The sequence below is a fragment of the Castor canadensis genome, chromosome 14, assembly GCF_047511655.1.
Source record: "Castor canadensis chromosome 14, mCasCan1.hap1v2, whole genome shotgun sequence".
NCBI lineage: Eukaryota > Metazoa > Chordata > Mammalia > Rodentia > Castoridae > Castor > Castor canadensis.
In genome coordinates, this window is record NC_133399.1 from 50,873,185 (window position 1) to 51,153,987 (window position 280,803).

Sequence of the window (280,803 nt, forward strand, 5' to 3'; positions counted from 1 at the left end):
TGGATACACAGAGACAAAGAATGAAGAGGAGGAAGGGAAAAAAAAGGGAGAACTCAAGAATTCAAATTTCAAAACAAAATTTCAGGCTCAAAGACAGCATGAAATATCTGCTATGGAAACTGAATCACAATATGATTTTGTTTGGAAAGGAATCATACCAATTTATTTATAGATATTACTGATAATTATGAAGTTAATTCATTGCATAATCTAAACTTTTGCTGATTTTAACACCTACATGAAATTTAGAAAGTAATCAAATGAGTAATAAGTTCATTTAATATCTTTATCACAAATTGCAATCAAGCACATCTTTTCTCATTGGAACTGAATGAAAATTGTCCCCCAAATTCACTGGAAGAGAAAATTTTTACTCTACGTAACACATCCCTTTGTGGGCACAAATATTATTCTGAATAAATATTTGAATAATATTCTGATAGACTTTACTGAAATTAAAACCTCTGAGAAGACAGGATTGCCTCCTCAATGGATTGATGAGGTCAATTATCTTTATGCACATAGTTCTACATTATAGTGCCTCTTACACTACCCTCCATCCTTCAAGCCCCCTCACCTCTCTCTGTCTCTCTCTCTCTCTCCAAGCAGGTTCCAAATATATTTCTGATGGAAGGTTAAAATTACTATTTCTGATGGATGGTTGAAATTACTATTTTCTTTTCTTAGGAACTTTAACATCTCAGTCATTCCAATGAACAGGAAAATATATTCATCAATGAAAACCATCTAGGCATTAAGAAGTTCAAAAACATCATAGATGTTTTAAGTAAAATTTAGACACCTCATGGTATATGAAAATTCATATTCTCTCTTATTGTATGTTATCGTGTTCATTCTCAAACCACCATGCACATAAGTGCTACTATTCTCCTTTTATATTGAGGAATGAAAATTTTAATTAAATTAGAAAATATGAACAAGTTCTCACAATAATGAGGAACACCAGCTATGTTACATGTTATACATTTGATTCATATAAGTTCATCAAAAATATAATGATTTCAGTGGAATGATCACTGCCCTTATGCTGCACAGTTTAAAAAATGACAAGTTGTGTAATTTTCAAAAAAATGTATGAATTTCATAATTATGGAATCTCTTTAAATACAATATTAAATGTAATAAAACTAGCACAAGAACTTGAATTTAAAGGGGAACTTTGTTAGATGATGGAAATCTTAATATGCTTGTTTATAGTAGCCCTTTGATGATATATTTGTTTACTAAAACATATTGTGTTCTATAAAAACACACCATTAACAAAGTATAACTGGAAAAAGCAGAGAACACTTGTATTTAGTAAACAAGCTTAAGGATTCAAAAAAATGCACCTTATAGAATTTTGCAAACTTTTTTTCACTATCTGTGCATTCCATGAGTGAAATTAAATATTTGGCTCTGAGGAAAAACTCAGAGCAAAAATTTCAGAGAGGAAGAAGATAGCTGGTGACCAAAAATAAATTAAACAGCTCTTGATGCAATTATCTCATTCCAACCTCATCAAAGCATCAGAAGTGGGACTGTCCCTTTCTGTCTTCCACACACCCCTCACACTGACCAAGAAAACACTTTAAACATTTTGTGAGTTAATCCTTACTTATCCATATGATAATCCTTCCCTATATCATGAGTATACCTTTTTAGAAGGAAGCCGATAAACTAAAGATAGTTTGCCTCCAGATACCTTCTAGTGGTCACACTGAAGATGATAGTCAGGTCAAACTGCCAACTGTCACACTGTGCTCAGAGGACTAATATTAGTAGTGTTTGATCCCTTGGGTTTAAGAGTATAATCATCCCAGAATAGGCAGTCTAATATTTCAATTACGTGAAGCCTGATAAGCAATTTTATAACTGTCTTAATTTATATAACTATCTTAATTAGAAAGATTCCAAATACTTAGAAGGTCTAAGCGATCATGATAGTTATTTGAGAATATTAAGTGGAAAATGCCATATGAAACCAAAAAAGGGGAACTTGTATTAACCATTTTAGACTAACATTTTTAAAGTTCATTAACTAACTCTTTCTCAAAGTTATACTATAGTGTCATGTTTCACATCCTACTAATCTCATGATCCTGTTTCACTAAAAAATGTTTAGATTATTGTCAAGATTATTGACACTAAGTTATTTTTAGTCTTTTTAAAATTTACATGCATAGTTCATGTTGTAGTACATTTCTAAGTCTCAGTTCCTCTAGACATTTCTAATGGCATATTTTCAGTTCTTTTCTTTTTGAATCTTGTTGAGTTTTGATGCTTGCATGTTCAGAGTCTGTATTTTTAATTTCACATTGAAGATGACTAATTAACTTCCACCTAGGGAGGAAAGGTGGGATTATCCTTGAGTTGGACAGACTCTGTGGTAGCTACCATGCCCCCTCCTTATGGTCACGCCCTATGTGATCTGTCTCCTTGAGTATGGGTGGCAACTCATCCCTGATTGGGTCTGTGGCTTGTCCAGACTGAACTCAGCCCTGTAGACTGCACAAGGACCTGTAGCAGCCTCTGGGCCCATCCATGACACTGGGAGGGGAAGTGTGTGTTGTTTAGCATTGCTGGTTCCGGGTCACTGCTTACTCAGCAGCAGCTAATGCAGCTAACTAGTGACTGAGGACAGGCTAAAGGCCACTACAGCTTCTCTCAGGGATAGGCACATGCCATCTCCACCATGCATGTGGGAAGCCAGTGTGGGAAGCTGACGTCCTACAGAGTTCATGTTTCTCCTTAGGTTTGTCTGACCCTAAAGCCAAGACTCTACCCTCAGTTCCTGCCACTTTGCCAGCTAGCAGAGCTGAGAAGGGACAGGCTTTGGAAGTTTCCACTGGCCTCACAGTGAGGCCATAGACCTCTCTCCTTCTCAGACCCACAGCATCCTCTAGGGATAAGAAGCCACAGCATACCTGGTGGGTACAGGTTCCAGGCTGCCCGCCCCAAGGCCCACTGCCTTACTGTCCCTTTTTTTTTTGGTACTGGGGCTTGAACTGAGGGCCTACACCTTGCGTCACTCCACCAGCCCTTTTTTGTGATGGGTTTCTTGGAGCTAGTGTCTCACAAACTATTTCCCCAGGCTGGTTTCGAACCTCCTGAGTAGTTAGGATTACAGGTGTGAACCACTGGCACCAGGCTTGTCCCTTCTTCCTGATTCCACCCAAATGAGCAGTTAGGACCACAGTCCACACCACAAAGGGCTCAAAGACCCCTCAAATTTGTCCCTCCCATTGTCTCCAGAACCAGGACATTTTACATTCAAAGGGATGGAGAGATGGTTGTCCCATCTCCACACTTCCCCCATAAATTCACCCAAGTCTAAAGCTAGCAGACCTGGCTAGTGACAGCAGGGACATAAACCACCCCTTTGCCTGTTCCCTCTGAATCTACTCTTTGGCACTTGTCTAATTAAACTTTCTGCTTCCTTTTTTTTCTCCCTGAGTGTTGGAGGAGGGAGTTGGAATCTTTATCTCTTGAGACTGTGCTGCCAGGACATTTTTTTAATTGTATTATTTTTGCCATGCTGGGTATGGACCCAGGACCTTGGGCATGCCAGGCAACTACTCACCACTGAGCTGTACCCAGCTCCTTTCCTTCACAAAGCAAACAAGGAAGAGATTTGGTCAGAACAGAATCATACTTAACCCATTCAGGCTTCTCACCCACCAGCTGTGCTCAACCTTTTTCTAGATATTTTTGCCCCTAACTTCCCACCCTCCTTGAAACTGATTCATTTTTTGGCAGTACTGGGATTTGAACTTGGACCTTAGGCTTGCTAGGTTGGCGCTCTACCACTTAATCCACTCTTCCAGCCCTTTTTTGTGTTGGATATTTTTGATATGGGTCTTACCTGGGCTGGCTTCGAACTGTGATCCTCCTGATCTTTGCCTCCCAAGTACCTAGGATTATAGGCATGAGCCAGAGTTGCCTGGCTCCCATCTTGAAATTTAAATGACATCTGCACACTGTATGAATCTATACTTGAGAAGCCAATGGGCTATCTCAGATTCCCTGGGGACAAGGTCCCTCTTGGCAATGGCAGGGGACATTTCCCACCCCCAGGTCCTCCTGTGGGGAAAACATAAGTGACAGTTGGCAGCTTGGGATACCAAAATGACAGTTTATTCTGACATTTGTACTGGGGCTGGGAGGACAGCTTCTTAGGGGGCAAGATGGAGCGAGGGTGTTGGAGATGGGGACTTCCCCACATCCACATTCTCTCTGGGTGGGGTGTGTGGGCTGCTGGAGCATCAGTGTGACAGGAACAGTGGCTGTAGGTTCTGGCTATGGACTTGCAGGTAGGAGATACATTCGGTCAAGTCACGCCTGGCTTCCTGAGTCCCCCAAGGGCTAGCCTGCAAAACCTCCCAGGAGTCCAGCGCCCAAACTGATGGCTTCTGGAAGGACTTTCTGAGCTCTTTCAGAGCTTCAGGGTCAGGCAGTAACATTGTATTAATTGCACTTGTTTGGTTGTGAGCCTCCCAAATTCCCGGAAGTCTGGGACAGTGTAAGGGTCAGGAGTCAAAGGCTTCTGACAATTTGGTGAGGGGCTGGTGGCAGGGTTTCCTTTGGTCACGCCCCGTCACACCCTCTGAGGGTCCAGAGAGACATGTTCTTGGAGTCTGGTCCTATGGCCTTGTGGGAACTGCACACAAAAGGCTTCTAGAAAGTTCACAGTTACATGAAGAAAGGCAATGCCTGGCAGCTGGAGGCAGTTCTCAGAGACTCCACAGAAGGGGGTGGTGCATACAAGGGAACTCATTCCTGGGCTGTGGTGATGAAAAGGATGCTGTTTGAGAAGGTGGGGTCACTATTTACTGGCTAAAAACATGTTTAAAAGCACCTCAAGATGGCTGTAAATGAGACTATGAAAAAAGATCTTTTATAATATTCAAAGGTGCCTTAGGATATGGCCCAGCACCAGAAGACCCACCCTGGGTGCAGATGAGGGGCATGGGGCCCAGAAGCCCTAGACAGAGAAAATGAAATGTTATGAAGATGCTGAAGGAAGGGAAGTAGATTGAGGTGGGGGGGTGACATGGCCTAGTCGTACCTCTTTGGAAAACAAACACTGAGTGGTGGCTGCCAGCAGAGACACAGATGCTCTAAGGCAAGCACAGGCCAAGCTGGTGCCACTTCCCCTCCCAGGCAGGGTTGAGGTGAGCAGAGCTGGTTGCAGGGGCCAAGGCCATGGATGCAAAGGCAGAGGTGGGGATGGGAGGAGGGTGGAGGCAGAAATCAGAGGGGCTACCAGGGTGGAGCTTCCTCACTTCCTACAGGTGATTTGGTTCACAGACACAGTGGTTTCCCTTCACTGAGAGTACAGAGCACTGCAGAATTCAAGTTTAGCCTCCCTGCTGACAGCCGAGGAGCTGGGACTCAAGGAAGTGGTGAGGATCCTTGGCTGTTGATCCAAGGAGGAAGGAATCCACAGTCCCCACTGGGCTCCTGAGGGCTGCACAGTGGCACTCCGGGGATACTCAGCTAGAGGTCTCAAAGATGTCTCCAGCCAGTCTCTGAGGTCAGGGCACCCTGGGTTCTTAGTGGCACATCCGTGCAGTCATTTCCTTCTGTTAAGAGCAAACAGTATATCAGAAATCGACAGATACAGAGGTAACATGGTTAACACACAGAGAAGCAGGGGCATTCAGAGCAGGAGCCATGGCTTTGCTGAATGCCAACTGAAAAGAAGCTGGACAACAGCCAGAGCAGCAGATGGCCAGAACTTGTGTTTTCCTTTCTGGAGGCCAAATTTGGCCTTTGTCTAGACCAACGGATCTGCCCTGTCATCCAAGTCACCAGGCCACTAATGAGTAGGCCGTGTGCCAATAAAACTTTATTTTCAGGACTGGGGATGTAGCTCAGGGGTAGAGCACTTGCCTAGCATGCACCAGGTCCTGGGTTCAACCCCAGCACTGCAGGAAAAAAAAAAAAAGAATTTATCTACAAAAACAGGTCATCAGTTCATGGCTGTGGCTTCTGACTGGCCTTATATAGCCAACTGACCCCACCTCCCATCCACCCAGCTCTACTAGGGCCAGGCCTGGGGTGTCTGGTCCAGAGGGAGACCCCACAGCTCCATAGTCTGAGCCCTGAGCACAGATGTTCTGACCTCCCAGTGAGGGCAACAGTGGCTGGCAAGCACTAGGACAGTAGCCCCCTCTTGCCCTCTGACCTTTCTAGGCCTGGACCCAGCAGGGCCTGCTTAGACCTGGGAATAGTCTAAGAACCCTGTGCGGGCAACTCAGAAAGGTTGATGTCCTTCACTTGCACTAGGCAGCCACACTGAAGCCTCCTGGAGCTGGACTAAGTCATGTCCATGCGACAGGTGAGGGGCTCCAGTTCTGCTAAGGCCCATCCTCAGGCCTAGTGTGCCAAATCCTGGGACAGGAAGTAAACTTGTGGGTTCCAGGGGCTGGGGATGGGGTGGGTGACTTCTTAAGGAGACAGAGCTTTCTTTCGGGATCATGGAATGTGGAATGTACTGGAACTAGACAGAGGTTGTGGCTGCACAACATTGTCAATGTACTAAATGGAAATGAGTTGTATCCTCAAAAATGGCTGAACTATATGAATTTTACTTCAATTAAAAACAGAAATTGGCCTGGGAATGTGACTCAAGTAGTAGAGCACTTGCCCAGAAAGCTTGAAGCTTGGGTTTAAACCCCAGAACTGCAAAAAATAAACTAAACTAAAATAGTTAACACTCAAAATGTGAATTACTTTTAAAAAACAATACAAAACAGAAAAATCAGCCCTCAGTGTCTGGTCAGACAGCAAGGGGGCAGGGTGGTGGTAGGCATCTGGTCACAAAGTGCTAGTGTAAGGAGCAGAAATGGCCCCATGGGAACAGGGCCCTTTGAGAACTTTCTGCCCACCCTACCCACTGGTCCTTGTCATTGCATGGGGGCTTCAACTAAAGACACACTGATAGGTGCAGTGGTTCATGGCTATAATCCTAGCTTCTCAGGAGACAGAGATCAGGAGGATCACAGTTTGAAGCCAGCCTGAGCAAAAAGTTCCTAAAAGCCCGTCTCAACCAATGGCTGGGTGTGGTTGTGTACACCTGTTGTCCCAGTTATATGGAAAGCACAAATAGGAGAATCAGATTCAGGCAGGCCTGGGAATAAAGTGAGACCTTATCTCAAAAAGAGAGACCCTATGCCAAAAATAACCAATGCAAAAAGGGCTTGGGAGCCTCACTTAAGTAGTAGAGCACCACTAGCAAGTGTGAGGCCCTGAGTTCAAAGGCAAGTACTGCCAAAAAAAAAAAGAGACGCAATTTGCTATTCTTGCTCTGCTTTTGTGTGTTGTTGACAGACAGCATCTTAGCCAGTCTCCCAAAAAAGATCAGAAAAACAAAAACTGAGAATGGTCCAGAGAGCAGACATCCACAGGCTGGGCAGTGGCACAGATGTCACCTCTCCCTCAGTCACCAGGGCTGAGTGCCCCTTAGACTTGTCCACTCATCCCTGTTGTAAGTGACCCTTAGTGAGAATGCAGGCTGGTGCCCCACCGACCCAGGGGAGCAGGCATCATGGAGGGTACCTGCAACCTGCAGCCCATACCCCACAGCTTACCAGTGGCTCCAGCTCCTTGGTGTCAATGAGGTTGAACTCTGTGACAAAGTAGTAGAAGTGCTTATAGCAGGTGTTCACATGGGCCTCTGAGCCCATCTGCGCAATGCGGTCGAAGTGGTGGATGTAGACATGCACGAAGACACGGAAGAGCCTTGACAGGATCTTCCTCACAGCCTGTAGGAAGTTCTTAGGGAATGGTGTGCCTGGATGGTGGAGAAAGGGACCAAGAGAAGGGGGCTGTTCAATCTGAGTCTGCCTGAGATCCTAGCTCTGGCCCAAGCAGGCCCACCCCTGAGACCATGCTCCTTATTTGAACCACAGATGTGTATACTAATGAGGCTCAGAGGTTAAGCTCACATGAGGTCACACAGCTGACATCCTGGTGACCAGGATGTTTCCTCCTGAAGTCAAGTGTCAACTCCCATGCAGAAGGTACTTGGTCTGTCTCAAGCAAAGAGCTCATTTCTTTGGGACAAGGGCAGTAGCCTGTGACCACTCCTAGCCTCTGGTCTTCTTGCCCCTCTTCCTCTTTTGCAGAGTCCTCAGGTAGCTCCCTCCCTCAAAACCTTGGCCACTACCTACCCAGCCACCACTTCCTATCCTCCCTGTCTCAGGGGACTATAAAACCTCCTGTGGCATGGATCACAGGATGTGAATGTATGAGTTAAGTATCTCTCCCCAGGTCTCATGCTATCTGTGGGGTCACTCAATCCAGCCAGTGTCACCCAGTGCCCACTGTGGACAGTGGTGAACAGACAGATATAACTAACTGCAGAGACAGCCACAGGTGTCCAGGTCACATCTTCTAGAAGATGAGAAACACCTGCGGCTGGACAGCATCATGCTTCTTGAGCCTTGGGATCACTAAATAAGGCTCAAAGATATCACCATCTTAATTTCCAGAGTATGTGGACATGTCACTTCCTATGGCAAAAAGGACCCTGCAGTTGTGATCAGGCTAAGGACCCTGAGCTGGGGATCATCCTGGTTCATCTGGGCCAACGGTCACCATGGCGTCCTCATGAGAGAGAAGAAGGGGCCATGAGCCAAGGGATGTGGGACCTCCCTGGAGGTCCTCCAGGAGGGACAAACCCTGCCCCACTAGACCGTAGCTCAGGGATGACAGTTCCTAACCCCAGAACTGTGAGGGGTTTTTTTGTGTGTGTGGGTGGAACTGGGATTTGAACTCAGGGCTTCACACCTGCAAAGGCTGAGCCACACCTCCAGTATACTTTGCTCTGATTATTTCAGATGGCGTTCTACAAACTATTTGTTCAGGCTGGCTCCAAACCATAATCCTCCCAATCTCAGCCTCCTGAGTAGCTCCAATTACAGGCATGAGCCACTGGCACCCAGCTAGAACTGTGAGGTTTTGAGGCACCAGTCTGAGTCACTTTGCCACAGCCCAGTGCAGACTTACAGAGGGTCTTCTTTGAAGCCCATGGTCTAAGCCTTACTCTCAGCTTTACCCCAGGGAATGGGGAGGTGCAGCAAGAGTAGGTCTGTCTTTCCCCTATAGATCAGAGAGGAACCTGGTACTACTGGGGGTGTCTGGTGAGGATGGGATACCCACGGTAGAAAAGGAGGCCAAGCCAGGTGCAGTGGCACAGACTGTAATCCCAGTACATGGAAAGCTGAGGTAGGAAGGTCACATATTTGAGGCCAGCCCTATCTCAAAATACCCCCACCGCCCCCACCCAAAAAAAAAGAGGCTGAGCTGCCTCCTTTTCTTGAAAGCTCTGTTCATGGCCATGTTGAGCTGGGCAAGGCTCATGGGGGTGAGAGGATAAGGGGGCAAGGAGGTGGGGGTGGTAAAGCCTCCTTTAATTGTAGGGGAGAAATTCAAGGAGCCGATACTGACAGGCAGGCTGTGGGCTGCCTCTAGGGCCACAGCAAGGCAGGACCTGGGGTATTTTGCACCTCTTGTCCTAAGCATGAAGAATGTTGGGTTTATTTTCCTAACGTCCAGCTCTGGCTCACCCCTTCTCTATTTTTGCCATTGCACAGAAGGCTGAGGTCACAACCATCTGAAGGCCTCCATCAGGTCCAGGACTTTCTGCTCAACACCCTGTTGTACACTACCACCACCCTTAACTTGTTTGTGTGCTAGACTTTTCTCAGGCAGTTGCCTGCATAGAAAGTCTTCTCTCCCACCTCCTAGAGCCCAATGTCCCTTGGAAGCTGGTCCAAGGAGGTCTGGGAATGTGAGCTCATGCATGTAGATGACCCTGGGATAAGTGCTATGAACTACAGAACAGGTGGAGGATCTGGATTGGCTGTGTTCCACCTAAAACCTAAACCAGGAATGTTCTGAAACTGAGAGAAGTTGAAAGTTGCCCAACTGTGTGAGTATAAGACAAACCACTGGATTATAGTACGCATTTTTTTTTTTTTTTGGTGGTACTGGAGTTTGAACTCAGGGCCTCACACTTGCTAGGCAGGTACTCTACCACTTGAGCCACTCAGCCAACCCTGTTTTGTGTTGGTTTTTTTGAGACAGGGTCACATGAACTATTTGCCTGGGCTGGCTTCAAACCATGATCTCTGCCTTCTGAGTAGCCAGGATTACAGGCATGAGCCACCAGTGCCCAACTGGACTGTACACTTTCACATGGTGAACAAGGCTGGGATTGACTCAGTGGCAGAGTGCTTGTCTGGCATGCCTGAGACTCTGGACTCCATCCCCTGCAACTCCAAAAAGAAAAAAAAAGGATGAATTCTAAGATAAATGAAATATATCTGAATAAAATTATTTCTTAGAAAAAAACTGGAAGTAGAGTTGAACCTGACTCAGCTGAATCCTTTCTGCCATCTGCTGGAGCCCCCTGGGTCACTGGTAGCCATGCATGAGCACCACCAGCAGCCCCAGGGTGTGAGGGGGAACCCAAAGCCCAGACTGCCAGCCTTGCTGTGGTGCCTATCCTTCCCTACTCACCGACATTGGTAGGGAAGATGTCCTCATTGTTGATCTGCACCTCGATCCAGTCCATGAGCAGGTCCATGTACCGGGGTGCAGACAGTGCTGTGGGCTTCCGGAACCGCTGCTCATCCTGCCAGCGGTACTCGTACTTGGGTCCCCCAGACATGATGGGGCAGGACTGCTCAGTGCAGCCGTCACTGATGGTGCCGTAGATGAGGTTGACACGATTGAAGAAGTCCACCACATGCACGGCCACCCAGTCATTGAGCTCCTCACCTGGGGGCAGCTGCACGGCCAGTCTCAGGTCCAGCCCTGCGTTCAGTGATGCCTGTGCCTTCTTGTGCAGCTCAAAGCGCTGTGTCCCCGGCTCGAACTTGCGCTTGGGCCGGAATGTCTTGTCCTTGTTGAAGACTTGCTTTAGGAATGGGTTGGACATCTTGTTGGCGCCTGCTGTCCAAGACACTTCGAGGGGAGAGCCAGGCAGGATGAAGGCCTATGTCGTGGGTCACCCCAGGGGCCTCAGAAAATGTGCCAAGCTCCACACAATCTCCTGGGATCTGAAACATACAGAGGGGGCATTTAGAACCTGCATGAGGTTAGGGACTTTCCTAGAAGTTGGTTCTGGAAGCACAGGGCATGTTTCCCAGGACTTTCGGGGTAAGTAGCTCCACCAAAAAGGGTTAATTCCCCAGGACAAGTGATCACATGGCATAGCCAGATAGCCTCAGAACCCACAACTCTAAGAGCCATGGCCCCAGATACCCAGAGCAGCCTTGGCCTCTCCACTGGCTGGACTTGCTGTTCCCAGCTTCTCCCTGTGAGAATGTGGGAGAGGATGTTGAGATCCCCATGGTGGCCAGGTGATGGTAGTGGGCTGACAGTGGCTTCCATGAGGAGATACACATATCTGGTTCCCTGGAACCTCTGGACATGACTATCTATGAAGAGAAGGTCTTCACAGATGTGAGAAAGTTCAGGACTGTAAGATGAGGTCATCCTGGTGATCCTAAATCCAATAACAAGCATCTTCCTTTTTTTTTTTTTTGAGAGGGTGCCTCAGTTCACTTGCTATCCAGGTGGTCTATCAGTTGAGCCACATCGCCAGTCCTTCTTTGCTTTAGTTATTTTTATTTTATTGTTTTACTATTTAGTTGGTTTTTTTTTTTTTTTTTTGGATAGGGTCTTGCATTTTTGCTTGGAGCTGGCCTCAGACTATGATCCTCCTATCTGTGCCTCCAGGATTTCAGGCATACACCACCATGCCCAGGTGATTGGTTGAGATGGGGTCCTGGTAGTTTTTTGCCCAGGTTGGCTTCAGACTACGATTTCCCCAGTCTCACCTCCTATTTAGCTGGTATCACAAGCATGAGCCACTGTGTCTGGCCTTACCAGCACACTTGTAAGCTACAGAAGAGAAACAGACACAGAGAAGACAACCACTAAGACACTAGAGCAATATGACTGCAATGCAGGGAATACCAAGGATTGCTGACCACCTCTAGATGCTATGAGAGGCCTGGGACAGATTCTCCCTCCCTGCCTCAGCAGGAGCCAGCTTGCCCACACATTGACCTTGGGCTTCCAGACCCCAGAACTAAGTGAAAATAAAGTCTTGCTATCTCTGTGTTCTGCTCTAGATGACTTTCCAAATAGCCAGTCACTGAATGAGGACCTGTCCTACTCTGGTGTGACCTTACTTTAATTCATCTTCAAAGATGGTACTTCCAAATACAGTTATGTTGCGAGGTCCCATGTGGACCTGAATTTGGGGGACACTGTCTACCCTAGCACAACTCTAAACAAAGAAACCTCAGGGAGCTTGTCCAAGTCTTATTCAAGTCTGAGTGGTGACCTATCGGATGCCTTCTAGCAGCACTGGGATAGGCTACTGATCGTGGGTGCTCATCAGTCACCTGTCCCCATAGGCCCATGTTCAAGACCAGACCTGCAGAAGCAATTAACATACTTGGTATAAATTTTGGAGAATCTGAATAAAATTGCCTGTGTTTCATTAAAAAAAAAAAAAAAAAAAAAAGGACCAGAGCTGCCACCTCTTCTCCTCTTGAGCCTGGAGTGGGGAGCAGGAGTAACTGACTGTATCCTGAGGAGGGTGGATGGAACCCCTCCCACACAGCACCATGAGCCTACTGCACACACACAACACAACCCTGTGTAACGGGCATCCTTCTGTCACTCACTGCTGGACATTAGCCCTTGTCTTCCACCTACAGGTCAGAGGGGGCCTGATTCCATCCTGCTCTGTGGGACACGCCTACCTGAAAAGGTGGACTTGGTTGTGCCACTGGGGCCCTGGTGAAGGGCCATGAAACATGACTCCTGGGAGCTGTGAAGCAGAAGCAGCAGAAAGGGAAGGCACAGAGGTGACGAGAGCGAGGCTGCCTGGACCCGCCCAAGGGCTCAGTATTGCTGACCTAGGCCCCAGATACATATCCTGCTCATAATAAATACCCACTTTCAATATCATATATTTCACCCCCAGCACTTGGCTTCTTTTTTTCTGTTTAACTAAGTAGTTGGAGTCAGTTTTTTCATGAGTGACTAACTGGTCTTGTCTTGAGGCCAAGACCTGGCATGGCAGCAGCACCACAACCAGTGCTAAGATAATACTTATCTCCCTCAACTCTGGGGGCAGAGTCCCACATGGGCCAGCCCATCCCTCCTGCAGTCTCCAGGGAGAATCTGTTTTCCACCTCCCCCAGCTTCTAAAGGCCCCACATCCCTTGGCTCAGGATTCTAGTTTCTTGCCACGTCTCCCTGCAGGGACTCTGCTCAACCCCACAGTGGACAGTATGGCCACCACCAGGATCTGGCCCAAATGTTCAGTGCTGAGAGGCAGATCCTGCATTTGACTAGAAGGAAGTCACATTAGAATTTTGACATGGGGGACCATCCTGGATCATCCAGGTCCTACAGGGTCCTCATAAGAGGGAGGAGGAGGGTCAGAGGCAGAGAGAGGCTGGGAGATGCTGCACTGCTAGCTCTGAAAAGAAAGGAAGGGTGACAGTATAGTGGCAAACACCTGTAATCCCAGGAGGCACTCAGAAGGCAGAAGAGGGAGGATCACAAATTTGAGGTCAGCCTGGGCTACATAGTGAAAAAAAAAGTTGTCAGCTGGGTGTAGTGGCTTATGCTTGCAATCCTAGCTACATAGGAGGCAGAAATTGAATAGATTGTGGTTCAAGTGCAGCCCAGCCAAAAAGTCTTCGAGACTCCATCTTAACCAATGGTTGAGCATGGTGGTTCACACCTGTCATTCCAGCTATGTGGAGAAGTACAAATAGGACTGTGGTCTAGGCTGACCTGGGCATAAAGTGAAACCCTATCTCAAAAATAACCAATGCCAAAAGGGCTAGGGGTGTAGCTCAAGTGGTAGAGTGCCTTGCCTAGAAAACACATGGCCCTGAGTCCAACCCCCAGTACCACCACCACCACCAAAAAAAAAAAAAAAAGGGGGTAGAGGAATAGAATCCCCATCTGACCCACAGCTCCAAATAAGGGTCTACCACACAAAGACTTAGATGTCTGTGTCCACAGTATGCGGTTCACAGCAGCCAAAAGGTGGGGACAGCCCAAGTGTCTGAGTAGACATGCACAGTGTGGTCATCCACACCGGAGCATTACTCAGCCATGAATAGGAGGCTCTGACACATGCTGTAACATGGAGGGATCTTGAAGACATTATGCTCAGTGTGAACCAGACACAAAAGGCCCCACAACATATAACTCCATTGATAAGAAACATCCAGATTAGATGAATCCAGAGACAGCAAGTGGACTCGTGAGTGCCAGAGACTGGGGTGTCTACTTATGGGATGGGGCTTCCTTTTGGGTGATGGAATATTCTAGAATTAAATAGAGGTACTATTTGCACAACTCTGAGAGTACACTTACTGCTGCCTTGTATACCTTAAGTAAGTGAACCACAGGGCGCATGAATTATAACCTCAGACAAGCCATGACAGCAACTGGCCTGGCCCCTGCTCCATGAACCCTGAGAGAACTACAGATGGCTGCTCTGGGAAGACATGTAGGCTGCCTCCAGCTTTTCTTACTGTGACACAAAATACAACCATGAAAAAGGGTGCAGGTGATGACTCATTCTAGACAGACCCAGTTGAGGACCACCAGGGATACTGCTCCAAGCAGCCAGCAGCCTCTCAAGACACAGCCCTCCCCACTGTCTGTGGTGACCAGAGTCTCCATTTCCTCAGAGACTCCAGGGCCATCTCAGCACTTCCTGACACCTGACTCACACCTAACTAACTGCTCCAAGTTTCACGTTATCCTGGAAGAAAACATTATCTCCATTTTCAAATGGTTCAACTGAGGCCCAGAGTGTTTTCTGCTGGGCACTGTGAACACCAGGTCAGGTCGTTCTCTGGGGTGAGTGGTTAGGGCACAATAGGGTACTAAGCAGCATCCATCCACTCTATGCCAGGAGTTCTCCAGTCATGACAGCCATGCATGTCCTCAGACATTGTCCAGAGTCCCCTGGGCACAGCATCACCAGGTGAGCCCTGTGATGCTTCTGGCTGGGTCAGATTGGCTTCTGGCTGGGTCAGAAGCCAATGGTTCTTTTTTGCCAGCACTTTATGCCACATGGCTGGTGGATAACAGGGCAACTGCAGACCATGGATTTCAGGGCTAGAGGTGCCACATGCCTCCCTGGCATGCCGACTCCCAGAGATTCTGACATCCATGTCTTATCTCTTAATATAGTGACACACCTCCCCCCATGGCCAGGTCACACTCCACTGGGTCCCTTCTTTGCCCACACAGAGCCATAGCTACCCTCTAGCTCTGGGTCAGGGTGGCCAAGCCTTCCTGGTCTTGCTGGTAGGTACCACACCCATGGCTCTCTTCTGTAGAGACGAGGCTCAAGTTGCCCCAGGAAACGCCCCACAGAAAGGCCCCACACCTGCCACCCTGGTCTGACATGGGTCAGACCCTAGATCCTAGGGACTGAGTAGTCAAGGGCCCACGCCCACATGATCCTTTGCCTGTGACTGCCAACTGCCCAACACCTTGCACCTGTCCAGGTGATCCACTCTGCTACCAAAGCTGCTGTCAGGTTGTCGGCCAGGTGGCCCCCATACACAGTCATCTCAATGTCTGCATGCTCACCCCAGCAAGACAAGCATCAGCCTCATTTCACCAAAGAGAAAGCGAGGCAGGGTGGCTCTCCTCCCAACTAGTAGGGACAGAGCTGGCCTGGGCCAGGCCCACCTGAGGCCTCCTGCCTTAGGTTCCTAATTTGCCTCCTGGTTCCTCATTATTGTGCACAGACTTTCCAACACTAATGAAACCATAGTCCAGAAAAAAGCCCAACCCGCCATTGACTATGGCGGTGGCCCTCTGTTTGCTTCAGGGACTTTCCAGGGACAGTTCTAGGGATTTCCTTCAACAATGTCACCTAAGTAGGGTAGGGAGGAGAGGCCCAGAGTTCAGGCAGGAGGGAGCCCACCACAGGGGCACAGAGGGTGTTTCAGGGCCTCCATGGCCTTTTGGTGGCACCATCACAGCCTCCTGCCTTGGGAGGAGACATCTTCTTAGGCCTGGTCTCAGAGTCTCAGGGACCAACCAGACTACTAAAGATGTAGGCTCATCTTTTTTTTTTTTGCAGTACTGGGATTTGAACTCAGGGCCTACACCTTGAACCACTCCACCAGCCCTTTTTTTTGTGTTAGGTATTTTCAAGATAGGGTCTCGAGAACTATTTGCCCAGGCTGGCTTTGAACCAGATGCTCCTGGTCTCTGCCTCCTGAGTAGCTAGGGTTACAGACGTGAGCCACCAGCGCCCAGCTTGGGCCCATCTTTCTTTACAAAAACTTTATGCCTGTCTACCACACTCCCATAAGGATTGTTCAAAGAAACAGGGCAGCAAAAGGGGTAAAGACCACATTCAGACTCTTCTCAGAAAATGGAAGAATTTTTTTTTTAAGTAGAAGTAATTCTTTTCTAGAAGAAAAACTCTGCCTGAATGGGCAGAGTTCCATCAAAAGCCAACAGTTGGTTCAGTGATAAAATGCTTGCTTAGCATATATGAGGCCCTGGGTTTGATCTCCAGCACAAAAAAAAAAAAAGCCAATGGTTTTGTCCAAAACAAACATGCCTTCTACCGCCAAGAGGTGACCAAGGGAAGAAGCTTCCCCCCCCCCCCCCCGACAGACTGCCACAGGACATCAAGCTGGGCCTGAGTGATGGCCTCCCCGCCACTGCTCCCAAGTCCCAGTCACCGTTTCTAGGGTCCTTGCTCTCTGGTCCTTAGTATACTTCCAACAGCTTCTCAGAACCTCTTGGCTCTCCTGGTCTTCCCTACACAACAGATGAGATATTAGTGACACCTGGAAACTTCTAAAAGGATGAAAGATAAGATGACAAAGTCCCCTACCCTGAAATATGCACTCTTTCTTCTAATTTTTTCCGAAAACAAAAAACACAGCACAGTTCCTCTAAGCAACCGTCATGACTCCTCCCTGACCAAGGTGTGGCACACAGCTCAAAAACCCACAGTCACTCACTTCCTTCCGGAGGCTTCCACATCCTGCCACCACTGTGGGGAACAGGCTTCGGGCCCAAGCTCAGAGATTGTCTCCATGTTCTTGATCAGTGTTGATCAGTGTGCAACACTGGCCCCCAGCCTGCCAGTCCTAATATTTGGTAGGAAGATGCTGGAAGCCTGGAACGTGCCCTGTGAACAAAGGCAGCACTCCAGAGCCACCTTCACATTGAAATGCTATTACTGCTGGGTGTCTGTGGCTCACACCTGTAATCCTAGCTACTTGGGAGGCTAAGATTGGGAGGATTACCACTCAAGGCCTGCCCACGCAAACAGATTGAGAGACCTATCTTCAAAATAACCAGAGAAAAATAAACTAGTCATGTGACTCAAATGGTAGCATGTCTGCTTTGCAAGTGAGAAGCCCTGAGTTCAAACCCCAATCCCACAGAATAAATTAAATGCTAATCCTGGGGCTGGGGATGTGGCTCAGTGGTAAGCACCAGCTTAGCTTGCCTGAGGTCCTGGGTTTATCTCCAGCACTGCAAACAAACAAACAAAAAAACAAAAAGAGGCACTGACACAATGCCTCAGTTCCTTGCCTCCTGTTGCTTCTTCAGCTCACCGACAGTATTTTTTAATGAGTCATGAATAATACCTGACAGGGACCACACTTCTGGCCCAGGGCACCTGGCAGATGCTCTTTCTCCTTCCTACTCAATGCAGGCCAACCCTGTTGGTTTGTCTGTCAGGGAATCTAATCCAGTCTCCAGTGAGACAGGCGGATGAAAACTAGGACAATTCTTTTCTTTCTTTCTTTCTTTTTTTTTTTTGCAGTACTGGGGTTGAACTCAGAGCCTTCATCTTGAGCCACTCCACCACACCTTTTTTGTGATGAGTTTTATAGAGATAGGGACTTGGGAACTATTTGCCTGGGCTGGCTTCAAACTGCGATCCTCCTGATTTCTGCCTTCTGTGTAGATAGGATTAGAGTCATGTCAGAATTCTTAACTCTTGCTTTTTGGTTGCTGCACCTAACACATGACATTGAGCACTTCCTGTAGGGCAGGTACTGCCCCATTCTTTAGGTCAGGAAGCTGAGGTTGGCTACCTTCCTAAGAGCAGACAAAGGTCTGAGATCAGGCCTGAGTCTCAATCTTTAGATTCCAAATATGGTACATTTCCCACTAGACCAGGCTCACCCTGGACACTGCAGGGTACAGGTACTGAGCACCCCCAGTTGTGACAGCCATAGTATCCCTAGATGTTGCTCAGGTCCACTGGGGGTGGGGGGTGCGGGGGCAGGATGTGTTCAGATTAGAGCCTCTGCAATAGATCAGCAACCCTCTTCTGCTATACAAGTGATTCCTCTGCAGGGTTTCTGGGGGCTCCCAACCTGGCCCCTGGCCTGAGAGACTCAGTCCTGGGCACTGCCAGCAAGACTCATACTGTCTTGATTTTCAGAGGCACATGGAACCTTCTTCCCCACATGGCTATCCCTGCTCGGCATACTCTTTGTCCCCAGGGGGTTGGTGACCCTGTCTTGCATACCCCTGGCCACTTCCTTCTCTTTTAGTCCCACCTGGTGGCTCAGAAAGTGGCGTGGGTGGGGTCAGAGCCAAGACTACTTGTGTCCCCTACTCCCAACACATCCACATGGAGCAGTGGCTATTTGGTCCCTCCCTTACCCTGGGGACATGTGTGGCTGTCATGACTGAGGATGCTCCTGGCACAGAGTGGGTGGAGGCCAGAGATGTCTCAGCAACCTGCAGGAACCAGGAAACCCCCACAGAGAATGATAGGCCCAGTGTACACAGTGCTAAGGAGAGCCACTGTCCAGAGCTTCCATAGGAAGTAGAAGACAGTTCCTTCTTCTCCTCTCCTGGCAATACTTGGTGGATGAACAGGACATTAAATGCGACAATGAGAAAAAAAAAAAAAAGTACTATATTATAACGTTCTTAACAAAAAACCCAAAGGCTCTGCATCAAAATTATGATCAGCTGGGCATGTTCAGGTACACATCTGTCATCCCAGCCCTCAGGAAGATGGGGCAGAGGATTGAGCGTTCCAGGCCAGCCTGGGCTACACAGGGAGACCATGTCTCAAAATATAACAAAAACAAACAACAAACAAAAATCAAGATCTTAGAGGAAATCAACTGTAGCTTATGGGAGAGCAACCCTTAGAATACAGAGCCCAGTACAAGTAGACCATGGAGTGCTTCCCTCAAAAACTTTCCTGTACCCAAGGCCAGAAACAAGGAATCCCTGGCCCCCAGGGCACATCTAGTGTCCTACATGAAAAGATAAGTTGCAAATAGTGTGGTTAAAAAATAAGCCAGGTTCCAGTGACTCATGCCTATAATTCTAGCTACTCAGGAGGCGGAGATCTAGAGGATGGCAGTTTGAGGCTAGCCTGGGAAAAAAGTTTGTGAGACCCCCATTTTAACCAATGCCTGGGTGCAGTGGCATGTACCTGTCATCCCAGCTACATCAGAAGCACAAATATGAGGATCATGGTTCAAGCCAGCCTGAACCATGTCAAAAATAACCAGTGCAGCTGGGCGTTAGTGGCTCTCACCTGTGATCCTAGCTACTCAGGAGGCAGCGATCAGGAGGATCACAGTTCTAAGCCAGTCCAGACAAATAGTTCTTGAGACCCTAACTCAAAAAAAAACATCACAAAAAAGAGCTGGTGGAATGACTCAAGGTGAAGGCCCTGAGTTTAAACCCTAGTACCACAAAAAAAAAAAAAAAAAAAAGACAAAAAAAACACATTTGGGGGCATGCCTCATGTGGTAGAGTGCCTGCCTAGCAAGCACAAGACCCTAAGTTCAAACCCTTGTACCACCAAAAAATGAAAAACCAAACAAACAAAGGCCAGGTGTGTTGGCATGTACCTGTAATCCCAGTGCTCAGGAGGCTTAAGCCAGTGCTCGAGATCTAGGCCAGTCTGAGCTACACAATTAGAGCCCGTCTAAAAAAAACAAAGTAAAAGCAAAAAAGAATTCAGTACATTCAAGAAAAAAAGAAGGAAGAAGTGTGGCTCTCCCTGGAAGCAAGGTGATGACAGGTGAGATTCCTGTCCTATGGTATAAGTGTTTGTCATCTGAGGGGTCTTTATAATAATGTACCTTTAGGCTTTCAGGTCTAAGCACAAACAGAAAAAGAAGTCACTCAGAGATAATCAAAAGATAAAGGGGGATGGCTGGTGGTGGCTCACATCTGTAATCCTAGCTACTTGGGAGGCTGAGATAGGGAGGATCATTTGGACAAATAGTTTAAGAGACCCCACCAACAAACTGACCAGACTGGAGGTGTGGCTCAAGTGGTAGAGTGCCTACTTTGCAAGTGCAAAGTCCTGAGTTCAAACTCCAGTCCCACAAAAAAAAAGGAAAAGGACTAGGGTGCGGCTCAGTGGGGAGCAGTTGCCTAGCATATGGGAGGCCCTACGTTACATTCCCAGCACTGCATTACACACACACACACACACACACACACACAGGAAGTCTTGAGAAAAAGGAAGGCATCCTCTTTGGGACTGGAGCTGCCTTCTGCCCAGAATCTGATTTCTGAAGTGGGATTTGCCTTTCCTCGTTAAAGCATTTAAACCCCAGAATTCCAGGAAATCAGAAGCCTCACCCATTAGCCAGGAAATGCTAAAAACTTTCCACAGTACAACCCACACTCGGCTGACTGGCTGGCAGGCAGGCAGAGGGGAATTCTGCAGCCTCCCCTTGCAGAGGTGCTTCCATGGGCCACTGGCTCCTGACATACAATAAGCAGTGGACTTTTCAGAGAATGTAGGGCCTATGTGGTTTTTATATGTGACACATACACCTGATGACACTTGATGAAAATCTGAGAGGTTCAACAAGTTCAGGAACTGAAACAGCACTTTTGAAAACCTCCCAAGAGATGAAAATAACACTGTCTCTTGGGTTCCACCCCAACCACTGAAAAAAAAAACCTATAAAAAAGTCCTTGTAGCTGGGCATAGTAGCATTGGCCTGTAATCCCAAGGCACTTGTAAAGATAGAGTTCCAGGCCTGCCTGGAACTGACCTGGGAGACTTTGTCTCAAAAAAAGCCAAAATAAGCCAACTGCAGGTGGCTCATGTCTAATCCTGGCAACACAGAGATAGAGATCAGGAGGACTGTGGTTCAAAGCCAGCCCAGGGAAACAGTTTGAGAGACCCTATCTTGAAAATACCCAACACAAAAAAGGGCTGGTGGAGTGGCTTAAGTGGCAAAGCGCCTGCCTAGCAAGTGTGAGGTCCTGAGTTCAAACCCCAGTACTGCCAAAGAAAAGAACAAAGAAATGGAAGATATCAAAACAGCCCCTTCCCACAGTGAAGCCCAGGTAAAAGGTTCTGAGCTATGGAAAGACCCACAGGAGCCCTTGCAACCCATCACACAGGTAAAGTGCCCAATCTGAACAAGGCACACTCGTGATTCCAACTACCTGGCATTCTGTAAGAGGCAAAACTATGGGGGCAGTAAAAGTCAGCAGCTGTCAGGAGGATGAGTAAGAAAAGCATACTGTGTGGTACTATAATGGTGGATGCATGTCACTGTACATTTGTCCAAACCCAAGTATGTCCAACCCCCCAAGTAAGAACACAGAGCCAAATGACAACAGTTGTAACTAAGCTGCTTTTAGAACCAATCATGTGCTTCTCTGAACTACAGCCCACAAAGGTCTCCAGTGAGCAATGAGAAACTGTAAGGATGCTTTGGCCATCAAGGACCTTCCTCGATGCACCACTGCTCCACACTGTAAGGCTTTTAATACATATCACCTGTGGACTCGTGATGATGTGACAATGGAGGTTCCGCTGAGGTGAACACACCTACTTGGTATGGGATGTTGGAGGAGGCGTCTATGGGAACTCTGTGCCTGTCATTCAATTTTATTGTGAACCTATGCTAGGGAAGGTAGTGTCCACCTGTAGTCCCAGCTACTCAGGAAGCTGAGGCAGGAGGATCACTGGAGCCCAGAAGTTCAGGACAAGCCTGGGCTTTAAAGAGAGTTTGTCTCTTTGAAAAATAATAACTAGCCAGGCACCAGTGGCTCACACTTATAATCCTATCTACTTAGGAGGCTGAGATCAGAATGCAGTTGAGGACAGCCTGGGCAAAGAGTTCCAGAGCAAAATAGACTGGAGATGTAGCTCAAGTGATACAGCATCAGTTTTGCAAGTGTGAAGCCCTAAATTTGAACCCCAAGTTTGCCCCCCCCAAAAAAAATAATAAGTAGGTTTGGGGATGTAGCTCAACGGTAGAATGCTTGCATAGTATGTAAGAGGTCCTAGATTCCAACCCCAGCACCACAAAAAAGATGTATACCCACAAAAGTAGAAAATGGGCACCAGTGGCTCACATCTGTAATGCTAGCTACTCAGGAGACAGAGATCAGGAGCATCTCGTTTCAAAGCCAGCTCAGGCGAATAGTGAAAAAATCCTTCACATAAAAGGTTGGCAGAGTGTCTCAAGATCTAGGCCCTGAGTTTGAACCCCAGTACTGAAAAAAAAAGTAGAAAATGAAGAACCCCATGAAAGAAGGGGTTCAACAAATATTTACTTAAAGAATTAACGCCATGGCAGGCTCAAGATGTATGACAGCCAAATATATAACTCTAAATTTTCTAGTAAACTACATTAAAAAAATACAGATGAAATGATTACATCATAATATACCTATTTATAAATTGGATATATCCTAAGTCAAAAATTCATGTAATTGCTTGGGCATGGTGGCACACACCTGTATACTACTCGGGAGTTAGAGATAGGACTGAGGTTCAAGCCCACCCTGGGCAAAGTAAATGTGAGACCCTATCTGAAAAATAAACTAAAAACAAAAAGGGCTGGGTATGGCTCAAGTGGTAAGCACTTGCCTAGAAAGTGTGAGGCCACAAGTTCAAATCTCAATACCGAAAAAAAAAACCCAAAAAAAATGCATGTTACTCACACAACCTGCCAAACATCACAGTTGAGCCACATGGCATACTGCAGAGCATTGGTGGTTCCCCTTGTGACTACAGGGCTGACTGGGAGCCTCATCACCCTGCTGCCATCTAGGATAACAAGATGATACCAGTCCTGGAGATATCAAAATTCCAAACTCAAAGTACACTTTCTAGTAAATGTATACAGCTTTCACATCATCATAAATTCAAAGTTGGGGCTTTCTGCATCCTATTTAATCCAACTGAGCTAACATTATTGTAATATCCAATACATAAAGTATCAAAGTGACATTGTGTAGTCTCTGAGATCTGGTGTGCATATACTCAGAACACATTCCAACTTGGAATGGCCACGTTCAAGGCCTCCACAGCCATATGTAGCTCTGGCTGCTGAACTGGTCACTCAGCTCTAGAGAGTTAAAAGAAAGATTGCCCAGGAATGGGCATGGTTTGAGGTGGGACCTGATTCAGGAAAGGTAGACATCAGGGAGCCCTGCAACAGGGATATGCTAGATTTTTACATTCTTCGTTCTCATTCTATACTAAATAAATTTCTTCAATGAGTTCTAACAACAGATTCTGGAAAGGTGGGTTAAGAACCTGGCTTCCAAGCTGGGCATGGTAGCTCAAGCTTGTCATCCTAGCTACACTGGAGGCTGAGATAAGGAGGATCATGGTTCCAGGACAGCCTGGGGGAAAAAAATTCAGGAGACCTCATCTCTATGGAAAAAGCTACAGGAGCCCCATCATCTCTACTATAGCAAGAAGCCTAAAATAAGAGGACTGTAGTCTAGGCTGGCCCATGCAAAAAGCAAGACCTTATCTCAAAAATAACCAATAACTCTACTACTTGCTGGTGGTCAAATAGTAGAGCACCTGCCTAGCAAGCAAGAAACCCTGAGTTCAAACCATCGGTGGCCACAGCGGTGTAGGCGTTGGGGTAGAGGAAGAACCTGTTAGAAGTGTTCAGAGCTTTGACTCTGAGCACCTCTCTTGCCTGGGCCTCCTGCATCACTCTCTGCAGCCACTCCTGCCTCCTGAGGTCTTCAGCTGTCACCTTCCCAAATCTCCTTCACTTCTAAAACAACCAAATAATCCAACAACTAAGCATCAGGTTTTCCCTCCACTGAAGAAAGACCTGAGCCAGGCTCTGGTGGCTCATACTATAATCCTAGATACTCAGGAGGCAGAGATCAGGAGGATAGCAGTTCAAAGCCAACCCAGGCAAACAGTTCTCAACACCCTATCTCAAAAGAACCCCTCACAAAAAAAAGGGCTGGTGGAGCTGGGCGCCAGTGGCTCACGCCTATAATCCTAGCTATTCAGGAGACTGAGATTAGGAGGATTGTGGTTCGAAGCCAGCCAGGGCAAATAACTCTGCAAGACCCTATCTTGAGAAAACCTTCATAAAAAAGGGCTGGTGGAGTGGCTCAAGGTGTAGGCCCTGAATTGAAGCTCCAGTACCGCAAAGAAAAGAAGGGGGGAGGGGGTTTATGGAGTGGCTCAAGGTGTAGTTCAAACCCCAGTACTGAAAAAAAAAAACAAAGAGCTGGCCTGCAAAGGAAGTGACCTCTGCGTCCAGCAGAAGAGCAAACTGAGTCTCATGTTCCAGACCAAGAACACAACTAGCAGAGTAACATGACTGTCCTTAAGCCATCACAAGGGTGGGGGTGGAGAGGTAGATTAGGGAGGCCTGAAAATGGGCCTCTGCAAGTTTGTGAAGCCCCAGGAAGAAGGAGCTGACTAGGTCTGAGGCTGGTTAGGCACTGCTCATCCCCTTGCCTAAAAGAGGTAAATACCAAACCAGAAAATACAAAGAAATGCATGTGTGCATACCTCACAATTTATCCACCCTCTCCTTTGCAATTTGGGTATTTTATGACAGTTAAACCAGTACATAAATAGGGGGCAGAGGAGGAAGAAGTTGTATGTACAAAGAATGGAAACCTTACCCCTAAGTAGTTTCTGCTTTGTGACCCTGTTTTCTAATCTCCCCCCACACTCCCTTTTCAATGGCTTTTATAAGAATGTGGTTCTTTGGGCCGGCATGCCAGAGTGTGGTAAAGCACCTGCCTACCACACAAAAGGTCATCTCCAGCACCAAACGTGGTCCTTTAAAACAAATTCACAAATTCAAGGACAAATAAGTACCTTATTTTTTTTTTTTTTTTTGGTGATACTGGGGTTTGAACTCAGGGCCTCACGCTGGCTAAGCAGGCATTCTATCACGTCAGCCACGCCCACATCCCAAGGAAGGACTTTTTTAGGTTATGTATTTATTTTAGTGGTGGTGGTACTGGGGTTTGAGCTCAGGGCTTCACACTTGCTAGGCAGGCGTTCTACCGTTTGAGCCACACATCCAGCCCCATGAAAGGACTTTTAAAGTCTTGGATGTAGTGGTTTGAGCAAATGTCACCCCTACACCTGCTCAGTGACTCGGGGTCCAGAGCAACAAGGTTTAGCCCCTGAGTGGGTTTGGGGGAGGGGAGAGGGCTGGAGGCCCTGGGGGATTTTACCCCAAATCGGGAAGCTGGTACTCTTTAGTGCTGAGTGACGGGGAAAGGGCCAGTGTCCAAAGGACAGCTCAGAACCACAGTTTGACTCAGCACCCGTCTGGACACCATCCCCACCGGTCTTCGCCTTCCCAAGGATCCGGCCTTCCCAAGGATCCGACCTTCCCGCCGCCCGCCTTCTCCCTCCGAATACTCAGCTTCCCCGCCACCTACTTTGGTCCCTCCTGACAGATCAGTAATCTTGCCTCACGACCGCTGCCTGCCTTCATCCTTCCCAGGACTCACCTATTCGCCTCACGCCCTGCGGCTCACCAGCACTCGCGGATCACAGCTCGCCTGTCTCCCGCCACCCTTTTTTCCCTATCTGCGGAAGGACACGCCCGCGGAGGAACACACTAAAAGCCATGCCCCTACCGCACCCGCGGGCCGGACCTACTTTCCTTAAATAACCGGGTCCCGGATAGAGGCTTACGTCAGAACTCCGGAGAGCCCCGGATGGAGGCACAGGTCCGAAACTAGAGCCAGGCCTTGCTACCGTTGCATAGCAACCAGGACTGGTCGCTGCAACCATTGGCTGGTACCAGCGAGGGCTGTGGGCGGAGCTGGTAGTGCTTGGGGCGCGGGGCGGAGCTTCAACAGGGGTTAGCCCACAAAGTACAGATGGAGTTGGCCGTTGGCACCACTGGGGAGCTGGGGGGGCGGGGCCAAGGTGAAGTGGCGTCTTCTTATTGAATGACGTCTAGTAGGCGGGTGCTGGAGGCGGAACTGGCACAGCCAATTGCCTGTTGAGACCAGGGGCAGGTCCTGATGAAAGGGATAGAGAGAGAAGGTGCTGTGAAGGGACCGAGCGCGCGCGGTTGGTTGGTGTGGGCCGAGGGGGCGTGGCGCGGGCGGCGCCGTTGGTTGGTGCGCGGCTGGATGGCGTGGCGCCGGCGGGCCATGGCCCTCCTGCTGTTCCTGAGTATGACCGCGGCGCTGGCCCGCGGCTGCCTGCACTGCAACGGCAATTTCTCAGAGAAGTTCTCCTTCTACCGCCACCACGTAAATCTTAAGTCCTGGTGGGTGGGTGACATCCCCGTGTCTGGGGCGCTGCTCACCGACTGGAGTCTGGACACGATGAAGGAACTGCACTTGGCCATTCCCGCGGAGATCAGTGAGCGTGGATCCCAGCCCCGGGTAGGCTGGACATCCAACGAACCCACCCCCCTAACCCGGCCGGGCCGCTCACCTGCCTCCTCTCCCTCCTCCCACCCGCAGCCCGGGAGAAGCTGGACCAAGTGGCGCGAATAGTGTATCATAGGATGGACCAGCTGTACCAAGGGAAGATGTACTTCCCGGGTAAGGAGGGGGAAACTGAGGCAGAGCCCGCTCATACCATCCACCGCCTAAGCCTGACCTCCTTGTTTTACCTCCCCGACAAGGGTATTTTCCCAATGAACTGCGAGCCATCTTCCGGGAGCAAGTGCATCTCATCCAAAATGCCATCATCGAAAGTAAGCAGAGAGCCAGGCGTAGCGGTGCATGTCTGTAATCCCAGCATTCAGGAATTGGAGGCAGGAAGATCTCTAGGTCGAGGCCAGCCTGGGCTACATAGTGAGACCCTGTCTTAAATAAATAAAAACAGATGTGGGCTCAGGAGGGCTCCATGCACAGAGCCTCAGACTCTCCAGGGCTGGGGGCCCAGAACTGGCAGACGCTAGGGGAACAGGGGAAATGGGACAGCTTCCCAAGAGGGGCTGTTTTCATCCCATGTTCATTAGCATATCCATTGAAGGATAAATGCCACTATCCCCTAACAAGTCCCAAACTAGTCCTTTAGAGGTGCTGGAAACCTTGCAGCCATTCTCCTTTGAGGATTGCTTTGTCCCACCCTGGGGGCCACCTCAGGGACCCCTTCCCTCTGGGTCATGGACATACACATTCATAAAGCCAGGTGTGCCTGTGAGGCTGGGTCTGGTTAGAACACACTGTCCTGTCCCCCCACAGGTCGCATTGATTGTCAGCATCACTGCGGTAAGTAAGCCTGGGTGCAGGCTGAGAGGTGCAAGCAGCAGGGGTCTGGGCTGGAAGGCTCAGGGAGCCCATGGCCGACTCTCATGTATTGCAGGCATCTTCCAGTACGAGACCATCTCCTGCAACAATTGCACGGACTCACACGTCATCTGCTTTGGCTACAACTGCGAGTAGGACTCAGCTACAGCCCCCACCTGTGGGAAGGACCCCACTGGCTGTGGGGTCCTGGGATCATCACCTGGGTAGGGTTGGGTCTGGGGCTTGGAGCCTTTCACCTTCAAGCCCTGTGTTTCCACAGGTCATCGGAGCAGTGGGAGTCAGCTGTTCGAGGCCTTCTGAGTTACTTGTGAGTTGGAGTCTTTGATTGCCAGCAGGCTCACTGCCTGGGCTCAGGGAGGGGACACCAATCAAGGCTACTCAATCCGCTCACTCCAGACCTGCTCTCTTTGTAGACATAATTGGCACAAGTAAGTCTTCCCACCTCAAATGCAACACCAATTTTGTCAGAGCAGTGTGCATGCGTGAGTATGTTCTGGAGGAGGGAGTATACAGGGGGTGGCTCTCGGGGCCTACAGAGGGGCCACCAGGAGGGACGGCCTTGCCTTCTCTGAGCTTTCAAAGGACACAGCCCAACCCTTTCCTCCCTTAAGAGTCTTTGAGCTCACCTGGAGGAAGGGGGACAGATCATCTTGGCTGTAGGGTCCCTGTAGAACCTGGTGGCAAAGTTGCACTTAGTGGAGCTAAGGGCCACAGGCACAGCCTCGGCCCCAGAACAGGAGGTCTAACTAGAGCCCCATTCTGTCTTTCAGACAGGACACCAGCATGAGGTAAGGACTGGCCTTCTGCAGGGGAGGTGCAGGGAAGGGAGAGGGAATGAAGAACTGGTGCTATGGTGTCCTCTGGGTCTGTGTGTGTGTGGGGGGAGGGGGGATATTGGATAGGGCCGGCACTGCAAGCAGGGCTCTGCACCTGGATGTGCTGGACACCTACTGTGCAGCCACACTCATGTGGTTTTCCTCTTCATCGTCTCATCTGGGACATGCAGAATCACCCCAGCCTTGTGAGTGACCCTGGGAAGGAGGCTACAGGGAAGCAGGTGACCTCTGGGGGAGGGGGTGCCCTAAAACCAGAAATCCCCAACCAGTGGCTGTTTGCCACAGGCTCCATCCCTCCCCCCATGCCCTATTGCAGGAGGGAGGCTCTATCTGCCACTTTCTTGGGGACACAGACAGAATCTCAGCCAGTCACAGGCTGAGTAGAGTCCCAGGGCCCCCAGCAGAAACCATAGGAGAGGGAGGCAGGGGAGCAGGTAAGAAAGGACTGAGGGCACCATGTCCCCATAGCCTGACATCATCAAGCTTCACCTGTTTGGAGTTGGCCAACCTAACACTGGAAAATGTTACTGAGTGCCTGACCCAGCACTGACAGTGGTTGCTTTGCCCCAGGCCACAATGGAGCCAGGACTCAGCTGGACTGTCCTGGACTGTTCCTCTGGAGTAGGCTTGCTGCTGCCTCGGGTTTCCCTCTCCATCCCTCAGGTTTCCCCCTCCATCCCTTGGGTTTCTCCCTCCATTCTCCATGGAACCCAAAGTGTGCTGGGGTGGGTGGGGGGAGGGAGACGGATTTGCATACACAGAGCATTGGTCCATGGTCAGGGCCGCAGAGCTGTTTGAAGGGACCATTAAAGACTCTTGTCATTTCTCACTGGAGACCAGTTCTTGGGCAGGAGAAAGGAGCTGGGGGACTTCTGGGGAGGTCTAAAGGCCCCCACCTGAGCATAGTGGGTGGGTCCCAGCCAGCAGATGTATCTGGGCATTCATGAGCAGGTTCCTGGGAAGAAAATAGTGTTTTTTCAATCACACAGAATAAGCCTGCAGATGAGTGAAAGCCAGGCCAGTTTTTTTTTTTTCCTTCATATTCCTTGTATGTATCAAAACTCATATTGTACAATGAGTTCTGGGTTGGAAAAGATAACTTACTTTTATTTTTTGGTGGCACTGGGGTTTGAACTAAGGGCCTCCTGCTTGCCAAGCAGGCACTCTACCACTTGAGTTACTCTGCTAGCCATTTTTTGGGTGTTTTGTGTGTTTGTTTTGCAGTACTGGGATTTGAATTCAGGGCCTACACCTTGAGCCACTCTACCAGCCCTTTTTTGTGATGGGTCTTTTTGAGAGTCTCCTAAAACTAATTTGCCTGGGGCTGGCTTTGAACATGGTTCCTCCTGATCTCTGCCTCCTGAATAGCTAGGATTAAAGGCCACGCCCAGAAAGTGCATTTATATTTTTTTGGTGGAACTGGGATTTGAACTCAAGACTTTGCACTTGCAACGCAGGCACTCTACCACTTCAACCACACTCACAGGACACACACTCAGTCCTATGTTGAATATTTTTGAGATAGGGTCTCGAGCTATTTGTTCAGGCTGGCTTCAACCCTCAATCATCTTGATCTCTTCCTCCTGTGTAGTCAGGATTACAGGCGTGAGCCACCAGTGCCCAGGCAGGATTTATTTTTTGCATCTGTCTATAAGTCTTTGTCCACAAGTTAAACAAAAACACAAGTGCTAGTCAAGACAGCTTTAATGCACTTTGGGGACTCAGACCAGAGAAGCCCAGAAACTGTGCATGATGAGTGGAGCTGATGTGGAGGGAGACCAGGGACTGAGGAAACACATGCACGCACACACACCACTGGTCCCACTCCTTACTTTGGGGTAGTTCCTTGCCCTCCCCGAACTGCAGTCATGTTCAATCATGTTCATTATGATTTCTGGCCTCCATGTTCATTAATGTTCTTGCACCTGAGAGCTCATTGGAGCATCTGTAGGTCAGTTAGAGTGGACATCTTAATGTGCAGCAGTGTGTGGCTGGTTCCTAAGGAGAGCCTTCTTCCAAACAAGACTCAGACATCACAGGCACACCTATGGGCTGAGCACAATCATAGGTGCTCAAAATCTTGTTGGGAGCTGGCCTTGTCCTTAGGGGCTTGTCGGGCCACATACCTTGTTGAGTTGTTCCTGAAGCCTCTTGGGTCTTAGCCAAAGGCTGGTATGAATGTTTAGGGAAAAGAGGCTGCAGGGTAGCATTTTGGGACAGTTGCAGGGTGGGTTAGCCTCAAGCCAGGGCTGGGGTCTCAGGTGAGTGTTTTGCTCTCCCAATCTGGTCAGTTTGATTGCCATACATGCGCATATTACTTGTTCCTTGTTCCTTGTCTACTCAGTGGCAGTAAGGCCAGCAGAGGTATGGCACGTTACTAGAGGTGAGGCTGGTCACTGTCCTGTGGTCTTTTCCGGCTGTAGATCCCACTCCCCCATCATAGCTCCACAGTGGGTTCTTCAGGCCAGAATGGGTTATGGTGCCCACTGGTGGGGTCTAGGGTTTCCTTACCTGCTACCACCCAAGCCCCAAGAGTCCAGATGGTGTGTTTGGAACCACAGTCACCTCCTGAAATGTTAGCTAGTCTCAAAGTACCTTGGGACCCTGTACTGGGTGCTGACCCCGGCCAAGGGCACACAGGCACTGGCAGGACAGGTGCCATTGGAATGTCTGTTTTGCAAACTTTATTGGATCATCTTAACACAAAATCATTACAGCAGCGTGATATGTCTCTCTCTTCTTTATATGGGAATGTCGACAGCAAAGTTATGTAACATCATACAATTTCAAAGTTGTAGAATCACAGCACGAGATTCTGTAATAGATTACACTACATGCTACAGTGACAGTTTTCATCAAAGGAGTTAAAACGTCATGGAGGACTGTCACCTAAGGAAGGTACGGCAAACATCCAGGCTGCTGGCTGTGCAGAGTAGTCCACTGGGGTCCCAGCACGTTGTCCACTGCTGCTTTACCCAGGAAGCGGCCCAAGGGCAGTCTGGTCAGCTGGGCAGGCAGTGAGGGCACCCAGGACACATGTCCTCTACACCAAACCCCACCCACATCCTTCAGACAGCTGTGGCTACAGGGATAGGCCTCGTGGTATGTAGTGACAACAGAGGGTCGAAGAATTGCACAACTCTACAGCTCACCCCTAACAGAGCCCAACAAAACATAAAAGGAAACAAGGGATCATCCCTGCTATCAGTGATTCTGTGCATGGCTCGGCCTGTGGCTGGGGATTCAGGGGTCCAGCTACCAGCCCACCAGCCCACAGATAGTGAACATGACCACATGACTGTGTTTCTCTTTGTGAGTTCTGGGGAGAGAAGCTCTGTGATGGCCAGATGGTTCACTTTTTCACAGATGCCACTGGTTAAGATGTTTAGGGACAAAAGCAAAAGCCAGTAGGCTCCCCCAGAGGCAGTGTGGAGCACAGGAGACCAGGGCTATGTCAGCCCTACCTTGTCTGCCCATCACCCATCACCCTGGTGCCACCAGGCGCTGACCCAGGGTCCTGCCACCTCCCGGGTGGCCTCTGTGACACATTGAAGAAGTCATCCCTCAGCACAGATAAGCAGAGCCGAATTGCTCCTTGCTGGTCAAGGGGACTAGAATCTTGCCAAATCTAGCATCTTGCCAAAGAAATGCAAAGAGTCAAAATAAAAAGGATAATAAAATAAATCAACACAAGACCTTGGAAGTCACACAGTGGACACTGGAGTTAAATTAATGCTCAGGTGTAGAACAGTACACAACAAAGGAGAGGTGAGATGTCAGATCTGGTGTCCATTGACCAGGTGTCCTCCATAGGCTGGGCTCTGGGTGGTGCTCAGCACTGAGCCAGTGTAGCCTTCATCTCCTCCAACAGGCTGCTCAGCAGTGTTGCATCACTGCACTTTCCATCCACTGACACCGAGCTCTCGCCCTGAGGGGAAAGCCATATGCAAGTCACACTGGGCACTGCATGGATCTGGGGCCTCATGTACCCTGGGTGAGTGCTCTGCCACTGACCCTGCCCTGTACTGGACATTTTTTTTTTTTTTTGGTGGTGGTACTAGGGTTTTGAACTCAGGGCCTCAAGCTTGCTAGGCAGGTGCTCTACAACTTGAGCCACTCCACCAGCCCTGTTTTGTGTTGGGTATTTTCAAGATAGGGTCTAAAGAACTATTTGCCCAGGCTGGCTTTGAACCGTGATCCTCCTGATCTCTGCCTCCTAAGTAGCTAGGATTACAGTCATAAGCCATTGGCACTCGACTGAACTTTCAATTTGGCAAAACACTTCCTTTTGTATTGGTGCTTTGATAAGTGAGATGGGCGAGACAGTTAAGAGGAACATGGAGCATTTATGTGAGGTCACCATGGAGCCAACAGTGGCAGGCAGCCTAGAAATGAAAGCCAGAGTTCAGGGAGCCCCAAGGTGGCAGCAAGTGTACCCTTTCTTTCCTCCTGCCCTGGCCTCAGGTATAAGTGCCATTGTCTATGTGGGGAGGGGAGGTGAAACAGGGAAGTTAATATCCCTTCTCTCAGGCCAGGGGAGAATCTCAGGGAGGAAGGCCCAGACAGGGAGGCACCAGGGCAAACTGACCCAAAGGAACCTGCAGCTACCCGGCAGGGTGGCAGGGCTGTGCTGCATGCTCACCTTCTTCACCAGGAGGCAAACATGGTGGCCCTGGATGGAGCGGCTATACATGGAGGCACAGGAGTCCACTCGCTCCACAACTGTGACAGAACAATGGGTAAGGCCCACCTCTCTTCACAGAGCCCTCCCTGGAACTGCCTCAGCCATAGTTCCAAGGGGCCAAGAAGAGCAAGGGGTAGGGCCCAGGTCAAAATACACACACACACACACACACAGACACACACACACAACAGCTGCAGGGCCCTCCCTGGAACTGCCTCAGCCATAGTTCCAAGGGGCCAAGAAGAGCAAGGGGTAGGGCCCAGGTCAAAATACACACACACACACACACACACACACACACACACCAGCTGCAGGCCAAACCACAAGGGACGCCCTGGGCTGCTGTAGGCTGACTGAGGAAAACCATGTAAGTGTGTAAATGCTGCACAGGGAAGCAGCCATATCACACACCCTTACCTGAAAAATGGTGATGAAAACAGATCTTTGCCAGAAGGTTGTGGAAGGACACACTAATGCCATCAACTTTGATGGAGCTCATGCTTAGGTCCCCAGATTCCAGCAATTTGGCGAAGGCATCACTGTGGGAAGGACACAGGGCAGGGAGGATGATGACAGCTATGCAAACAGTTCCCAGGATGCCTATGGTGGGGGTCTGTCCTTAGTGTGTCTGGGGTCTAAGAGGTCTCTAAGGGTGACATGTTACGGCTGAGCTGTGTCTTCCTAGAGACCCATATGCTGCATGCTGATCCTGCAACCTCAGGGTGTGACTATATGCACAGGCAGGGCTTTTAGAGATCATCAGGGTGGGCCCATCCTAGTAAGACCTGAACAAGACCAGACATGCATCTTAATCTAAAAACAATGAATGTAAAAGGGGGACTGCTGGGCTGAGAGGAACTAGCAGGAGAGAGGAAAGGGAAAGAGAGTGATAGGAGGATGAACATGATCAAAGTAAATTATGTATGAAACAGCATAATGAAACTCAGTAAAACTGTAAAAGGGATAGGGGTGGAGGAGGGGGAACAAAAAAGAACAACAGAGAGGGTGAATTTGATCAAAGTACATTATTATATGCATGTATGAAAATACCACAGTGAAACCCTTTTGTACAATTAACATATGCTAATAAAGGTTTAAAAAAATCAAAAAGGCACACAGACATGTAACTGGTGGCACATGCCTATAATCCCAGTATTAAGGAAGAAAGCAGGAGACACGAAGATTGTGAACTGGGCTCAAGTGGTACAGCACTTGCCTAGCAAGCATGAGGGCCTGAGTTCAAGCCCCAGTACTGCCAAAAAAACAAATAAACAAAAACCAAACAAACACAAAAAAAAAAGATCTGCCAGGTGCCGGTGGCTCATTCCTATAATCCTAGCTACTCAGGAGGCAAAGATCAGGAGGATTGAAGTTCAAAGCCAGTCTAGACAAACAGTTTTCAAGACCCTATCTCAAAAAAAAAAAAAAACTCTTCGCAAAAAAGGGGTTTTTGGAATGGCTCAAGGTATAGGCCCTGAGTTCAAACCTGCCAAAAAAAAAAAAAAAAAAAAAAAGCTCACTGGCTCATATCTGTAATCCCAGCTACACAGCAGGCCATACACAGGAGTATCGAGTATTGAGGTTTAGGCTGGCTCTGGGCAAAAATGCCAGCTACCTAAAAAATAAGTACAGCAGTATATAGGCTAGGAGCATAGCTTAAGTGGTAAAGCACCTGCCTAGCAAGTGTGAAGGCTTGAGTTGAAAGCCCAGTACCACCAAAAAAAAGACAACATACTGAGAGGAAGAAGTCACCATCTGCAAGCCAAGAAGGGTACTTCAGGAGGAGTCAGCCCTGTGACACCTTGACCTTGACTCCAGCCTCCAGGACTGGGGGAGGACATGAGTCCAGACTTGAGGTCGCCAGTCTGTGGTGCCTGTAACAGCGACCCTAGCAGACTGAGTAGTGCCTGCCACATAGGAGGATCAAGGAACTTCCCAGAATACCTGGGCCCCAAGGATGCACCTGTAACATGGTGTGGTGATCAGGTATGAGCTGCAGCTGAAGAGCAGCCTGAAGTCCAGCTTCTCATGAGTGGCCCCATCATTGTCCTGTGTGGAGGAAAGGTGGCAGTTGAATGGGGAGTTACCCCAGTATAGGGCTCCCCAAAGTGCTCACTTCTTCTGGGCCCAACACCCACTGGGACAGGGTGAAGGAGGTTATGGAGCTGTCAAGAGTTTGGGGTACTGTCACTCTGCAGGACTCAGCAGTGTCAACAGAAGTGTCAAGGAGGTAGGGTTCAGAGTGTGTACCTTGGCGATGAATGATAGTGTGCCCTTGAGCTTCTGGGCCATTACGATGTTCTGAATGGTGAACACAAACTGGGCTTCATTGGAGACTCCTGGCAGGGATGAAAAACAGCAGCCTAAGACCCAGTGGGGGCTGAACTAGGGTTTCCAGGGTTTGTCCAAGTGGTGGTTCTATGGTATCCTATGGCATTTGTGAAGCTGGGGAGTATTACGGATACTGGGACAGGTAAGGGGCTATTGGTGCCCCAAACCTATCTTGTCTCCATTTCATAGGAGACAGGCTCAGTTACCAGGCAAGGAAAGCCCAGGTGCCTCATCCTGACCTGGAGGGCTCCATCATGACATGCTCAAGGTCACAGTATTCCTCTGAGAGCCAGGAGACTCCAGACACTTGGAGGCCTTGGAGTCTGCAGTCTCCATAGGCACCAAGAAGTCTGGGTTGGAGTCCACTTCTTCAGGGACAGAGGGGAAGAGGGGAGCAAGCAACAGGAGCTGGCTCCTCCCAAGAACCACTGGCCTCCCCCAATCGCTCACAGTACCCAGGACAAGCCCTAAATGGAGCTCACCTGGAGGCAACTGGAAAGGCACAGGAACACCGTCATGGACAGAGGAGCCCTCTGGCCGGGCCATCTTGGTGTTGAGAGAGTCCAGAACATTGAGCTCCATGTTCTTCAGGAAGCTGCTGCTCTGGTTCTCCAGGATGACTGACACGGTGACCTGGCTGTCCTTCTGTAGGCTGGCCTGGATATCGTATGTCTGCATAAAGCAAGGCCAGGGTGAAGGGCAGTGTATGCACTCTAGGGACTGATCAAGAGTATGAGTTCATTGCCAGGACCAAGGACAACTGCTCCTATACTGACTAAAAGTGATACTTGTTCCACAGATGTGGAAAAGCAGTGAGGAAGGTTCTCTGCCTATCCCATCCAGGAACGCACCTGTGTGGAGGTCTGTCTGCAGCCCCAACCTTTGTGGGGTTTCTTTTGGCCACAATGGGGTTTGAACCCAGGATTCTGCACATGCTAAGCAAGCACTGTACTGCTAAGCTACATCCACAGCCCTTGATTTTGTTTTGGTTTTTTTTTTCTGTTTTATTAAGACAGGGTCTTGCTCTGTAGCCTAGCCTGTCCTAGAACTTGTGATCTTCCTGCCTCTGCCTTCCTACCTCCCCAGTGTTGGGATGACAAGTCTGCTCCATCATGCCCAACTTTCCTGTCTTTTGTGTTAACACACAATGCTGATCTTCAGGCGGCTGGCTGTCTGCACTGTCACACAGTCAAAAGCACAGCTGGGGTGGGTTGCTGCAGCCCTTCAAGGTTTCCCTACATCCCTTTGCTTCAACAGAGAAGGGCACTACCCCTGCAGTAGCACCCCCACCACTCACCATCTTAATGTACGAATTCTCAGCAAGGAGGCAGTAGCTGGACATTGGCTAGGATAAAGGAGAGAAAGATCAGCTGTGGGTGACAAGGACCCTAAAGCTGTGGTGCTGCCCAATGATCAAGTGTGACATAGCACCAGGCCCTCATTGTGCTAAAGTCGAACTCCTGGCTCCCAGGCCTACGCAGTCTACACCACAAGGTCTGCCCTTATCAAGTCCCTGGGGCCCACCACCTGCCTACTAGAGGACAAGCTTCCAGAATCCACTCAGTTCTCTCCCCACATCGAACTGAAGCCATACATGTAGTCACCCTGGAGAAGGATGGTGGCAAAAATCACCCTCACCGGGATAGGTTCCTCTTCAGCTGCACCGTTCTCCACTGGCTCCATGGTCCCTGTCTCTTCCTGTTCAGTCTGCTTGTGTTTGGATTTCTTATCTTTGGACCTCTCCTCCTTCTCCTTCTTGTGTTTCTTCTTCTTATGCCTGGAGTATTTCTGCAAAAAAGAAGAGTTGGACTCAGTTCCCAAACTTCTCCAGTGAGTGATACCTGGCATTCCTTCTCTCCCCTCATGTCACATGGGAGGGGGTCATATGGACTAATGTGTCAAGTTAAGGGATTCAGGTGGGACAGCAAGATCAGACAAGGCCAGGCCTGCTTGAGGGCAAGGACCCAGGAACTCACAGCTCAATGGGGTGAACCAGCAAGAATGTCACAGGTAGGCTGGGGGTGTGACTCAAGTGGTAGAGTACCTGCCTAGTGAATACAAGAATACAAAGCCCCGTGTTCAAACCCCAATTCCAACAACAACAAAAGAATGCCATAGGCATGGAGTTCAACAACTCTGCTAGGCCTATACCCTAGAGAAAAGAAAACCCACATCCACACAGAAGCAAGTGCACATCCACAGCAGCACTATGCACAAGGACCAAAAGTGCGAACACCCTAAATATCCACAGATAGAGGGAATGGACACAGAGGAATGGTCCGTCCATATTGGAGCATCACTAAGCCATGAACAGAAGCGTGCTTTAATATACACTACAATGTGGAGGGATCTTGAAGACATCACGCTTGGTGAGAGAACCAGACACAATAGGCCCCACAGTAGGTGATTCCACTGATGGGAAATAGGCAAATCTAGAGATAGGAAGTAGACTTATGGATGCCAGGAGCTGGGAGGGAATGGGGTGACTGCTCATGGGGATGGAACTAGACAATGGTGATGGCTGCACAACTCTGCATTTAAAATGCTAAATTACATACTTTAAAAGGCTAAACCTTAAAGACTGTAAACTATATCTCAATTACTAAAATACAAAAAATACACCTGGTAACAACAGTTAAAAAAGACCCTTGAGATCTTGAGGGTGTGGCTGGGCTGCACTTGTCTGTGGGATTCAGGCACAGTCCTGAAGTATTCCTGCATGGGTGGGGACTGGCCCACATGGCCATAGATTGCAGGGTGATCTCACACCTACCCCAGATGGCCTGACCACCCACCCACAATACCTTACCCTCTCCTGGTCATGCTCCATGTTGTCTTCCTCATCCTCTGGCTCCTTCTTCTTGGGTCCATCATTCTCATCCTTCTGGGCAGTGACAGTGTGCACAGTGAGCTCTTCCTGCAGGGAGCCAGGAGGGTCGGGGGTTTGAAGGGATCCCAGGCTACTGGTGAGGGTGTTCCAGGAAAGGAGAAAGGGGCCTTTGGGTGGCCCCCTCCAATTGTCCCATCTAAGGGAGTAGGCACACCCTCCAAGTGACACAGAACCTGCAGACAGTGGCCCTAGATGAATGCTGGGTCCCACAGGTGGAGAGGTGCAAACCATGAAGGACCCCACGCACTAAGCTCCATCCGTTAATACTGTATCTGTGGCCCTAGCACCATAGGCCAGCAGGAGCAACGTCCCTCTACCCACTCCTGCAGGCAGTGCCAGGCAACGACTCTGAGGATGTGTAAGGGCCACCAGGTGCTTACCTTGGACAGCATAGGGATGGGGACAGCAGCAGATGGTGGGGTAGTGGACAGCCAGAAATCTAAGTCCTCACCCTGCAGCCACAGGAAGGCAACTTTCAGCAAAAGCAAAGAAGGGCCCCACAGGGGAGGGAGCTGGTCTCTTCTTGTCCCTCACTGTCCCACTGGGCCCACGACTAACTGCTCTGTAGCCTCTGAACCAAAAAGTGGTGACAATGTCCAGCCCTGACTACTGTGTTAACAGGACATCTACAGGTCCACATTTGGATGTGTGCCACTTACAATGGCCAAAATGCTGGCGACAGCTGACAGGCTAAGCAGCAGCCTAGTCAGACACCACATGACTGAAGGGCTCATTTGGATATGGACAGGTCGATGTGGAGTTAGGTTATGCATTTCTTTTAAAACCATTTATGAGGGGCTGGGATGTAGCTCGGTGGTACAGCGCTTGCCTAGCATTCGCGAGGCCCTGGGTTCGATCCCAGCACCAAAAAAGAAAAAAAGACAAAAACCATTTATGAGCTTTGGTGTAGCTCAGTGGTGAGTGCTTGCCTAGTCCATGTAAAGGTCCTAGGTTCCACCCCCAGCACTAAAAAACAAAAGGCTGTGTACAGTGGTGCTGTCTGTAATCCTTGCACTCAGGAGGCTGAGAGACAGGAGGATCCTGAATTTGAGGCCACCCTGTGATATACAGCAAGTTCCAGGCCAGTCTGGGCTACAGAACATGACCCTGTTTTAAAACAAAAACAAAATCCCCCCTGGGGCACCAGTGACTCACACCTGTAATCCTAGCTTCTCAGAAGGCAGAGATCAGGAAACTTGAGGTTCAAGGCCAGCCTGGGCAAATAGTTCAGACCCTATCTCAAAAAACCCAATGCAAAAAAGGGCTGCCAGAGTGGCTCAAGTGACAGAGCACTTACCTAGCAAGTGTGAAGCCCTGAGTTCAAACCCCAGTACTGCCAGAAACAAAGCACAACACAACAAAAAACAACAACCATTTCTTTTCATGGAAAAATCTTTAGGTGAACAGCAAGGAAAGTGCCCTGGAGCTCCCTGTAGGGAGGGCTTCTTCACCTTGGGCAGGCCAACAGGCCCTTCCCCGGCCCTATGGCTGCCTTGGGCTGGGTAGGTTTTCAAAAACAGAGACTACTGAGGTTCTCTCTTTTTTTTCTTTTTTTGTGGTGCTGGGGAATCAAACCCAGGGCCTTGCACATTAACAAGGCAAGTGTTCTACCACTGAGCCATAATCCCAGCCCTCAGGGCCTAAACCTTGAGACACTCCACCAACCCTTTTTCGTGTTAGGTATTTTTAAGATAGGATCTTGCGAACTATTTGCCCAGGCTGGCTTCAAACTGCACTTCTGATCTTTGCCTCCGGAGTAGGTAGGATTACATGCATGAGCCACCAGCACCTTGTCACTAAGGCTCCCTTTTTCATCATTACTTCCTGCCCCGCTACCCCATCTGTGGGATCCTAGGATATGGTTGGGGCCTGTATTGGGTCTCCACTCTGTCTACAGCCTAACAGGGAGCTCCCTGTTAACTCCTTCAGTCCTCAGCTACCCAAAACCTCAGGACAGAAGGATGAGGTCTGTGTCCTGGGTACAGCGAACCTTCTTCTTGTCTTTTTTCTTCTCTTTCTCTCTCTCTTTCTCTTTGTGCTTCTTCTCTTTCTTCTTGGGTTTCTTGCTCTTCTTTTCTACCACAGGAACATCATCTTTCTCGGGGGACTTTGAGGTCTCCACATTTCTGTGTTTCTGGATGGGTAGCTTCTCACTGTCAGCTAAAGGCCTTGGGAGGGGAGGGGAGAACCAGAAGTCACTAGGCAGAACTGTGGCCTGCCCTCATGGTTGGCTGACTTTGTGCATTAAGGCGCCAGCCCCCTACGCATGGCCTAAGGTCTGTGTTAGGCTCTGAAGGGTCCCTGCCAGTCTCCTCCTTGATGTCTATGAAGGCCATGTGCTCCTCACCCCTGGTCTGGGGACTCCCCAGTACTATCGGAACAAAGGCCTCGGAGCCCTTGCTGAGGGTTCTGGCACGAAGGACACTGCCTACCCGTCATGCCTGAGCACAGCCCCAAGCCCAGCAAACAGACCGTCACCCTACCCTCACCAACCACTTACTTATCCAGGTCAATGTCCAGGGCTCTGTAGGGATCATTGGGGTCTTTGTCATCCTCATCACTGGGAAGAGCATTCTGAGGGAACAGAGGAACTCAGGGTCCAGTTAACTAGTAGAGTCTCCCATCCCTTTCTGACAAATGACACAACTACATGTGTGTAAGGTCCACACCACATGGCCAGATGTCAAGGGCAAGCAGTGCTCTGGCTCAGCCAAGGAAAACATTTAGTATCATACACCAGGGCTGCCAGGCCACAGACAAGGGGAACACATGTCTATGTTCAGCCCATAAAATGGGGCTACTGGTCTTGTGGGGCAGGTGAACAGGAAGATGTCTGCTCACAGTGAATCAGCCCCCTACTTCCTGCTTTCTGTGGGCTGCAAGACAGGGCTGCCCCATGGCAGCTCCTTAGCCAAGGAAAATGGTGGTAGGGAGAGGCTCAAATGCACGTGCCAAGTCCACCAATGGGGATGCAAACAAGTCCATTTCCACCAGGACCTGCAGTCCTCAAAACATGACCCCTCCAAACCAGGTGGGTGGGGCTAACCTCAGGCATCTCCTCTGTTACGATGTCCACCTGCTGGGCAGGGGCTATGTCCTCATCACTCTCAGTGGGCAGCGAGCTGTGACGGCGGTGCTTGCCCTTCTTCTCCTTCTCCTTCTTCCTCCTCTTCTTCTTGTCCTTCTCCAGCCTCTGCCGGTGCCTGCGCTCCTCCTCTAGCTTCACATACTGATCCGACATGGGCATCCCTGTGAGGCAATACGAATCAGCCCTTCTGCAGAGGGAGCTGACCTCGTGGACAGTCCCAGAACCTGTAGGGGCTGAGCAGAGAGGACAAAGAGAAGGCCATGGCCCACATGACGCATGCCGCCTAAAGCTAACTGGTACTTGCCTGGAACTTTCAGAGGGACTGTGAGGTCGATCTGCACCACAGGAATATGCTCCACACCCGGTGTGTCTTGGTACCGCTGGAAAAGCAATTCCAGGGTGTTATGGTGCCCAAGGGGGCCGTGTGCACATGGGAGCTGAGCCTCAGGGATGTAGCTGTCATAAACATGAGCACAGCCCTCAAAGTCCTGGGTGTGAGAGTCCTGCCAGACACCTGGTGACCACATGGAGTCCAGGACCACAGCTCATCTCTATGCTGTGTGTTTAGTAGAAATGGAGAAACTATCATTTGAGTGAAATATCACGGGTCTGTTGTAAAGGGACAAGCAAAACTGTTTTCATCTCATTTTCTTTATTTCATTTTTTATTTATTTATTTATTTATTTATTTATGGATGGATGGATGGATGGATGGCAATACTGGAGTTTGAACTTGGGGCCTACACTTTGAGCCACTCCACCAGCCCTTTTTTATGATATGTTTTTTCAAGATAGGGTCTCATAAACTATTTGCGCGGGCTGGCTCTGAACTGCGATGCTCCTGATCTCTGCCTCCTAAGTAGCTAGGATTATAGGCAGGAGCCACCAGCGCCCAGCAAACAAACTGCCATTTTTTGGGGTTTTTTTGTGGGGGTTGAACTCAGAGCCTCACACTTGTTAGGCACTCGCTCTTACTGCTTCAGTCACTCCGCCAGCCCAGCCATTGTCTTTTAAATTGGAAAACAGGCTTAACCCCAGAGCAAGGCACCCTCACACCCCTCAGGGTGGCAAGACTCATCCTCATAGTTCACCATAGTTATATATGACCCCTGGCTCCATTCTGGGATCTGCCCATGAGGGCTGAAACCTGGGGGAGGTAAGAGGGAAGGCGCTGAACGGCCAGGGAACCTGCCTGTGTAAAGCCAGCACCAACTGAACAGCTAGGTGGACAATACTCCTGAAGGCAAAGGGTGCCTCTCCTAGATCAAGATCTAGAACATTCCATTGGTGGGGGAAGACCCTGTGAGCTCTCATCCCAGCTAGAGGAGCTGGCCCTGCACTGTCTTTCAGACTGCACCTGAGTGTGGCACAGGGAGGCACACACCTTCTGGCTCCTCTCAGCAGTGTCTGAGGCCCTGTGGCCCCTCCACTGAGTGGAGCCTATGGCTCTCCCTCAGAGGGGCAGAGCTTCCAGGATGGCCAGTGTGCTGCCAGGGATGGGGAGGCTGTGTGGTACAGGTCCAAGGATATGCAGGAACATCTCACCTTCTGAGGGGATGGAGAACTCTTGATGTAGAAGGGATTGTTGGCTTGCTCCTGCTTCCGGGCCTCTCGACGCTGCAGGGATAGATCTGGACATGAATATGTAGGAAACACGACAGGACTCCCAGGTGCTAGGCCACCTCCAATAGTTTTATTGTTATGCTTTTACTAACAAGGAAACCAAGGTCCAGGTGGGGAAAAGTAGGTACTGAGGGAAAGAAGTTCAAGGGGTCAGGAGGTAGCGTCCACTTCCATCTTAAAAAGGGCTCAGAAGCTGGGCTCTGGTGGCTCACACATATAATCCTAGCTACTCAGGAGGCAGAGATCAGAATCATGGTTCAAAGTTAGCCCAAGCTACATGGGGTAGGAGATGGGGGGGCAGACAGTGGGATTTGGGCTCATCTTTGTACCACTTTTGGCTGTCTAGATGTCACTTTTGACTAAAATGACTCGCAGCAGCTATACTCAGGCTGAGCTAAGGGCATCTTCTGACTCCTGTGTTTGATGCTCCACCTGACCATTAAATGTCCATTCAGCTGTCCTGAATTACCCCTAATGTAACAGAGTTATCCTGTGGGGTTGGCTGTTGGGAGCCTGTATCCCACCACAGGGAACTGCCTTGGATGGCCAGGTGAGGGGGAGGAAAGCATGGCTACAGAGCAGTCGCACTCACCCGGGCCAGTTCCTCCTCATCCACCTCAGGCTGCCTGTGCCGGACTTGCTTCTGCTCCTCATCATGGAAAATGGCCTTGGGCTTCTCGTCCTCAGACTCACTGTCTGAGGGGGGCTCATTGATCCAGGCGTCCAGATCCAGACTGTACCAGACAGGGAGGTCACATGGTAGCCTGGCCTCACTATCATGACCACAGATGTCTGCTCTGAGTGGGGATGCTACTATCCCCTTAGAGAAGAGGACATGGAAATATGCGAAGGCTGGCAGCCAGTGAAGCCACAGCAGGGTCAGGTGCAGCCCAAGGACCCTGAAGTCTGGTGCTGTGGCTGTACTCTGGGGACCCACAGAAGTGCCCTCCCAGGTCTGGGGCACTAAGTGGGGGCAGGCCTTGTGAGGCTCCATGAGAACTAGCAAGTGCCTAAGAAAGGGCCAGCAGTCCATGGGGCTGTCCCAGATCCTTCCTGGCTGACGGCAGCCCACATCCCTCCCCCCACAACTCTCCTCCTGGCACTGGGGATGGCGGCAGCCAGCGGAAGCCACATATCTGTGCTCCTAGCTTCACATGTCCTCACCCTTCAGGGACTGGGACCTTCTTCTGGGCCTTGGGAGCCACTGGGTTCAACTCCCCGGCAAAGAGAGCGCTTACTTCCTCTGCCACAGGCACACCCTTGGCCTGCAGCTTCTGGACATGTTTGACCAACTGCAAGATGCAGGACGCCTGGGGGGACAAGTGATCATAGATGAGTACTCACTCTGAGGTCACCTGACCACCCTAGGGGACTCAGGCTCTAGGTCTCTGGAGCTGTGATGTCTGGATCACTCCCTGTGAGAGCCCACAGACCCAGCCATGTCCATGACTGTCTCTAATAGAGGAAAGTAGAGGGACAAGTCCACAGAGGTTGATAGGACAGAACTTAACTCCTTAAGTGCAAATGCCCATACTGGGTCTGCACCAAGACAGCAGAGCCACCTCTGGACCACTTAGCAAGCTCTCTGCCAACTCAGACTCAGTAGGAATAAAGCAGGACTTGGCAGCCCTGGCTCCCTTGGAGCACAGTGACCACATGTAGCTGAGTCTGCATAAACACCTTTGATATACCTCTAGACTTGGCCACACAACTGACCTCTTTCCTGGAGGCACCAGGGGACAGGTTCACTTAGCCCATGTCACCCACAGGAGAAGCCACAGCCACTGGGCCCTGACACCCAGGCAGCCACCCCTTATCCTTGCCCACCTGCTATATATAGTACATGACAGACTGGCTGGCCTGTGGCAGAAAGGAGGAACCCCCACTTCACCCTACAAACACTTTGGTCACAACCAACACTGCCTCTCAGGCCCATTGATCCCTGAATCCCAATGATGGACCCCAATCCCCATTTGGGGCATAGTTGGAACACAAGAATTTCACCAACTCACTTCGAATATCTAGATTATTTGAGTGACAACTCCCAAACTTAAGACAAATTCACATTTTTCAATGGGGCCTAATGATCTAAGTCTGTCCCAGCCAATGGTTATCACCTGTCCCTTGTGGCCAGTTTGCCAGTTCCTTGTGCGTTCCAAGAGAACTTAAGGTTCCCTATAAACTGGCTGCTACAGAGACCTGGAGGGTGGCCAAGGGCTCTTCCAAAGTGAGACACTGTGAACCCACAGCCAGCCTTACCCGCTCCTGCACCTCGAGGTCCGCGCTCTGCACAAACTGGGGCAGCCGCTCCACCATGAGCTGGGTGACCTCCTGAGCTGCCTCCGCCTCGGCTGCCTGTTCCTGCTGCTGCAGGATGGATGCATACAGCTTGACCACATTTTGCACGTACACAGCCTGGATGTGGCCAGGCAGTGTGGTGACTTTAGGCCGCAGCATGGCCTCGAGGGTTTGGTGGGGCTCCTGCAGGTGCCTAGGGGACAGGGATCACATGAGGCTCCTACCCACAGCTCCTTGAAAGGAATAGGGAAAGGGTGGCCCAGAGCTCCTCACCCAAGGGGCAACCTTGGGAAGCTCCCATCACCTAAGCAGACACTGGGGCTGAGGTAGGACTAGGGGACCAGAAACCATAAACGGCACGTAATAGGACATGGCTGAAGAAACCAGAGCAACATTGTGACACTCAATAGCAACCAAGAGGAAAAGAAGTACAAGAAAACCTGTGGACAAGGGAACCTGGGGAAAGACCTAGAGAACACATAAGGCAGAGGACATGTCTGGCCCAGCTGGCTGCCATCTGATTTGTTCTTTGATTAAACTTCTCCCCATAAGACATTAGCAGAAACACATATCTGAGGCTGAGGCTGGACCCTTCTGGGTTCCAGAAGTGTAGTCTGGACAGGGCAGACACTCAGTTGCCATGGGAACAGGGGAAGGGTGGTCAGGTGCAGCAGGGACAGGACAAAGGGATAGGGGCACAGCCCCTAGCTGCCCACTGGGCCTGGCCTGGGAAAGGGAGATGAGAAGCAAACCGTATCACCTCACAGGAGAAACCAGGAATCTAGGTTTTTGTGTGACGACAACTTCTGAGTTTAAGACATAACAACAAATCCACTTTTCAGTGACGTTCAATGATCCGTGCCTGCCCTAGCCAATGGCTATCATCTATCCTCTAGGGAAAGTTTGCCCAAGACTGTTGCATTCTAAAAGAAGTTAATGAACCCAAAGATGGCAGGGGTAGTACTGTCAGGATCACATGGCCCACATACCTGTGCCTACCTAGAACCTGGTCTGAGATTCTGGGCCCACAGTAGGGCCTGGCAGTAGGCAGGACGTTATCAAGCCACCTCCCAGCCCATCCCAATGCCAAGTGGAACCCCACTTTGAGGGGCCATCCTAGGGCTGAGTAGGGACAGGTCTCATTGTCATACGCTTTCAAGTGAGGCTGGGGTTCACGGAGGGGATGCAACTCACCCAGCTGCATAGAGTCAGCTCCATGAAGGGGGTGTGAAACAGATGGTCACTGGGGCAGGTGGTTGCCCAGGAAGCAAGAGTGCTTCAGACCATGGGGTGGGTCTGCCGGCACGTCCCTGCGTCCCCCTCTCAACCCTGGCATGCCAGGCTGCTACCATAGGGCTCCATGCCACTCACTCCGAGAACTCCCCACAGATCCAGGCAGCTGCATAGAGCACCTCGCAGATCCCGTTCCGCTGTGTGCTGCTAGTTACCAGGTGGGCACTGTCAAGTAGTGCAGACATCTGGGACACAGCAAACCTGCGAATGGCCTTCACTCGGATGGCCACATCTAGCATCTGGGCAGCAATAAGGTGGCCGTGACGGGTGCCCTCCAACCGCGTCAACTCCACTAGGATGCTAATATACCTGTGGGTGGGAAGCCCGTGAGAGGTGCAAACATGCACAGTGATGCAGGCCCAGACCACCCTTGGCAAAGTCTAGTGAGGGACGGACCACTCAAAGTTGGTGATGTACTGGTAGTTGGACTGGCTACAGATGTCGATGATCTTGGTGAGCAGCTCATCACGGTAGGTGGTGCCCTCAGCCTTGTCTACATGTGTCATGAGCTTCTTCACGATCTCCATCAAGTTCTTCTTGGATACCTATGGTGGCACCAGCATCAAGCACTGTTAATCAAGTCCATGTAGAGAGGAGACATTCCCACCAGGGTGGAAGCCACAGGAGGAACCTCACCTGCGTGCAGATGTGCCTTTAAGACCCTGCCCTCTATCCTGGGTCCACAGGCCCTTGGTAACCAGCTGGCCAGAGGCAAGCACCCCCTAACCCTGCCCAGGAGGGGCTCGCAAGATCCACACACTCCACAAGGCTCCAGCACCAAGACCTCACACTTGGCCCCTACTGAGTAAAGCCAGCACACACACCATGCCATAAAGCAGATCGAGGGCTCGCAGCCGAATGGACTCGTCCTTGTCGTCCAAGCACTGTAGGATGAGGTCCTTGTGTGACTGTACAGACTTGGGGTGGGTCTTCAGGATCTTGGACATGGCCAGGAGCCCCAGATACTTCACTGTGGGAAGACCGAGGAGCCATCAGCCTGAGAGAGTGAAGGGTGCTGGTGCGTGGGCATGCCACACAGTGTGATTTGGGGTCACCACTCTAGCTACTGCCTGGCTCTGAAAGCCTGGGTGCAGATGGGAGGGGTCTCTTGGCTGGTGCTCACTGAAGATGATGGATACCTCTTTAAGGCTCCACCCTAGGAGCCAGGGTAAAGGATGAACACCCCAACCTCTGGAGGGCACAATCCATGTATGGATTCTGGAAGGTGTAGAGGGAAAAGCAGGTCTCTGGGCAGGACAGGGAAAGAACCTCCCATAATGATGTCTGTGATGACGCCTCCTAAAACCCCCATGTCCCACCCTTCTTTTAATCACTGTTTCCCCAACTGTGAGATGCCTGCTAACTCTTCCCACCTGGCAAGCACAGGTAAACAAATATGTGCCCCTTGAGAAGCCCACAGCTCAGTGTGGGGTCTCATGTCTCTGGCCCATGGAGAAGAGAGGGCCGCAGAGCCAGAGGCACTGGGGCAAACAGCATCTAAACCAAGAGCTCGTAAATAATGGCTCTGAGCCAGTGGCCTGAAGCCTGGTTCTGTGATGAGGTTTCACCTCACAGGGCCTTGTGGATTGACTGTGGATCAGCGACGTGGGCTGTGGAGCCCGTGATCCCCGAAACAGGAAACATGCTTTCTCTAGGCCATTATGGGAAAAGTTTGCCAACTCTGACTCCAAGCAGAAAGAAAATGACTCTTGCCAGACAGATGCCACCAAGCTAGAATTCTCAACAGAACAGCCCCCAAAGAGAAGGCACAAAGATATAGCATCTGTTTCCCTAAAAACCACCAGAGATGCACGTACTAGTCATCTGATTGAAACGAGACCCTTGGCAGTAGCCTTGGCGTAGCTCTACCCACCTGCCAGCATCTTTCTCTAAACTTTTATCGCCACCCCCATGTCTCCTTGAACCAGGCCCCCTTGCTCCATGGGTGACAGCCTGTGGCTCAGCCCATGAAGCCACCTGAAAACCTTGCGGCTGGGACATAGTAAGGGCAGCCCACCATGTGCAAAAGAGATGGGAGGGGTGTAGAATTTGTTCCTGAAGCTAGCATTGGTCTGTTTGCATGAAGTCTGTGCAGAGGACACCCGGCATCCACAACACTACTGTCCCCTTTCTTCTGATGCTCCAGAGCTCAAACTCCACAAAGGTGTGTGAGAGGGAAACAGAGGCAAGAGCACAGAGAGCCGGAAGTTGACTTACAGTTCTGATCGGAGTCTTCTATCAGTATCCTCAGCTTCTGAACACAGAGCTGAGAAGAGGAAAATCACCTGGTCACAGCTTCCAAAAGCAGGGGTAAACTTGGCTGACATTGGGTCTGTCCCCACCCTGCCCTGGGGCCCAGGAGCAGCCCTATCCAGGGAAGGATAGCACTGGGGCCATGTGTCTGAGGACAGAGAGGTGGGCAACTGGGGACCTCACAAAAGGGACCAGGATGTGCCAGTGAGGACAGGCCAGAGCAGAACTGTGTGGCCTGGAAGCACAGAGTCTACACAAGCCTTCGTTACATGCAGGCTGTGCTCAGGACTCTGAATGGGGCAGGTGGAGATGCACTGGCTTAGCAGTGCATCTGGGGAGAGCTGGGACTCAGGGACTTCCTTTACACAACAGCTGTACAGTTAAATTTGGACATAACCTACAGCCTCTAGGTTGAATAGAGAGCCCCTGCAGCCAGCGCTCCACAGTGGAGGAGGTACTACATAAGGGCCATAGGCAACAGGATCAGCAACAGGGGCAAGCTGATCAGGACCCATGTGGTGTATTTGCTCCTCAGTGCCTCTGTATTCCCCACACATGCAGAAAAGCTGAGCTAGGCCCAGGCACAAGCCCCGTACAGGACAGCATATGAAGGTGGGGGTGGGGGACAAAGAGTAGGGTTAGAGATGCCCACAGGCATGGTGGGCCTGGAGGAAGGAGAAGGCCCAGACAGAGCACCTGACCTGGCTCAAGGAGAAGCATAGCTGACCCCACCTGGAAGTCCCACAGGACTGCCCACCCTACCACCTGCTCCATGCAGGTCATGGTTGTTCCCCAGGACGCACCTGGATGCTGGCGCTGTGGTTAGGCATGCCGGAGGACAGCGAGATGAGCACTAGAACAGATGGCCCCAGGTCAGCCACCAGAGCTAGACTGCCATCGTGACACGTACACACACTGGCATCTGCCCCAATCAGACTGGGGAGGGCTTGGCCCGACTGGTGTCTGAGCAACACAGAACCATCTCACAGGTTCAGAAAGCGGCTGCCAGGATGGTCCTGGGATGGCTAGGGACCTGGCCTAGGAACCCTCTCCTGGCAGGAGGTGTTCCTGGGTCGGGTCTAAACTGCTGGTACAAACAATACAGTTATGCTCAGCCCCCATCCTTCTCTGGAATCTAGGATCTTGGCCAAGCAGAGGGATCCACGTGCCTCCCACCACCATCAAACCTCAGATACTAGGTTTCTGTGAACTCCTTAACACTCCCTGCATTAGGTGGTTGCTGGTAACGAAGTGTGTCCTGCATGACTCCCAGGGAGAAGATTCTGAAAGCCCTGCCTAGCCTCCCCAGTTCTCCCCCAACCCCTGGTCCTATGTTCCTTTTTACGAAGGCTGGCTCTGCTATATCCTGTTGCTGTAAACCACAGCCACAAAGACAGCTGTATGTTGAGTCCTGGGGCTCTCTCAGGAGATTCCTGTGGCTGGGCTGGTCTTGGGACCCCACCTTGATGTCTGCCTCCTACTGCCCTCAGCCTAGTCCCAGGGAGTGAGAAAGCCCAAATTCAATCACTCAGGCCAAAGGCTGAGAGGACTGATCACAGCCCAAAGTGTGTCAAGGCCAAACATTTAAGTATGTAGGGGCAAAATGACACAAGGTCTCAGAATATGCTTTACTTAGAAAAACTAATTCTGTAGGAGGGGACTGAAGGAGGCCTAGAGCAGTGGTGTGCTGACCACTGGCAAAGAAGGGTGTTGGGTAGCTGGGCTCTGTCCCCAGGTGGATGGTAAACCTCTCACATTTGCAAAGGGACCCTAGGATGGTGCGGGACAACAGGTGTGTCAGAGACATGCACCCAGCCTAACAGCACCTGAGGGTCCTCCTGCTAATACAGCTGCTCTCCCAGCAGGGGCTGCAGTCTGTGGAGCCTCACCTGCAATCACGGTGTTCACACACTCGTAGAGAAGGGACATGGCAGACGTGCTAGAGAGGAAGGGAAGCAGTGTGAGGACCCAGACTCAGCTCAGCAGTCATGTCAGACACAACAAGGATGCTGTGCGGGAGGCTCCAGGGAGATAGCACTATTGCTACCCCTCAAAAGCCCAGTCACATAGCAATGGTCACTACAGCTAGCCTTCTGGAGGAGAGAACATGAGAGATCCTCCAGACTGCTGTGATTCCTCCCCACCTCATGGCCTAGCTCACAGGGCTGGGATCCCAGCCTCTCCCAAAGTCCTGCTGACAGGCTCCTGACTAATGTCTTCCATCCCATCAACACCGCCTGCCCAGCCTTGCTCTCTCACTATCTGTCTGAGGGCCAAGGCATGCCATTTTAATAACCAAAGACGGATGTATTGAATGGCTCCTGGACCCTGTTCCCCAACCTTTCCACTTTGCAGTGCTCAAAAGAAGCCCTCAACTTTCTCAACATCTCTAGCAGCCCAGAACCCCACAACCCTATCAGAGAGAGCAGGAGGCCTGCTGGACATGGCCAGTACAGAAGGCATGGAGTCCTGGCTCCAAAGCCACCAACAGGGAGTTGAGGTGAGCACAGTAGCTCTGCCTTTGGTCAATGACCAGGACGGACCCCAGGAAGGGCTGGTGAGGAATGGTTTGGCAGTGAAGTCTGCCTCACTCTGATAATTCTTATGGGGTGAGAATCTACTAAATCCCAATAGAAGAAGGGGAGGGTCTACCAGCAATGACTCAGTGCCGTGGCCTCAGAATCCCAGGGTTGCCTGACAATACTCTCTGGGACTGCAGCCATTCAACAAACTCAACAACTGTTCAAAACCAGACACACCTGACACAGCTTCCTCCAACTCTTTTACTAAATGCCCAATGACTATGACAGTTGCCAGTTGTCCCCTGTCTGCTGTTCTTCCAGAAGGTGAATTTAAGGGGACAGAGCCCTGGCCCCGGGGTGCCACTCAAGTTAATGAGGCTTGCCTTCTCCTTCAATGAGTCTGGCTAAGCAACATGGCAAGATTCCCAAGGATGAAATGGAATGGAGACTGAAGAGCCACCTGCCCAGAGGCAGCTGGGCAGGGGCCAAGGAGTGGCCTACCTGTGGATCAGGTTGGTGAGAGGCTCAATCAGCTTCTTGCCTAGCCTTGGCTCCAGAGGGGTCAGGGCACCAAACTGTGGGGACAAGAAAGTAAGGGCTTGGGGGGTGGCTCAAGTAGTATAGCACCTTCCTAGCAAGCGTGTGGTGAGGCCCTGAGTTCAAACAATAGCACCGCAAAAAAAAAAAAGAGGGGCCGTGGTCATTGCTAGCTGCAGGAACAGCATGGGTAGGACTGCAGAAACAAGCCCCAAGCACACAGGCCATCCCAGAACAGCACTTGCCAGTTTGATGATCTTGATGAGGACCCAGTTGTTGGTGGAGGACGTCATCAGTTTAAAGAAGAGCGGGGCCAGGGACAGGTAGTTCTTGGGGTTGCGTCTGGCCAATTCACAGATAACGTTGACAGCTGCTGACTGGACCCCTAAGGATCAAACGGGGGCATCCAGGGCTAGAGGTGTGACTCAAGTGGTAGGGCACCTGCTTTGTAAACATTAAACTCTAAGTTCAAACACCTGTCCCACAAAAAAAGTGGGGAGAAGAGGGCATCTACATCAATGGGACAGGTGTCCACACCAACAAGGGGCAGGGCATCTTCCCTAACTATAGGACATCTTCATTAACAGGGGGCATCCTGTGGGCAGGACTGGCAGAGACCTGAGGACACATTGGTGGTTGTCACCATGCATATAGCCATAAGCTACAGTGAGGTAAGTATAGGTTGTGGCATACAACACCCAGGTCTTGGTTTCCAAATATCATTCACCAACAAAGAAACCAGGGCTGCTAGAAGAAACAATGAATTGTGGGGAAAGTAAGGCAAACCTGGCACTTCACAGTGCCTGACAGTAAGGTGGTGCTCAAAAATAAGGGGAAGTATTAGATGGGCCTAGGAACCCACACAATGGGTGCATGGCAATGGATGCACAGTGATGATTAGGCCCCACAGAATGAAACAGGTATGTACAAGTCCCTGAATACAAACAAATGAGAATAAACAAGGAAAGGTGAAGGGAGCTGCTCCTTTATTGGTCCTGGTTTGGGATGGAGGCTGGACCCAAGTGGTAGTGTGCTTGCCTAGCAAGTGTTAGACTCTGAGTTAAACCCCCAGTATTACCAAAATCAACAACAAAAAAAGAACAGGAGACAGGAGCAGGTCACAGAAATACACCACTGGTACACCCAGAGTCCCAGTTAGATCACAGGAGAATCTTCAGACACTAAAGTAACAAGAAAAGCAAACTTATAGTCTTAAAGTGTCACCTACAAGATACAGTTGTCCCTCAGCATCCATGAAAGACTAGTTCCAAGATGCCCATGGATAACAAAATCCACAGATGCACAACTCCCTCATATCTAGTATTTGCATAGAAGCTAAGCACACTGTCTGGTAGACTTTTTTTTTTTTGGCAGTAGGTTATTTTTGAGATACTGTCTCACTTTATGTCAGAGCTGGCATGGACCTCCTATTTGTACTTCTTGGCATAGCTGGGACAACAGATATGTGCCATCATGTCCAAATGACTTTATTTATTTATTTATTTATTTTTGAGATCAGGTCTCACTGTGTAACCCAGGGTGGTCTGGAACTCACCATTCTTCTGCCTCAGCCACCTGAGCACTGGGATTACAAGCATAAGCCACCACACCTGGCTCTCCAATACATTCCAAATCACTTCTAGATGATGTATAATACATAATACAATATACATAGTAGGTAAGTAGCTATTATATTGCACTGTAGAGAGAATAATGACAGGAAAAAAGCCTGCATATGTTTAGGACAAACAACAAACATAATTTCTATTTTTTTCCTTCCTTTTGGGTTTTTGAGACATGGTCTGGTTATATAGTCCAGACTGGCCTGGAACTCACACTTCCTGCCTCAGCCTCTTGGGTACTGAGATCACAGGTGTGTACCAGCATGGCGGGTTCAGAATTTTTTTTCAATTATTTTTTGATTCAAGGTTATTTGAGTCTGTAGATCAGATATGGAACTCAAGAAAATATGGAACCCAAGAAAATGGAGGGCTGTCTGTACTCATAAGTTATGAGAAGATGAGCAAGTTGACAGTGGAGAACCCTGACAGGTACCACTTGAACCAAGTGGCCAAGGTTAATGTTATCAGCATAAGATACAAAGATACCAGTGATCCCCTGATGCGGCCCCAAAGATCATCTGCAGAATTTCTGCCAGAAGTTCAACTGAATCATAAGAACAGGACACACCCAACGAAGCACAGTCCACAAAAACTCTTTAGGAGTCAGATTCTAGAAGACAAAGACTAAGGAACTCAGATCAAAAAGGTTTAAGTGCTCAGCAAGGAAACACCCCGAGGCCAGCACAAGGAGGGCAGGAAACAGCAGTGTGATGTGGTGTGATAAAGAATGAACCATTTGGCCTTTCAGTCCTGGCTGCCAGGAGCTTCTAAAACTGCTGGGGCTAGGGCCTGAAGCCTCTAGCACTCCAAGGAAGCCACAGGTTGGGAAGAAGGTTCAACCACTTGGCCAATGAATAGCCACTCATCATACCTGTCCTGTCCAGGGAAGACTTGGAAGAGTTCTGCACCCCAAGGCACAGGGGCTTCCTGGCTGCTGAACAGACCTGTCAGGGTGGTGAAGGTCCCAGCTCCAATGAGAGCTCTGCATTCAGGCCCATCTAGCCCTCGAGTCCCTCTGACTGCTCCTGAGCTGCACCTTCCCAATAAACCCTCAGCTCAGGTAGAATGCTTCTGAGTTTTAGACGCTGTTCTCATAAATGAGACAGCCTAATGGGGTTGTCAGAATCCCACCAGTTTCCAGCCAAAAAATCTAAGGTGGGCTGGTGTAGGATGGGGGCACTTGGGCCTGGGTCCTTTTGCTATGAGCATATGTGCAAACTCTAGGAATACTTCGTTGCCTTTTTTTTTTTTTTTTTTGTGGTGCTGGGATTTCAACTCAGAGCTATGTGCTTGCTAGGCAGGCCCTCTCTACTATTTAAGTCTTTTTGCTTTAGCTACTTTTTTAATAGGGCCTTATGTTTATGTCTGGGGGATGTCAGGCATGTGCCACTGCTTCTATCTTTTCACTGGTTGAGATGGGGTTTAGCTTTTTACCTGGATTGGCCTTGAACCATGATACTCCCCATCTCTATCTTCTGAACAGCTAGGATTATAGGCATGAGCCATTGTGCATGCCCGGCTAGCATTAGCCTTTTTAAAAATGGCTAATTAGAACCGGGCACTAGTGGCTTATGCCTGTAATTCTAGCAACCAGGAAGCAGAAATCAGGAGCATCATGGTTTGAAGCCAGCCCTGGGCAAATAGTTTGGGAGACCCTATCTTGAAAAAAACCCAACACAAAAAAGGGCTGGTTGAGTGGCTCAGGGTGTGACCCTGAGTTCAAACCCCAATACCACAAAAAAAAAAAAAAAAAAAAAGCTAGTTAGGTTTTCTACAGAAAAATTAGATTTAACATTGCTTATATTGCCTACATTTTCAGTGGATGATCCAGTTATTTCAAATAGGCCATGCAGAGATAATAAAAATTAACTATTTTTCAGATGCTTCCATCAATTACCAGGGAAGGGGTAGAGTTATGTGGCTAAAGTGATGGCAAGCACAAGGCCCTGAGGTCAAGCCCCCCATAAGTCAATACAAACATGGAAGGAAGGAAGGAAGGGAGGGAGGATAGACAGATATAGAAGAAAGAGGGGGCCATGCAGGGAGTGGATTCAGGAGTGGACTTAGCATATTCCCAGTGCGATTATACGGTTAAATGGCAGTACTGCTTATTAGCCTTTTTTCCTTTTGAAGTTTTCATGGCTTATGTTTATTTACTGCTCCAGACCTATTGAGAGTACTTGCTTGTGACAGTCTCAAACATCTAAATAAAAAACAAAAGTGTCTGGTAAAATAAAAGTATTTCTCTTTTGGTGATTTGAGGGGCAACATGAAGTTAGGTGTCAAACCACCATGCCAGCCTGGTTTTGTGAGAAGAGCACGTCACTAAGTTTATCAGGACATTCTATTTTCACAGGCTCCCAAGAAGGCACTGGATACTTTTAAACACACATCCAGTAGGGTGGATAACATACACAGCAAAATTCCTACGCTGTCTCTAATTAACCTGAAGGAAACTGGTATGTGCGGAGGCTTTAGCCAGATAACAAAGAGTAGAGCCATCTATTCCAACTGGTACTGCTTAAAGTCAAAGTCAGTTTTTCACTCCTGCTCTTCACCTAGAAGGGAACTGCATGTGTCCTCAAAGCCAGAAGTACTGCACCAGCGCTTTAACCTGGAGTCTTGCATTAGGGCTGGGACTCCCTATACTCAGAAGGGCTGGAGGTGGAGAGTAAGGGGGTCCTTTCAGAGGACTCAGTGTACAGTTGCTTGGCTCTGTGTTTCTGTACCACAGTAAGACACAGCATCATTGTCACACGAGCGTGTGGCAGAGAAAGATGTTCACCTCATGGTGGTCAGGAAGCAGTGACAAGGGAAGAATTCTCTATAATAGTTTTTCAATAATTCTGCAAATCTGACATTTTAAAATGAATGTTAGAACTTTTTTTGGGGGGGTGGGGGGGAGTAGTATTGAGCTTTTAACTCTGGTCTTCCCATTTGCTAGGCAGGAGCTCTATCCCTTGAGCCATGTCCCTCAGTCCTTTTTTGCTTTAGTTATTTTTCAGACAGGGTCTTGAGTTTATGCCTGGAAGGGTCTCAAACCTATATACTCCTACTACAGTTCCTGTGTGACTGCTATTACAGATACATACCACCGTGCCTGGATTGTTGGCTGAGATAGGACCTCACTGGCTTTTTTCTGATCCTCTGATCTCTGCCTCCTGAGTAGATGTGATAACAGGTGTGAGCCACTGCATCTAGCCATTTTTTTGATTTCTAGTGGTCTTGAAGTTTTAAACTTAAGAGCCTCAAACTTGCTAGGCATGTACTCTACCACTTGAGCCACACCCTGGCCCTGAAAAGTAGACCTTTTTAAAAACTTAATTACTTAAAAAAAAAAAATAGGCTGGCACACTGGCTTAAGCGTTAAGAGTGCCTGCCTAGAAAGAATGAAGCTGAGTTCAAACTCCAGTGCTTTAAAAAAAAAGAAAAACCTGAAGGGAAAACACAACGCAGGGAAGCCAAAGATTCTCACAAGTGGAAGGAGGGCCTCCCAAAGGTATCACATGCAGCTCTCTGGGAAAGGGGACAGGATTTGGATTTGGTTGCTGGTGGTGTAAGCACAAACAAATTCTTCAGGATGCATTTGGAAATGCATCTTTTAGGTCCATGCACTTTGAAACCTTTCCCACTATGAAAACCACTGTACAGTCTTTGTGACCAAAGAGGAAGTTCTAGGGGCATGGCAGCTTCCATCAAGCTGGAGGGCCCTGGAGCTTGGCACTGACTCTGCCCTCTGCTGTAATGACAGGGGCATAAGTGCACAGGTACTCCGAGAAAAGAGCAGGACTGGTGCCACCTTACTTGTACAGTGCTGTTTTAGCTTGTGGTACTGGGGATGGACTCAGGGCCTGACAAATGCCAGGCAAGTGCTCCCCACTGATCTGCACACCAGCTCACTGTGCAGAGCAATGGCACACAATGCAGACAGCCCCACTGTGGTCTCTGGCCTCATCTACTCCTCTGGAGGCAGGAAAGAAATGAAGACTCCACAGGCTGCCAGCCATCAACCAGGGAAAAGGGGGTGAGTAGGCATAAGGCTGAGCCTCCTTCTCTAACTGTGCCCAGTACTCTGGGGAGAAGTTCACTTGACCTGCATCATCGCTTGGGGCTGGGTGTTCTCTCCTAACCCAGGACCTAGGGAGTTTGGCCGGCCAGTGTGCCTTGTACAGGCCTATGCCAGTCTGTGCCCAGTGCTATAACATATAGCTCAGGCATAGACACCGTTTAAACAAAAGCTAATTTCTATGGTGGCTTCTTGTCATCTCAGGCTGCCTTAGAAACCATTCTGAAGGCAGGCTTAGCTTTCTCAAGCCAGCAGGGCTAAGTCAACCTGAGTCCATTTCTAGCTCTTACATCTTCCCAGTTCCTGGTCCATCCAGACCTCTTCCTTATACACCACTTCCTGATAACACTTCCCTTTTTTGTGCGATAGCTGGCTGCAGGCTGTCTGGCTCCCACTAACCTCCCCCATGTGGACTGTACAGATGTGCCAGTGTCCCTCTGTATCAGGGTGCCCATAACTTACTTTAACCCACCAGCCCCCGCCTTGGACACCTGTGTGGGCAATGCCTTGGACCAGGCAAGGCCGTGCTTTCCTCCACACACTCCCTGACTGCTGTGTGGGACCTCCAGGAGTACTATGAACCCAAAATCTGTGAGTGATACAAGGGATACTTCTGTGATTCTCCTAATCACTGGAAGGGTGCTACCCACCCTAACATCCTAAATTACAACTGCAATGAAATAAAATGTTAAAATGGCACCCTTCTGGGCTGGTGGGATGCCACAAGCGGTAAAGCATACCTGTCAAACACTGAGTTCAAACCCTAGTACCACAAAAAAAGAAAAAAAGTGCCCTCAGGTGCCACACTGCAAATGCTCTCAAGGATTCCATATGGAATTCAAGATCCACACTGTCCCTGTATTGCACCACCACATGGCTGGGGTGGGAAGATGCTGAGGTACTGCTGTTCTTGCCATGAGTTGGCTATGCTGGACCATCCTGCCCATCCAGGCCAAGGAGCAGCCTGATGCTGCCCACAGGTTATGCAGAGCCTCATCTCATTCCATTTACTACAGCTGATGGCTGTTACAGGTGCAGACAGCCCATCACCAGCATTCCATAGGGACTTCATGTGGGCCTCCAGATCCAGTGTCCCACCCCTCCCTGACAACACCCCTTGCATTGTCCCTACAGTGGCTGGCTAAGCCCCTCCCCCCCTTCTAGTCTCTATCCACCAACCGGGGTCAGGGTCCTCCAACTTCTCCTTCAGCCGGGGGAAAGCGGGACGTAGCGACTCAGGGTACTTAAGGAAGACCTTATACATGATGAGCACAGCCTTCTTCCTGATGTATGGCTTCGTGTGTGACATCTGCAGAGAGAACGGAATGTCAGCACAGGTATGCACAGCTCTCCATGATGCTCAACTCAAACCTTACCCTTACCCTCGACCTCTTCACACCTGCCCTGGGTTCACCTCCTCATGCCTGACCTTGGTTCACCTTCTCACATCAGCCCTGGTTCACCTCCTCTACTTGGATGAAACCTTGCCCCCAGCAACTCCCACTCCTGGTCCTGGCCACAGCTATGTAGTCTTCTGCATTGCCCACTAGCCCCAGGATCACAGACCAGCATTCTGGGCTGATTGAACCCTGCCTGCCTTTGTCACGGCCAGTCTCCAAGGGCCAAGACCCTTTCTCTCTTGCCTTCCTGCCTCAGTAGTGCTGGGGACCCCAGAGAGAGGGATAGAGGCCCCAGTGAAAAATCATGCAGGGAATGCTGGTCTGGCTGGAGCACAGCCAGTAGCCATGTGTGGCCCAGAGCGCTTCAGGCTGTCTAGCCTGTCCCTCAAGTAGAACATGGCATGTTCAAGGCCCCCTCACTTGGACCTCCACCAGGACAGTCTTTGCAGGGCCCATCCGCAGTGGGTGCTCCCTCACCTGTCAGGCCCCAGGGAGCTTCCCCCTCCCACTGCTCTGCCCTGACAGAGTTGCCCACCCACTGTGGCCAGGGCTGACTTTCACTGCAGGCCATCTATACCCCTTCTAGAGTAGTTGTGTGCTCCCAACTACTCTAGTGTAGAGGGGTCAATGTGTATCTGGAAAGGCCCGATGGATGATGTTTCTAGCACTGCAGGCCCAAAGGTCCCTGTCATGATCATGAGGCTCTGCTCTTGAATATCTCAAGTGGCCACCAACAAGTAGAAGAATGGGTGTGGCCAGCAGCCAAGGGGCCATGATTTACAACAGATGCCAGCTACATCAATCCTGGGGCTAGCATATGTTGGGCCACTAGTGCCCGTGAACTTCAAGACCACTGGCCAAGATCCAAATACCCCTGTAGTTAAGAGGCTGAGCATACACGGACAGGTTCGCAATGAAGAAATGCAGCACCTTCCCACAATGTTAATGTGAAAAAGAAAAAAATGCAGGTCCCAGATGACCTGAGCACAAAGCGGACATCAAGGAAGGTGCCCCTGCTGAGAAGACCTGACATTTAGAACATCACTTGGGACACCTCTGAGATGAGGGCCAGCTTGGAGCACTTGTCTTCAAGATGGACTTAGCAGTCATGAGAAGACAAACCATGGTATGAGAGATAGAGGAAAGATGGGGCCACACTGAAGTTGGCTGGCTGCTAAGAACTAATACCACTATCTACATCATAAAAAGAAAACAAGTGTCCCCAGCCAGGCTAGATCCACCTGGAATGCCACCCCTTCCTCCTGCCAGCAGGACAAAGGTGAACTCAGAAATGCATGAACAAAGTGGTCTGAGGGCAGGACCCCCAGGAGTGACAGGAACTAGGTTCCCGTCTCACCCAGGCCACGCACCAGCAGCCTCGCTCGCCTGTTTCCGCCAGTCACGCTTCCTCGGTGTGACGCCTTAACCCAGGTTCCTGGTGCCCGTCCACGGAGCAAAGGTGAAGGGGTGGTGGGCCCGCTGGCAAACTCACCAGTGTCATGATGTCATTTGCCAGGTCTCTGGCGAGATCTGGGGTGACAAAACAGGACAGACCAGTCAGTGCAACGCCAGTGTCGTACTGGCTGGGGCTGCTCAGGTCCTGCAAGAGGAGAGGAAAAGGGTTAGTAGCAATGCCCTAGGGTTGTGTCTCCACTATGCAATAGGCAGCAGCTCCCTGCTGCTGCAATTCACAACACTTCCATGCTGTCACTAAGAGGTCAGGTGGAGTAGAGATCTAAAAGCTCCACATGAAAGCCACCAAGTCTCTGGGCTTCTCAGGCACAGAGACTCAAGAGTTCTGAGTAAGGGCTACTCGGCTCCTAAAACAGCCCCATGTCCCAGGAAGTAATCAGGGCTGCACTATGATCAGCCCTACTAATGGTAAAAGGCAAGCAGGAGACCTACAGGACAGGAACTGGGGACTCTGCTTCCACCCAGGGCCTCTTTCCCCTCCAATAACCAGGAACAAGTCCTTTGCATCCCTCTCAGAGCCCCCAGAAGCTTTGTCTGAGGCTAAATTCATCTTTCAAGTGAACAGGAAAAATGAGCTTGATCCCCAGCTGTTACTAATACCAGGCCCATGAGCTCTTCTCCATTGAAGACACTCCCTGTGTGTACCACATGCTGTGTGATCCTAGATGGACTTTCTGAAGAAACTATATTCTGTAAATGTGCCAGGATGTATTGAGAGAATCCATGATAAGAAACACAAAAGTGAAGGCCTTAGGGATCCTGCACCCATGGGCTAAGGAACAGCATCAGAAGCCATGTACACCCTTCAACCCCTGAATAGTACAACTCATACTGCAGCATCATATAACCAAAGAGCCACAGAAGAGCAGCAGAGACAAGAGGGTGCTGTCACAAACCTTCAAGAAAGCAAGGCCAGAGCTAGTGGAGTAAAGCACCTGAATAGCAAGCATGAGGCCCTGAAAAAGAAAAAAAAAAAATTCCAGTCCCACAGAAAAAGAAAAAAAAAAATCCTTGCTGGGTGCACATGGCTCATATCTGTAATCCTAGCTACTTGAGATCAGGAGGATCACAGTTTAAAGCCAACCCTGGGCAAATCCCAAGACAGTATGTCAAAAATACTTAACACAAAAAAGGGCTGGCAGAGTGGCTCAGGTGGTAGACCACTTGCTTAGCAAGCATGAAGCCTTGAGTTCAAATTCCAGTACTGTCAAAAAAGAAAAGGTGGCTCACACCTGTAATTCTAGCTACTCAGGAGTCAGAGATCAGGAGAACTGCAGTTCAAAGCCAGCCCAGGCAAATAATTCGTGAGACCCTATCTCAAAAAACCCTATCACAAAAAATTGGGCTAGTGGAGTGGATCAAGGTGAAGGCCCTGAGTTCAAACCCTAGTACCACATGAAAAAAAAAAAAAAAAGAAAAAGAAAAAGGAAAAAGTCCCAGGTTTGTTTAAGTTGGCACAGGGGCCAGTCATGGTGGTGCATGCCTACAATCCCAGCACTCAGAAGGTAGAGAGACAGAATGAATGGGAATTTGAGGCCAACGTGGGCTATAGAGTGAGTTATGTAGTGTGTTACAATTGCAAGACCTCATTGCAAAACTCTAAAAAATCTAAATTGCAAAAATCTAAAAATCTAAACTGCAAAAATCTAAAAAATGAAATAAATAAAACAGAGGAACTACAAATATGTGGTTTGCATGCTTGTGGTGACAGTCCAAGTTGTATAGACACCACCCCTGACTGTAGCAAGACAGCAACAGGCAAAGGTATGATGGTGAATCTCTACATCTTTTTATGATGGAGCTGACACCGTGTGTTCTGTGAGAAAGGAAGGCTGGAGAGGTCCAGAGTACTTAAGACCTAACTAACAGCCTCGGCACACATCCTGGTCAGGATGATGGCCTGGGTCTACAATGAAGTGCACACAGATAGGGAGGAAAGGACATGCTGGGTATGCCCAGGGCAGGGAGGCAAGTAGGAGTGGCTGCCCGAAGCCCTACACCTCTTTTTTCCTGCTGTCCCTCCCCTTCCCAACTAGCAAATCACTCCCTCCTCCTCTCAGAAGTCCCCAACCCCCCAGGTCCCTCCTCCACTCAGAAGGCCCTGTCCCATCTAGGCCCTCCTGTTGGGCAGCTGACCCTGCAGCCCAGAGACACCACGCATTATCACATGCAGTCCTGGCAGGACACAGCCCCACAGCCTCACCCTGATCCCTAGGTGAACCCAAGGCCGATATGGTTCTTCCTGTGCTGGGCATCAGCAATGCGCACCTGCCTTGTGGTGTGCCCTTGGAGCCCCCAGCCCAGGTCACCAGGCCACCCTGTGGAAGTAACAGCACCTCACAGAGGCCCAGCCTTGTCTCCACTATTGTGAGCAAAGGACTGCAGCCTCTGGCCAACCATCAGAGGCTAGAAAAGGGCCAACCACTCACTGAAACGGTGGGCCTCCAATGCTTCAACACCCCATGACTACACACTCCATCATAAGGCAGGAAGGAAAAGATGTTCAAAGTATTGATCTGAAGAGGAAATGTTTTTCCTATGGTCTCAAAGACCATTTCAAAAGAAAATAAATATATGCACCTGAAACCAGGGGCAGAAAGCAGCCACAGGAGGGAGGGAAAGGAGCCCCAGCAGAGCAGGTGCTGTTGCAAGAAGGAAACAGGAAAGAGGGCGACTGTGAAACCAGCCCCCAGTGTGGACATCGGAACAAGAAAGAGATGAGAAAGGGAGGACCTTGTGGCCAGCCCTGAGTGTGGACACCTGGATAAGGAGGAGATAGGGAAAGAGGCGGATGGTGAGCTAGTCTCCAGTTTAGACACCAGGATAAGAAGGAGACTAGAGGGCTGAGATGTAGCTCAGTAATAGAGCACTTGTCTAGCATGAAGCCCTGGGTTTGAGCCACAGCACCAAAAAAGAAATGACAAAAAAAAAAAAAAAGAGAGACTAGAAAGAGCAGGACCATGAAGACAGCCTCCAGTGTGAACACCAGGACAAGGAGATAGGAAAGGCAGGGATCAGCCCTTAGTGTGGATACCAGGATAAGGAGACTGCAGGTTGGGTACCAGAGGCTCACACCTATAATCCTATCTACTTGGGGTCGCTATCAGGAGGATCATGGTTTGAAGCCAGTCTGGGCAAATAGTTTACAAGACCCTATCTGAAAAATACCCAACACACACACACACACACACACACACACACACACACACACACACACACACACAGACACACACACACACACGGCTGGAGGAGTTGTTTAAGTTGTAGAACACACACACACACACACACACACACACAGACACACACACACACACGGCTGGAGGAGTTGTTTAAGTTGTAGATCACACACACACACACACACGGCTGGAGGAGTTGTTTAAGTTGTAGAACACACACACACGGCTGGAGGAGTTGTTAAGTTGTAGAACACACACACACACACACACACACACGGCTGGAGGAGTTGTTTAAGTTGTAGATCACCTGTCTAGCAAGCATGAGGTTCTGAGTCCAAACCCCAGTATTGCCTTAAAAAAAGGAGACTGGAAAGGGCAGGGCTGTTAGCCCAGTGTGGACACCTGGAGCAGCCCCTACAAGCTCTCCAGCACCAAGCAGAGGAAATGAGGAAAAGGGGAGGCCATCAACAAGACTCCATGCTCATAAACCCACTGGAGCATGGAAGCTCAAGCCGTCTAAGGCCACATCTTCATGTCTGCTAAGAAGACAACAACCACGTGGAAGCCACATCAGCTTGCTAAAGAAACCACAGGTAAGTGTCTATGGACCCCAGGGTCATGGGCTCTTGGTTTTTCTATTTGTCACATGAGAATGAGAACAAGGACAGCCTAAGCCGGGCACCAGTGGCTCATGCCTATAATTCTAGCTACTCAGGAGGCAGAGATCAGGAGGATCACAGTTCAGAGCCTGTGCAAATAGTTCGTGAGACCCTATCTCAAAAAACCCTTCATAAAAAGGGGCTGGTGGAGTGGCTCAAGGTGTAGGCCCTGAGTTAAGGTCCCAGTACCACAAAAAAGAAGGCTAGCCCAGGAGACAAGGGAGACAAAATACCCCAGGGGAGCAGGGTTGTAGGACACCTACCTTGCGGATCTGGTTTGTCGTCAGCATGATGACGTCGGTGCCTTCGTGAAAGCACTGGGAGGCCGCAAGGTAACCAACTCGCTGTGGAGCCAACAGATGCCACATTAGATGGTTCTGGCCCAGTGCTTCCTGGGCAACACCAGGCAGACCAACTGGCAATGCCCTACAACCCAGGATCTAGGGCAACAGCAGCAGAAACTCCTGCCAAGTTGAGGGTTAGAGGCACAGGGCTCTCTTAAGGGTGGCTCACACCACAGGATCCAGGTCCTACCACTCTGCCCATTCAGTCCCCTGTACTTGAGGATCTAACGTAGGAAGGCCTGAGGCTGGATCATGGGATGACTGACACTTCTGTCTGCCAGGCTACAGTGGATCCCACAGCCACATTCACAACTGCAAACAAGGTTTAGACACCTGTGCATAGGCGGCTACTCCAGTTTTGATGAACATAGTATTTCATTTCTCCATCAACAGTGACTGGTGTTGGGCTGGCAGAGTGGCTCAAGTGGTTAAGGGCACTGGCCTAGCAATAAGCATGAGGCCCTGAGTTCAAGACCCAGTACCACCAAAAACAAAAAGAGTGACTAGTGTAGGGAGGGAAGTTGGATTTGATGAGTGCTCATTGCATGCATGATGCATGGAACTAAATCTCACTGATCCCCATTAACAAGTACAAGTAATATACATTAATTTAGGAAAAAAAAAAGTGAGCCATATCCCAGTGGCTCATGCCAGTAATCCTAACTATTTGAGGCAGAAATTAGGAGGATCGTGGTTCAAAGCCAGCCCAGGCAAATAGTTTGAAAGACCCTGTCTCAAAAAATAACCAACACAAAAAAGGGCTGGCAGTGTAGCACAAGTGGTAGAGTGCCTACCTAGCAAGACTGAGGCCCTGAGTTCAAACCCCAGTACCGCCAAGGGAAAAAAAAAAGTGACCAGTATGCACAAATCGTATCATTTGATTTGTCTATCAAATGATCTAACCATGGTAATGACCTACAAGATGGAGATCAGGGCCCTCAAGACAGAAACTACTAGTCATCTCAGTCACCTAGACCAGGTGTGCAGTCCAATCAAACATTAACAACAGCTACTGTCCCATGGATGGAACACAATGGAATGCTTTCACATTGATCTATGAAGTCCTGGAAAACAGGTGTGCTGGACCATCTGCATGAAAGGTTATTTTTAAAAATATTTATTGTTGTGAGACATGCTTATGTCACACTATCAAAATGAAAACGAGCTGGGCACCAGTGGCTTACGCCTGTAATTCTAGCTACTCAGGAGGTGGAGATGAGGAGGATCACGGTTGGAAGCCAGCCCAGGCAATCAGTTCCCAAGACTCAAAAAACCCCATCACAAAAAAAATGGGCTGGTGGAGTGGCTCAAGGTGTAGGCCCAGTACTGCAAAAAGAAAAAAAAAAAAAGCAAGAGCTGGGGATATGGCTCAAGTGGTAGAACTCACACCTAGAAGTGCAAGGTCCTGAGTTCAAACTCCAGTACTGTCAAATAAAAAACCCAAAACAAAACAAAAGTCCAAGCCAGGCACATGCCTATAATCCCATCTACTAAGTAAGGAGGCTGAGGAAGGAAGAGCCAAAAGTTCAAGGCCAGCCTGAGCAACTGAGACCTTGACTCAAAATACAATTAAAAAAGAGCTGAGGATGCATCTCGGTGGTAGAGAGCACTTGCCTAGTATGTGTTTGGCCCTGCATTCCATCCCCAGCACTACAGAAAGGAAGAGAGGGAGAGAGGAAAAGAGGAGGGAAGGAGGGAGGAAGTGAGGAAGGAAATAATGTCCAAAACTGCTTACAATAGGATCACTATAGTGCAAAGAAAAAACGCTCAGAAAATGTTTATGATACAAAAGGAGGGGTGACAAGGGATGACCTTTGGGCAAATTGATTTTCTTTTTTTTCCAAGAGTTACCAACTAAGCCTGGCCCAGTGGTATATACCTGCAATTCCAGCACCCAAGAGACTGTGGCAGGAGGAGCACAAGTTCAAGGCCAGCCTGAGCTTCCCTGTCTCAAAAAAAAAAAAAAAAAGAAAAAGGGGGGGTCTGGGTATAGCAGCTCATTCCTATAATCCCAGCTACTCAGCAAGGGAGACAGGGAAGATTGTGGTTGGAGGCCAGTATGGGCAAAAAGTTAACAAGATCCCATCTCAATCAATAAGCTCAGTGTGATGGCATGGGCTTGTCATCGTAACCTTGGAGGAGGCACAGGTAGAGAATTATAATTTGAGGCCAGCCCAGGCAACGATGCCCATTTCAAGCAATAAAAAGTTGGACATGGTAGCATTTGTCTGTCATCCCAACTATCCAGGAAAAGCATAAATAGGAGGAGAATAGTCCAGGCTGGCCTGGGCATGAAAAAGCGAGACCCTATTCAGAAAAATAATGAAAGCAAAAAGGGCTAGGAATGTGCCTCAAGTGATACAATGCCAGCCTAGCAAGTACAAGGCCCTGAGGTCAAACCCCAGTACAGACAAAAGTTACAAATTTATTTAAATATTCATATTTAGTCCTACAAACGCAACAATTCATTTACACAAAATTGAAAGAAAAATATTATGTAAGTACTACTAAACAAATTGACAAAAATGATAGAGGTGATTTTTTTTTTTGGCAGTACTTGGAATCTAAACTCAGAGCCTTATGCCCTTACCACTTCAGCTATGCCCCCTTGTTTTTTTTTTTTGGGGGGGGAGCAGTACTGGAGTTTGAACTCAGGATCTCATGCTTACTAGGCAGGTTCTCTACCACTTGAGCCACCCCGCCAGCATTGTTTTTAGAAATAGGGTCTCACTATGCAAAACTGGCCTCAAACTCAAGCTCCTCCTGTCTCTGCCTCCCAAGTACTGGATTACATCATGCACTACTGGGCTTGAACTGATGTTTGAGTAGAGAACATCTCGAAACACCAGAGTAAGTTGTTCATGCTTTTTTTGTTATTTTCTTTTATAAATCAAGATTGCTGTAATGAATATTGAGATAAAAAAGGGGTTTGTTTGTTTTTGACGCTGGGGGAACCCTGGACCTTGCATATGCTAGGCAAGTGCTCTATCACTGAGCCATACCCCAGCTTAAGAAATGTAATTTATCTTGGACATAAGCTTACCCTCTAGGAAGCAGTGAGAAGGATAGGATTCAAGATGGCTAGTATTATGCACCCCCTGGGAAGCCGGATGATACTGTATCACAGCGCCCTGGCCATCAGCAGTCACAGTGGACTGACACTGCTTGGAAGGGTGGGCCACACACCACCCCTTGCACAGTGGGGCCTCTGTCTGTAGGATAGACCCTCAGGAATGCTCAGTGTGGGAGGATCCCCACCTCCCCCAGGGACTTACATTCCCCTCCACCCCTTCATAGTTCCCAGTTCTCACCTTGAATGTGAACTTGGAGGCGCTCATCACCTCAATGATGTTGAAGGCAGCCCAGCTGATGTCGTACCCTAGCATTTGTAACTGTTAAGAAGGGAGGCATGGTGATGTTTACCCACAAGCCAAAACGAGACAACATGGAACATTCGCTCCAAGCACAGCGAAGACAAACTCCATTCACAGTCTTAACACACAACCCAAGGGCACGTTATTTCTTCTGACCAATGCCTCTAACAGGGCTAGGGTATGGTTCAATGGTAAGTGATTGCCTAGCATATACAAGGCCCCAAGTTCATCACCAGCATTGCAAAAGAAAAAAGATTGACATTTAAAATTTAAAATTTACAGTGATAGGTTTATCAAAAACACTAAAAGGCGATAAATGTCTCCAACTGTAGAAAATGGTGTTTACGGTTTAAAATTCTCCCATTACGCTGGGTGCAGTAGCATATGCCTGCATCTCAGCATTCAGCTCAAACAACAAAATCAAAAAAAAAAAAAAAAAAAAAAAAAAAGAAAAGAAAAAGCAAAAACTGAATAAAATTCTCTCAGCAATGCTGGCAAACAGCTCCCAGGACACACCCCTCACCTCTCTACCTCTGAGGAGGAGTCAGGCCCAAAAGAGTGGGGCACCTGTCCCCATCTCACCATTTGACCTGCAAGTTGACCTACCACTGCAACCAGACAGGGAGCCCAGCCTGGTTCAGAGCCTGAGCTCCACTCACCAAGCTCCCAGCCCATCCTGAATGGGAGCAGAACAGCCCACACCAGCCATGTGACAATGGGGCATGACTGTAGTTAACCCTGTGCAGTGTGTGGCAGCAGTGAAGGTTTGACACCATTATGTAAGCAGGGTAGAACACACAAGAAGCCTGGCAACATCAGGGGTACAGGCCAAGGGCACAGCAAAGGTACTGCCCCACAGAGCAACTGGGGAAGTACTTACATATGTCAGCTTGCAGACTGCATTTGCCTTCACTGCAATGTTGTCTTGCTTCAACTCTTGCTTGATCTCATCAATGCACTGAGAAATGTATTTTGCCTAAAAGAGAGAATAAATTTTAAAGAAACATAAATTACAAATATCTAATAGTTAAAAGTAACCATTTCAAGCCAGGTGTAGCAGACATGCCTGTAAACCCAGGACTGGGTAAACTGAGACTGAGACTCCAAGTTTGAGGTTAGTCTGGGCTACATAGTGATACCTTGCCTCAAAAAAAATACCAAAAAATAGCTGGCAGAATGACTCAAGTGGCAAAGTGCTTGCCTAGCAAGCATGAGGCCCTGAATTCAAACCCCAGTATCACCAAAAAAAAAAAAAAAAGTCTGCAGACCTTTAGAGTGGTGGAATGGCTCAAGTGGTGGTAGAACACCTGCCTAGCAAGCCTAGCAAGCATGCAGCCCTGAGTTCAAGCCCCAATACCACCAAAATAAATAAATAATCAAAAAATAAAAAATACCCACTTCAGAACACCAAACACAAAAGGCTCCAGTGTGTGACTCCATTCATTGAAAACATCAAGAACAGGAGAATCCAGAGACAGAAAGTAGATTTGTGGGTGCCAGGGGCTGGAGTGACTGCTTACGGGGATGCAGTTTGTTTTAGGGTGACGAAATGTTCTGGACCTAGACAGTGGTGACGGTTACACAATGTTCCACCAAATGTACAGACACCACATTAGACTGATGCACTCTGCAGTGGACCAACGACATCAGGCTTTTTCCCACTGTTTGGCCAGTGTGACTGGAGTTACCAAGCAACTCTGTGCAGTTTCCAAGCAGCTCGCACCCTCAGTTCTCTGGCCTCCTCAATGCTAATTCAGCACTTCTACTACATACCACTCAAGACAATTTGACCTGAACAGGACAGATGACAAGGACCAGGATGATGACAGACATACCCTTCTAGAAGTAGAGATGTAGCTATGTAGGCCCCACCCATGGAGAACCTGAAGCTCCCCATTAGGGGAGGAGTGGTTACCATAGGGTATGGAGTGACTCCATCAACAGCACTGTGAGGGTACCACACCAAGCCTCCAAATGCAAAGTTCTGCATAAAAAGTGATGATCCCACTCTGTTGTCTAACAATGGGACACAGGACCTAGAGGTATAACCCATGTCCTGCCATCCTTGACATCAGGGTTCACTCTCCTCCCACTGCACCATCCAGAGAGCTGCTACCTCTCCAAGGCCAGGCCAGCACACACAGACACTGGGCTCTAGTCCCACATCCCTAGACAGCTGACTTCATTCACTCCAGGGCTATTCTCTGAAGGTCATGATTGTCCTGCATCCCAGAACCACAACACAACCCAGCCTAAGACCTTGGCTGGCACAAGGGGAAAGGAGCCATGACTGCTCAATGCCCTCTTGGACACAGAATATTCTGCTGAGTATTTTATGACTGAGATTCAGCACAATGGAACAAGCATCATGGTGTCCTTATTACATGCTTCCAGTTATTCAGTCCCACTAAAGCCATCTTCCATTCCTGCATCGAGAAGCACCACGTTGTCAATGATTTAAAAGGGAAAGAACACAAGGACAGTCCTATGTTTGGTGGCTGGGAGTGTCACAGGGTAAACCTTGGTGGAAACAGGCTGGTAGCCCTCCAAGGGTGAAACAGCACTCCCACCCCAGCAGCAATTCCATGCCCAGGTGTGTGCTTAATGTACTGAGCACAGGTGTTCAAGCCAAACCTAACATGCAAACATGCACTGTGACCTGGGACTCCCTCTGAGCTTTCAGGAGGGCCCAACAGATCCCATTTCTAGTAATGTCACTTGAAATATCCAGAAAACAACTTACAGTGAAAATAAGGAATGCGGTAACAGGGTGATGGTATTGTATTTCCACACAGCACTGTTAACAGAAAAGTAGAAAAACTACTTGAAATACAAAACAGGAAAACAACCTACAATCAAGAAAAAAAAGGACTCCAGAGGCAGAGATTGGAAGGATCACCTAGACTCTACCTCAACAAACAAGTTGAGCATGGTGGTACACAACTGTGATCCCAGCTACATGGGAGGTATAGAAAGGAAGATGGCAATCTGAGGGCAGATGTGGCAAAAAGTGAGAGACCCTACCTGAAAAATAACTGAAGTAAAAGGGCCAGAGACATGGCTCAAATGGTAGAGCACCTGTCTAGCAAGTGAAAGGCCAGAGTTCAAACCTTAATACCAAGTGGGGGGGTGGGGAGTCATGCTCTTGAGGAGCAAAAGGAAAGTATGGGATATGAGGGCAATCTGGCTGCGACATCTGTCACTCCACTGATCACCAGGGTTAGTTCAGCTGATCTGGCTGGCTAGGAAGGTGTCCCTTTCCTCCCTCACCACTCCACATGCGTTCCTTCAAAAGCTGCACGCTCAAACAGGAAGGAAGACCATCATCCCCAACAGAGGAGGACTGTTTTTGGTCAAGAGTATACGAGTAGCTATGCTCCCCTGATAGAACCTCCAAACAAGCTCTCAAGGAAAGTATTCACACAATGAACAAAAAGACAGGAAACCTCAGCAGAGGTAAAGCAGCTAAACAGAATTTCAGAACTGAGAATGATTTGATGTAAAAAAATTTTCACTGAGCTGGTTATGATGGGGCATGCATGTAATCCCAGCCCTCGAAAGGCTGAAGCAATAGGATCTTAAAGTTTGAGGCCAGCCTGGGCTACAGAAATGAGACCTCATCTCGCTGGTGGTGTGGCTCAAGCACCTGCCTAGCAAGTGTGAAGCCCTGAGTTCAAACCCCAGTGCCTCCAAAAATAAAAGTTGTAAATATGTACCACTAAAGTCCCAATGAAAGAATGAAATAGGAAAATATTTTTAAAATAGTAACTGAAAACTTCCCAGATTTGGTGAAAGACAAATATTTATAGGTTCAAGAAGCTGAGCAACCCTCAAACAGGATAGATACAATGAAAAGCCCACTTGGATACAGCAGAGCTAGACTGCTAAAAATAGAGAAATTTTTTTTCTCTTTTTTTGGTGTAGTGGGACTGGAGCTTCAACTCAGGGTATCACACTTACTAGGTAAGTGGTCTACTGCCTGAGCCATGCCACCAGCCCTATAGACAAAAATTTAAAATCAGCCAAAGTAAAATAATAGCCAGGCACTGGTGGCTCAGGTCTGTAATTCTAGCTACTTGGGAGGCTGAAATCAAGAGGACTGAAGTTCAAGACCAGCCTGGGCAAAGAGTTCTAGAGATGCCATATCTAAAATAAATAACCAGAACAAAGTAGACTGGAGGTGTGCCTCAAGTGGTAGAGTGTCTGCTTTGGAAGCATAAAGCCCTAAGTTTAAACCCCAGTCCTACCAAAAAAAAAAAAAAAAAAAAAAGACAGGGGAGGAAGGAAGTAAAGGGTGTAGGAGAGTGAATATGGTGGAAATATGATGTACTCATGTTTGAAGATTAAACTGATGAAACTACTCCAGGAATGTGGGAAGGAAAGATAAAGGAGAATGATGGAGGGGTGAATTCAACTATGACATATTGTGAGAACTTTTGTAAATATAACAATATACTCCTAGTACAACAATAATAAAAAAGAAAGAAAGAAAGAAAAATGTCGTATTACATATAGAGAAGCAAGGGCTTGAGTGACTGTCAACTTGTCAGCAGTACCACTGGAGGCCAGGAGATAGAGGACATATTAAAAAGCCAAAACTGAGCCCAGAACATAACCAGAGAAAATGTTCTTTAGGGATGAAGGCAAAATCAAGAGCTCCATGACACCAACACTCTGCACTAACAAACATCACCCACAGGGAAGCAGCTGGTTGTGCAGGGAGACATCAAAGCCTGCCTATAAGCAGTATGGAATTGAGAGGCCAAGGGCAGGAAAGAGAAGGGAGAGTTAGAAAATAATGACAAAGCCACGCATGATATCCCAGCTACTTGGGAGGGGAAGACAGGAGGTTTGCAGTTGCAGGCCAGCCAGACATAAAGTTAGGAGATCCTAAACTATGAGCACCTGCTTAGAAAGTCTGAACCCCTGAGTTCAAACCCCAGAACCACTAAAGGGTGGTGGGGGGTGAACCCAAAAAAAACCCTATAATCCTAGCTACTCAAGAGGCAGAGATCAGGAACCTCAATCAAGGTTCAAAGCCACCCTAGACAAATAGTTCTCAAGACCCTATCTTGAAACAAACAAAAAAAAATACCCTTCATAAAAAAGGGCTGGTGGGGTGGCTTAAAGTGTAGACCTTGAGTTCAAACCCCAGTACCCTCCTCAAAAAAAAAAAAAACTTAATCAAAAAGAGATGGAGGGCTGGGGTGTGGCTCAAGTTGTAGAGCACTTGCCTACCAAATTCAAGAACCTGGGTTCCACCCATGGCACCAATGAAAAAAAAATTTTCATACTCACTTCAAATGTTTAAATACTTGTGTCAGAGTTACATGAAGTTAAAATAAAAAACATGGCAAGAGGGTGACAATATTAGTTTTTCTTTCCATACAGCATTATTAACAGAAAAATAAAAGAGTTATCCCCTTTCATTAAAAAAAAAAAGTACTTGGGCTGGTGGATTGGCTCAAGTGGTAAGGTCTAGCAAGCATGAAGCCCTGAGTTCTAACCCTAGTGCTGCCAAAAGAAAAAAGAAAAAAATTATTTCATACATGATCTAGACCCAAAAGATTAGTTACCCTCCATATCCTTGGGTTCCCATCCACATATGTGGAAAAAAATAGTGCATTTGTACTGCACATGCGCAGGCTTTTTTTGGTCATTATTCATTAAATGATACAGTGTATCTACTGTTTCCACAAGATTGACACTGCACAAGATGTTATGAATTACTGAGGGATGATTTAAAATCTATGAGAGGTTCTAGAGATACAGTTCAGAGGCAGAGTGCTTGCATAGCAAGCATGAGGCCCCGGGTTCCATCCCTGTACCAAACACACAAAACAAGGCAAGGTCTATGGAAATATATGCCTAGGCGCTGAGCAACTACTACAATGTTATGTGAGGGACTTGAGCATTCTCAGGCTTTGGTCTCCCCAGGAGTCCTGGAACCTAGAGACAACTGTATACCAAAAACATTAACTAGAAATATTTTGAGGTATAAAGTGTAAATGCTACACATTGACACTTAAAAAAGTTAAAGCTGCAGCCTTCCATGTCTTGCACATCTCAGCAGAATTCACACTTCTGCACAGTGGCAAGGAAGCACTGTCACAGGTCTCAGTGTCTGTCTAACTGGTGTGGAACTGCATTTGGAACATAGGACATTCACTGCCTTTACTCAAGAACTCCTCAGGGCTATAAGGAAATGGCCTTTCCAAACCTGGTTGTGCATCGAAATTCCCTCAGGATGTCCCCAGCCAAATCCAATCTAGTCAGAATCTTCAGGATAAGAGCAGAGAATCTGTTTTCACCGGGGCTGGGCAGAGAGGTTCAGGGTAGTTCACTTCTGTCTGTGAACATGTGGGCTTGAAAGGCCCCTTCAGTCTAAAGTGGAAGCTGGAGGTGACTCCCTGTGCCGGATGGCACAGATAGGAGACCAATGATCAGGAATCACACCCTAGCCTCCAGGCCTCCAGACTGGGTGCTGCCCGACATCAGCTCTCTCAACCACATGTGGCCATTAGAAGCGGCTCTGGGGACAAAAGACAAGGAAGGGATGGCAAGGTGTCACCTGCAAGGTAACTACTTGAGGCTAGGAGAACACCTTTCTGTCTCTGCCCACCATAGGCTAGGCAAGGCAGGGGGTCCTCAGACCTGGTCAGAGATTAGCTGAGGGATACAATGGGCATAGTAAGGTGGCCTCACAGACAACCTAGCACAGAGCAGCCTGCCCCAACCTTCCACCAGTGTGCACCACCACCACCACCCCCTGCCCGTCAACAGAGCCACCAGCTGATTCCAGAGCTCAAAGCAGTGATTTGCCACGGGGTAAATCTGTCCCCAGGGCACTAGGGAATGTCTGGGAACATTTGTGGCTGTCACTACTGGGGGTGCTCTTGACTGGAGTGGGTGGAGGCCAGGGATGCTGCTCAGTACCCTGTAGTACCCAGGATGTCCCACCTTAGAGAATAACCAGGCCCGGTATCCACAGTGCCTAGGGGGAGACCCTGATTTAGGAGATGGAATGATATTAAAAGAAAGGTCTAGTGGGGGGGAGAGGGTGAGGGCAGGGAGCAGAAATACCCAAACAATGTATGCACATGTGAATAAATGAATTAAAAAAATTTAATATAAAAAGAAAAAGAAAGAAAGGGCTAAGCGTTCAGTGGTGAGTGCTTGCCTCGTATGGTCATGGCCCTGGGTCCCATCATCATCACCACAAAAAGAAAAAACAAAGAAGCCAGGTGTGAGTGTGCATGCTTGTCATCCCAGCACACAGGAGCTTAAGTTTTGTCTCAAAAAGACAAAAAACTAGCCAGGCGCCAGTAGCTCATGCCTGTAATCCTAGCTACTCAGGAGGCAGAGATCAGGAGAATCATGGTTTGAAGCCAGCCCAGGCAAATAATTATCGAGACCATACCTCGAAAAACCCTTCACAAAAATAGGGCTGGTGGAATGGCTCAAGTTGAAGGCCCTGAGTTCAATCCCCAGTACTGCAAAAAAAACAAAAAGAAAAAAACTAACAAAAAAGAAAACACAGCTCAAACTTGATTTTTATTCTTTTCAGAAGCTGTGAAAAGAACTTTACAAAAATAACAGCCAGTGTGTACTGAATGCTCGATTGTACTGGATAAGCTGAGGGCTCTCCATCATTGCCCCATGGTGGTACCCCTCACAGACCGAGGTTCACACACCAGAGTATTGGGATGGACCACAGGAAATGGAGCAGAGCACTGCATGTTCACATTTCACTCTTAATCCTAGCTCTCACCCACTTCAAAACAGCATTCTACACTAAGTCAATTCATTCATTCATTCACTCACTGGCAGTACTAGGTTTGAACGCAGAGCTCCTGCTTGTTAGGCAAGCATTTTGCCACCTGAGCCACACTCTCACTCCTTTTTTGCTTTAGCTATTTTCCAGATAATGTCTCAAGTTTTTGCTTCAAGTAACTGGATTACAGGCATGTGGCACCTTACCCAGCTTGTTGACTGAGATAATTGGTCTTGCTAACTTTTTGCCCAGGCTAACTTTGAATGGTGATCCTCCCAATCTCTACCTCCCAAGCAGGGATAATAGACATGTCCCACCACACCTGGCTCATACAAACTTCATTTTAATAAAAAGAACATTCAGGGCTGGGGTGTTACTCAGTGGTGAGCACTTGCCTAGCATGTGCAAGGCCCAGCAGCTCAACCAAAAGAAAGAAAATGAATATTCAGAACATCAGTTAAACAGAGTAGAAGTTCTTGAATGTAAATGAAAATACTGTCACACTAAGTTAAGGCTAGAAAAAGCTAACAATCCAGAAATGCCATCCTGTTAATGTGATGACAACCCCCAAAGGTTGTGTGCACACTTGCCCATTTACAGTTCTATTCACTCACATCAGGCATCCTCCTCAGTCACCCAAGGGCAGGACAGACCTCAGTCCTGACAGACACTAGACAAAGATGACATGTGTGAGCCCATAATGAGATTTTCACTATCATTTCACAAATATTCCAGAGTCCTACACATGCCAGGAGACGCACCAGCAATCAAGCATGAAGGGGAGTGGAGACAAGGCAGACCTGGGCAAAGGCCAAGTGTGCAAAAGGCCCAGAGGCTGCCAGAGGAGGCAGCAGGTAGAGTAAATTAGAGGGCAGCAGTGAGGCAAGAGCTTGGAGTGCTACCGTGGCATGGTGCAAGAGGTGTATCACAAGAGGCCAGACTAGAAGAGGGGTCAGGGGCTGAGCTTTCTGGAGCCTGAGTCCTGCGGAGGTGGCTGGGACCCAAGCAGGGGTTCTAAGAGTGAGCACAGCCTGGGAAGCTGCAGTTAGGACACCCTGTGAGAGGATGGTACCTGAACAAACACCACAACAGGAACACGGGATAATCAGGAAGAACACTACAGACTTAGCAAGGGGAATGGTGGGAGGGAGCAAGGCCACAGTGGAGGGAAGACAGGGGTGGGAGGATAAGGAGAATCTGCCTGGGCATGCTAAGTGTGAGGTGCCTTGCAACCCCTAGGGAATGTGCAGGAGACAGACTGGCAGGTCTGGAGCTCCAGTTCTGAGCTAGAGCTAAGAATCAGGGAGCCAGGCCAGGCTCAGTGGTTCACACCTGTCATTCTAACACTCAGGAGGCTAAGGCAGGAGGATGGCAAATTCAAGGCCAGCCTGGGCTACATACTGAGACCCTGTCTCAAAACATCAAAACTAGCCAGGCATTGGTAGTCCATGCCTGTAATCCCAGCTACTCAGGAGGCAGAATCACAGTTTGAGGCCAGGCCCAGACAAGTAGTTCACAAGACCCTATCTTGAACATACCCAACACAAAAAAGGGCTGGCAGAGTGGCTCAAGTGGTTAAGAGTGCCTATCTACCAAGCATGAGTCCCCAATTCAAACACCGTGCTGCACCCCCCCTCATAAAAAATCAAAACTAAAGAATGAGAGAGCCAGACCAGAAGAAGGGGAAAGCCAGAGGAGCCCATGGGGAACAGAACACCATTAATCAGAGACAAAGAAAAGGGGACACCTCACCAGAGGACCACAAGGAGGAACAGAGCTGGTGCCAGCATCAGAGTTATAGGTCCACCTCAGAAACCCCTGGCTATGTATGGCCTATCACACTAAAACGTGGCCAGTCAGATATACCAAGATATGGGTGAAAGCTGAACACATGCCAGGTCCTGTAGACTTAGCATGAGAGTAAGAAATATAAAACAGTTCCTTTATAATTGTCATGCTGGTAACATGTGAAATGGCAAGATCTGGGTTAGATCAAATATACTTTTATAATTAACTGTGCCTTATGTCTTTTTTTTTTTTTTTCCTTAAGACAAGTTCTCACTATGTTACCCTGGGTGGCCTCAAACTCTCCATCCTTACACCTCAGCCTTCCGAGTGCTAGGATTATAATCGTGTGCCACATCTTCTGTAGATTTAAACTGCTCACATGGCTGGTGCTATTTCTACGGGACAACACTGTTTGTGGGCATCGGTAGCACTGAGTGCCAGAGAGTACCTATAGCCAGCAGGGTCACACACATTTCTGTCCCCTCAAGCTGGACCTGGGAATGCTGGCATCATCAGTTCATTTTGCAGGGATGGGGGTGGCCCACTTGGGACCACATGGACAAAGGTTTTCCCTTTCTCTGCCAGCAGTTCCCAGGACAGAGACCTATCCTTCTTGTCAAGATGGGTCTTCATGCTGTGTATTCAGACATACCCCTTTAAGGAAGGAACACACAGATAAGGAAGAGGCAGCAGAGAAGTGGGAGGGAGGGAGGGGACCAGCAAGTTGGTTCCAGGTCTGGGTGTCTAAAGTCCTGGATCTCCAGGTGAGTCTGTCCACAAAAGCAAGGCCTGGGGAGGATGCCACAGAGAAACTCAGAAGACTTTAAGTGGCCTCAAGGAGCACAACACATGTATATGGAAGAGCCCAAATGCTTGAAGGGATGTACTTGTGGGGGGGCAGCAACCTGAGTGTAATCAGGGCTGTGCATGAGGCAGTCCTAACACAGGACAGAACAGGGTCTGGCAATCGGTGTGGCTCAGGTTCTGGGGATGTGGGGGAACATCGCTAGTGGCATGTAATGGAACACAGAAGGTAGGATAGGGCTATGAGGGGAGGATGGGGACTGCAAGGTCAGGGGCTGGTACATGTACAACAGATTCCCAGACACAGCAGCTGGAAACAGCAGATTCCTGTCCTCACAGTGTAGGGGTCAAAAATGCCTCACTGGGCTAAAGTCCAGATGGGGCAAGGCTGGCTCCTCTTGGAGGCCCCAGGATTTGCATCTGCCTATTCCAACATCCAGAGGCCCCTCATCCCTCAGCTCACTGCCCCTTCTCCCTTTTCAGAGCCAGCAGCATAGCGTCTCCTAATCTCTCTCTAGCTCTGTGAGGACTCTATGGTAACACTGAGGCCCAGATGATCAAAGATGATCACCAGCTCAGGGTTCTTAGTTTGATCCTCCCCTCTGCCTTGTGAGGCAATATATTCACAAGTTCCAGGATTAGCACATGGACATCTCTGGGGGCCAGTATTCAGTTGACCACAGTGAGGTCACCCTCAGGGGCCCCCATGTCACACAGGGCCTGGGGAAGACCAAGACCATGAAGCAGGAAGCAGCAGCTCCCATGGTTGCAGCAGAGAAGTCAAGAGATGACAAAGTGCTAGTCCCAATCCAGGGCCCTGAGCAGCATCTGCCCAGCAGTTGGGTGGGCAAAAAGAGGCACATTTTCAAGGAGGCTCCAGTCTTAGCCCAATCAAGCAAGCTGAGGAAAGAAAAGAGGACCCAAAGAGGGCTTCAACTCCTGTGGTCCCAGCTACTCAGGAGGCTGAGGCAGGAGAACTGCCTAAGTCCAGGAGTTTGAGATCAGCTGGGGCAATACAGCAAGACTCCATTTCAAAAGAAAAAAGGGAGTAAATGTGCTAGGGAGGGAGCAAATGAGGGCAAGAAGAGGGGCTTAGCCAGATATGGGGTATAAGCAAGGGGAATGATGGAAGGGAGCAGGGCTCTGTTCCCATTTCACTGAGCCACAGTGGCGGGAAGACAGAGGAGTAGGAGGGCAGGGAGGGACTGCCTGGGCATGCTAAGTGTGAGGTATCCTGAAACTCCCAGGGAATGTGCAGGAGACAGATTGGCAGATCTGGAGCTCTTAGTTCTGAGCTGGAGCTAAGAATGACGGAGCCAGGTCAAGCTCAGTGGTGCACACCTGTCATCCAGCACTCAGGAGACTGAGGCAGAGGATCAAAAGTTCAAGCTCATTCTGGCTACATACTGAGACCCTGTTTCAAAAAAAAAAAGAGGAAGACAGGCCCATCACCCTGAGGCCCAGGCCCACCTTAAGGCCATAGCTGTGGTAGCAGCTGGGCATTCCAAGCCCTGGGTAATGGTCACTCCCAGACTTCTGGGGAGCTGGGCCAGTAAATGTGCCAAGTAAAAGCTCAATCCAAAGCCCCCCATAGCACAACCTGTGAGGGACTGGACATTTAGGCATTTGGCATTTGGCATTTGGCATTTAGGCATTTGGCGCTAAAGTCACTGGCTAGTCCAGCAAAGCCAAGGGAACCCACACCCAAAGAGGAAACAGATCAAAACAGATCAAATTGGAGGCTCTCCCCAGGGCCCTCAGTTAACTAAGACCAAGAACATCATACAACATGGTGGCTACTCAATCACACTGCCTTTAGATGGGCTTTTTAAAGTGTCCACTACACCTTCTCTGTACAATTTGGTATGTAAAAATCTATCATTAAAGTACACATTTTGGAGGAAAGCATGCTGCTATGGGTAAAGAATACTACCAGAGGTGTCCATTCAGGTGAAGTGGATGGCAGGGAATAGCTATGAAAGTCTACAGAAAAGCTTTTTGGTTTTGGTTTTTGCAGTGCAGTGGCTTGAACTCAGGGACTCATGCTTGCTAGGCAGGCACTCTACCAGCGAGAAGCTGCTTCTTAAAGGGGAGGAAGGGCTGGGTGACAGTGGCTCACACCTTTAATCCTAGTGTAGGGAGAGCAATGACAGAGGTGACTCTATTTGGGGAAGCTGAGATCAGAAGGAACACAGTTTGAGGCCAGCCTGGCCAAATAGTTCAATAGACCCCATCTCCAAGCCAGGCACTGGTGATGTAATACTAGCTACTCAGTAGGCAGAGATCAGGAAGATCATTTATCTCAAAAAAAAAAAAACACAAAAAAGGGCTGATGGAGTGCCTTACGGTATAGGCCAACTTCAAATGCCAGTACTGCAAAACAAACAACAACAACAAAAAAAACAAATGAGGGAAGACCGCTGGTTGTGGTGGTGTATGACTGTCATCCCAGCACTCTGGAGGCTAGAGCAGGAGGACTGCAAGTTTGAGGTCAGCCTGGATTACACAGCAAGTTCAGGGCCAACCTGAGCTAGTCAGATCCTATCTCAAAAACAAAACAAAAAACAATGAAAAGGGGTGGAAAAGGGCAAAACAGTTACTATACAGTGACTGTTTGCTGGCCAGTCAGTCCAGCCCCTAACAGCAGCTGCAGATGCATCTGGAGTTGGCAGTGAGCACCTGAGCAATATCCTCAAGACCATAAAGATGGTCTTCTGAGAGGGAAACAGGGGTCCACATGGAAACCTGGGACTTCAAGAGTTTTCTGCACCAGGCTGGGCCTGCACTACTTAAAAGCACACCCACCACCAATATCCCCATTTGACGCCTCACATCAATTCCAAATGAAGAAACAAGGCTGGGGAGAGGGGCAAAGGAATAAGGGGAGCAATGACAGAGGTGACTCCATTTTGGATGAGAGAGGCACTTTAAAAGCAGGCATCTAAAGGGCATGGGAAACAACAGGTTTCTCAGAGAAATAACAAATCCCTTAGCAAAATAACAGAATGCAGCTGCACAATGTGGGTAGTGGGCCCCAAGACCAGGAAGAGCTCATCCCACCTTGGAATGCTCAGTTTGATCAGGAGAAAGACAGGTGACTGAGTTCAGTGAGAAGCCAACCAATCACAAACATAGTTTCAAGGTAGAATAGTTTGACCTAAGCCACTATTCCCTATATCATTCCTAGACTTCAGCTACGCTACAGCTGAGCTCTTTAACTGAGTCCCATCCGTCAGGATACATTGCTATTCTTTCAATAAACTTTGTGTTTGCTTCACACTTAACTCCTGGTCTGTAGTCCTCAATCATCGACTGCCAAGACAAGAACTAGGGATCAACAATCCAGTTTCAAAGGGAAGACCAAAAAGAACCAGGTTCCCAGTAATGGCAGGCACACACCCCATCAAAAACAGGCACCCATGCTGGACATGATGTTGGGTGTTGCACCCCTGCACTGATCCCAGCATTTGGGAGGCTGAGACAGAAGAATCTCAAGTTCCAGGTCAGCCTGGGCTACACAGTGACTTCCCATCTCAAAAAAAAAAAACAAAAAGGGGGCTGATGGAGTAGCTCAAGCAGTAAGAGTGCCTTGCCTAGCAAGCATGAGGACCTGAGTTCTGAGTTCAAACCCCAGTACCACACACACACACACACACACACACACAAAAGCAGGCTGTTGAGCAAAAGGAAAGTATGCTTACAATGAACAAAAAGATAGGAGACCTCAACAGAGAGGTAAAGCAGTCAAACAGAATTTCAGAATTGAGAAAGATTTGAGGCTCTGAGTTCAAACCCCAGTGCTGCCAAAGTAAAACAAACAAAAGTCAGGCGCTGGTGAATCATGCCTGTAATCCCAGCTACTCAGGAGACGGAAATCAGGAGGACCACAGTTGGACGCCAGCCTGGGCAAATAGTTCCGAGAGACCCTATCTCGGGGGAAAAAAAAAAATTCACAAAAAAGAGCTGGTGGAGTGGCTCAAGATATAGGCCCTGAGCTCAAACCCCAGTATGGGGGGGGTGGGGGTGGAACCTGTGCTCAAACCCCAGAACCCCAGCAAAATCCACTAAAACAAAAATCTTAGGCACCATGACTAGAGTGTTCTCATGCCAGTTGAATGGTGTGATGCGAGGAGAGCCAAGAGACCCTCCCAGGGCAGAAAAGGTCGCAAGGGTGCAAATCCCATTTCAAATTAGGCTAGGCACACAAAACACAGGTCAATTAGCTACTCTTTCAACTCCAAAGGAAACAGGGTGACACCCTGCTTAGTTACACAGTTACCCAAACAGCCAGGGCTGAGGGAATGCATACCAAGGAGCAGCCAGCAAGAAGCAAAGGCAGATGCAGAAGAAGGAAAAACAACACCATGGTCAAAAGTCATAGACTTCTGAAAAGCGTAACAATCTGACAAGAATTCAGGTTCCCACTAGAGAACCGCAGAGGGCACCCTGGGTGAACTCCCACCTTCCCAGCCCCTCCCACTGCCCCCCTACAGTGAGCAGGACCAGCAAGAACCTGGCACTGGCAGAGCATCAGACAACAGCCCTGCTTTAGGTCAGCCTTCTGTCCAGGAGGAAGACTTTTTACTGCTTCCACAGCCTAAATGTCCTAAACGGACATCCTTCAATGCAGCCAAAGACTGCGAGGCCACTGTCTGTTTTTCCTTAATCTAGGTCACAGGTTGGGGGAAGGGACTGGAGAGGAAGGAAGAAAGGAAATGAAGCCTACAGTTAACAATTTTACTTCTGGAAAACGTTTCTAGCCCTGGCTTTCGGTTCCTGCTTAAAGTTGGCTTCCCCATTCCAAGACCTTCCCTGGCCTCTTCCTTCAGCCTAGGCTAAAACCACTGGCAGCCCTACCTTCCTGGGAGTTCCCGCCCAGAAACAAAGCCGAGAACCCATGGGATTTCCAATCAGGCCCTAGAAAGCGTCCTAGACGTCTCTCCAGAGGGGACAAGCGGATCCTGCCTTATCTGCCAAGGAGGGACTCCACGAGGAGTCCAGAGTCCTGGGCGCATCAGATCACCTCAGCTCTTCAACCTCTGATCCAGAAACGCACTCAGGTGGAAGGTTGCTGCTCTGGCCCCTGAGAGGTCTCTATGGGGAGGTGGGGAGAGGGGGCGGGCCAGAAGCTCGTTCTCAGCGATTAAACTCAGGCTCCGGGAATGGCAAACAAGCGGCAGGGCCCGGGACACCGCCTTTTGGACAGCGCTTCCTCCAGGTGATTGGACAACCACAGCTCTGAGATAGACTCAGGTTGGGAGAGGAAAAGCATGTGCAAGGCCGCAGCCCCTGAGCACGCGGGGCCCGATCCCACAGCTGGCCCTCGGGGGCGCCTCAGGGGCGGGATGGAGGCCAGGACCCAGACAGTGACCGGCCAGGCAGCCCCGCTCAGCGCCGGCTCACCTCGTCCTCTTTGTGGTTGCGGATACCGCGGACTAGATCCTGTAGGTTCTTGTCAAACATGCGGTCGATGCTCCCCTTTACCATCTTGAGGGCCATCACGGCGGCCCACGGGCTCTGGCCCCTGGAAGACCGCGGTCGGGCGCTGCACGGGGCACCAGAGATCGGATCTGCAGCCGGCGGACCGCAATGCTGCCAACCGCCGCGGATGCCCAGGCCACAGCGGCAGCGGGGTCTAGGGGCGGCAGCTGCGACGACCCGCTGGACAAGGGCCCGCACTCAGGCTCCCGGCCGCTCGCAAATGGCGGACAAGATGGCGGCAGGTCAGCTGACGGCGGCCGCCGGGTCCCAGCCGTCCCGCCCCCGGAAGCCCCGCTTCCCCATAAGCCCTGCCCCTCCAACTCGGTTTCCTTGACTACAGCAATGGGCCAATGTCAATGCGTACACCGCCCTTTTCTGTAGCTCGGTCCCACCCCTTCCCGCTCAAGCTCTGCATTCTGATTGGTGAGAAGGCTCCAGAGCTCCACCTTCTTCCTAGGTCTGGGTTCTAACCACTCGTTCTGTGTTCTAACCACGCCCCTGAGGAATACCAGACCTACCCGCCCCTCCACTCAGTAACAGGTATGGGCTTTCTCTGGTGTGGGCGGAGCCGTGGGGAGGGCGTGGCTCCCACGTGGCGCTTCCCCAGCAAGTTCCTGGAGAAGAATTCAACTTCGCCTTTTCTGCATCTAAATAATGACGCTGAGTCTGGCGCCTGGGGCTCCCGCTTGTAATCCTAGTTACTTGGGAGTTTGAGATGAGGAAGATCCAGGTTCCAGGCCAGCCTGGGCAAACGGTTAGTGAGAGCCCACCTCCAAAATAACTGGAGGTGTGGTTCATGCTTGCTGCTTTGCAAGCAAGAAGCCCTGAGTTCAAACTACAGTCCTGCCCAGCGCTGGTGGCTCACGCCTTGAAATCCTACCTACTCAGGAGGCAGAGATCAGGAGCATCGCTGATCGAAGCCAGCCCCAACAAATATTCATGACACCCTATTTGAGAAAACCCTATACAAAATAGGGCTGGCGGAGTGCCTGCCTAGCAAGCGTGAGTTCAAATCCAAGGGGTACCCAAAAAAAAAAAAAAAAAAAGATACTTTAAAATAGTCCCACCAAAAAATATGATGCTGGGGTGGAGGGTGTGGCTCAAGTGGTAGAATGCCTGCCTAGCAAGAGGGAGACCCTGAGTTCAAACAGTACCACCACCAAAAAAAAAAAAGACTGCCTGAGACCCTCCAAACCTTTGCTAAGGTGAACCAATCCTACGTTCCTTTCAACCTCAAAATTCCTACTTTTTTTAGCAGTACTGGTGTTGCAGGAAGAATGTCAAACCAGCGAGAACAAGACTCAAACCCAGGTGGTTGGAGAAAAGGAAGATTTATTATGCTAGTGGGCCAGCACCTGGATCTCTCCAAAAATGGCACTGGCCCTATAGCTCAGGGCTGCAGGGTTTTTACGCCTTAGAATTTGGAAACAAGCAAGCAGGAAGGACAAAAGCAGACCTGGCAGTTAGCCTCTCTCTGGGAGGTTACAACATATCATTCTAGCACAAGGTTACAACTTATCACATTAGCACAAGGTTACAGCATACCACACTAGCACATCTGTGAAACCAGGCCCAGCCAGGGGAGGAACCACATTTGTGAAACCCCGGCCTGACCGGGGTAGGGAGTTTGCCTTCAGATCTTTCCCCTGAGTTTCTTTATCAGTGGGAGTTTAAGCTCTGAGCCTCACTCTTGCTAGGCAGACTCTCTACCACTTGAATCATTCTACTAGTCTGCCAGTCTCACAAAATCCTGTGATAGAAATAGGACAGGACCTGGCGCTGGTGGCTCATGCCTCTAATCCTAGCTACTTGGGAAGCTGAGATGGGGAGGATCACTGTTGGAGGCTAGCCGGAACACCCTATCTCCAAAAAAATTACCAGAGCAGGGGCTGGCAGTGTATCTCAAGTGGTAGATAGCCTGCCTAGCAAGCATGAGGCCCTGAATTCAAACCCCCACCAAAAAAAAAAAAAAGAACAAGAAGCAGGACAGGAACTAACAAGCCCCAGACTAAGAATTGAAGCCATTCAATTGTGTGCCAGATACAGGAAAAGCATTGGACACCGAGAATGTGACAGACCCGGCCCTACCAGAGTAGAAAAGCACACAAACTGGGATAAAATAGATGCAATACATAAAAATATCCGACAAGAAACTTATCTCTAGAATACAGTTAAATGAACAAAACAAAGCAGAATAAGACAAAATTTCCAGGCAGGGAGTGTAGCTCAGTAGTAAAGTATCTTAGCACGTAAGACCTTGGGTTCCATCCCTGATACACACACACAAAATACAAAAACCATCAGAATGGATTTCTGTTTTGTTTTGAAGACTGGGGTTTGAGTTCAGGGCTTTGTGCTTGCAAAAGCAGGTGCACTATGGCTCTGAGCCACACTTCCAGTCCAAGAATGGCTTTAAAACAAACAAAAAAGGCAGTTTCAACTATATATTGTCCATTTTATTATTTTCTCTTTTTTGGGGGTCAAGACTAAGGTTTGACCTGAGGTCTTCACACTTGCAAGCAAGTGCTCTACTGCTGAGCCACACCTCCAGTCCATTTTGCCCTGGTTATTTTGAAGATGGGGTCTCTCAAACTATTTGCCTGGGTTGATCTTCTGGTTGTCCACTTTAAATGTAAAAACAAAATAGGCATGGGGATATAGCTCAGTGGTAGAATGCTTGCTTAGTAAGGCCCTGGATTTGATCCCCAGCACCAAAACAGACCAAAAAAAAAGAAAAAAAAAAAGCTGGGTGCAGTGACAGGCTCCTTTAATCCTCAAGAGGTTGAAGCAGAAGAATGGAAGGATTGCTTGATCCCAGGAGTTTGGGTCCAATGTTGGGGCCGGCATTGAACAACATGGTGAGGCTACTTTTCTATTCTTTTTTTTTTTTTTTTTGATACTGGAGTTTTGAACTCAGGGTCTACACCTTGAGTACACCCAGCCCCTTTTGTGATGATTTTTTTTGAGATAGGGTCTCATGAACTATTTACCCAGGCTGGCTTTGAACTTCGATCCTCCTGATGTCTGCCTCCTGAGAAGCTAGGATTACAGGTGTGAACCCCTGCCTCAGATTCTTTAGTAACTGGGATTACAGACAAGAGCCACCAGCCCTGGCCAGACCCTATCTCTTTAAAAAAAATTTAAGCAGGCCCAGCATGGTAGCTCACAACTGTAATCCCAGGATTCAGGAGGCTGAGGCAAGAGGATCATGAGTTCAAGGGCAGCCTGGGCTACATAGGGAGATCCTGTCTAAAAAAAAAAAAATTGAAGTAGCACATGGTGGCTCATGCCTGCAATCCCACCATTTGGGCAGAAAGACCTGGAGGTCAAGGCCAACATGGGCTACATAGCAAGACCCACTCTCAAAGACAAAAAAAATTTAAAAGGGTCAAGGGATGCAGGAATGTAGCTCAATGGTGGAATTCATGTTGGTATGCATAGGCCCTGGGTGTGATTGGAAGCCTGGGTAGAGGGTGAAGATATCTTTATGCAATGGTTTGTAAAGTGGGTGGAGCTCCAGAGGTCACTGACCAAAGGGAGTACAGAGCCCTATAGTGTTTACAAAGTTCTGTTAGCTTCCTGATTTTTAACAGTCGGGATAGAACAGGACCTTGAGCATGCTGAGTGGATACTACAGTCGGGATAGAACAGGACCTTGAGCATGCTGAGTGGATACTTCACCACTGAGCACATTCTGGTTTTCTGTTTTAAACAGCTGTATTATTGTTCTTTTTTTTTTGTTTTGTTTTTCAGTACTGGGGTTTGAACTCAGGGCCTACACATTGAGCCACTCCACCAGCCCTTTTTTTGTGATCGGTGTTTTTCAAAATAGGGTCTTGGGAACTATTTGCCCAGGCTGGCTTCAAACCGAGATCCTCCTGTTCTCTGTCTCCTAAGTAGGATTACAGATGTGAGTCACAGAGCACCTGGCTGTATTATTGTTTTCCTAGTTACCTATCCATGGAGAAAGACATTGTTCTCAGTGCTTTCCCCTTACAAGCTGCTCCACGGAGTGGGAGTTAAGAGCCAAGTGGCAAGGTTCATTCTTGGCAGAAGGGACAGGAAGAATGAAGGCCAGGAGGAGAAGAGTATTGAGGCAGACTAAAGTAAGGAACATTTGGAACTCATAGAAAAAGAAATTACATCTTAGAATAACCGTGCTTTGGCTCAGGAACAACCCTCACCTGGCTGGGAACTCCCCATTCCCCTCCCCAATCATTAATTATTGGGTGGGAATCTCCTTGTTTTCCCCTTCCGATAGGTTATCGTAGGCTTTCTTTTTTCTTCTTTTCTTTTATTGTTTTTACATTTACTTACATGTGTATACATTGTTTGTGCCACCTCCCTCCCATCATAGGTTTTAACAGCACCTGAAGTGCAGAAACATAGTCTCTTGGGTTATGGCTTCCACCTGAGCCTCACCAAGCTTCCCTTTGTATTTCCCTTCCCTAACTTTTAATAAACTCCATTTATACCCATGTGTCCTGCCATGGATTCTTACCAGTGGCATACAAAGAATTTGGAAGCCTTCTGATCACAGACTGCACCAGAGCCATTAACAGTATCATACAGTGATACAGTGTGTGGAAAGGAGGGCCAAGAATGAGTCCTGAGAGGACTGCACAAGGATTCCGGGAGCCAGGTACCAGTGGCTCATGCCTGTACTCCTAGCTATTTGGGAGACTGAGATCAGTAGGATCAAGGTTCATGGCCAGCCCCAGAAAATAGTTCTCAAGACCTCCATCTCCAAAACAACCAAAGCAAAATAGGCTGGAAGTATGGCATAAGCGGTAGAGTGCCTTTTTTTTTTTTTTTGTGGGACTGGGAAAGTTAGAACTCAGAGCTTGGAGCTTGCAAAGCAAGCACTCTACCGCTAGAGCCACACTTCCGGCCCATTTTGCTCTGGTTGTTTTGGAGATGGGGGGGGGGGCGGCATGTGTCTTTTGAACCATTTGCCATGGTTGATCTCAAACCACAATCCTCCTAATGTCAGCTACACCTGTAGCTAGAATTACAGGTGTGAGCTACCAGCACTCAGCTAGAGTGCCTGCTTTGCAAACGTAAAGCCCTCAGTTCAAATCCCAGTCCCACCACAAGAAAAAAAAAACAAAAACACTTTGGGGTCCTGCTGAGGACAGGGCTACACTCTGAGTGGGTGTACACATGCAATAGTGAGTAGGAGCTCAGGTGAGTGAATAATTACTTCCCAACCCTGCAGTCTATAAACAGTCACTGTCCAATATGAAAGTCACCAGCCATGGTGGCTCCTGAGCATTTGAAATACGGCCAATGCTACTGCGTAAGTGAATCTGAACTTTTATTTAAAATTGACTATGGCATTGCAGAAAATGTAAGGTTTGTTAAGGATGTGAAGAAATTTGGAACCCTTGTGTCCTGCTGGTAGAGATGCAGTATGTTCCAACTGCTATAGAAAACAGTCTGGAAGTTCCTCAAAATGTTAAACAGAGTTGGGTGTAGTGTAATCCCAGCACTTGAGAGAGAGGCTGAGGCAAGAGGATCACAAATTCCAGGCCAGCCTGGGCTACATAATGAGGTCATCAAAAAAAAAAAAAAAAAAGAGAGAGAGAGAGAGAGCCCTGGAGCCAGGCACTGGTTAGCTCACGCCTGTAATCCCAGTGAGCAAGTAGCAGTCTAGGCAGTTAGCTAAAGTAAGACAGTATAGCTAGAAGTTTCCCCTAGAAACCTCCATTTTGACCTCCCTGTGATCTTAAAGGGTGAAAATAAGGAAAAGCAAGATAGACCAGAATGAGGATACTACAGGGATTAGAACATGACCAATCAGGATATTGCAGGCACAGTCAACCAGAATGCTGCTTTCTGCACACTTAATTAGCATAGAGATTGAGCAACACTGTGGAAAAAATGGATAAAAACCTCAGATCATGTCACTTTTCTGGCACCCTCTCTTGGGACCCCTCACAACTTTCTGGGAGCTACCTTTTTTTTTTTAACTTTTTATTTTATTTTATTATTCATATGTGCATACAAGGCTTGGGTCATTTCTCCCCCCGCCCCCATTTATTTAACTTATTTTTTTGTGGTACTGGGGTCTGAACTCAGGGCCTACACCTTGACCCACTCCATCAGCCCTTTTGTGTGTGTGTGTGTGTGTGTGTGATGGGTTGTTTTTTTTTTTTTTCTGAGATGGGGGTCTCCTGAACTATTTGCTATCTCTGCCTCCTGAGTAGCTAGGTTTACAGGCATGAGCCACAGTGCCCTGCTCTTGTTTACTTTTCTATCTCAATAAACTTTACTCACTCTCCTTGTCCATGAGACAAGAGCCCAGAACATTGATTTACCCTCTGGCTAAACACCTAAGCCGGCAAGGTTGAGTGGAGGCTTTTGGTCCTATATTCCTGTAACACCAGCTACTCAGGAGGCAGAGATCAGGAGGATCAAATGCTTGGGAGACCCTATCTCAAAAATACTCAACACAAAAAAGGGCTGATGGAGTGGCTCAAGTGGTAGAATACCCGCCTAGCAAGCGTGACACCCTGAGTTCAAACCCCAGTACTACCAAAGTAAGTAAGTTAAATTAATTTTTTAAAAAGAGAAAAAAAAGAGACCTGGTAGCTACTGAGGCTTTGTTGAACAGCATGGATCTAGAGGTCCATTCAACAGGTGGGGGGTGGGGAGTGGGTATGGGATCAAAAGGACCTTGGCCAGAAGGACCTTGATTGTGTCCCCAACTCTGTCTGATGGTCCCAGGCACATTGTCACTGGAGCCCCTACTTTCTCATCTGTATAGAGGGAACTAAGAATTATTCTCCAAGTCTTAACTGTGGGTGATTCTGTCCCCAAGGGATTCTGGGAGATATGTGGGGACATTGTGGCTATTGTGACTGGGGGAGCTCCTGGCATGGAGTTAGTAGAGGCTGCTCAGCACCCTGCTACCCAGCTGAGAACAATTCAGGCCTGTGTGCACCATGCCCAGGGGAAGAACCTGCTCTAGAGGATCCAGCTCAGCTATAACAACAGTAAGCAGATAGGACCCTGTGGGGACAGAAGTGAGGTTGGGGAAGTCACAAAGGGGCACAAGGACACCTTCCAGTGTGACAAACACACTGTCTTCACTGTACTGATGGTTTCATACAGGTATACAAACATGTCAGTTGGGACACTGGTGGCTCACACCTATAATCTAGCTACTTGGGAGACTCAGATCAGATCATGAGGATCAGGACCAGCCTGAGCAAATAGTTCTTGAGATTTCCCCCATCTCCAAAGTAACCAGAGCAGTGGAATGGGGAGGGGTTTGTGGGGGGATGTGGGAATGGGGGTAAATCTAACCAATGTACAATTTAAGGTTATTTGGATTTGTCACAGTGAATACCCCCCTGTACAACAAATATTTTAATTTAAAAAAAAGTAACCAGAGCAAATGGACTAAAGGTGTGGCTCAAGTGGTGGAGTGACTGCTTTGCAAGCACAGAGCCCTAAGATCAAACTACAGTCCCATCAAAAAACAAAGAAAGAAAACGATCAAGTTGTACAGTTGAATATGTGCATTTTATTGTATGTTGTTTGTACCTCAATAAACCTGTTTTTAAATAAAATTAATTACCCATTATACTCTGTCCTCTTCCCTATTGAAATTTTAAAATCTGGTTATCTGCTGGTTATAGCAAGCATGAGGCATGAGGCCCTGAGTTTAAACCTCAGTTATGTGAAGAAAAAAAAACTGATTATCTTTTTTTTTTTTTCGGTTGGTACTCAAGGCCTTCACCTTGAGCCACTCCACCAGCCCTATTTTTTTTTGTTTTGTTTTGTTTTGTGAAGGGTTTTTCAAGATAACCGGTGCCCGGTACTGGCTATCTTTATTTTTTATTTTATTTATTTTTGTGGTTACAGGCATGAGCCACCCGTGCCCAGCTAATAGACTGAATTTTTACCTAATTGTTTCATTTACTATTGGTCTCTTACCAACTCCTCTCACCTGAACATCAACTCTATGAGAGGAATTTTCATCTATGTGAATAGGTGTTTAAGAAATGTTTAAGTTAATGAAGACTTAATGAGAGGAATTTTCGTCTGTGTGAATAGGTGTTTAAGAAATGCTTAAGTTAATGAAGACTAGATCAGGGGCCAATGGCTAATGCCTGTAATCCTAGCTACTCAGTAGGCAGAGATCAGGAGGATTGTGGTTCAAAGCCAGCCTTAGCAAATAGTTCGTAAGACCCTACCTCAAAAAAATCCTTCCACCAAAAAGGGCTGGTGGAGTAGCTCATGCTGTAGGCCCTGAGCTCAAGCCCCAGTACCACAAAATAAATAAATAAATTAATTAATTAATTAAATAATGAAGACTAAAGAACTGTTGACAGTAGGTGATTGGTTGCCTGCAATCCTTGGAGTGGCCAGCAGGGAGCAGTGCTAGCCAGGCTCAGAGAGCAGGCAGCTCCTCTCCTTTGAATATCTTGGCAGGGAGGCCTGACCTGCAAGACTTGGCCTGAAGTTCAGACATTTGTTATTTATACCTGAATCAGTTTCCTCATTCAAAAATGACCCAACCATTCATCCAGCCACCCACCTACATACCATCCAACATCCATCCACCTATCCATCAATTTATCCATCTACCCACGCATCCAAACATACCATCCATCCTCTATCCATGCACCAATCCACCCACCCACCACCCACCTATCTGTCCACCCACGCATCCACCCATCTGTCCACATATCCATTCACTTATCCATCTATCCATCCATCCATCCACAAGATGAAGATGTGGCTCAAGTTGGTAGAGCACCTGCCTAGCAAGTCAGAGGCCCTGACTTCAATCTCTAATACCATCAAAAATAAAATAAATGGGGATGGGAGGTAGCCCAAAATATGTATACACATGTAAGTAAATGTAAAAATGATAAAATTTAAAAGATATCTTTCACCCACTCACCCAGGCACCCCATCCATCCACCCATGCACCCACCCATGCGTTCATCCATCCATCAACTCACACTCTATACATCCAACCATTCATCTATTCATCCATCTTTTCGTCCACCCACATTCATCCATCCAGTCATTCAACAACATACTGAGTATCTGTGTATGCCAACTTTGTCAATAAACTGAGATAAAGGACTAAGTCACAGCTAGGAGAAGGTTTGGGAAAAGTAGTCTAAGCAAACATCAGAAGAAAGCAAAGAGTTAGATGAAGCTCATCATGTTGAGGAACAGACAGGAGGCTGACAGGATCGGAAGAGGAGGGTGAGCTTGGTAGGTTTAGTAGAGGTCTGATCAGCCATCACTTTAGAGGAGCATTCATTGAGTGACTACTCCCATGTATATTCAAAATGTTCTATTTTGATCCTTCTGACAATGGATGAAGGTCAACTCCATTTGCCCTTGACAGAAGAGGCTCACAGAAGTGAAGTTCATTAACCAGTTTCCGACAGAGTTCAGATTTGAACCCGTATGTCAAAATTTCCTACTTCTCCAGTGTTTGCTTTGGCAGCATATACACTAAAATTGGAACAATACAGAGAATATTAGCCTGCACAAGAATGATTTGTAAATTTGTGAAGCATTCCATATTTTAAAAAAAGAAAAAGAAAAAAAAAGCCTAAACTTTTCTACTTCTCCAAACCACCTCTGAACCCAACTCTGTCACCATGAACAGATTCTCTCACTGTACTGAGCTTTACTGGACAACTGAATTGCACAGTTTTGGAGCCCTCCAGGTCAAGGTGGTAAGCACCTGGTATATTAGTCAGCAAGAGTTGTAATAATGCTGTGTAACAAACAGTAAACCAAAGTTCAGTAGCTTAAACTGTGGTCATTACCAAGCGTGGTGGCTCACATCTGTAATCCTCGGTATTTGGGAGGTTGAGACCAGGAGAACTGAGATTTGAGGTGAGCCTAGGCAAATAGTCCTTGAGACTCCATCTCCAAAATAACCAAAGCAAAATGGACTGAAGGTGTGGCTCAAGTGGTAGAGCACCTGCTTTACAAACATGAAACCTTGAGTTCAATTCCCCTCCACACCAGTCCTACCAAAAATCTCCAACTTTAGATTTCTCCAGGCACATTCCATGCAGGATGAGTCCCTGCATGTTTAACAACTGAATCTTGGGTGGGGTGCTTCCTTTTCACGATCTTCTTGCCTCCTCTTTCCAAGTGCTGGGAGGATTGTGAATTTGAGGACAACCTGGGCTACATAACAAGACCATGTCTTGGTCTGGCAGAGTAGCTCAAGTGGTAGAGTGCCTGCCTAGCAAGTGTGTGACCCTGAGTTCAAACCTCTGTACCACAAAAAAAAAAAAAAAAAACCCTGTTTCTGCCAAACATGGTGGCAACAAACCTGTAATCACAAAACTAAGGAGGCTGAGGCAGGAGGATGGCAAGTTCCAGGCCATCCTGGTCTATGTAAGGAGACCCTGTCTCAAAAAGAGGGGCCGGAGCCAGGCACCTGTGACTCATGCCTGCAATCCTTGCTACTGAGTAGGTAGAGATCAGGGGGATTGCAGTTCAAAGCCACCCTGGGAAAATTTTCCTTGAGATCCTATCTCAAAAAACCCTTCACAAAAATAGGGCTGGAGGAGCGGCTTAAGGTGAAGGCCCTGAGTTCAGCCCCAGTACTACAAAAAAAAAAAAAAAAAAAAAGGGCCAGGCACTGGTGGCTCACACCTGTAATTCTAGCTACTCAGGAGCAGAGATCAGGAGGATTGTGGTTCAAAGTCAGCCCAGGCAAATAGTTCTCGAGACTCTATCTCGAAAAAACCCAACATGCAAAAAAAGGGTTGGTGGAGTGGCTTGAGGTGTAGGCCCTGAGATCAAATCCCAGTACCACAAACAACCTCACCACCAAAAACCCAAAAAAACCCCAACAACCAAAGAGGTTCTGTTTTTATGAATGGAATTAGTGTCCTTACAAAAGAGGCTTGATGCTGGGGGTGTAGCTCAGTGGTAGAGCACAGGCTTAGCATTTTGCAAGGCCCTGGGTCCCATTCCTGGCATAAAAAAAGTTCACATGAGCCTCCTTGCCCCTTCTACCCTGTGAGGACTCAGAAAGAAGACACTACCATCTTCAAAGCAGAGAACAGGCCCTCACCAGGCACCCAAAATTGTTTTTTTGTTTTTGTGCTACAAGGGATTGAAATCAGGGCCTCAGGCATACTAGGCAACAGATATGGAATCTTGCTGATGCAAGACTTCCCAGCCTCCAGAACAGTGGTCAATGCATTTCTGATGTTTGTAACTTACCCAATGTGAAGTATTTTTTTTATTGCACCTGACCAGACTGAGATGCTCCCATGTTTCATACACCTCCCATTTTACAGATTTTAAAAAGCCATCCCAGTAACCCCAGTACTAAAAAAAAAACCCAAGTTAGTTTCAATGGCTTACCTGAGTCTCAAGCAGGTGGTCAGTTGTGGAACTGAGTTTAGAATTTAGGAATCTAATTGCAGAATTTGTGAGGCAGCTGGAGTTAGTGGCTCATGCCTGTAATACTAGCTACTTTGGAGGCTGAGATGGATAAGGAGGACTGAGGTTCAAGGCTAGCCTGGGCAAATAGTTTGTGAGAACTCCCTCTCCAAAATAACCATAGCAAAATGGAGTGGAGGTGTGGCTCATGTGGTAGATTGCCTGCTTTGCAAGCACAAAGTCCTAAATTCAAATCCCAGTCCCACCAAAAAAAAAAAAAAAAGACTCAGTCTTGGTTGGGTGTGGTTACTACCTTTGTAATTCTGGGGGACTAAGGCAGGAGTTTCATGCCAGCGTGGGATACACAGTGGGATCCTGTCTTAATCCCCTACCACCAAAAAAAAGAACCTAGTCATCTCTAAGCAAAACAAAGAGGAGATATTTTTGGGTATGCTATACTGCTGTTCTAAACAAATTCCTGGAGTCTGAGGTTGCAGCCTCTGCTTCACCTTTTCATCTGGATTGCCTCTCCACTACACAGGATCTGCACTCTTGTCCTTCTCAGGGCAGCTTGGAGCTCTCCGAGGTGCTGAAATGTCCTCAACAGCCCCGTTGGCCCAGGGTTTGGGCCTCTGGGATTCTACTCCTCCTGTAATTATAATCCCTCCTGCTAATTATACCCCAGGCCTCCTTAGCCTCAGATTTGGGGTTAGTGTTAAATTCTAGGACAACCCTAGAGCTTGGAGCTTTCCTAGGATCTCTAAATATTTTCAAAGGTGAGAAGTGCAGCAAAGAGGGCTCTGGTGGAGGGAGAGTCTCCTTTCACTGACTCATCTCAGGAATAATGCAAGGAGATCCATGGGTAACCTCAAGTTGTAGCCTCCTGGAATAATCTGGCCAACCAGACTTTATTACTTTTTTCTTTTTTTGAGGCAGGCTGTCACTACTGTAACTATTGTAGCCCAGGGTGGCCTTGAACTCATAATCCTCCTGCCTCAGCCTACCAAGTGCTGGTGTTATAGTAGACCCATACAGTCTCTGATCAGAAGAATTTGAAGTTTTTTGTTTGTTTTTTGGTGGCACTGGGATTTGAACTCAGGGCCTCCCACTTGCTAAGCAGATGCTTTTACCATTGAGTCACTCTGTCAGCCCATTGCCAAATTCTTTGTGTTCCACGTGGAAGCATGTAGGCAGGACATATAGGTGTAGTAAGGGAAGTAATAGAATTTATTAAAGATTAAGGAAAGAAATTACAAAAGGCCATAGTGGGGTCAGATGGAAGCTGGAAGCAGAGAGAACTTCTTCCTCTTTCCAGGTGCTTTTATATTTATTTATTTATATTTTTGCAGTACTGGAGTTTGAACTCAGGGCCTACACCTTGAGCCACTCCACCAGATTTTTCTTTTTTGTGATGAGTTTTTTTGAGATAGGGTCTCCTGAACTGTTTGCTGGGGGTGGCTTTGAACCGCAATCCTCCTGATCTCTGCCTCCTGAGTATCGAGGATTACAGACTTGAACTACAGCCCTCATATTGTAAGAGGTGCTCAAATTGTTTTTGCTGAAAACCATGGATGGACTCCTTATTCAGGTTCATGAAATTAACTTAAAGCAGAAGAAAAGCATGGCATGTCTCCTTCATTTTGTATCTATCTTTGTCCTAAGCCATTCTCTTTGCAGTCACCTTACCTTGGATTCCAGGAATGATTGGTAACATCTTTATAACAAGGGACTGAAACTAACCCCAATGTAAAACCTCCTCATGATGGGCGGTCTGCGGTCTGCCTGACTTTAGATAACTTCAGAACCTCTCCCAGAATAAGGACTGAGATTATGACTAACCAGACCACACCTGGTTCTTTGGTTTACTTGAACCTATAGCTCATGTCTATACTCTGAAGATGGCTGAAAGTGAGCTGAGTGCTTACTCTGCCTCTTCCCACGTTATATCCTGAACGTGTAATAAATCTTTCTCTACCTTCACCATGCCTCTTTATTTGGCTTATAATGGTGTGGCCAGATCTGGCACATGGAATCCCAAGAGTTTGGGCCTTGGGCCCAAAACTCTGGTTTTAACATGATAATTTTGTTTAGCTTTTTGAGGGACTCTTACTACTTTCCACAGCACCATTTTACAACCCCACCGCTCCAGAACCATCTTCATTTTATTCTTTTCATCCGAAAGAGAAAACTATTTTACTTGAGGTTTAACATATGCAAGGACACTAATCTCAAGTGCACAGCTTGATGAATATTTATCTACAGTGGTGTTTTGCTGAACAGGGAAAATATTCAACCCTCAACCACTGAGCTGAGGAAACCAACAGAGTAGGCCTAGGAGGTAGGAAGGTTCTGAGGCTGTGAGCTGAGCCCAAGGGAACAGCTTAGAGGGCTGGAGGGAGGAGTCCCAGGGGTCCTGGGCTCAAGGTCAGGAGTTGGCTTGACCATCCCTCCTCTAGCAAATGTGGTGGGGGTGCATTTGGGAGGGGTCAGGAACTACTATGCTGTCTGTGATCTACTCCCTGGTTGATGGCCACCATACAGGGTCTGACGGATTGTAGAGGTCTCTCTGCAGAGAACAGGGGGAGAGGGAGTCATGGGGGCAGAGAAGGAGAGAGAAAGTGAGCAAGAGAAAGACAGAGAAAGAGGACAGGGAAGGGGAAGGAGGGAGAGTTGGAGGGGAATGGAGAGAGACAGAAAAGGAGGGAGTAAGAAAGAAAAGGAAGCCAGGCTTCCTCCCCTTCTTTACTCCATCAAAAGATAAACAAGCCAGGCTCAAGCCTGTAATCCTAGCTAGTCAGGAGGCAGAGATCAGAAGGATCATGGTTCGATGCCAGACTGGGCAAATAGTTTGTGAGACTGTATCTCGAACACCTTTTACAAAAAAAAAAATGGGGTAGGGGGGACTGGTGGAGTGGCTCAAGGTGTAGGCCCTGAGTTCAAACCCCATTAATGAAAAAAAAAAAAAAGACAAGGAAGAGGAAGAGAGAGAAAAGGAGAGAGAAAGAGATGGAGTGGGGAGAAAGAGTGGAGGACAGAGAGATTGAGAGAGAGAAAGAGAGAGAGAGAATGAGTTAGTTTCCTGGGACACTAGCTCTGGCTAAGTCTGTTAGGAATGAAAGCTTAAAATAGCCCCAGAGCTGAGTGAGGGTGGCTCGTGCCTATTAATTCTAGCTTCTTAGGAGGCAGAGATCAGGAGGATCCAGGTTCGAAGTCAGCCTGGGCAAATAGTTGAAGAGATCCTATCTTGAAAATACCCAATACAAAAAGGGGTTGACAAAGTGACTCAGTGGTGGAGCACCTGCCTAGCAACCATGAGGCCCTGAGTTCAAACTCCAGTTCTGACAAAAAAGCCCCAGCATTTCCTGCTATTTGCCAGGTGCACTGGCTCCTAACCAGGTGTGGGAGGGAACAAAAGGTATGTATGGTTAAACAGTTCAGTCATAGGTGTGGTCTGGTTGGTCATCATCTCAATCCTTGTTATGAGAGATGTTCTGGAGTTGTTATCTGGAGCCAAGCAGTTGGTCCATCCAAAGGAGGGTCTACTGTTGGGGGGAGTTTCAGTCCCTTGTCATGAAGATGTTATCCACCATTCCTGTTCTTCCTTGATTCCAAGGTGATTGCAAGGCAACTGTAGAGAGAATGGCAGGAGGATATCCCTGTGATATGTGTCTTCTGGCATGTACATGGTTTTCACCCATTTTCTCTTTTTATCATGATTTACCCCTCCCAGTTTAAGTTCCCGTATTAGTTGCCCCTCCCCCATTATCCATGGGCTGATACTCAAGCAAGCAGCAAGGGTTAAATGCCTTACCTTGAAAACGGACCACTACTGATTTTATTTCCAACACTGGAGACTGAGGATCACTGTATAGAGTGAATAATTTTGACTGCTAGGTAGACAGGCTGCAGACTTTCTCTTCCTCTCCTTGTTCCCTTAGCAAGATGTGGATTTTTTTTTTTTTTTTTCAGTACTGGGGCTTAAACTCAGTGCCTATGCCTTGAGCCACTCCACCAGCTCTTTTTTGTAATGAGTTTTTTCGAGATAGGGTCTCAAGAACTGTTTGTCCGGGCTGGCTTCGAACCATAATCTCCTTGATCTCTGCTTCCTGAGTAGCTAGGATTACAGTTGTGAACCACTAGCACCTGGCAAAATCCGATTTTATTTATTTATTTTTGGCAGTACTGGAGTTTGAACTCAGGACTTCACGCTTACTAGGCAGGTGCTCTACCACTGGAGCCACTCCAACAGCCCTGTGGATGCCTTCTTGTCCCCCCAGTGAACTGTGGGCTCCCTATCCTTTCCTCCAAAGAACTGTGAATCTCCTACTTGTTTCCCCACTGGCTTTGCACTTGGGTCGCCTTTCAGAATTCAGTCACCACCAGGCTGTGAGCTAGTCAGGTGGGGAACTATGCAATAACAGATGTGGAGGACTGAGTCTACTTTGTGGTTTAAAATAGGCTCCCTTGCAGCAGGAGGATGAAGTCAGGGCTCCTGGCTGAGAGCAAGCTCTACTGTTACAGTTCTACCAGGGCCCAAATCTCAGCCTCCTCACCTGTCACCTGTGCCACCTTGGGCCAGTCGATGCACATATCTGATCCTCAGACACTCCAGCTATGAAGAGCTTCCTGGGAAGTTGTGACATGGAAGTGAAAAAACAAATTATTTTTGAGACAAAGTCTCCCTACATAGCCCAAGCTAGCCTTGAACTCTGAATCTTCTATCTCCTGAGTGTTAGGATTATAGATGTGCACCACTATGCCCGTGGAAGTGAGATATTAAAAGTACAAACCCTTGGCTTCCCAGCTATTATGCAGGGCTCCAGAAATAGAACCAAGTGTGCAAATAGATTTATTTTAAGGAACTGACTCATGCGATTATATGGGCTGCAAGTCCAAAATCAGCAGGGCAGACTGGCAGCCTGGGAACCCAGGAAAGAGTCCACTGTGACAGCTCAAGTTCAAAGACAGTGTGGAGGCAGAATTCCCTCTTTCCTGGGAACCTTATTTTGTTTTTTGTTTTTTTGTTTTTTTGGTGTTACTGGAGGGGTTTGAACTCAGGGCTTTGTGCTTGCTGGCAGGCATTCTACCACTTGAGTCACTCCACCAGCCCTCTTTTGTGTTGGGTATTTTCTCTTTTTTAGATGGCACTGGTGTGTGAACTCAGGCCCTAGGCTTGCTAAGCAGATGCTCTTACTGCTTGAGTCATTATGCCAGCCCCTTTTTTGTGATGAGTTTCCTTGTGAACTCTTTGCCAGAGGGCTGGCTTCAAACCCAGATCCTCCAGATCTCTGCCTCCTGAGTAGCTAGGATTGTAGGCGTGAGCTACTTGCGCCTGGCTTATTTCGTTCTCTTAGGACCTTCAACTGATTGGATGAAGCCTGTTAACAAAAATTGAAAACCAACATGGCTATGGTGGCCATGCCTGTAAACCCAGCACTAGAGTTCAAGGCCAGCCTGGGATGCATAAGGAGACTTTGTCTCAAAAAACCAACAGCTAGGAATGTAGTTCAGTGGTAGAGCACTTGACTAGCGTGTGCAAAGGCACTAGATAGGGGAGTGGTGAAAACCAGATTAGACTTTCTTCAGGCTCACTGACTGATAAGGGTCACTGCAATGGGACTTTGCATTCTGAATAATACAAGGAAAAGTGGGAATTTATAGCCAAGGAGCAAGGAGGTGGGGGCAGGATGTGTGTGTGTTGGGGGCGGTGTTTAGAAAATTACTAAGAAGAAATAGCAAAAGTATGGTAGATTTTGGCTACACTGATCTAACAGGATTCCTGTTAAAGGCAGACCAGGTGATCAGACAGCTCCTAGGGGTAAGCAAGATAAGGAATTTGATTAAGGGCATGATGGTCACACCTATAAACATAGCATGTGAGAATAAGGCCAGAGGATCTGGAGTTCCAGGCCAGCTTGGACTACTTAAGAGTGTCTCAAACCAAAGCAAAGCAAAAAACAAAAGTTAAAGGAAAAAAAGGCAAAAAACAAAAATTCAAATTAGCCAAGTGCGGGTGGCTCACACCTATAATCCTAGCTACTCAGGAGGCAGCAATGAGGAGGATTGAGATTTGAAGCCAGCCTGAGCAAATAGTTCTCGAGACCCTATCTTGAAAAAACCCATCACAAAAAAGGACTGGTGGAGTGGCTCAAGGTGCAGGCCCTGAGTTCAAACACCAGTACTGACAAAAAAAAAAAAAAAAGATCTAGGAAAAGCCTGCCTAAAGTTTGATAAACAGGGTTGGGATGTGGCTCAGTGATGCAAGGCCCTGGGGTTCAATTCCCACTACCACAAAAAAAAAAATGAACAAAGCTGGATAGGTCATCTCAAAGTTACTTTCCTTGTAAGACAACTATAGAAAAATAACTGATGGATTAAACCTGTTTATCACAGTTAACTTTTTTTCTGTAAAGATTAAGAAGGTAACTTCATTTTCACTCCATTATTACTCAGATTGACACTAGCATGTGAGGAAAATTTGACTGATATCTTTCTTTTCTGATTTCTGGGAAGATCGGTTGCCTTGTTTTTTGTCTCGTTTTTTTTCTCTATTTTTCCTTTTTTTTTTTCCAGTGCTGGGGACTGAACTCAGGGCCTTGCACTTGCCAGGCAAGCACTCTTCCACTGAGCTAAATCCCCAACCCCTTCCAGGAAGATCAGAAAACAATTTAGTTTTGGTTTGGTGACCTGGAACTTTAGAGCAAGTGACTCCATCTTGATTTTTAGTCTGGTCTGTAGGGGATCACGGCAGGCACCTAGCCCAAAACTATGACCTTCTGTGATTTTTGACAGCTCAACTGTTTTAAAGGCCAATGATTTAAAGTGATACTGGGGCTTGAACGTATTTGGTAGGCAGGGAGTCTACCACTTGAGCTAGTCTTTTTTTTTTTTTTGCAGTATTGGGGTTTGAACTTAGGGCCTACACTTTGAGCCACTGCACCAGCCCTTTTTTGTGAAGGCGTTTTTAAAGATAGGGTCTCTTGAACTTTTTGCCCAGGCTGGCTTCAAACTTTGATCCTCCTGATCTCTACCTCCTGAGTAGCTAGGATTACAGGCATGTGCCAGCAGAGCCCAGTGAGCCACCCTGATTGGTATTGGGTATTTTTGAGATAGGTTCTCTCAAACTATTTCCCCGGGCTGGTTTTGAACCAGCGCTGGCTGATTTAAATGTTAATTTCACTAAGAATACCTCCTTGAAGATGGGCACTGGTGGCTCACACCTGTAATCCTAGTTACACGGGAGGCTGAGATTGGAAGGATCAGTGTTTAAGGCCAGCCCAGACTAATAGTAGGGGAGACACCATCTCCAAAATAACCACAGCAAAATGGACTGGAGGCAGGGTCAAGCAGTAGTGACAGCTTTGCAAGCACAAAGGTCTGAGTTCAAACCCCAGTCTCATTAAAAAAAAAAAAAAAAAGAGAGAATATCTTTTGGAGGCTAGAAGGAGAGCAGCCTTGATCTTGACATCTAGACTAATGCTTCTTTAAAACTTGGCACATGACCTAGTTTTGAGATGCAATACAAAATCAACCACCCCCTGGGGGTACATTTATGAAACTTTATCTTTTCCCAGGACCATTATCATGATTGTTCCTTTTCTTCTTGTTTTTTTTTGGTAGTTTTAACTGAGGGCCTCACACTTGCTAGGCAAGCACTTTACCACTTGAGCTACTCCACCAGACCCGTTTAGTTAAGGGTTTTTTCCAAATAGGGTCTCAAGAACTATTTGCCAGGGGCTGGCTTCGAACCGCGATCTCCCTGATCTCTGACTCCTGAGCAGTCATTATTACAGGTGTGAGTCATCGGCGCCTGGCATGACTATTCGTTTTTAAATGGAAGGAAACTGGGGCTGGGAGTGTGGTTCAGTGGTAGAGGGGAAAGAGGCCCTGCGTTCCATCCCTAGAACTACAAAATAAGCAAATAAATAAAATGGAAATCTCTTTGTGGTCAGGGCATTTCATTTCATTCACAGGGCCAATATGTCCAGCAGCAAAGTGCATACAGCAAGAAAGCAAACGTCGGCATTCGAACTCGTCACTCACCTGGGCCCACACGCCCCGGTCGCCCTTGCCCCGCCTGCAGGGTTTCCCGGGATCCCGGTTTCTGGCTGGCTGGGCCGTGCGAGGGGGTGCGAGGGCGTGCGAGGGCGTGAGAGGGCAGTCCAGGACGTGTGCGGGCACGCGCCCGCTTGAATGCGTGCGTGCGTGTGTACGTACTAGGCGGCCGAGTCCACGGGGGCGTGGCATCTGAGGGGTGGTGCACGCGGCCCGGCGGGCGGGGCTATGGCCACGCACCGCCTCCTTGCGCCGGGACCCCCCCGCGCCCGCGCGGCGAGTGGTTCCGCCCGGCCTCTGGCTCATTGTGCTCGCCTCACGCCGACCCAAGATGGCGGCGGAGCTGGAGGCCTCGGGCCTGTGACCACAAAGAGGGAGCCGGGGGCCGGACGGGAGCGCGGCGGCGGCGGTGGCCGAGGCCTAGGCCGAGCCCCCTCCCCTCAGCCCCCCCCGCCCCTCCCTCCGCCCGCCTCCTCCGCCCGCCCTCCAGCCGGCGGCCCCGCCCCTCCCCCAACCGTCGGACTAGCATGGTGCGGCGTCCGCGCGCGCTGACATGGGGGAGAAGCTGGAGCTGAGGCTCAAGTCGCCCGTGGGGGCCGAGCCCGCCGTCTACCCGTGGCCGCTGCCAGTCTACGTGAGTGCTGCCCTAGGGCCCCCAGTGGCGCGAAGGACATGGGAGTCGCGGTTGGGAATCCGGCCGTTCCCGGCCCGTGCCCGGTGGTTGCCGTTGCCTCCGGTGCACTGGCAGCCGGGCGGGCGGGCGCATGCCCTGGTATTACCTTGGAACCCGCGGCTTGTTCGCCAGGGTGTCCCCGACGTTGTCAGCCTGCGTCTTGTGTCTGCTTCTGAGGGCATCCTATCCCGTTCCCTCCCCCATTCCCCGTCCCACTGGGTGCTTTTCAGTTAGGAATTTCTATCTGGTTTTGGTGGGCAGGGCTGGAGTTGACCCCAGGAAGTCGGGAATTTTTTTCCCCTCTTGGACGATGACAGAGCGAATGGAAGTGTACAAAGGCGTCTCTGCTGGGGGTTCAGAAGTCCAGCGGTCCCCGGACTTAGCGTCCTCTTCCGTGGGGATGATCTGTGCTTATTTTGGGTGGAAATGAAAGCCGGCAGTTTCCGGGATGCCTTTGGGCTGCTACTGTGGCTGGAGTCAGGCTGCAGGGGACTTACTGAAGGTCTGCGCTCTGGGGCTCTCTCGGGCCTGAGTCTGGCATGTTGTCAGTTTATGTTTCGAAATGAGGTCCTGGTGCGCTGGAGGTGTGCTCTGGCTTTTCCTGTTGGGCAGCTCTGTGATTTGTGATGGAAAACCCACCACTAGCCACCCCCTCAAAACTCGAACCCTTCTCCCTGTTCAGCACTCATTTTATTAGGACGGAGAGATTTCAGTTTTAATTTTTGTTTCTTTCTCTTCTCGTTGACATACGGCATAGTTCACCCTTTTTTACTTTTCTGTGAGTTTTGACAAGTGTGCCAGGTCTTATAATAACCGTCACCGTCAGGGCGAAGAACATTTCCAGCCATCCGCAGACTCCCTCCCACTGCCCTTCTGTCACCCATCTCCCGCCTCTGGCAACCTCACTCTGTTACTAATTTTGCCTTTTCCAGAAAGTCAGATGAATGAATCAACCGTGTGTAGCCCTTTGCCATAATGTGTCAGAGGTTCACCCGTGTTGTTCTTCTACTTGTAGTTTTTGTTTTTGCTGAGCAAAAGCTGCTTGATTGATTCATTCACTTGCTGGTCACAGGATTCAGGGCTTTTTCCGGTTTTTCGTGATTAGAATTAAGCTGTATAGACATTTGAGGTCAAGTTTATGTGAGCTGAAGTCCTCTCTTCATTCCAGAGACCCTCAGGAGGGGGTCTTTTGGATCTGTGCCAAGTGGATGCTCATTGGTCCGCATCTTCCAGTATGGAAGGAGTTAAGTTGTTGCCTCTGCCCTTTTCTCCAGGGACTAAGATGAAAGTTCACCCAGTGACAGTGGCTAGGTCCCCGCCCTGTGCAAAAGAAGGCGGGCACTGTCTTTCCAGTGGTTGGCGGGAATGACCGCCACTGCACCAGTACCTTCTGCTCACTGGCTGGGACCTCACCTGGCAGGGGCTCGAAGTGCTGGTCTCAGCAACACTCCTGATGTTTGCAGGGCCTGTCCACCTGTGGTTGTCATCCAAGGGTAGGATGGAAGGCATAGAAATTCTCCTGGAGCATCGATGGGGTATAGCAGCTTTGTACAGCTCTGCAGCATCCTCTTCTAGTTCCGGTGGAGGGATTCTGCTTTTACTCAAGGAATGAGGGGCAGAACCTCGTAAGAGTCCATGTCTGTGGCAGTCCCACGGTCATGGGATGAAAGAAATGAACTGCTCAGAAGCTCGAGTTTTCCGGGACTTGAGCACTCCTGTGAGTACGTGTTTGAGATGCTGGAGTGCATTTCTTCACAATGGTTCTGAAAGCACCTAAGACCAGAAGATTATAAGATAGCATTCCTAGTCTCTAAACCTTCTAAAACAAAGGGTTAGCAGAGACAGCGTGCTGAGTGTGCTGGGTAGGTCAGGTCCTAGAAGGCAGGGGGTGGGGGTTTCTTGGAGGAGGGGGGACTCTTCAGGAGAAAGTAGAAACAGCCACAGTTGTCCCCTCTCGGAAATGTCCAGCTTTGGGACTGGGTTTGCATAGCTGACAAATGCCAGGGGCAGCTTCAGTTTCTTGCATTGATTTAGGGTTCTGGATGATCTCTTACCATGTTTCTTGTTACCTGGAACAGCCAACAGTGGCATTTCCAGTGTGGGTTGGCCCTTCTCTGGTGGAAAGGGTGCTCGTGTCCTTTGTGGTTGCTTGCCTGGTAGGCAGTTTGGGAGAAGAACCTAAGAGGACTGTGGGGTGGTTTTCCCCTTGGTGACTCACAAAGCTGTGGGCCATGGTGAAGTCAGCTTCTCTCTGGCCAAGTATCCCCTCTGATGAGTGCAATGGAGCCTGCTGGGGCTGGTGAGTGAGTCGTGGTGAGGGGCGGAGTGAGCCATCTCCAGCATGACTCAGAAGTATTTACTGAAGCTGACCTAGGAGGATGAGTGTCCTGCTTAATCCATGCTCACTGGGGCGTGGGTGGTTGGGAGGCAGATTAACCTTTAGACTGCCTATGTGGGTGGAGGATTTACTCTAAGTGAAGGGTTAATAGACAAAGACTGGAGTTATGTATTTGGCATCAGGAAACAGTAGCTTTCCTGTTCTGTTCTCTCAAATTCAGATTCATGCTGAATCAGATGGGTAACTTATAAGTGGGAGGCCAGGAACTGAGGAAGATGCAGGAGAGGTGGTGGGTGAGGCTGCAGAGAAGAAACTCCTCCCCCCCCCCCACACCTCTCCCTGAAACTTATTTTTCAAGTTAAACTTTTTATTGTTTATTTATTTATTTTGATGGTTACTGGAGTTTGAACTTAGGGCCTATGCAAATGCTCTACTACTTGAGTCACACCCTCAGCATTTTTCTGCTTTGCTGTTTTTTCATATAGGGTCTTTTTGCCTAGGGCCAGCCTAGGTCCCAGACCCTCCTACCTATGGCCTCCTGAATAGCGGGGATGACAGGTGTGCATTGTCACGCCTGGCTTATTGGTTGAGACGGGGTCTTCATCTGTTTTTTTCTTTTGGGGGAAGGATGGTACCGGGGCTCTTGAACTCAGGGTCTCACACTTGCTAGGCAGGTGCTCTACCACTTGAGCCACTCCGCCAGCACTATTTTTGTCTTTTTTTTTTTTTTCTGTACTGGTGTTTGAACTCAGGGTCTTACTTGAGCCACTCCACCAGCCCTTTTTTGTGATGGGAGATAGGGTCTAGAACTATTTGTCTGGACTGGCTTCAAACCGTGATCCTCCTGATCTCTGCCTCTTGAGTAGCTAGGATTACAGGCGTGAGCCACTGGTGCCTAGCTGAGATGGGGTCTTGTTAACTTTTGCCTGGGCTGTCCTCAAATCAGGATCCCTCCCTCCTGAGTATCTAGGATTATAAACCAGCAAGCTCAGTCTTTATTTATTTATTTATTTATTTATTTATTTTGGTGGGACTGGGGTTTGAACTCAGGGCTTTGCACTTGCAAAGCAGGTATTCTACTGCTTGAACCATACTTCCAGTCCATTTTGCTCTGGTTATTTTGGAGATGGGGTCTCATGAACTATTTGCCTAGACTGGCCCAGAACCTGAGCTCAGCCTCCCAAGTTGCTAGAATTACAGACGTGAGCCATTGATGCCCACCCTGTTTAATTTAATTTAATATGATTTTATTTTGGGGTAATTGTAGATTCACACAAATACAGTTGTAAGAAGTAGAGAAATCTAGTGTTCTCCTTGCTTTCACAAAACTCAGTTGCAGGTGAGTGAGGAAGGTATCTCATCCATAGGACCTCTTGTGGAATATGCTATGTAGTGCTCCCCCACACACACACCTAGACCCCCCTGCCCCAGGATAGTATCAGTTTCACCTCTTGCCTCTGGAAAGGTTAACTCAATTGTTCTTATGGAGGGTTTGGCCCCCAGGGGACACTTGGTGAGCGGTGTCACGGAAGGGGTAAAGCCCAGGGATGTTGTTTGACACCTTGCAAGGCACAGGGTAGCCCCACTGCAGAGTATGACCAGAGACTTAGAAAGATACTGTGCATCATTGCCCTAATTTCAATAATACAGACAGGCTGCTCATATTCTTGAGTTTGGATGGATGTTCTATTCATTGGACCCTATTCTTATTTCCTGGCGTTCTTAAAGGATAAGATTTGACAGACCTTGACATAGGGTGCTTACTCTCTGTGGGTGTTGGGGCTGAAGTGAAGAATGCACAATGTCCTCCCCTCAGAGATACTGCAGTGCCCCCTCCTTTTTTTTTTTTTTTTTTACGGTCCTGGGATCTGAACTCAGGGCCTTGTGCTTTCTAGGCAGGCACTCTACTGCTTGAGCCACACCTTCAGCCCTTCTTTTTTAATTTAATTTTTTGGTGGTACTGGGATTTGAACTCAGGGCTTCACTCCTGCAAAGTAGGCTCTCGCTTGAGCCGTGCCTCAAATAAGTCTTTTTTGTTTGTTTGTTTATTGTTTGGTGGGACTGGGGTTTGAACTAAAGGCCAGGGACTGCTGTACCCCTTGTGTGGAATGGTGTCTACCTCTTTATAGACCACTTTGGCTCCATCCTCAGCCTCTGAGTTCTCTGCAGGGTGCCTGCCTCTGGTTTTCTCCCTTCCCTCCTCCAGCTAGAATTAGGGACTTGGGATCCATGTGGCCCCTTCCTTTTTCCCAGTTACTGGGGTCATTGATTCTTACAGCAATCACTTGCTGAAGTCCCCAACATAGGATTGCACCAAGGCCTTGCCTCTCCTAGCTTTGGGGTTTTCCTAGTCAGACAGCTCTGTGGCTCAGAGGTGGGATCTGGGGTGGCTGTGGATCTGGTGTGCAGTGTCTTCAGCTTTGGTTTGGTCCTTCAAAGGTCATAGTTGGTGCTGAGTGGGGAGGTGGCCAGAGCCAGCCCTCCTTCCTGGTGACTAACGTCTTGAGTGTGTTTCTCACGTGTGTGATAGATAAATCACAGATGTGAGGAAGTCTTCTATTTATTAATTTATTTTTGGTGGTCCTGGGATTTGAACTGAGGCATTCACACTTGCTAGGCAGACACTCTACTGCTTGAACCACATCCCCAGCTAGCCGTTTTTTTGTGTTGGGGTTTTTTTTTTTTTTTTTGTACTGGGGTTTGCACTCAGGGCCTATACCTTGAGCCACTCCACCAGCCCTTTTTTATGATGGGTTTTTTTCGAGATAGGGTCTCTTGAACTGTTTCACCCAGGGTGGCTTTGAACCGCAATCCTCCTGATCTCTGCCTCCTGAGTAGCTAGGATTACAGGCATGAGCCACCAGTGCCTGATTTATGTTGACTATTTTTGAGATAGGGTCTTGCTTTGGGATGACAGGAACAAGCCACTGTGCCTAGCCATTGGTTGAAATGGGTTCTTAGGACCTTGGGATCTCTGTGTTCTGAGTATCTAAGATTTTAGACTTAAACCACTCTGCCCTGCCAGGGTCTTGTTACTTTTGCGCAGGCTGACCACAAACTCATGATCCTGCCTCTACCTTGTCAGTAGCTGGAATTGCATACATTAACCACCACCTTGTAAATTAAATTTTACTGTAGGGGATTGGGGGAACGTCTCAGGTGGTAGAGCACCTGCCTAGCTGGTGTGAGGCCCTGAGTTCAAACCTCCAGTACCACCAGAAATTTTAAAAAAGTTTAAAACAAAGGGTTAAATTTTATCATAGGTATGTATGCTTAAGAAAAACATAGTATAACATAGGGATTGCGGTAATGCCTGGCATCCACTGGGGGTCTTAGAAAGTATCCCCTGTGGATAAGGGTGGGGGGAGGTGGGCAACTATATGATTTAAGGCAGGAATGATTGCATTTGTGTAGAAAAGTTTTGGTGACCCACCAGAGCAAGGAGTTGGGAAAGAGAAGCCTGATGTTCTCATTGCCCAGCATTCTGCTTGGACAGATTTTTGTTTTTGCTGGTACTGGGAGTTGAACTCAGGGCCCTTTTGCTTACTTAGGCAAGCACTCTATGTCACTTGAGCCATACCCCGAGCTCCTTTTGTTTTAGTTATTTTTGGGGGGACAGAGTCTTGTAAGCCCGAGGTAGTCTGAACCACTATCCTCATGTTTATACCTCCTGCATAGTTAGGAGGCACATGCCACTGTGTCCAGTTATTGGTGGAGATGGGGGTCTAGTGAACTTTTTGCCCTTGCTGGCCTTCTACCATAATGTTGCCAATCCCTGCCTCCTGAGTGGCTAGGATTATAGGCTTGAGCTGCTGTGCCCACCTGTGTTAGACACTTCTAAGACCTTTTCAGATGTACTCTCCTTTGTAGTCTAGTGCCTGCTAGGCAGACACCATTCCCCTTGCTGTAAAGCTGTGAGAATTGGTTTGGATTGAGAGTAATCAGTGTTACAGTGGGTTTTTGAACTTCCCAGTTATGAGCCAGTCAGTTGTATTCAAATGGCCTGGGGCAGCCTTGCTGTATGATGTGGGCCCTTGGTTAGGTTGGGCTGGGCTGTACTGTTCTGCCCTGGGAGCAGCAGGTAGCTCTAGCCTTCTGAGTCCTCAATCTCCAATGTGAGTCAGGCTGCTCATGCATCCCAAGTGCTCAGAAGTACAATGGGAAAGTGGTAGGTGATGTTGAGACAGGGCTAGTTCATGACAGGCAGGTTTGACCTACTCCCTGCTGGGGGATTATGGAGTGGGGAAACCAGATGTTCACCTGCAGAAAGTCCCTTGGCATTAGAGCACATGTACGTGTGTGTGTGTGTGTGTGTGTGTGTGTGTGTGTGTGTGTGTTCCCTAGCAGCCACATTCATTAGATAAAGGAAAAGGTGAAGTGGTGTTTAATGATCGTTTACTCAGCACATCTAAAATATGTCATCTTTGTATACGGACTGTGTGAAAATTGTTAACAAGACACTCTGCATCTGGAGCCTTAGGGCATGTGGGGGACACTCAGTGCCCATCTCAGTTGCATTTTTTTTTTTTGTGGCATTGGGGTTTGAACTCAGGACCTCAGGCTTGCTAGGCAGGCATTCTATCTACCACTTGAGCCATTCCATTAGCCCTGTTTTGGGTTGGGTATTTTTGGGATAGGGTCTCTCAAACTGTCCAAGGCTAACTTTGAACTGTGATCCGCCAGATCTCTGCCATCTGAGTAGCTAGGATTATAGGCTTCAACCACCAGCACCTGGCATAGGCTGCATTTTTATTTTATTTTGAATATGTTACTTTTATTTATTTATTTATTTATTAATTATTGTGCTGGGTTACATTGTGGTATTTATGAAAGTTCTTGGAATATATCAAGTACATGATACTTGAATACACCCAGTATTTTGAGTGTTCTCTGTCACATGTGGCCTGTAGCTGCACATTGGACAGCACAGGACCACATCGGGAATTCCATAGCCACTTGGTGTGGCACAGTGAGATGACTGGGACTTTGGAGGCATAGAATGGGTACAGCTTTGCTGGAGCCTGGTGAGGGTGGTGTGGGGAGTTCAGTCATAGTGGGTGAACCTAGGCTGATGGAGAGTAATTATAGAGATGAGTGTTGTTTTCCATAGTGTCTGGAAAAATGAGTGAACTGAAGACGCCTAACTGGTTCCTGTCTAGGATTCTGGGCTCTGAGAAATCCAGATATTGTATGTGTGAGAGAGCATGTGTTGGGGATTGCCTCATGTGTGCTAGGCAAGCACTCTACCACTTTAGCCACACCCCCAGTCCTATGTGTACCTCTTGACAGGAGTAGGCATGGTTTCCTTCACTGCATGTCCTCTGCTGTTAGTGGTGGAAACCCAAGTTGTGTGTGTTCTTTGGAGGGTGTGTGGTGAGTGTGAAGGGCACACAGCTGCTCTACAGTCTTTAGGTAGGACTGGCACCCCCTGACCCCACAGGTCCTCCTAGGGAGGTGAAGAACTTGAGGCATCTGCTCCTCCTTTTCCTCGTGCTTTTTTTTTTTTTTTAATCTGTTTTCTTCTTTTTCTTTTTAATCAGTGTATGGTCCATGTGTACAGTGATGTGTGAATGGTGGCCATGTGCCTGCTCTCTGTGGTGACATGGCTTGGTCTTTGGTGAGGGCAGAGGCAAGAGGACTTGGTTTTAGGCATGGTGTGTGTTGGACTTCGGCAGCCAGGCATGTGTGCTGGCTGCTGCTTGAGATGGGTGTCTCCCATTTCACATGTGGGGCTGATGAAGCCCATTGGGACTCAGTGACTTACCTACTACAGAACTTATAACCAGGTCATGGCTCCAGCCCCTGGGGAAGGAATAGGATCAGCGGCCCTGTGGGGTCCAGGGAGGCAGCCAGTGCTTGCTGTAGTTGTCTGGAGTTCTTACTGGGGGCTGGGCTAGTGGGTCTGTATCAGTAAGAAATGAAAAGAGGTGGGATGTTTTGCCAACGGGGATCCACTTGGGAAGAAGGGGCTGCCTGCTCTGGTTTGTCTCATCACCCACTTCACTGCCTCTTTCTTTTTTCAGGACAAACATCATGATGCCGCTCATGAAATCATTGAGACCATCCGGTGAGTCCTGGGGTGGCATGGGGCAACTGTGGGCAGGGTGTCTGTGGAGTGAGTGGTAACTCAGTTCCTTCTGGTGTTCCCTCTCCCAGGGGCCTCATCATAGTGGCAGTGAGCCCCCAGGATAGGTGGTTAGGGCACAGATGCCAACTGGGTTCTGTAGGTTGGTATATGGCGATAGACATGTCTTATACATGCAGCTGCTGCCTTTGTGATGCATTTGTCTCTGTCCTTTCACGGTCTACTCTAAACAAGGGTCTATAGCCCTTGTTAGTTACGATACAGGATTTCACTCATACTTCCCTTGGAACAGGGATGGAACCCCTAGCTAGTGGATCTCAGTGGTGTCTACTCTTCCTCCACATGGTTTTCTTCTCTTCTCATTAACCTCCACCCTTTGGATTTTCTGCTGATTAGCCCTGGCCCTAGGGGCCTTCTGTGTGCTTGTCTGTGTGTGCAGAGATAAGCAGGTGACTTGAGTGAGGACAAGGAGAAGGGCTATTGCCACTTGTTTGTAGGGAGTACTAAGGTCTTTAATGGTGGCCTTTGTCCCACCATATTTTCTGCCACTGCAGAATGCTGGGATGGCCCTGGCTACATCTACTGTGAAGCAGCACCTGTGTCTCTCTGCCCTGGTGGCTTACTGTGTGAGCCTTGCCCCTGAGGTTTCCCAAAAGTGACCTAGATTAATTGAAGACTCCAGAAGGGTCAGGTGGCCTTAGCTGAAACAACTCTTCTACAGGAGGGGTAGGAGGCTGCAGGAGATCCTAGACAGAGGGAAATGCCTGTTAGGAAGAATGAATGCCCCCCACCCAGGCAGAGATTAATATGAGGTGTGGTCCAAGTGGTAGAGTGTCTAGCCAGGGCAAAGCCAAAAAAACATGAGACTGGAGCCTCAGAGACAAGTCCCTGCACATTCCTGTCTTCTCTTCTGTCAGAAAAGGTAGGCGATTCCAGGCTGGGTAGATCACAATTATATTCATTCTTTCTGGTGAGTCCGTTATGACAGATAAGAGAATTCCAGAGAGGGGCCCTCCCTGTGATAGGGGGAAAATCAGACAAGGTTAGAACAACCTTGATGTTCAGTCTGGCCTGAAGCCTTTCAGGGAGTGGGTCAGAGCCCCAACCTTCTTTAACATCTGTCTCACGCTATACAGCTGTGACATTAGGTAAATCAACTGAACTTGGGCAAACTTTGTATGTGAGTCCAGTGTTCTGGATCCATTGTTTTCATTGGATTCCCAAAATGTTGCCACAGAGTGGGAGCCCAGCTGAGGGTGTAGCCAGGGGCCCCTGAAACCCACTTGCTGTCCAGACACTATATGTCTTCCCTTGGCCTCACCAATGTCACAGCAAGGTTCTCCAAGCTGGACTTTTCTGGACCCTTTTCTCTTTTCTTTTCCTCAGGACGGTTTTTCACTGTGTAGCAGTTACCAATCCCCCTTCACATGACAGGCACCCCAGAATGCAATGGCCTCAGTCTTAGAGTAGGCTTCTTGTCCTGTTTTGGCCATTCTAGGTTCTCTGCCTCCTCTTTTAGTTTTAGAAAGGCCCATGGGTGTCTCATGGTTTCCGAAGCACTGCTTAGTAGAGGGGCCTATTGAACAATCTGTCTTCTATTTCATGGACACAGAGTATCTCTGTTTTCCCCATTTCTTTATGTTGTCCTTAGTTTTCCTCAGCATTGTTTTATGGCTTTCAGTGTCAGTCTTTTTTTTTTTTTTTTTCTGGTTGGGAGAGGATCAAATAGCAGTATTGGAGTTTGAACTGGCCTACACCTTTAGCTACTTCACCAGATTTTTTTGTAAAGGGATTTTTCGAAATAGGGTCCCTAGAACTATTTGCCTGGGGCTGGCTTTGAACCATGATCCTCCTGATCTCTGTCCCTGAGTAGATAGGATTACAGGCCCGAGCAGCTAGCACCCGGCAATAGTGATCATTGTTGATCTGCTTCTATTTCAGATGGGTCTGTGAGGAAATCCCAGACCTCAAGCTGGCCATGGAAAACTATGTCCTGATTGACTATGATACCAAAAGGTAAGAGGACCTTGCCCTGCTCCTTCCCCACTAAGGACAGGCTATGAGCTGTTACAGGAACACAGCCTAGTACCAGTTCTTAGATGACCCATGTTCCTGTGAAGTTCCCCTGTAGTGTAGCCCATGCCTTTCTAGTTATTTTGGTAGAAAGCATTTATCAAGGATTGGCAGGGCTGTCAGGGTGAGGACTTGATTAGAGACACCAGCTTGCAGAAACATGATGTGTATAATTACCCTGAGGGAGCAGGGGCACTTTTTATAGCAGGGAGATCCTGCCAGAAGTCAGCCTGTGTTCTGCCCAGAGCAGTTACCATCAGGTTGGCTTTAGGCTCTGTGTACCTTGGCTGGGCATTGTCAGTAGCCAGGGCCACTTTCTTCCAGCATGTTCCTCTCCGGAAAGTGGGTGGAATGCCTACCTGGAATCTATCCAGGCTGGTGTCTGCTCAGCTTTGGGAAGCCTGAAATAGAGTGGTCTGTCCAGGTCTGCAGTTAGGTGGCCACTCTCTGCAGAGCCTGGGCCCCTAGTATGTAGCACCCACTGGGATTTGCCTGATTTCCAATGCCATCGTTCCATGCGGAAGGACTTAAGCTGGTCAGCAGCATCAGCCACAATGACTCTGGTCCTGTCCCCTGGCTTCAGCCCCTCCATCCCATAATACCTGGTGTCTAAAGACAAAGAGATGGAGTTGTTTTCATTCCTGTCTGAGCAGTGGGCCTGAGGTCAAGTGGCTTGTAGGTCCATTGGTAATGGCCTGGTGCTATAGCCCTCTGGAAAGACGTAGGGCCAGCTTTGGGTTCTTCTGGATAAAGTTGGTTCCCAGAGCCCTGGAATCACTCACGTTTACTGGTTTATTATGAAGGTGTGGTAAAGGGTGCAGATCAGCAGCCAGATGGCCAGTTGTCAAGGATAAGACCTGGAAGGGTCAGGTGCAGGGGCTTCTGTCTCCATGGAGGTAGGATGCACCAGCCTTCTGGCATCCTGTTGAGCTCACAACCTAGAAGTTCTCTGAATCTTACACTTTTGGGATTTGTTTTCTGACTGTGCTGGGGATAAATGCAGGGCCTGGTGCATACTAGATAAGCACTCAGCACTGAGCTGCACCAGCCCTTACTTTAGAGATTTTATGGAGGCTTCATCCTAATAACTCAATCTCCAGTCCCATCCCTCCTAGGATGGAGCTGCAGGGGGCTTGGTTTCTCATCATGCATTGGGCTTTCTACTGCCATCTGAGAGCCAAAAAGTTTTCTCATTTTAGAACATAAGATGCTCCTATCACTCAGGACCTCTGCAAGTACTAGGAGCTCCATCTGAGCAGAGATGAGATGTGTGTTTCTTTTTATCTGACAACATCACAACCCCTGAGGTGGGAGCAGAGATGAGACATGTGTTTCTTATTATCTGACAACATCAGATAAACTCAGGTGGGTGGATAGCAGTGTCGGCTTTGTCCCCTTTTGTGTTAACCACCGGGTCAGGTGAACTGCCCCTTCATTTGTGCACTGATATGCCTGGCCCCAAAAGCAAGTATTTAAAGATGCTTTATTCACAACAGGCTGACATAAGAGTGTTTGATGTGCTTCCTCCTTGTGTTGGATCTGCTTAAAAGAGACTGGAAGGATGTCAGAGTGGGGAAAAGGGATCTGGGCCGGTCTCATGTCTACCTGAGGAACCATGGAACCTCATGGTCAGGCATGTAGTGGGAGGTACTTGTTTTCTCCTCATGTCTCAGAAACACTGGCAACACAAGATAACTGGCAGGGCGAGCCTTGGAAGTGGGTCTGAGGGATAGAGTCTTGTTCAGGTATTTGTATGTCTTTCCTGGCAAAAGTTTCTTCTGGGTCTCCAGTGGATTCCAGTTCTCGAGGTTAAAGGCTTCATTTAGAAGTTGGAGTATAAGAAAATAAAAATGTAAAATAGTGTCCTTTCATTTCTACACTAAGAACTACATAAGAAAATAACCCAGAGACGTTGGGTCTGTCACTTTATATTTTGCACATTGGGAGGGTAGACAAGCCTGTCACAGAGGTACACCTGGGTTTGTTTGCACAGCCTGAGGACATCACTTGGCTGTGTTGGTTTTGGTACACAGCTGAGCACATGACAAGGACTCTTACTCTGGAGCCTTAGGCCATTTTGTGTCTCAGTGACACCAGCGCATAGAGAACAGGCCTTGACTCTCAGATGTCCAGTTTTGAACTGTGCAGTTGGCAGCCTTTGAAGTTGTTGGATTTGTGTGTACTACAGTCACTGGGTCTTTGTTAGACCTCATCAGGCTTTGGGGATGTTATGTCATTTGTGTTCTTGGATTCTCTTGTTCTTTTTGTTTGGTTGCTGGTCTTATTTTGGGCAGTTGGAGTTGAAACCCAGGGCTTTGCCCATGCTAGGATCCCTCAAGCTTTCCTCCTACCTCCAGCCTCCTGAGTAGCCAGGACTACAGGTGTATGCTATCATGTGCTACTGTGTCCTGCTTCTGTGGCTGTTTCACTTGTTCTTGCTGTTCAGGGAGGCCAGGTTCCTGTCCCATGGACTACTGGTTTGAGATTAATTTTCTGCTAGTGGAGAAAGGTGTAAAACATGCTCAGACACAGAACCAATGCCAGGGTCACCCAGGGTGAGACTGGGAGCAATATAGGAGGAGCATGGGAACTGAAGGATGTTGGGTGCTCACCCATACCCCTGGGGGAAAAAACAGCCTGCCTCTGTGGAAGTGTGTGCAGGTAGTGTAGGAGAAAGCCCCAGAGTTTTTTCCCTTCTACAGGCACACTATAGACATTTGGGGCCATCCCAGGCACCGCCTGGTGTGGAGTAGTACCCCTGGCCCTGGAAATCCTGCCTTTGCTGCTTGGCAACAACACCTCTTGCTACTAAAACGGCACATTGTTGGGTCCTCTGCGGAGAGCTGCTCAGGGCTGACCTGAGCTCTACCCTCCAAGAACTGTGTATTTAAAACTTCATGTGCATCTGATCAGAGGCTGAAGATAACACCTGGAAGAAAGTTATCTGCTTGGGAGACTCTAGTCTCTAATATAGACTCCTGGCAGCTTTCTAAGTTTTTTTTTTGGGGGGGGTACTGGGGGTTGAACTCAGGACCTTGTTAAGTAGGTGCTCAACCACTTGAGCCACTCTTCCCAGCCTTCCCCCACCCCCACCTTTTTTTTTGCTTTAGTTATTTTTCAGGTAGAGTTTCCCATTCCTAACTGGGGCCAGCCTCAGACTGTGATCCTCCTACGTATGCCTCCCAAGTAGCTGGGATGACAGCCACCATACCTGGCTTGTTTGCAAAGACAGGGTCTTGAGCTACAATCCTCCCAATCTCTGCCTTCCAAGCAGCTGAGATTATAGGCATGTGCTACTGTGTCTGGCCAGCTGGCTTTCTGATTTCTAACATACACTGCTTACATGATTGATTGGTCAGAAACTTTTTTTTTTTTTTTGGGGGGACTGGGGTTTGAACTCAGGGTTTTGTACTTGCAAAGTAATTGCTGTACCACTTGAGCCACACCTCCAGTTCATTTTTCTCTGGTTATTCTGGAGATAGGGTCTCACAAACTATTTGCTCAGCTGTTCAAGAATTTCGATCCTCCTGATGTCATTCTCACAAATAACTAGGATTATAAACATGAGACACCAGCACCTGACTCGGTCAGAAACTTTAAAGGTTTTCTTAGAGCAATGCTAACATAAAAGGGAGGTGCTGCTCTCCTGCAGGTGGGCTGTCCACTTCTGGCAGCTGCCCCATACTGTGTCCCAGAGCCTTTAAAGGGAGGCCTTTAGGGGGATGGTGACTCTCCCTAGTCAAGGAAAGAAGACCCTCTGAGACACCACAGAGGCCCAAAATGAGCTGTCTGTCACCTTCCAAATAAGTGCTGAGTGAGGGCCTGGCTCTAGTCCCTTTCGGTCTTTCTTATGACTTGCTGTAACTTGATGCTTGTTGCTCACAGCTTGACCTTGGGTTTGACCTGTGGCCTCAAACCTTTCCCAACTGCCCTTGAGGCACAGTCTTGTAGCCAGAGACTTCCTGGGTCCTGACCCCTCCCTGGTCAAGTTCGGTCCCCAGTGGTTTCTAGGGACTGCTGAGACCTGCATGTCTTTGAGGCCAGCTGTGTTCTGAGCCCTGTGATAGCACCCTTCCTTCCTTTTCCAGCTTCGAAAGCATGCAGCGGCTGTGTGACAAGTACAACCGGGCCATCGACAGCATCCACCAGCTGGTAGGTGGCTTGCCACCCACATGCCCGCCCCTCCCCTTTGCACTGAATATTCAAGGTGCTGGCTTCTGGACCCTCTAAACCAATTGGATGCTGGGGTTTCTGCTGGCCAGTGGGTGGTAGTGGGGGAGGGTGTTAATGTGACTGAGTTAGAAGTAGGGAGTTAGGCAGCAATAATTAGGACTGAGCTAACCATAGAGGGTTATCATGTCCACATGCACCTTTGCATTCAGTGCCTGCTTCCCCCTGCCCTATATCTGACCCACAACATGTATTCTTCATCTAGGCTGACTCCAGCCTGGTCTACCTGCTAATGCCTTGTGAGACCTCATCTCACCCCACCTGATAAAGCAAACTAGCTGGGAACACAGTGGCAGAGGGCATGCTACGTCCTGTGTCCAAGAATGTTCTACTTTCTAGAAAGTGCTGAGGTCCTTGGTGTGGGGGCCATCGTGAGGGATGCTTAGTGGCAGGAGAGTTCCCTTAGAGGATGTCACCAGTGGGGAAGACTAGGGTGGTACAGTATGGCCCTGAGGATCCCTTCTAAGCCAGGCATTGTCGAGATCTTGTGGCTGACTGCCCGCATAGTGTGTGCACCTCTGTGGAGTGCTCAGATGATAGCTGACCTGCATAGGTGTTGACCACCCCATCACCACCATTGGAGAAGATAGTGGAGTCTGCTGAATGTGTTAGGGGCCTTGACATGGATCCTGGTGCTGAATCTGGTCTTTGAGAGTTGGGTTCAGCCTCCCTGATGCCTTGGTTCTGAGGGTCCTAGTGCCTTTGTTTCTGGGGCACCTCTAGCTCCCCTCATGCAGCAGTGGCCTGGCCGTTCACCTGTTCTGGCCTGCACTGGGAGACTCCAAGCAGCTGTCACACCCCTGTCCCAGTGCTGGAGGTGGCTGAAGTTTCAGTGCTATGAGTCCAAGGGAACAGCCTTTCTAGGCAGCCTTGGGCTGTGAAAGGTGGTGAGAAGAGCTGTGCACACCCTGCATATGAGGAATCAGGGCATGTCCTCACAGTGATGCCACAGGGCCAGAACCTGAGTCCTGGAGTTCTGGATAGTCAAACAAGGGTTTGGTCCATGTGTCTTCTAGAGGCTTTGCAGGGGCCCCTATATGCTACAGGCCACAGGGACTGGCTCTAGGGCTTGGCAGTAGTGTTGGGACGCAACTGGCTCTTGCATGGCTCCTAGCTAGGTTCTCCTTCCTAATGGAGGTTGGTTAAAGAGGGCTTTTCTGAGGGCAGAGAGCCCAAGTGAATGAGGCCAGCACTGTCCTGTGAAGAGGAATGTTGTGGGCCCAGGGCAAGGTGTTCCTACATGGGCCTTTTGTTGGCAGTGAGGCCTGTGGCAGTTAGGGACTCTGGAGAATCAGTCCGTGTGGTGGATATATGCTGGATGAGCAGAGGTGCTGGGTGGGGAAACTGACAATAAGTAATAAGGGCTTAGCTAGCTGGCAAGGAAGGGAAGGCAGAGAATGGGGCCTGCATCCACCTTTTCTACCTACAGATGTGAGAAAAGTTGGGTGTGCTCACATAGGTGTGTGTATATACACATGCATATGTACTTTTTTTGCGGTGCTAGGGATGGAGTCTAGGACCTTGCACATGCTAAGCAAGGACTCACCACTGAACCACACACTGACACCACTTTTTAAAAAATTAACTTATTTGTCAGTACTGAGTTTGAATTCAGGGCCCCTGCTTGCCAGGCAGGCACTCTTACCACTTGAGCCATGCCCCCAGCCCTCCATTTTTTTTTTTCTTTTTGTGGGATAGGGATTTGAACTTAGGGCTTCATGTTTGCAATGCCGGTGCTCTACCACCTAAAACACACCTCTATTCCATTTTTCTCTGTTATTTTGGAGATGGGGGTCTTGTGAACTATTAGTTCAGACTGGCCTTGAGCCTCAATTCTTCTGATTGCAGCCTTTCAAGTAACTAGGATTACAGGCGTGAGCCACCTGTGCCTGGACATTGTTTTTTCATTTGGAAAAAGTAATCAGGTCTGGGGTGGGTGCTGCTTGTTGCTGTGACATGTCCGTGCTGCCTGTGTCCCCAGTGGAAGGGCACCACCCAGCCCATGAAGCTGAACACGCGGCCGTCCAATGGGCTCCTGCGGCACATCCTGCAGCAGGTCTACAACCACTCAGTGACCGACCCTGAGAAGCTCAACAACTATGAGCCCTTCTCCCCCGAGGTATATGGGGAGACCTCCTTCGACCTGGTAGCCCAGATGATTGATGAGATCAAGATGACTGAGGATGACCTGTTTGTGGACCTGGGCAGTGGTGAGTGCTGGGTGATATGGCCTGAGAGTTGACCTTGGTGTTCTGAGTGTACTCCAGGCCTGCGTGTGTCTTGGAGTGGGGATGATGAGAGAATGATACTGACTGTGGTCAGAGCTTGGGCCAGGCTCCTGGCCCACACCACTGCTCTGTGCCAGAGGTCCTCCACTGAGACCCAGGGTCTCATTCCTAGCTCCCCAGCCTCTTTGGCTTCTTTCACTCCTTTGCCCAGTGACCAGTAGGCCATTGATTTCTGGAACTCCCCTGCCAGAATGGAGCTTCCAAAGTCAGGGGAGTTTAGCTGTCTGCATCATGGCTGTTGTTAGCACTTGTGGGCCTCATCTGTGCACAAGGTCAACAAGTGACTGAGTCAGGTTCATTCATCCCTATTGGACCACCAATCCCAGTAACCCAACTGACTATTCAGTCTCTGCCTGTCTCTCTCTCTCTCTTTTTTTTCTTTTTTTTTTTGCAGTACTGGGACTTTGAAGTCAGGTCTACACCTTGAGCCACTCCACTAGTCCTTTTTTTGTGATGGGTTTTTTCAATATAGGGTCTCTTGAACTTCTTGCCTGGGCTGGCTTTGAACCAAGAACTTCTCATTTCTGCCTCCTGAGTAGTTAGGATTACAGGCGTGAGCCACCAGTGCCTGGCTTTTTTTTTTTTTTTTTGATGGAACTGGGGGTTTGAACTTGATTTTGCACTTGCAAAGCAGGCACTCTACTGCTTCAGCCACAACTCAGTCCATTTTGCTCTGGTTATTTTGGAGATGGGGTCTTACAAACTATTTGTCCAGCTGGCCTTAAACTGCTGTCCTCCTGTTCTCAGCCTTCCAAGTAGCTAGGATTACAGGTGTGAGCCACTCGCTCCCAGCTCAGTCTCTGCCTCTTGTTGTGTAGTCACAGAGCAGGGAAAGGCCTACCTTATTTCTTCTAGCCCTGTATATTTTTTTCTTTTGGTGGTACTGGGGGTTTGGACTCGGAATTTTTGGCTTGTTAGGCAAGCACCCTAGTGCCTGAGCTTCACCTCCTGCCCTACTCCAGTGCTTTCATAAGGTGCTAATTCCATTCCTAAGGGCAGAGCCCTCAAGGTTCAGTCACCTTCCAAAATGTCCTTCCCCCCTGCCTCCCTCTTAGCACTATGGCCTTGGAGTTAAGTTTGCACAGAAAATCTACAGGGGATGGCATCTTTCAAATCTCCTGAAGGGCTTGTGCTTTTTAGATAAAGGCCTGCGTTCTCCTCTGTGGTTCTAAACAGCTTGCCTCTTGTTATTTGATTATGTGGTATTCAGCACAGAAAGGTGACCCAGGGCACATTGCTGATCTACCATATGAGGAGAGGCAGGTGCAGAGTCCCCCATGCTTATAATGCCTCAAATTTCACGACCCAGAAGTGTTTGCAAACCCAGTTATTATTTATACTTAGGCCATCAGTGGTGCTGGCCCTGCGTGGGGTTTGGGAGATGTTTTCTTCTGCTTTAGGGGATCGGACCTCAGCCCGGTCACATTGCCCGTTCCCTGGGTATTTTCAGACCTCATCAGCCACCCCATGCAGAGCCTCAGCAGATTGCTTCTGGGTCCAGTGTGCTATTGTGGGTGATGGCATGAAGTAGAGATGGTGACTTCATGGTGGGGGCCCTGGTTGGGTTTGACTTGTGTGAGGTGTCCTAAGTGACCTCAGAGAGCAGTGTGTCTTTGAGGAATCAGTCCTGTGGCCTACACTCATTGACATCAGTAGACATTGTCATGACATTAGGCTTCTTACTCAGGTATGGCCTCTACTGGGTGGTGCTCTTAGGCTGCTGAATCTCTGCTGAATGCTGCATGAGTCTCTGATTCATCTATCTCTGATTGAAGGTGTGGGGCAGGTTGTCCTCCAGGTTGCTGCGGCCACCAACTGCAAACATCACTATGGAGTGGAGAAAGCGGACATCCCAGCCAAGTACGCGGAGGTAAGTGGTTCTGTAGCCAGCTTGGTGTTTTTTGTTTTTGGTGTGCATGTATGCATGCGTGCTTGCTTGTGTGCGTGCGTGTGTGTGTGTGTGTGTGTGTGCGTGTGTGTGTGTCAGAGGCAGGGGCCTCATTGAAATCAGACACATGGCACCTCACCCTGCATCCTGCTGCATCTGGTCTTCCCTGCCTAGGAGGCATTCTTTCAGATCCCAAGAGTTTTAGCTGAATCACTGGTGCACATGAGTTTGTAACACTTAGCGCATATCATCTGAGACCTTGCCACGTGCAGGGAGGCTCTGGTGAGACCTCTGTGCAAGGTTCCACTGTTGTGGGACAGAGCTTTCCATGTGCTCCTGGGAGGAGATGACTTCATCCCTGCTGGCAGGAGGTCAGTGTTGACTTCTGCTGAGCCTTGTATGCCTGGTACATACTCTAACATGGGCTCTCCCTTTTTCCTCCCTTGCTGGGTAACTCCTGTCCCAGCCTCTGCCTCAGGTGGGTTAACAGGTTGTGGGGGGTAAGAATGTCCAAGTGGTGTGTCTGCCCTACAAAAACACATATAGAGTTTTATGTTCTGCTTGACTCTGGCTGCTGAAGGGTTGGAACCCTCCTGTGGGCGACATCCCATTCAGGGGCTGCTTCTCGGCTTGGGTGTGTCATGGGTGGACACTGGCCTCCCAACCTGTGTAATTCTGCCTGAGCATGTTGGGGGCCCCTGCTGTGCCTTCCTAGCAGCCCCAGGTATCTGACTGGCTGTGTGCTTTTCTTTTTCTCCAGACCATGGATCGAGAGTTCAGGAAGTGGATGAAATGGTATGGAAAAAAGCATGCAGAATACACAGTGAGTGCCATCGCTCCATGCCCGCGGCTATGGTCTCAGCGCAGCCCCTTGTGCCCTCCTGTTCTGCCCCCATCCCTTTCTTGCCTTGGGTGACAAGGCATCTCCCATGTGTTCTTATGATGTCCTGGGACCATGAGCTGGCTGCAGAACCTCTTGCAGGAGCTTGGCCTTTCCCAGCCTCTCTGGCATGGGGTTTTGTGTCCTTCAGGCAGTGTGGTGACTGTGAACCTTGGCAGGTGATTGACTTGTGCATCAGTGGAGCAGAGGCCTCCCAGCACTGATTCATGGCCCTGGAAGCCTTTGCTCCTTCCCTTCTAGTCCTTGTGTCTTGGGGCATCTTGTGAGCAGTGTGCAGCACTCTGGTGTGTCATTGGTAGAGGAGACAAACATGGGCTATGTCACTTCCTTATGCTTGGCTGCCCAAGGTTGGCTGCAGTTCAGGGCACCCTCTGAGGTTGCCCCTTGAGTAAGTGCATGGCCTTTGGGTGCGTGGAAGTGTGAGAGGTCTACCAAGTAGACATCAAGTGATAGGATCATCTGATTTTTCATCTATAACCTGTCTGTTGGTTGTGTTTCTTGGTACTGGGACTGACCCAGGGCCTCCCATATGCCAGATGAGCATTTGCTGCTGAGCCTTACTCAGCCTCTCCTATTGATGTGGCAGGGGAAGATTATTGAGCCAACTGAGGGCTCTTCATCGGTGAGGCATTTCTGCCCTGTATGTTGGTCTGTTGTCATCCTTTCTCACAGTATCTGTCTGCTTTTGGTGTTGTGCAGCCTCTAGTGCTGAATTAGGAAACTCCTTTTTATGCTCTGCCCTATTGTGGTGGGGTGGTGGGTCCAGCCTGCTTGCCTCTTTTAGAATCCTACTTCTCAGAGAGGCCTGGATCCAGGGTCTCTTATTCCTCCCATGTCCAAGGATCTCTTTGGCATTTTTGTAGGACTGGTAAGGCAGAAAGCCCACTTGACTTCTGTTTTTAGGACTCTTTTTTCCTGCTCAGGAAAAGTTCCCAGATGGGTCCAGGTTCCCAAGACTCCATGACTCCCTAAAACATTTGTTGCTAAGGTTAAAAATACTTTATGCTTTTGGTGGGAGGGCTGGGCAGTTTCAAGCACATGGCTACAAGTTCTCATCCACATGTTTCCCTGGAAGGACCCCACTCAATCCCGAGTGGCTTCCTAGACTTCTTCCTAGGAGGCTGAGCTGGACTGTCCCTTCTAGACATCCCAGTTGGAGGAGGAAAATGGGAGGACCTGGTTGATTTCCCCTTCTGTTAAGTGACACGACTGAAAATTGTGTTGTAGTGTGTGGCCCATTGTCCTTGTCTGGATCTCATAGGAATTCAGTGTGCTCAGCTGGTGGTTGTCATGCTGATGGCTACTGACTTCTGGCTGGGACCAGAGTTTGGGAGAAAGGATTCACTTTCTCAAGGCCTTGGTGATAGTCATAAATGACCTGGGAGCATGGACAGCAGGCATCTGTGCTGGCTTCTGCCTCCAGCGTCCACTCTTGCTTCCTGTAGTGCCCTTGGTGATAGCCAGCCTTCTCTAGCAGGGCACAGTCTGTCTGTGCTTTATTTTGGTGTGAACTTGTATCCTGATATTTGAACATGCCTTTGAGCAGCTTTGTGACTTTGATGTGGCGTCCTGATTGTCAAGGTACAAGTCCTGCTTTCCTTTACTCTAGAAACACAGTGGAGAAAAGCCAAGAGGAGCCTAAAAATAGCCCAGTGTACTTTTCCAGGCCCAGAGCTACATCTCCGGCTGGGGATGTCCTTCCTCTGCTGCAGCTGCTTGGCGCTTATGCTGCTGTCAGCCAGCACCAGGCCTGCTGACCTGCTCCCTCCTGTGGCCTTACCTGAGTCTGACTCCCAGGCTGCTCTTCCCCAGCCTACTCATCCATCTCAGTCACAGTTCCTCTTCCCTACCTCCACTCCTGCCTGTCCTCCAGAGCCTTGGAACCAGCTTTGGAGCAAGAATTGGTTTAGGCTCATTTCTGTGCTGTTAGTTAGTGCTACTTGATGGGCTTACACTTGGTGAATGTTATGCATCAGAGTATGCCAGACCCACCAACACCCTGGGTGGCTGTGGCCTCATAATGCTGTGAGGCCCTGTCTTTGCAGAGGTGCCTTAGTTCTGTATTAAGATGTGTAGCATAGTCCTGCTGGAGTGGCTGCTGTGACCTGTTGAGGCGTTCTTCATTAAGGTGGGTGGACAGGGCTGCTTCTGAAGGCCTTAGCATCTCATCCTTCATGCTTTGGCCTCCCTGGCTATCCGGTGTGGTTGAAAGACAACAGCTTTGGCAGTTCCTTAGAGCTGTGCCTGTGTTGCTTTATCAGATGCTTGGCATGTCATCAGAATGTCTGCGCCATATAGTCCGTGTGTGGCCATAGCCTTCCGTCAGGACATCATCTCATCCTGTCATGATAATGTTTCCAGTTCTCTCTGACCTACCTTAGTCTCCCCATTGGAGGATGTGTTTGCTTCATGGAGACCAGACCTTCCACGCAGAGATGGTGGCTCCAGCGCTGCTGTCTGAGCTGTTAAGCTGTCCAAGCTTTGTCCTGCTACTGGCTGTAGATCTTTGTGTTAATAGTGACATGCAGTGGCCTCAAAGCTGTATGGAACAGTATACTTCCGGTCATCAAGAATCATGCCTGCCAGATGTTCCTGCCTCCCTGCTTTCCCCTTCTGATCTTTTTGTTGTTATTGTTTCTTTTCTTTCTTCTTCTTCTTTTTTTTTTTTTTTATTCACATGTGCATACAATGTTTGGGTCAATTCTCCCCCCTTCCCCCACCCCCTCCCTTACCCCCCTTCCCAGTGCCCCCTCCCTCTCCCCCCACCCCCTCGATACCCGGCAGAAACTATTTTGCCCTTATCTCTAATTTTGTTGAAGAGAGAGTATAAGCAATAATAGGAAGGACCAAGGGTTTTTGCTAGTTGAGATAAGGAAAGCTATACAGGGAGTTGACTCCCATTGATTTCCTGTGCATGTGTGTTACCTTCTAGGTTAATTCTTCTTGATCTAACCTTTTCACTAGTTTCTGGTCCCCTTCTTCTATTGGCCTTAGTTGCTTTAAAGTATCTGCTTTAGTTTCTCTGCATTGAGGGCAGCAAATGCTATCTAGTTTTTTAGGTGACTTACCTATCCTCACCCCTCCCTTGTGTGCTCTCGCTTTTATCATGTGCTCAAAGTCCAATCCCCTTGTTGTGTTTGCCCTTGATCTAATGTCCACATATGAGGGAGAACATACGGTTTTTGGTCTTTTGGACCAGGCTAACCTCACTCAGATTGATGTTCTCCAATTCCATCCATTTACCAGTGAATTTTAACTTTTCGTTCTTCTTCATGGCTGCATAAAATTCCATTGTGTATACATACCACATTTTCTTAATCCGTTCGTCAGTGGTGGGGCATCTTGGCTGTTTCCATAACTTGGCTATTTTGAATAGTGCCGCAATAAACATGGGTGTGCAGGTGCCTCTGGAGTAACCAGTGTCACAGTCTTTTGGGTATATCCCCAAGAGTGATATTGCTGGACCAAATGCTAGATCAATGTTTAGCTTTTTAAGTAGCCTCCAGATTTTTTTCCAGAGTGGTTGTACTAGTTTACATTCCCACCAGCAGTGTAAGAAGGTTGGTTCCCGCCCCCCCCATCCTCGCCAACACCTGTTGTTAGTAATGTTGCAAATGATGGCTATTCTAAGGGGGGTGAGGTGGAATCTTAGTGTGGTTTTAATTTGCATTTCCCTTATTGCTAGAGATGGTGAGCATTTTTTCATGAGTTTTTGGGCCATTTGAATTTCTTCTTTTGAGAAAGTTCTGTTTAGTTCACTTGCCCATTTCTTTATTGGTTCATTAATTTTCAGAGAATTTAGTTTTTTAAGTTCCCTATATATTCTGGTTACCAGTCCTTTGTCTGATGTGTAGCTGGCAAATATGTTCTCCCACTCTGTGGGTGTTCTCTTCAGTTTAGAGACCATTTCTTTTGTTGAGCAGAAGCTTTTTAGTTTTATGAAGTCCCATTTATCTATGCTATCTCTTAGTTGCTGTGCTGCTGGGGTTCCACTGAGAAAGTTCTTACCTATACCTACTAATTCCAGAGTATTTCCTACTCTTTCCTGTATGAACTTTAGAGTTTGTGGTCTGATATTAAGATCCTTGATCCATTTTGAGTTAATATTGGTATAGGGTGATATACATGGATCTCGTTTCAGTTTTTTGCAGATTGCTAACCAGTTTTCCCAGCAGTTTTTGTTGAAGAGACTGTCTTTTTCTCCATCGTATATTTTTAGCACCTTTGTCAAAGACAAGTTGGTTGTAGTTCTGTGGCTTCATATCTGGGTCCTCTATTCTGTTCCACTGGTCTTCATGTCTGTTTTTGTGCCAGTACCATGCTGATTTTATTGTTATTGCTTTGTAATATAGTTTGAAGTCGGATATAGTGATACCTCCAGCGTTGTTCTTTTGACTGAGTATTGCCTTGGCTATTCGTGGCCTCTTGTGTTTCCATATAAATTTAATGGTAGATTTTTCAATCACTTTGATGAATGTCATTGGAATTTTGATGGGAATTGCATTAAACATGTAGATTACTTTTGGGAGTATAGACATTTTTACTGTTTTGATTCTACCAATCCATGAGCATGGGAGATCTCTCCACTTTCTATAGTCTTCCTCAATCTCTTTCTTCAGAAATTTATAGTTTTCCTTGTAGAAGTCGTTCAAATCCTTCGTTAGGTTTACACCTAGGTATTTGATTTTTTTTGAGGCTATTGTAAATGGAATTGTTTTCATATATTCTTTCTCAGTTTCTGCATTATTAGTGTATAGAAATGCTAGTGATTTTCTATGTCGATTTTATATCCTCCTACCTTGCTATAGCTATTGATGGTGTCTAGGAGCTTTTGAGTAGAGTTTTTTGAGTCTTTAAGGTATAGGATCATGTCATCTGCAAATAGGGATATTTTGACAGTTTCTTTACCTATTTGTATTCCTTTTATTCCTTCTTCTTGCCTAATTGCTCTGGCTAGGAATTTCAGTACTATGTTGAATAGGAGTGGAGATAGTGGGCATCCTTGTCTAGTTCCTAATTTTAGAGGGAATGGTTTCAGTTTTACTCCATTAAGTATAATGCTGGCTGTAGGTTTGTCATATATAGCTTTTATAATGTTGAGGTACTTTCCTTGTATTCCTAGTTTTCTTAAAGCTTTTATCATGAAATGGTGTTGGATTTTATCAGAGGCTTTTTCTGCATCTATTGAGATGATCAAGTGGTGTTTCTCTTTGCTTCTGTTAATGTGGTTTATTACGTTTATTGATTTTCATATGTTGAACCACCCCTGCATTCCTGGGATGAAGCCTACTTGGTTGTGGTGAATGATCCTCTGATGTGTTGTTAAATTCAGTTTGCCATTATTTTATTGAGGATTTTTGCATCAGTGTTCATTAAGGAGATTGGCCTATAGTTCTCCTTTTTGGAGATGTCTTTCCCTGGTTTTGGGATAAGTGTAATACTGGCTTCATGAAATGTGTTAGGCAATTTTCCTTCCCTTTCTGTTTCGTGCAACAGTTTAAGGAGGGTTGGTGTCAGTTCTTCTTCAAAGATCTGATAGAATTTAGCAGAGAATCCATCAGGTCCTGGACTTTTCTTTTTGGGGAGTCTCAATTGCTGCTTCAATTTCATTTTGTGTTATAGATCTATTCAGGTGATTCATATACTCTTGGTTCAGTTTTGGATGATCATATGTATCTAGAAATCTGTCCATTTCTGTAAGATTTTTCAAATTTATTTGAATATATGTTCTCAAAGTAGTCTCTGATGATTTCCTGGACTTCCATGGTGTTTGTTGTTATCTCCCCTTTTGCATTCCTGATTCTACTAATTTGGATTTTTTCTCTCCTCACTTTAGTCAGGTTTGCCAGGGGACTGTTGATCTTGTTTATTTTTCCAAAGAACCAACTTTTTGTTTTATTAATTCTTTGTATGGTTTTTTTGGTTTCTATTTCATTTATTTCAGCTCTGTTTTTATTATTTCTCTCCTATTTGTTTTGGGATTTGCTTGTTCTTGTTTTTCTAGGAGTTTGAGATGTATCATTAGGTCATTGATTTGGGATCTTTCAGTCTTTTAAATATATGCACTCATGGCTATAAACTTTCTTCTCAGGACTGCCTTTGCTGTGTCCCATAGGTTCTGGTACGTTGTGTTTTCATTTTCATTGACTTCCAGGAACTCATTTCCTCTTTTATTTCATCAGTGACCCAGTGTTCATTAAGCAATGAGTTATTCAGTTTTCCAGCTGTTTGTATGTTTTTTGTCTTTATTTTTTGTTGTTGAGTTCTAGTTTTATTGCATTGTGATCAGATAGAATGCATGGTGTTATTTCTATTTTCTTGTATTTGCTGAGGTTTGCTTTGTGCCCTGGGATATGGTCTATTTTGGAGACGCTTCCATGGACTGCTGAGAAGAATGTATATTGTGTAGAAGTTGGATGAAATGTTCTGTAGACATCATGTAGGTCCATTTGATCTATTGTATATTTTAGATCTAGGATTTCTTTATTGATTTTTTGTTTGGATGACCTATCTATTGATGATAATGGGGTGTTAAAGTCTCCCACAACTACTGTGTTGGAGTTAATACATGCTTTTAGGTCCTTCATGGTATGTTTGATGAAATTGAGTGCGTTGGCACTGTGTGCATGTAGGTTGATAATTGTTATTTCCTTTAGGTCTATTTCCCCTTTTATTAGTATGGAATGTCCTTCTTTATCTTGTTTGATCAATGTAGGTTTGAAGTCTACTTTGTCAGAGATAAGTATTGCTACTCCCGCCTGTTTTCGCAGGCCATTGGCTTGGTAATATTTTTCCAGCCTTTTCATCCTAAGCCTATGCTTATTTCTGTCAGTGAGATGGGCCTCCTGTAAGCAAAATTGTTGGATCTTCCTTTTTAATCCATTTCGTCAACCAGTGCCTTTTGAAGGGGAATTCAGTCCATTAGCATTAAGTGTTAGTACTGATAGGTGTGTGGTGATTCCTGTCATTTAGTTGTCTTAGTTGTTTGAAGGTTTGATTGTGTGTATCTAAGTTGAGGTTACGCTCTACTTTCTTGCTTTTTCTTTTCCTGTAGTTTGGTGCTGCCTGCCCTTTCATGGTTATATTGGGTTTTACTTTCTGTGTGCAGAATCCCTTGAAGAATTCTTTTGTAGTGGTGGCTTTGTGGTCACATAGTGTTTTAGTTTCTGGTTATTATGAAAGACTTTTATTGCTCCATCTATTTGGAATGATAGTTTTGCTGGGTAGAGTATCCTGGGGTTAACGTTATTTTCATTCAGTCCCCGGAAGATCTTACTCCAAGCTCTTCCTGCTTTTAATGTTTCTGTTGAGAAGTCTGCTGTGATTTTGATGCGTTTACCTTTGTATGTTATTTGTTTTTTCTCTCTTACAGCCTTCAATATTCTTTCTCTAGTTTCTGTACCTGTTGTTTTAGTGATAATATGCCATGGGGTAGTTCTATTTTGATCTGGTCTGTTTGGTGTTCTGGAGGCCTCTTGCCTCTATATGGGAATAGATTTCTCTAGATTTGGGAAATTTTCTGTAATTATTTTGTTGAATATATTGCACATTCCCTTTGCTTGCCCCTCTTGTCCTTCTTCGATGCCCATGATTCTCAGGTTTGGTCTTTTGATGGAGTCAGTGAGTTCTTGCATTTTCTTTTCACAGGTCTTGAGTTGTTTAACTAATAGTTCTTCGGTTTTTCCTTTAATTACCATTTCATGTTTGAGTTCTGAAATTCTGTCTTCTGTTTGTTCTATTCTGCTGGATTGGCCTTCCATTTTGTTTTGCAGTTCTATTTTGTTCTTTTTTCTGAGGTTTTCCATATACTGAGTTCCTTCCTCTTTAATGTTGTCTATTTTTGTCCTGAGTTCATTTATCTCTTTATTAATTGTGTTCTTTGTTTCACTTTGGTGTTTATACAGTGTTTCTATGGTTTCTTTTATTTCTTGTGCTTTCTCAAATTCTCTATTTTTGTTTTCTTGGAATTTCTTGAGTGTCTCCTGTACATTTTGGTTGACCATATCCAGTATCATCTCTATAAAATTCTCATTAGTTACCTGTAGTATTTCTTCTTTTATATTGTTCTTGTGTGCTTCTTTGGGTTCTTTGACATAGTTTGTCTTCATTTTGTTGGAGTCTGGATCTGATTATCTGTTTTCTTCATTTCCCTCTGGTTCCTGTACTAATTTTTTGCTGTGGGGAAACTGGTTTCCTTGTTTTTTCTGTCTTCCCATCATTGCCCTTGGTGTTGTTATTGTCCCTGTACTGTGTGCAATTAAGTATTTTCTAGCTTGTAATAATACCAATGGTGATATTTAGAATGGAAGGGTGAGAGGAGATGGAAAGCAAAGAAGTTAAAGAAAAAGGGAAAAACAAGTAAACAAGTAGGAAAAAAACAAAAACAAACAACAAAAAAAGTTTCAAAGATATAAACAGGGAGAGATAGCATACTAATCAACAGTAAGCTGAACAGGCATTAGAGAGACAGAGAGAGGATTGAAAATAAAAAATAAAATAAATAAGTAAATAAATGAAAAAAAATCTCCAAGTTCAAATGCAATAAAGTTTCAGTCTTAATAATTTTGTTGTTCGTCTCTCAGCCTCCAATCCTGGAGATGGTGTCTCAGAAGTAGTTCTGTCCTTGTCTCATCAAAGGGGAAAAAACTAAAAAAAAAATAAAACAACACAAAACAAAAAAAACACCACAAAGTGTCCCACGTTCAAATGCAATACAGTTTCAGTAAGTTTTTCAGCATGCAGGTGTACTTCGGTTGTTGTCTCATCAAAGGTTGGGAGAAAAAAAAAGAATCTGGAGACAATTCTGTGAATGGTTATCTGAGGCTGTGGCCTTCCTGCCGACTGCTGTCAGCCTGCTGTTGCTGGAGGCTTTATTTATGCAGATCTCAGGAGTGAGCTTAACACTCACCTTAGTCCCTCAGGCTTTGTTTACTTAGAGTTCTCCTGGGCCCTACAGCCACTGCTACAAGGTTTCCCCTTTCCAAGCACACTGGGGGAGGTGACACTGCACCAGCTTTCTCAGGCTTGTGTATTTATTTATAGTTCACATGGAAAGTGGGTCTTCCCCCCTCCTGTGGAGTTTTCCTCCCACCGCCACTTTTACAAGCTTTCCCGCTCCTGATTGTTGGGCATGTGCCACCGCTCCTGCCTTCTCCAGCCAGCTTGTTGTGAGGGAGCTCCCCTTCTTTTTTTTTTTTTTTTTTGAGGGGGGTGTTTACTTAGGGCCTCACGCTTGCTGGGCAGGCACTCTACCACTTGAGCCACTCTGCCAGCTCTCTTTTGAGCTGGGTATTTTTCGAGATAGGGTCTTGTGAACTGTTAGCCTGGGCTGGCTTTGAACCATGATCCTCTTAATCACTGCCTTCTGAGTAGTTTAGAATTACAGGCATGAGCCACTGGTGCCTGTATGTTTTTTTTTTCTGTTTTTTCTCCTCTTTTCTGCATTGGCAAGGCTCAGTTATGTTGGGGCCAGTCCTGCGATCCCACCCTGGAGCTTGACAGCTAGGTACATCCTTCCATCTACTGTAAGTTCAAGAGTACTTGGTTCTAGACACAGAGACAGCTTTAACCTTCCATTCAGGGACACAACTAGCCTCTTAGACAGCCATGGCCTGCCACTCAGTATGGAACCAGTCTTTCAGAGAGCCACAGCCAGTCACTCAAGAAGGCCACTCTGTACCTGTAGGTGGCCAAGAAGGCCAATTCTGCTTATATGGAGCAGGTTGCAAAAAGGCAGGGCTCTGTGCTTGCAGTGGTGCTGCTGGAAGGTGGACGTCATCCCCTGCATGGTGAACTTCAAAAGAGTGAGGCTGTGTCAAGAGGCGCTTAAACTCACCCATGTTGGGGTCCGAAGACAACTTGGGTACGGTGGTTCCTTACATAGACCCCAGAACTAAGCATGTGGCTGTCCTAGCTGCGGTTTACAGCAACAGGACACAGAACAGTCACCTATGGGAAAGGTGTAGCGAGGTTCTGGGGAGGCCAGGCAGGGTTCAAGAATCTTTTTCCTAGGAGTCACACAGAATGTGCTTTGTCCTTAACAAAGAATTGTGACGTGTGGAATGCTGCCACCAGGAGCTCACAGAGACTTTGTGCCTGGGGTCTTGGGGGGAACATGTGGCCCTTCTGTCTGGCACGTGCCAACATCTAGACTCTGGAAGAAAGCAAGGGCTGAATGTAGACTGTATTACCTGTACCAGTAGTTTAGATGCAGAAGCCTCTTCTGCCAGGGAGGATGGGACCCCCCCCACCCCCACCCCAGGCTAGATCTCCAAATGTATGGAGGGCCAGCGTGGTAGCCATCTCAGCTTGTGGCCTCAGGTTTGCAAGCAGCTCTGTGCTGCTTTGCACTGTCTAGGACTTTGGACTTCAGGCACCTCCCTGCACCTGACTGGCAAGATTGCCAGAGTGAGGGAGACTCAAAAGGTTGCTCACATATGGAGAGGAGACTCCAATCCCAGGTTTGGGACCTCAGTGTGAACCAGTCAGGATGGCTGCCTTCCCTCCTCCACATCACATTATGTTTGGTATGCCGATAGCTTCTCTGTGCTCATAGCAAGACCTAGGGCGTCCTGGCCAGGGTGGATGGTCTTCTCAGAGCCCACAGCAGCGTGTCCACAGGACCTTTTCTGCTCAGGGCCTTCCTGGCCTGAGAAAGACATCTAGGCCTGTGGGCTCTTTGGGAATAGGGGTGACCTGGTTACATTGTAACACATAGGGAGTCTGATATGGGTCTCTGCTGAGGCTCAGCTGGCACTGGTACCCATAAATCCACTTCCTGCTCTGGATTTGCCTATTTTGGATGTTTCTTATCTATGAAGCCATATGCTATGGGGCCTTTGTGTCTCCTTCTCTCATTGAGCATTAATTATGTCTACAAGGTCCCTTCACATTGTTGATTCACGTGGATTAGTGAATCTGATCTATGTGTATCAGCCTTTCCGTGGCTGAGTGACGGATGTCCCAGCATGCAGAGACCAGCCTTCAAAAGTGGAGGGAAGATGCTTATTGTGTAGCCCTGACTGCAGGGACTCCCCAGGGATCTGGGCCATGGGCACTCAGGGACAGTTGTGCAGCAAATGGGCACTGCACTGCCCCTGCTGCATGGAGGCAGTCTTGGCATCTCTATGCTGTCACTGTGGGCAGTGGTGGAGAGAAGACAGTCGACTCTGTGGCTTCTCAGACACATGGGCATGTCTCACACCTGGGCTTGGTCTGCACACAACCTGTACCATCCTGTTTTCCTGAGAAGACAGGTTATAACACAGAGGAAATGACCTGACCAAGGGCTTTATAGGCCACATCTCCGAGTACCATGCTGGTGACCTCTGTCCCTGGGGTGATGGGGCTCTGTGGTAGAGCTTTTGCAAAAAAAAAAAGTACATGGTCGTAGTATAATGGCTTTCAAGTACGTTTTTCAGTGTGGTCATAGTACTTCCCACTGAACTTGCTCTGTCTTCCTTCCTTCTGTCTTTCTTGGGGTAGACACTGACTCCAAGCCATGTGCACAGGTTCTGCTTCCTGGTGTCTTGCCTAGTCTTCACTCGTTGCTCCAATTGGCCCACTAACTTGCAGTTGTTGGCTGGCCAAGTCTCGATATTCTCCCGAGTTCTTCCCACCTCAGCAACTCTGGTCATTTCATATTTCCTTCACAGCAGTTGGGCGGCAATAGGGTTGCAGAACCTGATTGAGACGTGAGGGAGTAAATGTGTTCTGTGTTCATGTTCTCTTCCTCAGCTGGAACGAGGTGATTTCCTCTCAGAAGAGTGGAGAGAACGGATTGCCAACACGAGGTACGGCTGGGCCTGGGCTGTGGTGCTGATGACAAGGGGGCATTTCAAGAGTCCTTGAGGACCAAGGCAGCTCATCTTGTGCTAGCTGTCCAGGTCTTGGTGACTGTCACTCTTTGCATGGGGACTGCTACCTCTCTGATATTGATCAGCTCTTTTTCCCAGCTTTCCTACACTAGTCCCCAAATGGGGTGGACTGGCCCTGGAACCCTGGCCCCATGTGCAAGTACCCTGTGAGCTTGTCCTTGGCTGTCCTTGTTGGGTTCTTGTCAGATGGTACTTGTGGTACTTTATTGCTGAGCCTTAAACTTCACCACCTGTATGTTTTCTGTTCAGGGAATTGTGTCCACCTATAACAATCACTCCCTGTGGTCTTTGCAGTGGGCTGCCCTGCTCAAAGCCCTTCAGCTTCCTCTTGTACTTGTCTGGTCCTTTCTGACTGATCCCCTTACCTGCCATGAGTTGCCAGTGAATGTTTTTAGATGTCTTGATTTTAAAACTATCAAGACTCACAAAGGGCCCACTTCTGTGAAAACCAGCTCACGGTTTTCTGGCATATTCCAAAGGGGAGATACTGACTTCTGCCTGTGTTTCTCCCCTCCCCCACCATGGAGTTCTACTGCTTTTACTCCTCTGCATTCTTGGTGGGTGGGCAGCATGTGGACAGCACCTGGTGGTGGCTGCTGTCCATGCTGGGACTCTACAGGCGCATGGTTTTACTCAACTGGAACATTGTTTTGCAGTGTTATATTTGTGAATAACTTTGCCTTTGGTCCTGAGGTGGATCACCAGCTGAAGGAGCGATTTGCAAACATGAAGGAAGGTAACGCACCCCTTTCCACTCTGGGCTTTGTCACAGGCCTCAGAAGTGCCAGAGGCCCGTTTTAGGCTGTGACCAAGGTCCCTGATAAAGCTGCTCATGTTATGTTCGAAAGCCGAGCCCAGTTCCTTTCAACAGTGTAGTGCAAACCTGCTGCCTGTAGTTCCAGGCCTCAGTGCCTGAACTGATACCTATGGCTACCCACCCCTCCCTGCCCCCCCCACAAGCATCCAGGTGGCACTTCTGTGGGGCTTCACTTCAGTCATCCTTGTTCTCTAGGGAACACATGGACAGATTAGGGTCTTCCTTAGTGGGATTGTGACACTTTCCCAGACCCCCAGCATCACAGAAGCCCCCAGCTTGCCTGACTTGCAGGATGCAGCTGTGATATTACTAATGTGAGGGTGATGCTCAGTGTCTGCTGCTGTCCACCTGTAGCTCCTGGGGACTTGACTGTGAGGTGTGGGACAGAGCTAGTCAAAAGCATCTGTGTTTCCAAATGAGGCAATGGGAGCACACAAGAGTGGGAGTACCGCCCTTCTGAGGTTCTAGTGAAGGCTTGCAGCAACGCCATTGAGTTCTAAGGCTGATCTGAATGGCTTGTATGCCACTTGCTGCTGACCTCAGTTCTAAGATGGCTCCATCTGCTTGCTGTTGCCTCAGCGTTAGGGAGGCCCCAAGCCAGGCTTCTGTCCACATTATTGTCAAAATGTCAGGCAGACAGAATAGGTGGAAGGCTGACCTAGTGTAAAAACAGAATCTCCAGCTGCTGGTCACAGGTGGTGTTTGAAACATGAGCTCAGGGTATGGGTGTCTGTGTGTGTGTACATGGATGCACTAGATCCGGTGTGTGTGTGCTGCGAGTGTGATGGTGTGATGGAGAGTTGTTCCTTTACACCTTTAGGTGCTGTAGATACTACAGTGTGCTCCTGTGTGGCCCTCAAGTACATCCTGAAGATCAGGTTTGCCTCTGTTGGATGCTGCTCTCACCTTTTAGAGAGGGTTATATATAGTATATTTTCTAGTTGTCTTATGGTTGTTTTTCCTAACTTTCCAGCTGTCATTTGAGTGGCTTTTGGGTGGTAGCTGCCATGGTGACTTTTTGTCTCATATCTCCTCAGTGCTGGGGTTGGAACCCAGAGCCTCCCACATGTTAGGCAAGCCTCTACCACTGAGCCACATTGTAGCCCACCTCCATCTTATTTTAATTGTGTCTGAGAGTTGGGCCCCAGAGCCTTCAGGGTTATCCAGCATCTTAGATTGTCTCTTCATGTTGCTTTAACCTGTTGTTCTATCTTCACCTTGTTTCTTAGAGGCCAGGCTCAAGTGACGTGGTAAGGCAGGACAGCCAGAGCCCTCTGTGGTAATAGGTTCTCTGCCACCTGGCCTGGTAGTGCTCTCAGAGCCTTCACTCACCTTGGCAGACCCACTAGGGTCTGTGAGCACACAGAGTAGTGCAGAAGGGTATTCACTGGTGACTGTGGCTGCCTTACACCCATGGGTGTTGTGTGGAGAATGGCATCCTGCCCATACCCCTTCCTAAGTATACCTTCTACTTGTAGACTTCTACATGCTTAGTGTACTCAGCTGTTCCTGTCCCAGCTCTTTGGGAAGTTCAGACAATGCTAGATGTGCCCTTTTGCCTGCCAGGCTCACTGCATGACTTCTTACTGTCACCTGTTTGTCTTTGAGGATTGCTCCTTTCCTGGCACACCAGGGACTCAAACTGATCTTGTGCTGGACCAGCATAGTAGTGCTCCTGCTGGGGGATAGGACTTAGAAAGCAAAGCCAGGCTGGCTTTGAGGGGGTGAGAGCCCAGGTATGCATGTAAATGTGGATATGAGTATAAGCAGTTGTGTGTGGATATGTGCATTTGAATGAACTCAGTTTGAATTTTTTTTCACTTATTCATAGGTGCATACATTGTTTGAGCCATTTCTCCCCCCGTCCCCTGCCCCCTGCCCCCTTCTTCTTTCCCCCCACCCCCCTTGCTTCCAGGCAGAACCTGTTCTGCCCCCTTTTCCAATTTTGTTGAAGAGAAGACATAAACAATAATAAGAAAAACATAGCGTTTTTGCTAGTTTGAGATAAGGATAGTTATGCAGAGAGATTCCTAGCATTGCTTCTATGCACATGTGTATTACTACCCAAATTGATTCAACTCTACCAGACCTCTTCACTACTTCCCAGTCACCCTCCCATTGTGACCTCTGTCGTTTTAAGGTTACTGTATTAGCTCCTCTGCAGTGGGCATGTCAAACACTTTCAAGTTCAGTTTGAATTTTTTAATTCATATGTCACTATTTTCATCTTCTCTGATTTTATTTGGTTTTCTTTTTTTCTTAAAGGTAAAAAATTATGTTCACAAAAGCATTTGTGCGCTTACCTACAATGTTTTCACCACAGCATGCATAACTTCATAATCACAGTAAATCTAGTAAGCTTCAGGGTTTCTCTGTAATTCTTTTTACCCTTAGAATTTATCACAGTAACAGTGTGGAGTAATAATATATAGTCAGTTTAAGAGTTACTGGAGCCAACCAAAGTGGCTCATAAATGTAATCCCACCTACTCAAGAAGTGGAGATTGGGGAGATTAAGGTTCAAAGCCAGCTTGGACAAAAAATTAGTGAGACTCCCATCTCAGTTAGCAAGCTGGCCATGGTGGTGCACCCCTGTCATCATAGCTACTCGGAAGGCATAGGCAAGAGGATTGCTATCTGAGGCTAACCCTAGGCAAAAAACAAAGACCCTATCTGGAAAATAACTAAAGCAAAAAAAGAGTTACTGGAAAGAATTAGTTTTTTTTGTATGACTGTTGCTAGTTTGAATTTGCAGTTAGGTTTTATTTGTGTGTGTATATGTGTCTATATGTACTTGCAGTTAGATTTTATTTGTGTGGTTTGGGGGGAGGTTGCTGTTTTTACCCCTTGACAAGTTTTTGGTTATTTGGTGGGACTGGGGTTTGAACCCTCCATCCCTGTTTTTACCCCTTGGATCTTAGTTCTTTAACACGTGAAAATGTTCACATAGTGTATGGGGAGGGTGCCCTAGTTTATCCCCTGCTGACCACATCCCCAGCCCCAAGGCCGATGCTTTTCCCCATGTAACAATGAATCCTGGGAACCATGGTGATTGCAGCAGTCTTGTTCCCTTTTGGCCATGTCTTCCTCCACCCTGTGGTGGTCCTGGGTCCCTCTGTGTCTGCTTTCACTGGTGTCCAGGGTGTCAACTATGGTACAGGGTCATGTTACTGCTGTCCATGGAGGTTGCTCTGAAAAGGTCTTTCTTCTGCCCAGAGTTATAGGGTCAGAGGGCAGTGTCAGTGGGATTTAATGAATACTGGAGAGAGTGTTGTACAGCCATCTTGTAAGAAGGACTTAACCTTGGCAGGCATTGCATGGTTTTCTTTACTTGTAAGAAAATGGACAGGCCTCTGTTTTTATTGCTCAGAGTGCTTACTTCTTCTATAGGTTTCCCCTGTACTTTTCAAGCTTCACATTTTTTCAGGTGTGTTTATGTACATGGATTTATTTTCCCCACTAATGGCAGTAATGAGTTTTCATATTTCAGGTGGCAGAATCGTGTCCTCAAAACCCTTTGCACCTCTGAACTTCAGAATAAACAGCAGAAACTTGAGTGGTAAGAAATTCTTGTGTCATTCCGTTTATTGATGGGGTAATTTTAAGCTGCTAATGTGTATCAGAACAGGGGCTCCTCTTGGCACTATGGGCAGTGAGCCAGTTCTTTGTGGTGGCTTCCTGGACACTACAGGGTTGTAGAGCTGTACTTTTTCCTCCACCAGCTCTATGCTAGGAGCACCCCAGTTGTGACAGCCACAGATACTAGATATCATCCAGGCAGAATCACCCCAGATGAGACCTGAAGCTTCAAGAGGAGGTGATAGAGAATCACTGTTGGGATGGACTGACTGCCTTAGGGTCTCCTGTGGGCTACTTGCTCAGGGCTCTGTGCTGGGTGCTCAGTTTGGCTCAGCTTAGGAGGTACATGTTTCATTAGGTGCTGTCTGTTTTCAGAGCCATCATTTAAGTTGTTTCCAAGTTGTTCTACAGGACCCTGTGATCCTACTTAGTTGGGTTCACTGTCTTGTTCTTGACAGACCCAAGGTGACCAGGGATATAGGTCAGGTGCACTTCCTGCAGCTGCCCCCAGTCTCCCTACTCTGGCAGTTGGGTCAGGCTTGGAGACCTTGTTGGCCACACTCATTGTGGTGGATAGAGACAAGTTGGACGAAGACAGCTGTCACTCAGAGTTCTGCCCCCTCCGCAGCTGCAGGGCCTTTGAAATGAAATGCACATGCGCTTCCTGTAGGGTTGGTCCACATGCAACCCTGACCTGTCACTCCTCCCTTGCAGATATTGGCACCATTATGCGTGTGGTGGAGCTGTCACCCCTGAAAGGCTCCGTATCATGGACAGGAAAGCCAGTCTCCTACTACTTGCACACCATTGACCGTACCATAGTGAGTATGGAGTGCTGTGCCATCCCACCTTTTCCCACCTGCCTTTCCCCTACAGCTGCTGTTGTGATTCTCCCTCAGAACAGCCCTTCCTTCAAGTGCCCCCTTGCCAGTCCTCAGAAGGACTGGGAGCATGTCACAGGCTGGTGAGCGGTGGGGGGAGTGGTTAGGGAGGTGGGTGGCATTTATGGTTCTCATGCCCCTGTGCAGGCACATATATATGTATTTGTGTGTGTGTGTTATTGCAGCTTGAACTCAGGGCCTGCATCTTGAGCCATTCCACCAGTCCTTTTTTTGTGATGGGTTTTTTCGAGATAGGGTCTCAAACTATTTGCCTGGGCTGGCTTCAAACAGTGATCTTCCTGATCTGTGCCTCCTGAGTAGCTAGGATTACAGGAGTGAGCCACTGGCACCAGGCTGGCACATAGTTTCTTGAATAAGAAGGGATGATGATAAGTTTGGCTTTGTTATCCAGAGGCCTCCAGTGTCTGAGGAGGCCCATTCTTTGCCTTCGCCACCCCTTCCCAACTTATTCTGCCAGAATCTGGGGCTACCAGGTGGGGCTTTCCATACTGAAGCACCTCAGGCTAGGATGTGACCTGCCTACCTCCTTCCCCCTAGTGTTTTACTCTCCCTCCCTGCCTTGGACCTTCCCATATGTGGGCATTTGGCCCTGTTTTTTGCCTGTGCTGGTCAGCTCTGGGCTAGTAGGAGTAGGATGCACCAGCAGTTCTACTTGTGTATCCAAGTCATTTCCATCTGGTAGTCATCTGTATCTAGTTAGAGACTCAGTTTGGATCCTTCTGGGGGAGCATTGTAAATTGGCCTCAACTACCACAGGCAGATGTGCCCCTGCCCCTCCTGCAGGTGACAAAAGGAAGTCTGTCACCTCAGCTGCTCGCAGCATTGTGGACATGTGGGCTACTTTTTGGATCAGCCCCTGAACTAGAAACCCACGGTGAGCCCGTTTTTCCCAGAGGGAAAGTGCTCAATGGTAATAGAAGAGGCAGAACAGTACCTGGCCACAACTGGACTCTGCTTAGAGTTACGTCCCACTCGGGATTGCACTCTCAGGACCTGGTGGTGAGATCGTGTCCCTTTGTGGGTCCAGCCTCTGCTTACATGCTAAGCAGGTGCTCTCCCACTTGAATTATGCCCCCAGCCTTTTGCATTTTTTCCCCCTTGGCGGCACTGGGGTTTGAACTCACACTTGCTAGGCAGGAGCTCTTACTGAGCCACTCCATCAGCCCCTGTATTTTGTTTTTGAGGCAGGGTCTTGCTAACTTTTCTTGGGCTGGCCTCAAACTGTTTTTCTTTGTTTCTTTTTTTAGGGTGGCATTGGGGTTTTGAACTCAGGGCTTTGAGTTTGCAAAGCTGGCACTGTACCACTTGAGCCAAACCTCCAGCCTCAAACTCTTGATCTTCTCCCTCTGTCTCCTGAGTAGCTGGGATTAAAGGTGTGAGCCATCACACCCGGCTCAGACCTCATTTCTAATAAGTTATTTCTTTTTTGTTTTTTTTAGCTTGAAAACTATTTTTCTAGTCTGAAAAATCCAAAACTCAGGGTAAGTTTGTGTTTCTGTTTCCTTGACTTAGTAATGCATACGTGCTGAATCACAGAGGCTGCATTGAGGAGTGGTGGTCTGAGTGACCTACTCCACTGGGCTCAGCAGGGCTTTCCTACCTCCCGTGCTGCCCTCCATGCCCCTGTCTGTGCTTGACCTTGTCTCTGGTGGGTTTGGGAGGATGTACTTCCTTTTAGGACTAGTCTGGGGGCAGGTGGGGTGAGTTGAGTTAAAAGCCTTTGTGATGCTGTGGTGAGTTTGCTAAGGTTCCAGGAGTGACCTGCTGTCTCCTTTGTCACCCCATGTGACTTACTTGGGCCACGTGCTGACCATCCAGGCAGTGCCTGTGCCCCTACCGTCCCCATGGAGGAGAGAGGCAGAAGTGCTGATGGCTCTGGTCTACTTGCTCCCTGAAATCCTTGGAGGCCAGGTGCATTCTGCTCTGTGGCACTTCCAGCTTAATCAACTACCACCAAAGCTGTGCACACACACAGCCTGTGACCTTCCTTTCTCAAGTCTCAGGAGGTCAGCATTTGTAGAGGCTCCACCCTCCTTCATTTCATGGATCGACAGCATGGGGTGGCTTAGCTCCAACCTGGCCCTCCAGGGACCCTGTCCTTCCTGCCATACCCAGGGGGAGTGTGTCTTAAGGAGAGTGGGAAATGTCCCATGCTGACTGGCATGGTCCAGAATTTCTGTCACTGCATGGTTCCCAGTAACTCTGAGTTGAGAAAGCCAACTCTTGTGTGCAGAGTAGCTGCATATGGGGCCCGGGCATCTCACCAGCAACAGAAAGACTGCTGGCCTTTTCCTTGCCTTGAGAGTCTTTTTCTTGGTCTCAATTATATTTGGATTGATTTAATTTCTTCTCATGGTTCACAGATGGGAGGTGCCTGGTTTTCTCTTGGACCTGGGGTGTCTGTGTATGTGCAGCTGTGAATGTCCCCTCAGAGGGAGTCACACACACACAGCTGTGGGCAGCTCCCTGTGCCTCAATTTCCTCATCTGTCCTGTGGGCAGAGCTGGGACTGCCAGCACCTCTCCAGACTCTCATCCAACTCTTCTTCGCAGGAAGAACAGGAGGCAGCTCGGCGCCGGCAGCAGCGAGAGAACAAGAGTAATGCAACCACCCCTACCAAGGTCCCTGAGAGCAAGGTGACTGGCCCTGCTGAGACCCCCATGGTAAGGTGCCGTGCATTGCACATGGTCAGCACCCAAAGGTGCTGAGAGTGGCTGTTCCCATCTTTGGAGTGCCCGTCTCCATCCTTGTTGTCAGCCATGCTTCATTCCTGTCATGCCCTTCCTCTGTCCTTCAGGATTCTGGTGCTGAGGAAGAAAAAGCAGCGGTGACCACCATCAAAAAGCCATCTCCCTCCAAAACCCGGAAGAAGAAGTTGAACAAAAAAGGGAGGAAGATGGCTGGCAGGAAGCGTGGGCGGCCCAAGAAAATGAGCACTGCAAACCCTGAGCGTAAGCCCAAGAAGAACCAAACTGCACTGGATCTCTTGCATGCCCAGACTTCATCCCAGACAGCGTCCCCCTCACCCCAAGGTGAGCAACCATTTCCAGTTCCAGAGGTCCCTGGAGCTCCACCCTGTGGGGTCCCAGCACACTCATCTCTAGAGGCTATAGCATATATGGTGTGAGTCAGTATGTTCCCTGCCCCTGATGAGTGTGATGGGGGTCTCACTGGCATGGGGGCTTCATCATTTCTTTGCCAGGAGTGGCTTATCATAAAAAGCTGAGCAAAGCTCAATGCCAGTGTCTCACACCTGTAATCCTAGGTACTTGGGAGACTGAGTACCTAAGGTGGATCGTGGTTCAAGGTCAGCCCAGTCATATAGTTCTAGAGACCCCCATCTCCACAATAACCAAAGCAAAATGGAATGGAGATGTGGCTCAAGCATTAATGTGCCTGCTTTGTGAGTGCAAAACCCTGAGTTTTGTGAGCCCCAGTCTCACAAAAAGAAAAAGCTGGAGCAGAGACAGTGCTGCTCAAACAGTCATCTGGAGTCAGATGCCAGAGTCTGAAGGAGTGGGGGTCAATTCCGCTGAGATGTGGTGTGCAGTGGGTTCTCTGCACCTCAGGAATCATATTGAGGGGAAAGTGCATAAGACAGCTGTGGCTTGTAGGTGCAAAGTTGGTGGCTGACACTGCTCTTTCTTGCAGATGCATACAGGTCACCTCACAGCCCATGCTACCAGCTACCTCCAAGTGCACAGTGGCACTCCCCCTCCCCACTGCTGGTGGCATCCACCCCACCTGCACTACAGAAGCTGCTAGGTGAGCTATGCTACACCCTGGAGAGGCCTTGCTGGGTGGTGGCCTTGACCTGCAGTGGTCCCAGGATGAGTCCTGACTTCCAGAGGTCACAGCTCCAACCTCACAGCTCGGAGTGTGGGGGCATGGAGCTGCTGGATTGACAGGGGTTTTAGGCCCACTGGAAGGATCATGGGCCCCTGTGAGCAACTGAGGCCAACTTTCATCTCAGGGGACCCTGGGCCATGTCTAAGGACATGTGGCTGTCACGACAGGCCACCAAGGTATTCCAAGTGAATGCTGTGTGCAAACCAAGCTCCCATTTGCTCCTGTCCTCTGCCAAAGGCTATACCTGCGTCAGAGCCATGCTCTTCCATAGCCACCTTCCTTGTCTCTCCAGAGTCCTTCAAGATCCAATACCTGCAGTTCCTGGCCTACACGAAGACCCCACAGTATAAGGCCAACCTGCAGCAGCTATTGGACCAGGAGAAGGTGCATGCAGTTTCAAGCCCCACAGCTTCTGCCATCCTGCTAGGGGAGGGTTTCAGCTTTTGCCCGCCCCCTGTTGGTTCCACCTCTGTGAAGGTGTTCCCCATGGGGTCTGAGCACAGACCTTGGGAGGAGGCCTGGTTGTGCTTATCCTATCACCCCTACATGGGCCCTCCTTACTGGGCCCTGAGCTCACCTGCCACCGGTCCTGCCTACAGGAGAGGAACGCGCAGTTGCTGGGCACAGCACAGCAGCTCTTTGGTCACTGCCAGGCCCAGAAGGAAGAGATCCAGAGACTCTTCCAGCAGAAACTGGATGAGGTAGTACCTGGAGGCCGTGCCACTGCTCTTGAATCCCTGTTCCAGCCAGAGATCTGATCTGGGATTTGGTGGGGTTGGACTAGGTCAAGGGACTGTTTTCCTCCTAAGGCTCTCTTGCTAGTGTCCACCTGATAGAATGGTTTAGAATCTAGGAAGTAGGTTTGGCCTGCTGGCTAACTCAGAGGCTGGGTCCTGGTGCAGGGCTGCAGGGTGCCATCCTCTTTGGCTCTTTCCTCTTTCCAGTGGCCCCTAGCAGGTCCCAGCCCTTCCAGTGTTCTCAGGGAAGTGAGAGGTCCCTTCCCCCACCATCCATTCCCTTACCCCGTTTCCTCCTGTGGCTGTGGGGAGTTGGCCTGGGCACTTACCTACTTTTCCTCTGTATCCCCAGCTTGGGGTAAAGGCGCTGACCTACAATGACCTGATCCAGGCCCAGAAGGAGATCTCTGCTCACAACCAGCAGCTGCGGGAACAGTCGGAGCAGTTGGAAAGGGACAACCGTGAGCTCCGCAGCCAGAGTCTGCAGCTGGTGCGTTAGTGTGCACTGTGCATACATTAGGGCAGCATATTCCAGAGCATTCCAGGATGTGCAGTTTTGGTCCTAAACTGAGTAGAGGAGTGAGTTTCTTTCGGGTGTTGGGCCAGGAGTCCAGTTGACTCTGTTCCCTGGGCAGTTGTGTAGGCCCCAAATATAGAGGCATCCAGAGGGTTCCTGCTGCAGGCCAGGATATTTTCTGAGGATTGCATTTCCATGGCCTCTCATCTATAGTAGGAGGTCCTAGGGCCTCCCCAGATCCTGCCCTTTGTTTGCTCTGGTCTGTCCATTGAGCCCTGTTACCTCATAGGGTGTGCCAGAGTGCATTCTGGAGTGGGCACCTCCAGGCCCTGGACTTGGACCCACTCCTCCACCCACTCCTGGACCCCAAGAAGTTAATCATTAGGATCAGATGACAGTGGCTCACACCTGTAATTCTAGCTACTCAGGAGGCAGAGATCAGGAGGCTCGTGGTTCAAAGCCAGCCCTAGACAAAATAGTTCACGAGACCCTATCTTGGAAAAAAAAAATCCATCACAAAAAGACTGGTGGAGTGGCTCAAGCTGTAAGAGCACCTACGTAGCATGCGTGAAGCTCCGTGTTCAAACCCTAGTGCCTCCCCCCGAAAAAAAAGTAAGGCTAAGTGCCCCCTTTGTGGCCTCCTCACCTGAGGGACCCACCCAGTTAAGAAGCAACAGAGTTCTGTGCTGGTCATACAGCCTTCTTCACCTTGTTCCAAGTAAGGGTAGTGATGCTGCAAGCCACAGCTCTAGGAGGAACACTGGCTTCTGGTACAGGCATTCCAGACACAGGCTATGCAGCTGTGAGGCTGAACTGGCTCACAAGCACCCTACCCAGAGAGCACAGCCTCCCGGTCCTCTGTGTTGTCAAGCATCCAGGGGAAGCTGGCCTGCTGAACTTGTTGCCAAACTCCTGTCCCTGTGTCTTTAGCTCAGAGCCCGGTGCGAGGAGCTGAAGCTGGACTGGGCAACACTGTCCCTGGAGAACCTGCGGAAGGAGAAGCAGGCCCTTAGGAGCCAGATTTCAGAGAAGCAGCGACACTGCCTGGAGCTACAGGTGAAGCTTGGGGTCTGATGGGTGTCCATTTGGGCGCTGTCATAGTCATCACCTATACCCTATCTTCCCACTTTGGAATCCATGAGAATGGGTGGCATGAATGGGGGGGTGGTGTGCCAGGGTTGCAGGCCTTGCCTTCTCTACTTGGTTCCTGTGGTCTGCGGAATGGCACCATGGAAGTCTCTGGGTTGTTCTCACCCCATGGGTAGCCTGGTCACCTCAGGTTTCCTAGGTGCCTTCCAGAAATAAGCTTGTGAAATGGTCAGTGGCAGGATTTGCTAACTCAGGAAGCAGCTGTACCTTCTTTCTTACTGCAGTACTGTGGCTTGAACTCAGGGCCTACACATTGAGCCACTCCACCAGCCCTTTTTTGTGATGGGTTTTTTCAAGATAGGGTCTCATGAACTATTTGCCTGCGGCTGGCTTTGAACTGTGATCCTCCTGATCTCTGCCTCCTGAATAGCTAGGATTATAGGCGTGAGCCACCAGTGCCCGGCTCAGCTTGTACTTTCTGATGGTGAGACCTGCTCACTGGATCAGACAGATAGAAAAAGGAGGGAAAGGCCAGGTGTGATACCGCATGCCTGTAATCCCAGCACTGGGGAAGCTGATGAGTTCAAGGCCAGCTACAAAGCAAGACTCTATCTCAAAAAAAAAAAAAAAAAGTATAAAAAAATAGAGAAATTTGGTTGCCCTTCTTATCAAACCAAGCCTGTTAACACAGATTTGGCCTGAAAGCAATCTTCCCACCCAAGTACTAATCAGGCCTGATTAGATGAGATTGTGCCAAAAGTCTTCAAAACGGAATATATTTAGTTTCTGACCCTTCTTATACTAAACTTTTTCTATGTGGTAAATGATACTTGTTCATAGAATCTCCCAGAGAGGGCAACCCACATTGAAAATTTCTCCCATCTCACCACCCAGAAGGAACTGATGCATTGGAGTATGGCAGATCCTTCACCAGTGTCTCCTTGCTTTAGCAGAAGCAAGTGCCTTCCTGTTAGTTCTTGGAGGAATGGGTTTTCCTGTCAAGGAATACACTTCACTAGACCACCCTTGATACTCGTGACATTTCATCTGTATGCCCTGTTTTATCTGACCCATCAGCTGCTTGGGCTTTTTCATCCTGAAGTGATGGGTGTTCTGGCATCTCCTTTGCGCCTTCATCTCAGGGTCCCTTCTGATTCTTTGTGGATGGCTCTGGGCTTACCTGGTGTACCTCAGGATGAGTGTGGCCTCTCTCCCCTGGCTCAGTGGTCTGATCTGCCTCCTGCCCCACAGATCAGCATTGTGGAGCTGGAGAAAAGTCAGCGGCAGCAGGAGCTTCTGCAGCTAAAGTCCTGCGTGCCACCCGATGACACACTATCCATGCACCTGCGTGGAAAGGGTGCCCTGGGCCGTGAGCTGGAGGCCGATGCTGGCAGGCTGCACCTAGAGCTGGACTGCGCTAAGTTCTCTCTGCCTCATTTCAACAGTATGAGCCCAGAGCTCTCCATGAATGGCCATGCTGCTGGCTATGAGCTCTGCAGTGCACTGAGCCGGCCCTCATCAAAGCAGAACACTCCCCAGTACTTGGCCTCCCCCTTGGACCAGGAGGTTGTGCCCTGCACCCCCAACCATAGCAGCCGGCCACGGCTGGAGAAGCTGTCTGGCCTGGCCTTGCCGGACTATACCCGGCTTTCACCTGCTAAGATTGTGCTGAGGAGGCACCTGGGCCAGGACCATGCTGCAGCTGGCAAGGCAGCCACCAGTGAGCCACACCCACGGTAAGCACTGCACCTGCCCTCACCTTCTGCCCCTGGGATACTGAGGGTGTCTTTCCTGCAGGAGCACATTTCTTTGGAAGATACGCGGGGTTTGGTAGGCCTGGACTGCTGGCTTGAGCTCACAGCCCATGTGGACTTCTGAGTGACAAAGCCTTTCTTTGCAGAGCTGAGCATGCCAAGGAGAATAGCCTTCCTTACCAGAGCCCAGGCTTGTCAAACAGCATGAAGCTGAGCCCACAGGACCCACAACCTCCTTCCCCTGGGGCCTTGCCCATAGTAGGAGAAAAGAGCAGTGAGAAGGTGAGGTCTGGCTCTGCCTGTATCCCTAGAGCTACCCAGGGCTTTGGGGGTGCTTAGCAAAGGTGGCCTGAGGGGGGACTTGGGGTTCTGCAGGGGGCATAGTCTATTCTCAAAGATGCATGGAGCTGATTTTGGGGACCTGGGAGGAGTGGGTAAGGACAAGAACAGTTGATACCAGCAGACAGTGTACTGCAAGTTGCAGAGGCAAGCAGGGCTTATCAGAGTCTCCTTGGGGTAGCTTTGTCCTCTTTGAGGGGACTGGGGCACTAATGTGATGCTGAAGTCCAGTTTAGAAGGATATTGCCCAAGGAATCTGCTTGGGGGGTCCTTGCAGGTATGTGTAGGGATGGGAAAGAAGTCATGAAGGGCTCTGACAGGCTGGGGTGCTCACAGGTAACAGGCCATGGTAGTAGGAGGAGGAGCAGTCTGAGATGTTTAGGTTCCAGCTTCACAGGATAGTGTAAGGGCTTAGCGGTCAGCATCCCTTAAGGGCCCTTTTCTGGGGTTGCCAACTGCACAGCTGCGCCATTTCACCCTGGCCTGTGTTTGAGAGCCCTGCTGTGGTCTAGGCCTGCAGTGGACAGTGTGGTGTTTGTCAGCAGGGTGTGAAGGAACGTACCTACAGCAGCCAGGGGGAGACCATCACCAGCCTGCCTATCAGCATCCCGCTCAGCACAGTGCAGCCAAACAAGCTCCCTGTCAGCATCCCCCTGGCCAGCGTGGTGCTCCCCAGCCGTGCTGAGAGGGTGGTGAGCCCGGCCTGGCTACGGGTGGGTGGGGTGCAGTTCTGGGCTTTGGATTTGGGTTTGTTTTTTTTGTTTGTTTGTTTGTTTGTTTTTGGCATGGCCTTTACTGTTCTTTATTATACTGTTGCACCTTGTTAAATTTCAAGTGTGCCACCACCATCCCCAGAACAGGGACCAGGATTAATTATGGCATGTTCTTGGTGAAAGGCAGGATGAGCAGGTGGACAGAGACTAGAAAACTCAGGAGAACTTGTGCCTGAGACTTGTCTGCTGCTGCTGAGCAGCTGTGTGCTGGGATAGCATGTGGCCCAGGGCTACTGCCCTTCACGTGTGGATGGGCAGCCTCTTGTTTGATATGGGTAGGGCGGGGCAGTCAGCTTAGCATGAATTGTTTTGTTTTGTTCTTTTAATGGTTCCTGGGGTTTGAACTCAGAGCCTTGTCCTTGTTATGCAGGCACTTGACCTGTGCCCTAACCCTGGCTTGATTTTTTTTTAAATTTAACATAATTTATATATATATCTCACCCTCTTGCAGTTTGGGGTTTTTGGGCACAGCCATAGTCTCTGTCTTTCTGGTCCTTGTCCAGCCTGCAGTTGGTCCGGTCCCATGTTTCTAGCTGGGCCCCAGGACCCTCCCCATGTCCTTACTTGCTGTGCACCACTAACGTGCTGTGGGTTTCTCTGGGCAGAGGAGCACCCCAAGTCCTGTGCCACAGCCCCGAGACTCATCATCCATGCTTGAGAAGCAGATCGGTGCTAACACCCACAGTGCCGGGGGCAATGCTACAGGGAGCAGGAGCCTTGCCCTGGCACCCACAGGTAACCTGGCATACCCAGTCCTTTAAAGTGGGTAGACAGGGTCTCTGGAGACTATGAGCCACTGCCCTGTGCTGTCAGGCCTTGTCAGCAGTGTTCTTTCTTGTTCTCCACAACCATGGGAAATTAGGCTCTGGGTTGGTTAATACTGACAGGCAACATCTTGTTAGACAACATCTTATAAGATAAAAGATATACAGGGTATATCTTACAATCTTCAGGTTGTAAGATATACCCTGTGCCTGCCAAATACTGACTTTGTCACCCACCCAGCCCGAGGTTAGGGGTTTCTGAGGCCCAGGATGTGGGAACCTCCTCAGCAAATTGCCAGGAGCATCAGCTGCCTGATGTCCAGCGGGCTCTGCTTCTGCTTTAGGGAGCCCAATTGTGGTCCTGTCTGTGGTGATGACAGAGAACAGCACTCTTCTTAAAGGTCCAGAGAAGGCTTTTCCTTGGCCATTGACATAATGATCCTTCCCTGAAAGCGTCCAGCAGCTGTTCATAAGTCCCATGCCCCAGTAAAGCTTTATCAAAAATAGGGGTTAGGCCACACCCATGGCTGTAGTCTGCTCACCCTGCATTGGTACAAGGCATGCCCTGCCAGTTACTCTTAAGAGTAAAAAGTAGTATGCAGATGGCCACTATAGGTCACAAAAGACAAGATTCCTCTGTGGTCTCCTGCCTATCACTGGAAGAGAGGCTCTAGTAGGTAACATGGTGCTGCTGGACTCACCCTCAAAAGCAGAGATGGTACTGGAGTTTGACCTCAAGAGCCTACACCTTGAGCCACTTCACCAGCCCTTTTTTGTGATGGGTATTTTTGAGATAGGGTCTCGCGAACTATTTGCCTGAGTTGGCTTCGTTGGCTTCGAACCACAGTCCTTCTGATCTTTGCCTCCTGAGTAGCTAGAATTACAGGCATGAGCAACCAGAACCCTGCTCAGACTAGTTTCTTGCTGGAGAAGAGATAGTTATGTTGAGAGAGGTTTTCACCCATGGTTTTGGAAGCTTATAGGCAGGGTCTTCATAAAGGGTTTGTGTTGGGGTGTGGTTGTGTACAAGCCTATGGTTTTGTATCTCCAGACTCCAGAGAAGCCCAGGGTTCCTAGAATGGAATTGGCCACACCTGTACCTGGCCCCCAACTTCTTATTGCCATACACTTCTGTCAGCTTGGTTAGCTTGGGGCTTTGTAGGGCTCAGGAGGCACCTTCAAACCCTCTGGTCTCCCAAGCTGTATGGTTCTTATGCACTACTTGCCTGGGTTGGCTTCAAACCATGATCCTCCTGATTTCAGCCTCCTGAATAGCTAGGATTATAGGCATGAGCCCCTGGCGCCCAGCATGGGAATAGGATTCTTAATCCACTGACCCTATCACCACCCTGAGCATCAGACTGCTAGCAGTAACGCACTGCACTCACTCCCCTCACATCTCCTCCTGACCCTAGTGACATGACCCCTCCTTCCTGGGAGATCCTAGAAGTTCACAACCCTAGCATGGACCACAGATGGGGCTTCGTAAGTGCCCAGCAATCCACACTGAGGTCTAAACCCAGAGTATCTTCTGCCAGGAGGGAGACCAGCACATGGGCTTTTCCCACTGAAGTATCTAACCTCCCTTGCTTCTGGAGAGATGCCTAGCCTCCAGAGGAGCCTGTCTCAGCTGAGCCCTTAGGGCACAGGCAGCTCAGACACATGGTGTGCAGAGTGTGTTTCTGGGTTCTGTAGACAGTGTGGGTGGAGGCCACGCTGGTGGGGGGGCCTGGCTTACCTGCCATGGTCTGCTTCCCTGTAGTTGGGACTGAGGGCAGCCATTAGTGCAGGGAGCCTGAGCTGGACTGGGAGAGGGCAAGGCACAGCCTGGGCAGGTTCACAGACTCCTTTTCCTTTTATGGAACCTCTGCCCGCTACCCCTTCCTCCTACATGTGAGACAGCCTCTGAATCTTCTCAGGTCCACTCCACATCCAAGCTTTCCTGAATTTCTTCTTGGTTAGAATAGGGACATCACTATATGTAAACCCCACCCCCACCCCCACCCTACAATGCAGTCAGCTGCTCTGCCTCTCTTGAGAAACCCATGTCCTTCCTGGCAGGCTTCTCCTACGCAGGCTCAGTGGCCATCAGTGGGGCCCTGGCCAGTAGCCCAGCACCACTGGCCTCTGGAGCAGAGTCAGCTGCCTTTGACGAGTCCTCCAGTTCGGGGAGCCTTTTTACCACAATGGGGTCCCGCAGCACGACGCCTCAGCACCCCCCTCTGCTGCCACAGCCCCGAAACTCCGGCCCTGCCTCTCCTGGCCCCCAGCTCTCTGCAAGTCCCCGACTCAGTGGGACCACTCAGGGCTTGCTGCCTGATGCTGGAAAGGGAGACCTGCCTTCTGATTCTGGCTTCTCAGACCCTGAGAGCGAGGCCAAGAGGAGAATTGTGTTCACCATCTCAGCCGGCGCTGGCAACACCAAGCAGTCACCTTCCACCAAGCACAGCCCCCTGATGGCAGGTGCCCGTGGGGACTGTGGGCAGAGCCATGGGCAGGATAGCCGGAAGCGTGGCAGAAGGAAGCGTACATCAACCGGAACTCCCAGCCTAAGCACAAGCGTTTCCCCCAAGCGCAGGGCTCTTCCCACAGTCGCTGGCCTCTTCACACAGTCCTCAGGATCCCCCCTCAACCTCAACTCCATGGTAAGGACAAGACAGCTTTGGACTAGGGAGGAAGCTGGACTCCTGGGTGGAGAGGCTGAGAAGGGGCCATGGTCAAGCTGCAGAGCCTGAGGGTGTGGAGCCTAGCGTGATCAGGTTGTAGCCTGAAAGCTGGGGTCAAGTGGTGCTGGGTACTGGGTGAGGGGATGAGGGCCTGATCTGTGTTGCTGGGCTCTTGCGATGAGCTGTGTAGGGTTGGGGTGTCCTAGGAAGTAACTGTGACCATGCCCTGTTTCCCTGAAACTAGATGGGACAGAGGTCTTGTAAAGCTCATTAGGAACCCTGCTTCAGGACCCATTGGTCCAGAATTTGTGGACCAGTGTGCATCTGTTTTTCTCCAACACCTCAGGTCAGCAACATTAACCAACCCTTGGAGATTACAGCTATCTCGTCCCCTGAGAACTCTCTGAAGAGCTCCCCTGTTCCTTACCATGACCATGACCAGCCCCCCGTGCTCAAGAAGGAGAGGCCCTTGAGCCAGTCCAATGGGGCTCACTACTCCCCGCTGACCTCAGATGAGGAGCCAGGCTCTGAGGATGAGCCCAGCAGCACCCGGTAAGTAGGGATAGGTAGTGGGCTCCCCAGAGGGAGGCCTCAGTGTCAGGCATGGCTGTCTCTGGACAGTGGGACAGAAGGCTCCTACCTGTCCCATCTACCCTAGAGTAGGTGAAGGGTTAGGCATGCTGAGTGGTGTTGACCTTGGGAGGGTTTTTCTGTTGTTAAATGATTTGGTATACGTCTGCACACATTACTGTGGTGGCACAGGAAAATAACTTTTTTTTTTTGGCAGTACTGAGGTTTGTACTTGGGGTCTCATGCTTGCTAGGCAAGTGCTTTACGCCTTGAGCCATGTCCCCAGCCCTCTTTCTCATTTTTTTTGAGACAGGGTCTTGATACATAGCCCAGGCTTTCCTGAAACTTGCGGTCCTGCCTTAGCCTGGATGTTGGGGTTATAGATGTGTTGTCACTATGCCTTGCTCTCCCTGTGGTTTTGATTTCTGTTTTCTCTATGACAAATGGTGTGGACCATCTTTTTATGTACTTGAGCCTTTTGTGTGGAGAATGTCTGTTGAGGTGCTTTGTGTTTTAATTGTCTTCAGTTGTCATTGGTCTTTACACATCTGGACACAGCCCCTTGTCACCTACACAGCCTGAAGGACTCTCCTCCCACTCTGGGTTTTTCACTCTGTGGGCAGTGTCCTTTTTAATGTTGATGAAGTCCTACAAATCTATTTTTTCTCTAGTAGCCTGATTTTGGTTTTGTATCTAAATTATTTCATTGTGTTATTCTTCTACATATACATTGTGTTACACCTTTTGTCCTTGGTCAGGCTCTACTGGTGTTGAGAATGCCTGCCTGAGTGGCTTCAGGATCATTAGGCATTCTCCTGCATCCCTGAAGCACATAGTATTCCTGGGGATGTGATAGACACACTGGCCCACACAGTGAGCCAGAATGTAGTGCTACGTTGCACTGCACCAGGCCCCCAAGGGTTTGGAAGGCGCTTAGGACAGGTTACCACAGGCTGCCCACTCAGGCTCTGCTTGTTCTCCAAGTACTGGGAAGCTTCACCCTGCTTACCTGCTGCTGCCCCAGTGAGGGTCTGTTGTCTCCTCAGTCTGGTCCTACTGACTGTCGGTCCTAGTCAGGCTGCATTCAAGGGTCCTCCCATGTGGGGCCTGGGGCAGGTTTGTGTCTGTTGCTCCCTGATTGCCCTAAGCTGTTCAGTATATGTGACCCCACAGCCCTGTTAGGGTCAGTTGAGTTTTTAACATTGATACTGTTTTGTTTCCTTAACAGGATTGAGAGAAAAATTGCAACAATCTCTTTAGAAAGCAAGTCTCCCCCAAAAACCTTGGAAAATGGTGAGTACCAAGTGCTTACTGCCTTGAACCCAGATGTAGTGAAGTAGGCCAGACCTGCCCATGAGCCTCAATTCTCAGAGACACCCCTCTTCCCCATCTCGGTCAGCTGCTTTTATAAGGTCATCTCTTTGTGAGAGGATGCATCTGCCCAGGCTGTAGGACTGTCTATCAGGGCACTCAGAGCAGCTCAGGACCTTGCCCTGTGGACAGTTATTCACAGGGGTGGAGAGTCTCACAGGCTGTGTGTTGACATATCAACATCTGCCTTGTTCCTAGTGGTGCTACTTTTGCTTCCATATTCCCCACAGCCCATGTTCCAGAACTAACTTCATCCTATCCTCGTGCAACTGGGCTGTTCCTATCAGCTTGGGATAGCTCTGCACTTCCCTTTTGGAGAAGACAGGACCCTTCATGGGTAGAGAGACCATTTCTGAGCCTCTGTGATCTCATGCTGCCCTGTTCCTTGTCCTCACCCCTCAGAGGCCTCACATTCCTGCATACCTTGGTGCTATGTTAGTGCCTTGCACATTGGGGCTGTGGTGTGCGCAGCCCCGTCCCTACTGCGAGGAGTACCAGGAGTACTGGGTCTGAGGCCATAAGACCATCCAGTTGGTCCTGGGCAGGTGCAGTGGCCTCACAGCCTCTGCCTTTCCTTTCTGTCAGGTGGCAGCTTGGTGGGAAGGAAGCCAACACCCGCGAGTGAGCCCGTGAACAGCAGCAAGTGGAAATCTACCTTCTCACCCATCTCCGACATTGGCCTGGCCAAGTCCTCAGACAGCCCACTGCAGGCCAGCTCTGCCCTGAGCCAAAACTCCTTATTCTCATTCCGACCAGCCCTGGAGGAGCCCTCAGTGGCTGAGGCCAAACTTACTACCCATCCAAGGAAAAGCTTTTCCAGCTCCCTATTGGGAGCTGATGGACTCAGCCCGGGTGCCAACCCCCCCAATGGCCTGGCCTTCAGCGGGGGCCTGGCTGCTGACCTCAGTTTACATGGCTTCAACGATGGTGCTTCCCTTTCCCATAAGGGTCCTGAGGCAGCCAGCCTGAGTGCTCCACTGAACTTTCCCTCACAGCGGGGCAAGGAGAGTGCCTCAGAGGCCAACCCCTTCCTCAGCAAGCGACAGCTGGAGGGCCTGGGTGGCCTGAAGGGTGAGAGCAGTATGGGCAAGGAACCAGGCGAGCCAGGCCTGCCCCTGTGTGGGCCCGTGGACAAGGCCACCCTTCCTCACAGCAGGGTTGGCAAGGGCCGAGACCGTGAACTTGACTTCAAGAATGGCCACAACCTCTTCATCTCTGCTGCAGCAGTGCCTCATGGCAGCCTTCTCGGTGGCCCTGGCCTTGCCACAGTGGCATCCTCTACAGGCAGTGGAGCCCCTGCTGTCCAGACACACCGCCCCTTCCTGGGCACCTTCACACCTGGGCCACAGTTCACCCTGAGTCCTATGTCCCTGCAGGCCAACCTTGGCTCGGTGGCTGGCTCGTCCGTGCTGCAGTCCTTGTTCAGTTCTGTGCCAGCAGCTGCAGGCCTGGTACATGTCTCATCTGCTGCAACCAGACTGACCAACTCACATGCCATGGGCAGCTTCTCCTCCGGGGTGGCTGGCGGAACCGTTGGAGGTAGGCGGAGGTAGTCTGGGTTCCTGAGGGCAGGGGCTCTGGTTCCCAGGGAGGTGGCAACTCCTCCCAGGAGCTCTCGCTTCACCACAGGCTACTTCACAGGTTCCTCTAGGGCCCTGTAGAGGGCACAAGGCTGAGTCACACAGCCCCCTTTGCCCTCCTTTTGAAACCCACACAGGCAATTGTTGTGTGGCTGGGGGACTCTTTGAGTCAGCCCGTGTTAGGTTCTTGTTGTAATGTGTGCCTCTTGTTTTCAGAAGACCACGGTGCACTTAACTAGGGCAGTCCTTTCTGCTGGGGCATCACCTGTTTGAGGGTGACCACACTAGTGCCCTGTGGCCAGAGTGTGGGAGCTGGCATTGGGCAAGGTTCCCCTGACAGCACCTGATTCTGGGCAGAGTGGAGCCCAGGCCAAGCGGGGTGCGATCCAGGCCTTGGCGGCGCTCCTGGCTGGGTACAGGCGGGCAGGTGGGCCTGAGGGGCAGGGCCTCGGCCTGGCATAGGTAAGTGTCCTACGCTGAGCCCCTGCTGCTTGCCGCTTGTGCCTGTACGCCTGTACATGTAACTCAGAGCCACCACTGTCGTTCTGCTTTTCCCTGTTTTGTGACTGTGCCTCTCTTCACTCGCCTAGCCCGGGCTCACCTGTTGAAGCTGAGTTTTCTCTCCTGTTTGCAGGTGTCTTTAGCCATGCGGTGCCCTCCGCCTCTGCTCATCCATTTGGAGCCAGTGTCGGCAGCGGGGCTGTGTGTAGCAGCGCCACGCTAGGCCTAAGCCCACTGCAGGCGGTGGCCAGCACCTCGGCCTCTTCCTTTCAGGCCGTGGCCTCAGTGGAGACTCGGCCACCCCCTCCACCTCCACCTCCTCTACTTCCTCCTCAGCACCTGGGCCAGCCCCCTGAGGGGCCCCCCATTCTCCACGCCCCCCCTCCACCTAATGTTGCCTTGCCTCCTCCCCCACCCACGCTGCTGGCCTCTAACTCCGAACCTGTGCTCCTACAGAACCTCGCGTCCCTCCCAGCTAACAAAGCTTTCTTACCCTCCTCCTCTGCTGCCTCTCTGCAGCCTAACGCCGCTCTGTCTGTCAAGCTCACCTCCCTTCCACACAAGGTCTCCCGCCCCTCCTTCACGGTGCACCACCAGCCCCTGCCCCGGCTGGCCCTGGCGCAGGCCGCGCCCGCCGTCCCTCAGGCCAGCTCTGCAGGGCCATCTGCTGTATGGGTTTCTCTTGGCATGCCGCCTCCTTATGCCGCGCACCTTTCAGGGGTTAAGCCTCGATAAAGACCTTGCTTAGCTAGCAGTTCATATTCTGTAAGGTAAGGCTAGAGCCAAACGAGGTGGTTCCCTCGAGAAACTGAACCATCCTTCCTTTTGCCCAGGAGACAACCCGGCCAGGCTTGGCAGAGAGCCTGGGAGCCCTAGGCTGCTGTGCCAGGCTGGCCAGAGGGGTGGCGCAGGAAGGCTCAGGCCCTCAGGGTCAATCGGGGTCATGGTGCTTTTTGGCCCCTGTGGATGCAGGCTGTGGACCCCAGCTGGCATGAGAGGACAGCCCCAGGTGGACCAGCTACTGTGGGGACAGTGTGCAGGGCCAGAGTTGGTATAGCCCCTGCTTAGGGAGAAAAGGCCTCTTCTCCCAGGCTCAGGAAGGGTACACAGTTCTACTCTATCTCTTCTGGTTATGTGGCCATAGTCCAGGGAGTTATAAAACATGCTGGGGTTGGGGTGCACTTACCTGGGTCCTTGAACACTTTCATGTCATGGGGTGTTAAGAAAGTTCCCGGCATGCAACAGGCCCTAAGCATGGGAGAGTGAGGAATAGCCAGAAGGGTGAGATTGCCAGGGGGAGCTGAGACTAGGTAGAGATGGCCACACTCTGGCCTGAATGGGGCCGAGCCCAGGCTGTGCATCTGGGGAAGTGAGCTCTGGTTATGGTCTTGAAAGGGCTGCTAACGTGGTGGGGGCACCTGGGGTTGTGGCTGACAGTTGTGTAACACTGTCCTCCAGTGTGGAGCAGCCCATCATGGTGGAGGAAGGGCGGTAGGGGCTCATGGTTGGCCTCCAAGGCCTTCAGGAAGGCCCTGTCCACTTCTTGGGTGAAGAGGCTGCAAAACCTAAGGGCAGCTAGCTTGAACTGTCATTCAGGGAGGCTGACATCCTGGTAGTGAGGACATGCCCAGGATCTGAGGCCCTGACCTGTCAGTTTGATCTCCTGCAGGTGTGTGTGAGCAGACCGAAGTGTGGCTTTGGGGATGGTGGCAGTCTCTGGGCAGAGTGCTGGCCACCTGAGAGCTGGACAGGCTGTAGTTGTCCTGCCCTTGTGTCCTCAGAGGGTGGTAGTAATGAGATTAAAGGGCTGAGGCTGGCTGCAGTGGCCCCAGGTGTCAGGTACCCTGTTTGCCTGTGGACAGCACCTGCTTGTCCTCTGTCCCTGCCATCTTCCTGCAGGAAGTTGGCATCCTACAGGGCAGCCAGTGCTGCGCAGTGGGTGTGTTCACAGGAGAGCTTTGCCCGACCTGGGTGAGTGCTGGGCCCCTTCTGTGGGCTGCTAATATGATCTTTCCCTCCCTCCTGTGCCCCTGCAGGTAACTAGGACTTCTACCTCAACTGCGCAACCTATGCAAGGACGGTGTGGACCAATGCCTGCTGCGTGGTGTTCGCCAGCCTGCTGGGCTCCCACTCGGAGGGCAGAGACAGGAGAGAACAGGAGCTCCACTGTGAATTGGCGGCATCCTGCAGGAGGTGCTGGGGCTGGTCCAGTTTGTACTGTCGATAGTTTTAGATAAAGTATTTATCGTTTTTTAAAAAGTATAAACAATTCCGACTTATTTTATTCCATCTAAGTCGTCAGAGGCAACCTATTGAGAAGTATAAGTGTCTATATAAAAGAGAATCTATATAAAGACTTGGACTTGTAGGGCTGGCCTACCAGTAGATGCTGACAGCCCATCCTGTCCCGGTGCTATCTCGCCACCAGGCCTGCGCCTGCCTCCACCTCTTGGTGCTGTCCTGGACGTTGACCAACGCCAAAACCAGTTCTCAGAAGCACCTGCCACTTGTTCCAATACCAAATGCGTGCCCGACTCTAGGGGAGTTGTCATAAGGTCCCTCAGAAGACACCAGAGCTGAACCTCAGACCTTCCTCTCCCTGGAGCCCCTATGCCATCCCTGCCCCATCACTGTGAATGCCCCAACTGTTAGTGCTCTGGTTTAGGGCTGTGCCTTTGGCATTTAAGCAGGGCTGGCTGGTACTGGGATGGGAGAGTCCCTTGGTTCTCTGCCAGACTGGAGCCCAGAACTGGTAGGAATGACCTGCGGTGACTACAGCCTTCTGAGTGGTGCTCAACATACGGCTTTGTACTTGACTCCTGGAGGCTGGGTTGGCTTGTGTGACAAGTGCATTTACTTTTTGTATTCCTTTGCTTTTCTGGCTTGTGGCACACTGACTGGGTGACGCAGGGCACGTCCTTGGTGTTTGTGTATAGGAAAAAGTCACGCTGAGTGACAGTATTTTATAGAGATGTGATGAAATTTTATAAATTTCATAGACTTGACTGCATTTATTTTTTCGACTGTATAATGTACAGTGAACTTAAAAAAAAAGAAAGGAGAAAAACTTATTCAAATGCACAAAAATGGCATCAACCCTAGGGCTGGAGACCCTGTAGGAGCAGGACCCAGCCTGTGCCCTCCAGTCAGCTTTGTGCCTGCCACTATGATGTTGCAGGTTCCCATGGCTGCTTAGAGTACTCCTAGCCTGCATTTCTGACCCTGATGCTGGCCCATTTGCAAACTGGCAGTGCTGGGGACAGATATACTGTGTGGGACTGCAGAGGGGCTAGGGCTGGGCATTGGAGGTTGCAGGACTGTCCTGGGCTTGCAGTGCCAGCCCTGGTTCTGACCTAGATCTGGTTGGGAAGCCAGATCAGGGGCTTCCAGTTTGGGGAGTGGGAGGAGGGCCTGGAAGCAGCAGGCCTGCCCCTCTGCCCCTCCCCACCCCAGCTGGAGTCCTGAAGATGGTGCTGGTGACCCCTCCCCCTCCACGTTGGTGCTCTTGGCAAGGCCAGAAGGTGCTGTGTCCCATTCCTGTGGACTCCGTGGGGGGCAAGGCATCCCTTCTGACCACACAGCTTCCTAGGGCACCACAGGGTGACAGTAGCAAAGTCAGCATATAGCAAGTCCCTGGTCTGGAACAAAACACTGTTTTTAACAAATACTAGTGTGGGCCATGCTGCTGCGTAGACTCCTGATGGGCCATATTTAAACATCCCTCCCTGTTACTGATCTACACATACCTGAGTGCTGGGAGTGTACCTAACACAGCCCAGCACTGGGTGGCACATGTACTTAGCATGGGCACAAGTACCTTCCTGAGCCAGCCTGCATGTAAACTGGCTGTGATGGAAGGGGAGGGCACACACTTGTTCCCTGCACAGATACCCACTGACCAAGTGTGTTGCCTAGCCATTGGATGTTGGGCTGATAATGAAGGCTGTCCAGGAGTCTGGTGCTGGGGCCCATCTCACTGGTTGCAGGTCACTCAGCCTGGGGCAAATGTTCCAAGGACTGCATGGAAGCTAGGAGGCCACTCCATGACTCTTGCTCAGGAATTGATATGGAAACCATAAAGACTAGGATGACCTACCACCACCACCACTACCCAGGAGGCAGCCTGCTGGCCAACAGGAACTGGCTTTCATGTCCTTTATTCTAGTCCACAGATGGAGGCTATTTAAGACTTCCTTGCTCCTGGATCTGTTCATCTGCCCTGCAGAATGCATCACTCTGTTCCCACCTGCCTCTCATCTCCATTTACACATCCAATCCCATGTGGTATTTCTCACTCACAATTTTTATTTGTAACTCAGCAAAACTTTGTTCTGTAGTGAGCTCTGTATTTAACGGATGCTGTTACAGTTCCCTTGGTCTCCCTGGCTCTCAGCTCTACCCTCGTTAGGGTGTCTCTCTGCATTGTTCCCACCTCTAGACACTGTAATAAAAGCAGTTTTTATTTGGACATGGTCTGGACCAACCTTTCTTCCATATGCGTCATCCCTGAAGTGGGGGACCCTTCCAACCCCAGTGCTTAGGGCGCCCCTAGCAGCAGCTCTGAGAGCCAACAGTGGCAGGAGACGCTACCTCAGGAAGGCCCAGTCTCCTTTCAAACACCAACTTATGACTGAACTAGTCCCACCAGATAACATTCCTTTTAATCACTCAAGCCAGCCACAGAGCCCCAGCAGCAGGCCCTGGCCTTGTCCCCAGGGTCATCCAGGATTCCTGCTACCATGGCACCCTTCTATTCTGCCCTGGGTGGAAACCTCCCCAGCCTTTTCCAACTAGGTCTCTCCTCAGTGCAGGAAACCCAGCCCTGCTTCTTAGGTAAACCTGGAAGGAATGCCTGTCCCCCAAGCACATCACCTCTCTGAGAGGAGACTCTGGTTACCTGAGTGCCCTTACTCACTCCACAACCGGCCAATTGGAAAAGAGGTACCTTTATTGAACAGAGCGAGCTGGGCAGCCCAAGAACCAATGCCAGGGCCACCCCATCAGCAGGAGTTCACAGCTGGCTAAGGGAAGACCCCCTCACCATTCACAGCTTCACGTAACTTTGTACATTGGGTGGGTACAGGAGAGCTGTGCTAGTCACATGCTCTCCTGGCCCTCTTTCAATGGGCACACCCAAGCTGGCAGTGGTACATGACACTGAGATACCAGACCCACGAGGTGGGACCCAAGGCACAGAAGAGGGGCGCTCACTGAGTTGTTTCTCCAAAAACTGAAGCCCTTGCCCACTCCTACCCAACCTTGGGCTTTGAACATCTTTAAGCCAAAAACACCTCCCATCACAGACCCAGAAAGCCAGGAAACCTAAGACAGGGGACCCAGCAGAAGGTCAGTCTAGCTCATCCACCTGGGAACTGATGCGCGCTGACTGCCCCTCCCTTGGCAAGTTGCTCAGCTGGAACCTGGCCTCCTCAGAGATGCCGAACTGCTCCAGGGGGTCCTGTGGGGGTGGACATGGTGGTTTTGAGCCAGGCCTGGGAAGGCTGCCAGTCACCTCTAGCCCCCAACACACCTTGCCTGTCATCTTCTGGATCTCGTTCCTGTAGAAGATGAGGCTTTTCCGCATATACTCGTAGCTGGGGAAGAAGGTGGTGCTTGTGTGCTTTGTCAGTTGCCAATTCCCACCCCGCACCCCCAGGCTGTCCCAGAGCCCCACCTGGCCCTTCGCAGAGCTTCCATCCACTCCTGACACTGCTCCTGACTGCAGCACTCAAACTGATACTTCCTTTCTGGGTCCTCTAGGAAACCTGCAGAAGGAGGGAAGGAAGCAGGGAGGGAGTACGCACCCTGGCTGGCCGCAAGCCCCAGTTTCCTCATGCAAGGGCTCCAAACTGCCCCTCCCTCTGGCCCCATTATAGTCTAATCCCGTTCTGCCTATCACAGGTTGAACTGCATTCCCCCAGTTCAAGTCCCCCGCTCCCCTCAACCTGTGAAAATAACCCAATTTGGGTCAGTTCACATCCAAAGAGCAGAGAAGGTCCTTCCTGGTGACATTGTGGCTGATAGCTGGGACAGTGGCTGGCAGGGTCTGGCCCGTGGGCTCCCAGAGGACAGAATCCAGGGGTGGCGCAGAGTCCTGGGAAGGAGCCCGGCCTGGAGAGGGTTGGGCAGGTGTGCCGGGTAGGGCGGGCAAGGACCTGACCTTGGTCGCCCGTGGACGATCAAGGGGCTCCCGTTCCACGGAGGGGATGGTCAGTGCGGGAAGCTGGGGTCCACTCACTGATGGAGAAGCCACCGGGCTCTTCCTGGGTCACTCTGCAGCGCTCCAGCAGCAAGGCTCCGAGCGGCTGCGCGAGACATGGCCGTGAGCGCCGGCCGCCCGCCCGCCCGCCAGCCCGCGCGGCCCGCCCCCCCTCCGGGCTTCCCAACGTCCCTACCTCGTCCTCGTCGGTGCGGAAGTAGAAGAGGAAGTTGACCACCAGCTTCACCAGTCTCCGCTTGGCCACTACAGGCAAAGGGCGGGCTCAGCGCGGTGGTGGGACCCCCTCCTGCCCGACGTCCTAGCTACGGGCCCGACGTCCTAGCTACGGCCCCGACGCACTCACCACTGCCCTTTTTAGGACCCCGCATGCCCAGCTCTGCCGCCATCTCGGCCGGCTGCCGGGAGAGAGCCCGCAGCTCCTTCTCGTTGTAGCGCATTGCGCCGCCCGGATCGGGGAATCAGAACTGGGAGCGAGGGCCGCACCCTCCTCCCGGCCGCCGTCCCCGCGGGTGCCGCAGCCCGCTCCACAAAGGTCTCAGAAAGCCCGGAAGCACCGCCGGGGCTACTGCGCTTGCGCGCCTCGAGCAGGCTAGCCCGCCTATCGCCTCGGTGGTGCTTGTGTGCAGGGTCCGCGCGGAAGGGTGCAAGGGTTATTGAGGGCAACTGGCCATTCTACTAATGATGAAATACACTGAACTTGGGCAGAGTTAGATTCACAGCACCCCCACGATGGGCGGCGCCCATTCAGGGAGCCAAGTGAAAGTGGAGCGAACAATAACGTTTCTAGCAGTATCAGCCCACCCTTTCACTACAGTCGGCCTCGCCAGATTTGGAGGAACCAAGAGCGTAGAAAGCGTTGTGCATAAACGCGTTTTGGGATCCCGCCTTCTGAGCGTTCATCCGACCTACTGGACGTGCCAAGCATGCGCACATGGGAAGCCCCACCCCACTTGCCCCTGGAAGTGGTTCCTTAGCTCACTGTACGCATGCGTAAGGTCAAGTCGTGGCGATCGCTGAGGAGGTTTAGGTCGTGTGGCTTCCAGCGCGGGTGAGGGGTATCACGGGCTGAAAGCGTCGCCTGCTGGGGTCCCGGGGCTCGCAGAAAGGACGTGGGTTTGGGAGTGAGGTGCCTGCCGCGCTGGCTCGGGGCGGGCGGCACACCCTTCTTCCGGGGGTTGGCTCTCGCGCCCCAGGAACGCCCTTTCTTGGTAGGCCCGTTAGGGTCCGGGCGGGTGTCGCCACTTTGGGGGCCGGGGCGCTCCGTGTTTGGAAGTTGGTCTGGCTTTGGGGTGCCGGCGAGTTCCTTAACTATAAAACGGAACAGGGCGGCCACAAAACTTTAGCTTGCCCTGTTTTGCCAGTGCTCCCCAGGCAGGCGGTCTTGGATCCCCGGACCGCCTTTCTTGACCACTTGGACAGTACAGAACTGCCAGGAACTGTGAAAATAGGTTATTTTCTTGGTTTGAGGAGATAGTGGTAATTCCACCAAAACCTAATTTATCCCTGGTCCAGACTCCGGTCCCAGAAGCTTATTTTCTCTTTCTAGACCGGGTCTGCTGCCTCACATTCCCAAGTGCTGGGATTACAGGTTTTCACACCACGTCCAACTTTTTTTTGTGGGGATGGGATGCTGGGAATTGAACCTTAGGCAAGCGCCCACTGCTGAGTCATAACCCAGCCCCTAGCTGGATTTTCTGATTTGTTTTTTCTTCAGAGTTTCAACATACCGTATACCTGATGGTTGTATTTTGCATGTGTTTAAATAAATCCCCTGTTTTCTGTTCCACTTTGGTTGGACCAGCTGCCCTCTAGCTAGCCTGGAACTTGGTACCCCTGCTTTCTTGGATGGGCATCTGTTTTTAGGTTAGCCAACTCTTTTGTTGTTGTTGTTGTTCTGGGGCTTGAACTCAGGGCCACTCCACCAGCCCCCCCTCCCCTTTTTTGTGTGTGTGTGTGATGGGTTTTTTCAAGATTGGGTCTCCTAGACTATTTGCCCAGGCTGGATTTTTTTTTTTTTCTTTCGATTCTGAAGTTTGAACTCAGGGCTTTCATCTTGAGCCACTCCACTAGTCCTATTTTTGTGATGTGTTTATTTCAAGATAAGGTCTTACGGAACTATTGCCTGGGCTGGCTTCAAACCGCAATCCTCCTGATCTCTGCCTCTGAGTAGCTGGGATTACAGGCATGAGCCACTGGTGCCTGGCAATCCTCTTGACTCGTATGAGGACTCTGTGGTGACACTGGGCCCCAGATGATTCCCTTTCTCAAGATCCTTGATTACATTTGCAGAGTTTCTTTTGCTTTATAAGGTGACACAGTCACAGGTTTTGGGAAAGAGGACCAGAATGTCTCTAGGGGCTGTCCTTTCCTCAGTCTCCTGAGCCCTGTCTCTGCATTCACCTCTGGGTTTAAGCCAATGGCCTGAGTCCAACATTGAACAGCCCAGTGTGTTGGGTAATCAGAGAAAGCTACCTAGAGGTTGTTTGACTGAGCCTGAAAGTGATGGGAGTGATGGCACAGGTTTGTCTGCAGACACAGAAGAGGGTTTGGGGGACTCAGCAGAGCCTTCCTTGTCTACAAATGGCACTGGAATATCTTTTGTGTCAGGCAGTGGGGGTGAAAACATAAAGGTCTCTCTGGCCTCCAGCAAATTTATAGCAAACCAGAGAAATAGACGATGGGGTTATGAGGAATATAGCCAGCCAGAAAGGGGATTCAGAAGAGGGGTGAGCATGAGTGCTTGGTCAGTATTGGAAGGCTTCCTGGAGGTCGTTAGGGTTGTTTGCAAGGACTGGCCTTATCTTCCCTGGTTATGCCGTCTCGCCATTTTTGGTTTCAGCTGCTGCACTCTGAGCCGGAGTGACTTCCTGTTCCCATTCCACCATCACTTGGTGGTGTCCCAGGTATCCCTTAGTATCGTAGTAATCTAGGTAGGTGTTTCTGCAGATGGATGCTAGTCTCCTTGTTTTTGTGTTGGCCTGCAGTGAGCCTTCGAGGTTGGTCAGAGTCTGCACATGTTTGGTGCTGGGCAAAGGGTACCTGCCTGTGTCTGGCCCTCTTGAAGTCCCTGCTGTCTTGAGCCATCAGTTGTCCTTTCTGTCTCTGCAGATTTGTCCCCTATCCACTAAAACCCCAAGTCCTTCACCATGGACTTCCAGCATCGACCAGGAGGCAAAACTGGCAGCGGAGGTGTGGCCTCCTCCTCTGAGAGTAACAGGGACCGGCGGGAGCGCCTGCGACAGCTGGCTCTAGAGACCATTGACATCAATAAGGTGGGTCAGGCTGCTTCCTTACTGTGGACACTCCAGCTGGGGCACCCACGTCCACAGAGGCCTCCTGCCAGGCTACAGCCCCAGGGCTTAGAAGCCTCACAAGCAGCACCATTGAAGGAGCTGTATTTCCCAAAGAAGGGTGTGGCTGGGCAGGTCCAGAGTGCCCTGACCCTTTGGTAGTGATGTTCCATTGTCTAACAGAAGACCTGTTCCCTCCCCAGGACCCATATTTTATGAAAAACCATCTGGGATCATATGAATGCAAACTCTGTCTGACACTTCACAACAACGAGGTGCGTTCTCTTGGCTCTGCTCTGTTGGGCCTTGCCCAGCTTTCTGACCTGCCACCCCTTAACCCTGTTCTGCTGCTTCCTGACTAGGCAAAGGTGGCCTGCCCTCCCTGCTTCCCATCCCACTCCTCTCTTGTCCCCCTCATGACCCTTTTCACTGTTCACTCTGAGCACAGGATGAGAGGTCTGCCTTGGACCACTGCTCAGAGCTGACTGCTTTCTCACCTACCTTTGCTTCAGAACACTGATTGCTGCAGGCTTGGTCTTTGTCCTTCTGTCCCTACCTGTGTCCTTCATCTTGGCCATCAGAGGCCTCCACTGGAGGCTTGCTGGGAGACTTTCCCATTTTTTTCTTTTACTGTTAAGATGCCATTGTCACTGGTGCCATTATCATGGAAACAAGCACTTGTCTAAGAATAGGGGACTCAGTTTGTGCAGTTTGCAAATAGTTCCACAAATCATGACATATGCCTGCCACTGGGCAAGGCATTTCTTTGCATTGCTTCTGGAGTCTTGGGAGGGGAGTGGCTCCAGGTCATTTATGCCCAGGGCCATGAGATCAGTCACTGAGTCTTCGTTGGCAGGAATAGCTTTTGTTTATCCTTTTGCATGTTGAATACTGGAGCCGGGTTCTCTGTGGTGTGGGTGTCGTGGACACTGCAGGGTGCTGAGCAGCATCCCTGGTCTCCACCCCCTCATGCAGGAGCTCTCCAGCAGTAACATCGCCAACATATGGCCCAGTACCTGCTGGGGACAGTTGATGGGTGTGTTCCTCCTGCTCATGGGGAGGCTTCCCATGTGGGACGATGGATCAGGGGTGCTCATTGGCATTGGTAGCATGTGCCACACAGCTGTCCCGAATGCAGCCAGGTACATGTGCACTTGTTGCCCTCAGCAGACCCACTAGTACTCATTTTTCCTCCCTCAGTTAGGTGCCCACTTTGCCCTGACTTGTCCCATATCTGTGGTCTTGTCTATCCCCGAGCCCCCCTGAGGAAGGCCTGTTTGATCTTCTCTCATCTTTGAATGGTGTGTTTTCTTTCTTTATCCAGGGGAGCTACCTTGCACACACTCAGGGGAAGAAGCATCAGACCAATTTGTGAGTATCTTACCATCCCATACACCACGTGGCGCCAGCCAGGCTGTAACTCCACAGTCCTTCATGTATGGGTGGGTGTAGAGGAGAGGGCTGGACCCTGTCCTTGACTGCTGTGCTTTCTCCCTGATGTCTAATCTGAGAGGGACAGGCCTGAGAATGGTGGGCTGCTCTGATTACTCCTCAGCAAAGAGCAATGGGAATGTGACAAGAAGAGGAAGATGCCCTGACCTCTGTTCCATTCCAGACCTGGGCCCCTCAGAACCGTCCTGTCCTTATCCCCCCACCTGTAGATGAGCTCCAAGGTTATGGGGGCTCTGGCACCTGGGCTTCTGGCCTTGGCCACCCATGTGGATGGGCCACAGCATTATGCCTGTTTTCCCTGAAGGGCCCGGCGAGCTGCCAAGGAGGCCAAGGAGGCCCCTGCCCAGCCAGCACCAGAGAAGGTCAAGGTGGAGGTGAAGAAATTTGTGAAGATTGGCCGTCCAGGCTACAAAGGTGTGTCTGTATGAGAGGGAGGCAGCCTACAGCTGCTGCAGGCATGAATGAGCTCTTTGGACTCTGGGCCACACAGAGCCGCTGTTCTCTGGTCTTCACATGACCGTTTCCTCCCCACACACACTCCCCCCCACAGGGTTGCCACTGCTGCCAGGCACTGTCAGGCAGCCAGTAAGTACTTATCCCTCATGCCTTATGAATTGAACCTGGTTATGGGCTCCTGGTAACCTTGAGAAGGAGGAAAGTGGGGAGGAGGATTTGTCTTAGGAACAGCTTGTCTAGCAGGTCTATTGAAATTGTCAAGGGACCTGAGTCAGAAAGCTGAATAAATGGCTAGGTGGGAACATAGCTACATTTGGAGTTGCAGATGGCAACAGACTATTAGCAAGTGGTTTTAGCAAGAGATTGGTGGGGGGGCGGTTCCTGGGGCAGGTCTACCGGCGGTATAGGGGCCAGCTAGAGTGTCAGAGTCAAGTAGGGAGGCTGAGCCTCCGGCAGCCATTCTGGGCGCAAGCCAGACTCTGATGTAAGTGCTTCTGCTCTTGCTTGTCCCCATATGCAGGGCCTGGGTTCTGGGGCCTAGCCTGACACTGAGGTGCAGACACAGGAAAACTTAAGAGTGCTAGGGTGGGTAGCAAAGGAAAGCCTACACATCTGTGCCCTCCTGAGAAGCAGAGCCCCAAACCCAAGCCTGCTACCCTCTTCCATGGAGGGAGTGTTAGACCCTGGCTCCAGGAAGACATGTCCCCAGAACTGAGCATTGTGTGTTGCAGTAACCAAGCAAAGAGACACGGAGATGGGCCAGCAGAGCCTCCTGTTCCAGGTAAGACAGTGCCCAGGTCTCTTGGATGCTGAAGGCGGGAGGGCAAAGGTGTACCCTGAGGAAGTGCTGCTACTGGTTGTGTCTGCAGATTGACTACCCTGAGATCGCTGAGGGCATCATGCCCCGTCACCGCTTCATGTCTGCCTACGAGCAGAGGATTGAGCCCCCAGACCGGCGCTGGCAATACCTGCTGATGGCTGCCGAACCCTATGAGACCATTGCCTTCAAGGTAGTATGGCCACTAGGGTCCTCCTGTGAGAGGGATCGAGATGCACTGCAGAGGCTGACAGGGAACCCACTATCCACTCTAGGCTTGCTAGGCTGTAGGAAGCCATCGCCTCTTGGGTCTGCCTCTGTGACTCCCATAGTGCCCATGAAGAAGTGGGGACCCCAGTGTGGACTGAAGTACTTGAATCAGTGAGGCCTTGGCCTTGTTATGTTGGGCCAGGCCATGATGGCTGGTTGTAGCCTGTGTTCAGTGTCTCCATGGAAACAGTAAATACGAGAAGAGCCAGCCACCAGCCCTGTGATCCCAGCATTCAGGAGACAAGACAGGAGGGTCTTGAGTTCCAGGGCAGCCTGATGTGTATAGCTGGACCTTGCCTAGGGGAAAAAAAAGACAAAAACAAAAAATGTGAGCCTTGATTTCCCCAGATCATAGAATTGGTAAGTAAAAGAGCTAGGATTAAACCCCTTGTTTCACCTCCAAACCAAGCCCTATCATCCTACATAAAGGCCTTATCAGTCTGAAACCCAGAGGTCCTAAGGCCTCTTTACTGTCTTCCCTCCTACCAGGTACCAAGCAGGGAGATTGACAAGGCTGAAGGCAAGTTCTGGACCCACTGGAACAAGGAGACCAAACAGGTGAGCCCTGCAGGGCCTGGGCATTCTGGGGCTTCCCCAGGGGTCTAGGGCTCCACACTGAGGCCATGGGGCTAAGCCTTTCTGTGTCTACTCTAGTTTTTCCTCCAGTTCCATTTCAAGATGGAGAAGCCTCCAGCACCACCTAGCCTCCCAGCTGGACCTCCAGGGGTGAAGCGGCCCCCTCCCCCACTGATGAATGGCTTGCCTCCTCGTCCACCACTGCCTGAGGCTTTGCCTCCACCTCCCCCAGGAGGCCTGCCCTTGCCTCCCATGCCCCCCACTGGGCCTGCACCCTCAGGACCCCCTGGACCTCCCCAGCTGCCCCCACCAGCTCCCGGGGTCCACCCCCCTGCCCCGGTGGTCCACCCTCCTACACCTGTGGTCCATCCCCCCACTCCAGGGGTCCATCCTTCAGCCCCTGGGGTCCACCCCCCAGCCCCAGTGGTCCACCCCCCCACATCTGGGGTCCATCCCCCTGCTCCAGGGGTCCACCCTCCAGCCCCAGGGGTCCATCCACCCCCATCGGCTGGGGTTCACCCCCAGGCTCCTGTGGTGCACCCACCTGCTCCTGCAGTTCACGCCCAGGCTCCTGGAGTGCACCCACCAGCCCCTGGAATACACCCACAGGCACCAGGTGTGCACCCCCAGCCTCCTGGAGTTCATCCTGCTGCTCCTGGGGTACACCCTCAGCCTCCTGGAGTTCACCCCTCAAATCCTGGGGTACATCCCCCAACTCCTATGCCCCCCATGCTAAGGCCCCCCCTCCCCTCCGAAGGCCCTGGGAACATTCCACCCCCTCCCCCAACCAACTGAAAAGGTGCTTCCCCATAAGTCTGGTTTTCTGTATTTTCCCACAGAGGTGATACAGCTTTTGTATTTTGTACTGTCCCCAGAGCCCAGTAAACAGCCTCTCTTCCCCCGTGTCTGCAGTGGACTGATGTGGAGCTATGGGGCAGACAAGGCTCACTACATATGAGTAATTCTGGGTGGCACATAGAGCAGCTATTCTCTGCTGCCCTGGGAGATGCCTAATGGAGACCCCACCAGCTGACAGGAGTGGAAGTACCTGCTGTCTTTTTAGGTGCATATGCATAGGTCTCAAAGGTGGATTAGTGAGTGGTACACTTGGGGAGCTCTACCCTTCTGTCAGGCCTGCCCAGCCTGCCATCTGAACATGAAAGCATCGTATCGCCTTGGGATTTGGGGCTGGGTCCTTTAGGTAGGGCTCTGTGCCCCTACCAGACACCCAGTTTATGATTGTAGGAGGGATTTCACTGCTCAAGGACAGTTCTGACCAGTGTGGTTACAGGCCCAGCCCTATCTGGTGAGAGGTGGCCCTCCTAGAACAGAAAGCCCTTTGAGAAGGCTGCCTCCCACCTGTCCAGGATTCCAGAGGGGCACTGTCCCCAAGGTCACCTCCCCACTAGCATTCTGTCTTCAGCCATATAAGCTACACACAATCCAATCCCTCACAGCACCACCATGCAGGGTCTTCTTACTCAGCTGGCCCTGCTGTTCTTGGCCTTGGGAGCTGTGTTGGGGACCAAGACCCCTGAAGAGTCTGCTGCTGGCCCTGGGGACCTTATCTTCCATGAGGACTGGGCCTGGCCACCTAGGAGACCCCACAACCCCCTGTGCCTGGTGATGCTGAATAGGGCCAGCAACAAGAGCAGAGTCCCTGTGCAGGTGGTGGTATCCCTGACCAGTTATGAGCATGCCTTCCTGGAGGCTGTGTGGGAGGCCCACTGGGGACCCTCGGACCTGGCCACTTTTGGAGTCTGCAGTCCCAGTGACTCACAAGCCACCCTGTCTGCCCTACGGCGGCTGGGGGCCTGGCTGGGGGAGCCTGGGGGTCAGCGGCTTATGATCTTGCACCTGGCGGAAGGTATGTGAGGGACTCAGGGCCTCCATTCATCATCATTCACATTAAAGGGGGGCTGGAGTACTCTTGAATTGGGGTACTTTGGAGACCCTGCCCCAGGTCCAATGCTCTTCCCAAAGCTGGGGTGCTTCTGTGCCCTGATACTGGGCTGTGGGTCCTGCCAGGGAGGAAACATGTTATCTCTGCTGTGTCTGGGAGCTGGAAGTCTCTGGTACCACTCCACCAGAAGCTGTCAAGGACCAGGCTGGGAAGGCCCATAGGCTAGCAGGGAAGGGTCCTGGGTCCCCAGAGCCAGGCACCGTGGGAGTGAATGAAGGGCACCCTCCACCCACAACCTTAAGTTGTCACCTCTGCCCACCCCAGTGGTCATTCCCTGGCCACAAGAAGGTGGCAAAGAGGGGCTGCTGACCCTACAGGCAAGGTCCCCAGTTCATAGGTTCAGGGCCTCAGGGTCAGACCTCTTTGCCCCCACTGATTACCCAGTCTCCAGCCGGGGAGGGGCTCTCCCTCAGGACAGGCCTGAGGAGGCACCACCCCTGACTCAGGTGTCCCTGCTGTCCTGATTGCAGTGACATGGGAACCCACATTCTCACTGAGATTCCAGGAGCCCCCACGGGGAGGAGCCAGTCCTGAGGATCAGGCACTACTGGTGCTGTACCCTGAGCCTGGACCCGAGGTCACTGTCACTGGGACTGGGCTGCAGGGTGCCCAGGTACCTAGGAGCATGAGGCAGTCCCTGAGTCACCAGGAGCCCTTCTGCAGGGAATGGGGCTGGGCTTTTCTAAAGGTCTGCACCTAGTAGAAAGGCTCAAGGGCCAAGTGCAGAACTTTGAAGGGGTGAGAAGGGAGGAAGTGTTCCTATAGCTGGGCTGGGCATGGCTGTCCTCACCCAGCTGGGCTGAGCCCCCCAAGTCCACAGACTGTCTGCCCCACCCGGGACACCCGCTATCTGACGCTGACCGTGGAACACCCGGCGGGGGCCTGGCGCGGCCCTGGGCTTGCCCTGACCCTGCGGCCCCGAGGAGGCGGTAAGGCTGCACAGGGAGGGAGAGGGACCGGATGGCAGGCGGGTGCCCTCTCCCTCCAGCTTCTGAGCCAGCCTAGCGCCCGCCTGCTACAGATGCCCCACTGAGCACTGCTCAGCTGCAGGCCCTGCTGTTCGGCTCTGACGCCCGCTGCTTCACACGGATGACCCCCGCCCTGTTCCTGCTATCCGGGCACGCGCCACTGTCCGCGCACAGCCAGCTGGACATCATGCCCTTCCCACTGCCCAGGTGCGCATAGGCCCCAGAGCAGGGGCGTTGGGAGATGGGAGCGGCGCAGCCTCGCGTTCTCATGACTTCTCATGTTTTCACGAATCCCCCGACTGCTGGTCCAGGCTGTCCATGGAGCCGAAGGAGCTGCTGACCAGCAGCGACCCTTTCCTGGAGACGCTCACGCTCCTGGCGCGTGCGCTGCGGGACACCGCGGCCCACGCTTCGCCACCTCGCCTGGTTCTGGATTCGGATGCGCTGGCCAGCTTCCCGCAGCAGGGCTTGGTCAACCTATCCGACCCAACGGCGCTGGAGCGCCTGCTTGACCAGGAGGAACCGCTGCTGCTGTTGCTTCCGCCCGCTGCGGCCACCGCCAGGGACTCAGAGCAGCTGCAGAGCAACGCGTCAGGGCGTTGGTCCTCAAGCCTGGCGCGCCGGGTGGCCATCGAGCTGCAGGCAGCAGCCGCCGAGCTGCGCATTCTCCCAGGGTTGCCATCAGCTGTACCCCCACTGCTGGCGCGCCTACTAGCGCTGTGCCCGGGTGACCCTGGAGACTCTGAAAGCATTGGCAGCCCCAGGGACCCACTGCGCGCGCTGCTACTGTTAAAGGCGTTGCAAGCCCTGCGCACAGAGTGGCGTGGGCAGTATCAGCGGGGTTCCGGGCGGGCACAGCGAAGCGCGCGAGCCACTGCCGCTGACCGGCCGTGCGCACTACGAGAGCTGAACGTGGACCTCCGCGCGGAGCGCTCCGTTCTCATCCCTGAGACCTACCAGGCTAACAACTGCCAGGGCACGTGTGACTGGCCGCAGTCCGATCGCAACCCGCATTATGGCAACCACGTGGTGCTGTTGCTGAAGATGCAGGCCCGCGGGGCTGCCTTGGCGCGCCCACCCTGCTGCGTGCCCACAGCCTATGCCGGCAAGCTCCTCATCAGCCTGTCGGAGGAGCGAATCAGTGCGCACCACGTGCCCAACATGGTGGCCACCGAATGTGGCTGCCGGTGATCTTTGCACCGCATGAACTCCTGCCCCGAGGGTCCCTGCACGCGTCAGCCAGAGCCCCTTCCCATATTTATTCAGACCCCAGGCAATGCCCCAATAAAAATGCCAGCAAGTACCCAGCTGGGGTGTCCGTGAGTCCTGTGCAGGGACCTCTTTCTGCTTTCTCTTTTCTTGGGCGCAGAGTTTAGTCACTCCCCTGGGCGTTCACTGCCTGTTTTCCCGCGGAAAGCTTTCTATCCCCATCATTCATGCCTGGGGTTCAGGCATAAAGGAACAGGAGAAGCGGTGACCCGCAGAACTCGATTTATTTTGCTGGAACCCTGGGGATTTAGAGATAATTAAGGACTCCTGCGCCGGACCCAGTGCCGGCTCAGTCTCGTCCCTTGCCCTCGCGGTGCTTTTGTCGACCTGGAGTCTGGTCCTCGTAGTCGCGGCGCCTTGAGGAGGCCCAGGCCTGTCTCTTGAAGTGCTCAGGGTCCCTGGAGTCCCGCGCCCTGGGTCGATGGCCCTCTTCGCGTGCCTCCCAGCGCCTAGTCAGGGCTTCCCGGGCCTCCCTGGAGGCTCTCGACCTTTCTTCCTTCCTCGATCTCTCTTTTCGAGGCCTGTCCTCCATTCGGGGTTTCTCCCTCCGTGGCTTCTTCTCCTTCCACAGCCTCTGCTGGGGTCCTCCCTTTTCAATCGGCGCTTGTTCCTCTCTAGCGGTCTTTCCCCTGGTTTCCCCAGGCTCCTCCTGGATGTTCTTTACAGACTCCCTGCACTTGGGAACCTCTGGTCTGACTTCTACCTCTGCCTGGAAAGTGGGTGACCCCGCCTGGCGTGCAGGTGGCTCCGATGGGGGTGCCCAGGCCACAGGCTTGTTAGGCTGCAACATGATAGCATGGGGTCCTGGGATCAGGACCCACCTCCCTGGTGGCTGGGCTTCCTTCCCCCGGATGAGCTCACAGTCACAGGGAGGAGAAACTTACCAGGATCAACACTGGTTTCTTAGGCTGCGAGCTCGGAGGGACCCGTGGCTTAGGGGTAGGTGCTGCATGGGCCACCTCCCCAGACGCAGCGTCTGGGGGCACAAGGTGGGAAAATGAGTCAGCCTGGGTCAAAAGATGGACCTGTCCGCCCCCTCACCTCTAGAGCTTCCCTCCCTAGACAGATAGAGAGGGGCCCACAGAACTGCACAGGCCCCCTCCCTGCTGCCGGGTGCCCCTTTCTTCCGGGCCTCCCTTTTTCCTGCTGCAAAAAGAGTGGTCTTTCCTCTCTCCCTTCCCCCCTCTGGCTGCAGGGGTGCTCCTGGCAAAAGCCAGGTCTCAGGCTTGCCCCATAGGATCCTTTCCTAATGAGGGTGCACATACTACGGCGGTGGGGAGGAGCGGGGACTGGGTGCAGTTAAGAGGTCCATGGGGGAACAAAGAGAGCACACAAGGTTCGTGCTAGAAGGGGAAGTGGTCCCGGAAGGGTCCACAGTTTGGGGAGACACGGGAAGCCCGACCTAGAGCGGAAAAACCTGGGCCTAACCATGGGATCCTACAAGGCCCAAGCAGAAGACAATAGCCTATTCGCAGAAGGAGGTTAAGGGGCCCTCCTCCCAAGGTTTATACTTAAGAGGGAATAACAAAAGGTTCAAAGTGGATTGGTGGAATGGCTCAAGCATCTGCTTAGTAAGCATGAGGCCCTGAGTTCAAACTCCCAGTGCCACCAAAAAAACTAAAAAAGCCATGGGTGGGAATGCAAGACCCACCCTCATGTGTATATGGCCCCTTCCTGAAGAAGTGAGCCCACAGGTCTACCCCAACCCTGTCCCACCTCTGGGGAGGCCAGGCTTACCTCTGCACAGCTGGAAAGTTGAGCCCAGCAATGCCACCAAGGAAGCCAGCACCAGGCACTTGTTGAGCGACAAGTCTCCCCAGGGCAGCTCCTCACTCAGGGCCAGGGTGGGGGGTGGCAGTAGTGGTTGCAAGGGTGGGGCCGCCTGTGCTTTCTTCCGTGAGGGGGCGCTCTGGGGGGCTGCAGGGCAAGTGTAGGCTGTGCACTTGATCCCACAAGGGCAGCCCACTTCCCAAGTGCAGGGAGCAAGGGGCAACTTGCACCTGGCACCTAGCTTCCCGCATCTGGCTGCTCTTGGCAGGGTGCAGTTCTTGCAGGATGCCTAGTGTTCATAGCAACTTCACTGGTGTTAATCATGAATTAGCCAAGGCTTCTGAACCAAGTAGTCACCCTTGTAACACCTGGAGCTACTCAGCCAGGAGACCTCATCCATCCCATCCCTCAGGGCCAAATTCAAAGGCCTGCCCCTGCTTATCCCCCATGACAATCCATACCCAACCCCAACTCACCCATGCCCACTGCAGATCCACTTGTTCCAACTTTCAGTTTCTCTTTCCCTGGTCCTGGGCCACCCCTGGCTGCAGACTCCTTTTCCATTTTGGGGGCCTGGCATCCACACTGCTGGCTGCCACCAGCAACTGAGGGTCCTGTGGGGAAACATTCCAAGGGGTGCTTCCTTCTGGCTTTCTTCTGAGAGAGTCTAGCCCTTCCTTGGGCTGTAGAAACCCACCCTCCTTGGCCAGTAACTCCCAGGGCTTCAGCTACTCACGTGGGGCCAGCTGCTACAGTCTGACAACCTGGATGTCACTGTTCGTGAGAGCAGAGAGAATGAAGGTTGCAGGATGTCCAAGCCACTCCCATCCCACCCTTATTCCAGCTCTGCTGGGTAAGGGGCAGCAATGACTCCAATTTTACAGATGAGAAAGAAGATGGGGCTCAGAGAAGCTTTGCCTAAAGACACACAGCACTTCAATGGCAGACTAAAACTCAAACCTAGGTCTGAGTACCCAGCATGCATGTTCTCCTGGGGCTCCTGGTAGACTCCTGAGGCAGAGATGGGGGCAGGGAGGTGTTGGAGGCCCAACATGCAGGGGAGGCAGGAGCATAGTTTAAGCCAATCCAGTACTGAGCCACCTAGTTCACAGTACCTTGAGCTTTGTTTTCCTGCAGCCAGCCTGGGCAAGACTCCAACAGTGCAGAAAGGTCCTTGCTGGCCAGGCAGCTGTCCAGTCCTCCCTCCAGCTCCTCCAAGACTGTGGTTGTCATGGAGACCAGAGCAGTAGTGCACCTGGCATAAGGCTGGGAGAGGATGCAGAAAAGGGGTCTTGCTCTGCTGTACCTATTAGTGGTCCTGTGGGCAGGAACTAAGCAGCCCTTCTCCCCTGCTTCCCAGCCTTCTCTGTTCCCTTTTTCTATTGTAGCCTTCACTTGGCAAAGTCATACTCTTGCATGACCTCAGGGCCTTCTGGCAGGCATCCTCAAGTCTCCCCATAGCCCAGCCTCTCTGGGCCCCCAGTGCCTGAGTGCAGCAGAGAAAGGTGCTGGGGCTCAGAGAGGCCTGGAATCCACCCAAGGTCATACAGTTTACACCAGAACCCTGGGCCCCAGGTCATCTCATGTTCTCTGAGACCAGGGCTATTTTTATCTGGTGTCTAAGGCCAGCAGTACAGGACAGCCAGTGGCCCAGCCCCTCCCAATCCTTTGCTTCCATGAGTTCTCCCTTCTGACCCTCCTTATCCATCATTCCTGGTATTGAAACCCCCTACCTCCCTGCTGACCCCATGAAACAAGGGCTGAAGCCCCAGCAGCTACCACCAGCCTGGTCCTAACTGTGGTAGTTGAGGATAGAGGAGGAGAGTCCTGGGGGGACTTCCAATTCCAGCACTGGGTCCCCTGTTTCCTTTTACTACCCATATTCCCACATGGTAGATGGGGAAACTGAGGCTGGAGATATAGTTATTGGCTAGAGGTCATGCCAAGCTTGAAGACAGATCCCAAACCTAGATTATTTGGATCGCCATGGCCTGCTGCTGCCAGTATTAGTGTGTCCCCATCCTAGGACAGAAAGGCCACCCTTCCCTGGGGCTCAGAGACCATGGAAAATACAGTGGGGGAGGGGCCCAACATGCAGGGTAGGCAGGAATCCAGGCCCCTAGGTGCAGAGAGGTGACAGCCATAAAAGTTTGGGACTCCTGTAGACCTCTGAGATATCCTCCCCAGACCCTTGGCACCCAACCTCTGTCCAGGTCTTCCCCGGCTCCTCTTACCCCTCAGCCTCCATGCTGGGCCTGGTGAACAGGATGGAGTACGAAAGGATGGCCCAAGACAGACAGCAACAGGTGGCTGGGGCAGCTGGGGGACCAATCAGTGAGGGCCAGAGGAGCCAAAGGGAGGGGCCAGCATGAAGTCACTGCCCGGGGTGTCCCCCACAGCCATCATTAGACAATGGCATGGAATTGGCTGAGGGATTCCCCACTCCTCTGTCAGCAGAGTAGCCTGCAGACTAGCCACCTTAAGCAACAGCCAAAGGGACACTGTGTCCTGTCTCAGAGCCTTGGGAGGCTGTGTTCCAGCAGTCACCTACCCTTCTCTCTGTGATTTGATCAGCAAACATTTATGAAGTACCTACTGTGTGTATGTGAGGAAGGAGGAGACCAGGGCCAGCCTGGAGGGCTTCCCAGAGGAAGACATGTCTTGGTCTGTGCTTTGCACATTCTGAAGGAAAGCTGTTATGTGGCCTCAGGCTCAGCTTACTAGGTGGGACTCAGATTCTATATCTGGAAAGTGGGATCTCTTCTCCCAGGAGTATGTTGAGGTTGAAATAAGTCTATTCTTGTTCATTAACCACTCACTAACTGAATCAAAGGCTGCTTTTATACAATATTTCACAATTATTCCACCTGGTCACTTAGCTGATCATCAAGTACACCGCTGCCCCTCAGCCATATGGGAAATTATTTTGTGTTTTTTTTCTGTTTCTCGTTTGTTTGGTTTGGTTTTTGGTGGGAGGAGGTTTGAACTCAGGGCTTCACATTGGCAAAGTAGGCATTCTAATGCTTGAGCCACACCTCTAGTCCATTTTGCTCTGGTTATTTTGGAGATGGGGGTCTCATGAACTATTTGCTGGGTTTGCCCTCAAACTGCAATCCTCCCAATCTCAGCCTCCCAAGTAGCTAAGATTATAGGTGTGAGCTACCTGAACTATGGCAGGAAGGCAGGGAGGGGGAAGAGAGATTAGTGAGTGCTACAGTAAAACAAAGGAAAACTGGAGTTGGGGAATGTTACCTGGAGACCAGAGGAGGGTCACCTCGCCCCAGAGGTTAAAACAGCCAATGAAATAACACATGATTATGTATACAACATGCTGTACCTCCCCCCATTTCTGTAACCTGCTCTAAATGTTATGTAAAGAAAGCCCCCTTTGTTCTCAGTGCTTAGCCTTTGGACATGAGTCTGCTGAGTTGCTGATGGCTTGCTTAATAAATTGCTTCCCAAAAACTTCGGTGCCCTCTCAGTCTCTGTCCTGCAACATTTCTAGGGGCCCACCCAGGATTTGGAGGGTGGTGTTTTCACCTCCTTGTCACCAGCTCAATGTCCCTGGTCCACAAGGTGGACTGTCCATGCCAGGTGCCACTGGACCATGTTGATCCAGAGGAGGGAGCCTCTCTCCCTGTATGCTGAGGAGGTAAGTTCTGGTTACATAAAGGAACCTGGAAAGGCTTGGGAACCAACCTGGGAGCCCAACTCATCAGACTGGTAAGAACCCAGGTTCAAATTCAGGCCTGCCTCAGGAGGCAGAGGGGGAGTTTGATCAACTCTCAAAAGACACCCTAGTAACCGCCCTTTTAGGGAGTAAAACTGTGTCTTTTGGGTTCAGGGAACAGGTGGAAGTACTGTACTGTGTGGGAGTGTGTGAAAGTGCGAGCCTGAGATGTAGCCTGGTTACAAAGCGAGTGTGGAGTCCTGATCCGTGGGTCTGTGGTGAACCCATATGGTCTAGGGTGAGCCCAGGTCCTGGGCTTATACAGATTCACTATGGCCAAGAGATGCCTAAATCTCTACAATGGGAGTAGCTGGAGATGGACAAAGTGAGTGGTGTTACTTGTTTTCCCCTGTGTGCCAGAGAGGAGGACCCCTTATCTCCTTTCCACAGCCCTCATCCCTTCCATCTTTGTCTCTGTCTAGATGTCTGGCAAACAGGAGGAGTGGGAGGAGGTCAGAGTAAGAACACACCCCTAGAACTTTAAGAGGGGATTTAATGGAAATTACAGGGTCAAACTGACTTCTGACAAGCTTAGGACCTTCTGTGAAATAAGCTGGCCTGATTTTGGCATAGGTTGGCCCTGGAAGGGGTCATTAGATAAGGTTATAGTCAATAGAGTGGTTTTAAAAGTAGTTTTAGGGGAGCTTAAAACACCTAGATGGTTCCTTATATTGATTCCTGGTAGGATGCAGTCCTCAGTCAGCCTATGTGGCTAAAGCCCCACCTAGAAAAAGGTTGTAGGGTTATGGTACCAGGGCAGCAGCAGCTTCCAAGTACTAGAAAAAAAAAAGTAAGGAACCAGAGAAACCCATATTAATGGGGAACCCCGAGGAGTCCCCACCCCCTTATGTGCCACTATACAGATTAGAGAATTTCTAAGAGCTACAGGTTTCTGCCAGATCTGGATTCCCAATTACTCTCTCTTGGCAAAACCTCTTTATGAAACCACAAAGTGGGGAGAGCAGAAACCCATGGTATGAAGAGAGAAACAAAAAAAGGCCTTTGAAGAAAATTATGAGGGCACTCACAAATGCCCCTGCTCTGGGCCTGCCAGGTATGATAAATCCCTTCTTCCTATATGTACATGAGAGACTGGGAGCTGCAGGAGTCTTGACCCAGCTGCTAGGTTTCTGGCACTCCCAGTGGCCTATTTATCAAAGCAAATTGATGCAGTTTTCCCAGGCTGGCTGCCCAGCCTGTGCACCCTGGCAGTACCTGCTGTCTTGGTGGCTATAGCAGACAAACTTACTTTGAAACAAAAACTCACAGTCTAAGTTCTCCCCACTCTGTTTTAACTCTCATGAAATATAAAAAAAATTATTGGTTAACAAACTCCCAAATGGTCAAATATCAAAGAATGTTATGTAAAAACCTGCATGTCCAGCTAGAGGTTGTTAAGACTCTAAACCCAGCCCCCTATTATGGGTTCATTCAGGCCCACTGGAGCATGACTGTTTAGAGATTATGGATGAGGTGTTCTCCATCTGGCCAGGCTTAACCAACCAGTCCATTAGTCATCTGGATGTTGAATGTTTCACGGATGACAACAGCTTTGTCCAAAAAGACACACATCTTGCCGGATATGCAGTAGTGACTCTGGACACTGTCATTAAAAACACAACCACTGCCAGTCAGGACTTCTGACTCAAAAAGAAGTATTAAATACAGACAAAAAATTCTAAAATTACTAAAAGCTGTGTGGGCCCCTAAGCCAGTAGCAGTCATGCACTGCTGAGGGCACCAGAAGAGGGAGACAACAGCTGTTCGGGAAAATCAAAAGGTTGATAGGGAAGCCAAGTGAGCAGCCCTCACAGAAGGACAATTCTTGGCCTCACTAGCAGCTGCCTTGTTCCTGTGTCTCTTATCTGAATGGGATTCAAGGTATACTTCACAAAACAGGCTTGGTTTGAGACTAAAGGAGAAAATTTTCTACCAGACAGATGGTGAAAGTTTATTGATGGCTGCATTGCCATACCTGAGTTACTGGCTCCCACATTTGTCAAGGAGTTCCATGAAGGAACTCAGGACAAATAGCTCTTGAGACCACCTTGGACCAGCATTTTTATGTCCCCAAGCTCTCTAGCATAAGTAAGACAGTATGTAAAAGGTGCAATCTGTGTGCCAAAAACAATCCCTGATATTTGCTGGTGTTTGTCTACACCTTTCCCACCCAGACTGAGAAATCCCAAAAAGTGGCCAGGTGTCTGTTAAAGAAAATCATTCCTTGATTCGGAATACCCATGTCTATTCCAAATTGGCCCATCGTGGTGGCTGAGGTGGTATGGTTAATGGCTAAAAGATTAAAAATAACATAAAGGTACACATGGCCTACCACCCCCAGAGTTCAGGAAAAATAAGATGTTTAAACAGGACTCTAAAAATTACAATTAAAAAACTATGCCAGGAGACCTACTATGGGATCAATTACTGCCCATAGCCTTGTCAGGATTAGGTCAAGCCCCACCAACAGATGGGTCTCTCCCCTTTTGAAATGCTTTGTTGGCTTAGTCAAGGGCCTGCAAGGGGACCTTAAGAAAAAGGTAACCTCACCCTGAGGTTACCTTGATTTGACTCTCTCAAAAATCAATAACTAGGTAAGAGAGAGAATCCCTGTTAGCCTGACAACTCCCATATACCCTTATAAACCAAGGGATGCTGTTTGGGTATAAATGTTCAACCATAAAACCCCACTGGAGGGGCTCTCTTCTTGTTGTTTTGTGCACCCTCACAGCAGTTAACGTAGCAGAGATTGTTCCCTGGATCCACCACAGCTGAGTGAAGCCAGCTTCCCTGGAATGGGAATGCATCTCTGACCCAGCCTCACCATACAAGATCACCTTCAAAACACTATAGCGCCCTTCCCTGACAGGACCCTGCTTCTTAGGAGACAACAAGAAACCATGGACGATGAGACATCAGCCCTACTCTAGTCACTCCAGAAGCTGATTAGTCTATGCATGGCGGAAGCTTGAGGAGTCACCCATCTCACCTTTGAGGACCCAAGCAGGGAGTGATGTTACCAAAACTCTGGTTTTCCATACTTATTATTCTTGTGCAGGCACCATTGTTGGGTCATGCACCCACAGCCATACCACCTATTCAGTGTGCTTTCTTGAAGCTCAGTATATCTGTTTTAACCCCTCGAGAGCAATGGCTAGAGGTCCAAATTTTCAGCAGCAGTGGGAAGCTTGTTAAACCCACCCAGGTTAATGATCCCAACAAACCTGTGTCCATATACTTTGATGTGTGTGCCACAATAGCTAAAAACACCAGGCCTTAGGGCAACTGTGGGGGGGCTAGCCTGGGAAAGGACTTACAGGTTAAATGACAAGTATATATGCCCAAAAAATAACAGTGGGACATCCAGTTGTGCATCCTATAAACAACTCTACTGCCCTTATTGGGGTTATAAAAGGAGGGCAACTTGACTAAAAAGGGAGGTCCATACCTCACATGGAACTGCTGCTCTTTTACAAAAAGGAAAACAACCCCTGACTGCCTGTAACCCTGTAAATTTCACTATTTTCAGCCTCAGTGAAACAGGCTGGGAAGTTGGGGAAAAGTTTGACATTTTAATTTATAAAAAGGAAACAGACCCCAGTACTTTGCTGAATTTTCAAGTCATCGTGCTCACTCATGAGAACTCCTCATATCAGGCCTTTCACTCCTTTTATGAGATACAAAGTGAGTTTCCCATCTCAGTTACAACCAAAAAGCTGTTCCTCTCACTAGCTGAGTCCATAGCACAAACTCTAAATATAACTTTGTGTTATGTTTATGACAAGACCACTGGCCATGGGAGGGAAAAGAGCTAAACCTACACGAGCCCTTTAATAAAATCACTCCCCCAGCCACAGTGACAGCATTTGGTTCCTAAAAACCTCTATTATTGGGAATTACTGTATCTCCTGTCCAAAAGGCCAATTCTCCACCCTGGTAGGGGACTTAATCTGCTTGGAACAAAAGTTTTACAATGATGCTACTCAGAAGACTCAGTGGTGGGAGCTCCCAATCACACAGAGCCCCAACCTCACCCCCTGGCTACCATAGCCTGAAATAATCTCAATCTGAGTAACTACTGTTTACAGGTTGATGATGAGAAAAAGGTAATTAAAAACATTACAGACAAGATAAAAAGCTTGCCCATATCCTTGTGCAGACCTAAAAGGGATAAAGTCCCAATGACCTATTGGGGGCTGGTTCTCAACCTTAGGTGGGTTTAAGACCTTAATAGGGACAACATTCCCTGTCTGACACCCATGCCTGATATTACCATGCTAATCCCCCTATACTGTGGTCTTTATCAAGATGATGATTTTTGACCCAGAAGTGGGTCCAAGCATCAAAGCGGGGAATGTGGCAGGAAGGCAGGGAGGGGGAAGAGAGACAAATGAGTGCTACAGTGAAACAAAGGACAACTGGAGTTGGGGAATGTTACCTGGAGACAAGAGAAGGGTCACCTTGCCCTAGAGGTTAAAACAGCCAATGAAATAACATGTGATTATGTATGGGACAAGCTGCTACCCAACCAACCCCCCCACCCCGATTTCTATAACCTGCTTTAAATGGTGTATAAGCAAAGCCCCCTTTGTTCTTGGTGCTCAGCCTTTGCACATGAGTCTGCTGGCTTGCGTAATAAACTTGTTTCCCAAAAACTTTGGTGCCCTCTGAGCCCTCCTGCAACAGAACCTGGCACAATTTACTTTTTTAAAGTGTACAATTCAATGATGTTTTGATATATTCACAATGTTGTGCCATCATCACTATTATACAATTCCAGAACTTTTGCATTAATCTAAAAGGCAGCCCAGTCCCCATAAGCAGTCACTCCCTCCTTTCTCCAGCCCCCAGGACCCATAAGTCTACTTCCTGTCCCTGGATTCTCCTGTTCTGGAAGTTTCCTATCAATGCAGTCATACATTGTTTGGCTTTATGTGTCCTCAAGTCCCTTCACATTGTAGTGTATGTCAGAACTTTGTCCTCTTCATGACTGAGCAATCCTCCAGTGTGGATGAAAATATGTATACTCACTTCTTCCAGGGCAGGAGACAAATAGGAAAATAGGAACTGCCTCCTACCATTGACTGAGTCATTTTTCTCCCCAAGAAACTCCATCTTCTGCTGGCCTCCCCTATGGGCCAGCAGATGGAGAATGAGGGGACCTCCCACCTAGTGGAGGGTGCAATGCTCATTTAGAGCTTCCCTCTGAGTTCATTAGTTCTCCTTCAAGGACTCTTGTGAGATGGGTCCAGACTGTTTTTTTAGTGCTGAGGACAGACCACAGGCGTCAAGCTGGCCTTGTACACACTAGGCTAGCATTCACCACTGTGCTACACCCACAGTCCATTTGCTTGAGGTAAATGTTGGCCAACTTTCACCTGGGCTCTGGGCTTGTTCTGTTGATATTGTAAGATGCCTGTTGTCTCAGAACATGGATCTGGGTGTAGACTACCCAGATGCTGCCCCTGGTTCTCACAATTACTTGTTGCGCCTCACTTTCTTTTAAAATGGAAATACAGCTGGGCGCTAGTGGCTAATGCCTGTAATCCTGGCTACTCAGGAGGATCACGGTTCAAAGCCAGCCTGGGCAAACAATTCTCGAGACCCTATCTCAAAAATACCCATCACAAAAAAAGGCTGGTGGAGTGGCTCAAGGTGTTGGTTCTGAGTTCAAGTCCCGGTAAAATGAAAATACAGGGCTAGGATGCAGCTCAGTGACGAGCACCTGCCTAGCAAGCACAAGGTCCTGGGGTTCCATTCTTAGCCCTACAAAAAAAAAATGAAATCCAGTCATGTACTGCATTAACGATACTTTGTAAAGGATGGATGGACTACACACAGGAGAGAGTCATTTAAGATTATAATGGAGCTGAAAATTTCCTATTGCCTGTTTTTCGTTGTTGTTTTGTTTTTTTGTTATTGTTATTGTCTTTGTGGTGCAGAGGATGAATCAGAACCTTGCACTTTCTAGGCAAGTGCTCTACCACTGAGCTACACCCCAGCCCCTTAGAATTTCCTTCTTTTTCATGGCTGAGTGATATTCCAGTGTGGCTAGACCATACTCTGTGTTCCTGGACATTTAGGCTGCTTCCATCTTTCGGCTGCTGTGAGGCATGCTGTTGTAGATCTGGATGTACAAGTATGCATGTGCCTCCTGCCTTCAATTCTTTCAGATATATATTTATGAATGGAATTGCTAGACAACATGGTGAATATAGAACTCAAGTTTTCTACAATGTGCACCCATTTCACATCCCCCCACAGTTCACAAAAGACTAATTTCTCCACATCCTTACATCCAGTTAATAATTAATATCTTCTTTCATCTTTTTTTTTATATATAAGCCAGGTGTAGTGGCCTATGCCTGTAATTCTAACACTTGTGAGGTGAAGGCAGAAGGATCATGAGTTTAAGGCCCACCTGGGTTATATAGCGAGACCTTGTGTCAAAAAACTAAGAACTGAGAAGGTAGCTCAATAACAGATTGTTTGCCTAGCATGTGCAAGGCCCTAGGTTCTATCCCCAGCATCACTCACTCAAAAATCACCTGGAGGTGTAGCTTAGTGATAGTGTTTGGTTAGCATGTGTGAGACACTGGGTTCCATCCTCACTAAATAATAATAAAAAAATAAAACGGCAACCAGGTATGATGATTCATGCCTGTAATCCCAGTACATGGAGGCCAAGGCAGGAGGCTAACTGGTTCAAGGCCAGCCTGGGATATCTAGGGAGACCCTGCTTCAAAATAATCAATAGCTGTTTGACTGGGGTGTAGCTCAGTGGTAGAATACTTGCCTAGCACATGCAAGGCTGTGAGTTTCATCTAAACAAAACAAAACAAGTCATTCCAGGGGTTACAGTGTGACATTTTACTGTGGTAAGTCTTTTATGTTTAAAGATTTGGGGCTAGTTGTTTATTTTTGATGTTGTTGTTTTTTGGGAGGCACTGAGGTTTGAACTTAGGGCCTCACACTTGCTAGGCAGGTCCTCTACTACTTGAGTCACTCCACGAGCTCTGTTTTATGTTGATGTTATCAAGATAGGGTCTCATAAACTATTTGCCCGAGGCTGGCTTTGAACTTGATCTCTTTCTCCTAAGTAGCTAGGATTACTACTGGTGCCTGGCAGGGACTGTTTGTTTCTCCTATCAATTCCAGCCCATCCCAACTAACCCAAACCAACAAAATGGAACCAACAAATGGAAACTGTCCACACGAACTGTTCCCATGCAAATCAAAACAGAGACTTCCCACACATTTCATTTTTTTTTTAGTTCTGGGGATTGAACTCAGGACCTTTACCTTAAGCCACTCCACCAGCCCTTTTTGTGATGAGTATTTTCGAGATAGGATCTTGAGAACTATTTGCCCTGGTTGGCTTTGAACCGAGATCCTCCTGATCTCTTCTTCCTGAGTAGTTAGGATTACAGGTGTGAGCCTGACTCACATTTCATTTTATACTTGTTAGTGACACAATAGGAAGTAAGCTTTGTCCCCACTGCTGTGGACAAGATTCTGCTACAGCATTCCAGGGCAAGAGTTGTTTCTTTGATCTAGCAGTTCCATTTCTGGGAACTGATTCTAGGAAATTGTCTAGAATGCTACAAATACATGTAGATCAAGAGAGCCAATTCATCCTTAGTATAATAATCACAAAACTGGAAATATCCAACATGTCCCACACAGGGATCACTTAAGCAAATTATGGTATCTAAATGGGATGGAAATGGAATCTTCTACGGGCAATAAAATGATTATTAAAGTGCACTTTATATATTAGACAAAAGGAAAAAGAGCCCAAGTGCCCATCAATGAGTGGACACAGAGCATGGTCATTATCACTCAGCCATGAAAAGGACAAGGCTCTGGGACATGTTACAACATGAAGGGACCTTGAGGACAGTGAGAGAGCCAGACATAAAAGGCCATGCAGTGTGTGACTCCATTGATAGGAAACGTCAAGAACAGGAGAATCCAGAGACAGGAAGTGGACTGTGACCAAGGCTGGAGTGGCTACTCCTGGGGACAGGGCTTACTTTGGGTGATGAATGTTGACTGGTGATGGTTGTCCATGACTGTGAGTGTATTAAAAGCTATTGAGGCTGGGTGCTGGTGGCTCATGGCTCTAATCCTAGCTATTCAGGAGGCAGAGATCAGGAAGATTGTGGTTCGAAGCCAGCCCAGGCAAACAGTTCATGAGACCCTATCTCAAAAATACCCAACACAAAATCAGGACTGGCAGAGTGGCTCAAGTGGTAGAATGCCTGCCTAGCAAGTATGAGGCCCTGAGTCCAAACCCCAGTACCGCCAAAAAACCAAACCAAAACAGAAAAAACCTATTGAGCTTTTGATCCCAGCACTCAGGAAGATTGAGAGATTGAGGCCTTGGGTGGGAGGCACGGCTCAAGTGGTAGTAGGGCGCCTACCTATGCCCTGAGTTCAAATTCCAGTACCATAACAATAACAACTATGTAGCCTGGTCTACATAGTAAGATCTTGGCAAAAAGAAAAAAGAAAAAAACATACATATGCACACAGGAAAAAAAAGATTCAGTAATAGTTCCATTATTGACTATCTATAATTAAAATTAAATAAGCACTAGCTCCTCTTATATTTAGCAATAATAATTATACAAAGATGAAGTTAAAACCTAGTGATCATAGAGGTGTGGGCTTTGTGAGGCAGGAAATATTGAGAATGCGCAGAGGGATTCTGAGCAGGTTTTCCACTTAAGATTCTTTTATTCAGCCAGGAGCGGTGACTCACACCTATAATCCTAACTACTTAGGAGACAGAGATCAGGAAGATGGTGATTCAAAGCCAGCCTGGGCAAATAGTTAGCAAGACCTTACCTAGAAAATATCCAGCACAGCCAGGTACTGGTGCCTCACACCTGTAATCCTAGCTACTCAGGAGGCAGCGATCTGGAGGATCGCAGTTTGAAGCCAGCCTGGGGAAACAGTTCTCGAGATCTTGAAAAACCCCATCACAAAAAAAGAGCTGGTAGAGTGGCAAAAGATGCAGGCTCTGTGTTCAAACTCCAGCACTGCAAAAAAAAAAAATTATCTCTTTTCTGTCCCTTTGTACAACCTTGGAAAGACTGCAAAATTAAACCCTTGAAAACATAGGCACATATACCTAAAACATGTAAGTAAAGTGTAAATAACCCCACCTGAGATCAGCTGGCTCACTTTAGGGCCATGCTTTCTGGTCTTTGGTGTGTTGTCCCAGCCTTGTCACTAGACTGCCAGCAGGATTTGGCCCCATGTTTTATCACCCAGCAACAGACACGAATGCGGATTTGTAGCCCAGTTCTGGCAGTTTGCACCTCCCTGGGAAGCTGCTGAACAAGCCTTGATGGTTGGCTCTTTGTGCTTCTTCCTTTTCCTTGCCGTTTGCTCAAAAGTGTCCAGAGGCTTCTAGCTTTATCTTGGCAGAGCAGACCACAGACAGAATCATGCCTGAAGAACAAAGTCCTGTTTTCATTTTCATTTCTTTTTCAGGACTGGAGTTTGAACTCAGAGTCCACACCTTGAACCGCTCCATCAGCCTCTTTTTTGTGATGTTTTTTTTCGAGATAGGGTCTTGCCAACTATTTGCTCAGGCTGTCTTCAAACCTTGATCCTCGGACTGGAGGTGTGGTTCAAGTGGTAGAGTGCCTGCTTTGTAAGCAGTGAAACCCTGAGTTCAACCCCAGTCCCACCAAAAAAACAAAAAACAAAAAAAAAAAAAACAAAAAACCAAAACAAACTCCAAATAACCCTTCATCCTCCTGATCTCTGCCTCCTGAGTAGCTAGGATTACAGGCATGAGCCATGGGCGCCTGGTTTCATTTTCATTTTTATCTTTGCCTTTTAACATTTTTATTTTTACATACATATCACACACACACACACACACACGCACACACACTTGCTAGGCAAGTGCTCTACCACTTGAGTCACGCCCCCAGATCTTTTCACTTTATGCTACATTTCATATAGGGTCTCACATTTTTGCCCTGGCCAGTCTTGGACCAGGGCTAGGATTGGGGTTTTGAACTCAGGGCTTTGAGTTTCTGAAGCAGGCAGTCTACCGTTTAAGCCACACCTCCAGTTCATTTTGCTCTGGTTATTTTGGAGATGGGGTCTCTTGAACCATTGCCTGGGCTAGCCTAAAACCTTGAGGCCAAGAACCTAGGATTACAGGTGTGAGCCACTGGTGCCCGGCTTTTTAAAAAAATATGAACTGCTCCATGAATTTGTGTGTCATCCCTGTGCAGGAGCCTGTATCAGTCCAATTTTAGGGGCTGGGGTCATGGTTCAAGTGGCAGAGCACCTGCCTAACAAGATCAAGGACCCAAATTCAAACCTCAGGACTCCCCCAAAAAATTCATTACAATTTTAATATATGTGTTGTAGAAGTGAGCACCCTACTTGTTCTTTGAAATGGGGTTTCACTAACTTTTTTTGCCTGGACTAGTCTCGAGCACCATCCTCCTATCTCTACTTCCTGCACAACTGGAAGTATTATGTATACCTTTAAACAATTTATTATGAAAAATTTCACATGTTCAGAAATGTAAAGAGAATTGTACCAGGTGCCCCCACATAGCGGGCATCTGGAACCTACCAGTAATGTTATGCTAAACTGTATTTGTTTCATCCATCCCTATTAACCTTTCTTTTTTTCTTTGCAGTGTAGTGGATGAGTTTTCTAGGCAAATGCTTACCACTGAACTTAACTCCCAGCCTATCTTGATTGCTTTTGTTTTTTTGTGGAAGTACTGGAGTTTGAATTCAGGGCCTCATACTTGCTAGTCAAGGATTCTACCACTTGAGACCCTTAATTTTTGTGTTGGGCTTTTTCAAGGTAGGGTCTTGTGAAATATTTGACTGAGCTGGCTTGGAACCTTGATTCTCCTGATCTCTGCCTCCTGAGTAGCTAGGATTACAGGTGTGTGCTACCGGCGCCTGGCTGTTTGATGTTTCTGTCTGAACTTCCAGATCCTCCTCCCTCAACCTCCTGAGTGCTGGCATTGCAGGTCTGTGCCACCATTTCCTGCTTATCTTCTTAAATTCATTTCAAATACAATCGCAGGTATCAGTCCCTGTTCCCAAAACACTTCAGCATTGGCTGAAAAATTGATGTAGAGTAAAATGTACAAGTCTGTCAAACACCCACAGCCACAGCCACTAAGGTGCTGTGAGGATCCCAGGGATTCTGCAAAAAAATGACCAGCAAGCTAGTGGCTGAAGGCCACTTGCATTTATTGTCTCCCAGTTCTGGAGGTAGGAGTCTGACAAAGGTCCCATTGGTCTACAGTCCAGGTGGGCAGAGCTGGTTCCTCCCTGTGGCTCCAAGGAGGCCCACATCTCTTGGCTTGCAGCTTCTTCCTCCCTCTTCAGAGCAGTAGCACAACATCTCCAGTCTGTCACTGCCTCTGATCCTTTTATGAGGTCCCCGTGCTGACCCAGGCCCTGGATGATCCAGGATGATCCCCAGCTCAGGGTCCTTAAATTGACCCATCTGAAGGAAACTTTCTGCTATGGGAGGTGATATATTTACAAATTCTGGAGATGAAGATGTGGACTGGACATCTTTGGGGGCCCTGTTCACCCAACTATACTCCCAGTCTTTTTTTAAATCGGAATGAGACTCTTTACCGCTCTCCAATGCCAAGCCTAACCTTGCCAACTTGATTTGGTGTGTGTGTGTGTGTGGTGGGGGAGGGTTATCCAAGCAAGGGCCCTTCATCACTGACCTTACAATCCTATGTCCTCTCTTCCCAGCACTCACTACTCACTACTTCCACAATGTCCTCCTTGATATACCTTTGTTCCTTCATGCTGGCTGTGGACCCTTTACCCCCCTCAGTCTCCCCTGCAGTCTGCCAGGGATCTCCCTCTCCATGTGATGTCTCTCTGCTCCTCAGGAAACAGTGGGGAAAGGGGACTGGAAGGAAACACTACCTGACCATGAGAAATTGGGCCTGGTGAGGTGGGAGGGCTTCCTGCTGCCCATTTCCCAGCCTCCACAGGCCATCCATGAAGGGAAACAGAGAAAATGGAGGTGGGAGGAGAGGAAAGCTCCAGGAGGCCGGATCTGCCCTCCCACCCATGTACCTGCTCTCTCATGTACCTGCTCTCTCAGGTAACCCTGTGGCCTCAATCCATGCCCTGGGATGACTCTGCCCCCTGGGGACACTAGGTGATGCCTGGGGACATCTGTGGCTGTTGCAAGTGGAGGCACTCCTGGTGCCACAGGGTCCAGAGGCCAGAAAGCTCCTGGTCTTGTTGGAGAAAGAATTCAAGGTTGGCGCTGGGCGCCAGTGGCTCATGCCTGTAATCCTAGCAACTCAGGAGGCAGAGATCAGGAGGCTCAAGGTTCCAAGCCAGCCTGGGCAAATAGTTTGTGAGACCCTATCTTGAAAAACATCCATTACAAAAAAAGGGCTGGTGGAGTGGCTCAAGGTGTAGACCCTGAGTTCAAGTCCCAGTACCGAAAAAACAAGAAACAAACAAGCAAACAAAAAAATAGAATTTAAGGGTGGACACACAGGGAGGCATAACCAGGAGTAAGTTTACTAATCAAATGCAGAACCCTGTCAGATGGGAAGTGAGCAGGTTCACAAGGGAGATGTGCTGGAAGGCCCAAGACCTCAGATTTTTTCTTTTTTGTGGCACTGGAGTGGGAACTCAGGGCCTACGTCTTGAGCCCCTTTTTATGATTGGTTTTTTTCAAGATAGTCTTGAGAACTATGTGCCTGGGTTTGCTTTGAACTGTGATCTTTCTGATCTCTGTCTCCTGAGTAGCTAGGATTACAGGCACAAGCAAAGGCTTTTATTGGGGTCTGTGGACATGGTCAGTCCTGGAAAACTGGGTTATGTGTCATCAACTCCTCCCACCTGTCAGATGGGGAGTTCTTGGCCCTGGATAGTGAGACCTGGCTGTCATTTTTTATAGGCTGCAGGAGCTGTGGGTCAGCAAGACCCTGCTGTATAAACCATTTTGCTCATGTTAGTGGTCCAAAATGTGACTCCTTACCAATTTCCAAGCTGTGGTTCTCAGCTATCAGGCTTCCTAAATCCCTGCCTAACTGCTCTATCACTGGAATGGTGGAGGCCATTGACGCTGCTACCCTAGAGAACCATGGGGCCCCCTGTCAATGGTGGGAATTCATTGGTGTCTCAGGGCTGGGGGTTTGAATTTAGATCTTTGCATTTGCAAAGCAAGCACTCTACTGTTTGAGCCACTCCTCTGGTCCATTTTGCTCTGGTTATTTTGGAGATGGCCTGGAATCATGATTTCCAGCCTCACAAATAGCTAGGATTACAGGCAAGAGCCACCAGCACCTGACTTGTCTCTGGAATCTTGAAAGCAATGGGGTCTAGTGTCAGTGTTGGCAATCCCTGTTAGTGGTGGGCACAGAAAGGAAGAAGGGAATAGGTTGTTGAGGTCACTCCCACCTCCCTGCAGCAGAGAAAAGGATCCTCAGGAGAGGAAGCTGTCCTTCCAAAACAGAGTCCTCCTCTCTGAGTGACATGAACCTGTCCCATGTCCCATGTTCCTGCCTGGGAGGTAAGATCTCTCAGAGACTCCCTTGGCCTCTTCCTGCTGTCTTCCCCGAGTCCACGTGCTTCTATAGCCCGATGCTTTGCAAGCTGTTCCACTTTGTTTTCTTCCAAGTTACTCCTTTTTCATTCCACCCACAGTGATTCCAAATTAAAGCCTGTTTCGGCCAACCAAAGCTCAAAGCCTGCCAAGGAGAATAAGCCCTCCCTGCCTGGCCCCATGGCCCCATATGGATGCTTCTGTGGCTCTATATGGCTACACAGACCCAGTGTCACCTAAATGTCACTCAAGCCTGGCCTGGCACTAAGGAGCACCGGCTAGACCAGACTGCATGGGCTGCAAAGCCAGACAATTTGATGGCACCATGCAGGGGACACTTGCCCATCACTTTCTGGCCTGAGTTATGGGGGTTGTAAACAGATCATGACACAGTGACCAGGGGCCATGTCTAACAAGTCTAGATGCTATATACCTAGTCCAGAGTTTCTTCTGCTTGCTCTGGGGAGCTACTCATAGGTCAAAAACATATTTCAAAACCCTAAGGCTGTGCTGGGGTGTAGATCAGTGGTGAGCGCTTGCTTGGCATGTGCAAGGCCCAAGGTTCCATCCCCAGTACCACAGGAGGTAAAAAACCCCAGAAGGTATGGGGGTGTGCTTCTGTAATCTCAGCACTTGGAAGGCAGAGAATCCAGAGCTCTAGGCCAGCCTGGGCTACACAGTGAGACCCTAATCTCAAAACCAAACCAAAACAAAATAAAACAAAGCAAGCCAGGCGCCAGTGGCTCACACCTGTAATCCTAGCTACTCAGGAGGATCATGGTTTGAAGCCAGGCTGGGCAAATAGTTCTCGAGACCCTAACTCGAAAACACCCTTCACAAAAAATGGTTGGTGGAATAGCTCAAGATTTATGCCCTGAGTTCAAACCCCAGTACTGAAAAACAAATCAAGCTAGGCACTAGTGGCTCATGCCTGTAATGCTAGCTACTTGGAGACAGAGATCAGGAGAATTGCAGTTCAAAGCCAGGCCTGGGGAAATAGTTCTTGAGTCCCTGTCTTAAAAAAACCAACATAAAACAGGGCTGGTAGAATGGCTCAAGTGGTACAGTACCTGCCTAGCAAGTCTGAGGCCCTGAGTTTAAAGCCCAGTACCCCCCCACACACACACATCAAAAGCTAACATACTCATATGAGCCTTGCAGTGCCACTATAGAATAAAAATTCCTTTTTTGTCATAGGATTATAGCTGAAAACTGTCCAGTTAGTATGTGACCCAGAGAGCTCTTAAATGGCATTGAAAATGATCTGCCCATTCCAGAAATAAAAGTAGTTATAAGGAGATAAAGGAAAGCTATGCATGTTGGTACATGCCTATAATCCCAGCACCTGGGAGGGCTGAGGCAGGAAGGCTCTTGAGTTCAAGGCCAGCCTAGACTATATATTGAGTCCTGCCTCAAAAAAGAAAAAAAGATGTAATCTCCAAACAAACACATTTCCCTGAAGGAAATCTAGGGATTCTCACTCTATCTTAATATACACTACTTGGTACTGGTAGTGAGAAGTCCTGAGAATTTGCTCAAAGTCCAGACAGTCAACCAAGCCCCAAAACGGTAGAGGATCCTTATTGTGATCCACCAGAGCCACTGCCAACCGCCCCCCCACCAACCCACCCAAAAGACCAAAGACTTTTCCTTCTACCAAGAAAGAGTTTATAGGCAGCTGATGCCACCAGAGGGAAAGAAAGGAGAATCCTTCTCAGCAGCTACTGGAATGCTCCTAGAGTTCTAATCTAAGGTTTGGCTCACCATGAGCAGCCTAGTGATTGTTGCCCCTCCTGGTAGGAATGAAGACACCCACACCACCTGGTAGTGAGGTGGGGGGGTAGATATGGGTTCTCCTGGCCAGCTTGCCAAAATTATTGCTGTAATCAAATGTCCCTGCTATCCTCTACTCCAAGTGACCACAACTTTGGATGACAGAAATTGATGGGAGGAATCAGGTCTTATTCAAAGATGACCTTAAAGATAGAGGTGATTTTTAAAATTTTCCTGTCTAAATTTCTGTCTTGTGAGTGGGCTCACGGGTGTGAAGGGTTTTTATAGGAGAGAAAGTAGTGTGTCTACAGGCTGGGTAAAGCCCTTGTCAGATGTGCCATGTGTTTTTATTATTACTAGTTTATTTATTTTACATTTACTCACATGTGTATGCATTGTTTGGGGCACCTCCCTACCCCCCTTGTGTTTTCTCCAGAACATTGCAAAGGATCTTGACCTTCTGAGGGTGGAAGGTCACTAAAGAAGACTGTTACAGTGGCCTTTGAGATCCTGTGAATGTAAAGAAAGAATTAGTGTTAACATTTTAACCATCTAGGCAAAAGGGAAGGAGCAAGAGCAATGTTTTTTTTTTTTTTTCTTTGAGACATGGTCTTAACTATGTAGCCCAAACTGGCTCCAAACTCTAGATGTTTCTGCCTCATCCTCCTAAGTGTTGCAATTATATTCATGCACCCCCATGCCGGGCTTTAAAGAGAAGTTACCATTAGGCCGGAGTGTAACTCAGTGCTACAGTGCTTGCTTAGCATGGGCAAGGCCCTGCAGTCCATTTCCAGCACTATGAAACAGGGAAGACAGTTGTAGTTTATTGGTATAGCACATGCATGAGAACTTGGGTTCAATCCCTAGCACCAAAACAAAACAAAACCTTGAAATAAAATGGGACCTGAAAGGCATTTTGTTGCTTCATAAGCACAAAACTTAACTCATACATAAAACATGAACTATTTTACTGAATATAACTGAGGCAGAATATATTTGCTTGGTAAATCCAAGTTTTAATCTACCCACAAAGGATATTTCTGAATTTAACTACAAGAGGGTCTATCTTTATTCTTTGAATGCAAATTGTAGTCAGATATGAAATACATTTCTGAATTTAACCAGGAGGTAAAATTATTTTTGTTTAAATCCAAATTGCAGTTCACACATGAAGTACTTTACCAAATGTAGCTGCAAAAGGAATCTTATTTTTGCTTGGTAAATCCAATTCTTAGTTCCACGAAATGTTTCTAAATCTTAATTTTGTTTGGGGAAAATTTTAGAACGCCCCTCGCCCCAATACCTCCCCATCCACCCCCACCCCTCTACCCGCCCCCCAGCCTCGCACAGGTGTTTAAAGTCAGGGCCTTAAACACTAGTGTTCTACCACTTGAGCCACACCCCCAGCCCTAAAACTTTTAAGTTTAAATTTACGGGAACAATTTTACTTCATTTGCATATCTTTAACATTTAAAGTTATTTTTAAGTTGTAAGTTGTTTTCAAACAGAGAGACCAAATTGAAACAGAATAATTACCAATCACAAGATAATTACCGAAAATAATTTTGCCTTATAGGGAATGGGCGCCCCTTCTCCCGAATATCTGGGGAGCTTTGGCGCCCTCGCGGAGGGCAGTGTCCCTCTGGCTAAGAGACTCTAGAGTGGCTGAGGGGGACCATGAGTACACTGCACGCACCCAGAAACAAGAACCCAGAGCTGCATCTCGGCCTGAAGACCGCGCGCTGGGGGGGCGGGGAACGCTCGGCGCGTACCGGGCTGCACAGTAGCCCCGCCCCCAGCACGTCCGCTGAGTGGCCCAAGCGGTATTGGGTGGGACTCAAAAACTCTCGGACCAATCCTTGGCGTCGACCTTCAACTCTCACCAATAAGACGCCGAGAGGCGGGTGCGTCTGTTTCTCCCGGCGACCCGCCCCCACGACACTGCCCCCTCGTGCGGCCGCGTTCGCGGCGTCGCGGGGGGGCGTGGCTTGAGAGCGGCGTCCATAAAGGCAGGCGGCGGCGGCGGCGCCATTTTGCGAACGGCGAGCAGCGGCGGCGGCGCGGAGAGGCGCAGCGGAGGTTTTCCTGGTTTCGGACCCCAGCGGCCGGATGGTGAAATCCTCCCTGCAGCGGATCCTCAACAGCCACTGCTTCGCCAGAGAGAAAGAAGGGGATAAACCTAGCGCCACCATCCACGCCAGCCGCACCATGCCGCTCCTCAGCCTGCACAGCCGCGGCGGCCGCAGCAGCGAGAGGTGAGCGCCCCGCCCCCGCCTGAAGCTTTTAGAAGCGCCGGCCGTGCCGGCCCGCGGGGGTCCGGCCTCCGGGCGCCAGATAGGTCTGAGGAGCGCGAGATCCGCCCCTTTGTCGAGGCCACAATAGCGCTGGGGGCGGGTTCTCGGCTTGCTGGGGGCGGGGCTGGTCCGCTTGTGCCCTGGCAGCGCGCTCTGCGTGGGGGGTTGGATTGGGGTAACGTCGTAGGATCGGGTTTGTGGGCAGAGGATGAGGACTCCGATTTTGAAGGGATCTGGGGGAGAATCCTAGGGTTGGTAGAACCGGGGGAACACAGAATGGGGAGGGGCGGGAAGTCTGGGGTCGATTTGGAAGTTGCAGGATGCAGATTCTGATTTGGGGAGGTGTGGAGTTTCAGATCTGAGTGGGCGCATGATAGGGAGTATGGTTTAGGGGTGGGGCCTAGTATCGGAGTTACGGTGGTACAAGGTAGTGATTACGGCTTGGTGTGGAATTAGGGCATCTTACGTGGGAGAAGAGTAGGAAAGAGTAGTTCGGGGGAGGGTTATGGGGTCGAGAGTCAGATCTAGGAGTCCGGGGATCATTTGGAGGGTGCAGCATAGGGCGTCTGGTTTGGGGGAGGAGTGTGAGATGGCGGTCGGATTTGGAGTCGCAAATGGAGAGCCGGGTTGGTGGGGGCAGGGTAGAGTTTGGGGGACTGTTGATTTAGGGCCGTGAGTCCTGTGAATCTGCAGTTTTCGGTCCCGGGCGACGAGTGTTGGTTTCGAGAGCCGTGAGCGCTTCCCGGGGTGGACAAATTGCCTCGGTGAGGGCCCCGGGTTAAGGGCGCTGTCGTGGCTGCGTCTTAAGCCTCGGTCAGAGTCGTGTGGATGGCCTGGGTCCCCGAGCGCCGGCCGCCGCGTAGACGGTGCAGGGTGAGGGCTCGTTGTTTACAGGAAGAGCTGGTTGGGACAAATGCGGTCGGCGCCGGTGTGGCTCGCGTGACCTGGGGCGTCCTCTCAGGTGCGATCGATTATTCCCGTGACCAGGGGATTGAGTCACTGTGCTGGGGGGGGAGGTGGTTGCGTGGGAGCTGTGTAAAATGGAGGCGACTTTGGGGCCTGTTTACACTGCGCAGCAAATGGCTGCTGGCGCCGCTGCACGATTGGCGATTGTGAAAATCTTCCCCCGGGTGCGCGGCTCTTCTGCGAGATGACGCAACCGGGAGGCCGCGGCCGGGTGGGGAGGGGCCGAGAGACTGTCTTCCAGTTTGGGATCAAAATAGGCAGCGCCCCTGCGCCCAAGTGGGTGTGTCTGACTAGCAGAGGTCTGCGGTCATGATATTTCCTGAGAAGGCAGGTGGCCACCTTCAAGAAAAAGCTGGATGCCCAGAGATTTGAGACGTGAAAGGGGAACCTGAAGGGTTGTGGGCTAGAAACGGGGGAAGAAAGACATATTCTTCCATCCTTATGGAGGGATGGGGGAGACTGCCCATCTGACGTAGTCACCTGTTGAAAGCCCTTTACAACCACACAGTGGGGAGAGTGGCAGGTAACAGACACAGCCAGGGGTGGACCACCTAGTAGCAAGGTGGACTGTGTAATGCCAGATAAGGTAGAGTAGAAGTTCTCCTGGGACCTTATCAGGGGGAGTTTGGGGTGATTGCATCCTCCCTCCTAACCAGTCTTCTTCTCCAGTTCCAGGGTCTCCTTCAATTGCTGTAGTAACCTGGGTCCGGGGCCTCAGTGGTGCTCCTGATGTCCCTCACCCACCCCTGAAGATCCCAGGTGGGCGAGGGAATAGTCAGAGGGATCACAATCTTTCAGCTAACTTATTTTACTCTGTAAGTACTGGGCCCTGGGCTGGCCACCTTAGGGGTGTGTGTGTGTGGACTACTGGGGGCTGAGCAGGACAAATGCCCACACTGCCCCAGCCAGCAAGTAGCCTTGCAAACTCCTGTTGGAACCTCATGGAGAGGCCTTCCTCTGGGATATTTGGCACTGCTGGTTGGATGATTGGGGCCTTCTGCCTTTTAATTTGGGATTTTCCTGGGTAATCTTTTTGCATTGAGGGATGATGCTATTGGGGCTATTGGGAATTAGTTTCTGATCGGGACTTGGTTCTTGTCTGCTGTAGGATAATCGGCTGAATGTAACAGAGGAACTAACGTCTAATAACAAGACGAGAATTCTTAGCGTCCAGTCCAGGCTCACTGATGCCAAGCACATCACCTGGAGAGCGGTGTGGAGCAGCAGCAGCCTCTATATCGAGCTTCCAGGCGGCCCTCTACCAGAGGGAAGCAAGGACAGGTGGGGAACAGGCTGAGTAGAACTCCAGAGCAAGGCCACCTTCCCCTCCGCTGGTTGTGTTGTTCTTTAGAAGGGAAAAGGGCTTTTGCCCCACATGGCACTATCAGTGTTGGAAGACCTTTTAGCTGTCAAGATTTGTACAAAGGGTGGGGACAGAAGTACTTTCAGTGGTTGGAGCAGAGCTAGGTGCCTCCTTAGGTGGGAGGGAACAGAGACCAGGCCAGTCTGAGGACAGGATGCTGATGCTGTTTATGCTTCAGTTTTGCAGTTCTGCTGGAGTTTGCTGAGGAGCAGCTCCAAGCTGACCACGTCTTCATTTGTTTCCATAAGAACCGCGAGGACAGAGGTAGGCAATCCCTGTGCCTGTGGTGTACAGGGAGCCAGACTGGGTGGGGGGCAAAGGAAAATGGGGAGCCAGATGGGCTGTGCCTGCTTCCCCTTGCTGTGGGAGGCCTCTGGTTTCTTCAGGTGTCCTGGGTGGTGGGGGTCCCTCTGGTGTCTAGTGTCTTGTGGGCTCTGATCATGTTTTCCCTGTAGCCGCCTTGCTCCGAACCTTCAGCTTTTTGGGCTTTGAGATTGTGAGACCAGGGCATCCCCTTGTCCCCAAAAGACCCGACGCTTGCTTCATGGCCTACACGTTGGAGAGAGAGTCTTCTGGCGAGGAGGAGTAGTGGGCCTGCCCCATCGCCCACAGCAGCTACCCCAGTGTCCTTTCCATGCTTGGGTGGAAATACTCTTCCTCTCTCCCAGTTTGTCCGCATGTCATAATTGTGCAAATAAACGCTCACTCCAAATTAGTGGTATATTTCTTGAAGTTTAATGTTGTGTTTGTGATACTGAAGTATTTGCTTTAATTCTAAATAAAAGTTTATATTTTACTTTTTTATCACTGGTATAAGATGATTTAGAATTTTCTTGTACCCTGAGGAGGCATTTCTTATTTGAAGTCTTGGAAAGTTGTAGCTCGTCTCCTAACTTAAAGATAGGTATTAATCCACCCATCTATTGCTCTCAAAAATCAGAATAAAAGTGACCATCTCCACACCTGTGTTGACTCTGGTGTTATGGGGACCTGAGAGGGGGCTTCCTTGGCTGGGGGTCTCCATGCTTGTTTTTTGGGAGCCTTGGCCTGGCATCAAGTGCATGGGATGGGGTCATTCACCTAGAAGCCGGTGTATGGGCTCATGTGGGTTGCACTCCAGCTCAACCCTGGGCTCTGGGCTTTTGTGGGATCCATGTCCCCACTTGGTTGCTGGAGCTTCTGCCTTTCTTCTGTTACCAGGCAGCTTTTGCAGGAAGACAAGGTTGTACTTTTCCTGACCATTCTGAAAGGCTGGACACCCTTGTGTCCACAGGTCCTCAGAGACTGATTGAGCAGTTATGTGCCACTTTTTGGCCTGAGTGAGAAAACAGGCTTTTGAGATAACCAGGGCCTACTGTGGTAGTTGGGGCTGAAGGCCACAGATGGTTCTTAACATTACAACAGGCTGCAGAAGTCAACTTTGGGCCAGCCCTGCCACTATCTGCAGGGCTGTGGTGCCACCTGCCGGTTCTATCCGGGAGCATAGTCCTTCCTTGAATGGGAAGCAGATTGGAAAAGGTTGATTGGGGGACCATGAATTCAGCCATTTGATGGGGTGGGGGCAGCAGGAGGGACAGCTGAACAGGCACTTCCTGTGTGTGCAGCACAAATAGGGAGGGGGGTGCTGCAGGAAGGATGTTGAGGGATGACTAGGGAGTCTGAAGCACAGCAATAGATTGGAAAGTGTTTATTCCATTGAAGAACCCTCTAAGGATGAACATAGCATCTGGGACTGGCCAAATAATTTGCAGAGCTTTTGGAGAAGTCCTGTGTGTACTGAGGGCACTAGGGAGCCATGGGAGGTGTTTGAGCAGGAGAAAGATCTAATCTGGAAAGAACCCCCAAGGATTGTCATGGGGGGGATTGAATGTAGGTCCTTCCTTGGGAAGGCTTGGAAACCTAAACTGAGAGCCCTGTCTGTTCTGCAGGTTCTCTTCTGCTTCCTTCCCCATGAGACTTGTTGCTGTTACTTGATTATCCAATACTATTGAACACCTACTGTGTGCCAGACCTGGCCCTTGCCCTCAGGGACTCACAGCCTATGGGCAAGCTGGACAGTAACAGATGTAGATAGAATAAATACTTAAGGTGGTGACAGATGCTGGGGGGAGGAGGAGCTGGGTGAGGAGTAGACAGGAACCAGGAGTGACTTATATTTGCTTAGAGGAAGTGGGGTTAGAACCCTCAGGTAGTCATGCAAAGGCTTGGAGGCTGGAAGAATCACATGTAACCCCAGAAAGCCATACAGGAAGGGAGAGGCAAGGAGGTGAGGAGGACTGTCCAAGAGTCCAGGGGCCCTTCCCTCTCCCTGGAGACTACCAGACCACTCTTGAGAAGGGGCTGGGTTGTTCACAGTTGCAGTCACTGGCCATCTCAGCACACCAGCACCCAAGGACCAGCAGTGCTTCAGGTTCTGACCCTGGAAGGAGAGTGACCACACTCCTGGAGACAGTGGCATACTCCAGCACCAGGTGGCTGGCTTTCTGCTGGAAGGCAGAGCACCTGAACAGGGGTGATTGGTAGTAGTGTCCGCATCCTCCGGAGATCCTAGCCATTAGTCTCAGCATAGGAGGGTGGCCCTTTGCTGATACCCTCCCTGGGCTCTGCTGGAAATGGACATCACTCTGTCATAGAGACACTGGCATCTGCTGGGAAGGGGTGCTTGCCTCTTCAATAGGTATCTACTCTAACTTGGGGTCAGTCCACATAGCTCCACAGCGTGGCCCAGCGAGGCTTCTGTGGCCTCGGCCAGGTACAGCAAAGCCAGTCCTCCAGGCCAGGCACCTCCCCACCCATGGCATACCCTGCTAAGTGCATGAGCAGCAGCGTGCGGCGCACCTGCAGCCAGGGCCTCAGCTGGGCCCTGAGTCTGCATAGCTCGAGCCCAGGCTCCCAGAGCCGTGCCTGCAGTACACTTAGCGTTAGGGCTGCTGAGGGCCGCGTGTGGGGCAGCACCGCCTTCAGGCCCACTGCCAGGGGCATGGTCGAGGGCCTGGGATCGCTGAGCAGGGTGCAGAGTAGGCGGGCCAGCGGCAGTGAGTGGAGGCCCAGAGGTCCCTGGGGCCACTGGTGGACGAGGCGAAAATCAGCGAGCAACAAGCGCGGGGGTCCCGCGGGGACACAGCCCCGAGGTGCCATCAGCAGCAGGCTCTCAGGCTGCAGCTTGGCCAGGATGGCGCCGTGCACCTCCAAGCACTCCAGGGCTGCGCTCCGCTGTAGCAACATCAATGCCACTGTCCACGTGAACTCCGTGGGCCTGAGCTTGCCGACCTCCGTCAGCCACTGGGCCACTGCGCGGTTGGGCACTTCTGTGGTCAGCACTGCTGGGCCTTTCCATGGCGCTGCAGGCATCAGGCCACAGAGGCCCGGCAGGTTGAAGTGTGGGGGCAGGGAGGCCTGCAGCTCCACTCCCCAAGGGTGGGGCACCTCTGCTCTGGGTTTGGGCACCTGTGGGACAGAGGGGACATAAGGCCCTCCACCTGTCAGCAGCTCCATGTGTCCTGATCCTTCCTGCTGCAGCCAGGGCTGACTACATGGCCTTAGGAAGCTGGGCTTAGTGTTGATTCTGGTATTAGCAATGAATGAATGATATGGAGGATAATTAGAGAGGATGTTGATCCTGGTTCCAGAGTCCTATTTGGCAAAGGGTGGCTTCTTACTGACCACTGGGTATAGTGGAGGTTTTCAACTAAGGCCATAGGGCTGGCTTCAATATAACACAGCAGGGGTTGCCGGATGTGGTGGCTCCACCTGTTATCCCTGCACTCGGAGATTCAAAGCCAGTCTGGACTACATAGCAAGACCCTGTCTCAAAACAACAACGAAAAAGTGATAGGTGACTTGTGAGTGCAGTGACCTTCTTGCTCAGGTATAGAGCAGAATTCACCTGGGCAGGAGTTAAAAGCAGACTCCTGACTTCTGAGAGGCTGGGGAGGTATTTTTGTTGGTGGTAGGGCAATACTGGGATTTGAATTCATAGCTTCAAGCTTGCTAATAGGCACTTAACTGCTTGAGCCACACCTTCAACCCTGAGGAGGGGGTTTTAAGAAGATTCCTTTCAGGAGACTCAAGGTAGGGGACCCCACACTTTAGAAACATGGTCCCAAAGTTTCCCTGTGTAAGTTGCAAAGCAAGCAATTGAGCTCAAGCTTAATGTGTCTTGGTTATGCCTAAAATGGACAATCTGGGACACCTGGAAGAAGGGTGATATGACCAGCCTGGTGCAGAAGTGCTCACCTTGGTGGCCAGCATGTGCCACACATCCTTGTCTGTATGCACCACGCTTTAGTAGAGCGTGTCCCCACTCTCCAAGCAGGGTGCATTGTCCAGAAGGTGGAAGCCATGGCAGGAGTGGCAGGGCCTGGGGTGGCCACCTACCAACCGGGTATGGAGCTGTGGGTGGATGATGTGGAGGGTGGACAGCTGCTGGGTGGCCAGTGTGGCGTGTACAGCTTTGGGGCTGTGCAGACTTCGGAGGAAGGGTCCCAGCTCAGCATCAGGTATGCTGAAGGCCAGCTCTGCAGGAGGGCAGGCAGGTGCTGCCTTGGCTTCTTCCACACTGTGGGAGCGCAGGAGGGGCTTTTGAGGCTACCCTGTGGGGTCCATGCTCTGGGGACCCTGTGGGTGGGCAGAGACTGGGTCCAGGTGAGGGTCTTCTTGGGCAGGGGTGGGGGGTGTGAGCTGCAGGTCCGAGGAGAGGGACCCAGGAGTCCGAGGGCGGCAGGCCTTGGAGGGCAACAGGTAGGCACGGACCTCTCCTGTGGGGTGAGAGGCAGTTGTGTGAGTATGGGATCTGGAGGCTCACATCTACTCTACCTTGGCCTGCATCTCCTCAGCTCTAAAATGGAAATAAATACCCAATGCCCTGTGGCCTATAGGGAATGAGGCCACCCAAATTTGCAGAGGGGGCTCAGAGGAGAGACAGGTGACCCCCCATTTCCTGCCCAGCTCTGGAAAGGTGACCCAATTTTACAGCCTGGCTGCCACCTCAGAGGCTCTGGTGGCAGGCCCCATCCCACCTCACTGCCACCTGCCATTCTCTGCCTTCTCCCAGACCCAGGCAGCTGAGCTGGGCTGCTCACCAGGTTGCTATAGGTGGTCTGGGTTGTACAGGTGGGACCGTCAGGTTCAGGGGTCTCAGTGGGTGACTCCGGGCTGCTCAGGCTCTGTCTATCCTGTTGTATTACCTTGGGTAGAGCACCATCCCTGTCTTGGCTCCAATGAAAAATTTGTGTCTCCCACATCTTGCCTTAGACAGCTGCACTTGTTGGATTTAAAAAATTTAACCATCTGTGACTGGGGGTGTGACTCAAGTACTGCTAAGGCCCTGAGTTCAAATCCCAAGTACTGCCAAAAAGATTAATTATCTTTTTTCCTGTTCCCTGCCCCACTGCCTTAATGCATTATATTATATTGACCATAAATGGAAAATCAAAGAATGGTTAAAATCTGGGAAAAAGTAGACTTCAAAGTTCTAGCTTAAGTGTGCATTTGTCAAAGCTGTCTTTGGCCTTGAAATCCATCCCACCTGCTGAAGGACTTGAAAGGCATCTGGACCCCAATCTCCCCCAGGTCATACCAAGGTCAAGAATTGACTACAAGTCAAAGTCATTGTGGGTTTTTTTGTTGTTGTTGTTGATGTTGCTTTGTTTTGTTTTTTTGAGACAAGGTCTCACTATCTAGCCCTTGAACTGGTGATCCTCCATGACCCTACAGTGTGGTGGTGTACATCTGTAATCCCAGCATTTAGGAGATTGTCCCTAAAGCAAAAACAAAGACAAAACCAAAAAATCCCAAATCTAATGGCCAAATGAAGTCCTGTGGGCTGAACCACTTGTTTCTCTAAGTGAAGTTTTATTGGAATCAGGGCCAAGGATCAGGCCAGGTCCTCACCCTTGCATGATCCTGTCTTACTTACAATGGATTTGAGCACTAATTAATTTAATTTGTAGACTATCACAATGGAAGTTTTTTGGTGTCCCCCTCAAAGTGGTTAAGCTTGGGTGATAGGGTAGGGAGGCAGACAGGGGCCAGGCTGGGACGATGAGTGATAGAACTTTTTTATATAGGATGGGTATGTTGGCCTCTTGAGCAGGGGATCACCCTGGATCGTCCAGGCCCAGTGTCACCACAGGGTCCTCATAAGAGGGAGGCAGGAGATCAGAGTCAGAGAAAGACTGGGAGACACTACCCTGCTGTTCTGAGGAGGGAGGAAGGGGCTGAGAGCCGAGAGATATGGGGCCTCTGAAAGTTGGAATAGGCAGGATGTGGATCCTGGACAAGCCCTGTGGACTCATTGTAAGTTTTTGACCTCCAGAAGTATGTTTGTGTTGCTTTAAGTCACCAAGCTTGTGATTATCTGTCTGGTAGCCTTCTGAAATGTGTGACATAGGATGATAGGAGTTTTGCCTCCAGTTTACAGATTAACAAACTGGGGTACCGAATTGAGCAGCAAATTGCCCCAGGCCACACAGCAATGGCATCCAGTTTCCCATGGAACCTCAAGCAAAATCGCTCAGGTAAACCACAACACAAGAAAGAAAAAGTACAAAGAACAAAACAGGGTGGGCACTGGTGGCTAATGCGTATAATCCTAGTTACTCAGGAGGCAGAGATCAAGAGGATCGCAGTTTGAAGCCAATCTGGGCAAATAATTTATGAGATCCTATCTTGAAAAATCCCATCACAAAAAAGAGCTGACGGGTGGCTCAAGTGGTACAGCTTCTGCCCAAGAAAGCATGAGGCCCTGAGTTCAAACCCCAGTACTGTTAAGAAAAAAAAAACAAAAAACAAAAAGTGAGAAAAAGGAGAGAGTGGGGACAAAACCTCCCATAGACAGGCTAGTCTGGGATAAGAAAGGAGGGAGTTAAGTTTGTGTAGGTGGAGGGGACATAGAAAGATCCTCCCCAGGATCCCTCAGATGTTTAGGCTGGAAGCTGGGGGTTGGAGATGTGTGAGTGGGTGGCATGAACTGTGGCACCCACTCACCATCCCTGCTCCACCCAGGAAGGGACACTGAAGCAGGGATGGTCAGTTTACTCCCAGAGAGGACATGCGAAGGGCTCGGTCCTTTCTGTGTTTTGGGGGGATCTTGCAGCCCCCCCCAAGGGGGTCCCTTTCTGAGTTTCCAGCTGGTAGTTAGGCAACTCTCATACCAGCCAGGCTCTGGGTGCCTGACAGAGGTCTCTTCATTAGGGTCTCCCTTTCATACCTGCTGACCCCATGGGTAAGGAGAAGTCAGGTGCACTTAGGTATTGTGTGTGGTTTGGCTTAGGGGCTCACAGATGTCGGATAGGGAACGGGAAGCCCTCATGGATAGGGAAACTGAGGCATACAAGAGGCTCTAAATTCCCTTCCTTGGCTTCAGGGGGAAGTGGGGAAATGAGACCCCTGGGAGGGACCTCCACCCAGCACTCCCCACCCCTGGGCTTCTGTGAAATCAGGTGTGGAGGAGTTCCTCACATCCCCTATTCTGCCTTTGTCTCCTGAAGGACAGGAAAGGAAAGGAACACTTTTCCCATGCTCAAACGGGGAGACCAAGGCCCACTTGGCTTCAGCCTCTGTGGTCCACTCTGACCCCATCCTCTTCCTCCAAGAACAAGTTTGAGTATTTTTCTCTGTCCATAGTGGGGGGTCTGAGCCCTGACATAGGGTGTGTATCCCCTCTGTACCTCAGTTTCCCCATCTGTTGGGTGGGAGCTTTATTTGTTTTATTTCAGGACTCAGGACTGCCTGCCTCTTCCCAGAGTCCTCAGAGGAGGGAGGGACATGGTTCCCTCATCTTCTCAGAAGAACAATGACTTCTCCATTCTTGAGGGTGGGAGGTGCCACTTCTGGGAGGCACCATGGGACCCAACTTCTCCTTTCTTCCTCAACCTGAGTTCGCACAGGAGTTTCCCTGATGGCTGCTGGGCTGTGCTCACCCATCTCAGCCAGCATTTCTCTCCAGCTGGGGATGCTGGGCTGATTCTTGCTGTCCTAGGACTGTCCCTAGGCCCATCTGCAAGTTGGAATCAGGACAGGTCATGGGTCTGTCATAAGCATGACTGGAATGATTACATGCAGTGCCTGGAAGCACATCAGGAACAGCATGGATGCTCCAATGCTGAAGCGGGAACTCCAATGCCATCACTGAGTGGTCCTCCATGGTCCTCCATGGTGGTTCTCCCCCAGGGACCTGGCAGCCTCTGCCTCCTGCCTCTACTCCCATGGGAATTAAAAATAATCCAAAATCTATTAAATTAGTTTCAATTTTATTGTATTCCAATTAAATACAGCAGGGTGGGGGGTGAGAGATTGGGGAGTCTTGGTTCATGTTGGGATTGAGGGAGGAAGTGAGAATCTCAAAGTACTGATGCTCTCTCTATAGGCCCTCATGCTGCCAGGAACACATCCCTCCTGTCTTTTAATGATGCTAAAGGCACTTGGATGTCATTTGGAGGGCCCCTAGGGTTCTCACGGTAACCAGGGTCAGGAGGATGCTTGAGGGACAAGCAGCAGGTGCCCAGCTCAGGGTGAAGTCTGGGGTTGCAGGTCCCACTTCTCGTGTTCTGCTAGCTCATCTATATGTCGGTGGGACCAGGGCTCCTCATGTTCCCTGCCATAGCCCTGGGAGAATGGGCTCCTGTCCCTGGCCAAGCTCCACCTTCATGCTTTGCACAAACCCAGCTTTCTCTCTGGATAGAGTCTTGAGGGATCAGGATCCAAGGCTAGCCATCAAGTCCATCCACAGTTGGGCACCAGTGGCTCACACCTGTAATCCTAGTTACTCAGGAGGCAGAGATCAGGAGGATCATGGTTCAGAGCCAGCCTGGGCAAACAGTTCACCCTATTTCAAGACCCTATCCTGAAAAACCCTTCACAAAAATAGGGCTGGTGGAGTGGCTCAAGGCAAAGGCCTTAAGTTCAAGCCCCAGTGCCAAAGGGGGAAAAAACAAAACAAAACAGGCCTGGTCTGGAAGTATGGGGCAAAGGCTGGCCTCTCAGACTCTCTTTACAGAGGAGGACACTGATAGAGTGGTCCTCAGATCACACAGCTGTGCAAGAAGAAGCAAAACTGGCCTGGAGTCCTTCTTACAACATCCTCTGGGAATCTTTCCTCCCTTCCTGGTTGTTGGCCAAGTCCCATTTTGGCTGAAACCAGGCCCCACAAGGTTTCCTGTGCCTCTTCCCCCCAACAACATCCTAACTGCAGCCTGGCTGAGGTAGAGAGTTGGGCAGGAACTGGGTAGGAAGGCCAGGTCATGGACAGGCTCTGTCTGGGGTTGGAATCCCTCCATGAAACCACCATTTTTGCTTGCTTCCCTCCAGGGATGGGGTGCTTACCATCTGCTGAGCACTAGGCAGAATCATGGGGCCCCTTCTTCACCTCAGCTGTAATCTGCTTGGGACCTCTGTGACCTTCTCACAGTACTTAGATCCAGTCCTCCCTGTAGCACGAAGACCATGTTTGGCCTGGTTCTCCACTACTGCTCTTCCAGGGCACACAGTGGGACCCTGAGAGCTACCCCACTCTCCCTTTCATTCCCACCTGGACAGTGGGACAGCAGGGCTGACCATGGGAGGTCACACTCAAGTTGTCAGAGCTGGCTTTGGGAGGTACTCTATTGTAGGGTGTGGCTCCTAACTATCGGGGAAAGCCAGTGGCAGTCCTGAGGAGTGTGATGACACTGGGAACATGGCTTTTCCTAGTGGGCATCCCTGCTGAGCCAGAGGATTCTAGTGGGATGGAGGATGGGGGACAGGGAATGGGGACCCATGACAAGGAGCACTGGTGTGTTCTGGGCTTTCAGTGTGAGCCTGACTTGTTCAGCAAGAATTGGCCAACTCCCAGGTTTGTGAGAAGTGCATGTTGGTGAGCTGTGTGTCTTCCTAGAGTGAGCTGTGTATATTCCTGGTGAGTTCTGTGTCCCAGCTATGAGTTTCATATATCCCAGTTGTAAGCTCTGTGTGTCTCTGGTGTGAGCTGTGTACCAGGTGTGTGCTGTGTGTGTCCCTGGTGTGAGCTGTGTATGTCCCTGGTCTGAGTCATATGTGTCCCTTGTGTGAGCTGTGTACCAGGTGTGAGTTCTGTGTGTCCCTGGTATGAGCTGAGTGTGAACTGCGTGCATCCCTGCTATGAGCCATTTGTGCCCCTTGTGTGAGTTGAGCGTGTTCCACATGTGAGCTGTGTTCTCAGGAGGGTTCTGTGTGCCCTGCGATTGGCTCAGGATTCCAGGTCCTGGCTGCAGTATTAGCTGGGTGTGGGGTGTGAGCCGTGTGCCATCTCTGAGCTGTAAGACTGGTTGCGTCCAAGGTGTGAATAAAAATGAGCTGTGGGACACACAGGTGTGAGTGCTATGAGTCCTGTGTGCTCTCTCAGGCTGGGGTGTCCTCCTGGGTCCTGGGATGGAGAGTTGAATGGGGGCAGGAAGGGCAGGAGCTCCAGGGCAGCAGCTTCTGACTCCTGGGTGTGAACTGGGCCCTGAGACCCAGCCATCATGGGTGGGTAGAAGGAAGCCGGCGCCCATGCTTTCACGCTATCCCACCCCCAGCTCAGCAACCATACCAGGGGTAGGAAGATAGGTGGGAACCTTTAGAAAACACTTGAGAAACTGCAAAAATGCGTCCTGATGAAAAAGAGTGCTGCGGTTGGGAGTCTACAAAAAAGGTGTACGTTCTGCTAGGGAGGGGCTTGCAGCCCACTCCCCCTGAGCAAAATGCATAGGTGGACATTGGCTGTGAGGACAGAGACCCGGCTGTGCCAATCCGGCCCCTTAGCCACTCAGATCATCTTCATGTTGAATTTTCGGGCGCTGCCCTGGCCAGCAGCGGTGGCGGGCCCATCCACCTTGCGGAATGAGTACTCCACGGAGAAGTTGTTCTTGTGCTGCCCGCGGCCCCGGCTCCACACAAACAGCAGCAGGAAGCAGAACAGAACCACGCCAAGGAAGGTGATGCAACCCATGGCCGTGGACACCAGGATGGTGGTGAGGTCCAGCGGGAAGCTTGCAGCTAACTGCGTCTCATTGCGGCCCTCGCTCAGGGTCCCGTTGGAGGCCGGCTCCGGCTGCACGGTCAGAGTGGCGAAGTAGGTGTCATTGCCACCCGCGTTGCTGGCTACGCACGTGTAAGTACCGCTGTCCTGTGGCCGAGTGTCCAGGATTTCTAGCGTCCCCCCTGGCAGCACGCGTGCCCTGCCGGCGCTACTGGCCGTCACCGCCCGGTGCTGAGGCGTCACCCAGGCCACGGCGGGTACCGGCTCGCCCTCGGCGCGGCACAGAAAGCGAACGTCGTCACCTGAGGTGGCCGTGATGTGCTGCAGCCGGCGCTCGCGGATCTTGGGTTTTCGGCACACGAAGTATTCAAACAGCACCGAGTCTGGCAGGTTGCGCAGTGCGTCGCCGCGCACCTCGGCTGGGGTGGCGCAGGCCGGCAGCCGTCCGTCGAAGTTGAGGGTCTTGCGGCGCTGCACGATCCAGAGCAGGCGACAGTCGCAGGCCAGCGGGTTCCCATCCATGCGCAGCGTCTCCAGCGTGTTGACCGAGTGGAAGGTGCTCTCCTCCAGTGTGGAGAGCAGGTTGTTGGAGAGGTTGAGCAAACGAATCTGGCGCAGGCCCAGAAAAGCCTGCGGCTCCACCACGGCCAGCAGGGCTCCGGCCAAATGCAGCTCCCGCAGGCGGACCAGGTCTCTGAAGGACCCACGCGGCACTGTGCTGATGGGGTTGTGCGATAGGTTGAGGCAGGTCAGGTGTGCCTGATGTCGGAGCGCGGCGGCCGGTACAGCGGTGATGTTAGTGTGGGTGACCGACAACGAGGTCAGGTTGAGGCCCCGCAAGCTGCCCGCGGCCACCTCTTCCAGCAGCGGCCAGTTGTCGATCTCCAGGTGCAGCAGTCCCGGAAGCTTTCGGAAGTTCTGATCCTCCAGGGCCGCGATGGACAGGTGTCGCAGGCGCAGGGCACCCAGGCCTCGCAGGTGGCCCAGTGACTCGCTGGACAGCGTCGTGAGGTTGCAACGTTCTAGGGTGAGCTCCTCCAGGGCCAGCAGCCCCGCGAAGGCCCGGCGCGAGATGAACACCAGGTCGTTGTCGCCCACCTCGAGCCTGCGCAGGCTATGCAGATCCTGGAACGTATAGTCCAGCAGGATGACCAGCTTGTTTTCACTCAGGTCTAGCAACGTGAGGTTGTCCAGGCGCGTGAAGACCCCGGGTGGGATGAGCTTGAGCTGGTTGCCACGGAGACGCAGCACGCGCAGGCGCGGCAGGTTTGCGAAGGCGCCTGGTTCTACGTGCGCTATGACGTTCTGACTCAGGTCCAGCTCTTCCAGTGAGGGCAGAGCCGCCAGGTCCCCCGGGTTCAAGCAGCGGATGCGGTTGCGGCTCAGCTCCAGCAGGCGCGTCTCGACTGGGATGCCTTCGGGCACTGCGGTCAGGCGGCGGCGTGCGCAGGCCACGGCGCGCGTCAGAACGGCGCACTCGCAGCGGGCCGGGCAGCCCCCGGTCGGAGGCGGTGCCACAGGCAGCAGCAGCAAGTGCAGGCTGAGCATGCGCAGCCAGCAGGTCATGGTGCGGAGCCTGGGCCTAGGGCCGCGCCACCATCCTCCTGCGCACCTGGGGACCGGGCGGGGCGGAGTTAGCATTGACGGACGGGTGGGTGTTAATGTGTAGAGAGCCTTCCCACCCCAGGAGGGCCAGGGCTGTTTTGTCCACCAGGGGACGCACTCCTATACTCCTGAGAGAACCGAACCATCGAACCATGCGTCCCCAGAAACCTGTACACAGATGTTCACAGTGCAGTGTTGCTAATAGATGAAAGGTGAGGACAGCCCAAGTGTGTATCACAGACAAACTGTCACACACAGCATGGTCTAGCTGCACTGGAGCACCACTCAGCCATGAACTCGAACAAGGCTCCGATATACACTACAACATGGAGGGATCTTGAGGACTAGACACACAAGGCCCCACAAGCGTGTGATTCTGATAGAAAATGTCAGAACTAGAGATAGGAAGTGGACTGTGGTATGGGGGGGGGTGAGAGGGGAGATGGGGTGACTGCTCATGGGGATGGAGCTTCATTTTGGTGGTGATAAGAAAGGTTTAGAATTAGAAGGGATGGTTGCACAACCTTGTGAATGTGCTAAGAACCAATGATTTGTATTTGAAAAGAATGAGTTTTATGTTACACGAATTTTATCTCAATAAGAACAGCACCAAAGAGAGGATTCACTGAGTTAGAGAGGACCTGTTCAAATAAAGTTAAATTGGGGGTGGGGGGCTGGTGGAATGGCTCAAGTGGTAGACCACCTGCCTAGCAAGCATGAGGCCTGGAGTTTAAACCCCAGCACCCCAAAAGAAAAAAAAAGATTTATTGAGTTCCTATTGTATGCTAGGCTTGAAGGCACAGGTGACTGTCTCAGGCAGATCCTGTCCTCCTTGGTCTTACATCAATAGAGTGAGAACACAGGTGGTCCCAATCTCCCCTCCCCAGTGCCAAGTCCTATTCATCTGTATGTCTACATGGCTTGACCTACCATCTGAAATTATAGTATGTGAGTGCCTGTAGACTGTCTTTTCCAACCGAATTATCAACTCTCCAAGGCCTTTGTCTTCCTCATAATTGTCATCCCTGAGCCCAGAAATGTGCTCGGGGGGACACAGTCCCACTTGGTAAACATCAATGGATGTGATAAAATGGGCAACAAAAACACCGAATGTATTGCTTCAGGCCCTGAGGGACATTGGCAGGGAGGGTGGTCAGAGTTGAAGGAGGGTGACTGCAGGCTGGGAAAGGTGACATTTGAGCTGACCCTGTCTTGGGCTGAATGTCTCTCCCCCCTGCACTGGTATTAAGTGTGTTAATTATATTGGAAATAGTCTTTTGGTGGTACTAGGGTTTGAACTCAGGACTTCATGCTTTTGAGGCAGGTGCTCTACCACTTAGCCACACTGCTAGCCCCAAAATAAGAGTCTTTGTAGATGTGATTAGGTTACAATGTCACACTGGATGAGGGTGGCCTTGTCCAATGACTGGTGCCCTTATAACAAGAGGGACATTTGGATAAACACAGATACACATGGGAAATAAGGCTGTGCGGAGATGGAAGCAGAGACTAGATTGATGCAGCCTCAAGCCAAGGGGTGCTAGGAGCCCCAGAAGCAGGAAGGACCCTCCTTGGAGCCCTAGAGGCTGGAAGAGTTGGAAAAGACCCTCCCTAGAGCCTACAGAGTGACCTGGCTCTGCTAATACCTTGATTTTGGACTTCTGGCCTCCAAAACTTTGAAAGCACACATTTCTGCTGTTCAGGCAGAGCCTCCAGGCTGGGGGAACAGTCAGTGCAAAGGCTCTGGGATGGAGTGGGCAGCAAAGGAAGTTGCAGGTGGAGCTAGTGGCGTGAAGGTGGGAGAGAACTTGGGAGGGGTCTTGGTAGCAGAGGATATGGGGCTTCAATGGTCAGCCTTAGGTCCTTGTGCAGTGCCTCCCAGCTGTCTTCCTGCAGTCTGCTGGCATCCTTTCCTCTCGAGCTCTGCCTGGCTGCTGCCCAGACCTCAGAGGTTGAGGTGGGGTCAGGGAGGAGGAGGGACAACCAGATGGCAGTTGGACAGTGCTACCCCAGCCAATTCTGCAGGACCACTTCCTGTCTGCCACGTGGCTATTTTTGGCATCTCAGCAACTTAAGCCCTCAGGCAGCCACCCATCACTCCCCAGCAATCCTGATCCATTGCAGGGGATAGAATCTTACCCTGCAGCAAACTCCTTCTCAGGCTGCTTTGTAGGTCATTCTTTCCTGTGCTGTTGCCCATGGACAGTACATGAGAGGGTGCATCCCAGGAGGGGAAAGTGAACCAGAAGTGCTGTGGCTTTCCAGGTAGCTGTCCATCTCTCAACTCTGGCAGCTTATCTCCTTAAACCTGTCCTGGACTCTGTGGATACTCCTGGGTTTCTATTCCAGCTCGTATGGTCAGGAGGTAACTCTCCCCTTGCCAGGGAATGGGGACAGAGTGTCAGAGCCAGCTTCAGAGAAATGGGGTCTCTCTGGCTCTGTCCTGGGTGGGGGAGAATGGCTGATGTCCTTCAGCCTCAAGCAGACTCCTGGTAGGAACAGAGCTATTTGGCTGTGCTCTGGAGGGGGCAGCTACACACCCTGGGAATAAAGAAAGTCCTTTGTGCTGCTCTCAAGTCCCTGTAGCACCTGCTCTGCCTCTGCCTCCCTTTCCCCCTCGCTCACTGCCACCACCACTGGATGAAACCATCTTCTCCATCATGCTCCTAACTAGAACATTTCCAAGACTGCTGGGGAAATTTTGTGCATCCATCCTTGGGATGCAGGACCCAGCAAGGCAACCTTGCCCACCTGCCTGGCCTCATCCTAGCAGCCACAACTCCTCCAGAGTGTGGGACTCTTGCTGTACTCCATGCTGCCCCAGGACCTTGGCACAGCTTCCCTCCCCTCTCTCTTCCCTGACACAGACTCTCAGCAAAGCTTTACAATGTTGTACTGTGCCTTGAAGGACTTGGCAGGTGGGGGGGGGGCAGTTAGCTGCGGAGGCATCCAAGACTTTGGACCCCTCCCCCTTTAGGGAAACAGCTGCCTAGTTCTGTCATGAGGACCTTCCAGTCAGGGGCACAAGGCATTTTGGGTGGAGCTGGATGGCACTCACATCCCTGTAACACTTGCTAATCATTCTTTTTAACAAATGTGAAGGGAAGACAGGATCCTGCAGTTTCTGTACTAAAGTTTAAAACACGATTTTGGTTTTGATGGACCTTTTTTTTTTGGCAGTGCTAGGTATGAACCCAGGGCCTTGTGCATGTTAGGCAAGTGCTCCAGCGAGACACCCCAGCCCTCCAGGGTTTGTTTATTTATTTGTGTTTTTGACACAGGGTCCTGGTAGGTACCTTAGGCTTGCAATCTTCCTGCCTCTGTCTCCCAAGAGTATTGGGACTCCAGGCAAAGAAAATCTTTTTTTTTTTTTTTTGTTTCAGTACTGGAGTTTGAACTCAGGCCTTGCTATTGCTAGGTGGGTGCTCTACTACTTGAGACACTCTTCCAGCCTGCTGTAGTTATTTTTGAGTTAGGGCCTCCTGTTTTCGCCTGGGGCCAGCTTCAGACCTCAGTCCTTCTACCCACAGCCTCCTGTGTAACTGGGATGACAAGTGTGTACCACCACATCTGGCTTGTTTGTTGAGATAGAGTTCAGCTAACTTTTTTGCCCAGGTTAGCCTTGAGCCACTATCCTCCTGATTTCCATCTCCTGAACAGCTGGAATTACAAGTGTGGGTCACAGTGCCCAGCCATGGAAAAGAATTTTTTAAAGCAGTTCCAATGCGATGTGGATGAGGACAAATGCAGGCAGTACTCAGGTACCAACAGGTCAGGAATCGTTCCATTACAGTTACTAAGACACTGGCAGGAGGCTTCAGCGCTGTTTGACCTCTGATGGGCCCTCTCTGGCCCTGGTCTGTCAAACCACAGGCACAAGAGCCCTCTGGGGAGTCCTACAGCGCTCACTCTATAATTACTCTCGCAAACATGCTGGACAACTGATCCCTCATGCCTGCCTGGCAATGGCCACTCAAGCTGTGACCTAGTTTTACCTAGTTTTTCAACTCTAACCTCTTCCCACAGGCCCTGCCCTGTCGTTTCCTTTGTGGGTGGTGGGGAGGGATGGAGGCTGGGAGGGAGCCCTGAGGACCTGCAGGCTCTCCAGGCACTGTGTGGCCTAGCTGGGTCTCACTTCCTTGGGCATTCACTAGCTGCTACATGAAGGGTATCTTGGGTGGAAGCCTGGTAGGGGCCACAGCCAAGATCCCTAAGGTCGCCCAACTCTTGCCAGTACCACATGATGAAGGTGCTGGGCACCCATGTGCAGGTGGTGAGCCTCTCTGCCCCGCTTCCTTCCCCTGGAGCTCTGGGCTTTACATTAGGGTCAAATGGCTGGGACCTCCTGTTTCTGATTGGGATTGGGTTCTGGATTCCAGTCTTGCTTCTGCTGCTAACATTTTTTTTTTTTGGGTGGAATTGGGGTTTGAACTCTTGGGTTCATTCTTGCAACAAAAGGTGCTCTACTGGTTGAGTTACACCTCCAGTCTATTTTGTTGTGGTTATTTTGGAGATTGGGTCTAGTGAACTATTTGCCAGGGCTGGCCTTGAGCCATGATCCTCCTGATTTCAGCCTCCCAAGTGGCTAGGACTACAGGTGTGAGCCACTGGTATCTGACTGCTGCTGACTTTTAGGACACTGGGCTCCTGTCCTGGGTGTTTGCATGGAGACCTAAAGCAGGCTGAAAGGGCGGAACAGGCAAGGGCACTGAAGGGGAAGGTTGGGAGATGAAATGTGAGGAGGTGTAGGCACACTGGTCTTGATCTTTCATTCTCTCCTCTCCTCTTCTTGCTGTCCTGGCCTTGGAGGAGGGGTGCCTGCAGGGCCATCTCTGTCCATTCCCACTTAGGGACCTGATGACCACTTGGGACATATCCTCTTATCTTCCTGGGACTCCACCACCACATGTTCAGTGATGACTTTAAACTGCAAGTCTTGACTACCATATGTCTCCTGAGTTTCAGCCATGTCCTAGATGCTCCCCAGGATGGCAGTGTCCCAATGTTACGATCACCAGTACTGAGCTTCACCTGACCTGCTGTGCAGGCCAGAAACGTCAACTCTCCTTGCTGGCATACCCTATACCCCCGCCAATCTGCTACCAGACGCTGTCAGCTCAACTTGCAAATATATCCCAGATCCACCTTCTTGGTATTACCTGCTGCTGCCAGGCCACTGTTACCCACTCTAACCTCTTTTTTTCAGCCAGGCTGTGGCTCACAGTAGAACTCAAAGGTCCCTCTTCCTGCCTCTGGCTTCAGAGTGCCCACCTGTAGGACAGGGCTGGGCTGTGACTAGACCTGTCACTCTGACATTCGCCCTCAGCTCTGTGGACACTGGGCCAGTTTGTTCTCTGTGGGGGTGTCCTGGGCACTGGGTGCTGAGCAGCATCCCTGGCCCCCACCCACTCCATGCCAGGAGCTCCCCAATTGTGATGACCACAAGTCCCCAGATATGGCCCAAGGTCCCCTGGGGGGACAGGGTGTCCCAGTGAGGGTCCTTGGTGGTCTAGAGCAGGCACCCAATAGATGATGCCTGTGAAGTCATTCAGCCTGTGACAGACAGGGAAGCAGAGGCCCAGAGAGGAGGAAAGTGATGTTCTCAGGGTCACACAGCACAGTCTCAACCTCATGAACCTACCTCTTGTATTTCCCCTATGGCCTTCTAGACCAGGACACTGTTTTCTAGGGGACTTGACTTCTGCCTACTCTTTGGACCAGGAGCTGCCCTTGGCCAAGTGAGGTTGCCAGCTTCTTATGATTGCAGGGCTGCTGGTCATGGTCACAGAGAGCTTTGGGGCCAGTGAGGCTGGCATGTGTTTAGGGGATGTGCTCAGGAATGGGGGAGCCCTGAGGACCAGTCTGCACGTGAGGCTCAATCTTGGACCTAGGCAACCCTCTTTAGCTGCAGGTATGGTTAGTGTTGGAGTTGGACCCATGTGGCCCACAGGGGCCACACTGGTGTGTGGCTACTGCAGATCAAAGTCCCTGATGACAAGGATTGATTGCTCCTGGAATCACAGACCAGGCACCAAAACACCTAAACCCTTTGCAGAACCAGCACCTCCACAAGCGTGTTTTCCAGACAGGGAAACTGAGGCTTGGAGAGACACGAGAGATGGGCACATGTCCTTCCTAGATGTCTTGGAGTCATTTGCTCATTCATCCCATCATTCATCACCTGTCTGGTAGCAGGCATTTGCCCACGAACTAGAAACACAACAAGGAACAAAGACACATGTCCCTGTCCTTAAGGGGCTCCCAGTGTGGTATGGGCAATGTACAATACAAGCACATGGTACATCAAAGGCTATAAATGCTATGGCAAGAGGGGACAGCTGTGTCCCCAGGGAATGTCATCTCCTGAGCCTGTACCCTGGCCACAGGAACAGGACATCTTCTGTTTACAGAAGCTGGAGCCAGGCTGGTGGCTGGAACCCTTCTGCCCTGTCCCCACTATGGGCAGAGTCCCTAAGGCTGGGTTGTATCTGTGCCCACAGTCCCTTCTCAGGCTGCGGTCACCTGGAGCATTTACCGCTGGGCCTCAGGGGTCCAAGGATGAGGAATCAACCCCTGCAAAAGGAGGAAGCATACTTCAAGGACACAGGCATGGATGTCTTGGCAGGTCTGGGGAGGGCCAGCTTCAGTTACTGTGGGGAAGCCAGGGGCCTGTCCTGAGTGGGACAGGGTGGCCCCTGTGCAGACCCTGCTGCCCACTGAGTGCACCCCAGGTCTCAATTCCTCCTAAATGCCATACATGCCAGCCATGAGTGGGTGTTGGGGACTCATGGTATCCCAACCTCCACGGGGTGCATTTTCCCTATTGTTAATGCTCTAGAATATGCTTTTTAGAATATTCACAGACAAGTGCAGCCACTATTTCTAATTCTAGAACATTTCATCACTCCAAAAGTTGCCCTGTTCCCATGAGCAGTTACCCCAACCCCTCTCCAGCCCCTGGCACCCATGAGTCCACTTCCTGTCTTTGGATTCGTCTAGTCTGGATGTTATCAATAAAGTCACACACTGTAGACTTTTTGTGTCTGCTTCTCTTACTGAGAGAAAATTCATCAAACAAATAAAGTGGATCAATGGTTTGGAAAAGTTCTGCGAAGGAAGTGAATCAGGGAGCCGTGTGAGGGTCTGCTGCTCTGTCTGTCATGGCTGGAAATCCTGTCTGCTGAAGTCAGGCTGTGTTCCAATCTCAGCAGGGAACAGCTGACAGGGAACAACAGGACAGGCTTGTGCTCTGAGAGGCAGAAATGAGAGAGGCTGGTGGCCCAGAGTTGTCTGAGTTTGGGAGGTGGAGTTGGGGTCAGTGAGGGTCAACCCATACAGGGCATGGAAGCTGACATGAAGTATTCCCACTAGGTGTTATGAGCAATGGGGAGTCATGGGTGGATTCTGAGCGAGAGTATGCCATGATTAGAGATGCACTTTGAATATGCATCCAGCTCCCTAGTGGCTGACCTGGATCACCCTCCCTCACCTGAACCTGCAAGTCTCCTCTCTATCGAGACCCCAACCACAAGCAGAGACCTATTACTCCCCTGCCATGGAGGGCTGGGTGCTTGGAGGCTCAGTACATCCAGACATAATTTCGGGAGCCCCGAAATGAACAGGAGGCTAAGCCAGAAACCAAGTACCCATGTAGAGCAGGAGAAGAACTTAAGGGTCCCTCATAGCTCACCATTCACTACCCTGGCCTTGGTTTCCTTTTCTTTTCTTTTTGACAGTATAGGACTTGAATCTGGGACCTTGCGGCCTTGCATATGCCAGGCAACGTGTTCTACCAATTGAGTCATGCTCCCAGCGCTTTGTATTTTGCTATTTATTTATATTAATTTTTTTGGCAGTACTGGGATTTTAACTCAGGGCCTCATGCATGCTAGGCAGATGCTCTACCACTTGAGTCATTCTCCCAATGTACTTTGCTAACTTTGTTGGGGCTAGCCTCAAACTCATGATCTTCCTGCCTCTGTTTCCCAAGTAGCTGAGGTTACAGATGTGTACAACCATGCTAAGCCTCATTTCCTCTTTTGCAAAAGGGCTGCACAGGACTAGTACCACCTTCCTGGGCTCATATGAGAAGGAAAATCAGCCAAGAAGTTTCTTCATAAACTGGCATTGCTATGGAAATCTCCATGGGGGGCTGACCAGGCCTGGAGCTCTGAGTCCAAAGCCCTGTTCTGCTGTTGGCCAAGTCTCCATTCATTCAGCAAGTACTGAGTGTGTGCTTGCTGGTGCTGGTTTTATTTTTCTTTTATTTTTGGTGGCACTGGGGTTTGAACTCAGGGTTTCACGCTTGCTAGGCAGGTGTTCTACTACTTGACCCACTCCACCAGCAGGGTCACTGTGGTTTTGAATACAGGGATGGGACACAGCCTCCCCAGAGCCAGGCACCTACTTCCCAGGGCTCACAATACAAAAAATGCTCAGCCCCCACCCCCACCAGGGTCTGACATATGCATCAGCTGCAGTGCAGGAACCTGCCTAGGGGACTTCCTTACCCAAAGAGCTGTCCTCTTTGGCAGGATCTGGGGAGTGGAGGCCCCCTTTCTTGGCCCCTGACTCTCCTAAGCTATGGATTCCGGGAAGTGCTTAGCCAAAGAGAGACAGAGTATGGCTGGGGCTGCCTAGTTTCCTTGGCTCCTGGTCCAGCCCCTAGAAGGCTACCTCATCTATTCTGAGCAGCACTTGGTACCCCACTGGTGTCCTCAGGTGACCTCAGACACATCCTACCTCCTGTTCTCTCTCAGTTCAGGTTGTGAAGTCTTCCTTGGGAAAGGCTTCCTGGAGGCTGAGCTTGTGGAAGGCAGGAATGTCCCAAGGCCACAGTGGTCACCCATCCTTGGCCCCTTTGCCCCTACCAAAATCAGGGCATGGGAGCATGGGGAGGGGAGGGGGTCTGGCAGAGCTTGGAGCATCCCGTCTGTGCTTCTAGGACAGTTGTGGGTGGCAGGGGCTCAGTCCCACAGAGCACCCTGTTCTCTGTGGTCCACTTTTGGGGACACACTGCTGGCTCCCCAGTACTGGCATATCCTCTGTCCTAGATCTGGGCCCTCCCAGGGTTTTCATCCATGACAAATCATTAAGCCCTAATTAGTATCCATCTGCTGTTAGTCCCTGTCAACCCTCTGGGGGACTGGGGGCCTCCTGACCCACTTTTCTTGTTAGCCTGTGTGTGGGCGCTGTGTGACCTCTGCAGGGGCGTCTCTAGATTTGGAGCACTTTTGCAGTGCCTACTGAATACTATATGGCTGCTTACCCACTGGCATGGAAGGTGGGGATAACGAAGCTCATTGTGGAGAAAAGGAGACTGTCAGGGTGGGCCCTAGCTCACCTGTGAGCATTGAAATTCGGGTCTGATGCCAGATCCTTTCCACAAAATCCCACCTCCTTACTCTTCCAAGGCCCAGGATTGACATGCAGGGTGGTGGGCGGCCCACCAGAGACAAGCTTTGCTTGGAGAGTTCTCCAAGAGGCTCTCTATCTGGTGACAAGGTGGTGACTCAGGGGTGCCCTGGATTGACAGCATTGTGGGAAGAGACATCAAACCCTGGAGGAGATCTGCTTTCTCTCCTCCACTCAACCAGGTGCATTCAGATGCTGGGCTTCATCTGGGGGTGGACAGCAGTGGCCACCCCCATTGTACAGATGGGAACAGTGAGGCCATGCAGGTGTAGATGGGGACTATTACTGCATCATAACCACCCGGGGTTTCTGAGCTTGGGTGCAATGCCCATCATCTCACTTAATCCCATGGGAGGAGCTGAGAAACCACACCTCAGAGGGGGATGTCACTTGCCAGAAGGGAGGGGAACAGAAGTGCAGTTGGAAAGCTGAGGACAACCCCCCTGAACCCCGGGACCATCTGGACTGTCCTCTTCCTGTCACCCCATGTCATCTGGGCATCTGGAAGGAGCTGGGTGAGTGGAGAACCACTAGGCTGTCTCTGCTCACACTCTGTCTCCAGCAGCTTCTGCTTTGGCTCAGAGGGGGATCAGGGTCAGGCAGTTGTACCCACAGACTCCCTCCCTCCTCCTGGAACCTGTTTCCAACTGGGTTCTCCTTCTGCAGTCACTCACAAGCCACAGGCTTCCCACCTGGACACCTCTTCCAGGGAGCACTGGGGTTGCTCTGGGCCTCACAGCTCCGCTGTCCCCCAAGGTCCTCAGGTTCCAAGCCCCGGACAGCCTCTGTCTATGGGCACTCCATGCCAGATGTCCCTCCCCACCCCACCAGAAGCAAGAGGTTGTCAGGCATCCCTGTGCACATACACGGATTCTACAGGGCCGCGTGGTGGTTAGAGATACAGGTTCCTGCCCCCCACCCCCCCACCTGACCGAAGTTCTGATTTCTCAGAACTGGGGTGGGCGGTGGGACACCTGCATCTTAGCCACCCCCATGTGTTGAGAAACCCAGTTACAAGGTGGTCTGCGAGGAGGCCAGGTCTTTTCTAGTGCTCAGATGAAGCACAGGGGCCCCCAACTTGTTGAATTACGCCTGGGGCTTCTATGTCCAGGCCCCACGGGCTCTGGAAGACCTCAGGCCGGGTCTCAGGGATGCACAGAAGCTCCAACCATCCTGGGTGTGTTGCTCGGACACAGGCTGCATAGCAGGGGCTCAGCACCCCGTTCCCTCCCCGCTAGGCTGGGTTGTCACCAGCTCCTGGATGCCGCGTGTCCTGGCGCGGACCCCAAACACCCCATTTGCTTTTCTGTTAGCAGAGGGGGCATAGGAAGGTGCGGAGTTGCGGCTCCGTCTCCAGCGTCCCCCAGACGCAGCCAAAGCCCCTTCACGCCCCCAAGGAGGGGGTGCATCCTCCCAAGCTTCCCACTGCCCCCGGAGATGCCCACCCAGCTCCACGCTCGGCGCCCCAGGGTTGGAGCGGGGGACCCCAATGTGGGGGATCGCCCCGAAGTTTCCAGGGAATTCTGGGGGCCTTCCGGAGGGCAACGCGCTGAGGAGGGTCGCTCGGGGCAAGGACCCGGCGCGCTGGGGGGCTGCGGGCGTAGGGCGCGGGTTCCCGGGACTTTGGCTGTCACCCCCGCTCCGGGCGACCACTCACCTGGGCAGCTCCGCAGATACGGCGCGGGCTGCGGCGCGGGGACCGCCCGGAGCCCACACGAGCAGCCGCCGCTGCCGCCTCCCGGCTCTGCCGTGCGCGCCCCCGCCGCGCGTTGCCGCCGCCGGCCTCCCCATGTGAATGGCGGGGGCGCGCGGGCGGCGCAGGGCAAGCGCGGGGCTGCAGGTGCGAGAGGACACGTGGGTGCAGGTGGGGGCTCAGAAGGCGGCGCTGCCGACACACCGGGGCACCCAGCCGGTTAGGGTACGAGGGTACTTCGCCCCCGTAGCCTTGGGGGCCTGTGTAGACTGCTGGGAAGGAATAGTAGGGGCTCCCCAAGTGCAGCAGGTTGTCCTATCTGGAACATTCTGGAAACTGCCACCTCCTCTGCCCACCCCCCAGTTCAGGCCATTAGATCCAGTCCCTGTGTAGCCCAGCTTAACCACTGATGTCTGGAACCTCCCTATTGCCCTAGCACCCTGTGTGATCTGCCCAGCTTCCACCTCCCACAATTCCTCTCTCATTCCCAGAATGCCATTGTCTCTCTCTTCCTTACACAGACCTATCCCACTTGTCCCTCCACCCTTGCTGTTCCCCTTCGTGAATGCTTTTCCCTTCATCTTTCCCTGGGGTGGTTTCAGGTCTATGGTCCCTTCTCCAATCCTGGAACTAGGTAACTGGGGCTCCCTCGTAGGACAAACCAAGGCAGAAGCAGGACAAGATGGGAGTGTGCATCATCAGCCTGATTGCCAAGTGGTGACTGTGTTTTAAACAGTGTCATTGCTCCTTGCTACATCTCTACACTTCTATTGTCCCATTTTCCAGATAAGCAGACAGGCCCAAGTTTGAAGGTGCTGTCATTCCTGGAGGTAGGGTGAGACCGTCTGGGCTTTGCAGCCAGGAGCTTGGGCATGTCATCTTGCACTCCCCTCTCCCCTCCTACTCCCCACCCTCTGCAGCCTCCAGCAACTTCGGTGGTGGCTTGGCATTGGCTCTGCCACCTGTGACTCAAGCAGGCTCTGTTCCCAGACTTGTCGCGTTGGCTGGAGGCCCAGAAACAGCATCCCTGGAGACCTCAGGCCTGTCCCCTCATGGGACCAGGCAGGGAGTAGGCTGTTCCTTTCCTGGCTGCGGAGAGGTCATCACCCTCTCCAGGGTCCCTCATGTCCAACGCTGGCCAGCCCTAAGTCTGGTGCAAAGCAGGGCCTAGGTACTGCCACTGAGCTGTGTGACCTCAGGCAGGTCACTTCTCTCTGAGCTTCTGGGACTCGGATACATACTGCTTAGGGCTCTTGGGGGAAGGCATTCATTGAGTGCCTATTGTGTACCAAGCTAAGCAATGGAGAGGAAGTGCTGCAGGGGACAGAGGCTTGCTGTGGGCTAGGGGAGCGGACTTGTGATATAAACACAAGACAGCAGAACTGAAATTAGGGATGGTGGTGGTGGGGGACATCCCCAAGGAGGGTCAAGGACATTAGTCAACCACCTAAGTTCACATGTAGTTCCTGCCCTGCACTGGCTATATGACTGCGGGTGACCCATCCCCTCCAGCCTCAGCATCCACATCTGTCAAATTGGGATTAGAAGTGTCCCTGTGTTCCAGGGTGGCCAGCTGTCTCTTCAATGACAGAGAGGACAGCAGGGTGCTTGGTGGCTCTGTCCAGCTTGTGGTTATTGCTCCAGAAATGTGGCTGGAGGGAAGGGAAGACCTTGAGGTTGGGTCCATTCTCCTACCTCAGGGCCTTTGCATGGGCTGCTTCATCTGCTGAGAATGCCTGTCCCCACTTCCCACCCACCCCCTGCTTCCCTTTGAGTCACAGCTCCACCAGGGCCTCCTTCTGTCCTTGTTCCCAGCCTCCAAACAATTTCCTAAGATACTCTGTAATTTACTCATTTGTTCTATTTGTGTTCGGTCCCCCCTTCTTTATTGCTGTCTCCAGCACTCAGCACACAGTTGGCATCCAATAAATACCTGTTGAGTGAATGAATGAATGATGCTGTGATGTTGAGGGCTCTGAGCCCCCATAAGCCTGGTTACCCTTAGTCAGGTGTTTTCAGCTCCCTAAAACCATGGCCTCCTTTCCCCCCTTTCCCTTGGCCAGTCTGTCATTTCCTGTCCCCAGTGGGAGTTGCTGAGAACAGAGATGCACCTGGCCCTTTAGTAGTTGCTGGGTAAAGGGGGCTTGAATAGATGCTGGGAATTCTGTGGCTGTTAGCAGGACCAGGGAGGTGGGTATAAAGTTCAGCTGCTGAGTCACTGGGTGATCTTGGGGTGTCCCTTACTCTCTCTGGGCCCAGCATCCCCAGCAGGTCTCCAACGACTCCTTTTCAGAGAACTGCGTTGGTGGGGGCAGCGTGGGAGGGGCTAGAACAGGGTTACAGCCTCCCAGGAGTGGGGTGGGAGTACCTGGTTGCTAAGGTTACGACCACCTGTCATGGGACGTTACCATGGAGATGGACCACCTGGAAGGAAAGTGCTGCTCCAGATGAGGAGGCCGTGGGTGGAGATGGGGGCAGGGAGGAGGCTGCCTGGCCTTGCTTGCAGAAAGGTTCTCACTCTACCCTACCCTGGCTGTATGACTGTGGAGGGTGGAAGTTTCTCATCCTGAGCCTGCCAACAGGGGCCCTGATATAAGGGTGATTATTTTGAAAATTAAAAGCCCCTGACCCTGTCTCTCCAGTGTGATGAACAGAGGTGGAAGGAGGCTGTGGGGGCAGGTGACCTGGGAGATGTGGTGTGGCTTCAGACAAATGGCTCCTCCTCTGTAATTGGGGTAGTGCTGTTGGTTGAAAGAGAAAAACGTGTAGAGTTACTGGGGCCTTCCAAGCTCCAAATGACTCTGGCCAAGCCCCAGCTTGACTGGTTTCTTAGTGTGTGACCTTAGACTAGTGACTAACCTCGAATAGTCCCAATAGCCTTATCTGTAAAGTAGAAATAGTAGTAACAACTCCCTGTGACTTTTGGGAGGGTTTAATGGGGGTTATAATATTTACAAGACTGCCTGGCCATGGTCAACAACAAGGTATTTGGAGAGTTGCACAGAGCAGAATGGGGAGAAGTGACATTGGAGGAAGCATCCAGACTTTATCTAAAGTGTTCTAGGTGGGGAGGATTAGGATTAGATTTGTGTGACCATGTGGGAGAATTCCAGGTATATATACTATGAGCTTTGAGAATGCCCCCCACCCCCCTTTAGTGACCTACCAGAGCAAACTCTGTACTCCAAATGGAGCTCATTCCTCCACCATTAAGGATGATCTCTCTGTGATACAGACAGAAATTAACAGCCTCCAGCAGGTTCTGAATGGACCTCTTGCTTGTATAAACTTTTTTGTGCATTGGTTTTGGGATAGGGTCTTGGTATATAGCCCAGGCTGGCCTTGAGCTTGAAATTCTATTGCCTCTGCCTCCCAAGTGCTGGAATTATAGATGTAGGCCACTGTACCCAGCCATTTGTTTGTTTATTTATTTACTTATTTATTTTTGAGGCAGGGTCTCTCTGTGTCACCCAGGCTCAAACTCCTGGGCTTAAGCATCCTCCTGTCTCAGTCTCTGGAAATAGCAAGAAGGGCAGTGCCTGTGTGCACCACCTTCTGTACACATGACTGGATTCCACTGCTGCATCTATGCTTGGGGTGACACTGGTTTTCTTTCTCTGCTAGTTTGTATTGGGTGGGGATATGCTGGCCTCAGAAAACAAGCTGTCATCGTGGCCATGCTGTGATTCTAGAACTTGGAAGGCTGAAGCAGGACAGAGAGTTGGCCAGCCTGGGCTGCAAAGTGAGTCTCTGGCTCAAAAAACCAGCCAACCAACCCCCATTCTCCCAACCCCCCAGACATGTAACATGTTGGGAATTGTTCTCCCCACCACTGGTTTCTGGAAGAATCCAGAAAAGCTTTCAGATTGATTCTATTTCATTGCAGGGCTGGGAATGAACCCATGGCCTCACGGCAAGTGCTTATCTCTGAGCCACACTCCTCATGCTGGGATCAATTCTGAGGGTGGAGATGTGGCATTTGCTAAAGAATGGGATGTGGGGAGGTTTGGAAGAGTGGTAAAGGTGACCCCCCAAGGTTAAGGCCTTGAGTCATAGGGTAGTGTCCTCTGACAGAGGCAGAAAGCTGAAAAGCTGCTGGTATAAGGGCCTGCTGTGGTGTGACAGATGGGGGCCCCCATCCAGTGCTCAGGAAGCTCTATGACCATTAGGGCAGGTGGGGAGAGAGTGAGCAGGAAGACCTCATCTGGGTCATTAACAATCCAGACTGTGTGATCTTGGACAAGTTACTTAACCTCTCTGGGACTCCATGGGCTTATCTGTGAGTGGGGAAGATAAAAAGACCTGCCAGCTAGGTGTGATGGCACACCTCCCTTTAATCCTAGTACTTGGGAGGCTAAGGCAGGATTATTGTGGGCACAAGGCCCACATGTGTTGGCCTCCAGAAAGCTTGTCACACTTTATGGCATCCTCAGGACCCTATAGGAGGACAAATGTGCACACTGGTGAGCCCCTCTTGCAGCTAGGCTTTGAATTCCCCCAGCATCATTTCCACCATGTTCTTGTGGTCAAAGCAGGTCAAGAGATAAGCCTGGGATATATGTGTGATGTGTGTGTGTGGGGGGGATGGACTCCCCTTCTTGCTGTGAAGAGCAGTAAAGACTGTGGTTATGTTTTGTCTACCACTGCCCAACATCTATGTTTGCAAAATGTAGTTTTGAAGTTGGCTGGAGGTGCCTGTCTTTATATGGTGGATCCCTAGATGATGGGCAGCTAGGTTATTTCCAGTCTTTCATAAACGAGGTCAGTTCTTGAAGGCAGGTGGCTAAGTGGAACAGCTTATTTTATGCCTTTTTCTGGGCAGTTCTGAGTCCCCAGTAAGTCGGTGTCCTCTTCTGGGCCTCATGGCACTCTGTTTTGCCTGTGGGCTTAATTGCAAAGTTTTCTCTCAGCAGCCTCCCCATTGCCCAGCCACAGAGTGGATCTCAGACTGGGTGGGACACTTACCCTGAGTTATACAGCCAGTGCTGGGAAGACAAACTGAGGCCAGGAGTTGGTGGCTGCAAGGGCCGTCACCTCAGTCTGTGTGAGGTGATGGAGTAGGTACAGAGCAGCCTGGAGTGTGGGGGTCCATTTTGAGGGGTGCCGGGACAAGCCTCATTTGCATGGTGGGAAGAGCTGGAGTCAGCAACCCCTTCTCTTCTTTTAGTTGGCCTGAGACCTTACCACTGTCTCCCGCTGGATGCAGAAACTCCTTGGCTGACCCTGGCCTTGACTTCTGCTAGTCTGGGGAGGGCAGCCGGGAAAGCCAAGTGGACACAGTGAGGAGCTTTGTGCCCAGCCACTTGTTTCCTCCCACAGTGACCTCCCTGTTCAGGGTCCTGGTCTTCTAGTTGTCACATGGGTACAGGAGGCATAGTGGGCTGCATGGCAGCATTCTGGGTACACCCTAAAACTCAGGCTGCTGTCCATAGGGGCTCTGGTCTGGCCTCTGGGCCAGCAGATCCCACCCATTGCAGTCCAGCTCCAGGCTTGGCTCCTTCAGCATGAGGCCTTAGATAAGGGAGGTGGCTGCAACACCAGGCCAGATGGCCAAGGAGGGCCATGAGGGATTCACTATTTGCAGGTGGATCTGGCTATCATCATGTAACTAATTCCTAGCCGCAGGGATCAGGCCCAGATCCTCATGATAAGCTGAGCAGCCAAGAAGCTTGCTGCTGGCCATGGCTCGTCTTCTCTGCTGTGAGGTGGGGTCAAGGCCCTGCCTTCTGAATGGATGCCATTCCACTGCCTCAGGCCTCTATGTGCTCAGAAATGAAATCCACCCCTATTTGTCTGTCAGCTAGGCTGTGTGTGTGTGAGGGACATAGTGTGTCCAGGACAGAATCTCAGCTTTATATGGGGGAAGTAGCCTGGAAGGTGCTGGCTTCATGTCACACCGAGCTGGTGAGTGGAGGTGTGGGAGGGGTTGTGTGGGGCCCCTGGAACCTCATCTGCCTGGTGTTTGTACCTCATGGATCCCCAGCACTGCTTTGCAGAGCCCTCAGGGTGGAGGCACCCTGCTCAACTGTCCCTGTCTCCTGGCCTGGGTTGTGCCCTCCTCAGTCACCTTGAACACCTACCTTGCTCCTGGCAAATATCATGGGGTCAGCCACGTTCCCAGGTGGGACTCATGTGTCTCCCAGACCATAGATGACTGAAAAAGCAAGATGTTGGAGTCTGGACACTTGAACTTTGCAATTTTATTCAGGAAACAAAAATTCAACCTATATAAACAGAGCCAGTGGCAGTGGCAGCTGTTCATACAGGAATGGGTGGCTCCAAGTTCAGGGCAACTGGGCCCTCAAACTCCCCATGTCCCTTCCTGTCCACTGTGTGGGGTCCCTGAGGTGGCTAGGCATCCTGATGCTGGATGAAAGGTGGGGATGGCATCCATGCCATCCTGTGGACAGATGAGCACCCTGACAGGCTGTTGCATGCCATGGGGCCCAGTTGGCTTGTGTTCTCCGTGAACTTATGTTGGTCATTCGAATCTGGGGAGGTGCAGACAGAGGGGCTGAGGGTGGTGGCTTGTGAAGCCAAGGGAAGGTGAATGATGTCCCTGTCAAAGGCCTGGCGATAGACTTCCCACCCTGAACCCTACAGGTGCATAAAGCAACCAGGACCATGGAGGGGTCCCACCTTGCCCTGAGCCTCAACACACAGCCTTCTCTGGGGACATCCACAGACCACAGGACCACAGGCTCTGAAAACTTCAGCAGAAGGCTGCCCCATCTCCATAAATGACAGCCCAGAGAAATCAGGCTGTTCTAGCATCAGAGCCAATAGTGGCCACAGACATCTGAGTCAGCAGGGGCCCAGGACCCCATCACCAGTCAGGTGGCTGAAATGAAAGCAACCTCAATCCTCCTCAAGAGTACATGTCCCTGCCAATCTTCCCCCTGGGAGTTTGTGAGTGGTGGAGGGAGGAGACTCAGGAGGAAAGCAAACTGGTAGCTGTGCCTATGATGTCTCAGGCAGTTAAAAGTCCTCCTTATTTCCCTGGGTGTTGGAAGGAGGGAAAAACCACATGACCCAGGGTTTAGAATGAGAGATCTACTTCCTGATCCAGGTCCACCATGACCTGGTCTTTGGGGAGAAATGCACACTCTAGACCTAGTGTTCTGTCCCTTCCCTGCACAATGTGGAGGATTTTATAGTCTGTGATGAGAGATAATCAAGAGGACATGAGTGCTGGGGACGATAATGTACCCAGGCTCTGCAGGACAGGGAGGGACAGTGGTCACTACTCCCAAACAACTGTGGGAGGGCTCCCTGCATTATCCCAGTGGCCTTCACAGATGGAAGAAGGAAGTCAGTTGCCCAAGGAGACGAGGCTCAGAAAGCGAGCACCAGGCAGTGGTCCTGGGGACTTCTACAGAGCTGGCCTTAATCTCCTGCCAAGGGCCTCCCAACATGGCTCTGGTGGCCTCTGTGGTGAGTTGTACTGTGAACTTTCCAGAGAGCAAATCTTGTCTCAATTGCATGGATGAGCTTGAGGAGTGAACCCCTGCATCTTGGTTTGGCAAATCTGGGAACATGGGCTGATTGGTGGAGGTGACCTCCTGGGCAGGTGGCTGGGAATGGGGGCCTCCTTAAGGAGCAGGAGATGACACTAAGGGCAGGGCGGGGCAGCAGGGACTCCAGAGTTCACTGGCTTTCACAGTTGGTGGTGTTGCGGGAAGAATGTCAGACCAGCGAGAACAAGACTCAAACCCAGGTGGCTGGAGGAAAGGAAGATTTATTATGCTAGTGGGTCAGTACCCTGGATCTCTTCAAAAATGGCACAGGCCCGAAGCTCAAGGCTGCAGGGGTTTTTATGCCTCAGAATGAGGAAGGAAGCAAGTGGGAAGAACAAAAGCAAACATGGAAGTTAGTTTCTCGCTAGGAGGTTACAACATATCATACTAGCACAAAGTTACAACTTATCACACTAGCACAAGGTTACAGCATACCACACTAGCACATCTGTGAAACCGGGCAGGCCAGGTGGAGGGAGCTTGCCTTCAGATCTTTCCCTGGATTTCTATATCAGTGGGACATTGTGGTTGTCACAGCTGGAGCTGCTCCTGTTATGGAATGGGTGCAGTATGCTGCTCCACACCCTGCAATGCCCAGGATGGCCACCCCAGAGAATGACCTGGCTCCAGTGTTCCCAGTGCTGAGGTGAGACCCTGGTGCAGACGGAGGAGGAATGGAAGCCCACAGATCAGTGAGGAGTGGGCAGACCCCAGGTCTGCAGAGATGGGATGTAAAGTTGTGGACCTCTACCCGGCTTCTTACTTTGGATTGTTTGGTCTCCTCTCTGTGCCTCAGTTTTCTGACCTGCAACATGGGCCAACAAATCCCCACCTCATTAGGAGGACTGCAGGAGGCAGTCCTTGTTTAGCAGTTAAAACAATGAACCGTGCACCTCATATCCCCCTACCCAGGACCCGGGCTCCTTTTGCATATCCCTTCTCTCCCTCCCTAGTCATCCCTCTTCCCTCCTTCCCCCTCCAGTGCTTTCACATCCACTGAGCGCCCCATGCAGGCCCCACCCTGTGCTCTTGATCTCCAGTAGGCTCAGCGCAGAGCTCCAGGCATTGACGGCGGAAGGTAGCCACCACTGCTGAGGAACAGGAGAGGAACAGGTGAACCTAACTACAACATCTACCGCGGCGACAGCTGGGCTTAAAGCTGTCCTTCTGAGCCTTGCAGCCCAAGTGAGGGCTGACCGACCCACAGCCCTGCAACTGGTCCTGTGCGCTGCAGGATCAGGGGACATGGCGATGTCTTAGTTTGTCTTTTTTTTTTTTTTTTATAAATAGTATGCTATTTATTTATTCATTGTTTGCGGTACTGGGGTTTGAACTCAGGGCCTCACAGTTGCTAGGCAGGTGCTCTACCACTTGAGCCACTCCACCAGCCTTAGTTTGTCTTAATTACTGGGAGAGTACAGAACATGGCCACATGAAAGCAGCATCCCTAGAAGCGAAACACTTCCCAGGTGGCAGGACTGTGACAGGCATACACAACTAGCACTGTCAGAGGGAGATACCCTGTCCTATGCAGTCTGGGGATGGCCCTTGCCCTTGGCCCTCAAGCTTGCCTGTGCCAGCATCTGGTGTCCATTGTAGTGGGGGGGTGTCATTTTTTTTTGGTGAGGGGAGAGCTACTCAGGAAAAGCAGCAACTTCATCCAGGCAAGAGACACAGCACATCTTCCCTGTAGGGACCACACAGGCACAAACCATCAAAGCACAACCTTCAGGAAGTGGGCAGGTGGTGGGAACAGGAAGAAGTCTTAAACCCTAGTTAGGCCTCTTTGGATATTACTCTGCAGACAGTCCTAGCAAACTGGCACTCAGTGCAAAGCTGCTGCCTGTTCAGAACATGCCCACAGTGCCACAGCACAGCTTGTCACCAGCTGCAGGACACCAAGTAGAGGAGGAAGTGCTGGCCATGCTGCATGAGCACCAACATAGGGAATGTCACTAGGAGGCTGATGCAGTATTCTGGAGGGGCAGAGAAGGAGGGTTACTCTGACCGGGCCCACCACTTCTCTGTGGGCACAAGTAGGAGAGACAGAGAGAGCCACAGAGGTGGCACAATGGTGGTGGGGTGGGGGTGAGGATACCACAGGCTGCTTGGTCAGGGGCTGTACTTCTGCAGAGAGAGACAGCAAGTCAGATGCTTCTCTTCCTCAGGAACAGGGCTGAGGGGGGAGGCAACCAAACTGCCCAATGCTCCCACATGCCAGGCAAGTGCTCCACTCCTGAGCTGCATCACAGCTCTTGCTCAGAAATGTTTAAAAACTATCTGGGCTTGAACGAAAATGGCACTTTGTGAGTTTGGGGCCATCCTGGGAGATGCAAAGAAATCCTGCTTCAAAAAAAGAAAATGGCACTTTGTGTAGAGGGCTTTGATAACAAAACCAGTGGGAGTTGAGGTATAAAAGAGAAAGACAAAAAAAAAGTACAAGAATGGACAATAACAGAAACCAAGGGGAGACAAGAAGGAATTTCCCACCCCAAAGTCCAACTTTCGCAGCCAGTGGTGCCTATGAATGTTGGAGGAGGGACAGTCACTGCTGCAGGATGTAGCCACAATTCCTCTGATAGTTCAGGCCATGAAGTAGAACCTGGAGGAAGACTGCAGGAATCTGTGGCAGTAGGCCATCGGTAGTTCTGGGAGAAGGACGGGGCAGTACTCACAGGACTGTGAGTTTCAGGAAGGGTCATGCCCTGAGAAGAGGCCTGTGCCCCACCTTGCTGAGTGCCCTGGCACGAACAGCCATGACTAAACAGGACAATCAGGAGGCCACCCAGACCAGGGAACCTTCCAGGTCACCATGTGGGCACCATACCCTGAAATTTACCTGCCATCCTGAAGATGGACCTTAGACCTGGGATTGGGATGGCTGCTCTGGCTGCCTTGCAGCTGTGCCCTCCCACCACTCCAGCTTCGTACCTGGCATCAGGGTGTCTTGAAAGAGTGAAAAGGGCCAGTTGTACATGGCCAGCAACAAGGTGTTCAGTAGGGGCCCTTTAGCACAATGGGCAACTACAGAGAAAGAAGGGGACTGTCTCAGTTCTGACCTCTCTCCCCAACCCAGGTGGCCCTCACCCACACTCTAGGCCAGTACCTGGTCTGTGGTACTGAGGCCCACATGGTTGGGTGATGTGCCTTCTTGTGGAGGGCCAAATGGCCACCTCCACCATGAAACTGTTCCCCCTCTGCACAATACGGGTGTGCGTTGGAGAGGGTAAGTGTAAGGGTGGAGGATGGTGGGCCCTATCTTGATCAGGAAGGGCATGATACAGACAAAGATGTTGTACCAGCAGCAGTGTGCAGGCCTGAAGGTTGACTATGCTGCCTAAGGGAATGCATTGGTATAGGGACTGCCCAGGACAGCCTACTCAGGACACATGGCCCTACACCAGCCACTGCCCTAGAGAATATGTAGACACCTCCAGGATATAGTTCTCTGGCAATGGGGACTCCCAGGATGTGGCTGCACTGAGAATGGAGACCCTACAGGATAGGATAAGGTCCCACTGGGCACAGGGTTCTTTCCCTCCTCCAGGACACAGGTACCACTTCCCTTATTTTCACTTAGTTCCTCCCTGAAAAGCTTCTTAGGCTTTAATCATGCTTGTGCTTTAATCTGCCTTCTTGGAAGACACTATGAGGTCATAGTGTGCATGGATTCTCCCTGGCAGACACATGAGTATCAGCTTCTTGTTGCCCTTGGGAGCCAGGTGTCCCAGAAACAGTTGAAGCTTGAGAGGTACTGACATCCATTACCACCTGGGGTACAGCATGAGAGCACAGGGCTTACCTGGGTCCTGATGGATCTGGGTCCTGTATGGTCTGGTAGAATACTTGCATATTGCAGGGATGCAGATGTGTGTGTGTAAGTTCTGCATAAAACTCCCTGGTCACAAAGGGTCACAGTTGACCAGGGTCAATCTCTGATGCTAATGCTCCAGACCCCTGTCCAGGAGCCCAATTAAGTGGGGGTGGCCTGACTGTGCCATGGAACTCTGGAGACCAAGGCTACACCCTGTTGCACCCCAAATCCACCTTAAGGCCAGAAGGAGACCATTCATCCTCCTAGAGCTTGTCCTCCTGCTCCTCAGGACTAAATGCCTCTTCTACTAGTACTCCCTGTCACTGTGGTCTTTCTGCTTCCCAGTGTCAAGAAACTAGGTCTACTTATGGACTGGATGACCAAAGTCATTGTAGAAGTTGTATAGAATCATGGGCATTAAGCAGAACATGACCAAGAACACTGCCTTATTCTTCTGCTTATCAGGAGTGCATGCTCTTTCTGGCAACACTTTCACTATGGACTTTCTACTTTCCTCACATCCACATAAATGCACACATGCACTATAGCAGTCACTCTTCATGTCTTGGATACCTGCCCAATAGAACCACCCCCCAGTAGCAACCCTGCCCACAGCCATGATGAACATGCTGGCCATGTTTTGTTGGGTGCATACAGCATCATGTATACTGCATGGTCTGAGTGCTGCCTGTGAGAACATGCCAGAGCTGAGTGTAGGCCAGTGCCTCCTGTTCACCTGCTCTCTTGCAGAGCCGAGGTGGAGTCCACGTGCAACTGGGGACTTGAAATTCTCACCCACTACTCCTGATCTCACTGGTTCCTGCTTACCAACCTCTCTGAGTCATTGGGTCAGCACCTTGTAACTTGAGCCTACCCTGAGGATAGCCAGCATGCCTTGTGTCTGAGCAGGGCCATGGAGTTGCCAATTTTCTTGTTTCTTAATGGACACCTACAGAATATTCTACCCCAAGCTGCAGAATACACATTCTTCTTAGCAGTCAATAAAACTTTCTTCAAGATAGGTCATATTTTAGGTCATAAAGCAAGTCTTCAAAAATATAAGAAATTGAAAGCTTGTATTTTATCAGTTCACAATGGAATAAAACTAGGATTAATAGCAAGTGAAACTATAAAAATATTGTAACACATTTCCATGTGTTAGAACAATTCATTTTTGAATGATCAGTGTGTCATTGAACAAATAAGGGAGGAAATAAAAACATTCCTAGAAACAAATGAAAATGAAATGACAACTTCCCAGAACCTTTGGGACACAGAAAAGGCAGTGCCAAGAGAAAAAGTATAGCTATGACTGCTTGCATTAAAAAACCAGAGAAATTTCGAATAAAAAACCTAATGGGACATCTCAAGCTCTTAGAAAAACAAGAAAAAGTCAAACCCAAAAGCAGTAGATGGCAAAAAAATAAAGATTAAGGCAGAAATTAATGAAATGGAAACTAAAAGAACAAGAAAAGAATCAATGAAATAAAAATTGGTTCTTTGAAAAAGTAAACAAGTTTGATAAACCCTTAGCCAAATTAACCAAAAGAAAGAGGGAGAAGACCCAAATAGAATTAGAGAAGAGAGAGTGGTGATCACAACAAATACCAATGAAATCCAGAGATCATTACGGAATATTTTGAAAATATATATTCTAAAAGACTGGAAAATCTAGAAGAACTGATTAAATTCCTAGATGCATATGAAGTACTAAAATTGAGTCAAGAGGACATAAACTACCTAAACAGATCTATGACAAGTAATGAAATTGAAACATTAATAGAGTCATCCAACAAAGAAAAGTCTGGGACCAGGTGGATTCACTGCTGAATTCTACCAGACCTTTAAAGAAGAGCTAATACCAATGTTCCTCAAACGTTTCCATAAAATAGAAAGGGAAGGAATTACTATCAAATCCATTCTATTAAGCCAGTGTTTACCTTGATACTAAAACTGGATAAAGACATGACAAAAAAATAGAACATTATAGACCCATTTCCCCAATGAACATAGATGCAAAAATTCTCAATGAAATACTTGCAGACCAAATTTAATAACACAGTAATAAATAACTAAGCACATGAAAGAATCTTCATTGAAAACTATGAAAGTGAAAACACTAGAAGATGGAAAGATCTCCCATTTTCACTAATTGGCTATGTTTACCAAAAGCAATCTACATGTTCAGTGCAACCCCCATCAAAATTTCAATGTCAATTTTCACAGAAATAGAAAGATCAATCCTAAAATTCATTTGAGAGCCCAAAGACCCTGAATAGCCTAAACAATCCTGAGCAAAAAGAGTAATGCTGGATTTCAAATGATACTGACTTTAAATTATACTACAGAGTCATAGTAAAAAAGCAGTATGGTATTGGCACAAAACAGACATGTAGATCAACAGAATAAAAGACCCAGAAATAAGCCTACACAACTACAACCATTTGATTTTTGACAAAGGTGCAAAACCCCTACATTAGAGAAAAGGCATTCGCTTCAACACACAATGTTAGGAAAACTGGACATCCACACGTGGAAGACTGAAATTAGATCCCTCTTACCTTGTATAAAAATGAATTCAAAGGGCTGGGAATGTGACTTAAGTTGTAGAGTGTCTGCCTAGCAAGCGCAAGGCCCTGAGTTTAAACCCCAGTACTGGCAAAAAAATAATTAAAAATGGATCAAAGATCTTAATGTAAGACTTGAAACTTTGAAACAACTAGATGAAAACATAGAAAACCTTGAATATATAGATATAGGTAACACTTTTTTTTGAATGGAACCAATTGTTCAGGAAATAACAAGAATTGACAAATGGGACCACATCAAATTAAAAAGCTCTTACATGGCCAGAGCTGGTGACTCATGCCTGTAATCCTAACTGATGGGAACTGCCTCTTCTGCAGCTTAAGCTGCAGCTGGTTTCACTACTTGCAAAACAAAGTCCACTGTTCCTTATCTCCCACCCCCCCTTCCTTTTCCTGTTCCTAGACCTTGCTTCAGCAGCTGGTCTCATCATTTGCTGATCAAAGCTCACTGTCCCTATCTCCCGCCACTTCCCTTTGCCTTCCCCTAGACCTTGCTCCTGCAGCTGGTCTCTTCCTTCGCAGATCAAAGACCATCCCTGGCCCTTGCTTTCTCCCAAATGCTACTTAAGACTAGACCGGTTAAGAGAAGCTGCTGTGCCCTTTTCTCTCAGCCAGCCAGCCTGCCTATTAAACTTCTGGACATAAGAAAACTCTCCTGAACCTCCTTTGTGTGCAATGTGTGGCGTTTTCCTGACATTTTGGTGCCATGACTTGGATCAGGTGAGCTTCCGGCATTGACCTTGCTCTCCCAGTCAGTAAATTCAGGTCCTCGTAGGTGGGAGCTGCCTTCCTTAAGCCTGGATAAACTTACTGGGATCTGAGCTGCTTTGCTGGGACCCTTGACCCCAGACTAGTGCCATCATTGCCACTCTCACTCACAGGGAACCTCCTCAAGGCCAGTGTGCTTCCTGTAACTCACCCACCACTGGCTGATTTCCTCAGTCCTCCCTTGGTGAGCTCCCTCGGGTCATGAGTTGCGGCTCTCTCTCTCACTTGGTGGGGAAATCCTAGTACTAGGTCCCAACTCACTCAGCTCAGGAATTGGTTTCCTGAGGTGTGGGTGATCCTCTTGGTGAAGACATTCCGTTGAGGTCCCTCCACTTCTCTGTTTTGTCCAGGAAAGGAATATCTCAGGGAAACCCGCCATATTCTTCCTTGGACAGGGTCTCATCATGGGGGCTGGACCTTCCAAAATTCCCTCAGACACTCCTCTGGGCTGTCTATTGGCCAACCTCGAACCCCTATGACTCTGGCTTGATCTAAAGGCAAAAAAACCTCATTTTTCTTTCCAATCAGGCTTGGCCACAATACCAATTGGACAATAACTCTAAATGTCCACTAGATGGCACACTCGACCCTAACATTCTCAGGGATCTCTATAACTTCTGTGAATGTACTGGAAAACTAAAGGAAATTCCCCATGTCCTAGCATTTTCTTATCTCTGCTCTAAACCTTCTCTCTGCACCTCTTGCTCCCCTTCCCAAGTCCTTCTGGCTACAAAAACCCCAGTTACCCTCCCTGACCCTGATGCTTTCCCTTCCTTCAAGTCTGCTAATGAGCCTCCACCTTATCAGACATGAATCTCCATTGTTCAGCAACCGGCCCCCATCTCTTCTCCTGCCCCTCCTCCCACCACTTCTCTCACCACTTTCCCCGCCTCTCCTTCCGCCCCTTCCTCCCCTCCTCTTTCCGCTCCCCCTTCCACTTGCCCTCCCACCAATCCAAATCCAAAACTACAGGATCCCCTAAGTCCCCCACACACTCGCTCTCATGGCCCCCCAAGCCAGCTGGCTTCCCTCTACCCTCTCTGGGAGGTGGCTGGCGCCAAGGGTATCCTGTGAGTTCATGTTCCCTTTTCTCTCACAGACCTGTCTCTGTTGAAAAATGCCTTGGTTCCTACACCACTAAGCCTGACTCTTATATTAAAGAATTTCAATATTTGGCTCAATTCTAGAGCCTCACCTGGCATGACATTTATACCATCCTTTCCTCAACCCTCCTCCCAGAAGAGAGATGAAAGATCTGGGACATGCCTAAGACACATGCAGATGAGATTCACTGCACCACCCCTGCCCACCCTGTGGGAACACTGGCAGTTCCAGAGGCAGAACTGCATTGGGACTATTAAACTAATGACCTAACTTCCAGGGACCAGATGGTCACCTGCCTAGTGGTGGGGTTAAAGAGGGCTGCCCAAAAGGTTGTTAATTTTAACAAACTCAGAGAAGTTCAACAAGAGGAAAAAGAAAATCAAGCCAGTTTCTTGTCCCGACTTACAGAGGCATTATGACACCACACAAAAGTTGACCCTGAAACTAAGGATGGGACAATTATCCTTATGACCTACTTTATCTCCCAGTCAACCCCAGATACAAGAAAAAAACTTAAAAGGCTAGAAAATGGCCCTCAGACTCCACAGGCTGAAATTTTAAATGTGGCTTTTAAGGTTTATAATTATCATGAGGAAACGCAACGGGCTGATAAGGAGAGGAGAGGTAAGACCAAATTCCAGATGTTGGCCCAAGCCTTCAGGCAAAACCCCTAGGCTCTCAACTCACAAAGCCAGGGAAAATCCCAAACACCTCCCGGCCAATGTTTTCGGTGTGGCCTTGAGGGACACTGGGCCCATGCCTGTCCTAAGATACACTGCCCACCAGGACCATGTCCTAAGTGCAAACAGGAGGGCCACTGGGACAGGGACTGCCTCTCCACCTCTCAAGGTGGGGGGGTCTAGACCCTCTCAATGTTCCTCCTCCCTAACTGATTTTCTAGGACTGGCAACCATGGCAGAAGACTGGCAGAGCCCAGGACTCCCAGGCCCGATGACCATAACCTCACGGGAGCCCAGGGTAATGGCCATCATTGATGGTAGGCCTATCTCTCTTCTCCTAGACACCGGCGCCACTTTTTCTGCCTTGCTGGAGTTCTGGAGACCTACCAAGCTTTCTTCAACCTCCATAGTCAGGGTGGAGGGAACTCCTACCCAGCCTTAATGACCTTTCCCTTAACTTGCATACTGGGAGATATCCTCTTTACCCATTCCTTCCTAATGCTACTTAATTGTCCCACTCCACTCTTAGGTAGAGACATTTTAACAAAGTTTCAGGCCACCCTCACCTTACATCCATCCCCACAAAAGCTGTGGCCCACCAACCCCTCGTCTCCTTCCTCACGGTCCCTTCTCACCATCATAGGTGCCTTGCTTCCACAAGCTTCTCCCAACTCCTTGCTCTTACTGGCAACATTAGCAGACCCCACTGTATAGGATCTCAAAAACCCCTCCATTGCCTCACATTATGAGCCAGTTGTCATCACTCTCAAAGATTGTTCTACTTTCCCAAGTCAATCTCAATATATCATTTCTCTAACCCACCCACAGGGTCTAAAGCCTATCATCTCAGACCTTCTCGCTAAGGGCCTGCTTCACCTAACCCACTCCCCCTATAACACTCCTTTTCTGCCTGTAAAAAAGCCCAATGGGTCTTACCAGCTGGTACAGGACTCCCACTTAATCAACATGACAGTGACTCCTATACACCTGGTGGTACCCAACCCCTACACTCTCCTGTCTCTCATCCCTGGTACCACCACCCATTTCACAGTCCTGGACCTAAAAGATGCTTTCTTCACTATCCCTGTCCACCCACAGTCCCAAAACCTCTTTGCCTTCACCTGGACTGATCCAGATTCTCATTCTTCCCAACAACTGACCAGGACTGTTTTGCCTCAGGGGTTCTGGGACAGTCCCCACCTTTTTGGCCAAGCTCTGGCTTGGGACCTCCTCACCCTCCATCTCTCCAGTATGTAGATGATCTCCTGCTCTGCAGCCCCTCGCTCGAGGATAGCCAACAACACACTGCTCTCCTGCTTAATTTTCTGGGAAAAAAGGGATACCGGGTGTCCCCTAAAAAGGCTCAACTGTCTCTCACCCAGGTGACATACCTGGGCCTATCTCCCCTACTCAGGGCCATCACCACAGATCATAAGGCCTTGTTAGCCTCCTTCCTTGCCCCTACCACCAAGGCTGAAATTCTCTCCTTTCTCGGTCTGGCAGGTTACCTCAGGGCTTGGGTACCTAACTTTAGTCTAATGGCCAAACCTCTATATGAGGCATCCAAGGGCCCCATCCAAGAGCCCCTGGATCCCTCTCAGCCTGTGTCAGGCCATTTCAAGTCCCTCCTACAAGCCCTGGCACAGGGCCCCAGCGCTTCGCCTGCTGAACCTCACTCCTCCTTTTTTTCCTTCATGTCTCTGAGAGACAGGGCTTTGCCCTAGGAGTTTTAGGACACAACATAGGGCCCTCCTTTGCTCCAGTAGCATATCTCTCAAAACAGACCCCACAACCAGGGGGTGGGCCCCATGCCTCAGGGCCCTAGCAGCTGCTTCTGTCCTAATTCAAGAAAGTAAAAAGCTCACCTTTGGGTCCCCCCTTACTGTTTACTCCTCTTGTAGCCTCTCAGAGCTCCTTACATATAAGGGACTTCACTCTTCCCACCTTCTCATATCCTGTCCCTCCAGGTGGCCTTGGTTAAGGACCCCACACTAACTTTTGCCTCATGCCTCCCACTGAATCCAGCCACTCTTCTTCCTCTCTCTTCAACACCCCTCGTTCACTCCTGCCTTGAGATCCTTGAGCTCCTTCTTTGCCCAGTCTACATTCAGAAGGACACCCTTTCTCAGGCTGACTACACTTGGTTTATTGATGGCAGCTCCTTTATTCACAATGGACAATGAAAAGCAGGATATGCTATTGTCTCTAATTCCACTGTCATTGAGGCACGTCCTCTCCCTTTGGGTACAACTTCCCAGAAGGCTGAACTAACTGTCCTGGCCAGAGCTCTAATTCTGGCTAAAGACAGAACTATTAATATTTACACCAACTCTAAATATGCCTTTCACACTTTGTTGTCCCACTCTGCAATCTGGAAAGAAGGGGGACTCGCAACTACAAAAGGAACCCCCATCATAAATGTTGCCTTAATAAGCCAGGTCCTAGAAACCTCACACCTCCCTTCCCCCCCTTTGACTTCTATACCTCTGTGGGAACCTGACCCAGACCAATACTCGCTTCCCTCCTACACCTGCTATTACATCTCTGTCCACTCCTCTTCTGGGGCTGGTTTCCTCAAATTCTGTTGCTCTAATGTCTCTATAACTACTCAAACCTTCCCACCCTCTGGACTATACCTCTGGTGCAATGGCTCCTTACACACTTGTATAAATGCCTCTACTCCAGGCCCCTGCCTTTCAGTAATAACAGTTCCCCAACTTACTCTCTATGGAAAGGTTAAATTCTTCTGGTTATATTAACCCTGACAACCACGAGCCACCTTCCTACCCATTATGGTTGGGATTAGCCTGGTCTCCTCCATTGCTGGCACTGGGTTTGCAGGTGGAGCCCTGAGCCATAGTGTCATCTCTGCAAAAGATTTTGAGAAGCACCTGCAGGTCACTCTTGACTCAACCTGTTTCTCTGGCCTCCCTTCAGCGACAACTGAACTCATTAGCTCATTTGCCTTACAAAACCACAGGGCCCTAGATCTCTTAACCACTGAAAAAGGAGGCCTTTTCCTCCAAGAAGAATTCTGTTACTATATTAATGAGTCAGGCCTAGTAGAACAGAATATTGATACCCTGTCTCACTTAAGTGAAGAAATCCAACTTTGCAGAACTGTTTGGCCAGTGGGCAGCCACCCCATGGTGATCAGGGACTCTCTGCTCACTTTCCACTCCATCCCCTCCTTCCCTTCATGGTTACCACGGCAACTCCGGCGCACAGTGATTACAGGCGTGCAGCAGTTAGAGGCTTCATGATTACCATGGTAACTCCTGCTGGCAGGCAATGGGTCCTGACCTATCCTACAGATCCATATTACCCCGAGCTCCTCCCCACCAAACCTCAACCTATCCCAGTGCCCCACAATACCTTAAGCTCTTGACTTCACCCAGGATATAAAAACTGGGCTGCCATTTCTCCGGTGCAACTTCTCTGGCCCTGCTCTTTGGGGATGGTGAACCTCGCCCGAGAGCACACTCTCAATAAAACCTGCTTAAAGCCTGCTTGCTTTGTTATTTGGCTCCAATTTGGCCTTCCCATCAGCATTGACCTAACATTTGGTGCTGAAACCTGGGAGGAAGCAAGCCTCACCCAACTCCAGGCAATTGGGGCCCTGGGGCAGGCCCTGGCTTGAGGCCCTTCCTCCTCTCTGGATCGACTCTGTCTCCAGCTTGGGTGAGTCTCCTCCCCCATTTTGTTCCTCCTCGGGCCCCTGTCCTGGTCGCGGCCGTGCGTGGCCAGGATCAGCCCTTCCACTTCTCCTCGCACCTGGGCATTTGGAGAGACGTCTCCCCTGTCCAGGCTGCCTCCTCCGAACCAGGTCTCCTCTTTTAGTGAGGGATGCTTCTCTAAAGGTTGAGGCCTCCGACAATTCGGGGGTGGGGTCCTCCCAATCCAAGCTGGACTCAGGGACTCCCTTGTCCTGTCTCCTCTCAAACTTCAAAATTTGGGACTCTCTCCAGACCTCCACCACAAGCAGCTTATTTTCTACTGCACCATGACATGGCCACAATACACCTTCAACAAAAACTCATAATGGCCTCCACAGGGCACTTTTGATTTTAATATCCTCACTGATCTTGACAATTTTTTGCCGTCAAACCCATAGATAGTCTGAGGTCCCATATGTACAGGCCTTCTGGGAACTGTGCTCTTGCCCTTCTCTGTGCCTCCAATGTTCCCCTCCCAGATCCTTCTAACACCCAATTCTTCTGGGTCGCCTCCCCCATACCCCAACCCTTCTCCTTTATCTGAATCTACTGAATTCCTTGCCCCTCCCCCACCACCAACCACAACCACCCTCATTGTCACATCCAGCTTTCCCTTGCCCTCTCCCTCCCCCACCCAAGTAGCCATCTCCTTTGGCTTTGCCTCCCACACCCTCTGCTCCACGTACTCCCTGCCCTCCTACATCCCCAATAGCCTCCTACACTCGCTCACACCTCCCTTCCTCACCCCCTCTCCTTTGTCCTCTCCAAGAGGTGAGGACATGTCCATGTCCAAGTCCATATTCCTTTCTCTTCTCCTCAATGACCTTCTGGAAGCTGTCATTACTGTACTCCATTAACAGGCAGAGGAACAGAGAGGAGATCTGTCAGGACATAAGGCCCCTAAGCCAGCTACCTGAAGCCTAGGTCTGGGTACTGTGCAGGGTCACTGGCTCCAGGGCCCCTCCACATGGCTGTCATCCTCAGTGATTATGGGAACAGAGCACTACAGGCTAGGGGCTCCTGTCTCTCCTCCACACCCAGGCTCCTCCATGCCAGCCTCAGTCCACACCCAACTCATTGGACTTGCCAAAAGCTGCAGTTGCCCTGGCCACTGCACATGTGGACCCCTGTGCTGGGGTAACAGCTCCTCCTACAGGGCTTAGTGGAGTGCACTTCCTTCAGAAGCCTGCCTGGCCAGGTCCCAGCACACTACCAAGGCCCAGCTCCACTCCTGCCATGGGGAGACATCCTCTTTTCTGCCCCCTCCCTGAAAACATCAGGGGGTGCTTGGGAAATATTTGGGATGCACGCAGGAAGGGCCACTCTCCGAGGCTTCCTCAAAACCCAGCACTCAGGGAGAGAACATGTATAAGGGAAACCCTCTGCCCCATGCAGCCCTGGGTTGTCAGCCCAGGCGGGGACACTGACATAGAGATGTGCCAAAGACCTACACAGTGGAGACCTCACAGCCTCCCGACCCTTTTTCTTAACCGCCTCCAGGAGGCCCTCACCCAATATACCCAATTAGACCCTACCTCCCCTGCTGGGGCACCAATCCTGGCTGGACATTTTATATCTCGGTCCACACCAGATATTAGAGCTAAACTAAAAAAGGCCAAAAATGGCCCTCAAACCCCTATAAAGAATCTGATGAAAATGGCATTTAAAGTTTTAATGCCCAAAAAGAGGCAGCAGAATCAACCCACCAAAAAACACCTCCAACAAAAGGTGGCCCTCCAAACCCAAGCCTTGGTGGCAGCCCTGCGGCTGGCTGGATTACAGCCCCGAGTCAAAGGAGGAACCTGAAACCTCCCATCAGCCCCTCTGGGGGCCTGCTGCAAATGTGGCAAGGAAAGCCACTGGTCTCGCCAGTGCCCCAACCCAAGACCTCCAACTAAACCCTGCCCAAAATACAAACAGGTGGGTCACTGGGGATCAGATTGTCCTGGACAGGGCTTACCCCCTACGGCTCCTCATGGAGGGTCAGCCCCACCAGCTATCCAGATCCCTGACTTTTTCGGACTGGCAGAAGATTGACAACGCCTTGACTCGGGGACCCCAATCACCCTTGCCGAGCCCAGGGTCATACTCCAGGTAGTGGGTAAGTCCATCTCCTTCCTCTTGGACATGGGGACTACCTATTCTCTGTTGCCTGCCCACTCGGGTTTAACAGTTCCTTCATCAGTCTCTGTTATGGGAATTGACGGCTTTCCCTTCTGCCCATACAAAACTCTGCCCCTTCCTTGCTCTGCTAGAGGTATTATATTTCCACTCTTTCCTTATCATCCCATCCTGCTGTGCCCCACTTCTAGGTCAAAATATTGTAACAAAGCTTGGGGCCTCCATAACCATCCCTCCCAACCTACCAGAACCTCTAGCTTCCCACTCACTCCTTCTGGCCTCTGCCAGCCACCTAACCCCTTCGCCTCCTGGGCCTGCTCCACCCACCTTTCCTCTTCCGGTCAACCCCATTGTCTGGGACATCTCAGTCCCGGTTGTGGCTACACACCACTCGCCCATCCACATTTCTCTTAAGGACCCTAACCAATATCCCTGTAGACCCCAATTTCCTATTTCAGAAACCCAGTACACTTCTACAATATGTCGATGACCTCCTTCTGTGCTCCCCCTTCCAGCAGGACTCGGGAACAACCAACCTCCTTAACTTTCTAGCCTCTAAGGGATACTGGGTCTCCCCAGCCAAGGCTCTTCTCTCCTTCCTGGAACCCTTGTTTCACCCCAGGGGCCTCCAATCCACCATCCATCAGGTCCAGGAGGCCTGCTCTGTTTGCTGTCAAGCAAACCCCCATGGTGGACTCCATCTCTGCCAATCCCTCCACCAACTCCATGGTAGCCAGCCCTGTAAAGATTGGCAGATCGATTTCATTCATATGCCAATTAGCTCGGGTAACGTTCAACCAGATGATGCTCCAGGATTCATGACTACCAGCTCCTCCCTATGGGGTCTGGCTGTACCGGTCAAGTGGCCCAAAACATCCCTAGTCCCTAACTTCACCCCCTTTCAGCAGGAAGTAGCCAGAACTGATTCTGTGCCCCTATACCAAAGAGTCTGGGATGTTTGGCCAGTGGGCAGCCACCCCATGGTGATCAGGGACTCTCTGCTCACTTTCCACTCCATCCCCTCCTTCCCTTCATGGTTACCACGGCAACTCCTGTGCACAGTGATTACAATGCAGCAATTAGAGGCTTCATGATTACCATGGTAACTCCTGCTGGCAGGCAATGGGTCCTGACCTATCCTACAGATCCATATTACCCCGAGCTCCTCCCCACCAAACCTTGACCTATCCCAATGCCCCATAATACCTTAAGCTCTTGACTTCACCCAGGATATAAAAACTGGGCTGCCATTTCTCTGGCACGACTTCTCTGGCCCTGCTCTTTGGGGACGGTGAACCTCACCTGAGAGCACACTCTCAATAAAACCTGCTTAAAGCCTGCTTGCTTTGTTATTTGGCTCCAATTTGGCCTTCCCATCAGCGTTGACCTAACAAGAACTAAAACTCCTCTTTCCTAGACTGGACTCAATCTCCTCTGCTCTCTTGGCTCTTGCCTTTCCTAGCACCCCTTATTGTTGTCTTTACTCTCCTGAGCTTTCTCCCCTGCATTATAAAAACTTTATAAAATTTTTTACTAGATTGCATATCTGCAGCCACCAACCAAAGATTCAATCAACTCCTCCTCCAAGGATATCTACCTCTCTGGGGCCACCAAGGGGACCCCACGCTAACCCCTATGAAGACACCAAACCCTAAGGACCCCACCTGAGAACATGAGCTGCCCCCCATCAGCCGGAAGCAGCCAGAGGATCAAACTGCGCTCCAATACCCAACCCCTCTCTTCTCTCTCTCTCTCTCTCTTTATTAAACAAAAAATGGGGGAATGATGGGAACTGCCTCTTCTGCAGCCTAAGCTGCAGCTGGTTTCACTCCTTCCAAAACAAAGCCCACCGTTCCTTATCTCCCACCCCCCTTCCTTTTCCTGTCCCTAGACCTTGCTCCTGCAGCTGGTCTCTTCCTTTGCAGATCAAAGACCATCCCTTGCCCTTGCTTTCTCCCAAATGCTACTTAAGACCAGACCGGCCGAGAGAAGCTGCTCCGTCCTTTACTCTTGGCCAGTCAGCAGCCTGCTTATTAAACTTCTGGACATGAGAAACCTCTTGTGAGCCTCCTTTGTGTGTGATGTGCAGCGTTTTACTAACACTAACTACTCAGATGTTGGGGGTTTCACTCAGAGCCTCACACTTGCTAAGCGTGCACTCTACTACTTGAACCACTCCACCGCCCTTTTTTGTGCTGAGAATGTGATACAATGTTGCATTTTAGGAAAGCACTCTGCCACTCATGCTTCTTTATCCTACTACAAATGGTTTTTTATTTTAGAAACACTTATTGGGTATATGCTGAAATTCAAAGAAGTATGTAAGTGCTATTGTACAAGAGGCTTTGTTACAAGGGTGGGAATGTGGCACAATATTTCCTCCAAAGAAAACTTTCTCACTGATGGTCTTTCAGCCTAGAATGCACAGTTTCACTTTAGAAGCACTTTCCTTGTTATTGCTCATTTGGGCCAATACAATGTAATGCAGAGAAGTAGGTGATCAGTGTTCTCAAACTAGCACAGTTCCAAGCTTGAGAATGTGGCACAAAAATCTATTCGATGGTACCAATCTGTGAGTGAGGCTTCTTACACATAGATTAACACTTTTTGTATCACAAGCACTTATGTTTTATTGCTCATTGGGCCTATATGATATAATTCAAAGAAATATATACCTGCTGAATTAAACCAAGCAGACTTCCAGTCTGAGCATGTTTTGTAATGTTTTGTTTCAGCAAAACACTCAGTAACTAATGCTACTTTTACCTATGATGAACACTTTCTGTTTTGAAAGAACTTATTCTATATTGATTATTATGTACCTATATGTGAAAATTCAAAAAAGTATTTAACTTTTCTTCTAAAACCAGCATTGCTCCATGGCTGAAAATGTGGCACAATTTTCATTCTAGGAAAGAATTTTGTGACTGATACTTACTTCATCGACAATGAATAAATTTTGTTTTGCAATCCCTTTTCTGCATTTTTCATTGAATCTATATGTTGTAATGTGAACATGTATATAACTGCAGTTGTAAAACCAGCACACTACCAAATCTGAGAATGTGGTACAATTGTCCATTATATGAATGGATTACTCATCTTAGTGATATGAATTTAGGGTGACAAAGACTGTTGTTGGCCATAGTTTCCTTCCAAAACTGTGCCCTTCATCCTTTTCTTTTTCTCTGTTTTAAAATTTTTATTTATTGATTTTAGTGGTATCAGAGTTTGAACTCAGGGCCTTATGCTTGCTAGGCAGGCACTCTAATGTGTCCTTAATCTTTTTGGCAGCAAGGTTCAAAGTCTCCTGATGGCTGGTATAGAAATCAGGGACAAGAATGATGATGCGAGGTGGGGAGAGCTGGTCCAACAGCACATGAGAGCAAGATTGGATTGTACTGGTCCTGCAAGAAATTTCAGAGGGGTCAGAAAGCCCATCATGACAGTGAGGGTGTGGCAGAGCAGAGCAGCTTCATATTGCAGTGGCTAGGCTAAAGAGAGAGAGAAAGAGAGAGAGAGAAAGAGAGAGAGAGAGACAGACAGAGAGACACACAGAGTGACAGAGAGTAACAGAGAGACAGAAGAGACACAGAGATCATGACAGAGACAGAGAGACAGAGACTGAGAGAGAGATAGAGATGTAAGAGGAGCAATGACAGAGTGACTCCATTTTGGATGAGAGAGACACTTTAAAAGCAGACATCTAAAGAGGCATGGGAAACAATGGGCTTCTCAGAGAAATAACAAATCACTTAGCAAAATAACATGATGCAGCTGCACAATGTGGGTAGTGGGCCCCAAGGCCAGGATGAGTTGGGTGAACTTTCAAGAACAGGAAAAGCTGACCAGACCCTCAAGGAGAGGGATGGACAGGTGATTGGATTTAATGAGTTGACTTGGTGCCAACCAATCACAAATATAATTTCAAGGTAGAATAGTTAGACCTAAGCCAGTTAATGTCTTTTTATTACCTCTTAGACTGCAGTCTTCCACAAAGTTCCACCCATCAGGGTGCTTTGCTGTCTTTTCAATAAACCTTATGCTTGCTTTAGCTCTTAACTCCTGGTCTGGGGTTTCAATCATCAATCATGACAGGACACAAACCCAGGGAGACAGACAGACAGACAGACAGACAGACAGACACACACACACACACACACACACACACACACACACACACACACACACAGAGAGAGAGAGAGAGAGAGAGAGAGAGAGAGAGAGAGAGAGAGATTGGGAATAGAATGCTTGTGTTCCATTTCATTAAGGTTTGGTGACCAGGGAGGAGGTGGACAAATATTCCCAGCAATCCTTCTCCTCCTTCTCAGCTACTAATCGATTAAAAATTTAGAACTGTCTGAATGCTCTGCCATATAGGTGGATCCATTTTCTGAATGTGGGGGGGGGGGTAGAGTGAGGACAATGATTGGAGGGGTGCGTGTTGGTCAAGAAACAGTTTTACAAATACACAGGTCTAGAATTTTAAAAACAAAGCTGTGCTGCCAGAAAAACCTCCATTTTTATGGAAGGATGGATGGACACACAGAATCTACTTTTGTATAGTAATTTCTGGAGTACATTTGTGAGATAGAAGTTAAAGCCTCCCTAGGAGGTGAGCTTGGGAGGATCACAGTTTGAGGCCAGCTTGGACAAATAATTCATGAGACCTCCCCTGCCCCAAAATAACCAGAGCAAAATAGACTGGAGGTGTGACTCAAGCAGTAGGGTGCCTACTTTGCAAATGCCTAAGCCCTGAGTTCAAGGTGCCCCCCCAACCCCAAAAAAGTTAAAGCCTTCCATCTTCAGGTGCCTCATAGACTAAAAAGTCTCTTAGTGGTATGGTGGAAAGTGGCAAGGCCTGCCATTGGGGAGCTACTATTTCATCCCCAGGCAAGGTACAAGCTGCCTGGTTCAAGTCAGCTTCCTCCTCTCCCTGTTTCTGTCTCTCTCTCATTAACTCTCCCTCCTCCCACAAGATGTGAAGTTCTATCTGACTGTGTGCTCAAACAATTGTCCCTACTGGATCATGTAAGGAAGGGTATGCCTAAACTTTCAGTGTCAGCAGAAAAGAGAAAGGGAGAACTGATACCCAAAAACTTGTCATAGAATGCCTCCTCAGCAGTAGGGTCTTCTATACTACGCAGTGTGCAAGGCATTTTCTTATTTTATTTCTCAGCCACCATTCTTCCATTCAGAAATTGGAGACCCTGATCTCATTAAATTGTGAATCTGTCTCCTTTTCCCCTTCCATGTGAAATGAAATTGTCCCTGATGTTTCTTATAGAGCACGCGATAACGGAGCTGACAGACTTGAGACTTGAAAACCACAGGGTTCACATGGTCTCTCACCCATTTTACCTCTAAATGCCAGTGTTAAGGTAATAGAGTGCCCTCTAGTGTTAAATTCATGCAACTACTAAGGTTATGAATTCTACATTGCTCCTTAAACCTGGGTGGATGTAGATGTCAGAGAAGGAATGCACGAACATATTTGTAACAGTGGAACTACTCTATGGAACTCGGAGAAAGAGAGAAAGGAAAAGAGAATGATAGAGCATCTGTAATATTGCATACCAAAAGGTGTGAAGGTAGAGGATATGAGGATGTGTATTGAAAACTTGAAAAAATGGAGGGTGGGAGGTAAAGGGGTAAGGGAGAATATCTGAAGGGATGGAACAAACCAAAGTAAAGCACAACCACAGTGGGCATACATTGAAACACCCCGTTAAATTTCAACTCAAACATTAATAATGAAAACCAGGACTGTAAAATAATCATGGTGTGTGCAGGGAGAGGGGGGGTACTAGTGGGAGGGGAAGGAGGAGGGTGAAGGAAGGAGATTAAGGTGATGGTATATGGTTGATGGACTTCATACACCTAAATGAATCAGAACTTAAAAAACCTCTTGCAATTGCTTTAAGTGGGATGGGGAGGGGGCTGATGGGGAGAGATGATGGGGGCAATGTAAATAATGTACAATATAAGACTAATCAGAGTTTTTACTGCAAATCTCACCATAATGAATATATCCTAATAAAAATTATTCAAAAAAATCATCATGAAGCAACCACGTGCTGGACCAGAAGTACTGGTTAGAAATGACAGAAGGGAGTGTGTGTGTGTGTGTGTGTGTGTGTGTGTGTTTGTGTGTGATGTCCTCCCACAACTGAGATCTTGTGGATTCTATAAAGTAAGGAAGCTAGTCCTTTGATGGAATGGGCAATGGGCATTGATCAGAGAGGGCTCTCAGGGACCTGACGCAAGACTGACGCAGCTGAAGAACATCTATCCCAACTTACCCATTTCTAAGTCCTAAGCAATTTTGTGGACTCACACCCCTTGGTGTGCAAAAGGCAATTGACACTTCCTCAGAGAGATCTGACCTCCCTACAGATATCTCAGTCATCGGTCATCTCCATTCTGCTTCCCATTTCTTCTTTAAGGAAATAGCTCTTGTTCTTTTGTGATCTGCTTCTTTACTCGGTCTCACATCCTGGAGATTTGTCCAGGAGGTATGTGGCCTGCCTCCAAATATTCAGTACAAATATCCTGATACATGCTTGCATCAGGAGTTTGAGGTCAGGGTGGTCTACATAGCCAGACCCTCCTTGTCTGACTCACAAAAATTAATAAACATAAATAGGAACAAACTCTAGAGGTTAGAAAGTGTGTGTGTGTTTGGTTGTCTTGAGGTGTGTGCAACCCAAGGGTAGACAGGTTGCCCGGGAGTCCCTGGGTTCCCTCCTTTGCATAGACAGAGTTCCATGTGTGCAAGCTGGCCCCTCTGTCCAAACCCCCCACCTCCCATACTTTCTGAAGCAAGTCACAGAAGCTTCAGAAGCTGGTTGGCATTAGGTGGGATTGGTTATCCAGAAGCAGCCTCATTTATCCAGAAACTGGTGACTGGAAGTTTCCTTTACCCAGGAAGATGAGTTGAAACACAAAGAAAAGGCAGAGTCAAAGCAACATTTCTTTAATTTTTATTTATTTATTTTTTGTGGGGCTTGTCACCCTGGGACCCTCTAAAGGTGCATTTGAGAATGACTTGGTAGGGGCCTGGACTGGGATGGAGATAAGAAAGAACCCTGTGCCATAAGGAACAAAATCCCCTAGGCACAAAGACTGCACAGCAGTGTCTAAGGATCCAGATACAGGGACAGAAGCAAATGTAACTTAAATGAGCTTCAGCTCATTGGTGGGCAGACTGAGGCCTGTGCCACTGCAGGCCACACATTCAACCTAAAGGGACAGCCCAACAAACACTGCCTTAGTGAGAACCTGCCTTAGCACTTGAAAAGGAAGCTCTGATATGAAGGGCTGGGGAGACTGAGGAAACAGGACTCTGGAGAATAGAAACCTTTTCTTTTCCTTGCTCTGAGAATTTGCTTGGTTAAGCAGTGGATGGCAGCTTCCCTGCTGTTTGCAGATACTTCTCTATGCGAGCTCCCAGGATTGGTTTTGCACCAGCATCCTGTGATCAGGAGCCCCACATCTACTCCAGGAACCTCTAACCAGCTGCCTGTCCCCCTTCAAGAAGGAGCAGGTCAGGGATGGGGGCCAGTCCTCCATCTGTACTTTTTGCATAGTAAGTCTATTGGATTGGATTAACAAAATGTAACTGAGTTCCAGTTTCTGTGGCCTGGCATCTTTGTCTTCCACATGGTTGGGACCTGGTTGGGGGTGGGGAGATGTGAGGAGTGACTTTGCATGAAAATACCAGCTGTTCTGGAATTAATCTCAGTCAGTCCTGAAAAATCTATGGAAGCTAAGTGTGGTGGCTCTTGCCTGTAATCCTAGCAGTTAGTGGGTGGCAGGGGGTGGGAGTGGGAGTAGGAGATGCAGAATTTTAGGTCAGGTATTGGGGTATGTGGTTCAAATGAAAGGCCCTGAACCCCAGGTCTGCCGCTGGGAGGAAGGGATGGGAGAGAGAGAGAGAGAGAGAGAGAGAGAGAGAGAGAGAGAGAGAGAGAGAGAGAGAGAGAGAGAGAACCTTCTCTCATAAAAAGGACACCACACACAGTCTTGTGAAAATGTAATTCCTGTGCAAAATGTGCCCCACTCCCAAAATATCCTGACTGGAATCATAGTGATTGACGATCTCTCAGTCTTGGCAGCCACAGAGGTGGGTGAATGAACAGTCCCAGCAATCCCTTTCCACCTCCTTATCTATCTGCTAATAAATTCAAGTGCAAAACTCTTTTGGCTAAATTCTCTGAGTGTGGGAGTGGAGTGGAGTGGTGATGAGATAAGATTAGTGGTGGTGGTGGTGGTAGTGGGTGTCAATAACAGCTTTAGGAATGTACAGGTCCAGGAAGAAGTTTTCAAGAAAAACTGCAGTGCCAGAAAAGGCCCCTTACTCCTCTTCTTGTTTTTTATTTGTGGTACTGGGAATCAAACCTGGGGCCTGGCACATGTTAGACATGTTATGTTAAAATTTTATTATATTTTTGAGTTAGCATGCACTAATAATATGAGGAGGTTTTATTGTGGTAATTCCATACATGCATATAGTGTATTTTGAACAGTTTGCCCCTCCATTATATTCCCATTCTCCCCTTCCTTTTGCAAACAGTGTCTGTTAGGTTTCATTATGCTGTCTTCATGTGTATGTAAGTAGTGTTCTTCTATCCTCTTCACCCCTCAGTATCCCTTTCTTTCCCCTTCTCCCTCCAATGATCCCCCATAGACCATCCTCCTCTGGCTGGGAACTCTTGATTCCCTTGCCAAATGGTAAGATTATAGACATGTAACAGGCTTCCACAGAATTTTTTTGTACTGAGATTGCATCCAAAAAAGCTGGTATTTTTATGTAAGTTCTTATAAAGACCACTCCTCCCATCCTTTTTTCAATATACAAAAATCAGTAGCTTTCTGTACATCAATAATGAACAAGCTGAGAAAGAAATCAGAAAAATAATCCTAATCACAATAGCCTCAAAAAACAAAAATAAAAAAAACAAACCTAACACACCAATCTAGGAATAAATTTAACAAATAAAATACCTCTACAATGAAGACTATAAAACACTGAAGAATTGAAGAAGACATTAGAAGATGGAAAGACCTCCCTTGTTAACAATCAGCAGGATAAATGTTGTGAAGTGGCTATACTACAAAAAGCAATCAATAGATTCAATGCATCTGCATCAAAATTTCAATGACATTCTTCACTGAAATAGAAAAAAATCCTAAGGTTCATATGGAAGCACAGATGCCCCAAGAACCAAAGTAGCAGCATTATCCCCAATGATCCCCCATAGACCATCCCCCTCTATAGCAAATTATGCTATAGAGCCATAAAATAAAAACAGCATGGTACTGACACAAAAACAGACCTGTATACTAATGGACTAGAAGACCCAGAGGTGGGAAGTTGGGGATAAGGATGGAGAAATAAGAAACCTTTGCACACTGTTGGTGGGAATATAAATTAGTGCAGCTACCCTGGAAATCAGTATGGAGGTTCCTCAAAAAACTAAAATTAGATCTACCATAGACTCCTGGGCATATATCCCAATATACAAAAGAGATACTTGTACACCCATGTTTATAATAGCACTATTTATAATAGCTGAGATATGGAAGTGGCCAAGATGCCCATCATCTGGTGAATGGATAAAGAAAATGTGGTACATATATACAATGGAGTATTACTCAGTCATAAAGATAAATGAAATTATGTTGTTTTAGGGAAAATGAATAATATTAAGTGAAATAAGCCAAGTTCAGAAAGAGAAATATTGCATATTTTCTTTCATATACATTTTATACATACATATGAGTGTAAATGTGGAACAGATTGGGGGCAAGCAGGAGCAGGGAAAGGGAAAGAAAATCATAGGGAGAGGGAATAATATTGAAGCACATCATGTGTATGTACAAAGATGGTATAATGAAACACACTAAAAACTGTTGAAAAAAATAGGGGGGGTGGAGAAAAGAATGAGTAATAGAGGGGTTAATATGATCAAAGTACAATATTTGTATGGAAAACCCTTTGTACAATTAATATACACTAATAAAAAATGAGGATGAATGAAGGTGGTCTTCATTTCCCCTGCTTGGGTGAGAGATTTAGCTCAGGGATATTGAGTTAGGAGTGGCAATGTGAATAAAAAGAGATAATTAATAGATGCTTGTTGACAATGTGACTTCAAATAAGTCATCTAAACTAATTGAACCTCATGTTCTTTTTCTGTGAATGGAGATAACATAATGTTTATCACTTAAGCGTGCTGTGATGATTAAATGGAAAGAATGTGCATGAACTATTGAGCAGAGTGTTGGGCACATAGTTACTGACAAGTGATTGTTATTTGTGTATTCATTGAACACTTATTAAAAAACTGACATAAACAACTTAAAGGAGGAAAGATTTATTTTGGCTCATGGTGATAAGGAAATCCAGAGAAAGATCAAAGCTGGGAAAAGAACTAAAGATGAGTAAAGCCCTTCGCCTTAGCTGGGGCCCCTGCATCCAGCTATCTGGTTAGAAACTGTGGATGGTCTTCATCCACAGCTGTGTTGACATGATATATTGTAACCTTGAACAGCTAACTGCCAAGTCTGCTTCTGCACTCCCTGCTTGCTTGCTGCAGCTTTTCTCGGTATAAAAACCTCAACCACCCTGAGCTTGGGGCCTGTGCCATTTTGGAGATATCCAGGTGCTGGCCCGCTAGAGTAATAAACCTTCTTTTCCTCCAACCACGTGGGTTTGAGTCTTATTCTCGCTGGTCAGTCATACTTTCTCTACCATTCCTGCAACATTTTGGAGGCCCCAGTGAGATTAGACCAACATGCCCCATTGGGCAGCAGGTCCCCACTCCCCATCCCTGCAGCCTACAGAGGTTCCTGGAACCGGGAAGTGTGCACCCCCGATGTGATTTCGGGTTCTCCTTCCAGATGACTGAAGGAGGCTGGAGAGCCAAGGACCAGGTCCTTGGACTGGTGGAGTGAAATGGAGACCTGCGACAGATGTCTGGACCAGGTAGGAGCCCCCAGGGTTAGTCAGTACAGGAGCTGGCACAGACTGATCCCCGCGGGGGATTGCCTGAGCCCTGATGTGATTCCAGGGTGATGCGTCCCCTTCCTCTTGGACTGATGTGATTCCGGTCATCTGGGGCTAATGTGATTTTGGCCAACTGGTTTAGAGGCCAACAAGATTTCAGCCAACTGGGTTTAAGGCTAGCCAGGATTTTAGGGGAAATAAATAGGGACTGATTGTTTTTTTTTTTTTTGGTGCTGGGATCGAACCCAGGGCCTCACGCATGCTAGGCAAGCGCTGTGCCACGGAGCTACATCCCAGCCCCCGGGACTGATTGTTTTAAACTTTGAGTGAATGATGTGTGAATGAGTGGCTTGACTTGCTTGCATTTCAAGCTCGAATCTATGGCTCTATGGCTGGGCGCCCTTGAGGTCCCCTGAAGGCTACGGAGTCCAGATGGGCTCCCCTGCGATTTCGCGGTGATTGACATATGGTCTATGGTGGTATTGGACTAGCATCCAATCACAAGTCACCCTGTTGGGCTGAGCCCACTCTGGCTAAGTCACACAGCTCCATTGTCTGGAGTTGAGGCCAGGTGAGCATCTGTGTGGCCCCTTGCTGAGGGGCATCCCTCCCTTGTCTGTCTTGTGACACCAGCCACTGTTAAGCACATATAAAATGGGCTTCTCTGGGTCAAAGCACCTGATGGTACTCCAGACTATGCTTGCTAATTTTAGGGAAGGATTTTCTGGTGACCATGGGGTTAAAATGAAACCAACCAAGCTTTGGAGATTCTATGAATTAAAATGGCCTACCTATGATGCAGGATGGCCAGCACAGGGCACTTTATACTTGGCTATTATCACCCACATCAGAGACAAAGTCGTAGGGGACCCAGGCCATCTGGACCAGTTTCCTTACATTGACACCTGGTACATCCTGGCTGCCCACCTGCCTGACTGTCTCTGTTTTCATGCTCCCCAGAGGCATGCAGCTGTTTTGGTTAATGACAAAGTAAAAGAAACAAATTTGAGGTCCACTACACCTCAGATTCTGAGTCGTCAGATCCACCATCATATGTCCTTCCAGTGCACTCAGCTGCTCTGCCCTCCTCAAGATCTGAGTTTAATGCAGGGGAACTCAATGGAAAGGAGAAAATATTGGGCCAGGGCCCCCAACCATGCCACCCAGGGGCTTCCTCATTATATCCCCCTTTGCTTCCAATGGCCCCAAAAGAAGAGAGCCATTGGGGAAGGTTACCAAATTCTGGGAGGCTGATGAATAAGAAAGGAGTAGCCCCAACAGCAGCCCTATGCCCCCTCTGTCAGGCTCCGGGGCTGCCACTACCCCAGGTAGATGGGATAGTGGCTGGACCCATACAATATGTATATTAGCCATTCACCACCACCAACCTCCTGAACTGGTGACAACACACCCCAGCATACTCAGAAGAGCCACAAGCTGTGATAGAGCTCCTAGCCAACGTCATGCACAGCCACCAGCCCAACTGGGATGATTGTTGTCCACTCATATCTACTCTCTTCACTTCCGATGAGTGCCGATGAGTATACCACGCAGCCAGAGCTTGGCTACTCACACAAGCACTACTGCAGACAACAAATCCAGAGCAATGGACAGATGAGAGAATCCTAGACACCAGACCAGACTGGGACCCCAACACTCCAGATGGGCTCCAATCCATCCAGTGCATGAGACAAGCTATCCTGGAGGGAGCCCACTAAGGGGCAAGAGGGGGCCCCAACAGGAAATGACAGAAAAACCCTCTTGGGAGAAACCAATGCACATACTGTAAAAAAAAAAAAAGTCATTTAAAGAGTGTCCTAACAAGGGGAAAAAGGAAAAGGTGACAATGGCTGCCACCAAATCCAAGAAAGCCGGCAACCTAGAGACAAATGCAGCCTGGGAAATGAGTTCAACTGAAGCAGACCAGGCTCCCTTCTGATCCGCCCTCAAGAGCCCATAGTCAAGATTGGTGTAGGGGGCCACCAAATAGACTTCATTCTGGACACTGGGATGGCCATTTCCACAGTGACCACTCCAACCGGCTGGCTCACTAAGGACTCAATTACCATTATAGGGGCCATGGGAACACCAAGAAGTACTGGTTCTGTGAGCTCCAAGAATGCACAGTTGGTGGACACCAGGTCAGACACTGATTTCTGTATGTACCAGAGGCTCCAGGCCCCCCTTTTGGGAAGAGACTTACTTTCTAAACTGGGTACCACAGTATCTATGGACTTGGGACCACCTGGCATGAGTGCTTTGCCGGTGCTAACCTTAGAGGTCAGTCTCAAAAAAGGGTGACCTAGGGTTAAGTGTCCTGACCCAACCACCGGGGCCATGGAAATGACCACTAGCCTACCTGTCCAAGAAGCTAGACCTTGTGGCCTCAGGTTGGCCCCAATGCCTCCGGGCATTGACAGCAACAGTCCTCTTAATGCAAGAAGCAGATAAACTGACTCTGGGACAAAACATCACGCTCCAGGTTCCCCACCAAGTGACTTCTTCCACCAGTCAGTGGATGACTGGGGAACAAATGGCCAGATATCAGTCTTTATTGGGTGAAAACCTCCAGATAAAAGTCAAAGCAATGAGGACTGTCAATCTTGCCACATATTTATCAAAAGATGAGGGGAAGTCCCTCCAATCCTGTGAAGAGATTTTTAGATGAAGTCTTCTCTTCTCAGCCCAACTTAATGGAAACTGCTGTTCCCAATGCTGACCTGGAGTTCTTCACTGATGGAAGCCGGAGTCCACAAAAAGAGAACAGGCCCATAAAACAGGGGCTAAAGAAAACTCAAAAGGTTGGTTTATCATCCTGGAAAGAAGGATCCTGATACCAGAAAAGGCAGCTGCAGGCCTGGTAAGGATGGCACATTTGGGCAAAACCTCCCTACAAGGACTGTTACAAAAACATCTAGTCATTCCCTGATTGGCAACTCTAACTCAGTTGGCCAGCAAGGCTTGCCTGCACTGCATCCAGCACAACACAACCCAGGACAGGGGCCCAAGCCCCCGCTACTCATTCAGAAGAAAGGGGTCTACCCATTCCAACACCTGAAAATAGACTTCACTAAAATACAACCATACAAAACTTATCGATACCTTCTGGTGGTCTACACTTCTACAAGCTAGATGGAAGCATACCCCACCCACATAGAAAAGGCTACAGAGGTATCAAGAGCACTAGCCAAAAAAAAATCATTCACCAGTTCAGGGTATCTGGCAGCATTGAGTCAGACAATGGGCCTCCTTTTGTCAGTCAGGTGATCAAAAAGATATCTCATTACCTCCAGAAACTTTAAAATATGAAATCCTAAGGCCTTGTCAATCTGCCTGGAACACTTCCTTACTGCCAGTTCAAAAGTCAGACACTGATGATTATCACCCAGTGCAGGATCTCCAGGCAGTCAATCAAACAACAGTAGCTCTGCACCCTGTGGATCCTAACCCATACACCTTGCTGGCCCTGATACCAGCAGAGACAACATGCTTCTCATGCTTGGACTCAAAAGATACATTTTTCTATATCCAGTTGGTACTTGTGAGCCAACCCATCTTTGCTTTCCAATGGGAGGACCCCCCCAGTCAGGGGAACAACAACAGTTAACCTGGAACTGTCTCCACAGGGTTTCAAGAACTCCTCAACCATCTTTAGAACTGCTCTGACATCGGATTTATGAGCATACCCAGCAAAATAAAGCTGGCTACACACTCTTGCCTCTTCCTTGCAGCAACTAACCACCAAGACTTGTCTTAAAGGGACAAAAGCTGGATACAAAATATCTTAAAAAAAAGGCTCAGATCTGTCAAGACCAAGTCAAGTGTTTGGGGTTTCACATCTCCCAAGGCCAGCAGAACCTTGACACAAAAAGAAAACAAGCTGTCTGTTCAATCTGGACTCCAACTTCAAAAAGACAAATCTGTGAGTTCTTGAAAATGACTGGGTTCTGCCAAATTTGGATACCTAATTTCTCACTGCTAACAAAGCCTTTATATAAAGCCACAAAGCAGGGGGGGAGGGGCCAAAAAGGAGCCCCTAATCTAAAAATCTAAGCAACAACAGGCTTTTCATGCTATCAAGAAGACATTAGTTAGTTCCCCTGCTCTGGGACTCCCAGATGTAAAAAGCCTTTCTTCCTCGAAGTACATGCAAAAATCAACATAACAATTAGAGACCTGACCCAATTCCTAGGCTCATAACATTAGCCAATGGCTTATCTGTCCAAAAAGTTGGATTCAATGACAAAGGGATGGCCTCCCTGCTTGTGAGATCTCGCAGCCACAGCCTTCCTCATATCAGAGACAAAAAGTTAACACTGGGGGGAGAAAATAACTGTTAGGGTCCAACATTCTGTGATGACTCTAATAAAATACAAGGGACAATATTGGCTGACAAATGCCAGGATAGTCAGATACCAGAGTATGCTCTGTAAAAATCCACAAGTAAAGCTAAAAGTTGTTTGGACTTTAAACCCAGTGGCTCTCTTCCTGTCTGCTGTGGGGCCTCCAGACCATAACTATATTGAGGTGATTAATAAGGTCTTCTTAAGCCTCCCTGATCTTGGTAACCAGGAACCTCACCACCCTAGCCAACACTATTTGTAAACAATGTAAAACATGTGCCAAAAATAACACCAAACAGAGGCTCCTCCCCAAACTTGGACTCCAGCATCTGCTCAAACTGACCCTGAGGAGGGGAGCTTCAGCCTTGTCCTAGTCACAAACCTGAAGCTGACTAGTCTATGTATGGCAGAAGCTTGAGGAGTCAACTGACAGACAGTTAATAGACTGTTGTTTCTCATGGACAGTATTCTATGGTGATGTTTGTGTTCTGCCATCTCTTGCCTGTCTCTCTTTTGGTATTATAACCTTGTTTTGGTCAGTAGCAATAATAGTAACTGTCCCAGCAGAACAGAGCCTAAATCAAGAGGCTCTTTCTGACAATCTTTCTCTCCTATTAACAGGATGTGATATTGTTTTTTGTTATTTCTATCCTGAATTCCCTTTTCAAATGGTGATGCCTCATGCCAACATTCCCAAAGTAACCTGGGTGATACATATTTGCCAGAAGAGGAAGGAAAACTCCTCTACACTTGCAAGGAGATTCTAGACAAAGTCTTTTACAGGATAAAAACTGGGTCCCATGTGTAGTCCCCCTATCAGGCCCACTCATTGTGTTTCTCTTACTACTGCTCCTAGGGCCTTATGTGATAAATCTCGCCAGGTTCATTTGCAACTGCATAAATGCTGTTAAATTACAGTTAGTGAGACAGTACCAAAGGCTGTCCCTAAATAACTTACCAGAAACAGTCATAAGGGATTATGATGGATAAGAGGAGGAAATGATAAGAGAAAGATCAAAGCTGGGAAAAGAACCAAAGATGAGTAAAGTTCTTCCCCTTAGCTGGGGCCCCTGCATCTAGCTATCTCTTTAGAAACTGTGGATGGCCTTCATCCACAGCTGTGCTGATATGATATATTGTAACCTTGAACAGCTAACTGCCAAGTCCACATCTACACTCCCTGCTTGCTTGCTGCAGCTTTTCTCAGTATAAAAACCTCAACTACCCTGAGCTTGGGGCCTGCACCATTTTGGAGATATCCAGGTGCTGGCCTGCTAGCATAATAAACCTTCCTTTCCTCCAACCACCTGGGTTTGAGTCTTATTCTCATTGGTCAGTCATACTTTCTATATCATTCCTGCAACAATGGTTTCAGTCCATGATCATTTGGCCCATGTGATTGCACAGAACACCACGGCAGCAGGAGTGAATAGTAGAGGTAGTTCTTGATCTCATGGAGACTGAGAAGGAGAGAGAGAGAGAGAGAGAGAGAGAGAGAGAGAGAGAGAGAGAGAGAGAGAGAGAGAGAGAGAGAGAGAGAGAGAGAGAGAGAGAGAGAGAGAGAGAGAGAGAATGAGAGAGAGAATGCCTGTGCTAGTGGTCTCTTTCCTTTTTTCCCCTTATATTCTATTGGACTCCCAGCCTATGGAATGTTGCTGCCATATTTAGGACATGTCTCCTCTGGCTCCTTCCTTAGTAAATCCTCTCTGAAAACACCCTCATAGATGTACCCAGTTGCTTTATTAATCTCCTAGATATTTTTTAATCCAATGAAGTTGACAAGATTAACCATCACAAGTTTATCCCTTGTCAACTTGAAACCCAAGCACAACCCCTTTTGCCATATTTAATCTCTAAATAAAGACAACAATGTTCTAATTCTATCCCTGCCCCTCTTAAGACTCATGTCCATCTTACAAAGCCAAATATATTTAGTCCATCTCCAAAAGTCCCTAGAGTCTTAACAATTTCAACATTGTTTAAAATCTTAAGTTTAAAGTATCCTCTGAGACTCAAGATGAAATCTAATTTTGTCTCTGTATAAAGAAAAAAGTATCTCAAGATACAGTGGGACAGAGTAAACATTCCCATTTCAAAAGGAAAGAATAGAAAAATAACAAGAAGGAATGAGACCAAAGCAAGACATAAGCCCAGCAGGACAAACATTAAATCTGTAGCTCCATATCTGGCACATGGGGCATATGGTGGCATGACATGAACTCCCAAGGACTTGAGCAACCCTGTCCCTATAGCCTTTCCAGCTGCAGCCCACATGGCCTCTCTCTTGGGTTGGATCTGATCATTGCCTGTAGCTTTCTTCAGCAGACACTCTAGGTTTCTGGTATTTCTTAACATCTTGGGGTCACCATTGTGTCTTCAGTTTCCCCTATTACCCTCTCAGGGGCTGCCTTCAGGGATCCTGAGCCTTCAAAAATAACCTGGTCTCCCAGGTCTTCTTTTGAAATGCAAGTGGATGCCTCCATGGCACTGTAACTTCTGTATTTTGCATGCCTAGAAACCCAGGATCATGTGGATAGCTGCAGGTCTGCCACCAGCTTGAGCAATAATCAATAACCCTTAGATCAAGGCTGCAGTGCCTCTTAGTGCTTGGATGGGTGAACACTATGTGGGCAATTGAACACAGGGAAACTTCCTTATGACATCCTAGCTCCAGAGCTCTCTTCTCAAAGCTGTCTACTAAATGAGTTAAAACATTACATCTTTGAGCTTGTGATGGGTGGAGTACAGCCAAGTCCTGAGATACCCTCAAGGCATCTTTCCTAGGATCCTGATGTTTCTTTTAATGTGGCTAATCTTTTTAACAACCTTGCCTTGTCCACAGCTTTAAACACACTCCTTTGCTGGCCAAATTGCAAGTTTTTCAAAACTTATTCTGCTTTTTTTCCCTAATTCTCACTATAGGCATAGATAAAAGCAGTCAGCAAAAACCCATGTCATATCCTGAATGCTTAGCTGCCTTAAAATTTTCTCATCAAGTTGATCGCCTTTAAACTCAGCCTCCCACAAACTTTTAGTACATGGGCAAAATGTAGACAAGTTTATATTTGTCACAATGCAACACAAAGGACTTCCAATCCAAGATGTGATAAGGTACTTGTTCCCAACTGAGACCTCAGGAGCCCTGTGTTTATTATGTGCATTCCTATCAGCATTTTTGTCTTCTGAGCTCCCACCAGAACTTCCCACTAAACTGGGCTTATAGCATCCTAGGGCTTCTGTAGTTCATTTCACCAAATTTCTCCATGTTCCTCTCACAAACCAGTTCCAAAGTGTTCTGAACCACTTCATTATGAACAGTCACAGTAATGACATCATTTCCCTGGCACCTACTGTGTCAGTCAGACTTTTGACACTGTGACAAATACATGAGGGGAAATATCTAAGGGAGGAAATATTTATTTTGACTTATGGCTTTAGAGGTTTCAGTCCATGGTCAGTTGGCCCTGTGTGCTTGCACAGAACTTCATAGTGGCTGGAGTGTGGGGCAGAGATTCTTCACTTCATGATGACCAAGAAGCAGAGAGAAAGAATTTCTGAACTAATGCTTGCACTCAGTCTTTCTCCTTTTTCCCTCTTATTCCAACTGAGCCTCAAGGCTATAGGATGGTGGGATCCACACTTAAGGTGGGCTTTCCTATTTTATTTTATTTATTTTTTTGTGTTTCTTCCTTTTTACTCTTTTTAATTTTATCATTTTTACATTTACTCACATGTGTATACATTGTTTGGGCCACCTCCCCCTCTGCCCCCCTCACTTCAGGGGAGAACCTTTTCTGCCCATGTGTTCTCCAATTTTGTTGAGGAGAAAACATAAGAGATAGTGTTAGGACCCGGAATCCTATTCCCCCGAGAGACAGAGAGCCAGGCGAGAATGCAATCAACAAAGCAGAGTTTATTGGGCTGGCTAGCCAGGGTCGAGCTCCCACACGGACACGCAGGACCGGTTAGGAAAACACGACCCTGAGCCTCTTTAGGGGAAATCTTATATAGACTGCGGTGGCATGCATATTTTCGTTATCAACATTGGGCAAGCAGGCAGAGCACATCTTGCGCGTACCTCACATCTTGCACGTACTTCACATCTTGCATGTACCCCCCACTCACATTCCCCACATTCTATATGCCCTAACTGAGCCCTGCCGCATTGCTTATCTTATCTACATGGGATGTTTGGTACTGGTTTCTCCAACAAGGGGGTTGGGGCCCGCTGAGACCTCCTATTCCTTTCATTCCCCCCTTTTCTTACGGCCTAAATTGAGGAATCATTCTCAAGGGGATGAAGAGCCTGATATTGTTGGCGGAGGACCAGAAGTTGGATAGTATTAATTCGACTTTTGACAAAAGTCATAAGTCGGTTTAGAATCCAGGGTCCTATGGTAACAAGTAATAGGATGATTATTATTGGCCCTGCCAATGCAGATAAAAGGGTAGCCAACCATGGGGACTGGTTAAACCAAGACTCGAACCAGCTTTCCCCGGCCTCTCTTTCTCGTTTTCTTTGTTCCAGGCTCTTTCGAAGTTTAGACATGGAGTCACGAACAACTCCGGTATGGTCAGCGTAAAAACAACATTCTTCCCCTAGAGCAACACATAGTCCCCCCTTTTGGAGGAACAACAAGTCCAGACCTCGTTGGTTTTGAAGTACTACCTCAGACAGGGAAGTGAGGGATTTTTCTAGGTGGCTAATGGAGGTTTCTATTCTCTCTATATCTTCGTCTATGGCTGCATGCAGCGAAGACATCCCTTTCTGCTGGGTGGCCAAAGAAGCTATGCCGGTTCCTGCTCCCGCTAACCCTAGGCTGAGTAGGGTAGCAATAGTTACTGCGGAAATAGGTTCTCTCTTTTTCCTTTTTTTAACCATTTTTGTATTCCAGTATGAATATAGACTCTCTTCCGAATGATAGAGGATGCGGGGCAGCACAGTCACTATAACACAGAATTCTTTAGAGCTGTTAAACACCTTAGTTGATAGGCACGGGGTGAGTCCAGACCGCGAGCATAGCCACCACCCATTGTCCTTTGGAATTACCCATTTAATAGCATTTTCCCAGGTAGAACTGGCGTTAATAACAGTACATAAGTCCCGTCTGTTCTTTGGCACTTTTCCTAAGCAGGTTCCTTGTCCGCTTACCTGCTGTATGGTCAGACCTCTCTTACGGTCTCCCCAGGAACATTGAGTAGGGTTTTCCTCAGATGAGGTATCGTGAGTGGTGTTTAGCCCTATTGCCTCATAGAATGGGGGCCTCACATCATAACATAACCAACAGGAGTTAGTCATGTTAGGGTTGGTGTGGTTTAACGTCAGGAAGGCAGCACCCACTAGCTCCCAGAGGGGGTCTTTAGATGCGGTCATGAGACTGGGCCTCACCAGGGGAGGGCTGGTTTCTGATGGTCTTGGAGTTGTAACATTAGCCCGGGCTATGGTTGAGGGAAGGTGATGAGCTGTGGGAGGTTGGGGAGGTGGCTTTACATAGGGTGGCCTAAGTACCTTATTAGGGCCTATTGTTAGAGTAGAGACTGGTTGTTGCACACGCCGCAAAGTAAAAAGGGCTCCTGGATGATTTGTTTTGTAGAGTCTGACTCCCCAGGATTTACCCAATTCCCAATTCGTTGCCTTTTTTCCTAAATCAGTGAAATTTATCATAATGGGATTACAATTGGGGGGAGTTGGGCATCCCTTATTTATAGGTCTAGGTTGGTGGTATGTAATGCCAGATTGAGAGACTCTACTTAATTGAATAAGGTCCCCCTGTTCGGGGGGTGGCCACCATATATCCCCTGAGCTCTCACAACCCCATGACTTACAATAATAGTCTGCGATTCCTCCACATTTTTTTCTGTGGTTGGGTTGGGGAGCGGGGCAGACATAGAAGTAACTTTGGCGCAAATCCCATTGTCCCCTGCCAGTGAATAAGGCCCTTAAGTCAAAGTATAATTCTGGGAACCAGGTGCTGGGAGGGGTCACCTTGGAGGTCTGGTTAAGAATGTCTCCTGTGGACACATCTACAATCATCCAGGTCAGGTTAAAAGGTTGATGTGGATTTGTATGCCCCCAGCAAGTGGTGGACAGGGTTAGAAAAAGGAATAAAGTTACCGAGGTCCAGTATGAAGTTTGAGTTTGAAAAAATTTTCCTTGTGGTGGGACACCCTTCTTGTTGGCAGGAAGCCTTTCTTCATAGCTACCGGATCTGCCGGTCTGATGTGGGTGTAGTGGACCCAGGTGATAATCCCATTCTAGGAGGGCTGCGGAGCATCTGGAGTGTTCTCGTTTTTCGGAGCATCCCGTATCAGCCGGAGCTTGAGTGGGTTTGTTGGATGCTTCCGTGCGGACCAATTTTCCTGTTTTTTCTCTGGAGGGTGAGCCCGTCTTACATGGGAATGGTGTACCCATGCTGCAATCCCGTCGACCTTGAGGGCGGTAGGGGTAGTAAACAGTACAACATAAGGTCCTTTCCATCTAGGCTCTAGGGTTTTGGACTGATGCCTTTTAACCCATACCATGTCACCTGGGACTATGCCATGTTCCGGAGCCGGGTCCCTCTTAACAGCGTGGTATGCTTGAATTAAGGGCCAAATCCGTTGTTGCACTTTAGCTAAAGCCTGCAACATGGTCAGGTAATTTGGGGCCAGATCACCTAGTTCTGGGCTTAAGGTCCTCTGAATGATGGGGGGTGGAGCCCCATACAGGATCTCAAAGGGAGTTAGCCCATGGACATAGGGGGAGTTCCGGACTCGGAAGATGGCCAAGGGAAGGAGCGTCACCCAATCACCGCCAGTCTCCAGGGCCAATTTGGCTAAAGTCTCCTTTAGTGTCCTATTCATCCTTTCTACTTGCCCTGAGCTCTGGGGGTTATATTCACAATGTAGCTTCCAATTGGCCCCCATAGTCTGGGCTAGTCCCTGCAGGACTTTACTAACAAAAGCCGGACCGTTATCTGACCCAATTGCCTCGGGCACCCCATATCTGGGTATGATTTCCTCTAGCAAAGCCTTTGCCACTACCTGACTCGTCTCCTTCTTTGTAGGAAAAGCCTCCACCCAGCCTGAAAAGGTATCTATGAATACCAGCAAATATTTGTACCCAAACTTTCCCGGTTTTACCTCAGTAAAATCCACTTCCCAACTTCTTCCCGGAGCCCTCCCCCATTCCCGAGTACCTGTATGGTGCCCCTCCCTTCGTCCTGGTTTCATGATTGTGCAGCTGGCACAATCTTCCACAATTTGGCGGACTGCTATGGTCTGGTTCGGAAATCGGAGCTGCGCAGATGTCAACAAGTCTAGTAATTTTCTCCGCCCCAAATGGGTGGACTTATGTAAGTTAGCCAACAGGAATCGTCCGAGTTTTTCAGGCAGAATTAACTTGCCTTCCAAGTCGCTTTTCCATCCGTCTTCCCCTTCTCTAAAGGGGGAGTGGGCTCTCATCCAAGTGAAATCCTCTGTGGAGTACTCTGGTCGGGGGGGGTAGTGGAGGGAGCTCTGGGACCGGCACGTCTATCACCGCAACCGTGGAAGGTTGCCCTGTCTCCATGGGAGGACTCACCATTGCTACTCTCTTTGCTTCTTGATCTGCTCTGTTGTTACCGACAGCTTCCGGCGTCTTGGCAGACTGGTGGCCTGGGACATACATCACTGCCACTGCCTTCGGTTTTTCCACTGCCATTAATAGACCCTGGACTTCGGCTAGGTTCTTTAGATGTTTTCCTTCTGCTGTGCGGAATCCTCTTTCGCGATAGATGGCCCCGTGGACATGGATGGTACCGAAAGCATAGCGGCTATCGGTGTAGATATTGACTCGCTTTCCTTTTGCCCTCTCCAGGGCCTCTGCCAAGGCAATTAATTCCGCTTTTTGGGCTGATGTTCCGGGTGGGAGGGCGCTGCTCCATACCGTATTTCCTTCTTGGTCGACTACAGCTGCCCCTGCCCTTCGGGCTCCATCTTGGAAAAAACTGCTTCCATCCGTGTACCAGTTTAATTTGCAGCCGGACAGGGGGGTATCCTTTAGGTCAGCCCGTACCTGTGTAACTTTGGAGAGGAATTCTTTGCAGTTATGGACAGGTGTCTGCAGTTCCGGGTTAGGCAACAAGGTGGCAGGGTTCAGGATTACGGGATCTGTGAATGTGATCCGAGGGGAATCCAACAAGAGCCCGTGGTAGTGGGTGAGCCTGGCATTCGTCATCCATTTCCCAGGGGGTTGTTTAAGGATTCCCTCCACCGGGTGAGGGGCCGTTACCCAGAGGGCCTGTCCAAAGGTTAGTTTATTGGCTTCTCTCACCAGCACGGCAATGGCCGCTATGATGCGGAGGCAGGGGGGCCATCCTGCCGCTACTGCGTCTAATTTCTTGGAAAAGTATGCCACTGGTCTCTTCCAGGGACCTAGCTGTTGGGTCAAGACTCCTTTGGCTACCCCCTTTTTCTCATCTACAAACAGAGTGAATGGTCTTGTAGGATCTGGCAAGGCTAAGGCAGGGGCCTGCAAAAGAGCGTCTTTTAGCTGATCAAAGGCCTGTTGTTCTCTCTCTCCCCAACTCCAATCTGGAGCTTCTTTGGTGGCCTCATATAGGGGTCTGGCTATTTCCGCAAATCCTGGAATCCAGAGTCTACAGAACCCCGTGGAGCCCAGGAATTCTCTCACCCCCCTAGTGGGTGTCGGGGATGGGATAGCCAGAATAGTCTGTTTCATGGCATCAGTCAGCCATCTTGCCCCATCTGCAATCCGATAACCCAAATATGTCACTGACCTTTTACAGATGTGAGTTTTCTTGGCACTTGCCCGATACCCCAGCTCACCTAATTCCGTTAGCAGGTGTTCAGTAGCCTTGATGCACTCCTCTCGGGTTTCTGCCGCTAACAGTAAGTCATCAACATACTGTAATAGAGTGACTCGTGGGTGGCTCCGACGAAAAGGTTCCAGGTCCTGGCTCAGGGCCTCATTAAACAGGGTGGGAGAGTTTTTAAATCCTTGCGGCAGTCTGGTCCAAGTGAGCTGTCCGGATTGGCCCCCATCTTCTTGCCATTCGAAAGCAAATAGCGGCTGACTAATTTCTGACAATGGAATGCTGAAGAAAGCATCTTTCAAATCAAGGGTTGTATACCATACTTGCGAGGGGGGTAGGTGGCTGAGCAAGGTATAGGGATTCGGAACGGTGGGATGAATGTCCTCCGTCCGCTCGTTTACCTTTCGTAGGTCTTGCACAGGCCTATAGTCCCCGCTTCCCGGCTTTCAGACGGGGAGCAGAGGAGTATTCCAGGCAGACTGACAAGGTAGCAGTACTCCTTCCTTTATTAGCCTGTGGATATGAGGGGCTATGCCTCTTCAGGCCTCCTCAGGCATAGGATACTGTTTCACCCGAATGGGGAGAGCAGAAGCCTTCAATTGTATAACTACGGGCGGGAGGTGTTTGGCGAGGCCGGTTCCCGCAGTCTCCGCCCAGGCCGTGGGAAATCTTTTTACCCAATGAGTCATGTCCCCTCCTGGTTCCTGTTGACTCTCAAACAGACGATGCTCGTCAGCCAATGATAGGGACAAGACATGAATCGGGCTCCCTTCTCGATCAGTCACAATTATTCCATCTGGTTCAAAATGGATATGGGCCCCTATTTTGGTGAGTAGGTCCCGTCCGAGCAGGGGAGCGGGGCTCTCAGGGACGATCAAGAAGGAGTGTGTGACCTGGTGTTTTCCTAAGTTCACCTTTCTTTTGGTAGTCCATGTACATAACTGCGTACCGGTGGCCCCCTGAACAACACTTGTTCGTGCCTTGTTCAAAGGTCCATGTGCCTTGTTTAAAACCGAATATTGGGCGCCGGTATCCACCATGAACCCCATCGGCTTCCCCTCCACATGCATTGTTACCCAGGACTCGGGGAGGGGGTCTGAGCCCCGTCTCCTTCAGTCCTCTTCTCCGGCTAGGAGGACTCTGGCCTGCTCTACTGCTCGTTCCCTTTCCCTGTTTTCCCCCGGTCTCCTTCCAAACCCTCTTCTTCCCTTTAACTTAGGACATTCCCTCTTCCAATGCCCCGTTTCCTTACAGTAAAAACAGTGTTCCTTATCCGGGGTCCTGGCGTGGCCCCCTCCCCTGGGTTGGTCCCGGACACCCGCTAGGAAAATATGAGCCATTTCTCTCTGTTGCTTTTGGTTTTCCTTAGCCTGGAACTCCCGGTCCTCCTTTCTCAATTTCTCCTGGGCCTCCCTGTCTTCCTTTCTCTGTCTTTCCTCCCTTTCTTCTGGAGTTTCCCTAGCGGTAAAGACCTTTTCTGCTACCTGCAGCATTTCCCTTATAGTCATCTCCCCTAAGTTTTCCTGTTTATTGAGTTTTCTCCTAATGTCTGGAGCTGCCTGATTAATGAATGAGAGTACCACAGCAGACCGGTGGAGGTCCGCCTCAGGGTCAATAGGGGTGTACTGACGGTATGCCTCATAGAGGCGCTCTAAGAAACCGGCTGGGCTTTCGTTTTCCCTTTGAACGACTGCTTTCACTTTTGCAAAATTGGTGGGCCTTCTGGCGGCCGCTCGGAGACCGGCCATAAGAGTCTGGCGGTAGATCCGAAGACGCTCCCTACCTTCTGCGGTCCCGAAATCCCAATTAGGGCGGCGTAGGGGAAAAGCCTCGTCTATGGCCAGTTGGAGAGTTGTGGGTCTCCCATTATCCCCCAAGACGTTCTTCCTCGCTTCGTTGAGGATGCGCTCTCGTTCCTCCGTCGTAAAAAGAGTATTGAGCAGCTGATGACAGTCATCCCAAGTGGGACGGTGTGTATGCATGATGGACTCCAGGAGATCTATGAGACACTTGGGGTCTTCAGAAAAGGGCGGGTTCTGCGTCCTCCAGTTATATAGATCACTGGAGGAGAAGGGCCAGTACTGAAACTGTTGCCCTCCTCCCGGTCCCCCTTGGCCCACCATCCGGACTGGAAGTGTAGGGACAGTTTCCTCCCCCTGTGTTGATGAGGGGGGCCCGTCTTCCCCCTCCCTTTCCCGGATCCCTCGGGGGCGAAGTCTTCGACCCATTCCTCCTCCTGCTGCCAGTCCTGTTGAGGAGGATGAGGAAATTTCCTCCTCCGGGGCACTGGCTTGGCCAGGGGGAGTCACGTATGGAGGCGGCCGATCTTCCTCTGCCCCTGTGAGGGATGGGTAAAGGGGGGAACTCTCTGGTAAGACCGGAGATGGTGAAGGAGATGCCCTAATTTGAGGACCGGTCAAGGTGGGAAGAGGAAGTTTTTCCTCCTCCTTTATGACCAAGGCGGGCGTGACTGGGGTTTTAGCCCCGGGGGCCGAACTGGAGGGGTGGGTCAGAAAAACTGTTAACCAAGGGGGAGGGTTCCTCACCAGATCCTCCCAAACCAAAATGTAAGGAACTTGGTCTGGATGGCCTCGATTGTCTGGCTGAAAAATGACTGCTTTAACCTTAGTGATCAGGTCTAGGGAGAGGGAACCTTGAATGGGCCACCCGACTCCAAAGGTGGGCCACTCTGCAGAACAAAAGGTGTCGAACTTACCTTTCTTGATGACCAGACCCGCATTTAAGGCCCTTTCTTTAACTTCTGGAAAGTGAGAAAGGATCAGAGACTTTGGGGTTGTTTGTCCCTGTCCCATTGTGGAAGGAGACTCAAACACCAAGAGAGATAGAACAAAAAGGGTAAAGGCAACAATAATTCCACACACACACAACACTCTCCAGCACTCGCTCGGACCGGTCCTTCTCTCACACTGGTGCGCACCCCATTCAACCTCCTCACCGTCCAACTGGGATATCAGGCCGAAAGGCGTCCACTTGACGGGTGGTCGGTCGACTAGCTCAATTAGTTCTTCACCTGGCGCCAGGGTTCCTAAAATGCTCAAGCCCAAATGAGAGGAAAGCCTCTCCCAATAGGACCCTGTGGTCCTCCTTGCGAGATTCCCAGAATGAATCTCCCTGGGGATTGGCCGAATCCCCGCCGCGGCCCAAATGGAACACTCAAGTTCCTCCAAATGAGGGTCTGGGATCCCCTCCCAACGCCTAGGACTTGGGATCGCCCCTGCTTTCTCGCAGGCAGGTTCTGTCTCTCGAGAAAATGAAATCTCGGTGGAACCTCCAAATGTTAGGACCCGGAATCCTATTCCCCCGAGAGACAGAGAGCCAGGCGAGAATGCAATCAACAAAGCAGAGTTTATTGGGCTGGCTAGCCAGGGTCGAGCTCCCACACGGACACGCAGGACCGGTTAGGAAAACACGACCCTGAGCCTCTTTAGGGGAAATCTTATATAGACTGCGGTGGCATGCATATTTTCGTTATCAACATTGGGCAAGCAGGCAGAGCACATCTTGCGTGTACCTCACATCTTGCACGTACTTCACATCTTGCATGTACCCCCCACTCACATTCCCCACATTCTATATGCCCTAACTGAGCCCTGCCGCATTGCTTATCTTATCTACATGGGATGTTTGGTACTGGTTTCTCCAACAAGGGGGTTGGGGCCCGCTGAGACCTCCTATTCCTTTCAATAGTAAGAAAGACATAGCATTTTTGCTAGTTTGAAATAAAGATAGCTATACAGAGAGATTCCTATCATTGCTGCCATGCACATGTGTATACAACCCACATTAGTTCATCTCTTCCAGACCTCTTCACTATTTCCTAATCCTCTTCCCATAGTGGCCTCTGACAGTTTTTGATTACTATATTCTCTCCTCTGAGCACATCAACCACATTCAAGTCTTAGGTTTCCTTCCCTTTCCCTATTCCTCCCTTGTTCAGTTTCCCATTACTATGTGACCCATGTCCAATAATATTACTGCATTTGTCTTAGGTCTATAATGCACATATGAGGGAGAACATGAGATTTTTGTGCTTCTGAGCCTGGCTAACTTCAGTTAAGATGATGCTTTCCAGTTCCATCCAATTACTTGAGAATGATAAAGTTTCATTCTTTGTGGCTGAATAAAATTCCATTGTGTATAAATACCACAGTTTCTTAATCCATTCACCAGTAGTGGGACATCTTGGCTGTTTCCATAACTTGTCTATTGTGAATAATGCTGCAATAAACATGGGTGTGCTGGTGACTTTGGAATAACCTGAGTCTCACTCCTTTGGGTACAACCCCAGGAGTGGTATTGCTGGATCATACAGCAGATCTATGCTTAGTTTTTTAAGGAGCCTCCATATTGTTTTCCAAAGTGGTTGTACTAGCTTACATTCCCACCAGCAGTGTATGAGGGTTCTTTTTGCCCACATCCTCACCAACATTCGTTGTTGCTGTTTTTTTTTTTTAATTCATATGTGCATACAATGTTTGGGTCATTTCTCCCCCCTCCCCCCACCCCCTCCCATTGCTGGTGTTTTTGATGATAGCTATTCTACAGAAGTGAGGTGGAATCTTAGCATGGTTTGATTTGCATTTCCTTTATGGCTAGGCATGGTGAGCATTTTTTCATGTGTTTTTTGACCATTTAGATTTCTTCCTTTGAAAACATTGTTTAGTTTAGTTGCCCATTTCTTTATTGGCTCATTGATTTTTGGGGAGTATAACTTTTTGAGCTCCCTGTATATTCTGGTTATCAGTCCCTTGTCTGATGAATAGCTAGCAAAGGGTTTCTCCCACTCTGTGGGTGGTCTCTTCAGTTTAGAGACCATTTCTTTCGTTGTGCAGAAACTTTTTAATTTCATGTAGTCCCATCTGTCCATCCTTTCTCTTAGTTGCTGGGCTGCTTGAGTTCTACTGAGAAAGTCCTTGCTTATACCTATTATTTCCAGAGTATTACCTGCTCTTTCCTGTACTAATTGCAAGGTTTTGGGTCTGATATTAAGGTCCTTAATCCACTTTGAGTTGATACCAGTACAGGGTGATAGGCATGAATCTAGTTTCAGTTTTCTGCAAGCAGATAATCACTTTCCCCAGCAATATTTGTTGAAGAGGCTGTCTATTTTCTATCATATATTTTTGGCAACAAGTCAAAAATAAGGGGCATAGCTTTGTGGATTCATATCTGGGTCATCTATTCTGTTCCACAGGTCTTTTCTGTTTTTGTGCCAGTACCATGCTGTTTTTTATTGCTATGGCTCTGTAGTATAGTTTGAAGTCTAGTATTATGATACCTCCATCATTGTTCTTTTTGCTCATTATTACCTTGGCTATTCTTGGTCTCTTGTGTTTCTAAATGAGCTTTAGGGTAGATTTTTAATTTCTATGATGAATGTCATTGGGATTCTGGTGGAAATTGCATTGAACACATTACTTTTGGTAGTCTGGCTATTTTTACTATGTTAATTCCACAAATCCATTAACACAGGAGTGGAATTGTTTTCCTATATTCTTTTTCAATTTGTTCATTGTTGGTGTAGAGAAGACCACTGATTTTTGTAAGTCGATTTTGTATCCTGCTACATTGCTGAAGCTGTTTATGGTGTCCAGGAGTTTTGGGGTAGAGGTTTTTTGGTTTTTGATTTATAGGATCATGTCATCTGCAAATAGCAATACCTTGACAATTTCTTTACCTATTTTTATTCTTTTTATTACTGCTTCTTGCCTTATTGCTCTGGCTAGGAATTCCAGGATGATGTTGAATAGGAGTCCCGGGGAGAGGGGGCACCCTTGTCTCTTTCTATAGGGGAAATGGTTTCAGTTTTTCACCAGTAAGTATAACGTTGGTTATAAGTTTGTCATATATATCCTTTATAATGTTGGGGTACATTCATTTTATTTCTACTTTTCTTAAAGCTATTATCACAAAGTGGAATTGAATCTTATCAAAGGCTTTTTTGTACATCTATTGAGATGATCAAAGGGTTTTTGTCTTTGCTTCTATTAATGTGCTCTATTACATTTAATGGATTATATATGTTGAGCTACCCCTGCATCCCTGGGATGAAGCTGAGTTGGTCATGCTGATACGTTGTTATATTCAGTTTAACATTATTTTATTGAGGATTTTGCATCAATGTTCATTAAGGAGATTGGCCTATAGTTCTCCTTTTTGGAAAGTGTCTTTGTCTGGTTTTGGGATGAGTGTAATACTGGCTGTATAGAATGAGTTAGGCAGTGTTCCTTCCCTTTCTATTTTGTGGACAAATTTAAGGAGAGTTGGTATTATTTTTTTTTTAAAGGTTGGATAGAATTCAGCAAAGAATGTGACAGGTCCTGGATTTTTCTCTTTTGGGAGACTCTTTATTGCTGCTTCAATATCATTTCATGTTATAGATCTGTTTTGGTGGTTAATATCCTCTTTGTTCAGTTTTGGATGGTCCTAAGTATCTAGAAATTTGTCTATTTCTTCAAGATTTTCAAATTTATTGGAATATAGGTTTTCTGAGCAGTCTCTGACAATTCCCTGGGTGTTTGTTGTTATCTCCCCTTTCTTGTTTCTTTTCTTTTATTCATATGTGCATACACTGTTTGGGTCATTTCTCCCCCTTTCCCCTACTCCCTCCCTTATCCTCTGCTCCCTCCCTCTCCCTCCATCCCCTTGCTACCCAGCAGAAACTAGTTTGTCCTTATCTCTAATTTTGTTGAAGAGAGAGTATAAGCAATAATAGGAAGGACCAAGGGTTTTTGCTAGTTGAGATGAGGATAGCTATACAGGGAGTTGACTCACATTGATTTCCTGTGCATGTGTGTTACCTTCTAGGTTAATTCTTCTTGATCTAACCTTTTCTCTAGTTCCTGGTCCCCTTCTCCTATTGGCCTCAGTAGCTTTAAAGTATCTGCTTTAGTTTCTCTGTGTTGAGGGCAACAAATGCTATCTAGTTTTTTGGGTGTCTTACCTATTCTCATACCTCCCTTGTGTGCTCTCGCTTTATCATGTGATCAAAGTCCAATCCCCTTGTTGTGTTTGCCCTTGATCTAATGTCCACATATGAGGGAGAACATACAATTTTTGGTCTTTTGGGCCAGGCTAACCTCACTCAGAATGATGTTCTCCAATTCCATCCATTTACCAGCAAATGATAGCATTTCATTTTTCCATTGTGTATAAATACCACATTTTCTTAATCCATTTTTCAGTAGTGGGGCATCTTGGCTGTTTCCATAACTTGGCTATTGTGAATAGTGCTGCAATAAACATGGGTGTACAGGTGCCTCTGGAGTAACCTGTGTCACAGTTTTTTGGGTGTATCCCCAAGAGTGGTATTGCTGGATCAAATGGTAGATCAATGTTTAGCTTTTTAAGTAGCCTTCAAATTTTTTCCAGAGTGGTTGTACTAGCTTACATTCCCACCAGCACTGTAAGAGGGTTCCTTTTTCCCTGCATCCTTGCCAACACCTGTTGTTAGTGGTGTTGCTAATGATGGCTATTCTAACAGTGGTCAGGTGGAATCTTAGTGTGGTTTTAATTTGCATTTACTTTATTGCTAGAGATGATGAGCATTTTTTCATGTGTTTTTTTGTCCATTTGAATTTCTTCTTTAGAGAAAGTTCTGTTTAGTTCACTTGCCCATTTCTTTATTGGTTCATTAATTTTCAGAGAATTTAGTTTTTTAAGTTCCCTATATATTCTGGTTATCAGTCCTTTGTCTGAAGTGTAGCTGGCAAATATTTTCTCCCACTCTGTGGGTGTTCTCTTCAGTTTAGAGACCATTTCTTTTGTTGAGCAGAAGCTTTTTAGTTTTATGAAGTCCCATTTATCTATGCTATCTTTTTGTTGCTGCTCTGCTGGGGTTCCATTGAGAAAGTTCTTACCTATACCTACTAATTCCAAAGTATTTCCTACCCTTTCTTGTACCAACTTTAGAGTTTGTGGTCTGATATTAAGATCCTTGATCCATCTTGAGTTAATCTTGGTATAGGGTGATAAACATGGATCTAGTTTCAGTTTTTTTGCAGACTGCTGACCAGTTTTCCCAGCAGTTTTTGTTGAAGAGGCTGTCTTTTCTCCATCGTATATTTTTAGCACCTTTGTCAAAGACAAGATGGTTATAGTTGTGTGGCTTCATATTCGGGTCCTCTATTCTGTTCCACTGGTCTTCATGTCTGCTTTTGTGCCAGTACCATGCTGTTTTTATTGTTATTACGTTGTAATATAGTTTGAAGTCGGATATTGTGATACCTCCAGCATTGTTCTTTTGACTGAGTATTGCCTTGGCTATTCATGACCTCTTGTGTTTCCATATAAATTTGATGGTAGATTTTTCAATCTCTTTAATGAATGTCATTGGAATTTTGATGGGAATTGCATTAAACATGTAGATTACTTTTGGGAGTATAGACATTTTTACTATGTTGATTCTACCAATCCATGAGCATGGGAGATCTCTCCACTTTCTATAGTCTTCCTCAATCTCTTTCTTCAGAAGTTTATAGTTTTCCTTGTAGAGGTTGTTTGCATCCTTTGTTAGGTTTACACCTAGGTATTCAATTTTTTTTCAGGCTATTGTAAATGGAATTGTTTTCATATATTCTTTCTCAGTTTGTTCATTATTAGTGTATAGAAATGCTAATGATTTTTCTATGTTGATTTTATATCCTGTTACCTTACTATAGCTATTGATGGTGTTTAGGAGCATTTGAATTAGAGTTTTTTGGGTCTTTAAGGTATAGGATCATATCATCTGCAAATAGGGATATGTTGACAGTTTCTTTACCTGTTTGTATTCCTTTTATTCCTTCTTCTTGCCTAATTGCTCTGGCTAGGAATTCCAGTACTATGTTGAATAGGAGTGGAGATAGTGGGCATCCTTGTCTAGTTCCTGATTTTAGAGGGAATGGTTTCAGTTTTTCTCTGTTAAGTATAATGGTGGCTGTAGGTTTGTCATATATAGCTTTTATAATTTTGAGGTACTTTCCTTCTATTTCTAGTTTTCTTATCATGAAATGGTGTTGGATCTTATCTAAGGCTTTTTCTACATCTATTGAGATAATCAAGTGGTTTTTGTCTTTGCTTCTGTTAATGTGGTTTAGTACGTTTATTGAATTTTGTGTGTGAAACACCCCTGTATTCCTGGGATAAAGAATGATCTTTTTGATGTGTTATTGAATTAGGTTGCCATTATTTTATTGAGGATTTTTGCATCAATGTTCATTAAGGTGATTGGCCTGTAGTTCTCCTTTTTGGAGTTTTCTTTGTCTGGTTTTGGGATAAGTGTAATACTGGCTTCATGAAATGTGTTAGGCAGTTTTCCTTCCCTTTCTATTTCATGGAACAGTTTAAGGAGGGTTGGTATCAGTTCTTCTTTAAAGGTCTGATAGAATTCAGCAGAGAATCCATCAGGTCCTGGACTTTTCTTTTTGGGGAGACTCTTGATTGTTGCTTCAATTTCATTTTGTGTTATAGATCTATTCAGTTTATTAATATCCTCTTGTTTCAGTTTTGGATGATCATATGTATCTAGAAATCTGTCCATTTCTTTCAAATTTTCAAATTTATTTGAGTATAGGTTCTCGAAGTAGTCTCTGATGATTTCCTGGACTTCCATGGTGTTTGTTGTTATCTCCCCTTTTGCATTCCTGATTCTACTAATTTGGGTTTTTTTCTCTCCTCATTTTAGTCAGATTTGCCAGGGGTCTATCGATCTTGTTTATTTTTTCAAAGAACCAACTTTTTGTCTCATTAATTCTTTGTATGGTTCTTTTGGTTTCTATTTCATTGATTTCAGCTCTTATTTTTATTATTTTTCTCCTATTTGTTTTGGTATTTTCTTGTTCTTGTTTTTCTAGGAGTTTGAGATGTATTATTAGGTCATTGATTTGGGATCTTTAAGTCTTTTTAATGTATGCACTCATGGCTATAAACTTTCCTCTCAGGACTGCCTTAGCTGTGTCCCATAGGTTCCGGTAGGTTGTGTTTTCATTTTCATTGACTTCCAGGAACTTTTTAATTTCCTCTTTTATTTCATCGATGATCCATTCTTCATTAAGTAATGAGTTATTTAGTTTCCAGCTGTTTGCATGTTTTTTGTCTTTACTTTTGTTGTTGAGTTCTACTTTTACTGCATTGTGATCAGATAGTATGCACGGTATAATTTCTATTTTCTTATATTTGCTGAAGCTTGCTTTGTGCCCTAGGATATGATCTATTTTGGAGAAGGTTCCATAGGCTGCTGAGAAGAATGTATAATGTGTAGAGGTTGGATGAAATGTTCTGTAGACATCTACTAGGTCCATTTGATCTATTGCATATTTTAGATCTTGGATTTCTTTATTGATTTTTTGTTTGGATGACCTATCTATTGATGATAATGGAGTGTTAAAGTCTCCCACA

General features: G+C 49.3%; 11 protein-coding genes and 2 pseudogenes across 28 annotated transcripts; 6 read left to right on the forward strand and 7 right to left on the reverse strand.

Annotated features, from left to right (window-relative positions):
- Positions 1-4,115: 4,115 nt before the first annotated feature.
- Mob3a (MOB kinase activator 3A) lies at positions 4,116-25,960 on the reverse strand. 6 transcript variants are annotated; one of them, XM_020164037.2, is made up of 5 exons: positions 25,807-25,950; positions 16,773-16,851; positions 10,531-11,072; positions 7,596-7,798; positions 4,116-5,585 (listed from the first exon to the last, which is right to left on the reverse strand). In XM_020164037.2, the coding sequence occupies exons 3-5, from the start codon at positions 10,949-10,951 to the stop codon at positions 5,556-5,558; spliced, it is 654 nt and encodes a 217-aa protein (XP_020019626.1). In that variant the 5' UTR covers positions 10,952-11,072; positions 16,773-16,851; positions 25,807-25,950; the 3' UTR covers positions 4,116-5,555. The 6 variants fall into 6 exon arrangements, with proteins under 6 accessions (XP_020019626.1, XP_073910655.1, XP_073910654.1 ...); XM_074054554.1 differs by lacking the exon at positions 16,773-16,851 and adding an exon at positions 11,856-11,919 and having other exon boundaries at positions 25,807-25,946; XM_074054553.1 differs by lacking the exon at positions 25,807-25,950 and adding an exon at positions 25,735-25,753.
- A 372-nt stretch (positions 25,961-26,332) lies between these two features.
- On the forward strand, positions 26,333-31,079 carry Izumo4 (IZUMO family member 4). 4 transcript variants are annotated; one of them, XM_074054557.1, is made up of 10 exons: positions 26,333-26,674; positions 26,779-26,859; positions 26,943-27,014; positions 27,508-27,534; positions 27,629-27,704; positions 27,833-27,880; positions 27,987-28,001; positions 28,344-28,361; positions 28,580-28,594; positions 28,878-31,079. In XM_074054557.1, exons 1-10 carry the CDS (start codon positions 26,440-26,442, stop codon positions 28,957-28,959), a joined length of 669 nt encoding a protein of 222 aa, XP_073910658.1. In that variant the 5' UTR covers positions 26,333-26,439; the 3' UTR covers positions 28,960-31,079. The 4 variants fall into 4 exon arrangements, with proteins under 4 accessions (XP_073910658.1, XP_020019613.2, XP_020019614.2 ...); XM_020164024.2 differs by having other exon boundaries at positions 26,335-26,674; positions 28,980-31,079; XM_074054558.1 differs by having other exon boundaries at positions 26,337-26,674; positions 28,580-28,630; positions 28,980-31,079.
- LOC141417147 (small nucleolar RNA SNORA40) lies at positions 29,445-29,519 on the reverse strand (annotated as a pseudogene).
- Ap3d1 (adaptor related protein complex 3 subunit delta 1) lies at positions 31,071-84,132 on the reverse strand. 2 transcript variants are annotated; one of them, XM_074054555.1, is made up of 32 exons: positions 83,811-84,132; positions 68,922-69,017; positions 67,979-68,059; positions 64,587-64,667; positions 60,508-60,615; positions 58,795-58,924; positions 52,173-52,312; positions 51,892-51,965; positions 50,758-50,807; positions 49,672-49,721; positions 48,833-48,881; positions 47,440-47,585; positions 47,012-47,160; positions 46,694-46,924; positions 45,284-45,515; positions 44,189-44,334; positions 43,617-43,758; positions 42,947-43,018; positions 41,707-41,782; positions 41,361-41,563; positions 40,815-40,888; positions 40,305-40,482; positions 38,695-38,766; positions 38,234-38,341; positions 37,057-37,212; positions 36,722-36,769; positions 35,907-36,096; positions 35,344-35,432; positions 35,057-35,142; positions 33,511-33,632; positions 33,052-33,131; positions 31,071-32,337 (listed from the first exon to the last, which is right to left on the reverse strand). In XM_074054555.1, exons 1-32 carry the CDS (start codon positions 83,904-83,906, stop codon positions 32,242-32,244), a joined length of 3,651 nt encoding a protein of 1,216 aa, XP_073910656.1. In that variant the 5' UTR covers positions 83,907-84,132; the 3' UTR covers positions 31,071-32,241. The 2 variants fall into 2 exon arrangements, with proteins under 2 accessions (XP_073910656.1, XP_073910657.1); XM_074054556.1 differs by having other exon boundaries at positions 37,063-37,212; positions 83,811-84,131.
- Positions 84,133-93,354: 9,222 nt separating this feature from the next.
- On the forward strand, positions 93,355-93,450 carry LOC141417031 (U6 spliceosomal RNA; annotated as a pseudogene).
- Positions 93,451-103,773: 10,323 nt separating this feature from the next.
- Dot1l (DOT1 like histone lysine methyltransferase) lies at positions 103,774-161,958 on the forward strand. Of its 7 annotated transcripts, none has more exons than XM_074054559.1 (29): positions 103,774-103,965; positions 112,366-112,409; positions 114,369-114,443; positions 118,589-118,652; positions 120,712-120,940; positions 122,794-122,888; positions 123,667-123,729; positions 135,544-135,599; positions 136,340-136,419; positions 139,990-140,058; positions 140,793-140,899; positions 142,420-142,461; positions 143,533-143,643; positions 143,778-144,012; positions 144,632-144,745; positions 145,122-145,213; positions 145,429-145,530; positions 145,919-146,056; positions 147,014-147,139; positions 148,424-148,908; positions 149,073-149,208; positions 149,808-149,978; positions 150,644-150,773; positions 152,864-153,447; positions 153,815-154,020; positions 155,267-155,331; positions 155,995-156,948; positions 157,624-158,260; positions 159,527-161,958. In XM_074054559.1, exons 1-28 carry the CDS (start codon positions 103,885-103,887, stop codon positions 158,223-158,225), a joined length of 5,256 nt encoding a protein of 1,751 aa, XP_073910660.1. In that variant the 5' UTR covers positions 103,774-103,884; the 3' UTR covers positions 158,226-158,260; positions 159,527-161,958. The 7 variants fall into 7 exon arrangements, with proteins under 7 accessions (XP_073910660.1, XP_073910662.1, XP_073910661.1 ...); XM_074054561.1 differs by having other exon boundaries at positions 149,808-149,957; XM_074054560.1 differs by having other exon boundaries at positions 149,811-149,978.
- A 462-nt stretch (positions 161,959-162,420) lies between these two features.
- Plekhj1 (pleckstrin homology domain containing J1) lies at positions 162,421-164,575 on the reverse strand. Its single transcript, XM_020169010.2, has 6 exons — positions 164,054-164,575; positions 163,886-163,953; positions 163,729-163,795; positions 163,165-163,255; positions 163,021-163,084; positions 162,421-162,948 (listed from the first exon to the last, which is right to left on the reverse strand). Exons 1-6 carry the CDS (start codon positions 164,145-164,147, stop codon positions 162,838-162,840), a joined length of 495 nt encoding a protein of 164 aa, XP_020024599.1. The 5' UTR covers positions 164,148-164,575; the 3' UTR covers positions 162,421-162,837.
- A 98-nt stretch (positions 164,576-164,673) lies between these two features.
- Positions 164,674-171,476, forward strand: Sf3a2 (splicing factor 3a subunit 2). 3 transcript variants are annotated; one of them, XM_020169006.2, is made up of 9 exons: positions 164,674-164,758; positions 166,819-166,982; positions 167,204-167,275; positions 168,325-168,371; positions 168,757-168,866; positions 169,640-169,689; positions 169,778-169,918; positions 170,485-170,553; positions 170,650-171,476. In XM_020169006.2, the coding sequence occupies exons 2-9, from the start codon at positions 166,857-166,859 to the stop codon at positions 171,364-171,366; spliced, it is 1,332 nt and encodes a 443-aa protein (XP_020024595.1). In that variant the 5' UTR covers positions 164,674-164,758; positions 166,819-166,856; the 3' UTR covers positions 171,367-171,476. The 3 variants fall into 3 exon arrangements, with proteins under 3 accessions (XP_020024595.1, XP_073910667.1, XP_073910668.1); XM_074054566.1 differs by lacking the exon at positions 164,674-164,758 and adding an exon at positions 164,765-164,918; XM_074054567.1 differs by lacking the exon at positions 164,674-164,758 and adding an exon at positions 164,937-165,573.
- Positions 171,477-171,599: 123 nt separating this feature from the next.
- On the forward strand, positions 171,600-174,925 carry Amh (anti-Mullerian hormone). Its single transcript, XM_020169008.2, has 5 exons — positions 171,600-172,438; positions 173,005-173,147; positions 173,355-173,463; positions 173,556-173,709; positions 173,814-174,925. Exons 1-5 carry the CDS (start codon positions 172,036-172,038, stop codon positions 174,691-174,693), a joined length of 1,689 nt encoding a protein of 562 aa, XP_020024597.2. The 5' UTR covers positions 171,600-172,035; the 3' UTR covers positions 174,694-174,925.
- A 51-nt stretch (positions 174,926-174,976) lies between these two features.
- Positions 174,977-177,807, reverse strand: Jsrp1 (junctional sarcoplasmic reticulum protein 1). Its single transcript, XM_020169012.2, has 6 exons — positions 177,657-177,807; positions 177,274-177,315; positions 177,039-177,155; positions 176,509-176,688; positions 175,656-175,747; positions 174,977-175,552 (listed from the first exon to the last, which is right to left on the reverse strand). The coding sequence occupies exons 1-6, from the start codon at positions 177,772-177,774 to the stop codon at positions 175,061-175,063; spliced, it is 1,041 nt and encodes a 346-aa protein (XP_020024601.2). The 5' UTR covers positions 177,775-177,807; the 3' UTR covers positions 174,977-175,060.
- A 19,852-nt stretch (positions 177,808-197,659) lies between these two features.
- Positions 197,660-200,976, forward strand: Oaz1 (ornithine decarboxylase antizyme 1). Its single transcript, XM_074054568.1, is given in 6 exon segments — positions 197,660-197,893; positions 199,568-199,625; positions 199,627-199,713; positions 200,007-200,179; positions 200,440-200,525; positions 200,717-200,976. Coding segments are annotated over 6 exon segments (684 nt in total). The 5' UTR covers positions 197,660-197,747; the 3' UTR covers positions 200,851-200,976.
- Positions 200,977-201,152: 176 nt separating this feature from the next.
- Positions 201,153-205,504, reverse strand: Peak3 (PEAK family member 3). The gene is given in 6 exon segments (XM_074053311.1): positions 201,153-203,015; positions 203,018-203,708; positions 204,498-204,877; positions 204,880-204,940; positions 204,942-205,015; positions 205,339-205,504. Coding segments are annotated over 6 exon segments (1,440 nt in total). The 3' UTR covers positions 201,153-202,947.
- A 2,969-nt stretch (positions 205,505-208,473) lies between these two features.
- Lingo3 (leucine rich repeat and Ig domain containing 3) lies at positions 208,474-223,999 on the reverse strand. The gene is made up of 2 exons (XM_074054569.1): positions 223,913-223,999; positions 208,474-212,848 (listed from the first exon to the last, which is right to left on the reverse strand). The coding sequence occupies exon 2, from the start codon at positions 212,800-212,802 to the stop codon at positions 211,024-211,026; it is 1,779 nt and encodes a 592-aa protein (XP_073910670.1). The 5' UTR covers positions 212,803-212,848; positions 223,913-223,999; the 3' UTR covers positions 208,474-211,023.
- Between the last annotated feature and the right edge of the window lie 56,804 nt (positions 224,000-280,803).

Excerpts from the sequence above, each read along its gene's own strand:
- Mob3a (XM_020164039.2), bottom strand. The coding sequence starts at position 10,951 with ATGTCCAACCCATTCCTAAAGCAAGTCTTCAACAAGGACAAGACATTC. Across the intron at positions 7,799-10,530 it reads CATCTTCCCTACCAATGTCG|GCACACCATTCCCTAAGAAC; the intron begins GTGAGTAGGGAA and ends TCCACCATCCAG. Across the intron at positions 5,586-7,595 it reads CCAAGGAGCTGGAGCCACTG|AAGGAAATGACTGCACGGAT; the intron begins GTAAGCTGTGGG and ends TGCTCTTAACAG.
- Izumo4 (XM_074054557.1), top strand. The coding sequence starts at position 26,440 with ATGGCGTGGCGCCGGCGGGCCATGGCCCTCCTGCTGTTCCTGAGTATG. Across the intron at positions 26,675-26,778 it reads GGCCATTCCCGCGGAGATCA|CCCGGGAGAAGCTGGACCAA; the intron begins GTGAGCGTGGAT and ends TCCCACCCGCAG. Across the intron at positions 27,015-27,507 it reads CCAAAATGCCATCATCGAAA|GTCGCATTGATTGTCAGCAT; the intron begins GTAAGCAGAGAG and ends GTCCCCCCACAG.
- Ap3d1 (XM_074054555.1), bottom strand. The coding sequence starts at position 83,906 with ATGGCCCTCAAGATGGTAAAGGGGAGCATCGACCGCATGTTTGACAAG. Across the intron at positions 49,722-50,757 it reads TGTGAACACCGTGATTGCAG|TGCTCATCTCGCTGTCCTCC; the intron begins GTGAGGCTCCAC and ends CATCTGTTCTAG. Across the intron at positions 43,759-44,188 it reads AAGGTCCCAGTCCCTGAAGG|TCTGGATCTGGACGCCTGGA; the intron begins GTGAGGACATGT and ends TGTCTGGTACAG.
- Dot1l (XM_074054559.1), top strand. The coding sequence starts at position 103,885 with ATGGGGGAGAAGCTGGAGCTGAGGCTCAAGTCGCCCGTGGGGGCCGAG. Across the intron at positions 145,214-145,428 it reads AGCTATTGGACCAGGAGAAG|GAGAGGAACGCGCAGTTGCT; the intron begins GTGCATGCAGTT and ends TCCTGCCTACAG. Across the intron at positions 147,140-148,423 it reads GACACTGCCTGGAGCTACAG|ATCAGCATTGTGGAGCTGGA; the intron begins GTGAAGCTTGGG and ends CCTGCCCCACAG.
- Plekhj1 (XM_020169010.2), bottom strand. The coding sequence starts at position 164,147 with ATGCGCTACAACGAGAAGGAGCTGCGGGCTCTCTCCCGGCAGCCGGCC. Across the intron at positions 163,796-163,885 it reads TCCGCACCGACGAGGACGAG|CCGCTCGGAGCCTTGCTGCT; the intron begins GTAGGGACGTTG and ends TGTCTCGCGCAG. Across the intron at positions 163,085-163,164 it reads GAAGCTCTGCGAAGGGCCAG|CTACGAGTATATGCGGAAAA; the intron begins GTGGGGCTCTGG and ends CTTCTTCCCCAG.
- Sf3a2 (XM_020169006.2), top strand. The coding sequence starts at position 166,857 with ATGGACTTCCAGCATCGACCAGGAGGCAAAACTGGCAGCGGAGGTGTG. Across the intron at positions 169,690-169,777 it reads AGCAGAGCCTCCTGTTCCAG|ATTGACTACCCTGAGATCGC; the intron begins GTAAGACAGTGC and ends TTGTGTCTGCAG. Across the intron at positions 169,919-170,484 it reads ATGAGACCATTGCCTTCAAG|GTACCAAGCAGGGAGATTGA; the intron begins GTAGTATGGCCA and ends CCCTCCTACCAG.
- Amh (XM_020169008.2), top strand. The coding sequence starts at position 172,036 with ATGCAGGGTCTTCTTACTCAGCTGGCCCTGCTGTTCTTGGCCTTGGGA. Across the intron at positions 173,464-173,555 it reads CCTGCGGCCCCGAGGAGGCG|ATGCCCCACTGAGCACTGCT; the intron begins GTAAGGCTGCAC and ends CGCCTGCTACAG. Across the intron at positions 173,710-173,813 it reads ATGCCCTTCCCACTGCCCAG|GCTGTCCATGGAGCCGAAGG; the intron begins GTGCGCATAGGC and ends CTGCTGGTCCAG.
- Jsrp1 (XM_020169012.2), bottom strand. The coding sequence starts at position 177,774 with ATGACAACCACAGTCTTGGAGGAGCTGGAGGGAGGACTGGACAGCTGC. Across the intron at positions 177,316-177,656 it reads GCAGGAAAACAAAGCTCAAG|TGACATCCAGGTTGTCAGAC; the intron begins GTACTGTGAACT and ends TCTCACGAACAG. Across the intron at positions 177,156-177,273 it reads TAGCAGCTGGCCCCACGTGA|GACCCTCAGTTGCTGGTGGC; the intron begins GTAGCTGAAGCC and ends GTTTCCCCACAG.
- Lingo3 (XM_074054569.1), bottom strand. The coding sequence starts at position 212,802 with ATGACCTGCTGGCTGCGCATGCTCAGCCTGCACTTGCTGCTGCTGCCT.